This window comes from Schistocerca piceifrons, chromosome 1 (genome assembly GCF_021461385.2).
Source record: "Schistocerca piceifrons isolate TAMUIC-IGC-003096 chromosome 1, iqSchPice1.1, whole genome shotgun sequence".
NCBI classification, from domain to species: domain Eukaryota; kingdom Metazoa; phylum Arthropoda; class Insecta; order Orthoptera; family Acrididae; genus Schistocerca; species Schistocerca piceifrons.
The window spans coordinates 90884277-91172634 of NC_060138.1; the positions used below are offsets into that span (position 1 = coordinate 90884277).

General features: G+C 44.1%; 1 protein-coding gene and 1 non-coding gene across 2 annotated transcripts; both read right to left on the reverse strand.

The window, feature by feature from the left end:
• Nucleotides 1-35750: 35750 nt before the first annotated feature.
• LOC124794947 (troponin C, isoallergen Bla g 6.0301) lies at nucleotides 35751-188428 on the reverse strand. The gene is made up of 6 exons (XM_047258665.1): nucleotides 188284-188428; nucleotides 82734-82761; nucleotides 64689-64832; nucleotides 52846-52965; nucleotides 46798-46929; nucleotides 35751-35958 (listed from the first exon to the last, which is right to left on the reverse strand). Exons 1-6 carry the CDS (start codon nucleotides 188284-188286, stop codon nucleotides 35933-35935), a joined length of 453 nt encoding a protein of 150 aa, XP_047114621.1. The 5' UTR covers nucleotides 188287-188428; the 3' UTR covers nucleotides 35751-35932.
• Nucleotides 188429-195537: 7109 nt separating this feature from the next.
• Nucleotides 195538-195612, reverse strand: Trnas-cga. The gene has a single exon. It is a non-coding gene; the product is annotated as a tRNA-Ser (tRNA).
• Between the last annotated feature and the right edge of the window lie 92746 nt (nucleotides 195613-288358).

Below are 288358 nucleotides of genomic sequence, written 5' to 3' on the forward strand. Positions count from 1 at the left end.
ATCTAGCAAGTGTGGTGTCTGGCGGTGACACCACAGCAAATGTTCTCTTTACGGATGAGGCTTCACTCCAACGTGATCAAATTGTAAATTTTCACAATCAACATGTGTGGGCTGACGAGAATCCGCACGCAATTGTGCAATCACGTCATCAACACAGATTTTCTGTGAACGTTTGGGCAGGCATTGTTGGTGATGTCTTGATTGGGCCCCATGTTCTCCCATCTACGCTCAATGGAGCACGTTATCATGATTTCATACGGGATACTCTACCTGTGCTGCTAGAACATGTGCCTTTACGAGTACGACACAGCATGTGGTTCATGCACGATGGAGCTCCTGCACATTTCAGTCGAATTGTTCGTACGCTTCTCAACAACAGATTCGGTGACCGATGGATTGGTAGAGGCGGACCAATTCCATGGCCTCCACGCTCTCCTGACCCCAACCCTCTTGACTTTCATTTATGGGGGCATTTTAAAGCTCTTGTCTACGCAACCCCGGTACCAAATGTAGAGACTCTTCGTGCTCGTATTGTGGACGGCTGTGATACAGTACGCCATTCTCCAGGGCTGCATCAGCGCATCAGGTATTCCATGCGACGGAGGGTGGATGCATGTATCCTCGCTGACGGAGGACATTTTGAACATTTCCTGTAACAAAGTGTTTGAAGTCACGCTGGTACGTTCTATTGCTGTGTGTTTCCATTCCTTGATTAATGTGATTTGAAGAGAAGTAATAAAATGAGCTCTAACATGGAAAGTAAGCGTTTCCGGACACATATCCACATAACATATTTTCTTTCTTTGTGTGTGAGGAATGTTTCCTGAAAGTTTGGCCGTACCTTTTTGTAACACCCTGTATAGTACACTATGAAGTACTGCATAGTGCTCAACATCTCTAGTGAAAACTTGTCTTTTATTTACTGATGTTGCCGTAGAATGATAAAATGGCAAATTAACGTTTTTGTGAAATGCGACGTAGCTGTCCTTTAGGAGAATGTTGTGATTAATGCAATAATCGTATTAATGGTTTATCTGCATTGCACGTTCAGCAGCCATTGGGTTATTTTTGAAACATATGAGGTTAGCAGCCTTCAGTCGGGTGTTCTGGTATGGGTTACTAATCCATCCAACATTTCGGTTACTCAGATTGTAATAGGAGTGAGTCAGTGTTCAGAACTTACCATAAGAGGTCGCACGTGATCTAGCGAGGAGCATCCAGCTAAAAGACAATAAAATAGCGTTAGAAAGTCGTTCGTGAACGTACATGCCACGCTTCTGGTCGAAACAGGTGGAAACAGTTTATTGTTGTGCTAAAAAGGGAGATATTAGATGTGAAGCATAGGTTAAGAATTCGTTCAGTTATATCAGTCGCCCAGAGGAAAGGGACCGAAATGTGCATAATAGCTGAAAAAGTGTAATATCGTAGCTGCAAGTTCAGTGTGCATAATGTTGGAAGATCAATTGCAGCAAGAGACGGTGGAGGCGCCCGCATTATACTACACTGAGATGGCAAAAGGTAATGGGATACCGATACGCACATATACAGACGGGAATTAACAGACTTCGAGCCCAGAATGGCTGTTGAAACTGGCCGCATTGCACGTTCCATTTCGCAAATCGTTGGAATTCAATATTCCGAGATCCACAGCGTCAAGCATGTGCCGAGAATACAAAATTTTAGGCATCATTTCTCACCACGGATAACGAAGTGACCGAAAAAAGCACTGTTTGCGTGGAGTTGTCAGTGCTGACAGACAAGTAATACTGCGTGAAATAAGCACAGAAATCAATGTGGGGCGTACGACGCACGTATCCATTACGGCAGTGTGGCGAAATTAGGCGTTAATGGGCTATGGCACCAGATGATCGATGCGAGTGCGTTTGATAATAGCATGGCACGTCCTGCAGCGCCTCTCCTGGGCTCGTGACCATGTCGATTGGACCATAAACCACTGGAAAATCGTGGCTTGGCCATATAACTCTAGATTTCAGTTGGTATGAGCTGATTGTGTGGTTAGAGTGTGGCGTAGACTCAATGAATCCATGGACCCAAATTGTCAACAAGGCACCATACAACATGATGGTGCCTGCATAATGGTGTGGGCTGCCATTACATAAAATGGATTGGGTCCTCTGGTCCAGTTGAGCCGATCATTGACTGGAAATGGTTGTGTTCAGCTAAGTGCAGACAATTTGCAGCCATTCATGGATTTTATGTTCTCAAACAACGATATAATTTTGATTGACTACAATGCACTATGTCACCAGTCCACAGTTGTTCGTGATTGGTTTTAAGAACATTCTCGTTAATTCAAGTGAATGATTTGGCCATCGAGATGCGAATCCCATCGGACATTTGTGGAACATAATCGTGCACAAAATCCTGCACCGGCAGCACTTTCGCACTTGTCGACGGCTATAGAAGCAGGATGGCTCAGTATTTCTGCGAGGGGCTGCCAGAGACTTGTTGATCCCATGCCACGCCGAGCTGCTGTACTGCGCTGGGCAAAAGGAGGTCCGACACAATGTTTGGAGGTATTACATGACTTTTGGCACCTCAGTGTGTGTTCACGTGCGATGAGTGCAGGGAATCCTGGCACCATGAGAGTAGCAGCTTCAGTGATTGGGATTTGGGGTGGCCCTGAAGTACGCATTACAAGCCGGCGGCTCAGTACATCCCACGTTCGGCTACATAAGTGAGAGGAGTTTTATACTGCTGTGGAGGGGGCTTGTGATGATAATATGCTACAGTGAGCCAACACTGTGGTGTCACCACCAGACACCACACTTGCTAGGTGGTAGTTTTAATTCGGCCGCGGTCCATTAGTACATGTCGGACCCGTGTGTCGCCACTGTCAGTGATCGCAGACCGAGCGCCACCACAAGGCAGGTCTCGAGATACGGACTAGCACTCGCCCCAGTTGTACGGACGACTTTGCTAGCGACTACACGGACGAAGCATCGCTCATTAGCCGAGCAGCTAGTTAGCATAGCCTTCAGCTAAGTCAATGGCTACGACCTAGCAAGGCGCCATTAGCAGTATATTGCATTTATCTAGAGAGAGCCTCAGTTGTATCATCAAGAACGCTGTATATAAATGATGGATTAAAGTTAAGTATTCCAGCAGCTACGTACTTTTCTTTATAGCATTCATTACGTATCCTGTTTCAGACCTCACGCCACCCTGCGTGAGTTAGCGCGTGCACCTTGGCCGCCTCTTTCTATTAGTGTACGTAGTGTTGGCAAGTCTGCCGACACTACAAACACAGCGGATGATAGTTGCGTCATAATCCGTAAACAACGAGATATGCGACTTGGTACTTGGGAGAACAGAAACTTAGAAGTGGGTAGTGTGATGTGGGCTGCAACAATAGGCCGGCTGGAGTGGACGAGCGGTTCTAGGCGCTACAGTCTGGAACCGCGCGACCGCTAAGGTCGCAGGTTCGAATCCTGCCTCGGGCATGGATGTGTGTGATGTCCTTAGGTTAGTTAGATTTAAGTAGTTCTAAGTTCTAGGGGACTGATGACCTCAGATGTTAAGTCGCATAGTGCTCCGAGCCATTTGAACCATTTTGCAATATACTCCTGGAAATGGAAAAAAGAACACATTGACACCGGTGTGTCAGACCCACCATACTTGCTCCGGACACTACGAGAGGGCTGTACAAGCAATGATCACACGCACGGCACAGTGGACACACCAGGAACCGCGGTGTTGGCCGTCGAATGGCGCTAGCTGCGCAGCATTTGTGCACCGCCGCCGTCAGTGTCAGCCAGTTTGCCGTGGCATACGGAGCTCCATCGCAGTCTTTAACACTGGTAGCATGCCGCGACAGCGTGGACGTGAACCGTATGTGCAGTTGACGGACTTTGAGCGAGGGCGTATAGTGGGCATGCGGGAGGCCGGGTGGACGTACCGCCGAATTGCTCAACACGTGGGGCGTGAGGTCTCCACAGTACATCGATGTTGTCGCCAGTGGTCGGCGGAAGGTGCACGTGCCCGTCGACCGGGGACCGGACCGCAGCGACGCACGGATGCATGCCAAGACCGTAGGATCCTACGCAGTGCCGTAGGGGACCGCACCGCCACTTCCCAGCAAATTAGGGACACTGTTGCTCCTGGGGTATCGGCGAGGACCATTCGCAACCGTCTCCATGAAGCTGGGCTACGGTCCCGCACACCGTTAGGCCGTCTTCCGCTCACGCCCCAACATCGTGCAGCCCGCCTCCAGTGGTGTCGCGACAGGCGTGAATGGAGGGACGAATGGAGACGTGTCGTCTTCAGCGATGAGAGTCGCTTCTGCCTTGGTGCCAATGATGGTCGTATGCGTGTTTGGCGCCGTGCAGGTGAGCGCCACAAACAGGACTGCATACGACCGAGGCACACAGGGTCAACACCCGGCATCATGGTGTGGGGAGCGATCTCCTACACTGGCCGTACCCCACTGGTGATCATCGAGGGGACACTGAATAGTGCATGGTACATCCAAACCGTCATCGAACCCATCGTTCTACCATTCCTAGACCGGCAAGGGAACTTGCTGTTCCAACAGGACAATGCACGTCCGCATGTATCCCGTGCCACCCAACGTGCTCTAGAAGGTGTAAGTCAACTACCCTGGCCAGCAAGATCTCCGGATCTGTCCCCCATTGAGCATGTTTGGGACTGGATGAAGCGTCGTCTCACGCGGTCTGCACGTCCAGCACGAACGCTGGTCCAACTGAGGCGCCAGGTGGAAATGGCATGGCAAGCCGTTCCACAGGACTACATCCAGCATCTCTACGATCGTCTCCATGGGAGAATAGCAGCCTGCATTGCTGCGAAAGGTGGATATACACTGTACTAGTGCCGACATTGTGCATGCTCTGTTGCCTGTGTCTATGTGCCTGTGGTTCTGTCAGTGTGATCATGTGATGTATCTGACCCCAGGAATGTGTCAATAAAGTTTCCCCTTCCTGGGACAATGAATTCACGGTGTTCTTATTTCAATTTCCAGGAGTGTATAAACGTAGTAACCGCCAGAATGTTGAATGAAAACATGAAAACGTGCATGTATTTTGTTGTACAAGTGCCGGATGTCAGTTTCCCTGTTGCACTTGGTTGACCAATACAGTAACGACTAACAGTAACACTGGAGTTGTAGTCCGATGATGGCCCATGTGCGCGTGACTGGAGGTAGATCTGGTGATCGAGCAGGCCAAGTCAACGTGTCGACACTCTGTAGAATATGTTGGGTTACAACAGCGGTGTGTGGGCGAGCGTTATCCTGTTGGGATGCTGTTCATGAATAGCAGCTCAGTAGGTCAAATCACCAGACTGATGTATAGATTTGCAGTCAGTGTAGGGGGATAACCGCGAGGCTGCTCCTACTGTCGTATGAAACCACACCCTAAGCCATAGCTGTAGCTGTAGGTACAGTGCGTCTAGCACACAGACAAGTTGGTTGCAGGCCGTCACCTGGCCTCCTTCTAACCAACACACGTCCCACTGTCATGGAGGCAGAACCAGATTGCATCGGTAAACACAACAGATCTGCACTCTGCCCTCTAGTGAGCGCTCGCTTGACACCATTGAAGTTGTAAATGGCAGTGATTCGGCGTCCATGGAATGTACACTACAGGGCACCTAGCTCGGAGCTATGCTTGAAGTAGCTGATTTGTAACATTTCAGTGGAAATCTGTTAATCACCATCTCTGGATAATTGATTTCACTTAAACTTTACATGACCAGTGAACAAACAATTTAAACAAAAGAGAGGAAGTGAATAGTCCAATATACGCTTTCTTATCCATTTACTTTTAAGAAGATACAGGAAAATTCTACAATCAATAGCAAAATCTGTATAAGCCTAAATTCAGCGATAACACATAACACCTCGGCTAAAAACGTATAATCTCTGGAATACGTTCAGACTACAAAGTGAGAAAATCGCTGTACGTTTTTACAGCTACAAGAAACTCAATACGACGACAAGAATCACTGTACATTTCTATACCTACAAAAACCTCAATACGACAACAAAAGAAATGTTAACAAGATCTTTTCTGCTCCCATTACCTTAATTCTCCGAGACCATCAGAAAAACCTGTGATGATCGTGGAGAGAACAGGATGTAATACGTCCGACCACGGCCCCGTTCGCACACTCGCAGCAAGCAGCCGAGGAGGAGGAGGAGGGAGCCGGACACCTTGGGTTGGTTGGTTGGTTTTAGGGAAGGAGACCAGACAGCGAGGTCATCGGTCTCATCGGATTAGGGAAGGACGGGGAAGGAAGACGGCCGTGCCCTTTGAAACGAACCATCCCGGCATTTGCCTGGAGCGATTTAGGGAAATCACGGAAAACCTAAATCAGGATGGCCGGACGCGGGATTGAACCGTCGTCCTCCCGAATGCGAGTCCAGTGTCTAACCACTGCGCCACCTCGCTCGGTGGACACCTTGGGGCGTGTCTCCGAAGAGAGGACACTGCAGTCATTCTGCAAAGACGCATGGGAAGCCGAGCGGACTCCCTCACCTCACTCAAGGAGGGACACGTTGCAAAGGGCCCGTCTGACAGTGAGAAGCGTGCGGAGAACTGATGGACACTGCAGCCATTAGGACGGAACGCCAAGAATGAAAGCGCGAAAGCATCTGAGTTCTTCTGGCCTGGCGCCAGTCATTTTACCTGCCTTAGAAAGCAGGAATGTGCCGACATTTCCAGCACCTCATGGGCACAACGAGAAGCGAACACAAAGCGCGGGGAATTGGCACAGGGAGGCGTGTGAAAGAAGTCTGCGTTCTTAAGATGATGTTTTTCTCAACAGTGAGTACATTCCTTATAAATAATGGACGCTAGCTTATTTTGAGAGACAGCCCAAACATGAGCCTGTCATGGCCTCACGCAGAGAGAGCCGTTTTAAAGAAGTGTTGTGTAGCTGGTCTCCCAACAGCCTCGGAATGCAGGAAAACATCTTAAGAATGTGAAATCGTGAGAAAGATGCCGATTCACAAGCCACACACCAGTCCAAGCTACATAGGAAATTTCTACCCTGCACGGAGGGGCGTGGCTATGAAACGGCGATCTGTCATTGTGCTGTACTGAAAATTTTGTCCGCCAATCACAACGTCAGGAAGGAAGAATGTTTCGAAGATCAGTTGAGCTGAGAGATGGTGGAGAAGCGAGAGGGGAGTCGTGGAGACACCGCCGAAGCGAGAGGACATGGGCGCTCGCTCTTCCACCCATCACCTACATTCGCCTTCCGACACCGTGAGAGCACAGCTTCGGCCACGCAAGAGGCAACGTGCAGTCAACGCGGAGATCGTACCTGGGACCCGCCGCAAAGCCGCGATTGCTGATGAGGGCAGCCGACTCGCGCAGCACAGCTCCGAGGCGATGCGCCGTACCGACAAAGCGCCTGCCACCGACAGCAGTGTACGACGAACAATAACGAAGAATGGTGAGACGATTCGTTCCCTCCTCCTTTCCCTTAATAACTGAGTCGTGTAATTTGTAATTTTGTTTTGGTTTGTGTAAACAGCACGAAAATAAATACAACCATTTTTTGGTTTAATCATACAAACGATCATTTACGTCCATACATGAACACCTTAATTTCGTATCATTAGTGTTTGATTTTATTTAATTATTAATACCAATTAATTGTTGACTCCTAACGTTTGGCAATCTCGTCTGTCATCTGCTCGTCATTTCACATCCGACAGCAGAGAGAAGAATTCACAGTTCAATAAATCTTTGGAGCCCAACGTGAGGCGACATCATTGGTAATTTTCTTTGTATCTGATGTCAGAAAATAATTTCTCGAGCTCACTGCAAGAACAAAAAAATCTTTGAAAAAAAAAAAATCGGTCAAACATGTTGTGAAATGATGTCTCTAAAGGTAAGAAACGAAACAGATTAGAGAATTATTTCACGGACCTCATTTGGTGTACATGATTTCGAGCATTATGAAAAGTCACGTCAAATGTTTCTCCAATCTATTTTATTTATTACATTTAGAAAAACCATTTCACAAAACATTTGACCGATCTTTTCAAATGTTTTTTAATTTTTCAAATTTTGTACAGAAAGTATCTTACTGACACCTCCTTTTCTTTCCTAGAATATCTTGTTCACCTAATGTCCTGAATTTAGCACTTGATTCAGGTAAACCCATTTTGACAGTTAACATCACAATAATGTAACTTTTTAAACTTTTTACGCGCCAAATAGCTAGACTTTGAAAAAATAAATTTTTTGTCACCTCATTTGTCTTCCTAGTGCCTGCTGTTCTCGAAATGACATTAACATAGTACCTGTTTCGAAGGAGGCCGTTTTAAAAATCAAATGTCACGCCAAATAGCTAGGCCTTCAATAGATGAACGTTTTGACACTGCAGCTACTTTCCTAGCATCTTATGTTTGCAAAGCATCCTAAATTTAGTACTTTTTACGAAGGAAACCGCGCAAAATAACTGGGCCTTGAAGATGAACTTTTCGATACTTCATTTATACGGCTCGCAGCAGCTGTTCATGAATTATTTCGATTTCCATTCAAATCACTAATCACGTTTTTATTGATCATCCTGCTTGTTTTCAAGTATTTAAATATTTTCTGGTAAAATTAGATGCCGCGCGGAGTGGTCGCGTGGTTTGAGGCGCCATGTCACGGATTGCGCATCCCCTCCCTCTGGAGGTTCGAGTCCATCCTCAGGCATGGGTGCGTGTGTGTGTGTGTGTGTGTGTGTGTGTGTTGTTTGTAGCATAAGTTAGTTTAAGTAGTGTGTAAGCCTAGGGACCGATGACCTCAGCAGTTTGGTCCCTTAGGAATTCATTCACACATTTTAAAAATTAGATCTAAATCAACACTAAAATTAATTAAACTTTTTTAAGTTGTATACCATAGCCTTCGGTAAAAATGAAGTATAAATAGGTTATCGAAACGCAACAATAAAGAAGCGTGATCTGCGCTCTCAGAATCGAAATAATTACGATCTTTATCCATTTGTATAAAAAGAATGAGCGTTTTTTGGTTCATTGTCTTCTCGATTCTGATGTACTAGCTGACGGACGCTTATTGTTCACGGTCTGTAATTCATACAATTATCTGTAGCAATATTAGAATTTGTTTGAATATATATGAAACTAATGGTTATAAAATGTATTTTTGTCAGTAGTGAGCACCTTTCCTGAATGTGATTTAGTTACGTAATAATTAAATGTTGCCCTGGCCATTTTTGTGTAGGTTCATTGTTGTAGCGACGCCATTAATGAAAAAAACGATATAAACTCTTTTAATAGTCATTTCATGTTAAAAGTATTAAAAAGAACAATCTCAATAAATGGAGAACGACCTCTTGTAATATTTTCTAATTCATATTAGGCTAGAGGTACAGTTTTGTTATTAGCAGGAATTTCTACAAATGCTTACGCTGCCATTGCATATAGGCAGCTATCATGCAGCATCAAGCCTCACAGAAAAAAAAGCATTCTGTTTAATGGATTACCGCGTAATATTAAAGACAGATTTTTATTCCATCGTGAGGAAGACGGATATCTTACCTTTGGATACATCTATCATCTGTGGCGATAGCGCCCTGAGAAAATTTAGCCGCGGCTTTTAAAAAACATAAAAGAGTATTTTCAAAACCATTTCATGGAATAGGAATAACGCCACATTTATCGTTATATGAATTAACAGCATTTTCAAAAAGTTACGCGATAGTTGGGATACTCATTTCCAATGATAGAACACTACTACAAATTTTGTTTGTGATGACTGCCGGAATTTCAAAAAATGGTTCAAATGGCTCTGAGCAGTATGGGACTTAACATCTGAGGTCATCAGTCCCCTAGAACTTAGAACTACTTAAACCTAACTAACCTAAGGACATCACACACATCCATTCCCGAGGCAGGATTCGAACCTGCGACAGTAGCAGTCGCGCGGTTCCGGACTGAAGCGCCTAGAACCGCTTGGCCACCGCGGCCGGCGCCGGAATTTCGTTCCTCATTTACTTTTATTCAATGTTCACCTCTCTCTGTCGCCTTGATCTTCTTCTTTAGTTGCCATCGGAGCGAAATGCACACATTCTGTCTGTGTCTGTACGGCTATTTGACTGTACAGGAATCTGAGTATCGATGTAAAAGAACTGCATCCTGAGAAGCACGATTAAAAAATAAGATAAAAAATATTTATGAACTTGCAGTACTCTGAAGGAAAAAAGCAGGCCCGCAACTTGCATTAGAATTGAAATAAAAGTTTGTAGTTCCGTCATAAGTTTCAGTAAGAAGCATCTTTTTTGAAACTTCCTGGCAGATTAAAACTGTGTGCCCGACCGAGACTCGAACTCGGGACCTTTGCCTTTCGCGGGCAAGTGCTCTACCATCTGAGCTACCGAAGCACGACTCACGACCGCTACTCACAGCTTTACTTCTGCCAGGACCTCGTCTCCTACCTTCCAAACTTTACAGAAGCTCTCCTGCGAACCTGCAGAACTAGCACTCCTGAAAGAAAGGATATTGCGGAGACATGGCTTAGCCACAGCCTGGGGGATGTTTCCAGAATGAGATTTTCACTCTGCAGCGGAGTGTGCGCTGATATGAAACTTCCTGGCAGATTAAAACTGTGTGCCCGACCGAGACTCGAACTCGGGACCTTTGCCTTTCGCGGGCAAGTGCTCTACCATCTGAGCTACCGAAGCACGACTCACGACCGGTACTCACAGCTTTACTTCTGCCAGTACCTCGTCTCCTACCTTCCAAACTTTACAGAAGCTCTCCTGCGAACCTGCAGAACTAGCACTCCTGAAAGAAAGGATATTGCGGAGACATGGCTTAGCCACAGCCTGGGGGATGTTTCCAGAATGAGATTTTCACTCTGCAGCGGAGTGTGCGCTGATATGAAACTTCCTGGCAGATTAAAACTGTGTGCCCGACCGAGACTCGAACTCGGGACCTTTGCCTTTCGCGGGCAAGTGCTCTACCATCTGAGCTACCGAAGCACGACTCACGACCGGTACTCACAGCTTTACTTCTGCCAGTACCTCGTCTCCTACCTTCCAAACTTTACAGAAGCTCTCCTGCGAACCTGCAGAACTAGCACTCCTGAAAGAAAGGATATTGCGGAGACATGGCTTAGCCACAGCCTGGGGGATGTTTCCAGAATGAGATTTTCACTCTGCAGCGGAGTGTGCGCTGATATGAAACTTCCTGGCAGATTAAAACTGTGTGCCCGACCGAGACTCGAACTCGGGACCTTTGCCTTTCGCGAGCAAGTGCTCTACCATCTGAGCTACCGAAGCACGACTCACGACCGGTACTCACAGCTTTACTTCTGCCAGTACCTCGTCTCCTACCTTCCAAACTTTACAGAAGCTCTCCTGCGAACCTGCAGAACTAGCACTCCTGAAAGAAAGGATATTGCGGAGACATGGCTTAGCCACAGCCTGGGGGATGTTTCCAGAATGAGATTTTCACTCTGCAGCGGAGTGTGCGCTGATATGAAACTTCCTGGCAGATTAAAACTGTGTGCCCGACCGAGACTCGAACTCGGGACCTTTGCCTTTCGCGGGCAAGTGCTCTACCATCTGAGCTACCGAAGCACGACTCACGACCGGTACTCACAGCTTTACTTCTGCCAGTACCTCGTCTCCTACCTTCCAAACTTTACAGAAGCTCTCCTGCGAACCTGCAGAACTAGCACTCCTGAAAGAAAGGATATTGCGGAGACATGGCTTAGCCACAGCCTGGGGGATGTTTCCAGAATGAGATTTTCACTCTGCAGCGGAGTGTGCGCTGATATGAAACTTCCTGGCAGATTAAAACTGTGTGCCCGACCGAGACTCGAACTCGGGACCTTTGCCTTTCGCGGGCAAGTGCTCTACCATCTGAGCTACCGAAGCACGACTCACGACCGGTACTCACAGCTTTACTTCTGCCAGTACCTCGTCTCCTACCTTCCAAACTTTACAGAAGCTCTCCTGCGAACCTGCAGAACTAGCACTCCTGAAAGAAAGGATATTGCGGAGACATGGCTTAGCCACAGCCTGGGGGATGTTTCCAGAATGAGATTTTCACTCTGCAGCGGAGTGTGCGCTGATATGAAACTTCCTGGCAGATTAAAACTGTGTGCCCGACCGAGACTCGAACTCGGGACCTTTGCCTTTCGCGGGCAAGTGCTCTACCATCTGAGCTACCGAAGCACGACTCACGACCGGTACTCACAGCTTTACTTCTGCCAGTACCTCGTCTCCTACCTTCCAAACTTTACAGAAGCTCTCCTGCGAACCTGCAGAACTAGCACTCCTGAAAGAAAGGATATTGCGGAGACATGGCTTAGCCACAGCCTGGGGGATGTTTCCAGAATGAGATTTTCACTCTGCAGCGGAGTGTGCGCTGATATGAAACTTCCTGGCAGATTAAAACTGTGTGCCCGACCGAGACTCGAACTCGGGACCTTTGCCTTTCGCGGGCAAGTGCTCTACCATCTGAGCTACCGAAGCACGACTCACGACCGTTACTCACAGCTTTACTTCTGCCAGTACCTCGTCTCCTACCTTCCAAACTTTACAGAAGCTCTCCTGCGAACCTGCAGAACTAGCACTCCTGAAAGAAAGGATATTGCGGAGACATGGCTTAGCCACAGCCTGGGGGATGTTTCCAGAATGAGATTTTCACTCTGCAGCGGAGTGTGCGCTGATATGAAACTTCCTGGCAGATTAAAACTGTGTGCCCGACCGAGACTCGAACTCGGGACCTTTGCCTTTCGCGGGCAAGTGCTCTACCATCTGAGCTACCGAAGCACGACTCACGACCGGTACTCACAGCTTTTCTTCTGCCAGTACCTCGTCTCCTACCTTCCAAACTTTACAGAAGCTCTCCTGCGAACCTGCAGAACTAGCACTCCTGAAAGAAAGGATATTGCGGAGACATGGCTTAGCCACAGCCTGGGGGATGTTTCCAGAATGAGATTTTCACTCTGCAGCGGAGTGTGCGCTGATATGAAACTTCCTGGCAGATTAAAACTGTGTGCCCGACCGAGACTCGAACTCGGGACCTTTGCCTTTCGCGGGCAAGTACTCTACCATCTGAGCTACCGAAGCACGACTCACGACCGGTACTCACAGCTTTACTTCTGCCAGTACCTCGTCTCCTACCTTCCAAACTTTACAGAAGCTCTCCTGCGAACCTGCAGAACTAGCACTCCTGAAAGAAAGGATATTGCGGAGACATGGCTTAGCCACAGCCTGGGGGATGTTTCCAGAATGAGATTTTCACTCTGCAGCGGAGTGTGCGCTGATATGAAACTTCCTGGCAGATTAAAACTGTGTGCCCGACCGAGACTCGAACTCGGGACCTTTGCCTTTCGCGGGCAAGTGCTCTACCATCTGAGCTACCGAAGCACGACTCACGACCGGTACTCACAGCTTTACTTCTGCCAGTACCTCGTCTCCTACCTTCCAAACTTTACAGAAGCTCTCCTGCGAACCTGCAGAACTAGCACTCCTGAAAGAAAGGATATTGCGGAGACATGGTTTAGCCACAGCCTGGGGGATGTTTCCAGAATGAGATTTTCACTCTGCAGCGGAGTGTGCGCTGATATGAAACTTCCTGGCAGATTAAAACTGTGTGCCCGACCGAGACTCGAACTCGGGACCTTTGCCTTTCGCGGGCAAGTGCTCTACCATCTGAGCTACCGAAGCACGACTCACGACCGGTACTCACAGCTTTACTTCTGCCAGTACCTCGTCTCCTACCTTCCAAACTTTACAGAAGCTCTCCTGCGAACCTGCAGAACTAGCACTCCTGAAAGAAAGGATATTGCGGAGACATGGCTTAGCCACAGCCTGGGGGATGTTTCCAGAATGAGATTTTCACTCTGCAGCGGAGTGTGCGCTGATATGAAACTTCCTGGCAGATTAAAACTGTGTGCCCGACCGAGACTCGAACTCGGGACCTTTGCCTTTCGCGGGCAAGTGCTCTACCATCTGAGCTACCGAAGCACGACTCACGACCGGTACTCACAGCTTTACTTCTGCCAGTACCTCGTCTCCTACCTTCCAAACTTTACAGAAGTTTCATATCAGCGCACACTCCGCTGCAGAGTGAAAATCTCATTCTGGAAACATCCCCCAGGCTGTGGCTAAGCCATGTCTCCGCAATATCCTTTCTTTCAGGAGTGCTAGTTCTGCAGGTTCGCAGGAGAGCTTCTGTAAAGTTTGGAAGGTAGGAGACGAGGTACTGGCAGAAGTAAAGCTGTGAGTACCGGTCGTGAGTCGTGCTTCGGTAGCTCAGATGGTAGAGCACTTGCCCGCGAAAGGCAAAGGTCCCGAGTTCGAGTCTCGGTCGGGCACACAGTTTTAATCTGCCAGGAAGTTTCATATCAGCGCACACTCCGCTGCAGAGTGAAAATCTCATTCTGGAAACATCCCCCAGGCTGTGGCTAAGCCATGTCTCCGCAATATCCTTTCTTTCAGGAGTGCTAGTTCTGCAGGTTCGCAGGAGAGCTTCTGTAAAGTTTGGAAGGTAGGAGACGAGGTACTGGCAGAAGTAAAGCTGTGAGTACCGGTCGTGAGTCGTGCTTCGGTAGCTCAGATGGTAGAGCACTTGCCCGCGAAAGGCAAAGGTCCCGAGTTCGAGTCTCGGTCGGGCACACAGTTTTAATCTGCCAGGAAGTTTCATATCAGCGCACACTCCGCTGCAGAGTGAAAATCTCATTCTGGAAACATCCCCCAGGCTGTGGCTAAGCCATGTCTCCGCAATATCCTTTCTTTCAGGAGTGCTAGTTCTGCAGGTTCGCAGGAGAGCTTCTGTAAAGTTTGGAAGGTAGGAGACGAGGTACTGGCAGAAGTAAAGCTGTGAGTACCGGTCGTGAGTCGTGCTTCGGTAGCTCAGATGGTAGAGCACTTGCCCGCGAAAGGCAAAGGTCCCGAGTTCGAGTCTCGGTCGGGCACACAGTTTTAATCTGCCAGGAAGTTTCATATCAGCGCACACTCCGCTGCAGAGTGAAAATCTCATTCTGGAAACATCCCCCAGGCTGTGGCTAAGCCATGTCTCCGCAATATCCTTTCTTTCAGGAGTGCTAGTTCTGCAGGTTCGCAGGAGAGCTTCTGTAAAGTTTGGAAGGTAGGAGACGAGGTACTGGCAGAAGTAAAGCTGTGAGTACCGGTCGTGAGTCGTGCTTCGGTAGCTCAGATGGTAGAGCACTTGCCCGCGAAAGGCAAAGGTCCCGAGTTCGAGTCTCGGTCGGGCACACAGTTTTAATCTGCCAGGAAGTTTCATATCAGCGCACACTCCGCTGCAGAGTGAAAATCTCATTCTGGAAACATCCCCCAGGCTGTGGCTAAGCCATGTCTCCGCAATATCCTTTCTTTCAGGAGTGCTAGTTCTGCGGGTTCGCAGGAGAGCTTCTGTAAAGTTTGGAAGGTAGGAGACGAGGTACTGGCAGAAGTAAAGCTGTGAGTACCGGTCGTGAGTCGGGCTTCGGTAGCTCAGATGGTAGAGCACTTGCCCGCGAAAGGCAAAGGTCCCGAGTTCGAGTCTCGGTCGGGCACACAGTTTTAATCTGCCAGGAAGTTTCATATCAGCGCACACTCCGCTGCAGAGTGAAAATCTCATTCTGGGAGCATCTTTTTTATTTTTTGATTACTAGTTTCGGACACCTATGTCCATTTTCAAACTATCTGTAAATGTGACAAATGCGGGCGATAGCCCATGTACAAAAACTGCCCCAGCAGTGAAAAAAGCAGTACTCAACAAAATCAAAACACAGCACATAGGACAATCAAGAGGGACTTTATTATTGTGTTCGTCCTATGTAATGTATTTTACTGCTGTTCAGTCGGCCATAGTACTACTCTTATCACTGTAGGAGACGTTTTTGTACATAGACTATCGCCTGTATTTGTCACACTTACGGATGGTTTGAAAATGGACGAAAAAGATGTTTCTCTATGCAACTTAATGACGGAGCTACAACCACTTACTTCAAAAAATATATCCTGTGTGATTGATTTGTGGCTATTTAATACCTGAGTTATGTATTTGACCGAATGTTTAAGATTCAGTGCTTTGTGTATGTTGTGGCTGTCCATGTCTAACTACTGAGGTGGGATGTAGGCATAGTGTCAAGAATTATCAATGTTCACGAAGTCATCTTTCATTGCTGTAATTCTAGATAGCCTAGTATGCAAACTTCAGTGAAGTTAGTACTTGCTATTAGATTTAAATCGTTTTAGTTATCCATTCATTGCTGTAATTCTAGATAGCCTAGTATGCAAACTTCAGTGAAGTTAGTACTTGCTATTAGATTTAAATCGTTTTAGTTATCCATTCTCCGCAAATAACTTATCATTAACTTAACGTGACACCATTTTTAAATTGAACTGCATTACTGGAATTTTTTTTATGTTCATTTACGTGGATACCTTATTGGCGACCATACAAAAGGACTCTATTGTTGTCCACTAACCCATGCGTTGCTTTCTGTTTCATGCATAAAATCCTGATTCCAACTACACTCCTGGAAATGGAAAAAAGAACACATTGACACCGGTGTGTCAGACCCACCATACTTGCTCCGGACACTGCGAGAGGGCTGTACAAGCAATGATCACACGCACGGCACAGCGGACACACCAGGAACCGCGGTGTTGACCGTGGAATGGCGCTAGCTGCGCAGCATTTGTGCACTGCCGCCGTCAGTGTCAGCCAGTTTGCCGCGGCATACGGAGCTCCATCGCAGTCTTTAACACTGGTAGCATGCCGCGACAGCGTGGACGTGAACCGTATGTGCAGTTGACGGACTTTGAGCGAGGGCGTATAGTGGGATGCGGGAGGCCGGGTGGACGTACCGCCGAATTGCTCAACACGTGGGGCGTGAGGTCTCCACAGTACATCGATGTTGTCGCCAGTGGTCGGCGGAAGGTGCACGTGCCCGTCGACCTGGGACCGGACCGCAGCGACGCACGGATGCACGCCAAGACCGTAGGATCCTACGCAGTGCCGTAGGGGACCGCACCGCCACTTCCCAGCAAATTAGGGACATTGTTGCTCCTGGGGTATCGGCGAGGACCATTCGCAACCGTCTCCATGAAGCTGGGCTACGGTCCCGCACACCGTTAGGCCGTCTTCCGCTCACGCCCCAACATCGTGCAGCCCGCCTCCAGTGGTGTCGCGACAGGCGTGAATGGAGGGACGAATGGAGACGTGTCGTCTTCAGCGATGAGAGTCGCTTCTGCCTTGGTGCCAATGATGGTCGTATGCGTGTTTGGCGCCGTGCAGGTGAGCGCCACAATCAGGACTGCATACGACCGAGGCACACAGGGCCAACACCCGGCATCATGGTGTGGGGAGCGATCTCCTACACTGGCCGTACACCACTGGTGATCGTCGAGGGGACACTGAATAGTGCACGGTACATCCAAACCGTCATCGAACCCATCGTTCTACCATTCCTAGACCGGCAAGGGAACTTGCTGTTCCAACAGGACAATGCACGTCCGCATGTATCCCGTGCCACCCAACTTGCTCTAGAAGGTGTAAGTCAACTACCTTGGCCAGCAAGATCTCCGGATCTGTCCCCCATTGAGCATGTTTGGGACTGGATGAAGCGTCGTCTCACGCGGTCTGCACGTCCAGCACGAACGCTGGTCCAACTGAGGCGTCAGGTGGAAATGGCATGGCAAGCCGTTCCACAGGACTACATCCAGCATCTCTACGATCGTCTCCATGGGAGAATAGCAGCCTGCATTGCTGCGAAAGGTGGATATACACTGTACTAGTGCCGACATTGTGCATGCTCTGTTGCCTGTGTCTATGTGCCTGTGGTTCTGTCAGTGTGATCATGTGATGTATCTGACCCCAGGAATGTGTCAATAAAGTTTCCCCTTCCTGGGACAATGAATTCACGGTGTTCTTATTTCAATTTCCAGGAGTGTAAATGGCCATAAACCTAGTGCACCATGCTACATTGCTACTCTAGACTTCGTGAACTTGGCATCAGTGTCACGAGCTCACCTTCAGTTGTGCATATTTGTAGGAACTTTTGCGCATGCGCAACTGGAGTGACGTAATTGCCTTACAAGCCAAATACATACGGATTTGATAAACAATGTGCACATTCACGGCGTCCACAGCTAGCCCTCACAACTTTGCTGCAAGTTTACATCAATGCCACCAGGTGGTAGCCCACTGCACCAGACTTTTACCCCTATCCACTTGGCATAAATCCCGCTAGACGGTATCACACACCTCAGATATGTTAATTCAGTCACTATATAGTAAAATTAGATCGCATGTTAGCATATGTTTCAGTTATACTGACAGAAAAACCTATTTTGTGGATTTCTGAATTTTATCATACAGTTATCCATTTGAGGCGCTGAGAACCATAAAGTACATCATCGTCGAGTCTGAGATTGTGGCATCTGTTCATCCTTTTGACAACTGTTGACTTTATGGTGGATCAGGTTTATCTGTGCTGTAGTCCCACTATTATATAAACATTCACGAAAATGTGTCTCATTGGTTTTTCTGATATTCACTTAAATGTGGGATCGACGACGTTGAGCTTTTGGTCCTTATGTTCCTCGGCACCTCATTTGTATTCTAGTGAAGTGAACATGTTGGCAGAGATTACTACCTGAGTTTAATCACTCCCACAACGGGCAGCTTGGAGTTAGTTGTTTATTGTACTGGAATCGGCTTTTGTGTGTAGTGTCAACACGGACTCTGTTGAATCTGTATGTGCTAACGGAAAAGAAAACTACGACGGTAAGGAAGTAAGGCCTCCGCCGGCCGCTGTGGCCGAGCGGTTCTAGGCGCTTCCGTCTGGAACCGCGCTGCTGCTACGGTCGCATGTTCGAATCTTGCCTGGATGTGTGTGATGTTCTTAGGTTAGTTAGGTTTAAGTGGTTCTAAGTCTAGGGGACTGATGACCTCAGATGTTAAGTCCAATAGTGCGTAGAGGCATTTGAACCATTTGAACTAAGGCCTCCCAAATCAGATTCGTTGCCTCAGAAAGAGATGAAACCAAAAAAGCGAGCCTTCAAGCAACATGTAACGAAGAAATGTATAATAAGCGTAAGTTGTTGTGTTGGTTGTCGTGTCCTGACATAGGTGGGAGAGGGGGAAAGGGTATGTTGGTCAGTCTGCGCTCCCGAGCGGTATAGAGCAGAAGGCAGAAGGACAATTCACATTTGATTCTTTTCTTCTATCTGAGCCAACACTGGTACAGGCATTTACTAGAAATGCAGGTCGTGAGACTTGGTAGGTAACTCGTTGTGGAGACTCTTGGGCAATCAGGGTTTTGAAATAGTTCTCTATTCCAGACAGGACTAACTAATACACTGCAGGACTTGCCCGCGAAAGGCAAAGGTCCCGAGTTCGAGTCTCGGTCGGGCACACAGTTTTAATCTACCAGGAAGTTTCATATCAGCGCACACTCCACTGCAGAGTGAAAATCTCATTCTGGAAACATCCCCCAGGCTGTGGCTGAGCCATGTCTCTGCTGTATCCTTTCTTTCAGGAGTGCTGGTTCTGCAAGGTTCGCAGAAGAGCTTCTGCAAAGTTTGGAAGGTAGGAGACTAGATACTGGCAGAAGTAAAACTGTCAGTACCGGGCGTGAGTCGTGCTTCGGTAGCTCAGACGGTAGAGCACTTGCCCGCGAAAGGCAAAGGTCCCGAGTTCGAGTCTCGGTCGGGCACACAGTTTTAATCTACCAGGAAGTTTCATATCAGCGCACACTCCGCTGCAGAGTGAAAATCTCATTCTGGAAACATCCCCCAGGCTGTGGCTAAGCCATGTCTCCGCTATATCTTTTCTTTCAGGAGTGCTAGTTCTGCAAGGTTCGCAGAAGAGCTTCCGTAAAGTTTGGAAGGTAGGAGACGAGATACTGGCAGAAGTAAAGCTGTCAGTACCGGGCGTGAGTCGTGCTTCGGTAGCTCAGACGGTAGAGCACTTGCCCGCGAAAGGCAAAGGTCCCGAGTTCGAGTCTCGGTCGGGCACACAGTTTTAATCTACCAGGAAGTTTCATATCAGCGCACACTCCGCTGCAGAGTGAAAATCTCATTCTGGCACTGGAGGATAGTGCTAGGGTTAGAAGAAGCATGAATAACACTGTTACAACAGAAGCCAGTGCAGAAGTCCCAGGAGTGAACCTAACCACAGTAGCAAACACCAGCAGCATCTTAAGGCAACAATTTAGTTGCAAAACAATACATACTGAATGAGACACTGTTCACTGAGGCACTCCAAGTGAGAGAGCAGACTTACACGGAGCTGGACCGAGACTGGAGTCGACGGAGGCGGATTCGGCGCGCAGGTCGTCTGACTGAGAACTCCGCCAAAGTGCGGAATCTAAGGGTTTTAAAGAGTCGCGTGGGGCCACTGTTTTTCCCACTTAAAGCCACCCAGCCAATCCCGCAGATTTCTTGCAGGCGCCTGCCAATCAGTTTAGTTAGGTCACCTCTACTGCTCCTAAGAAGGGGATGTTAATGCAGTTGCACTAACAAAGTCCGTATTTGGTATCAACATTCTGCAGCTGAAAGCTAAACGTAACTGCTCTGGTAAATAAGGCTTGCAACATTATTGTTATACGCCATTTAGCCCCGCCCCTCGGGCTCCCCGGAGTAGGGACTGCTAGGTCAACAGTTTTTTGGCGTTTTAGCTCTATTTCTAACCCTTGTGAGCCTACTGACATTGCTGTTCTCAGGTCTGGTATCAAGCTGGCTTTATCGCTAATACGTGCCTGTTGGTTACAAAGTTCTACGGTGGCAACCTACCACAGCGTCTAGATGTCATATGAAGTTGCATGTTAATTCCTTTAAGAGTAACTAATGCCCTGAGACCGTGTCTGGGGGCGTCTGCATTTTCGCAAGGCTCTCCCCTTACGGTTTACTGCATGTAACAATATCTCTCCTAGTTTCGTCTGCCCTCAGCATCGTCTATGCTTCCGCGCCTTGGAGCGCCTGTCCTCCTTTCTCACAGCTTCAAGATAACACTACAGTAGCAAGGAATAATCAATACATTCCACCTCCCCTCGTGGAAGAAATTTGTTGACAATCACTTGTCAACAAATTTGTAAACTTTCTTCTGTTGTGCTTAAAACATCTTATCTCTAGAAATGATATTAATTATGTTCACTTTTTGCTTAACACTTCAGTCTATGAACAGTCCTTTAGTGTCTTGTTACAACATAAAACACTTTTCACTGCTCACATAGATCATCACTATAAAATGGTTCTCTTTTGTCCAATACACTTTACATGAAAACATCGTTGTCATACATTCTTGTACAAAATGTTCACTTTACAAATACATCACGTATTACTTACGTAATTGCTATTCTTGGTTAATTGTTTTTGTTTATTCCATAACATTTTTTTTCATCACAGATACACAACAAAAAATGGTTCAGATGGCCCTGAGCACTATGGGACTTAATTTCTGAGGTCCCCTAGAACTTAGAACTACTTAAACCTAACTAACCTAAGGACATCACGCACATCCATGCCCGAGGCAGGATTCGAACCTGCGACCGCAGCGGTCGCGCGGTTCCGGACTGTAGCGCCTAGAACCGCTTGGCCACTCAGGCTGGCAGATACACAACAATACAGAAGTTGAAACTTCCTGGCAGATTAAAACTGTGTGCCCGACCGAGACTCGAACTCGGGGCCTTTGCCTTTCGCGGGCAAGTGCTCTACCATCTGAGCTACCGAAGCACGACTCACGCCCGGTACTCACAGCCTTACTTCTGCCAGTATCTCGTCTCCTACCTTCCAAACTCATTCTGAATACAGAAGTTGTATGTTACATTTAATATAAGCAATATCAAAAGAGTATACGTCTTTACATTATTCAGTTTACATAGAGTGACATGAATTACCATGTTGGTTTCTTACGTACTAAGGGGGTTTTTATCTTTGATCCCTACGCGGAACTGGCATCGGTAGCGGGATACTTTCTTCATTGCGTGCTGAAGTAGCAGAGTCCTCATTTCGCTCGTCACTACTTCGCCCGCTGTTTCGGAGGGATCGTCTACTCCGGATGCGTGTCATTTCTGACCCTTCGCACGTATTTACTATTGTTGTTCGCAAACATATTCGGCCGCAACAATCATCTCCAGTGCCTTTCCACACGTATTTCAAACAATCTCGGAAACATTTGCAATATCGGTACGAACAACATATAAACAAAATAGTCAGTATTGCAACTCTTAGGTAAGACCAGAACATATAACGATACCAAGAGATTTCCGAGAAACTGTGCTGTTTCCTCTATTTCGGCTATTTTATGACCAGCGACCTTGAGGTCGTTTAAATGCTGTACTACATGCTCTAACGGCAAGTCTAACTTCAGCTCCGATATTTTTCTTTGTTCTTTGTTAATTATACAACAATCAATCTGCATGTTTATAGCGGGCACTATATCCTCACTGGTCACCTTAGTTCTTATGATTTGTTCAGACTGTATGAACACTTGTGTCCGTATCCCTTGCACCTCCCATAAAAGGTCAGTTTTCCTGTACCTTTTACAAGTACATCTGTGAGCTTGTTATCGTTACACAAAACTGTCAATCCTTCCTCTTTACCGAGCGAGGTGGCGCAGTGGTTAGCACACTGGACTCGCATTCGGGAGGACGACGGTTCAATCCCGTCTCCGGCCATCCTGCTTTAGGTTTTCCGTGATTTCCCTAAATCGCTTCAGGCAAATGCCGGGATGGTTCCCTCACCCGAGCTTACGCTCCGTCTCTAATGACCTCGTTGTCGACGGGACGTTAAACACTAATCTCCTCCTCCTCCTCCTTCCTCTTTCGGGGCAACTAACAACCACTGATCTTGACTCAGGAGAGTCCTTATACTATCATTCAGTTTCACAAACTTTTTAATGCAATCGCTAGGAATTTCCCTTAAGGGTTGCAACATTCTAGCTTCACACGTTTCATGTTCGTAAGTGGACATTAAAACAAACTTTTGTTTACAAATTTTTCGAACACGATCTATTTCCTTACGCAATAGTTGTTCGCTACTCAGTTTGACGTAGTGCAGCTTAGTTTTGTCAATTAACAAATGCCGGCCGTTGTGGCTGAGCGGTTCTAGGCGCTTCAGGCTGGAACCGCGTGACCGCTACGGTCGTAGGTTCGAATCCTGCTTTGGGCATGGAGGTGTGTGATGTCCTTAGGTTGGTTAGACTTAAGTAGTTCTAAGTTCTAGGGGACTGATGACCTCCAATGTTAAGTCCCATAGTGCTCAGAGCCATTTGAACCATTTTGAACCAATTAACAAATAATCTTTCTCGAGCTGTATGTACATGAATAAATTCCGATTTCCATCAACTTCTGAAGGTAAAGATAACACTTTGTATCAACTGAACAACTCATTTTCCACTAATGGAACATTTAGTACATAACTTAGTATATTGCCTGGCAAGAAAGCATCAACATCACATATGCGTAGCAACTGGTACCCACTACGTTCTGTGAGTGCATCTGGAAACTTCTTATCTTAAATGTCATCCCGTATTAATTGTAAGTATTTAGCTATTTGAACTGGATTAATTAAATGAGGTTCCAGTATTCCTTTTGGGCGTTTACAATTGCAGCAATTAGCAACTCGTATTCCCGTTATGATTCCATAAATATTGATACCAACTCTATCAGTTGTTCATTAACAGTATTAAGAACAGCCAAGTGTTGTATTTTTTGACCTGTGCTGGTAGCATATTCATTCATGTATCTATGAAGTTTCTCCGTGTTCTTGACAGTAATTTCTTCGTTACATGCGGGACTAGATATTGTGTGATTGAAACTTGTCAAAGTGGCTTTGACTACGGTAACTTGCTCTTTTGCCAGCTTAAGCAACTGCCTCTGTTCGCTTTCAATTAAATCAATCTTTGATTTAAAAGACAAGGCATCCTGTTCGTCTAAGGTTCCAAACAGAATATTACTGATTTCTCCCACAAAATTCAAGACACCTCTTTTTCTACGTGTCTCATGCCTTGTTAATTGCCCAATTAGACCTTCTGCAGTTCGTATCTTTCGGACATGCCATTCTAAAGCCTGTTCCACTGCTGTGCATCCCGATCACCAATTCCCAGACTGGTTAATTTCTGTTTACAATAACTAATAGACAAATGTGCAAATCTCTCTGTTTCATCAGCTTTAGCTTGGAGTTCTCCTAAATGAATATAACTCACGATTTTCCACGTCACACTGTAGATCTGTACCTTGCCATTGCTGTCATAATACAAGCCTGGGGACGAAGGGAATTTTTCCACACTAAAATCTTGATACTGTCCGAGGGTGCACACGGCGGCGATACAGCTCACCATGTACAACACTCCCGTCAGTTTCCTCATCTGTAATTTCAAGGAAACCCGGTTTTAATAGAATTCCTTTAATCTGTTGGCATGTTGTTGTTGTTGTTGTGGTCTTCAGTCCTGAGACTGGTTTGATGCAGCTGTCCATGCTACTCTATCCTGTGCAAGCTGCTTCATGTCCCAGTACGTACTGCAACCTACATCCTTCTGAATCTGCTTCGTGTATTCATCTCTTGGTCTCCCTCTACGAGTTTTACCCTCCACGCTGCCCTCCAATATTAAATTGGTGATCCCTTGATGCCTCAGAACATGTCCTACCAACCGATCCATTCTTCTAGTGAAGTTGTGCCACAGACTCCTCTTCTCCCCAATTCTATTCAATACCTCCTCATTAGTTATATGATCTACCCTTCTATCTTCAGCATTCTTCTGTAGCACCACATTTCGAAAGCTTCTATTCTCTTCTTGTCCAAACTACTGGTCGTCCACGTTTCACTTCCATACATGGCTACACTCCATACAAATACTTTCAGAAACGACTTCCTGACACTTAAATCTATACTCGATGTTAACAAATTTCTCTTCTTCAGAAACGCTTTCCTTGCCATTGCCAATCTACATTTTATATCCTCTCTACTTACAAGGGAACCTCCCCATCGCACCCCCCTCAGATTTAGTTATAAGTTGGCACAGTGGATAGGCCTTGAAAAACTGAACACAGATCAATCGAGAAAAAAGGAAGAAGTTGTGTGTAACTATGAAAAAATAAGCTAAGTATACAAACTGAGTAGTCCATGCACAACACAGGCAACATCAAGGATAGTGTGAACTCAGCAGCGCCGTGGTCCCGTGGTTAGCGTGAGCAGCTGCGGAACGAGAGGTCCTTGGTTCAAGTCTTCCTTCGAGCGAAAAGTTTAATTTTTATTTTCAGACAATTATCAAAGTTCAGGCACTCACACATAATCAACTTCGCTCTCCAAAATTCCAGGAGATGTTCAGATTTGCTTGGACATATGCAGGATTTGACGGTCTACACACGGAAAAATTTCAAAACGTTAAAAACATGTTTTGACAGAGCACAGGGAAATGTGTGCGACTGTGAAACTGTTGGATTCATTTGTTGTAGTTTATGTGACAAACTCTTATGTTTTCATCACTTTTTTGGGAGCAATTATCACATCCACAAGAAAACCTAAATTGGGCAACGTAGAAGAATCTTTTTACCCATTCGCCAAGTGTACAAGTTAGGTGGGTCGACAACATATTCCTGTCATGTGACGCACATGCCGTCACCAGTGTCGTATAGAATATATCAGACGTGCTTTTCCTGTGGAGGGATCGGTTGACCTATGAACTTGCGATCATATGTTTTCGGTTCCCATTGGAGAGGCACGTCCTTTCGTCTACTAATCGCACGGTTTTGCGGTGCGGTAGCAAAACACAGACACTAAACTTATTACAGTGAACAGAGACGTCAATGGACAGATCATAGCTTTGCGAAAATAAAGAAAAACTTTTCGGTCGAGGGGAAGACTTGAACCAATGACCTCTCGTTCCGCAGCTGCTCACGCTAACCACGGGACCACGGCGCTGCTGAGTTCACACTATCCTTGATGTTGCCTGTGTTGTGCATGGACTACTCAGTTTGTATACTTAGCTTATTTTTTCATAGTTACACACAACTTCTTCCTTTTTTCTCGATTGATCTGTGTTCAGTTTTTCAAGGCCTATCCACTGTACCAACTTGGGGGGGGGGGGCGGTGTCTGTTTGCATGTACTGTTAAAAATTTGCTTCTTCTTAAACAGGAAACTACATTCGGGCCTTTTGTCTTTAGTACAGTGAAGGGGCCACGCCACTGGGTGCCAAACTTACGACTCCTACCTCTTCTGACACTTCCATCATACAACAGAACCTGATCACCTGTTTTTAGGTCTTTTGCGTTTTCGTTCTATCATAGTATTTCTTATTTTTATGTTTACACTGTTTGTTATGATCCCTTGCGCACTGGTGCATTTGCCTCATTTTCCCTTTTAATTCAAGAACATAATCATCGTAATTAGACTTAACACCTGTCTAAGCGCGCGACCGCTACGGTCGAGGGTTCGAATCCTACCTCGGGCATGGATGTGTGTGATGTCCTTAGGTTAGGTAGGTTTAAGTAGTTCTACGTTCTAGGGGACTGGTGACCTCAGAAGTCCCATAGTGCTCAGAGGCATTTGAACCATTTTTTAACACCTGTCTGATCTCTTTGCAATGTTCCAGGTATGTTGCATTCTCTACCGAAAAACAACTCATGGGGTACGGTATATAATTGGTTGCACTTTGGGGCGTGGTATTGAACACGAATTCAGCGAATTGAAGCCAGTCGTCCCAGTCTGTTTGATGTCTGTTGATATAGTGTCTTAGGAATTCTGTTATGGTGCGGTGCGACCTTTCCAATGCGCCTTTCGACTGCGGGTGGTAACAAGAAGTTTGTACTCTGTCAATCCTTAACATTTTGCACACTCTCTTTAGCGTGTCACTCAAGAAGTTGCTGCCGTTATCACTGAGTATTACCGAAGGCATTCCAAACTTCAAAAATTATTTTTTTCCACGAGGACGCGAGCCACATTGTCTGCGTCCTGTTTTACTATGGGTTCGGCCACAATGAACTTCGTTAGCGCGTCTTGAAATGTCAGTATTTATGTGTTTTTTTCTCGGTTCCCGTTAATGGGCCGACAATGTCAATATCACACCGCTCAAATACGCCTTGCGGCGTTGGTGTTATAACCAAAGGCATTTTTGTCTTATTCTGTATTATTGCCGCGCGGGATTAGCCGAGCAGTTGCCGGCACGGTAGCTCAGCGTGTTCGGTCAGAGGGTTTAACTGCCCTCTGTAATAAAAAAAACTGAGTTAATCGATTAACTGTGGTGTCACCGCCAGACACCACACTTGCTAGGTGGTAGCCTTTAAATCGGCCGCGGTCCGTTAGTATACGTCGGACCCGCGTGTCACCACGATCAGTGATTGCAGACCGAACACCGCCACACGGCAGGTCTAGAGAGACTTCCTAGCACTCGCCCCAGTTGTACAGCCGACTTTGCTAGCGATGGTTCACCGACAAAATACGCTCTCATTTGCCGAGACGATAGTTAGCATAGCCTTCAGCTACGTCATTTGCTACGACCTAGCAAGGCGCCATTACCAGTTACTATCGATGCTGTAAAACATGTACCGTCAAGAGCGATGTTCACCATTTATGGATTAAAGTTAAGTATTCCACAGCTACGTCCTTTTTTGCTAGTCTCATTTCCTTGACCTGTTCCGGACCTCAGGCCAGCCTGCGTGAGCTAAAACGCGTGCCTTTCGGCCTCCTCTCATAGTGGGTTGGCTGTCTTGCCAATCCACAACATTAACAACGAACTTAAACGGATGTCTTACGACGTCCACCCCGAGCAGATGCAACAAACAAAAGCGAACAAAATTAAAAAAAGCGGGCTAAGGCGCTGCAGTCATGGACTGTGCGGCTGGTCCCGGCGGAGGTTCGAGTCCTCCCTCGGGCATGGATGTGCATCTTTGTCCTTAGGATAATTTAGGTTAAGTAGTGTGTAAGCTTAGGGACTGATGACCTTAGCAGTTAAGTCCCATAAGATTTCACACACATTTGAACATTTTTGCTGTGTCATTTTGTTTTTCTGACAACTGGGGCATTTTCTGATATAGTCCTCAATGTCATTCTTCATATGGGGCCACGTTCAATATTTTCGTACACTATCGTAGGTTGTCACGATCCCTTGATGACCACCGTTGAGTGCGTCATGGAATTCTAGCAAAATTTTCGCCTTTTCTGCATCAGTCATTTCCTGTTGTTCGTCTGCCTCATCTTCCGGTGTTTCCTCACTTTTGTTTATATCTTCCGCCGTAACTGGCTCCGCTGGTGCACGGTCTCCTTGTGAGTCCGGGAGCTGCTCTATGGCTGCCTCTTCGGCCGTGCCGTGACCTATGCTACTGTCGCCGTCCGGGTGGATATCAGACGCCCTGAGCTCTCTCACTCTCTAGAGTGTGTCAGCAACCTGATTGTTTTCCCCCTTTTTATACATAATTTCGTAATCTTATTCTTCTAATTTCAGTCTCATCTTCATTAAATGTGAGGACGGATCGCTAACATTTCTGATCCACTGTAATGGCTTATGATCAGTACAGACGGTGAACTTGCGACCAAACACATACGGCCTGAAATGTTTGACAGCCCAAACCATGGCCAATAATTCCCGTCCAATTGTACTATAATTTAGATCTGCATTGTTTAGGGTTCTGAATGCAAAGGCCACGGGGAGGTCTTTGCCTATTTCTCCTTGTGATAGAACAGACGCTATCACGAATGTATCACGTCAGTTGTAATGATAAACGTTTTTGAAAAATCTTAATATTGTAATATCGGGGGATTAAGTAGCTTCTCTTTTAGCATTCGGAACGCATTTTCTTGCTCTGTGCCCCGTTAAAACTTAACACCCTTTTTAATAATTCATGGAGTGGTTTTACCACTTTGCTGAAGTCACTCAAGAAACGCCGATAATACCCTATTAATCTAATAAAAGATTTCAATTCTTTTGTTGTTTGTGGCTGCGGAAACTCCGCCACTGCTTTCAACTTGTTTGAGTCCGTTTTTAACCCATCTGCAGTCAAAACATGCCCCAAAATATGTGACTTCCTGCCTTAAGAATTCGCATTTAGCAACCTGCAACTTCAAATTATGTTGTCTTAGTCTCTCGAGGGCTTCACCCAATTGGGAATTGTGCTCTTCCAGATATGGACCAAATACTACTATGTCATCTAAATAAATAAACATTTTGTCACCCTGCAACCCCGTTAATACGGCATTCATCAATTTTTGGATGGTGGTAGGTGCAGAACGAAGTCCCATGGGCATCCTTTTATAATGAGCATATGATGTACTAAAAGCTGTAAGTTCTTTATCTTTTTCTTCTGATAACACCTGATAATGTTCTGTTGCCAAATCAAGCATTGAAAAATATTTTACTTTGCCTAAGCCTTCCAGAATGTCATCGATACGCTGAAGTGGGAAGACTGTTTAGCTTCCTGAAGTCCGAAATTACTCGCCATTTCTTTTTACCTGATGCATCCATCTTTTTTGGAATCATAGTTAAAAGAAAGTTGCAACGCTTCTTTCTGTGCTTCCGGGATTCGGTATGGACGGGAACAAATAATTCGCCGCTGTGCCTCAGGAATCAGTTGTATCTTATGTCGAAGCGTCTCTGTATGTATCAACTTGTCCCCTGGCAGATGGAAAATATCATAATATGCAGAACACACCTCTATTATGGATTGTTTTTTTACATCATTCAAATGATCCAATAGTAAATTTTCTTTCAGTTTTGGGGTGGCGTTATGTGGGCCCGACGTACGTCGCTGGTGGTCATGTAAGGCGCCGTAACAGCTGTACGATACGTGAATGCCGTCCTCCCACCGACAGTGCAACCATATCGGCAGCATATTGGCGAGGCATTTGTGGTGTCACCGCCAGACACCACACTTGCTAGGTGGTAGTTTTAAAAAGGCCGCGGTCCATTAGTACATGTCGGACCCGCGTGTCGCTACTGTGTGATCGCAGACCGAGCGCCACCACAAGGCAGGTCTCGAGATACGGAATAGCACTCGCCCCAGTTGTACGGACGATGTAGCTAGCGATGCACACTGACGAAGCCTCGCTCATTTGCAGAGCAGATAGTTAGAATAGCCTTCAGCTAAGTCAATGGCTACGACCTAGCAAGGCGCCATTAGTAACATTGCATGTATCTAAAGAGTCTCACTTGTATCGCCACAATCTCCAGATGTACCAAAAGGATGGATTAAAGTTAAGTATTCCAGAAGCTACGTACTTTTCTTTATAGCATTCATTACGTATCCTGTTTCAGACCTCACGCCATCCAGCTTTAACTTAGCGCGTGCCTTTCGGCTTCCTCTCATTGTGTCTAGGCTGTCTTGTCTAGACACAACAGCATTCGTCTTCACAGACGACAATTCGCTCCCCCATTGTGCACATCTTGTGAACGACTTCCTTCAGGATAACGACATCGCTGGACTAGAGTGGCCAGTACATTCTTCAGACATGAACCCTATCGCACATGCCTGGGGTAGATTCAAAAGGGCTGTTTATGGACGACGTGACTCACTAACCACTCTGAGCGATTTACCCCGAATCGCCGTTGAGGAATGGGACAATCTGGACCAACAGTGCCTTGATGAACTTGTGGATAGTATGAAACGACGAAGACAGACATGCATCATTGCAAGAGGACGTGCTACTGGGTATTAGAGATAACGGTGTGCACAGCAATCTGGACCACCTCTGACGGTCTCGCTGTATGGTGGTACAACATGCAATGTGTGGTTTTCACGAGCAATAAAAAGGGCGGAAATGATGTTTATGTTAATTCCTATTCCAATTTTCTGTACAGGTTCCGGAACTCTCGGAACTGAGGTGATGCAAAACTTTATTTGGTATATGTACATTTTTTTGAATATAGTGTGGGTAATGGTGCACCAATTAAGACAGACGCACCGTATTGTTCAATGTTTTCTGAGCGCCTCTAATTATGAGGGACTGTGTCTTAACCAAATGAACTCTCTTTTCAAAAAGAACACTTGATTTCATACGTCTAATGTTTCTTGTAGGGTTGTTGGTACGTTTTACGTCTGGTTCACACTCGAACCACTGTCCACATCCGGCTCACTCGCTCTGCTTCACCTGTCTAATGTCACTTCTGCTACTCTGGCACTGCTACTCTGGCAATGACGAAAGTTGCTTTATCTTCTGACCAGCGTCATTTTCCGCAAGTTTCGGTTGGTTTCCTGTGGGACTCGGGTAAATACCGGGGTGTAGCTAAACCACCATTTCAGGACATTCCCACCATTTGGGCGGCATGAGAAAAAGCGATTTTGTAGCATCTAGGTTGCCTAAGTTTAGGTATAGTACAAAAAAAAGAATAACAAAAATTTTTGCCAGTGTCTCCTGGGACATTTTGAGAGACGTTTCATATGATACAGACCTTCATAAAAAAAAAAAAATCAAAGTATTTTAAGTGACGAAAGGCAAATTTGTAAATATACCCAGTACGTTGGTAATGATTGCACCCTATTCAAAATATTTTTGTGTTATAAAAAGAGAAAACGTAAATGTTTCCTCTTTATTATACTTACGTTTTTTCATGTGTGTTTAGCTATTGGGGTAGGTAATCAAGGTAATTACACTGCTTGTTACAGTTTTGTTATTTATGATATTAAGTATTGAACATGTATGATTGTTTTTCTGCCTAGATACATAGATGCACTACAAATTAAAACACTTGCTACATTGCTGGCTTCGATGAGGAACGTCTTCCATTTCCCTGTAGGACAAACGAATGTGTTTGAACACTGTAATTCAGAATGAGTATGATAAGTCTGACTTTCAATCATTAACCAGAAGCTGTTAACATTTAATACAGAACTCTCTGTGTTAAGTTTAGATTGAAGTTCTGCATGGATAACAAATGTGATTCATGTATCCCTTAGGGGCATAGTAACATCAACACTAAAATTAATTAAACTTTTTGAACGTCCAAAGACTCATTTTGAAAGATAGAGGATAAGTAGATAATTTTTATGTAATTGCTGCAGGAATTTCGCTCTTCATTTGTTTTTATTCGATGTTCACTTCCCTCTGCCTTCTTAAGCTTCTTCTTGGATTGGCAACGTAGCGAGCTGTACAGATTCCGTCATTGGTCTATGCGACTATTTAATTGTACAGTAAATTGATTCGAGTCGCTATGTAGTTACATCAGGAGCACGGGTGATGTAAATGAATCTGTCGTATAGCACGCCATGTCCTGAGAAGCAAGATTAAAAAAATAATGTAAAATATATTTCTTATGTAATTGATTTGTAGCTATTTAATACATGAATACACTCACCATATTTGCATCTGACTGAATGTTTAAGATTCAGTCCTTTGTACACGTTGTGGCTGCTCGGCTGTAACTACTGAAATTGAGTGTAGACATATAGAAAAGTATAGTGTGAAAAAATAAATCTTTTATTGTCATAATTGGAGGGACCCTAGAATGAAATCTTCGCCGAAATTAGTAGTTGCTATGAGATTTAAATCTTTTTGATTCTTCGCTCTTTTCAAGAAACTTAGCATTAGCATGATGTGACATCGTCACTATATTGAACTATATTACTAGAATAATTTCTATGTTCATTTAAAGGGACGCTATATACACCATACGGTATCAATTTGATACCCCGTTTGTCTACTGCCAACTCTTCGTTGGGCTACGAAAATTCAGACAAAAATTTTACCCAAATCAATTATTAATTTTTTCTTTATTTTCTTGATTCCTTTCAAGCAAGTAAACAATGTTTTGCAATACTAAACTTCTCACTGGTCAGTTTGATACCTCATTTGTCCATGTCCCACTCTTCATTTGTCTATAAAAATTCTGACAAAAACGCATTGTGTAATTTATAAGGAGTCTTGTTTTCGCTCCACTCAAGCATCTGAGCAACCAATATAGCTGATGCAGAATGGTTACTGGAAATATCTCTAAGTACTGCCGACTCTGAACTAGTGTAATGAACATAACTAGGTCCTGCATTCAAACCCGCTGCTTTTTGTTGCTTTACGATACTGCATTGCGGCTGGACCTGACGCAAAACTATAAATCAACACTGCAAGGCAGATATGTAGAATACAAATTGACGTCAACTACAGGTGTGATGTGCCTGTAATTAATAGCAGTGTGTATGCTAATAGTACCCCGTAACAAAACGTTCTGAGACTCATTTTGTTCATGATGTGTATGCGACGTCAGCGTAGTAACTACGGTAGCATCTTGAACTAAGAACTGTATACAACAAATGTGCATTAGACTTGTCAGTTGTGAGCAGATAGTGTTAAGCAGTGAACGTGCAGCCATAGTGCATCAATGTAGTACCACAAATCGCAGTGGAGCAATATCTCTAAATCAAGTGTTCAAGACATTCTTCAGAATGATGAGCCATTGTGTTATTAATATGAACCTACTGCAAACGAGAAAGTGCAGAAACTTCCACGAAGGATTAACGCTCTGATGATATAACTGGCATTCAAGACGGTGTGATGCCCAAGGTGAACAACATCCTAAAGAAGGAGTTTTCTGACAGTTCCACTTGGCTGTATGAACTCCACTGGGGAGACTGTGTAGAACACCTGAGGCATCTTAATGTTTCTCAGTTCTTATTAATCCAGCGTTGAAACACTTTGGACTGAAGATGTATTTTGTAAATTTGACCCTAGAGAAAATATGCATCTAGTAGATTTTATGAGAGACTTCAAAGTTGTTTTGTCTGTGCTCTGGACTAGTAGAGAAAATAATTAATTTCTTAAAGAATATGTGGTAGAAGACGCATACAGATGGTCTCTTGACGTAACAGATTTCTGTTGGCCAGTAGCTGAACTGGAGAGTATGAACAAGATCAATTACTTAGATAATAAGCTGGATGAACAAAATATTTTTTTTTAGAGGATGACTTACCTTTGAGAGTATCTATATCCACGGAGTGGCTTTCAGGTTAAGAGTGGAAAGTAGTTTATGACTGGCAATCTCTAATTTACAGCAAGAACATTCCAGCGTTACTTTCTATGTATTCTTAATTTTTCGAAAAGGTACAGTAGACGATATTTGGGAGGGTTATCAAAAACGCGGTCGATTTCATAGACGAGACATAGAGGTATCGATATTGTTAATAGAAATGGGCGAATGTAGGTGAAAATATGCAACATTGGAATGGTTGGAGAAATAGCCAACTCAGAGGTGTTTAAACGAATTCAAAAGGCCGAAACGAAGGTCTGAGTTTAGAAATAGGAAGTAGTGACGGTCACACAACAAAATGAGGAGATTCTGTCTCACAGTCGCTGACGTACAGCAAAAACATTCCAGTGTTACTCTGTTAGTGAATGGAAACAAAGCACTGCCATCCATACGTGTCAGGGTTGAGAAACTGTGTTGTAATGATGGAGAAACGGAAATCAAGGAACAGTAGTCAACTGTGGGGTCCGGTTTTGTCTCTGGTTTTAGTGATTTGATTAATGTATGTGCAATAAAGTGTTGTTTTTACAGCAATGTTTATATTCCTTGTAGCTGTGAGTAGGATAGGGAGAATCTATGACTGAAAAATTCCAAAGCGTGTGTTTTACATGTTTAATTTCAATCTCATTTTGGAATTTATTTGTACTAGCCAACAATTTTGTTGAATGTTGGATGGGGACTTCTTCGGTGATCTCTATAATATACCACTTCTAAAGCAGGTGGGGTCAGAAAGTGTTACCGAAAAATACCTGGTTAGCGCCATCAGGTTGGCCATCTTCGTGTCGGTTTAACTGCAGCCTCCACATCTTCTGATAGGGCTCTTAGAATTTTGGAAAAAGAGCCAGTCAGTATTCAGGGCTTAGCCCAGCAAACAGTGTGCGTGTACTTCAGGATTCTGTTTTCCGTCTGCCAAGAGTATGGCAAAACTGGTGGTAGAAAATGCCCCTTCCTTTCAAATATAAATTCTGTATTACCGAAAGAAACGAAAATAATTCACTGTAGTGTATAAAAAGGATGCCTTACCTTTCCTTTTTCTTTGTGTTTGCTTGTATAGAGAGGGAACTGATTCGGACAATAATCAAAACTGGCATAATTTCGATGTTTCCATTACGTCCAACAATTATTTATTCATATTGCGATGAGTCTCATTCTTACAGTCTCATTCTCTTTGTTATTTAGAACCCAAACATGTTTCAACATTGATGTAGCATGATTAGCAGGTGTTCCATTTATCCTTACGGTATATTCTTTATTTTCTGTGGCTGTAATTATTAAGCTGGAAAGACATGCGGGCCACAGTGCATGATATCGCCTGCGCAATTCAACAGTAGATAGTTTTCACTTTAGATTTATTACGAGCTGTTCTTTGCAGGTCAGTAGTGCCCATTGCAGTTTTCTCTTTTTAGGCACAGTTTTATTGTCTGCATTCTTCTACATACTTTAAATGTAGAGATTCGTGAGTTTTAATAGTTCACACTCCTTAGAACCTCCATGTCATGGTTGTCCCTTTCTCACTCGTTTTTCAGTCTAAGAACAAATAAAGTAGTAGAGAACATTGCGAGGAACGTATCACACAGAATACTAACGTCTGCACATTACTGTTAAGAGTCCAGTGCCGTAAAGAGTGTTCAATATTTCATTTGCACGTTAGTATAGTCGTGTGGTTTACTCTTGTAAGACTATGTGATCACCATCTTAACTTCTCACGTGAACAGCGCTCTTACTCCAACTATGCTTTAATCTCTAAAGACTTTCAGTGACTTTATAATGATAAGATTTAAAAAGAAACTATCACTACAACACGCACCATTCCCTGTGGCTTTTAAAACTAAATGAAATACATTTAATTTTGACAACGTTTTATTGTGAGTAGTGAAATATTGATACAATTATTTGACAGAATAAAGTCCAGACATAGAGTGATGCGAGTAAAAAACTGTTAAGTGTTTCACTGAGTGCACTGAACATGAAAGTGGAAGAATGTCTTTTAGCAGGACGCATTCGGCAGGACAGCGGTGGCAGATTTAACCGGTCATCATCTCCATGAATTCTGAAACAGAGAAAGCTGCGTTGTAATGATATGGTTAACCGGCAACACAACAGGAGTCCTGTGGGAGAGAAAACCAAGCAGAATTATTTAGTTCTCGCTTAAACATCATACTGACACTTCCGAAATAACTTTTAGGCGTTGCGTAGAGTCGGACAACTACTACTCAAACTGGAGCTGTCATTTGTGTACAGAATTTTATATGATAATAGCTGTTCTTAAATGTCGTTTATGCCACAGTGGGTAGCTGTAATTTTGTGGGAGGTAATGCCCGACCGTGCGGGACTGTCACAAGACGAACTGTATATTGCTGACGAAGAAAACTGAATAAAAGATATTCAGCTTTTGAAGCAAACTGTGAGTGTATTGGATGTTGAAAATCCAATGGGGACATATCATAGCACTGTGAGCGTTACACGCACCTATTAATAATGAAAATGGAATTGCCCCATGAACTACACTGGAAACTGAAACGTAACAGCCCATAAGACCCACTTAAAACGAACATTTTCCAGTCTAATTCAGGAACACGCATGTAAACAAAATATGTAAATTGTCTAAAAAATTGTTGTTACTAAACTAATTATTGCACACAAATTACGTTAAAGTATAGAAGCTCTGTAAATGAAGGGAACATTTTCCTTGAAGGGACCCTCTAGTAATTAATAAAATATGAAAATGTATTATTGTAATTTCGTATTCGGGAAGTTATACCTGAATAAAATAACGAACATAAACTAATATAGAATTGTACTTGTGTTCTGGAGCAAATATAAGTTTATATATGTATTTTCATTTTTATATGTTAATTTTAATTGTTACTTACCTATAAAACCATTTTAAACAATGCCGAGGATTGTTCGGGATTGTTAATAAAGTATAAATAGTTACAGCCATATTTGGCATAGGGAGTCAGTAATTTGTGTGTATTTGGACAATAAGCATGTACCTTGTTGAGCACAATTCATTTCATTATTGTAAGTATGATACATCTTATTTCAGATTTGTCAAGATGCTTTTATTTACTTTGAGACTGTAATAAATATTCAGCTGAAACACTATACTGGATTAAATATTGTTTTAACTTTATAGTAAAAACCCACTGCCGCTGTTTTCCAGGACTTCCGCTGCGACAGATCGTCGGCTACAATGAGTACTTTAACTTTAATCAAAATTAATTCAATAGTAACGTTTTAAAACTCTTCAAATACTGAATCGCTACAAGATGGATACCTCGAGCATTCACATATGACGAGGCAGATAATATTTAACTTTTGCACTTTACTGACATGTGGTAAGAAAGCTCTGTCGGATTGTACATATGAAGTGGGTGGATAAAAATACAGAAACACCAAAAACGGAACACATTACCATGCCTAAAACGCTGCAGGAAAACGCTAGGCATTCAAAGCAACCCCCAGTCATATTAGAACGAATAAGCCCTCTGTGACAAATATTAAGTCAAAATTGACCAGGTTTCGACGCTACTGTGAGCGTCGTCTTCAAAATTAAACTAACTGTTCTAAAACATATTAGGTATATAATACACTAATAAAATTAAAGTTTGTACTGACTGGAAAGAGATGCAGTACTTACAAGTCACATCTTAAAAAATCTAAGGCGTTGTTCACTCAAGTACGAGCAGCCCTTAGCGGCTCGCCATCTTATTTACAACTATTCATGACGTCGCCTTTCCGGCTTAGATTTTTTAAAATGTGACTTGTAAATACTGCATCTCTTTCCAGTCAGTACAAACTTTAATTTTATTAATGTATTATATACCTAATATGTTTTAGAACAGTTAGTTTAATTCTGAAGACGACGCTCATAGTAGCGTCGAAACCTGGTCAATTTTGACTTAATATTTGTGTCCGAGGACTTATTTGTTCTAATATAATTCTGACACGGTCACTGAACCTTAGCAGCTATGTTCAAAGTTCAACCCCCAGTCGTTTCACAATGGGTAAATACAGGCCATGTATGGTTTTCAACGGTATATTATACCGTTCTTCCCGCGAAACAATGACAAATTCAGCTAACGATGATGGAGGTGGATAGCGATCACGCCCTTCTCTGCAAAGTGGACCACGAAGTCTCAATAACTCTGAGGTATGCTGACTGTGGTGCAACGGCAGATGCGACAGTTGATCCTGCTGATCAAAAACCAAGTCCTGGACGATGTGAGCTGTGTGAACAGGGTCCTGCCTTCTTGGAACACAGCTTCACCATTGCGCAACAAACATTGACCCATGGGATGGAAGTGATCAGCCAAAATGGTCACGGAATCCTTGGCACTAATGCGACCTCGCAGTGTAACCATGGGGCTCATGGAATACCATGATGTGGCTACCCAAATCACCGGCAAACTCCGCCATATTTCACTCTTGGGACGTAAACTCGGGGAGAAGTTGGAAACAGTGTGAAACAAGACTCAGGCGACCAAATGCCTTTCTTCCATAGCTCCATAGATCAGGTTTTATGGCGTCGGCACCACGTTTTCGTGTTACGGGCATTTACATCACTTGTGAGTGGTTTTGGAATTCCACCTCGCCCTGCAGTTCCCTGCTCGTGGAGTTTCCCACGTATTGTTTTGGTGCTGACAAAGATCGTGAGCGTGACACTAAGTTCTACAGTGACTTTTGCAGCACTCATGCTGTTATTTTTGGCCACAAGCCTGTTCAACAACTGCCTGTCACGATCATTCAATACACTTTCGACCGTGTTGTGACAGGCTGCTCTCACAACTATACAGGACTCTGTTCTGACCGCGACTGACACCTATAACGTACTGAGGACATTGCATCGGTGCCGTTCGTGGTCCAGTACAACAGCGCAACAAGGAGGCTTGGCTACCATCTGCATTTATGTTAAAGGATGCATTTTTCACGGTGTTTCCAATTTTTTCTCCAACTGCTGTAGATACACAACGCCGCTTGAAATCCCACTTACTAACTCTTTCGACATGTAGCGGATGATGGAGCAGATATTATTTTGAATAAGAGCCCATATCTACAAAACTTAGTGTGTGATGAGTTAAAGATCGGTGGTAATCAACTGCGACTCTCGTAATTATTACATTTGCAGCTAGCGGAATTCTAACCAACACTAACTGTGATTGTAATTGTCAGATGACTTCTGGACTCGTGCCTTAGCACTGAGCATTGTTACAACAATAGATAGCTGATTACAAATGCTATCGCCTCTCTACCTAGCTGTCAAGCGTTCTGGAGCACATTGTGTTCCTTGTTTTATTCATGAAACACCACAACGGTTCGTCTACGGACGTAGGTTAATGTGCAGATCACCTACCTGGCCCACCCTATATATCTTAGGATACTGTGAGAAAAATTGTGTTGTTTTTTGCTGCCAATGTTAATCGTACATTGGAATTACGTATAAAAATAGGGCAGGCAAATGCTGTTAATGGCCATTTTTGTCCCTCATTGATTCCTCCTGAAAGTTCGATCCATTCCCGCTTCACAGCGAAAAAAATAAAATCAATGATATAATTTGAACTCGTATGTTAAAACTCTTAGCAAGTGTTTCTATCCATACAACAGTTTATTCTTTGTTGCTGATATAACACAGATATCAGGAACGTTCACAGACTATAAAGCAATATGCAGCTAAGGCCGATTTATGGCTTAAGCGATACAAGCCCCACTTGGGGCACCAAGCAGACAGGGGCGCCATAACTGTAAAGGTTTCTACACAGGATGTATCAGAAGTAGTAACCGCCGCTTGATGCGCAAGAGAGAGGGCTACCAAAATGCAAGATTTGTATGTTTAAAACAATTAATTGTGAAAACTAATTCGTGTGAAACTGTACAAGGGAAAAGGGGCGAGGAGAGAGGGAGTAATGACAAGTCGCTTATATGGGAATGTGTGTCGTCTAAGGATTCCTGTATACAGGTTTCATGACATTTTCGTATCCTTAAGTGAATGACGTGTTGCTACATGGGCCCAAAGGGGGTAAGTCGACCCAGGGGTTCTCTATGCAAACTAGGAGAAGGACGTTCTTTGTTACAGGGATTATGTCATTTTCTTACATCTCTATTAACTAAACAGAAGCCCTGTAACGATAAATCTCTTTCACACAGTCCGTATTTTGTGTCTCTGATAACTAGAGCTGCGAACGAATTGAAAGGAATCGGTTCACTATCGCAGCACAGTAGAGTGTCATAAGCAGGATTGGTTAGTTGGTTTGTTGAGTTGCGGGAGTGCCCCAACCATGAGGTTATCCGTCCCAATGGTTTAGGAAAGGATGGGGAAGGAAGTCGGCCATGACCGAGGCAATTTAGGAATATCACGGTAAACCTAAATCAGGATGGCCGGACGCGGGTTTGAACCGTCGTGCTCCCGAATGCGAGTCCTGTGTGCTAATCACTGCGCCACCTCGCTAGGTGTCATAAGCAGGATGCCTCGTATGGTTTCAATGTCATGAAAGTAACTACTAGTTTTCGAGCAAGTGTTATGAAAATCAAGGATGTTTTGATAGTCACCCGATGCACTTGAAACTCCTGGTAAATTGTTGACATTACGAAAACTGCAGGTAACGATACGTCAGAGCAACGTCACCTAGAAGAATATACTGGTGTTTCCAATTTTTTAAACGTACAGATGGAGGTTTTTTTTCAGTTACCGATTTATGCGAAAGGAAGGAAATGTAAAGTTAGTTTTCCTTTTATCAGTGAAACATATTAATGAAAAAAGTGTGAAAATATTTCAGTCGTAATAAAAAAGTAATGACTGAGCTTAAAATAACTGAAATGAGAAGTGACAATAATTTATTTCTTTACCAAAAACGTCGTCAAATGTGAAGTTCACCGATATGTAATTCGAGTATTTTGGTTGTAATCGAGGAACGCCTCAGTATAATATATGACGCAAAAATAATACTATGTAGATACTCTAGGTGCTTCCAGTTTTTTGCTGCATTCTTTTCAAAATGCTGCTTTCAGATGCGTGTTTAAAGTACTGTCTTATGTTCGATAAAATTATGAGCTTCTTCGTTGTGATCTATCATTGCCTATAATGTATGGTCTCAATCTTTTCAGGTCAATGAAACGAAGTTATGTTTTGACTCTCCAGTATGAGTGATTATAAAGAGCCTATCTGACGCAGTGTACCACAAGGCATTCTGGCAGCGGACGATAAATGCTGTGCTGAACCTGATATGGCATTTTTATCATATTTCTCTCCTAAGTCGTTAGGAAGACGCAGCGGGAAGGTATGCTTCATGTACAGATTGTGTATTAGATGCCAAATAGTTAGGAGTAGTGCAAGATACGACAAAAAGGTAAGATCAGTTCGTCTTTCCACACATAAGCTTCGCAAAAGACAACTCATTATATTGTGTTATATGGTTTGAGATCTCATAACGACAAAGTTTCTGACACTCGAGTGCTTGGATATTTCTGAGAAATATTCTGAAAGAAACGATTAACAACATTTCTGCAATTTGCTGTTACGTGTGTCGCCGTGATGCTACTGATAATATTTCCTAGCTACTGGACATACTCGTTCATAATACTGTTGGGTCTTGATTTGATCAGTGAATCAATATAAAAGCAGACTAATTTTGATGCCCGTTAACTTGGGATGACAACGATGAAAAGTGATGAATCGGGGATTGATTATTCCATCAAGGCATTGCCGTAGCATTTTAAGTTGCCAAACAAGCGTCTTAAATAAGGATAACTAGTCTTTTAACAGAAATTGTGATGTTATTTCAAGGAGTATATTAACAAGAAGAAGTTGAGCGCTAGCTCTATACGGTGAAAATAAATGTTGTTGTTGTCGTGGTCTTCAGTTTAGAGATTGGTTTGATGCAGCTCGCCATGCTACTCTATCCTGTGTAAGCTTCTTCATTTCCAAGTACCTACTGCAACCTACATCCTTCTGAATCTGCTTAGTGTATTCATCTCTTGGTCTCCCTCTACGATTTTTACCCTCCACGCTGCCCTCCAATGCTAAATTTGTGATCCCTTGATGCCTCAGAACATGTCCTACCCACCGGTCCCTTCTTCTAGTCAAGTTGTGCCACAAATTTCTCTTCTCCCCAATCCTCTTCAAAACCTCCTCATTAGTTATGTGATCTAGCCATCTAATCTTCAGCATTCTTCTGTAGCACCACATTTCGAAAGCTTCTATTCTCTTCTTGTCGTTACTATTTATCGTCCATGTTTCACTTCCATACATGGCTAACCTCCATACAAATACTTTCAGAAAAGACTTCCTGACACTCAAATCTATACTCGATGTTACAAATTTGTCTTCTTCAAAAACGCTTTCCCTATCATAGCCAGTCTACATTTTATATCCTCTCTACCTCGACCACCATCAGTTATTTTGCTCCCCAAATAGCACAACTCATCTACTACTTTAAGTGTCACTTTTCCTAATCTAATTCCCTCAGTATCACCTAATTTAATTTGACTACATTCCATTATCCTAGTTTTGCTTTTGTTGATGTTCGTCTTATATTCTCATTTCAAGGCACTGTCCATTCCGTTCAACTGCTCTTCCAGGTCCTTTGCTGTCTCTTACAGAATTACAATGTCGTCGACAAATCTCAAAGTATTTCTTCTCCATGGATTTTAATTCCTGCTCCAAATTTTTCTTTTGTTTCCTTTACTGCTTGCTCAATATACAGATTGAATAACATCGGGGATAGGCTACAACACTGTCTCACACCCTTCGCAACTACTAATTTTCTTTCCTGTCCCTCGACTTTTGTAACTGACATATGATTTCTGTACAAATTATAGATAGCCTTATGCTCTCTGCATTTGCCCCCTGCCACCTTCAGAATTTGAAAGAGAGTATTCCAGCCAACATTGTCAAAAGCTTTCTCTAAGCTTACAAATTTCAGAAACGTTGGTTTTCCTTTCCTTAATCTATTTTCTAAGATAGGTCGTAGGGTCAGTATTGCCTCACGTGTTCCAATATTTCTACGGAATCCAAATTTATCTTCCCCGAGGTCGGCTTCTACCAGTTTTTCCATTCGTCTGTAAAGAATTCGTGTTAATATTTTGTAGCCGTGACTTATTAAACTGATAGTTCGGTAAGTTTCACACGTGTTGACACCTGCTTTCTTTGGGATTGGAGTTATTATATTCATCTTGAAGTCTGAGGGTACTTCGCCTGTGTCATGAATCTTGCTCAGCACATGGCAGAGTTTTGTCAGGGATGGCCCTCCCAATATTGTCTTACCATTATATAATCTGTCTGAAACCTTCCAGTGTCTCCAGGCCTCTTCCACATGTACAACCTTAAGGAATGTTGTCTACTCCCGGGGCCTTGTTTCGGCTTAGGTCTTTCAGTGCTCTGTCAAACTTTTCACGCAGTATCATATCTCCCATTTCATCTTCATCTACGTCCTCTTCCATTCGCATAATATTGCCCACAAGTACATGGCCCTTTATAGATCCTCTATATACTCCTTCCACCTTTCTGCCTTCCCTTCTTTGCTTAGAACTGGTTTTCCGGCTGAGCTCTTGATATTCATACAAGTGGTTCTCTTTTCTCCAAAGGTCTCTTTAGTTTTCCTGTAGGCAGTATCTATCGTACCTCTAGTGATATATACCTCTACATCATTATATTTGTCCTCTAGGCATTCCGGCTTAGCCATTTTGCGTTTCCTGTCGATCTCATTTTTGAGATGTTTGTATTCCGTTTTACCTGCTTCATTTACTGCATTTTTATATTTTATCCTTTCATAAATTAAAATCAATATCTCTTCTGTTACCCAAGGATTTCTACTAGTCTTTTTACCTACTTGATCCTCTGCTGCCTTCACTATTTCAACTCTCAAAGCTACCCATTCTTCTTCTACTGTATTTCTTTCCCCCGTTCTTGTCAATTGTTCCCTAATGCTCTCTCTAAAACTCTCTACAGCCTCTGGTCCTTTCAATTTATCCAAGTCCCATCTCCTTAAATTCCTGCCTTTTTGCAGCTTCTTCAGTTTCAACCTACAGTTCATAACCAGTAAATTGTGGTCACAGTTCACATCTGCTCCTGGAAATGTCTTACAGTTTAAAAACTGGTCTCGAAATCTCTGTCTTAACATTATATAATCTATCTGAAACCACCCAGTGTCTCCAGGCCTCTTCCACGTGAACAGCCCTTCTTTCATGACTCTTAAACCAAGTATTAGCTATGATTAAGTTACTCTTTGTAAAAAATTCTACCAGGCGGCTACCTCTTTTATTTCTTATCCCCATTCCATTTTATTTATTTATTGTTGCCCAAGACATCATAGAATAGAAACAATCAAATTATTAAACAAAATTAAAACAAACATAGTTAACATAACAGAGCCACCACATGAAAATATATTACGTAATACTATTATATGTCATGTAATAACGAAAATGGTGTACACCAAGGTCTCAGGTGTTCAAATTCCAAAATTAGTTCAGAAAATATCAGCCGGAATAGATTTGTAGCTTGCTGCATCCAAGTTGTCTTAGGACCACGGTACATCCAACTTTCTGCACATTTACAGGTGGGATAGATCTTGTAGTTCGTCACATTCACAGCGTTTATTAGCACTAATGTAGCCCCGTTTCTTCGTATGATCTCTACAGCTGGCTACGCCCGTCCTTAGGTTTTTCAGGACATTCAAAGTAGTATAAGGATGTTAGAAACCTTCATAAAATTCGGATTATTCCGTGGGCCTATTAGGGGAAGTTCCTCCACGGTTCTACACGACATTTATTGGGTGGTAATGAACTTGCTTTGGTTGCTTGCAAAAAGCTCTTTATTGATTTCAGTCTCAGCGACTGAGGCATATGTCCATACTTTGGGTTTGTTTTCGTTTTTCAATCTCTGCAGTTGTTCTTCTCCATTGTTCTGGGGGAGCCCATAAACCCAGAAGCTGATAGAACTGAATTACAGGGATAAGGCGAAGACAACCTGTAATGATACGTCCTGTCTCGTTCAAGGGCACATCTACTTGTTTTGCGTGGGTAGAGTTTCGCCAGACGGGGGCCACATACTCCGCAGCGGAAAAACAAAAAAGACAAAGCAGAAGTACGAAGGACAGAGGGTTGTGCTCCTAATCTACTGTTTATCAGCTTCCGTAATATGTTGTTCCGGATACATACTGTGTTCGTTACAGGTAAGGATGTGATCATGTTTGACTCCTAGATATTTCTGGTTAACGCAATGTGAGAGGCGATATCCATTCCACGTTATATTAACTGCTCTCTTTGCCTGTATGCTACGCAAAAGAAAAGCACAGATTTGTGTTTCTTTTAGTGTTGGGCTTTTGGTGATTATTATTGCAACAAACAGCTAATTATTTCAGGCACTCCCGTTAGTTTCTTTTCTAGCTCTCCGAAAATTTTGTCCTGAATGGAGATATCTGTATCATCAGATTACGTAAAGAAACGGCTGTCCTGTTTCATGGGCTGGTCATGGGTCTATGTGTTAAACAGCAGAAGAGATAGACGTCTTTTCAGTGGACGTGGGCAGTGAAAAGTAGGAGACTTTTCAAAGCCTTACTTTGCGGCAGTAAAATTAATGCGGTTATTATCTTCTTCAAAAATTAATTTAACTTGGTGCTTAATATCACAATACTTCCATTATATGACATAATCAATCACAGAGCCGCAGTTCTATTTCCCTAACTAGGTTGAAATTTCGATGTTTCGTAACCAGATGAAATTTTTGTGTTCACTTTAATGCTAACATGTTCATTCATTACTTATCTGTCTTTATGCTATGTTTCTTTGGTCGCTTGGACTCTCACATTAGGTATCTTGAATCAGAATAAAAGAGCTTTCGCTTTTATATTGTTATTTAATTTATTTATCTGCCATGTTATTATGATGGGAAGCTTCATGTTCAATGACTTATAACGTCTTAGGAGTCAAAGAACGTTTCGACTAGCGGGGGATCAAGTGTTTCTCTAGATAATATAGGAATAGAAAATTAAAGAATATGCAAAAGGAGGTGCAGGTATAGAAGCTATAAAACAAATATCGGTGGATGCGATTGGAGGAAATATTTGTGACCAAGAGCAGAATATAGATCTATACAAACTGCTGATCTAAATCCTTTACATTTTCGAACGTGATTGAAACATTCTATATCTTTCACATTCACTATCTGCACTATTTGAAAACATCTGATTTAAAAGCATTCCATCCATTTAGGTATGATCTTCACAACGGCGCTCCGTTGACTGTTTCCTCTCAGTAACATTCGTACGTGTTCTGTACGAGTAGATGGATTTGGCAAATCATCCACACTTTTCACTGTTCTAGCTTAAACCAAACACCTGTTATTTCCTAACGCTTCATAAGGAAACGTATAGTAGGTTTCTGTGGGATGATCGCGGCTGTGATGTTACGGTATACGCTATAAACTCCTGTCGACCATGTTAGCTGTGTTCCCGCCAATAGTATACGATCCGTCTCAATCTGAGTCAACGTGGTGCTGTGGTAGCTGTCAAACTATACACATCGGAACATTTTCCCATCTAACTTCTGTTCTTGGTCCTACTTTTATCACTCTTCTGTACAGTATTTTCGTCATGCATGTTAACATCATATCACAGGAGAACAAAGAGCTGTTTTCATGAAATAAATATTTTTTGTATCACACGTTTACGTAGACATTTCTTCATCTCTTTTTCCCAATAACACCGTGCTAAGTCTTTATAATTATTTTTCTGGTATGTTGTGTTTGGGAGATGAAAAGAATTGTCTGGCTACGATTGTCAACGTGTGTGGGAATCACTAAATCTTCCACAGTGATTAAGAGAACCCAGTTCCTAAATGTTTGAGACTGTTGCTGCGGGACGTAAGACAATAAGTCGAAAATGGATCTTACCATCGAAGTCGACGGTGCCGGAGCCGTCGGAGTCGATCTCCTCGATCATGATGTCCAGTTCCTCCGACGTCAGCTGCTCGTCCAGCTCGTGCAGGATTTCCCGCAAGCAGGTGGTTGGTATGTAGCCGTTGCCTGCAACAGATCACCAGATAACTTTAGTGGTTGTAGGGTAGTCTGTAGAACTGGACACAGCGTTAAAAGAACAGCTGCAGGTTCAGGAATGGACCTTCTCCATTAGGCAGAAATTGTTTAAATTACATTTGCACTGAAAATCTTCACAATCTCTGGACAAATTTTATTTGCCGTAAGATACGTCTTGTCTGGTGAAAGTCTCCAGAGATTCCTATACTAAATGTTCAAAACACGTTTACCACTTCAAAAGAAATAAACTAGCATATGTCTTTTGGGTCTGAGAAACTCAAATCGATATTGTTGTGGCAGCTCATCCGGAAAAAGGAGTCGAAACTCCAGTAAGCAAATACGAAATACTCGGGTCAGAGATAATGCTCCTTTTTCATAGGTGTTACTAAATATAGCAAACCGTCCATTCAAGTGCTTCAAATTAGATGCTTCTTCTGCACGTGCGCGTAGCTGAAACATTCCGACAGACGGCAGAGCAAAAGCAAACCATCAAAATGGCATCTACGCTAAATATTCATTAGAAATGACCTGTTGTAATTGAATTCTTGATTTCGGAAAGAGAAACCGTAACTACAGTCCTCAAACGTTTGTGTGCAACGTTAGGTAATCAAGCAGTTGTTAGGAGTGCGTAGAGTGATGAGTAAAAGAGGTTAAAGCATCTCAGGAAACACAGGAACTGAGCTCCATGATCGGTCACGATCCGAACGTCCTGTCACAGCCACCGCTCCCGACGCGATGAGTCGTGCGGATGCCAATATTCAACACAGCTCCTTCTGCTCACCAACTAGTGCTGACAGTCTTTTGGGATAGCGATCATGATCATATCTTGTATTCGTTGACAAAAGGGTCAACGTTTAGTACAGAGGCATAGATGAAGACTATGAACAAACTCAAGAACATTTTTCAAGCATAGCTACGCCCCGTGTTCGGTCTGACAACGCTCCAACACGACAATCACTCCGACACACAAGTTTCAGAACGTGGGAACCTATCGCCAAATTAGGTTGGACATCGTTATTTCACCACCCTACAGCCCAGATCTGGCTCCCTCGGACTTCCATCTGTTTCTTCATTTTTGCCTGTTACTAACATTGATACTGACGAGATATTAGTCCCAGGAATTCTAAGACATTAAAGAATGCTTTAATTTCCATTTTGATGTCGGATAAAAAATCACAAACACTTTTTTTCGTGTGATATAATAACAAATTAAAAAGTTTCGGATTATTCTCTTTAGTTTACTGCGAAACTTTACTTCTTGCCAAATTTCGTGATTCTAGGTTAACTGGAACTACCATATAGGTTTCAGTGAGTGAGTTTGCGAGTAACAGAATATGTGACGTACAGGGCGACAATTATTGAACCATGTGAAATAAAATCGTCATAACTTCTGAACGTCTTCCGTTAGGACGTTCAAATTGCACGGTTGGCCTCGAGGCATGATTAGAATTAAGTATGCGCAGTATGGTTTGGTGTAACGATGAAACTCACTTTCATTTGGATGGGTCCGTCAATAAGCAAAATTGTCGCATTTAGGAGACTGAGAACCCGCATTTCGCGATAGAGAAATCTGCTCACCCTCAACGGGTGACTGTGTGATGTGCAATGTCCAGTCACGGAATGATCGGTGCGATATTTCTTGATGGCACGGTGACTATCGAACGGTACGTGAATGTTTTGGAAGATGTTTTCATGTCCATTATTCAAAGTGACACTGATTTCGATAGTAGTTCATGCAAGACGGAGCTCGACCCCATCGAAATAGGAGAGTATTTGAAGTCCTGGAGGAGCACTTTGGGAACCGCGTTCTGTCTCTGGGGTATCCAGGGGCCACTGGCATGGACCGCAATTTTACGCCATATTCTCCGGATCTGAACACATGCGCCTCCTTTTTTTGGAGCTATATTAAAGGCAAAGTGTACAGCAATAGCACCAGAATCATTTCTGAGCTGAAAACAGCCATTCAGTAGGTCTCGACAGCATCGATGTTCCGACACTTCAGCGGGTCATGAAGAATTTCGCTATTCGTCTGCGCCACATCATCGCCAATGATGGCAGGCATATCGAACATGTCATAACATAAACCCAAATATTTGTAATGACGTTTATATGTTGAATAAAATGTGTGCACACCGTATTTTGTAACTAATTTACGTTTTTTTCATACAGTTCGATAATTGTTACTCTGTGTATTACTTCCACAATTTCCGGCACCTCCCTGATTCTGAGATCTCTGTCTTAGTTACGACTGCCGGAAGTAGCGTTAATCTTCAAGAGCTCACAACAAAATTATGAAGCGAGTGAGGAAGCATTCCTCGTCATGTTATCAGTAGGTAGCGAAATAGTCTTTCGATTGGTTTCTCTTCATTGATTTACGATCAATCATTTTAAGGGTTAAGCCTGCTAGGCCGTTTGTTTTGTAGACAACAATGTCAGTTCTCAACAGACTCTGACCGGCAATGGAAGAGAGACCCAGTGACGGAGGCGAAGACAAGTATAGCTACGCCCCGTAGTGAACAGTCAGAAGAGAGAGCGTCGGAAGAGGAAGGGGGCAGGAGTGGAGAGACAGAAAGACGTAGCTCTTGTTCCATTTTGAGAATAGGGGGCACAAGAGCGACGAACTGGGTCGAGTGGTTGGCTTGGCAGTCCAGTTAGCTTTTGGAGTGTGGCGCAAATGTCTGCAGCAGACCTGCAGACGCGGGCAACATCTAGCACGAATCGTTTCGCCAGGGACACATGGCCAACCCAAAACATTTGTTGCTCAGGTCGCGACGAAAATTAGCACTTAGCATTAGCTGTAGCCAGTTGTACGCTCCTGAGCAGTATATGGAGCTTGATAGTGCACTGAACAACATTGCACCAGTATTTGTTTCATTTGCAAACGAATAATTATAGCTATTAGGAATATTATCTTTAGGTTGATTAGTACCTTCAGGTACATGTAGCAAGAACAAGCCGTTAATGCTTATTTTCCCCTGGGCAGCTGGTCAGATATTGAAGCGTGAATGTGTGGACGCAAAGTGGGTAGTCTATACTGACAGGTGTTGCCCATTTTGTAGTACACTTAACACCCGTGCACAAAACATCAGGTCGAAAAATTTATGACGAGTTTGTGGGAAGACTGTTCGACACAAAGAAAAAATAACTAACACACTGAACTTGGCGTATGTTAAGGTACCAGTAACCACAAAATCTGCACTTTAACCTAACACCCTCTTTATCTACGCTCTTGAATAGTGGGCGGGAAGATCAGTTTGGGTTTGGCATATTTGCGGAAAGTTAAAACTTCGTGATGTACCAGGACTCAAGATATCCAAACAGGCCTCTCTGACAGACAAAAAAAGCGACTGTTTGCTACCAGTTCATTTCCATTCCTCTGCGTTCCAGAACACAGTTTTAATAATCACGAATATTAAGCACAGGGTGCACTGCAGAAAGAGTAAAGCGTGTCATTTTGGAATAATTATTTTTTTACATATGCCGGTTTAACATATATTTTCGTTGTTATGTTTCATTCTTATTCAATGTTTGTTGTTGTTGTTGTGGTCTTCAGTCCTGAGACTGGTTTGATGCACCTCTCCATGCTACCCTATCCTGTGCAAGTTCTTCATCTCCCAGTACTTACTGCACCCTACATCCTGTGAATCTGCTTAGTGTATTCATCTCTTGGTCTCCCTCTACGATTTTTGCCCTCCACGCTGCCCTCCAATGCCAAATTTGTAATTCCTTGATACCTCAGAACATGTCCTACTGACCGGTCCCTTCTTTTTGTCAAGTTGTGCCACAAACTATTCAATGTGCAGGGCGTGAAAAACAGTATAGACACCTCGTTCGTTTCTGGAGCCTGTTTTCTAACTTATTTCTAGCACACATACGCTGTGGGAATACGCGATTCAGAAGATGCAAGGAAACACCAATCAAAAAGAAAAGCAGCACAAGAAAATATGAGGGACTTTAAGTCCGATACGGCAAGTGAGAAAGGTTTTATTTAGAATGATGACTAGAGGGATGTCTAGAAACTGAATAGCATCATCGGAGAAGAGGATTATGGTTTCAGACAAGCGGATAGGCACGTGAGATGCTGTAGGCTTACTACTAGTCCCAGGAGAGGGGTACATCGAAAAGAGTAGGGAAATTTTATATTGTGTTTGGTTATGTGGAAGAAGTTTTTCTATTAGCTGAGGGGGGATGGGTTCATGCTTATCCTAAGAAAACAAGCCATCGACTGGAGAGAAATAAAATTGATTAAGGAGCTATATCTTCAGCAAAACCCGGTCAAAACTGGTGGAGAAGAAACGAAGGGAACAGAAATAGGAAGAGGAGTCAGGCTGGTGTGTTGCCGTTAACCTACGCTTCTTAACGCCTCTCTGGAAGAGATCTGTGTAGAGGGAAAGGTTGGCACTACACGAGACGAGCGAGCGGGTGGAGAAGGCAACATGCTGGAATGTTCACGTTTCTCTGGCGTATTGGTGGTGTTGGCGGAATTCAACAAAGTGCTTAATAAATGGTGGAAGACTTAAATACAAAATGCGATAAATTAGGAATGAAAATAAATGAGAAAAAGAGTGCAAAATGATATTGAGAGGGAAAGGAAAGAAAAAGATATCTGGGGAGAACAGAAACCTCTCACACGCCATAAGGAAAGGAAAGAAAATTGGCCAGGTTACATCTTGAGGTGGTAGTATTTTATCCAGAAACGAACTGAATAGTTGGTAAAAGGAGAGACAGTGAGAGTGAGAAGAAGATACCAACTAACGGATACTGCTATGAAGAAAAGCGCAAGACAGAGGTTCCACGTCTGGACTCATGATTCGCTGCATTTTGCTATCTGGAATACTGTATGTAACATCTCTAGAGGTTCGTCAGTGGTCGTGGTGGTGCTGTGGTGTTCTGTTGCCATGTCAGTCCTCGTGGACATCCAGTGAGGTCAATCTGCCCAATGCTCCATAACAATCGTAAGTCTTCTAGAGGTACATAGCGGTGGGATAATTTATAATACAAGGGAAAACTTCAAATGCTAAACACACTAGTCATGCGATCAGTGATCTTACCGACAGAGATACGAAAAAATTAAATAGGTATGTTACCACTAGTAAGCAGACGACCGTCGGGAAGAAGTGATTACTGAGCTTAATGTAAGTGTAGAGAACACATTGTTCAGAGAACACAACATGTCGGGAACTTCAAAAATTCATTATTCGTAGAGCAGACATTATCAAAGTTCTTATAATCTAACTGAATTCAAAGGAGAGACTCCAGACCTATGGAAATCTATAAGATGGTCTGTATTTATACTATTCTCTACCGCAGGACGTTATTGGGTATGGAGAACACCAGATAAAATGAAAAACCTGAAATCTCCTGTTCTCTCTTTCAACTGTAACATCAAGTGGTTGTTTTTGTAATAGTTTGGATGGTTATCACACGATTCCTACGGTCACACTGAAAGAACAGATAACTGGTAAGATGTATGGAATCATTTTAAAGTGAAGATCTTCGATCCATAGTCCGTTCGTTGTCAGCAAGAGGAAACTAGGTCTTCCAAACTGATAATCATCCCATTAAAAGTAATATAAATGTCCAAAACCTGTTTACTTAGCACGAGGATGACACAGCGTATTCTCTTCTCCACACAATGATTGGATTTGAAAGGTGATTGGATTTGAAAAGTGCACAACCATTGTTGTGCATGCTCTATAACCAATTATTAACTCTTAACCCTCCTGCAGAATATCTCTAAGAATTTGGACAAGCTTCTGTTAGTAGAATGCCACAATATAATCTCTAGGTTTCATGTGAGACGATCCCCAGTGGGATCCGCACCAATCTGGATGTTGAAGGTGAGCCTGCACAGTGTTTTGATGATTGCGATGTTACACTGAAGGAGGAGGAACATGCGCAGCTCACCTTGCTTGTCGTAGAGACGGAAGGCTTCGCGGAGCTCCTTCTCCATGACCTCGTCGTCCTCCTCTATGATGAACCTGGCCGCCAGCGTCACGAACTCGTCGAACTCAAGGCGGCCGGACTCTGCGGAGTTACACACACTTTGTAAACAACCTGGTGATTTCGAACACGTCATGTAGCGGTTGTTGGCATATAGCCTTGACCAAACACGGCAAATGAGAAAATTGGCCATATACACCGCAAACAAACAGACCCGTCTTTTGCGTAGGTTACAGTGACAGCAGAATTCATTGTACTGTTTATGAAACAAACTCTCTTTATTGAGATAGACAGAGCAACATAGGTGAGATAATTTGCTTGTTACTACAGTTTAAGAAAATCTCAGAATCAAACAGAGAATTTACAACTTAGTGTTTTTTTTAATCACAAATATACCAATGCTAATGCAAGAATTCTGTCGTTTCTCCTTATTACATTTTACATAACAACATCTGAAATATAACAAAATTGTACACGACGCATCATTTTACAGGGTGCCTCAAACTCATAGTGTCAAAAATGTACACATCGTAGAAGATTAGAAACTGAGAACTTGCGAATAAGAAACTAATGATAAAAATAAACATGTATTTTTTTTTTATTTACACTTGACAGGAATGACATAAGCTCATAGCAGAATGTACTGGCTGCCACTCACGCGTGCTTTACGACACATGATATTTTGCCGCCATATACACATCGTTTTTAAAGGAGGCGATAACAATGTCGATACGTCGGGCAGTTCTTTGCTATGGACCACAAAGCAGTTTGAAACTAGTGCCTAAAACGCTTTGCTCACTCAAGATCTTGAACCGCTTAAACTATTTATCTCTATATCACAGTCTACTCTGCTGAGAATCGTCTACGGTCTATATAATTTTGATTCTAAGGCCTTGGGACACATTATACATCACCTTAAGAGGGTTGGTCTTGGTGCTTCACATCGCATATTCAAGTTGCATTCACATCCATTCGCGGGTGGAGCGTGAGATGGATGGCTTTTTCTCGTGCATACGAGTGTACGTATGATTCAACAACACGCTCCATAAATTGTCGATTTTTAGGTGGCGAGTCATATGCGTCTTGTTTCTTGAGACATTCGGAACATTTTTAGAGCAAATATTGCAACAAATGTCAGGTTAACCCCCTGAGAAATGCGAGGGCTATTTGGGAAGTACGGTCCGGTCGATCGAGAAATGGAAACCACACTGAAAATTTAATGAAGCTTTGCATGGATATGTTGGACAGCGTCTCTAGTGTGCCTCGTAGATCGCGTCAAGTCGATCTTTTCAGATCAGAATGCATAGTGAGCATGCAAACATGCCTAGAAAATAGTGTCGTCTACCAAGTATGAGTGCCTGTGAGAGCTTTCGCCTGCTTTTAAGCAACCCGCATAATGTAACTGTCATACATTCCTCTTCATGACAATTCCTGACTGCACACAGCAAGGACAATGAGGACGGCCCTACAGCGTTTTCAGTGGGAAGTGTTTGGCCGTCTACCATATACCCCGAACTTGGCTCCTTTGATTTTCATCTCTGCTCATAGGAACCCCTGGATACGAAGACAACATTTTGGCACAGACAACAAGCTGCAAATCAACGTAAAGAATTTGCAGAAAGCACACGTGGCTGCTTTGTATGACGAGGGTATTGGAAAGCTGGTGCAGTGCCACGATATATGATTCAGTCGGAGCGGCGACTTTGCAGAGAAGTAGCTGGAAGGTGTAGCTGATTGTCGCAAATATAACATTTTGCATTTTCACTGTGGTTTCTGTTTCGCGACCAATCGGATCTTTCTTTCTCAGTAACCCTCGTGTTATCAGCTCCACAACTTTTGATTTCACATATCCATTTTGTGACTAGTTTTCTGAATCTGAATGATCCAAAACACTTTGTATGCTAAATAGTAAATTAAAAACCCGGAATGAAGGCAGATAAGAAAGCCTCTTGTATCGCTGGTACTCTGCAGCATGCTCACTGTAGATATGTCCAATTAATAATTACGTATTTGACATATCTGCAGTTCAGAATAACTCCAGAACAAACCAGGAAAATTCAGCAACACGAATCCAATTTAAAGCAATTTCTAAGCAATATATTGTAGGCGTAGTCCATCATAATGCTCCAACTTGCAGTTCGAGCACCAAACGGCGTGAAAACGAATTCGACGACGTCCCAGACATCACAGTGACATTTAGACGGCGCAACATAATTAAAGAACCGCTTTATCGAAACTCAGTACTTCCCACCCATTGCGAGGCTTAATTTTGAAATTTGGCTTTAACGTACAACGTTCGTTTGTAATGGTGCAAAAGCGTGGCGCTGTGTGACGTCACCCTAGGGCTCAACGAAACTGCAGGGTATCGACATATGCTAAAAAACGGCCGAAGCCTAGACGTTCATGTGACGTGTGCAATGGGTTAATGATGTCACATTGGTACCAAAACTCTCCAAGTCTTTGAGGACGTGGCACACGATGGAAACATATTTTCAGCCCCTCTTGCCCAAATTTCACCCCTTCTTTTGATGCGTCTGCGATGGTCAGTACCGCGGCACACAGCTTTGAAATTACATGGTTTTTCTTATGATTGGCCGAGGAAAAGATTTCAGACACCTCACCGCTCAGAATCGATACGGAAAGGCCTTAGAGGGCGCCATAAAGGATCTCAGTAAAACCATCCCTTCCCCTGGGGCCTCGGTTCCCGCAAATTTTGCGGTCAAAAAGGGCAGGTCGCAGTGCAGTGACCACTAGGAAGACGTTCTTCACAAACTTTGACACTGCTGATACCCTTCTCTAACGACATTGTGTGGCTGCATCTCAACTACAAGGTGTACAACTTTGCTTCCACCGTTTCTTCCCAAACATTTAAGGCTTTAATGAAACAAATTGGTTACACATGTATCATTCAAAGTATTTTCCATCGCTGGCGACTACTTTCTCCCATCTTTCGGGCAGTGTACGAATCCCTAGTCAAAAAATTGTTTATCTTTTGAAGCGATCCACGAATCGATCCATTTGTGACTTCTTCATGAGATCGGAAGTGCTGGTCAGCCAGGCCATGCACCATTGATCTAAACAGGTGATAGTCAGAGGGAGCCGGCCGGTGTAGCCGAGCGGTTGTAGGCGCTACAGTCTGGAACCGCGCGACCGGCACGATCGCAGGTTCGAATCCTGCCTCAGGTATGGATGTGTGTGGTGTCCTTAGATTAGTTAGGTTTAAGTAGTTCTAAGTTCTAGGAGACTGATGACCTCAGAAGTTATGTCCCATAGAGCCATTTGAACCATAGTCAAAGGGAGCAATGTCTGGAGAATACGGCGGGTGAGGTAGGATTTCCCATTTTAACGTTTCCAAGTACGCTTTGACCTCTTTTGCAAAGTGGTGTCGAGCGTTGTCGTGCTGCAAAATCACTTTATCGTGCCTCTCGCTGTATTGCGGCCGTTTGTTTTTTAATGCTCAGCTCAAACGCATTAATTGCGTTACATAAGGAGCACCAATGATTGTTTCACTTGGTTTTAAGACGTCAAGTACACGACGCCAAGCTGGTCCCACCAAATGCAGAGCATTATCTTGGAGCCGTGAATATTCGGTTTGGCCGTCGATGTGGAAGCATGGCCGGGATATCCCCATGATTTTTTGCGTTTAGGGTTATCATAATGAACACGTTTTTCGTCCCTAGTCACAAAGCGATGCATAAATCCCTTCCGTTTTTGCCTCTAAAGCAACTGTACACAATCGCACAAACATCGTTCAATGTCTCTTTGTTTTAGCTCACACGGGATCCAAGTTCCTTCTTTCTGGCTCATGCCTATAGCCTTGAGACGTTTTGAAATGGCTTGCTGTGTCAGTCCCACTAATCGTGCCAATTCTTCTTGACTTTGATGTGAGTCTTCACTCAGCAATGTTTCCAATTATGTATCTTCCAAAACATTCTCTCTTCCACCACTATGCCGGTCTACGACGTTAAAATCACCGTTCTTGAAGCGTTGAAACCACTCACGACACGTTCTCTGACTAATAGTGTCCTTACCATACGTACTTGGTTCAAATGGCTCTGAGCACTATGGGACTCAACTGCTGAGGTCATTAGTCCCCTAGAACTTAGAACTAGTTAAACCTAACTAACCTAAGGACATCGCAAACATCCATGCCCGAGGCAGGATTCGAACCTGCGACCGTAGCGGTCTTGCGGTGCCAGACTGCAGCGCCTTTAACCGCACGGCCACTTCGGCCGGCCATACGTACTTGAGTGCATTCGATGAGACTCAGCCGCTCTTTTCTTCATACTGAAACAAAATACCAACACCTCCCGCAAATGACGAGAATTAGGCTCATAAACTGACATTTTCAATCAAGAACAACTTTATGATGCAAGCACAAATCGACTAATGTTTGAATGAGATTATGTTGACCGAGGTCTAAGATAACTGCCTGACATCTGCGATCTGTTTCTTTCGACCGCTACTTACCGTTATCGCCACCTATCGGCATACGGCTGATGCAAAGTTGTAGACCTTGTAAACGTGATCTGACCTCTTTGGAGGACAGTGCAAACGCAATTTTTTCTCTCTCTGGTACAGATTGGAATCAACATGCACAAGTCAACGCCATTCGACGGAATTTGAACGTGATCCGAAGCAGAAAAGGGTGCTTATTGTTTTTCAACTCTTCTATTTCGCGTCCTCCTGTGGCGTGATCACTGGCAGGGGAAGGGAGGGGGAAATGTGATGACACTGACACATAGGTGAATAAAACGGCAAAGTGTCCTCCTAAAATCCCCCAGTTCGGAAAAACTCTCTGTGCCATCCACCCGCCTTTGTCGAGCAGCTTGAAAACGCACCTGTATAGACAGAACCCGTGGCGACAGTATCAAGCGCTTGCAGCTAGGCTACACTGCTGCTCTTTCGCCGCTGCGCTTTTGCACTTACACCTGTTAGTGGGCCGTCCTGAATCGGAGAATGTCGAAGGGACTGCCGGTCTGTAACTGCCCAGGACTCTGTCACGGTTCCGTCTGTACAGGTATATTTTTAAAATTCTCAATGAAGGGAGGACGGTGCCACCGAGGGTTTTGCCGACATGGGGGGTTTATTGACGCATGAGTCAATGTAACGTCTCTCTGTGATCACGCCACAGAAGGACACAAAATCGGAGGGCTGAAAAAGTATAAACACTTTCGCTGTTTCGGATCACATTCAAATTTCGTCGAATGCTTTTTAACTGTCCCTAGTAGTTCCACTTAGTACGCGACAGAAAAATCTGCTTGTTCACTGTGCTCCTCCAAATGGGTGCGATCACGTCCGGTGGCGATGCAGGTCCGAAATGTCCTTAGAGGAGGGTTGAAAGTCAAAGGCTGTGAAGAACGTCTTCCTATCGCTCGTAGTACTGCGAATAGTCGTTTTCTACCGCGGAACGTGTGTAAGCAACGTCCCAGGGAAAGGAATGGTTTTATAGACACCATTTATGCCAGCCACCGTTACTCTCTGCAGTGTGTCTGGAACGTTTTCTTCGGCCACTTGACAAGAAAACCGTGTGATTTAAACGCTGGGCGTCGCGGTTTTGACCTCCTTTGCAGAAGCGTCAAAAAAAGGGGTGAAATTTGGGTAAGAGGAGATGTGACGACCTTCCAAGCGAGTGACACGAGAAAGGTCGCAGCCGCGCAGAATTGTGGTGAAATTTGATGCCAATGAACCCACCTTATACGTCACATGATCTTCTTAACCGTGATTTTTTTTCGAGTGTTTGAAGCGTTGTCGAGACCAAAGGGTGACGTCGCAAGGCACCATGCTTTTGCATCATTACAGAAGAAGGTCTTACGCACCTTTGAACCAAGTTTCAAACTTAAACGTCGCAATGGATGGGAAATACGGGGTTTCGAAAAGGTGATCCTTAATTTTGTTGTGCAGTGTATTTAGCAACTGTGACGTAGCTTTACTAAAGAAGATACATATGTATTTCCCAGTTTCACTTCTCGCACCACTAAAAAGATAAGTGATAGCGAATTTAGTGTCAATGACGTTGAGAAACACCTAAACGTGCTGATAGAGAAAAAAGCACAGGTCACACATACCTACAAGAACTGTGACAGAAGTGATCCACAGATCTATCGTCCAGTCTTATTGACATCCATCTGTTGTAGAATCATAGACATATTCTGTGCTCAAACATAATGAAGTATCTCGAACGTAATGAGGTCCTCCGTTACAACCAGCCTGGATTATGTGAAACCCAACTGGTGCTTTCGTTATATGATATAATAAAATCCGTGGATAAAGGAAGTGAGGCACATGGAATATTTCTTGACCTTCGAAAAGCATTTAACACGATGCCACACCAATGTTTATTAAGCAAAGTGCGATTATACGGGATATCAGATAAATTATGTGACTCAGTCGAGGGTTTATTGGTAGGCAGGATGCAACATGTTACCTTGGATACAGATTAATCTACAGAAGTAGAAACAATGTCAGGAGTCGTCCATGGAAGTGTGGTGTGATCGTTATTGTTGTACAATAATGTCTTTGCAGTCAATATTAATAGCAATCTCTGACTTTCCGCAGATGATGCGGTTATCTATAATGAAGTAGTCTGAAGAAAGAGGCAGAAATAATCAATGAGATCTTGATAAGATTTCAAATTGGTTCAAGGTTTGGCAGCTTGCTTTAAATGTGCAGAAATATAAGATTATGCACTACAAAAAACTAAAAAACATAGTATCATATTAGTGCAATATCAATGATATACAGCTAGAATAAGTCCACTTATACAAATACCTGGGAATAACAATTTGTAGTGATCTGAAATGGAATGATTACATAGGGTCAGTCGTCGGTAGGGCAGGTGGCAGAATTCGGTTAACTGACAGGGCACTGAGAAAATGCATTCATTCGACAGAGGGGAATGCTTACAAATCACTTGTGCATGCCGTCTTAGGATACTGCCTAAGTATAAAGGGCGATAAAAAAGCTCCGTTTCAAGGCGTTTCTGCAGCTTACATGCAACGTAGGGCGACTCTTGTGTGGCTATATAGGCACTGACATGTTGGAAAGGGATAAGTACGACATTAGTGACTTTCCGACGTGCGTGCGGTAAATGCAGAAACGTGAACTATGGTAATGGAAATGAGCGTTTGGTGTCATTGGTCGGGAGGCCCCTCCTTACGGGGCGGGTCCGGCCGCCTTGGTGCAGGTCTTATTAAATTCGACGCCACATTGGGCGACCTGAAAGCCGGATGGGAATGAAATGCTGATGAAGACAACACAACACCCAGTCCCTGAGCGGAGAAAATCTCCGACCCAGCCGGGAATCGAACGCGGGCTCCTTAGGACGGCAATCCGTCACGCTGACCATTCAGCTGTCGGGGCGGACACTATGGTAATGTTATTACCAGACGCGTTCGAACATGACCAACGTGCTGTTATTCTTTTCTTGGCTGCCAAAGGACAAACAACGGCAGGCATCCATTGGAGAATGATGAATGTGTGTGGGGCAGCATGCCTGATGGAGACAAGGCGTGCTGCTTGCTTCATGATAACGCACGTCCCCATATCGCAAATATCGTAACGTAGAATTTACGCCAACGCTAGAGGGAGACTTTCGAGAACACGCCCTATAGTCTTGGTCTCTCTGCATGCAATTATCAAGCCTTCGATTCTAAAAAAGCCTTGAAGTGTCGAAGACTCCTGTCGGACGAGGATGTGCATCAGACAGTTACGGACTTCTTCACGCAGCAGGACACAGTGTCTTAGCAAAGGGGTACCTTTAACTTGAGGAGTCGGTACGATGATTGCCACAATGCTGGCGGAGATTTTGTCTGATTCTGGACTGTACGGAAACTTTTAGATTGCTCCTTATATATGGTACCCATACCAAATAGAACTAACAGGGGTTACTGAACGTACGCAAAGAAGGGCGTCACGGATACTTTCAGGTTTCTTTGATTCACAGGAGAGACTCTCAGAAATGTTGAAAAATGTGAATCGACCGACAGTTGACAATAGACGCAAATTATCCCGTAAAAGCCTGCTTACATAAATCCAAGAACTAGAATTAAGTGAAGAACGCAGAGACAATCTTCATCCTCCAGCGAATCGCTCCCGTAGAGACCGCGAAAACAAAATCAGGTTAATTACAACACACACACACACACACACACACACACACACACACACACACACACACAAAGGAATTTAAACAGCAATTGTTCCCGCGTTACATACACGATAGGATCGAGAAGATCCATGTTATCCATTGAAAATACCCAGTACCACGCGCTTCTCAGTGATTTGCATAATATATAGCGGGAGCGCTCTTTCAAGGTGCACCGAAAATTTTCCGGTAGAGAGTTCTCGAGATGCTATACATCTTCTTCGCATCCATAGTCATGTTGGTGCAGACAGCGTGGCGGTTTTGCAGCGTATTGATGAGTATACTAGGAGGGGTGAGCGGTGGTGGTGACGGGTCGGAGACTCCAGTGGGAACACTACCGGCAGTAAAGAATGCTTTCATTCCACCTCGCTACGTCCTTTGTCTTGGCTGAGCGCAGCGAAACACGCGCTCTGGCTGCTTCTTATCACTTTTGCTAAAAGACGATACTTAAGTATGACGGCCGCTGTCTCGCCCCTTGTAGTTAGTTCTTTTGTTATCTTTTCAAAGACAAAGAAGCATCTGCTACCCCATTGGCAATTTTTTCCTCCAGTTCAGTTAATTACTTGCACAATATGAAAATAATGGACCGCTCTATTTCATTTACTGTTGTTGGTTACCAGTCACAGAAGAAACGCCCTTCTCCTCGGTAGTGAACTGCGTGTTCTCCGTTTCTTCTGGGACAGACGCGCCGCTCAGAAAAACGACAGGCTATATTTTACTTGCGTGAGCCATTTGTTAGCTGTCTCCTCTGAGGGCACGTAAAATTTGTCTTGACAGAAGTCTGGAAACAATAACGTTACAGAGCTTCTGCTCAACTTGTTTCAACGAATTTACAAAAGACTTAAAAAACTGTCCACATAAGTGTTATAACTTCTGTCATGTTTGCAGACGGAAGATTTAAATTGGCAGTAATCTCTGATTCGTTATGGTACAGTAACAAAGGATTGGGCCAAACGTTTCCTGCACAAATCCGAGCAGAGTTTCTTGATATTATAGTGACAATTGTGGAATTAGTCATAAGAGAATTTAGTGCATTACACAGGGGCGTTTAATAAAAGTGCCACATATTCCTATAGGAGGTAGTATTAGTAAAACTGTACTCAAGAGCCAAACAAACTGCCGCACCTGCTTATGTTGTATAGGGCCCCCGCGAGCACGCAGAAGTGTCGAAACGTGACGTGGCATGGACTCGACTAATGTCTGAAGTAGTGATGGAGGGAACTGACACCATGAATCCTGCATATCTGTCCATAAATCCTTAAGAGTACAAGGGAGTGGAGATATGAACAGCACGTTGTAAGGCATCCCAGATGTACTCAATAATGTTCATGTCTGATGAGTTTGGTGGCCAGCGGAAGTGTTAAACCCCGGGAGAGCGTTCCTGTAGCCACTCTGTAGCAATTATTGACGTGTGGGGTGTCGCATTGTCCGGCTGGAATTGCCCAGTCCGTCGGAATGCACAATGTCCATGAATGGATGCACGTGGACAGGATGCTTACGTATGTGTCACCTGTCACAGTCGTATCTAGACGTATCAAGGGTACCATATCACTCCAACTGCACACACTCCACACAATTACAGAGCCTTCACCAGCTTCAAAGTCCCCTGGTGACATGCAGGGTCCATGGATTCATGAAGTTGTCTCCATACCCGTACACGTCCATCCGCTCGATACAATTTGAAACGAGACTCGTCCGACCAGGCAACAAGTTTCCAGTCATCAACAGTCCAATGTCAGCGCTGACGGGCACAGGCGAGGCGTAAATCTTTGTGTCGTCCAGTCATCAAGGGCATACGAGTCGGTCTTCGGCTCCGAAAGCTCATATCGATGATGTCTCGCTGAATCGTTCATACACTGCCACTTGCTGCTGGCACAGCATTGAAATCTGCAGCAATTTGCGGATGAGTTGCACTTCTGTCACGTTGAACGATTCTCTTTAGTCGTCGTTGGTCCCGTTCTTTCAGGATCTTTTTCCGGCCGCAGCGACGTCGGAGGTTTGATGTTTTATCGGATTCCCGATGTTCACGGTACACTCGTGAAATAGTCGTACAGGAAAAATCCCTATTTCATCGCTACCTCGGAGATGATGTGTGCCATCTCTCGTGCGCCAATTATAACACCGCGTTCAAACTCACTTAAATCTTGATAACCTACGATTGTAGCAGCAGTAACCGATCTAATAACTGCGCCAGACACTTGTTTTATATATGCCTTGCCGATCGCATCGCTATATTCTGCCTGCTTACATATCTCTTTATTTGAATACGCAAGTCTATACCAATTTCTTTTGCGCTTCAATGTAGAAGAAAAGTTTCTATAATGATCTGTCTGGAAACTAATTCCTATTGAGACATGAACCAATTTGTCCTCTCATTTCCGTCTGTCTGTTACGTAGAAGTAGACACTATAGGGAGTGCTGCATGTGATTACCACACATCCTGAATTATCCTGCAGCCCTTCTTCGTAGTGAACCTTCAGATACATCTGGCTCCATTTGAGTTGCGTCACATGCACTGCTCACCCGCTCCGTCGACGAGTTTCCAGTTCTTTATAATGTTCCATAGCCATAAATCCAACGGATTCAGGATCGGTGAACGGTGAGGTCATGCTACAGGACATCCTCGCCCAATCCATCGCCCATGAAACGTTGCGGCGTGGTACTGCCACACGACCCGTGGGAAATAGGATGGTGCCCCGTCATGCATAAACAACAGTCGATGTCTTTCCGCGAGGGTAACGCTCTCCAGCAGTGCTAGTGATTCACCGAGCAGAAATCTGTTAATCAATCTGGTAAAGTGTATGGCCCTGTGTGTCTCTCACCGAGAATTCCTGCCCATACGTTGATTCTGAAGCGATCTCGATGCGCCACGTCCATGATTGTTCCAGGATTTGTATCTCCCCACACGTCCATATTGTGGTAATAAACACCATAATTTCTTATGAATCGTGCCTTATCTATAAATACAATGGAGGGATGCGAATTATAGATTTTCAGAGTGACGATTTTTTTAAAAATACCCTGTAGAGACAAAGCCAGAACGTCTTTCACTCGATGTGTTAACATTGATAAAGGATTGAACCAAAGGTTGATGTGGAATTTCTGACAGACCTGCATGATATTATGGTTATTAAAGTCGATAGTTGCCGCGAGATGAGAGTGCACTGCGAACCTCATAGACGACGACTGTAGACGCTCAGTACTTCGCTCTTCACATGGCTATTCCAAGTAGTGACGTACTGATTACCAACAACTTACCTTAGAAATGAATAACTTAGGTTCAGTCAACTGAAATGAAATCACTGCGAAACGAATGAGTGGTGCGTCGTTGTGAAGCGTTTTCTAAGATTCTGCCCATGGATAACAGGTTTTTCTCCGATGTCCACAACCGCAACTGTGTAACTCCACAATTAGTATTTCAGGGACACTCTTCGTATTTTCAAATCAATTAAAGCTGATGTACATTACTTGTTTAATCATAAGGCTCTTAACAAAAATTTCTCTATGTCGAACTTGAAGTGTGCAAAGCAGTAACACAATCTAGTGATCAACTTCATGAAAACTACTTACAATAAAATTAAAAAAAATCATGAACATTGTTTATGAAACGTGCCAACAGTCCTTTAGGAGCCGTCGATGAAAGTGAAGATGTGGCACTTACTGTCTGCGTCGACTTCCTCTATCATCTCGGCCAGGATCTTCTTGTTGAAGGGCTGCCCCATAAGGCGCAGGATCTCCTCCACCATGTTGGTCGAGATGCTGCCATTCTTCTCACGGTCGAAGGCGTCAAAGCACTTCTTCAGCACTGCAAGCAAAACAGGAAGTGGTGTAAGTAATGTGGTTTGTCATCCGTTAGGCAGGGGATGATGGCAGCAAAGCAAGGTAGTGTGAACACAAGGAGGCAATCATGGATTCGAGCACGAACAATCACACGCAAGTATTCCCATGACTGCCTCGTCGTGTCCCTACAGGATATGACGTAGGAGACTACATGCAGGAGTGGTATACAACAAAACAGCGCTGTAGATTTCTGTCTAGCCGACAGATGTGACTAGATTTACAATAGCTGCATACACGGCGCATATTGTCTGCTGAAGCAAGGTCAACAGTTTGTGAATCGAGGTTTGAGAGAAACGGTCTTAACCAGCAGGCATGTAGCACGATCACGGAAACGAATGTCTAGAAGAACTGCTCTGCGTTTGGTTCTGTTTGCCGTGCAGATTGCATAGGGCGCCTTTGTTGTTGATCTTGTTGTATCCCTACTGTCTCAAGAGGAGAAAAATGCAGATTTTGTGAAGAATTATACTTTGTGTGTCATTTAGCATCGGTCCCGAGTACACAATTAATTCCATGTGTTTTCCTCCGTAGCTTGTGTTGTAGAATAGTACATTTCAATCAGAACTTGCGAATGACCACAATATTAGCAACAGCATCGAGAATTATGACATGTAAATATAACATGTAATGTGCACCATCATAATTGCATTTAAGCTAAAAATGGCAGATCAATTATAATATCGGAAAAATTGTAATTAACTCACACTGGTCACCAGATCTGGAAGGATGGCGAATACTTATTGTCGAGGGAACGATAGCCCACGTCTAAGAATTTGTAGGTAATCGTAAAAACAGTTGCCGTGAGGAAATTAGTAGCAGGGACCATCAACAGGAATTTTAATTCTTTTAAATAATTTAGTTGCAGTTATCTTTTACATTGCCCTTGCGGTTGAAACGGGTACATTCATGAAGGAGAAAAAGTCCATGGGTTTTGTTTAACACCGCGCCACGAATCTTTGACTTCACGATTTCCTGCCGACAAATATACACTCATGCTCATAAATTAAGGATAATGCTGATATATGATGAAACGGCGCTCTGGTGGGCGGTTTGCGGGTTGAATTCACCTCGAGGTATGACCATGCGGTGCACTGGACCTGCGGTCGTTGCATTGTGGCGCCGGCAGCAGTAAAGAAAAGGTTCAAATGGCTCCAAGCACTATGGGACTTAACATCTGAGGTCATCAGTCCCCTAGACTTAGAACTACTTAAACCTAACTAACCTAAGGACATCACACACATCCATGCCTGAGGCAGGATTCGAACCTGCGACCGTAGCGGTCGCGCGGTTCCAGAGTGTAGCGCCTAGAACCGCTCGGCCACCCCGGCCGGACCGGCAGCAGTCCACATACGCAGAGGTGTGTAGGTGCATGTCAGCGTACGGTGCAGCGAGTAAGTGTGCAGACGTTTTCAGAGGTGCTAATGGTGACTGTGTGTTGAAAATGACCCAAAGAACACATGTTGATGACTTTATGAGGGGTAGAATACTAGGGCGACTGGAGGCTGGTCAAACACAACAGGTCGTAGCACGGGCCCTCTGTGTGCCACAAAGTGTGATATCAAGATTATGGCAACGATTCCAGCAGACAGGAAACGTGTCCAGGCGCTACAGTATGAGACGTCCACAGTGTACAACACCACAAGAAGACCGATATCTCATCATCATTACCCGCAGACGGCCACGGAATACTGCAGGTAGCCTTGCTCGGGACCTTACAGCAGCCACTGGAACGACTGTCTCCAGACACAGTCTACAGACGACTGAACAGACATGGTTTATTCGCCCAGGGACCTGCAAGGTGCATTCCACTGACCACTGGTCACAGGAGAGCCAGTAAAGCCTGATGTCAAGAACACAGTACATGGTCATTGGAACAGTGGTCCCCAGCTATGTTCACGGACGAGTCCAGATATAGTATGAACAGTGATTATTACCGGGTTTTCATCTGGCGTGACCCAGGAACAAGATGCCAACCCCTTAATGTTCTTGAAAGGGACCTGTATGGAGGTCGTAGTTTGATGGTGTGAGGTGGATTTATGATTGGTGCACGTACACCCCCGCATATCTTTAACAGAGGAACTGTAACAGGTCAGGTGTATCGGGATGTCATTTTGCACCAGTATGTCAGCCTTTTCAGGGGTGCAGTGGTCCCATCTTCCTCCTGATGGATGAAAATGCACGGCCCCACCGAGCTACCATCGTGGAGGAGTACCTTGAAACAGAAGATATCAAGTGAATGGAGTGGCCTGCCTTTTCTCCAGACCTAAACCTCATCGAGCACGTCTGGGATGCTTTCGGTCGAGGTATCGCTGCACGTCTTCAAAACCCTAGGGCACTTCAGGAGCTCCGTCATGCACTGGTGCAAGAATGGGAGGCTATGCCCCAGCAGCTGCTCGACCACCTGATGCAGAGTATGCCAACCCGTTGTGTGGCATGTGTACGTGTGCATGGTGATCATATCCCATATTGATGTCGGGATACATGCGCAGGAAACAGTGGCGTTTTGTAGCACATGTGTATCTGGACGGTTTTCCCAACTTGTCACCAATACCGTGGACTTACAGATCTGTGTCGTGTGTGTTCCGTATGCGCGTATGATATTAGCGCCAGTTTTGTGTAGTGCCACGTTGTGTGGCACTACATTCTGCAATTATCCTTAATTTACGAGCATGAGTGTAGTTCCAACAAAAATTTTCATCACCACAAAACTGTTATTCAGCTGCGCTTCAAACTATAGGTTTTCATGAATTTCCCATCCTCCAAGTTGCTAACGGCTAAAAGCAGAAACTGTGTCGACATGTAAGTGTCGATATTCTTTCATTGGGTAGGGGCCGAGATCAAGACTTCGGGACCCAAGATCTACTCCACTGTCAGAAATGCTTATTTTTCCTCTCTGTACATTAGCTTAACACATTCTGCGTAATGGACGCTACAAATGATTCTACTCATGCATCTTTCACTTTAAAAAAACGAGCGAGGCGGCCCAGTGATTAGCATACTGGACTTGCATTCGGGAGGAAAGCGCTACAAACGCGCATTCGGTTATCCAGATTTAGGCTTTCCCTGATTTCCCTAAATCACTCCAGGCAAATTCCGGAATGGTTCCTTTGAAAAGGGCACGGCCGATTTCTTCCCCCCTCCTTAACGCAATCAGAGCTTATGCTCCGTTTCTAATGACCTGAATGTCCACGGGAAGTTAAACCCAATCTTCCTTCCTCCTTACTACTTCCTTCATTTAATTAAAATGTCTAGTATCGACTGAAAGCTTATGTCTGGTCGTGGCACTACTATAGTGTGAACTAGGCTACTGTTACACATCATTACGATTTATCGTAACTTGAGCTCCAGTAAGCTCCTCTGTACTATAAAAGGCGAAGGAGATAAAGTTGGAGAAATTGATAGTATTTGGCGGACCTGAACGCATGTTCCCCATTCTTCTTCTTAAATCAGACTGTTAATGGTAGATGATTTCCTCTCACAGCGAGCTTTAGTTATCCCGACAACTTTTCAAAGGAACTGTGCATTGTATCTTCGATTCTGTGTTTGTACACACAAGTCTCCGAGAACAGAAGTTTGAGGAGCTGTAGACGCTTTATTCTGCCATGGGTTTGCAGTAAAACGTAACGGTAAAACTCGGTGAGCGAAAACCGATGCAGCGAGAGTGCGGGCTCGCCAACCGCCGAAGGTTACTTGTCTTTTTGCAGCCGATGCGGGCGGACGAATGGACAGTCGGCTAGCTCAGGTACACTAGATCAGGCGTGACGACCTGATGTGTTTCCTCGATACATATACGACGGTGAGTCAAATGAAAACCTTAAATTTGTAATAACAAATCGGAATTTTTCGCTGTTATCCTGTAAGTTGGTAAGCATGCCACAAACAGCGTGCAGAATAGACTACAGGTGGCAGCATAGTGCAGACGCACACATACTGTCGCAGTATAAAGATGGCCGCCCCACTTGCGACTTCCACCAGGGAAGAACAGCGTTCTGTTATTCGGTTTTTGGGTAGTGAAGGTGTGAAACCTCTTGAAATTCATCGACGAGTGGAGGTTCAGTACGGTGATGCATGTTTGTCACAGCAGCAAGTCTACGGATGGAGTAGGAAGTTCGCAAATGGCGTGACTTCAGTGGAAGATGCTCCTCGTCCAGGTCAGGCACAACGAGTTGTGACACCACAGAACATTGCAGCAGTTGAAGCCATAGTGATGGAAAACTGCCGAGTGACACTGAATGACATTGCAGCATGTTTACAGATTAGTCATGGGTGTATGGTGTGCTCCAGTTTCACGAAGTGTCTGCAAGATGGGTGCTAAGGCAGCTGACTCCTGAAATGAGAGTACGACGTGTTGATGCTTGTGAAGAACTTCTTCGGCGCTTTGAACGAGAAGGTGATGGCTTCCTTGCAAGAATCGTTACTGGGGACGAAACCTGGGTTTACTTCCACCAACCGGAAACGAAGAGAGCGAGCAAGGAATGGCGCCATTCCTCATCACGAAAATCAAAGAAGTTTCGAACAGAACCATCAACAGGGAAGATTATGCTGACTCTCTTTTGGGACGAAAAAAGCATCATTTTGGAACATTACATGCCTATAGGAACCACTGTCACCAGTGCATCATACACAGATATCCTAAAAAATCATCTGCGGCCTGCAATCAAATCATAGTGACGTGGATTGCTGTCAGCAGGTGTCCTTTCGCAACATGACAATGCAAGGCCCCACACTGCCCGTACAACAGTTGTAACAATCACAGACCTGCATTTTGAGTGTCCTCCTCATCCACCATTCTCACCACACCTTGCTCCAAGTGATTTCCATATGTCTGGACCACTCAAAGACGCAATGGGAGGAAAGAAGTTCCGTTCTGATGAAGAGGTACGCCACGCGGTGCATGAGTGGTTGTGCGGACTACCAAAAGAATTTTTTTCTAAAGGCATTTATGCACTTGGTAAGCGCTGGGGACTTGCATTGAGATTATGTTGAAAAGTGATACAGCTTTGTACCATTTCTGCACAATAAATAATATTTAAGGTTTTCATTTGACTCACCCTCGTACACTGCCGGAAAAAAATTAGTACATCTGGAAAGATGACGTCGATTTTGATACCATGACCCTAAATGTCAACTGGGGGATAGTAGATGTAATGATAATGATTCCAACGTCGTCTGCCAACAGGGTACATCGTAGCGTAGCTATCAGATCTCCGTCTGCGTCTACCCTTTAACAGGGAACGCTCACAGCCAAAAGCCTCAGTGTTGGTGCAAACTCGAGAAGGAAGCAGGCAACTATGCCACACAGATACACTCGCGCTTCCTACTGTCAACTGAGCAAGCTTGAGAGGGATCAGTTTGTGGCCTTCCGAATGGATACTCAAGTTTGACTTGCTGCGACAGTTGCGCAACGATGCTGGTATCAGTGGTCACGTGAACATTCCCACACCCATGAACGAGGTTCTGGAGGTCTACGCAGCAAAGACGACACCCAGGACAGTCCTTTTGTAAGGGCAGCAGTGGCAGATCGTACAGCTACCACAGTACAGATAGAGGGCATGTGAGCCCAGAGGTGTCAACACGAACTTTTACGAACCGATTATTAGCAGTGTCTCTAACCGAGCACGTGCAACCAACTACGCTTGCTTGACTAGGTGAACAGGTCGAGCAGGCGTGGCATAACGTATCCCAGGACAGTATTCGCGATCTGTACGATCGACTGGACGCCAAAGTCAGCTCCTGCATTGCCACCTGGTGGGGGCTACACTGCGTACTAATATGGGTGTTTAAGCATGGAACGATACCTGGTACCTCTGAACCGCTCGTACTGTTGATCTGCAAATGTAATCATTTCATGTGCTCCATATGCAGTGTTGCAGCAATAAATCTTAAGTGAATTGGATACTTCTAAAAGGTGTACTAATTTTTTTTAGGCAGTGTAGACGTCACAAGTGATCCAGTTTTAGAGTCAGAGTGTAACAGACTTTGGAACACATGTGGTCAAATAAGAAGGAAGACATAGATAACATTCTTCCAAAATTTGTGAAACCACTGGCGAAAACAGCAACGAAGCGATTATCCCAGTTGGTGTATAGAATACATGAGATTTCAGACATATCGCCGGCCGCTGTGGCCGAGCGGTTCTAGGCGCTTCAGTCCGGAACCGCGCTGCTGCTACGGTCGGAGGTTCGAATCCTGCCTCAGGCATGGATGTGTATGTTGTCCTTAGGTTAGTTAGGTTTAAGTAGTTCTAAGTCTAGGGGATTGATGACCTCAGATGTTAAGTCTCATAGTGCTTAGAGCCATGTGAACAGATATATCATCAGACTTTCGGAAAAATGTCATCGGCACAATCTTGATCAGTAGATTCCGGTGAACATTAATAAAACCGACAAACTGCAGAGACGTATTCCTGACTGGAAATGAAGGAAAGAAGATCCTATGAACATGTGTCCAGAAACGCATCGTTGCCACGGCAGATGACACAGACGAAAGACAGTTCCTCTGACCACGTGCCGAGTGTTCCTTGAGTGTTGCAGGCTGTGCGATTGACGCAGCGTACTGTAAGCAGCAGAATGGTCCGGTATTCGAGTCGGGAACAAGCCGAGGTGGTGTTTGTGCGTGGATAAGCAGATGGAAACGGTAGAGAGGCAGCATGTCTGTATCAAAACGAGTACCCTCACAGGCGCTAACCACATCACACAACATTTCAAGCCATTTTTGGGCGTCTGTGTGATCATGGATCTTTTCAGACAGACGAATGTCCAGGGAGGCGGCGGTCTGTGCGTACACCAGGTACGCACAGACACGGAATATTGGATCGAACCCTGGTACAGGCTCCAGACAAATGGCCTGCCAACATGGTGTTAGCCAAAGAACGATTATGCATGACAACGACTACGATCTCCATCACCTGCAACGAGTGCTAGGACGCTGAAAAGCGCCCTCTATTTGTAGAGAGTGGGCCGCTCTAATTCATGAAAAATGTCCCTTAGTACAGCATAAAGCATTGATGTGGAATTTAAGGGTATTAAAATATTTTAAAAGAACTTTATAAAAGAAAGAAATTAAATTATTTTATAGGAAACCATACTGGTGCAAAGTTTGTAGCGCTCGAAAGAGCCCTCTGTGGACTGGTATTATACATAAAAGATATTCCCAAATTTAACAAATGAAATGTCGATGAGGACATTATCATTAAAAGCTTTGAAAGAACTTCAGAATATTCAAAAATATTTTCTGCTTTTTCCATCTGGCGATCATAGAACAAGTGGCGCTCAGGAGGAGGAGGAGGAGGAGATTAGTGTTTAACGTCCCATCGACAACGAGGTCATTAGAGACGGAGCACAAGCTCGGGTTAGGGAAGAATGGGGAAGGAAATCGGCCGTGCCCTTTCAAAGGAACCATCCCGGTATTTGCCTGAAGTGATATAGGGAAATCACGGAAAACCTAAATCAGGATGGCCGGACGTGGGATTGAACCGTCGTCCTTCCGAATGCGAGTCCAGTGTGGCGCTCAGGAGTACCCTCGATAGAAAGAAATAATTCATACATAAAAATGTTGCTAAGCATAGCATACAAAAAATCAGGGCTTTGATATCACTAAACTTTAAAAGCGATGTAGAAAGTAATAAAATTTTCGTCTTTTACTCTTATTTGGCGCTCGTAGATTTACTACTGCGCTGTAGACGATGCACCGATCAGATTCTCAAGAAATTTTTTATAAAGAGGCAGTAGGCTAGTGCGTGGTTAGTTATGACAGTGAACTCTAGGTTCCACATTCAACACGTTACTCTGTAACTGTGACAAATGATATGTTGCACAAATTTGCATTATAACTGATTTCTTAAGAATCTTGATCTCTAAACCTAAATTTTAAACCATTTGTAATTTGGACCATTTGTAATTATAAAATGATTTTTTGTAATAGATCTGAAGATGGGCAGCTGCCCGAAACTGATGATATGGAGATAAAGGACAGCGATCTTAAGACTGCATTTGGACACTTTTTTATAACTAACGGTCGCGGTAAATGCGTCAAGACGACTACGTCTAGTTTTCAGTGCAACAAAAATGCAACCACAGTTACAAATTTCACCTTTTTATTTATTCGGAGCCTAGTTTCTCGCCGGGACCCATTTTCAAATCATCGTAACAGATAGTCAAAATTTTATTCCCGAAAATACAAAACCGTATCAAAAACAGATTGTGGGTGGGGCAAATAAAAGTGGCTTGGACGAGTGGATATGATAGGACGTGGACGTGTGCAGTTAACCACACCCCGTGGTGCGCACGCCTACAGGATGGAGCAACTGCCCATATAGCCGCCCGAATCTTGGAGCACATTTACACAGTCTTCACGCGTGACAGATTTGTTAGCGGAGCCCAGTCTGGTCGCGGCCCTAGCTGGCCATCCAGCTCAGCTAATCTGTCAGTGTGCGATTACTTAGTGTGGGAAGTCCTCAAGTCTAGGGTGAATCGCAACAACTCTCATAGTCTTCAAGTACTGTAGCAGAATATTTCGGATGAGATTGTAGCAATTACAGCAGTCTAGCTTCGATCCGCCTTCAGCAACCTGCTGACCAGGGCCCAAAAGTGCCAATAGTTGAATGGTGGTCACTTCCAGTGTCTGCTATAGTTAGCACTGTATTTCCTTTCCTCTGCTGTGTTTCGTTGTACCCTGGAACTCTGCTCTCCGGGCCACTACTATTTGACCCACCCTGTACGTATTATGAAGTGCAAATGGACAGCTATAGCGCGTAAACTGGTCATTTAAACTTGATAACATGTATATATTTTTCCAATGGTTTTTGTATTTCCGGAAATATCATTTTGACTATCTATTACGGTTATTTGTAAATGGGTCCCGGCCCAAAACTAGTCATCGAGTAAACAAAAAAAAGTGAATTTTGCAACTTCAGCTGCCTTTTCGTTGTATTGGTTAACAGAAGTCGTTAACTACCAATCATTCCAGCATGCTGGAAGTTCGTACGTCTAGTTTTGATTTGGGTAACGTGTTTTCCCCTCTCTATAGCCATTTTCAAATCATAAACAACGTTACAATTTGCAAACCGTTCTTACAGTCAAGTGCATTAAATGGTCAGATGCCAGCTCATATCTATTCGGCAGGACGTTGTAGATGGAGTGCGCCGTCAGGCTATTGTAGGCAAAAAGTCTGTGCGCGTGCAGTAGTTGTTGTGCACGCAAAAGTATCGGTTAATGCAACAAACTGGCGCGAAAGGACACACGTTTTAATACATTTGTGAACTGCGACATCTGTGCTCCTGTCTGAGAGACTAGCCACTTGATGTCAGACTCTCGGCTACCGAAAGAAGAGAACGCTTTTTGTGTTATATGACAAAAGCGGGACCTTCTTGCTTTTTATTCTCTTCGTGATAGAAAGAGTTGTGCGCAAAAACGTTTTACACAAAAACATCAGACCAGATGAAAATAGAATTTCAGCGGAATTTCTGTATCTTCTTCTTCTTAGCGATAACCCTGTGTCGTACGGGATCACTGTACGCAAGATTTGGCAAAATCGCGGCCGGATGCCACTCACGTCGGTAGTCAGTTACCCAACAGACTCGTGAAGTTCTCTGGTCTGGTGCTTCTGTGCTCTAGTACTGTGTACCACATATGAGATATTTTACCTGCACAGGATAGAGTAGCATGGAGAGCTGCATCAAACCAGTCTCTGGACTGAAGACCACAACAACAACAACCTGCTCAGAGGAAGAAATTCATTTTCACCTGTTACCCTTATGAAATACATGGACACATATCTCCATTGATATCCCCAACAAAAGATTAATGGAAGTTATTTCGCGATTATCAGCTACAGATGGCTGCTTTTGTTTAATTAGAGGAAATAAATAATTTTACTTTCTTGTATTTTGTCCACAAAAATACTTAATTTTCTTTTCAAGAGCGAAGAAACACTTTTTATTGTACCCAGAGTCCTACATGCATACTTTCAGTTCAGCATGTTCTATTAAAGGAGTTTTGTTACTTTATGAACTCGAAAGAACAACAGTATAATATCAAGAGCAGGGGATTGAAGCCTTCGGCTCAGAAGACTTTATACTAGTATTTTTATTATGAGGAAATGCAAATATACTTACAGTGGCACTACAGCATCACCGATGAAGGAACGTTTTTATGTGCGTCACTTCTCTGAATTGTTGAACTCTGTTCTGCCTGTGAACGTACTTTCACTGGTGCGTATTGCATTTTCTGAGGCGAAAATTGGGACCAGCCCAGTATTCGCCTAAACGAGCCTGGGAAACAGCCCAAAAAAACAGGCTCAAGGTGGCCGATGCACCAACTACGTCGCTGATCCGCCGTGCAGATTCGAAAGGGGTGTGACACACCATCATCTTCTCGCAAGCTGGCACACTGTGTGTTACGCTATACGCACAGGACAGCTGCACTTCTGTATAATCCTGCATGCCAGTCACAACATTGCCATGATAAATTTGTGGCACTTTATTTCCGGTTCTTTGGTAACACAGAATTTGGTAAATCAGTTACCTCTAAATACTTTTCGACAGGCAGAACATCCGTTGTGACTGAAAGTGCAGTGCTAATTAATTACATTTCGTTTTCCATGTTACACGGATATCGACACCTTCTGTTGCAAAAACACAGATCGTTTTGGTGGTTACGAAGCAAAGCTTTATCTGGAGGCAGTTGCAGGATCCAAAACGATCAGCAACAATTATATACCCTTTACAAAGATGTCTTTCAAAGAGACGAAGTTTCCGTATGACTGTATTAATTGTATCACACAGTCCTTTCATTGTAGTGGAACATTTATGTAAAGGCCTCTTTATATCAGAAAAATAGTCTGGGCAGTTATAAGAGTTGAGGGACATGAAAGGGAAGCAGTGGGTGGGAAGGGAGTGAGACAGGGTTGTAGCCTCTCCCCGATGTTATTCAATCTGTATATTGAGCAAGCAGTAAAGGAAACAAAAGAAAAATTTGGAGTAGGTATTACAATCCATGGAGAAGAAATAAAAACTTTGAGGTTCGCCGATGACATTGTAATTCTGTCTGAGACAGCAAAGGACTTGGAAGAGCAGTTGAATGGAATGGACAGTGTCCTGAAAGGAGGATATAAGATGAACATCAACAAAAGCAAAACGAGGATAATGGAATGTAGTCGAATTAAGTCGGGTGATGCTGAGGGAATTAGATTAGGAAATGAGACACTTAAAGTAGTAAAGGAGTTTTGCTATTTGGGGAGCAAAATAACTGATGATGGTCGAAGTAGAGAGGATATAAAATGTAGACTGGCAATGGCAAGGTTAGCGTTTCTCAAGAAGAGAAATTTGTTAACATCGAGTATAGATTTAAGTGTCAGGAAGTCGTTTCTGAAAGTATTTGTATGGAGTGTAGCCATGTATGGAAGTGAAACATGGACGATAAATAGTTTGGACAAGAAAAGAATAGAAGCTTTCGAAATGTGGTGCTATAGAAGGATGCTGAAGATTAGATGGGTAGATCACATAACTAATGAGGAAGTATTGAATAGGATTGGGAAGAAGAGAAGTTTGTGGCACAACTTGACTAGAAGAAGGGATCGGTTGGTAGGACATGTTCTGAGGCATCAAGGGATCACCAATTTAGTATTGGAGGGCAGCGTGGAGGGTAAAAATCGTAGAGGGAGACCAAGAGATGAATACATTAAACAGATTCAGAAGGATGTAGGTTGCAGTAGGTACTGGGAGATGAAGCAGCTTGCACAGGATAGAGTAGCATGGAGAGCTGCATCAAACCAGTCTCAGGACTGAAGACCACAACAACAACAACAACAACAACATATGCTATCCTTGTTTTATTAATCATATGCACAGCTATCCTGTCTGCATGCAGACAAGAGCAGAGATTTACGTACCCTCTACCTTCTCTACCGTCTTATCAACGAATACTGTCCCTCATATCTCTGTTTGACCTTAACGCTCTTGTGTGAACAACACGACAGAAACACACGTTCCCATCAGAGCAAAATCCTATACGTTACACTCCATCGTTCAGCCACCTTCTCGGAGTCCTTCTCAGTAGCAGAAACCCGACTCTGGAACAACCTCAGAGAACTAAATAACATCACCAGCTTCAGAAGACAGGTAACGGCATATCTACTAAAGCACCAATAAAATTACCACTGTCCCTGTACGTACACGTTACCGTTCTACATCCCTCTTTCGAAACTGATCTTCCTCATTTTCCAGTACTCTCGGCCGAGACAGCCTCCTTAAATTTCCTTTTTCTGAAAACTCGCTATATCAAAAAACATCTATTTTGTAGACCTATGAACTCTTCTTTTATAACATTACATAACATTATTGTTACTGACGTCACAATTATTGTCGTTATTATTGTTACTATTATCACTATTAGTGACTGCAGCTGCAGTGGCACAAGTAATGCCAATATTAACTTTGTTAGTTCACAGTCAGTATAATGTACTCACACTGCTACTTCAGACACTCCAAATATAAATATTTTAACACTGTCATATTAAAATTCTTATTTCTTGGGTAACAGTGATGTAATAAACTGTTTGTGTGAAACCCTGGTCGACGTTAAGGGAGAGTCTGATGGCCCTATTCAGATCAGGTTGAATAAATAAACAAATATATAAACATATCTCGCTAAAAGAGTTTGAACCGGAGTTGATCGACACGGTACCGTAAAATACTTCCACAATGCACAGTGACCTATAAATTATTTGTCAATCAGCCTACTGTACGCAAATGCCCGGTGGACGAATAGCGAGCGCTATGTACGAAGCCAATGCCGAGTTATAACAGTGTTGTGCGCAACGCTCACTGATTCTGTATCCATACCAGCAATTCGAAAGGAATGTTTTCAGTACAGCCGTTTGGGAATAAAAGCAAACATGGGGTTCTGAGAACTACACTACGTGATCAAAAGTATCCGGACACGTGCCTGAAAATGACTTACAAGTTCGCGGCGCCCTCTATCGGTAACGCTGGAATAACATGGTGTTGGCCCACCCTTAGCCTTGATGACAGTCCCACTCTCGCAGGCATACATTCAATCAGGTGCTGGACGGTTTCTTGGCAAATGGCAGCCCATTACTCACAGAGTGCAGCACTGATGAGAGGTATTTATATCGGTCAGTGAGGCCTGGCACAAAGTCGGCGTTCCAAAACACTCCAAAGCTGTTCTATAGGATTAAGGGCAGGACTCTATGCAGGCCAGTCCATTACAGGTTTGTTATTGTCGTGTAACTACTCCGCCACAGGCCGTGCATCATGAACAAGTGCTCTGTCGTGGTGAAAGATGCAATCGCCATCCCCGAAATCGCTCTTCGACAGTGGGAAGCATGAAGATGCTTAAAACATCAATATACGCCTGTGCTGTGATAGTGTCACGCAAAACAACAAGGGGTGCAAGCCCCTGCATGAAAAACACGACCACAGCAATTTTACTGTTGGCACTACACAAGCTGGCAGATGACGTTCACCGGGCATTGGCCATACATACACCCTGCCATTGGATCGCCACATTGTGCACCGTGATTCGTCACTCCACATAACGTTTTTGCACTGTTCAGTCGTCCGATGTTTACGGTCCTTACACCAAGCGAGGCGTCGTTTGGCATTTACCAGCGTGATGTGTGGCTTAAGAGCAGTCACTCGACCACAAAATCCAAGTTTTCTCACCTCTCGCCTAACTGTCACAATACTTGCAGTGGATCCTGATGCAGTTTGGAATTCCTGTGTGATGGTCTGGATAGATGTCTGCCTATTACACATTACGACCCTCTTCAACTGTCGGCAGTCTCTGTCAGTCAACAGACGAGGTCGGCCTGCACGCTTTTGTGCTGCACGTGTCTCTTCACGTTTGCGCTTCACTATCCCATCGAAAACAGCGGACCTAGGGATGTTTAGGAGTGTGGAAATCTCGCGTACAGACGTATGACGCAAGTGACAGCCAATCAGATGACCACGTTCGAAGTCCGTGAGTTCCGCGGAGCATCCAATTCTGCTCTCTCACGATGTCTAATGACTACTGAGTTCGCTGATATGGAGTACCTGGCATTAGGTGGCGGCATAATGCACGTACCATGAAAAACGTTTGTTTTTGGGAGTGTCCGGATACTTTTGATCACATAGTGCATGTTTAAGGATGTTATTCACATAAACAAATAGAAATACGTGCACATACCCTAAACCAGGCACGTGCAAACTTCGGTGGACGCGCGTACTTAATTCAGCTTGCGGGCCGCCTCGTCGCGTGATGCTACAGCAGCGCTCATAGCGCATGAAGTCAAAAGTATAGCGTCCCTGACAGTTTGTTATAGGGTAAGACAGCGACTTGAATGGCACCTCTCTCCCGATACGCCTCGCCAACAAATTACGCCTCAAAACACGCGCCATAGAGAGTACATTCACTTTATGTTCAACTCATTTTCAGATGTTTGCATTTTTTTACGCGTCGTGAACATTGTTTCTTTACTTACATGTTACAATAGCTGTCTTGTAAACTTCAGTTGCAAGATTCTGCAGCGCCATGCTCAAATTTCTTCCGCGGGCTGGATTAAAACTAACCGCGGGCCCGATGCAGCCCGCGGGCCGCCGGTTGCCCACCGGTGCCTTAAACACTCTGAGATGTCTTGACTACAAGTTTGTGATTCGAATAATAAAACTGTGGTCAAGACCTCTCAGAATGTTTAAGTGCATCCACTGGTCGCTTTGTCTCACAGTGGTTTTATGTAAACTGTAGGACATGCACGTTCAGGTTACCCTAAATAAAAATGACTTGTAATACGTTTTCGGGGATTTCGTGACAACGTAATCTGAATTGCAGACATGTCATTGGGGAATTATTCGGAAGTCGAGAGACCTGAAAACAATGCTGAAGTTTATTTCAGCTATGTCTCTGGCTTTCTAACATTATTCGTACCTCCAATGTACTTCATTCTTGATATTCATAATTTTATGTAGTCATTTAGGTTAAACGTCTTTATTATTACCACCTTGTATGTACATTACAAGTCCTATTCAGTAATGTATATCGTGTGCCACGTCCTGTAATTAAAGTTTTGGAGCTCTACTAGTGTGCTCACTCCACTCCGTCTTCAGGCCATCTGACCGCCGTGTCATCCTCAGTGGAGGATGCGGATAGGAGGGGCGTGGAGTCAGCACACCGCTCTCCCGGTCGTTATGATGGTATTCTTGACCGAAGCGCTACTATTCGGTCGAGTAGCTCCTTAATTGGCATCACGAGGCTGAGTGCACCCCGAAAAATGGCAACAGCGCATGGCGGCCTGGAAAGTCACCCCTCCAAGTGCAGACCACGCCCGACAGCTCTTAACTTCGGTGATCTCACGGGAACCGGTGTATCCACTGCGGCAAGGCCGTTGCCTCTACTAGTGTGCTGGTCTGTTATTTTGTTCGTACCTAACGTTCACATTTAGAAAACACCCATTACTTAGTATACTCATTGCTTCCTTTCCGACGGCTCTGAAAATTTAGTTATGAAAACGGTTGACTTCGTTTGTTCTCTTTAAAATTCAAATCTGTAGCCTACATCCCATGCAAATCCATATTTTTGTTGAACTTAATGTTTATTGAAACGTTACTTTACTGTTGATTCCATCTCCTGCGTATACACTCAGCTGACAGAAGTAATGGGATAGCGATATGCACATTTACAGATAGTAGCAGAATCGGCTACACAAGGTATAAAAGAGCAGTGCATTGGCGGAGCTGTCATTTGTAGTCATGTGATTCACGTGAAAAAGTGTCCCACGACATTATAGCCGCACGATAGAAATTAATAGACTTTGGCGCGGAGTCGTCGTTGGAGCTCGACATTCCGTGTCGGAAATCATTAGAAAATTCAATACTCCGAGATCCAAAATATCAAGAGAGTAAAAATAAGAATACCATATTTCCGGTATTGCCTCTCACTGCGGTCAATTCAGTGGCCGACGAGCAGCGGCGTTTAGGTAGAGATGTCAGTGCTAAAAGATGGCAACATTGCGTGAAACAGCCGCAGAAATGAATGTGGAACGTACGACGAACGTATCCGCTAGGACAGTGCAGCGAAATTTGGCTGTGGCAGCAGACGACCAACGCGAGGGCCTTTTACGGGGATCGTGACCATACCGATTGAACCCTAGACGGTTGGAAAACCGTGGCCTGGAGAGATGTGTCCCGATATCAGTTGGTAAGAGCTGATGGTAGGGTTCGAGTGTGCCGCAGACCAAGCGAGGGCAAGGACCCGAGTTGTCAACAAGGCAATGAGAAAACTGGTGGTGCCTCCATAATGGTCTGTGTTGTGTTTGCATGGAATAGATTTGGTCATCTGGTCCGACTGAACTGATAACTGACTGGAAATGGTCATGTTAGGCTACTTGGACACCATTTGTAGCCATTCATGGACTACATTTTTATAGATGACAGTGCACCATGTCACTGGAACACAACTGTTCGCGACTGGTTTGTAGAACATTCTGAACAATTCGAGCGAATGACTTGGCCAACCAGATCGTCCGACATGAACCCCATCGAACATTTATGGGACATAATGGAGCGGTCAGTTCATGCACAAAATCCTGCAGCGTCAACATTTTTGCAGTTCTGAGGGCGATAGGAGCAGTATGGCTCCATATTTCTGCAGGATCGTTCCAATGACTTGTTGACTCTATGCCACGCCGAGTTGCTGCACTACAGGCGATTTGGGTGGCCAAATCATTCGGTCGAATTGTCCAGAATGTTCTTCAAACCAGTTGCGAACAATTGTCGGCTGGTGATATGACAGTTGTTTGGGAACATGAAGGATATGAATGGCTGCAGATGATCTCCAGGCAGCTGAACATAAAGATTGCCAGTTAATGATTCATTTGACTCAGAGGAACCAGTCCATTGCTCGTAAATACAGCCAACACCATTGCAAAGCCGCCACCAGCTTGCACAGTGTCTTGTTGACAAATCGGGTCCATGGCAGCATGGGGTCCGCGGCACACTCGAACCCTACCATCAGCTTTTACCAACTGGAATCGGGACTCACCTGACCAGTCCACGGTTTTCCAGTAGTATAGGGTCTAGCAGACATGATCAGGAGCCCAGGAAAGACACTGCAGGCGATTTCGTGTGTTTAGCAAAGGCACTCGAGTCGACGGTCTACTGCCACAGCCCACTAGCTTCATTGACCTAACGAATACGTTCGTCGTACGGCCCGCATTGATTTCGACTGTTATTTCACACAGTATTGCTTGTCTGTTAGCAGTGACAACTCTACGCAAACACAGGTGTTCTCGGTCGATAAGTGGAATCCGTCGACCACTGCGTTGTGCCTGGTGAGGGGTAATGCCTGAAATTTGGTATTCTCGACAAACACTTGACACTGTAGATCTCGGAAAACTGTATTCGCTAACTGTTTCCGAAATGGAATGACTTACGTGGCTAACTGAAACTGCCATTCGGCGTTCAGAGTCTGTTAATCCCCGTCGTGCGGCCATAATCATCTACATGTACATCTACATCTACGTCCATGCTCCGCAAGCCACCTGACGGTGTGTGGCGGAAGAAACCTTTTCACGTGGATCACCGGAGTACAAATGACAGCTCCGCCAATAGCCTGCCCTTTTATACGTTGTGTACGCGATACTATCGCCATCTGTATATGTACATATCGCTATCCCATGATTTTTGTCACCTCAGTGTAGTTTTGATACAGCGATACCAGATGTCACAGTTGTAATATTTGCTGGAGAGACGCGCATGACGTGTTAATCGCCCAAGGACTTCGGTCTGCGTGAGGGGTGAGTCGAGTAGCCAAGGGGGCAGACCATCAGGGAGCGCCGCTGAGCTTCCACCCCGGCGGCGACAGCCACTCACCGGCGATCTGCTCTGGTGGGAGGTCCTCCTGCAACACAAGGAAAGCGGTGTCTCACACTCTGCGACTCAACCGCAACCAGCTCAACATACATTCATGTCACATTAAGGTCTTGTGCAAATTTTCGGGATGTGAATTATTCAACGAACACTTTTATGATCAGAAGTGATCGGACAAGTCTCTGCGGAACTGACCGATAGATGTAACGAGAGGCGGACCTGCCGGTATAAAAGTAGGTGTGGGAGAATTATGTTGTCAGTAGAGAAGCAGTAAGCACAGGATCGGTCCGACAGGCGGGCTCAGTGACTTCGAACGTGGACTAGTCATTGGATGTCTACCTGAGCAACAAAACGTTTCAACCCATCTGAAGCTGCCCAAGTCGACTGTTGGTGAAGTGGTTATGAAGAGGAGAAGCGAATGAACAATCATAGTTAAAGCATGACCAGGTAGACCTGCAAACCTCGCGCATTAATGGACAGGGACTGTCGAACATTGTGGAGTGAGGTTGTAAAATAAAAATTCCCATGAATTCAGCGGAAGGAGTGCGTTGCAAAGTGCTAGCAGAAGTCCAGTTAGCTCAGTGACTGTGGGCAGGAAGTTAAAAAGAATGGGATACACTGGTCGGGCAGCTCCTCGTGAGCCACACATTCATGTACTCATTGCTAAGCGACGCTTCAGGTGGCGTAAAAAGACGCCATTGGATAGTGGATGACTGGAAATGAATGATCTGGAGTGATGAATCGCGCTGTACCTTGTGGCAATCAGCTGGAACAGCGCCTGGAGAATTCTACCTGCCTTCATGTTTAGTATCAACGGTGGATTACGGAGGAGGTTGGGTTACGGTAAGGGGATGTATCTCCTGGGGGATGATCCCTTTATTCCACTTACGAGAACGGTGAATACGGAAGGATATCAACATATTTTACAACACTGTTGCACAACATAAGCAGAGGAACATTTCTAAGACGATGATTATATCGGCATGAGAATGCATCATGCCACACAACAGCATCTGTGGGGCAATGGTTTTGTGGACAATAATGTTCCTGCAATGGATAGGCTTCACCAGAGCGCCGACTGAACCTGACGGGAAACTTTTGGGATGAGTTAGAACGTTGACTTCGCTCCAGATCCCAGCGTCCAACATCACTGTCTTCTTTGGTTTGGGCTTTTGAGGAAGAATAGGCTGCCAATCCTCCATAGACATTCAGAAATCTTATCGAAAGTGTCTCTTGTTCAGTTCAAGTAATAATAAGTGCAAAGGGTCGACACACCCATATTAATGTCCACAAATAGCTGTCCGGAGTCTTTTGATCAGATGAATCTCGATACAGACCAATTAATCACTACATCATACTTGTAATCCTTAAAAAGGGTCATTACTCAAATGACAAAATGACAGCGTGTACTTCAGTGGTAGTTACTATAACAGTTATAATAATAACAAGTATAATAATGCCAATACATCAAAGTAACAAACTGAAAATCAAAACATCTGATCCAATTGTAGAGGCACCCCCACTGATGAAGTGATACTCAGTACAAGATAAAAATAAAAAAAAGACTACAATCACTAATTTCATATAGTTGCAAATTTATAAAACTCAGAATTTCCTTTTTATAGAAAATCTGTAGCAAGAAATATTTAAAATGTATGACTACTTAGAGACTAAAAGGAAGTTCTCGTATACCCAGTACATCAACAAAAACGCAATCCTACCGTATTTGCCAAGTACAAAAGTACCTCACTGCTACACACAGCGAACAAAACTCTTAACTCACAATTCATATTGAACATATTCTTGATAATCCGCAAGCAATTTCCGAAGAGTCCTATTTATGGTTGACATATATACACAAAGGAAAGAAACAGTAACATGATCAGGAAGTACACTCACGATTTGTCGACTTCAAAAAACGGTTTGACAGTGTTAAAAGAAACAATTTTTTACACGCTGTGAATGTACTTCGGATCTTGCAAAAACCTCTAAATCTAACTACAATATGTGCCTTAAATGCCAGTTTCAGAATCAGATTTACAAGTTTCGTTGCATATGGCTAGAATAATGACTCTTTTGTCGAGCAAGAACACACACAATGTACCACCATATTTCTTCATTAGTGAAAAGAAGTGATCTGTTACATTAGACAACTAAACGATTGGCAAAAAATTAAAAAACTTAATATTGGGTTGTTTTGATACGCATTAAACTTCTCGCTTAATGACGCTTAAGTAATTGCATGCGTCGTATTCATAAGCTCAGTAATGGTACCATCACCCATCTCACATCAAGTAGTTTAGGTCTTGTCCGTCGTTGTATTCAGTTTCGAGCATTTGTCTCTGGCAAATGATGTGTTCTTAGAGAATGCTTTTATTATTTGTGGAAGATGTTTCACCTATGAACTTATAGAAGCATACAGTTTAATGTGGTCCATATACACTCCTGGAAATTGAAATAAGAACACCGTGAATTCATTGTCCCAGGAAGGGGAAACTTTATTGACACATTCCTGGGGTCAGATACATCACATGATCACACTGACAGAACCACAGGCACATAGACACAGGCAACAGAGCATGCACAATGTCGGCACTAGTACAGTGTATATCCACCTTTCGCAGCAATGCAGGCTGCTATTCTCCCATGGAGACGATCGTAGAGATGCTGGATGTAGTCCTGTGGAACGGCTTGCCATGCCATTTCCACCTGGCGCCTCAGTTGGACCAGCGTTCGTGCTGTACGTGCAGACCGCGTGAGACGACGCTTCATCCAGTCCCAAACATGCTCAATGGGGGACAGATCCGGAGATCTTGCTGGCCAGGGTAGTTGACTTACACCTTCTAGAGCACGTTGGGTGGCACGGGATACATGCGGACGCGCATTGTCCTGTTGGAACAGCAAGTTCCCTTGCCGGTCTAGGAATGGTAGAACGATGGGTTCGATGACGGTTTGGATGTACCGTGCACTATTCAGTGTCCTCTCGACGATCACCAGTGGTGTACGGCCAGTGTAGGAGAGCGCTCGCCACACCATGATGCCGGGTGTTGGCTCTGTGTGCCTCTGTCGTATGCAGTCCTGATTGTGGCGCTCACCTGCACGGCGCCAAACACGCATACGACCATCATTGGCACCAAGGCAGAAGCGACTCTCATCGCTGAAGACGACACATCTCCATTCGTCCCTCCATTCACGCCTGTCGCGACACCACTGGAGGCGGGCTGCACGATGTTGGGGCGTGAGTGGAAGACGGCCTAACGGTGTGCGGGACCGTAGCCCAGCTTCATGGAGACGGTTGCGAATGGTCCTCGCCGATACCCCAGGAGCAACAGTGTCCCTAATTTGCTGGGAAGTGGCGGTGCGGTCCCCTACGGCACTGCGTAGGATCCTACGGTCTTGGCGTGCATCCGTGCGTCGCTGCGGTCCGGTCCCAGGTCGACGGGCACGTGCACCTTCTGCCGACCACTGGCGACAACATCGATGTACTGTGGAGACCTCACGCCCCATGTGTTGAGCAATTCGGCGGTACGTCCACCCGGCCTCCCGCATGCCCACTATACGCCCTCGCTCAAAGTCCGTCAACTGCACATACGGTTCACGTCCACGCTGTCGCGGCATGCTACCAGTGTTAAAGACTGCGATGGAGCTCCGTATGCCACGGCAAACTGGCTGACACTGACGGCGGCGGTGCACAAATGGTGCGCAGCTTGCGCCATTCGACGGCCAACACCGCGGTTCCTGGTGTGTCCGCTGTGCCGTGCGTGTGATCATTGCTTGTACAGCCCTCTCGCAGTGTCCGGAGCAAGTATGGTGGGTCTGACACACCGGTGTCAATGTGTTCTTTTTTCCATTTCCAGGAGTGTACATCAGCTGATTTAATAGCTTAGTCCGTTGAAGCTTTTTTGACTACAAACCGATATCCGGTTGAAGGGAGCATTGATAACAGTGAATGAAGCACTAAACAGAACCATAAGGGGCTCTTATTCATCCCAATTTATTCTATTATCTTTTTTATTTTGCTACTTTGTACCCGCTATATGTCTTCTGGTGCTTCATCGTGAATGAGAGTCATGACTGAATTGTTTGTCTTATAAACATGTGTGTCTCTAGTATGCTTATCTATCGTATTCACGTCGTACTTTTGAGTTCTGAGCGCACACTGAGCATATAGAGATGCTTAGTAGAATAGCGTCTGATTTTTCATAATTTCATGCAGCCCACATAAAATAACTGTCACGAGTTTCCTTCTTCATGACAACGCCCGGCCGCACAATGCAGGTGGAACAACGACGTTCTTGTAGCGTTTTCGATGGGAAGTGTCTGATCATCCACCGTACAGCCAGGCTCTCTTTGATTTACATTTATTCGGTCATATGAACAGTTGTTTATGAGGACAGCATTTTGGCACAGACAACGAGCTGCAGAACAGCGTAGAGAACTGACAAAAAGCACAGGCGGCTGGCTTCTGTGACGAGGACATTGGAAAGTTGAAACAACACAACGACAAATGTCCGATTCAGAAGGGCGACTATGAAGAGAGTTGCTGGAAGGTATAGCTAATAGGTGCCAATAAACACTTTTGATTTTCGCTGTGATTTCCATCCTGCGATCGATCGGAGGCTGGAAAAAAGTAGCCCTCGTATTTAATTCTGTATCTTTCATTCTGCTGGCAAATCTAGAAGGAAGTTGCGCTGAACGTTTGCAAAAAGGTTCTTGGAGAACTGACATAGTAATGACGTGCTGTTTAAATTATGTATCATGTTAAAGTGAATTACTCAATAAAGAACAATGCTATTATTGTTGATAATAATAATAACCTTCATCCATAAGGCATCTAAATTTCCAGTTACTTTATTTGAGCAACCAGTTCCAGCACCACATTACGCAATCTTCAGACCCCTTGACCGACGTGTAGGAAGAATTACACCTCTGGTCCCTCCAAAATAGTGACAGACTCCAGTGACTGGTATCCGTTGATCTTTGACACAGAGATCCCTTCGATCGTCACTTGCCGAATACTTGGCAAGTGATGATCGAAGGGATTGCTATGACAAGAAGAGATCTTCGTGATGCCACTCACTGAACTTTGACTGGACCAGAGGTGGGATTCTTCCTACACGTCGATCAGGGGCCGTAAGATGAACTAATGTAGCTCTGAAACTGGTTTCTCAAATAAAATAACAACTGGAAATCTGGATGGCTGAAGGTGTTCTGGTTCTACTTTTCATAATGGACAGCCGAGGTCCCACAACCACCTGTATAAAAATGGACGTACAGAGATTAGGAGGAAAGAGCTACTCATAGTTAAATGTGGCCCTCATAGCTACGATTAAGCTATTACATTCTTCGAAAATAGTGCCATATGCTTAGATTTCGCACTGAGATGACAGAAGTCGTAGAATAGCCATATGCACATATACAGATGGTGGTAGTATCGCGTACACAAGGTGTAAAAGGGCAGTGCATTGGCGTAACTGTACTCAGGTAATTCGTGTGGAAAGATTCCCGACTTGATTACAGCCGCACGACGCGATTTAACGGACTTGGTGAACGCGCAATGGTGGCTGAAGGTAGACGCATGGGACATTCAATTGAATGGAAATGGTTATGCTCGGCTGCATAGGGAACGTTTGCAGCCATTCATGGAAGTCATGTTCCCAAATGACGATGGAATTTTTGTGCATGAAAATGCGCCATGTAATCAGGCCACAATTGTTCGCGATTGGTTTGAAAGACATTCCGGACAATTCGAACGAATGATATGGTTACCCAGATCGCCCGACATGAACCCCATTGAACATTTATGGGACATAATCGAGAGGTCAGTTTGTTCACAAAATCCTGCACCGTCAACACGTTCACAATTCATTATGAACGGCTATAGAGGCAACATGGCTTACTATTTCTGCAGGGACTTCCAACGGCTCGTTGAATCCATGCCATGGCGCGTTGAGCGCTACGCCGGGTAAACGAGGGTCCGGCACGACGTTAGAATCTCATGACTGTTCTACATCTACATCTACATTTATACTCCGCAAGCCACCCAACACTGTGTGGTGGAGGGCACTTTACGTGCCACTGTCATTACCTCCCTTTCCTGTTCCAGTCGCGTATGGTTCGCGGGAAGAACGACTGCCGGAAAGCCTCCGTGCGCGCTGGGATCCCTCTAATTTTACATTCGTGATTTCCTCGGGAGGTATAAGTAGGGGGAAGCAATATATTCGATACATCATCCAGAAACGCACCCTCTCGAAATCTGGACAGCAAGCTACACCGCGATGCAGAGCGCCTCTCTTGCAGAATCTGCCACTTGAGTTTGCTAAACATATCCGTAACGCTATCACGCTTACCAAATAACCCTGTGACGAAACGCGCCGTTCTTCTTTGGATCTTCTCTATCTCCTCTGTCAACCCGACCTGGTACGGATCCCACACTGCTGAGCAATACTCAAGTACAGGTCGAACGACTGTTTTGTAAGCCACCTCCTTTGTTGATGGACTACATTTTCTAAGGACTCTCCCAATGAATCTCAACCTGTCACCCGCCTTACCAACAATTAATTTTATATGATCATTTCACTTCAAATCGTTCCGCACGCATACTCCCAGATATTTTACAGAAGCAATTGCTACCAGTGTTTGTTCCGCTATCATATAATCATACAATAAAGGATCATCTTTCTATGTATTCGCAATACATTACATTTTTCTTTGTTAAGGGTCAGTTGCCACTCCCTGCACCAAGTACCTATCCGCTGCACATCTTCCTGCATTGTCTCCTCAGTGAATAATTACTAGCAAGAGGAAGGCTCTACTCCGATAAAGGAACGGGGTGTATTTGTCATTCTAGTCGTGGCAAATTACATAATTTAAGAAAGCATCATATCCAAAATGTCAGATTTTGGTTGTTGACATACCTAGTCCTCGTACGTATGGTACCAGTCCACAATCCAGCTTCACTGTTCTTTATACTTTTTACTGTTAATTAGCAGCCTGAAAGATTCCCTCTCTGTCTTGGAAGCTAGTGGCTAACGGCAGGTTTCTAGAGTTCTATTATTGTTCTCGGGAATCGCGACTTCTTTTATTTTCTCCCTGTTGATGGTGAGCTGTTTCGTCTCGACATGAACTCACTGTTCGCACACGGCATTACGGCTGCAGAACGTTTGTTTTAACTGTTGCAAGATGACCCCTAAAAAAAATACCTAGCCCCTGCTGTCTGGAACTGGATCCTGTAGCGTTTGGAGTAACGATCGGTTCTATTTGCGATCACCGTAGATAAATACACTTCTCCTTCCTGTTTAGTTGAACTAGTTAGAAACGGAAGGGATAAGAATAAATTGTGATTAAACAAAGTAACTTACAGCTGAATAGCTTTTACAGATGTCAGAACTCTGTGTTCTTAACGAGGGCTAACCTGCTTACCGCTAGGGAACATTGTGTACCGTCTCCAGTACAGTAGGGATTGCGTGTATGCTAAGAAACACATACTTTAGATGAACGTTACGGTACTGATTTATGACACCAAGGGTGAAACTTTCCTTGGTAAGGATAAGCCGAGTATTGAGGAAAAACGATATTTATTAATCTCCACAACGTGGATCATGCGCATGTTAGCTGAATAAAAATATTTCGTATCAAAATATAGTCTGTGATTATCTTTATCAGTAATTGTGGCATGTATGTAAATAGCGGATCAAGCACCAAAAAAGAGAAATTTCCATATATTCTCACGTAAGTGCCAGAACAGCTGGAAACAGAGTATACAACTGTCTAGAGATGGCATTCGTGTCTAAGACCAACATCGACTTTCAGATAATGAGTCACGTGCCAACTCTCTGTTAGTGTCTTGGTGTGCACTTGTGTGAGCTGCAGACTATTGACGTAACTCTGTGGCTTGTTTGGAACAACAGCGCATTGGTGAAGTAATCATTACTTGTAAATAATACACAGTATAGCAAAAAGGAAAGGCAAACTGTGCCAACACGGAGGAAGAGAGGTGTAGGTAGTGCTCAAAATGAAAGAAAGAAACTGAGCCGCGTGGGTAAGGAATATACTCGAAAAGACAATAATGGGGTTCCAGCTAAAGAAGCTCTCAAGCACCAGGTAGACCTTTGCTGACACTTTAACATTTATTGTAAGGGTTGGAATCAAAGTAAATTTTTCTAATGCGTTTGATTTTTTATTGGAACGAATTTTGTATCGACAACAAGCATCGTTCTGATTATGAGGTTATAATTAACCATTTGCATGAAATCGTTTACTTACCTAACAGAAAAGGGTTACTTTACGGAAACAGAACATATATTTCTGGTGAAAGGAGACTCTTGTCTTGCGATCTTGATTTTGCTCCCATTGAGAACCGAAAGAGTCTAAGTATGTGTGGAGTTCGAAAGATTTAGTTAGCCTCATCATTGAGTCTACGCCCGCAACGTCATTCACATCGACTGGTACGCAAGAGAGAGATTTTTACGAACTATAAGTCAGCTGCTGAAAAAATATGAATTTCACCACCGTGCATATTCCATGCGAACAGTGGATCGGACTAAGTGCTGAATGGATAGGGGTACTACAAATTTGGTAAAATCTCAATGCAGTTGAAGAATTCAAGGAAAGAGGAACGGTGTGCCTTGTGATGTTCAACAGGTGCCACTGGAAACACTACACTGTGAACCTAGGTTGTCTGAAAAAAAGAGAAGGGATTTAGCTAAAATGTTCCTATTTGCAAAAGAGGAGACTAAGTTGTTTTATGAGAACTTTGTAAAATGAATGAATATGGGTATGATGGCACTTGTGTCGTTATTTATGTTACGTTTCAGTTTCTTCGAATAAGGTATCATTTTGTTCTTAAACCAAATGACGTAGAAGAAACACACACACACACACACACACATATATATATATATATATATATATATATATATATATATATATATATATATTTATATATTGTTGATTACCTCTAAATCATAATTTTGGCGCTTGAGCCAGTGTTTAGTTATATGCCACAACTATAAATTAACAACTAATTTGATGTGATTGTTTTATATTATTGAGTCCCTGGTAGCATGGGCATCTCTATTGTTTTTAATCCGTTCGAGACCGAAAAAATTTCATACATAAGTTACACAGCTGCTGCTAAATCCGTAGTATTATCTCACTGCGATCAGTCACCTAATTCTACAACTGGCTAAACGAGAGGTGTAGCAGAATAACTGGAAATCACTTCTGGAGGTGTATGAGGATTCTGTAATGAATAAAAAGCCCTGTTTTTTAAATTCCAGGAGGGGATGGGTACGAGTGACCCCTGTTGCCCCCCTCACCCCCTCACCCGTCCTCCACGCGTCCTTTGCGGACACCTATAGGAAGACCCTTCTTTTGCATAATGTAAACTTTCAAAAGTAATTAGGCGACGAGTTTATGAAGTTTTTCTTGGATGTTTTTGTACGAATAGTTCACCATTCTAATAACGTGAACAGCGTTAAGTTAATACTGACAATTTCAAGGACGTACCAGTCTTGTCTGCTTTCATATTGTGTTGGTGTTCTGTAGCCTCTCTTAACATTGGGCACCGCACCTCCTCCGCCCCCGGTAGCTGAGTGGTCAGTGCTACAAGATGTCAATCCTGAGGGACCGGGTTCGGTTCCCGGCTGGGTCGGAGATTTTCTCCCCTCAGGGACTGGGTGTTGTGTTGTCCTAATCATGACCATTTCATTCCCATCGACGAGCAAGTCGAGTGGCGTCAAATCGAAAGACTTGCACCCGGCGAACGGTCTAGCCGACGGACACGACATTTATGTACTGCACCTTCTCATTGTTTTTGTCATATATCTTTTAATGTAATGAGCACCACCGGTTTCACAAGCAGTGAAATGGACACAACTGACGTTTTCTTCTTGGATCGCTGTCAGTATTCCTTATTTTGAACAGCAAATTTAAGGACTGATGCCCAAGATAACTCGAAACAGACTGTATAAAATACCATGTAGTGACCAATAGGAAAGTTTTGTCTCGTTGAATGAACTATTAGCAGCAAACTCCTTCACAACTGCATAGTTTTCCCATTATATTATTGAAAGGGCTACAAAGCTCGTAATGTCCAGACGTGACTCAAGTAGTGGAAACGTGTCTTTCTTTGTAGTGAATAAATCAAAACTAAGTTCGGTTTTGAACTCCCCCGCTACTGCTCAGTCGAAGCACGCCGGCCGCGGCTGGGATTCGTGCGAGCAGATCGTCTCATTCTGCCGGTCTCTTGTAAATTAGACTATTCGTGCCGTTCCACAAGGAAAAAAGCGCCCGCAGCTAAATCCGGCGACCGCGGAGGCCAAACAGCTGGGCCGCCCCGTCCTACTCATCTTCTGCCGAATCTTCGGCCGAGATCACGTCTGCCTGCGCGTGCAGTGTGCGAACACGCGCCGCCATCCTGTGCTATTACGAGTGCGGGATTCACGCATGTAACAGTTTGTGACTCAGCCGCAGTTGCGAAATTTACATAACTGACCTGATTTTTTAATGTTACAAATGTCAAATCGTATATTTCTAGACATAGTCAATATTCGTCACAACCTCTCAAAGTAACAGAAATTTCTAAACATCCGCACATCGACGCAGTTTTCCTTCGCTTATCGGTAACGCGATAGTACTTCGTATGACTGTGAAAGATTTGACGCATTATTCGTCGAAATTTGCAAAACAAGAAAAAAAACAACAACATACAATTAAAACTGGTGAAAGATCCAATATTAAACTGCTTCACAGTCTAATGTTCTCACACAGTTAAAGAAAATATTAATTTCAGTTTCAATTATAACCAATTACATCATGTATTAAACATAAGCTACAAAAGTGCTTCTGTAGAGGAAGAAAACGACGTAGAGGCTGTATGTTAACTTTCTCTACGTCCCCGTATTTAATCTTTCTGTAACAGTTCGGTGGTTTTTATTACGAAATTATTGAAGCCCATGACTTCATATCGAAAGTATATCACCTTCCTTCCGTTTCTTTCTCTAAAATTAAAGAGCCTTTCTTAACTAGAATAGAACTTATAAAATCATGTTCTTAATTTGATATTGTATTTATAAATACATAGGAGGATAGAACCTTTACTAAATAATTGTTTTATTGTTAATTGTATTCATTTTTAGTTATTTCCTTTACATTAAAACAAAGCGGCCATACGTTTTATCAGTCCCATCTACAGAGTAACAATATGTGGTGCTGTTAATGTACTGACAAATCTAAGAGTCCGCTTTGGTATGTTCTTAGCAGAGTCTGAAAATCATACTTCGGAAATGATTCAAAACATTAGTATAAAAAGCCTGATATTAATGTTTTATCTTACAAGCAGACCACATAGCAATCGGATTTTCGTATTTTTTTATATTTATGGTTCGTGAGGTTCAGAATTCAAATACCAGTCCCACAAAGCAGTTACATGGAATTCTCAAAAATTGTCGAGAAAATAGACTTTGAAGTTTCTCCGAGCATCTTTAACATTCAAAAGTAAGACCGAGTTCTCGACAGGCAGAGTGGCACTCTGATCAAGTTCTTGTCAACCACGCGGGCAGCCCGGTGCGACCGCCAGCAGTGACAAATTTTTAAACAAAGATTCTTGGTCTATGTGCATTTATGTGAAGAATAAGATGCGTAAAGTGACAAAAATAAATTATAATGTTTTCTTTAATTTAAAAAAACTTTATTAACAAACTTTTTAACACATCGGTAATTAATAATTTACACTCAAGTGACAAAAGTCGTGGAATACCTCCTAATATCGTGTCAGACCTCCTTTTGCCGCCGTATTGCAGCAACACGACGTGGCATGGACTCAACAAGTAGTTAGAATATTGAGCCATGCTGCCCCAATAGCCGTCCATATTTGTGAAACTGTTCGCGTTGCAGGATTCTGTGCACGAACTCATCTCTCCATTATGTCCCACAAATGTCCGATGCGATTCATGTCGAGCGACAAGTGTGGCCAAATCATCCGCTCCAACTGTGCAGAATGTTTTTCAAACCATTTGCGTATACGTGTGGCCCGGTGACTTGGCGCACTGTCATCCATAAAAATTACATCTTTGTGGTGTCACCGCCAGACACCACACTTGCTAGGTGGTAGCCTTTAAATCGGCCGCGGTCCGTTAGTATACGTCGGACCCGCATGTCGCCACTATCAGTGATTGCAGACCGAGCGTCGCCACACGGCAGGTCTAGAGAGACTTCCTAGCACTCAGCCCAGTTGTACAACCGACTTTGCTAGCGATGGTTCACTGACAAAATACGCTCTCCTTTGCCGAGACGATAGTTAGCATAGCCTTCAGCTACGTCATTTGCTACTGTTGTGGACTGGCAAGACAGCCAATCCACAGTGACGGGTAGCCGAAAGGCACGCGTTTAAGCTCACGCAGGCTGGCGTGAGGTCTGGAACAGTTAAAGGAGTTATACTAGCAAGAAAAGTACGTAGCTGCTGGAATACTTAACTTTAATCCATAATTGGTGAACATCGGTCTGACGGTACATGCATCACAAGATAAATAGCAAATGATAATGGCGCATTGCTAGGTCGTAGCAAATGACGTAGCTGAAGGCTATGCTAACTATCGTCTCGGCAAATGAGAGCGTAATTTGTTAGTGAACCATCGCTAGCAAAGTCGGCTGTACAACTGGGGCGAGTGCTAGGACGTCTCTCTAGACCTGCCGTGTGGCGGCGCTCGGTCTGCAATCACTGACAGTGGCGACACGCGGGTCCGACGTATACTACCAGAACGCGGCCGATTTAAAGGCTACCACCTAGCAAGTGTGGTGTCTGGCGGTGACACCACAGCTACGACCTAGCAAGGCTCCATTACCAGTTACTATTGATACTGAGTCATGTACAGTCAAGAGCGACGCTCATCATTAATGGATTAAAGTTAAGTATTCCACCAGCTGCGTCCGTTTTTCTAAAGTCTTAATTCCTTGTCCTGTTCCAGACCTCACGCCAGCCTGCGTGAGCTAAAACGCGTGCCTTTCGGCTTCCTCTAGTACCCGGTGTTGGCTCTCCTGCCAACCCAAAACAATCTTTTTTTTGGGAACATGAAGTCAATGAATGACTGTAAATGGTCTCCAATTAGCCGAACATCCAGAGGATCCAGTCCATTACATGTAAACATAGCCCACACCATTATGGAGCCACTATTAACTTGTACAATTCCTTGTTGACAACTTGGGTCCAAGGCTTCGTGGATTCTTCACTGCACGCGAGCCCTACCGTCGTTTCTCACCAACTGAAATCGTCACTCATCTGACCAGGCCACGGTTCTCCAGTCGTCTAAGGTCCAACAGATACGGTCACGAGACCACAAGATGTGCTGCAGGCCATGTAGTGCTGGTGGCAAAGGCAGCCACATCGCTCGTCTGCTGTCATAGCCCGTTTACGCCAAATTTCGTCGCACTGTCCTAACGGACACTTTCGTTGTACGTCGCGCACTGACTTATCCGGTTATTTCACGCAGTGTTGCTTGTCTGTTAGCACTGACAACTCTACGCAAACACCGCTGCTCTCGGTCGTTAAGTGATGGCCATCGTCGTCTTTGTTCTCGGTGGTGAGATGTAATGCCTGAAAATTAGTGTCTCGGCACTCTCTTGATATCGTGGATCTCGGAACATTGAATTCCCTAACTATTTCCGAAATCACCCTGAAGCGTCTAGCTCGAACTACCATTCCATTTTCAAAGTCTGTTAAATCCCGTCGTGCGGCCATTAACCTCGTCGGAAACGCTTTCATATGAATCACATGAGTACAAACGACAAGGTCGCCAACGTACTGATCTTTTATACCTTGTGTACGCGATATTATCGCCCTCTGTATGGGTGCATCCCTCTATCCCATGACTAGTTACCTCAGTGTATATTTGCAATAAAATCTGTATATTTGTGTGCGATACTTAATTAGAAATAAAAAGACGACTGTTTTCATAAAAGTCATAATTCGGTAGTTTATTTAGCATATTTGTGTTAAATTTATTATTTAAATTGAAGATCTCTTCTGAAAAGCACGTTCCAAGGCATCCCAGATATGCCCTTAATGTTCATGCCTGGGCAGTTTGGTGGGCAGCGGAAGTATTTTAAACTCAGAAGAGTGTTCCTGGGACAACTCCGTAGCAATTCTGGACGTGTGGGGTGTAACATTGCCCAGCTGAAATTTCCCCAAGTGCGTCGGAATGCACAGTGGACATGAGTGGATGCAGGTGATCAGACAGTATGCTTACGTACGTGCCACCTGTCAGAGTCGTATCTAGACGTATCAGGGGTCCCATATCACTCCAACTCCACGCGACCCACACCATTACAGAGCCTCCACCAGTTTGAATAGTCCCCAGCTGACATACAGTGTCCATAGATTCATGAGATTGTCTTCTCATCCGTACGCTTCCATCCGCTCGATACAATTTGAAACGAGACTCGTCCGACCAGGCAACATGTTTCCAGTCATCAACAGTCCAATTTCGGTGTTGACGGGCCCAGGCGAGGCGTAGAGCTTTGTGACGTGCAGTCATCAAGAGTACACGAGTGGGCCTTCGGCTCCAAAAGCACATATCGATGATGTTTCGTTGAATGTTTCGCACGCTGACACCTGTTGATGGCCAAGCATTGACGTCTGCAGCAATTTGCGGAAGGGCTGCACTTCTGTCACGTTGAACGATTCTCTTCAGTCGTCGTTGGTCCCGTTCTTGCAAGATCTTTTTCCGACCGCAGCGATGTCGGAGATTTGATGTTTTGCCGGATTCCTGATATTCACGGTACACTCGTGAAATGCTCGTACGGGAAAATCACCACTTCATCGCCACCTCTGAGATGCTGTGTCCGGTGGTTCGTACGCCAACTATAACAGCATGTTCCAACTCACATAAATCTTAATAAGCTGCATTGTAGCAGCAGTAACCGATCTAACAACTGCGCCAGACACTTGTTGTCTTATATAGTGGTTGCCGACCGCAGCGCCGTATTCCGCCTGTTTACATATCTCTGTATTTGAATACGCATCTACATCTACATCTACATCTATACTCCGCGAGCCACCTTACGGTGTGTGGCGGAGGGTACTTATTGTACCACTATCTGATCCCCCCTTCCCTGTTCCATTCACGAATTGTGCGTGGGAAGAACGACTGCTTGTAAGTCTCCGTATTTGCTCTAATTTCTCGGATCTTTTCGTTGTGATCATTACGCGAGATATATGTGGGCGGTAGTAATATGTTGCCCATCTCTTCCCGGAATGTGCTCTCTCGTAATTTCGATAATAAACCTCTCCGTATTGCGTAACGCCTTTCTTGAAGTGTCCGCCACTGGAGCTTGTTCAGCATCTCCGTAACGCTCTCGCGCTGACTAAATGTCCCCATGACGAATCGCGCTGCTTTTCGCTGGATCATGTCTATCTCTTCTACACTCCTGGAAATGGAAAAAAGAACACATTGACACCGGTGTGTCAGACCCACCATACTTGCTCCGGACACTGCAAGAGGGCTGTACAAGCAATGATCACACGCACGGCACAGCGGACACACCAGGAACCGCGGTGTTGGCCGTCGAATGGCGCTAGCTGCGCAGCATTTGTGCACCGCCGCCGTCAGTGTCAGCCAGTTTGCCGTGGCATACGGAGCTCCATCGCAGTCTTTAACACTGGTAGCATGCCGCGACAGCGTGGACGTGAACCGTATGTGCAGCTGACGGACTTTGAGCGAGGGCGTATAGTGGGCATGCGGGAGGCCGGGTGGACGTACCGCCGAATTGCTCAACACGTGGGGCGTGAGGTCTCCACAGTACATCGATGTTGTCGCCAGTGGTCGGCGGAAGGTGCACGTGCCCGTCGACCTGGGACCGGACCGCAGCGACGCACGGATGCACGCCAAGACCGTAGGATCCTATGCAGTGCCGTAGGGGACCGCACCGCCACTTCCCAGCAAATTAGGGACACTGTTGCTCCTGGGGTATCGGCGAGGACCATTCGCAACCATCTCCATGAAGCTGGGCTACGGTCCCGCACACCGTTAGGCCGTCTTCCGCTCACGCCCCAACATCGTGCAGCCCGCCTCCAGTGGTGTCGCGACAGGCGTGAATGGAGGGACGAATGGAGACGTGTCGTCTTCAGCGATGAGAGTCGCTTCTGCCTTGGTGCCAATGATGGTCGTATGCGTGTTTGGCGCCGTGCAGGTGAGCGCCACAATCAGGACTGCATACGACCGAGGCACACAGGGCCAACACCCGGCATCATGGTGTGGGGAGCGATCTCCTACACTGGCCGTACACCACTGGTGATCGTCGAGGGGACACTGAATAGTGCACGGTACATCCAAACAGTCATCGAACCCATCGTTCTACCATTCCTAGACCGGCAAGGGAACTTGCTGTTCCAACAGGACAATGCACGTCCGCATGTATCCCGTGCCATCCAACGTGCTCTAGAAGGTGTAAGTCAACTACCCTGGCCAGCAAGATCTCCGGATCTGTCCCCCATTGAGCATGTTTGGGACTGGATGAAGCGTCGTCTCACGCGGTCTGCACGTCCAACTGAGGCGCCAGGTGGAAATGGCATGGCAAGCCGTTCCACAGGACTACATCCAGCATCTCTACGATCGTCTCCATGGGAGAATAGCAGCCTGCATTGCTGCGAAAGGTGGTTATACACTGCACTAGTGCCGACATTGTGCATGCTCTGTTGCCTGTGTCTATGTGCCTGTGGTTCTGTCAGTGTGATCATGTGATGTATCTGACCCCAGGAATGTGTCAATAAAGTTTCCCCTTCCTGGGACAATGAATTCACGGTGTTCTTATTTCAATTTCCAGGAGTGTATTAATCCAACCTGGTAAGGGTCCCATACTGATGAGCAATACTCAAGAATCGGACGAACAAGCGTTTTGTAAGCTACTTCTTTCGTCGATGAGTCACATTTTCTTAGAATTCTTCCTATGAATCTCAACCTGGCGCCTGCTTTTCCCACTATTTGTTTTATGTGATCATTCCACTTCAGATCGCTCCGGATAGTAACTCCTAAGTATTTTACGGTCGTTACCGCTTCCAATGACCTACCACCTATGGCATAATCGTACTGGAATGGATTTCTGCCCCTATGTATGCGCATTATATTACATTTATCTACGTTTAGGGAAAGCTGCCAGCTGTCGCACCATGCATTAATCCTCTGCAGGTCCTCCTGGAGTACGTACGAGTCTTCTGATGTTACTACTTTCTTGTAGACAACCGTGTCATCTGCAAATAGCCTCACGGAGCTACCGATGTTGTCAACTAAGTCATTTATGTATATTGTAAACAATAAAGGTCCTATACCAGTTTCCTTCAGCGTATATAGCAAAGGATGAACACAGTAGAAGATTCACTGACAATAATGATATACCCCGTTGTTGTTGTTGTTGTTGTGGTCTTCAGTCCTGAGACTAGTTTGACGCAGCTCTACATGCTGCCCTATCCTGTGCAAGCTTCTTCATCTCCCAGTACTTATTGCAACCTACATCCTTCTGAATCTTCTTAGTGTATTCATCTCTTGGTCTCCCTCTCCGATTTTTACCAGCCACTCTGCCCTCCAATGCTAAATTTGTGATCCCTTGATGCCTCATAACATGTCCCACTAAATGGTCCCTTCTTTTTGTCAAGTTGTGCCACAAACTCCTCTTCTCCCCAATTCTATCCAATACTTCATCATTAGTTATGTGATCTACCAATCTAATCTTCAGCATTCTTCTGTAGCACCACATTTCGAAAGCATCTATTCTCTTCTTATCCAAACTATTTATCGTCCATGTTTCACTTCCATACATGGCTACACTCCATACAAATGCTTTCAGAAACGACTTCCTGACACTTAAATCTATACTCGATGTTAACAAATTTCTCTTCTTCAGAAACGATTTCCTTGCCTTTGGCATTCTACATTTTATATCTTGTCTACTTCGACCATCATCAGTTATTTTGCTCCCCAAATAGCAAAACTCCTTTACTACTTTATGTGTCTCATTTCCTAATCTAATTCCCTCAGCATCACCCGACTTAATTCGACTACATTCCATTATCCTCATTTTGCTTTTGTTGATGTTCATCTTACATCCTCCTTTCAAGACACTGTCCATTCCGTTCAACTGCTCTTCCAAGTCCTTTGCTGTCTCTGACAGAATTACAATGTCATTGACGAACCTCAAAGTTTTTATTTCTTCTCCATGGATTGTAATACCTACTCCGAATTTTTCTTTTGTTTCCTTTGCTGCTTGCTCAATATACAGATTGAATAACATCGGGGAGAGGCTACAACCATGTCTCACTCCCTTCCCAGCCACTGCTTCCCTTTCTTGCCCCTCGCCTCTTATAACTGCCATCTGGTTTCTGTACAAATATGTAAATAGCCTTTCGCTCCCTGTATTTTACCCCTGCCACCTTTAGAATTTGAAAGAGAGTATTCCAGTCAACATTGTCAAAAGCTTTCTCTAAATCTACCCCTCCGAAACGAAAACCAGCAAGTACTTTAATTTCTTGGAAATTAAGGCAGATAAGAATTTAATTAGCGGATTCGCTCTATTTCCTCGAAAACAAGCAAATTAGAACACCTTTGAGAATTGTAGACTAGTTTGAGTCTCTAAAGGTACTACAGTAAGACGTCAGAAAAGTAAAGGGAGGGATGTCAAATGTGGCAGAATATGCTGATATGTTCGAACCTCTCACGATTCGTCCTCAGTTACCAACCAGCATATGAGAATTTCTGTTATAGAGTCAGCTGTCAATCAAGTGCCTTCTTTTGTGATCTCATTACATGCTTATTTAATTTCCAAAGCTCGCCAGTATTAGTTCAGTTTTTGTATCTGTAGTGTACTTCACGATGTCTTTTGTCTAGCATTCCTCTGGCGCTTATACGTTCTACCAAATGTGTTGCAATAATATTTGCATCGTTCTTTCCTACAAAGACCGTATCAAAGACAAGATAGACCAACAAATGATCAAAAGAAAGCCAGCACAAATCAGAGGTTTAAAGCAGAGCACTAGGCAAAGAATGCAGATAGGAGACAGTTGTACTCTGGCCAGTCCTAATTCCGCCATCCCGCCGCCACTCGCGTGACAGCTCAGGTGAAGGCAGGAAGCAGCGCGTGCGTGGCAGGGCGGGCGGCAGGGGCGACGGGATATTCATAGCCGCTTCCGCTGCGCGAGCGACCCGCCACCGAAAACAGGTGTCGCGCGACTTTGTCACTTGTTAAAGTATCTTTCCGCGGTCCAGGAGTGTGACGCAACCCGTGTTTTGAAGAGCACGTTTTTGCTCCGGTCATCGACCCTGAGATTGGCCTCGATGCTGTTCGTCATTTCTGTCGCTTGCGAGCTATTCTCTTCATTCCAGAGTAACTACTGCATTTAATACCATCAGAGATAAGCCTTATTTACATATACACTGATGTGTCGTGCTGTGCCGTTGGACGCTGTGGTTGCTGGTCCTACGCTCTCATGGGTTTGTTTGACGTGGGTGTGATCCCCAATGACCACCACACATATGTGCTTTCATAATTATTTGGTGGCACCTGAAGATGAAGCTTTAAGCTGCGAAATCGGTTTTGGAATGAATTAAAAAAAATTACTAGCAACTGATGCGGATTTTATTCTCCAAATATGTTCCTCAGTTGCGGCTGTCCACCCGATCATATACTTTGTTGTGAACAGTGTCCACCTCAAGAAAAGAGATGACTGCTGAATCATTCTACAGGGTGAAAAGTATTTAAACCGACAAACTCTGGGAGGTTGTAGGGGGCATCAAAACAAATATTTTCCCTAATGTCATTTTTTCTTATGAGGAGTGTTTAAACCGGTAGAGGAAGATTCTGGTGGCAAATTAGTTAAACCGACAAACACTATTCCATTTTTTTTATGACCGAGAGACAACACATTAACACAACCTAATTTCAGTTACAGTAGATTTTCAAAAATGCCTCCATTGACATGTAAACAAAGGTTACACCGTTGGATCATGTTCTGTCTGACACGGGCAAAACCCCCAGGACTATCCTGCTGCTACTATCCGGGCGTCCAGATCCTCTTCTGATGCAACAGGAGTTGCGTAAACAAGATTGTGCATCTTTCCCCACACAAAAAAGTACAGAGGGGACATATCTGGGGATGGTACAGGACCACTTCTGCCAGTCCACGTTTCTGGGAACCGTCGGTCCAGGAATCGACGCACACGACGACTAAAATGTGCCGGCGCCCCGTCATGTTGGAACCACATGCGTTGTCTTGTAGGGAGCGGGATGTCTTCGAGCAATTCTGGCAATACTCTGACGAGAAAATTGTAATAGTGCCCGCCATTTAATGGCCTAAGTAGCAGCTACGGCCCAATTAAACAGTCCTCAACAACACCGACCAACACATTGACGAAGAACCGCACTTGATGAGCGCTAGTAACTGTGGCATATGGGTTATCCTCACTCCAAACATGCGAATTGTGCATGTTGAAGACTCTATCACGCCGGAACGTTGCTTCATGGGTAAACAACACAGAAGATGGAAATGTAGGATGCATTTCACACTGTTCCAGGTACCACCGCGAAAACTGTGCTCTGGTTGGATAATCAACTGGTTCCAGGTTGTGGACACGCTGTAAGTGAAATGGACGTAACAACTGTTCTTGAAGGACTGTTCTTACATTCGTCTGATTTGTCCCCATGTTACGTGCAATTGCACGAGTGCTGATTGAAGGATCCCGCTCCACATGCTGCACGACAGCTTCCTCAAATTGCAGCGTTCTTACCGTGCGACGGCGTCCCTGTCCAGGTAATCTGCTAAATGACCCAGTCTCACGCAGACGTTGGTACACAGCAGCAAAGGTCGTATGATGCGGGATAAGGCGATTAGGATATTGTTGTTCATAAACCCGCTGTGCAGCTCGTCCGTTGTGTTGCGCTACGTAGTACGCACCAACCATGCCAGTGTACTCACTCCAGGTGTGTCGCTCCATTAGTAAACAGAACAATGCACTACTACACTGGTGGACAGCAGTTGCCTACAACTGAAGAGCGTAATACGCCCTTTAACAACTGAAGATCGTAATACGGCCTCTAACAACTGAAGAGCGTAATGCGGCCTCCACCGGTTTAAATAATCCTCATAGGAAAAAAATTACATTAGGGAAAAATATTTGTTTTGATGCCCCATACAACGTCCCAGAATTTGTCGGTTTAAATACTTTTCACCCAGTAGAGACGACAAGGGCAGCAAGTGGGGAAATCCACCGACATAAGCGACTTCAGTGAAGGGCAAATTGTGATGACCCACCGCTTGGGAACGAGGATCTCAGTAACGGCTGTTCTCCTGCTGTTGTCCTGGGGATCTATCAAAAGTGGTTGAAGATCTGTGAAACAATGAATAGGCGACAGCGTGTTGGATCCCCGTGTCTCGTCACAAAATGCGGCTGAAGGCTGGCCGCTCCGTAAAGTGGCACAGACGGCGACGTGTGGCAGATCTGACGACTCTGTATAATGATGGTACAGGCACAAGCATTCCGGAACACACCGTACATTATGTACACACCGTTGAAGATGTGGGCTCCGTAGCAGATGACGCCGACATGTTCCCATTTTGAACCAACAACGTCGTGAATTACAGTTGTATTTAGCAGAGATCCATCGAGATTCACTCGCCGTTCAGTGCAAACATGTCACCTGGTCACATGATCCACGTTTCTTGTTACATCAGGATGATCCTGCCGTCCGGGTACGGCTGTATCCAGGAGAACGGCTGCTCGGAACATCATTCGCTGGGCCAGGGAAGCAGGGCAGTGTAAGCAGTATCATACTATGGAGAGCATTCGTATTGGCTTCTCCTTGGGGTCTTTGGTAGTAATCGAAGGCATCATGACACCAGTGGCCTACGTGAACGTTATTGCGGACTACTTGCATTCCTTCATGACTGATGTATTTCTCGATGGCGATGTTATCTTCCAGCAGGATAAATGTCTTCACTTGAACGTCAGAATTGCACTCTAACGGTTTGCGGGGGCCGATAGTGAAGTCATGTTGATGTCTTGACCGTCAAATTCGCCTGATCTTAATCTGACGGAACACATCTAAGACGCTATATGGCCACAGCTCAGCGCCCTCAAAAGCAGGTCCCAAATTGATAGGAATTTCGTGATCTGTGCTTAGACATCTAGTGTTACGTATCTCATGAAACCTACCAAGGATGTTTCGAATTCATATCACGCACAGTCGCTACTGTACTGCTTCCTGAAGTTGGAGCAAAGCTCTGTTAAGTAGGTAGTCGTGATTTTTTGATTCACGACCGTTTCTGTAGCTTGATGTGTTTTGCTAGTTAGGGATCACACTGAATACTAGCTATGTAGTGGCGGATTTAGTCAGGCCCCACGCTGAGTGCCACTTATATGTCTATTGAATACAACATTTATTGTTTACTAGCCTTTCCCGAGCAGCTTCGCCAGCATAAGGGTTTGACACATAATTTCTGTATATTGAACACATCACCTCCTCAAACTCTCTCTGTCCACCTATTCCTCCCTGTGTCTGTTCACATCCTCCCACCTCTATGTGCCTATCTCCTTGTCCCCACTCTCTTTCATCACCTCCTCCCTCTCTCTTTGTCTATTTCCTCCATCCCCTCTCTAAGACCATATCTTCCTCTCTCTGACAATATCCTCCTCCCCCTGCTACTTCCCATATCTGCCACACCTCTTCCTTTACCACCTTCCCACTACTCCTCTATACCTTCCACCTGGCTCATGCATCCACCCCTCATCCCCTCTTTGTTTACTTCCTCCTCCACCTTACTCTGTCCATCATATCCTCTTCCCATCTCAAACTGTCCACAGCCATGCTAATTGACACAGATAGCCGCTGCAATATAGTTCAATAAAGCAAGACCATACTACTCCAGTACAACATGCCTGTTGTACAGGGCAGGCTGCATACCGGGTCGCAGAAAACCGTTTCTTGCCCCTGACATGTAGGCTCCCTTGCAAACCAAGTTGATCTGGCAGGTAGATATTGTTCCTGTACAACATACCTGCTGTGCAGAGCACCCTATATACCAGGGACTGGGATAAACACGTTTTGCCCGTATCTCTGCTCCCATATGAGCTAGGGCGTTTAAACCCCATAGTCCTGATACTTGTGACACCTGCTGTTTCTGGGGTAACTTTGGTTGAAATAGATTGAGGGGTTTGGAAGGAGATCCCAGACATACACACATACACTATCCTTTATAATTCTAACAGATATTAGTATGGTACTTTAGTGCAGCATCTTAAAAAGCATTTCATACGCAGATGAAAGATTGTTATTGTCGGTTAAACTTTAGCAGATTTCTGGAACCGATTAAAAATGGCTCTGAGCACTATGGGACTTAACATCTGTGGTCATCAGTCCCCTAGAACTTAGAACTACTTAAACCTAACGAACCTAAGGACATCACACACATCCATGCCCGAGGCAGGATTCGAACCTGCGACCGTAGCAGTCGTGCGGCTCGGGACTGAGCGCCGAGAACCACTAGACCACCACGGCCGGCACTGATTTAAATGAATGAGTATACATTAAATACATACCTACAATACTGAAATGTGTACAAGAAGCATATCTGCTGCTATAAGTCATAAAATGTGCCATGCATATGCTGAAAATGAAATACTAAAAAAATATGCAAAATATGGGATAGTAATTGGCAATGAGATGTGCTGACTGATTACATAAAGTGGTGGGATCAGAGGTGTCTGGAGGAAGGGGGTCAAAAAGGAGGCACTTTCCCTCCTCCATCTCTCCCCAGAATTTGAAGTACAACGTTTTTATTCATTACAGAATTCTAACACACTTCTAGAAGTCATTTCCTGTGATTGTGCTAAGGCTCTCATTTAGCCAATTGTAGCATTATGTGGCTGATTGCTGTGAGACAATACTCTGGCGGTTCGAGACAGACGATCTCATTTATGTCAGAAACGGCATTTTAAAGTCTTTCCTCCTCCTAGATATCGGTTGGGGTGACAGGTGGCATCTAGCATATGCAAAGGACGCAGTGCGGATAATCACCAGTTAGTCTGACTCACTGGAGGGAATCACTGGAAATGATGAAAAAGCTGGACTGGCAGACCCTCAAAGAAAAGCGTCCTATGCCTCATGAAGCCTAATTAGAAAATTCAGAGAATCTGCAGATATTCTCGAGTCCCCTGCGCAACGCTCTCACTGCCGTACCATGAAGATAAAATTACGTTAATAATACTTCGCTCAGTTTCATGCAAACGAATGTTTTTCCGGTTTGCATTAAGAAACCCGAACGTGTAATACAGCGAAAAGTAACTTATGACATGCAATTCATAAAAAGGGCAGAGTTTATATATAAATTCAGAGGCATGCAACAGGTCATATAAGTGTTCTTAAAGGAGTGTCACTGTTCACATAATATAATCTGAGACCAGGAGGAATCTAAATAACAGAGTGAATGTTGACTGTTTCAAAATAACAGCTAGAAATGCAGCTAGTAACGTTTATTCATAGAAAAAGAAATTCTTGCTGTCCCTCGCTAATGAGAGACTAGTATTTATAGTAGAGGACACGCAGTTCTCGTCACTGTGAGTATGTTATATGGTCATCGGCGAATGTCATAAAATAGGCCAAATGTTATTCAAGACCTGTATTATCCTTTGTCAAGACATTTGCAGATTGTAAAGACGAGAGATGTGAGTCATTTTATAAATAAATGTACATCATGATAGTGAACAAATTCGAAATAATTTCTCACAGACTCCGAAAAAGATGATATTTGTTAAAATATAATATTCACATACACTCAGTCACTTTGCGCAATGAGCAACACAGTATTCTATTCGTTTTCTCACAGTGGTTTTTCTGAAATCCAAGCCATGGTGACGTTATCTCATTATTCCGTTTACTCTCCTCCGCTTAGTCATCACTTCGAACCCGAACACTGTAATCACTTTCATATGTTTTTTCTAACGTGTTGGAATATAATCTGGTAGTGTCTCTTTCCCTCGTTCTGCGTAATGGATCAAGCGCGTACGTACCTTCTTAGTGTGGATGATTTAGATACGTTCGTGGTACAGTGTAACATGATATTTATTTCTCTGCGGGTGTTATGGATGCTTTCATTTCCAAACTGTCGAAATACACTGACATGGCAGTGAATCTACAAGTTAATGAGATTTACTGGTAAACCTCTGAACGTAACTAATATGGCGTTGGTGGAGTGCGAATCTTTGCCTCCTGCTACTTTGAAATTATCAGTACAAAATTTCTGAGTCAAGGAAGCAGCAATAGTTTTTTCGTGTCTTTAGTGCGGGCGAGTAGATGGAAGGTCGCCGTAGAGCTTACACTGCATAGTGGGGAACTTTTCGATGAGAAATGTGAAGCTACATTGTTCTTTTTGGGTTGTGTGTGAAATCGTTGTCCATGATGTGACACGGGGTTGTTTTAATCTTCATTATTAAGCACTACCTGAAGTATGACTAGGGTGCGAAAGACAGAGCAAAATTTGCCACTGAAGTAGTTTAAACTGATAGGAAATATTATTGCCAGGAACGTCAGTAATTAGTCCGCGCTGAACTATTGGACGTACTGATAGACGAGAACTTTGACTTGTTGTTACGATGAAAACTGACTACAAGTAGATGCTAGAGAAACGAAATACACGCCTATTTCGCAACCTGCTTGAAAGCAACACCACTACACTTTCACCTTACACAAGCCAGGGAACGATCTTCACGTCATGAGCACATTTTAAGTCTGTTTGAAAAAAATGCAGCACATCGAACCATATATTTACGAAGGGCTTCCAGAAGATATGAAGTCAGGAATTTCAATTCTCTACAGGAATACCTTGAACTTAATTAGTTCACTGTAACTCATTAAAATGAAGTTTAAAAGTACGACAATTGATCATATCAAGAGAATTCGTTTTTGTTTACCTAATCCTGCCACCCTGATTTGCATATTTTAGTGTATTATTTCAGGTGAATGCGGCTATAGTTTCTGCTAAGTGGAGACAGTGTGTTTTCTTGAAATTCATTAGTGTAAAAGAGAGTAAATTATTTTTCTGTGAGTTCAGTATTGTTGGTTGGTTGGTTGTTTGGGGGAGGAGACCAGACAGCGAGGTCATCGGTCTCATCGGATTAGGGAGGGACGGGGAAGGAGGTCCACCGTGCCCTTTTGAAAGGAACCATCCCGGCATTTGCCTGGAGCGATTTAGGGAAATCACGGAAAACCTAAATCAGGATGGCCGGACGCGGGATTGAACCGTCGTCCTCCCGAATGCAAGTCCAGTGTCTAACCACTGCGCCACATCCCTCGGTGGTTCAGTATTGTTACTGTTAGCTTATTTACTATTTTCGTTCTGGGACTTCGTATTTTACTGACAGAGAGGTCCAAACGAATTAAAATAACATTCGAGTAATAATGCAATATGAAAGAATAATATTTTGGGGTTCTTATACTTTTACAAGAGGTGCGGCTATTTGCGTAAGACTTTTGTTACATTTTGTACCTGTGTATCTAGTGTAGCACCTGACTGTATATTAACACTTAAAAAATGGTTCAAATGGCACTGAGCACTATGGGACTCAACATCTATGGTCATCAGTCCCCTAGAACTTAGAACTACTTAAACCTAACTAACCTAAGGACATCACACACATCCATGCCCGAGGCAGGATTCGAACCTGCGACCGTAGCGGTCACGCGGTTCCAGACTGACGCGCCTGGAACCGCACGGCCACACCTGCCGGCTATTAAGACTTAAAATGGGAGGGTAGAAACTGTGTGTTAGCAATCACTCGACACGGATGTGCATTTCTTAATATGTTACATGAAACGCAAAATAAGGCCAGATAGTGTAAGCATTGCTTAGTTTAAAACTCGCTCACAGGGGAATTCCCTGTTTCGGAGTGAAAACAGACATTGGAAATTTCACTGGCTAATTATTGCTCATCGTGATTACCCAAATATGTCTGATTTCCTTTCTTCCATTTGTATTCTGAATCTGTGGCGTACTTTGAAAGCAGCTTGTGGCTACAAATTTATTTTCTTATATATATAGTCCCAAGCGACTGGAAAAAAGCGCAGGTGATTCCAGAGTATAAGATGGGTAAAAGAACAGACCCGGAAAATTACTGACCAATATCCCTAACTTCGGTTTTTGGTGTAGAATCCTTGAACATATTTTTTCATTTCGAATATACAAATTTTCCTGAGACTGAGAAGCTTATGTCCACGAATCAGCACGGTTTTAGAAAGCACCGCTCTTGCGAAACTCAGCTTGGTCTTTTCTCACGTGATATACTGCGAAATATGGAAGAAGGGCAACAGGCATATTCCATATTTCTAGATTTCCGGAACGCTTTTGGCACGGTGCCCCATTGCAGATTGTTAACGAAGGTAGGAGCATATGGAGTAAGTTCACAGATATGTCAGTGGCTTGAGGACTTCTTAAGTAATAGAACACAGTATGTTGTCATCGACGGCGAGTGTTCATCAGAGGCAAGGGTTTCGTCAGGTGTGCCCCAGGGAAGTGTGATAGGACCGCTGTTGTTCTCTGTATACATAAATGATTCGGCGGACAAGGTGGGCCGCAATCTGCTGTTGTTTGCTGATGATGCTGTGGTGCACGGTAAGGTATGGAAGTTGAGTGACTGTAGGAAGATACGACTTACACAAAATTTCTAGTTGGTATAATGAATGATAGTTAGCTCTAAATGTGGAAAAATGTAAATAAATGCGGATGAGTAGGAAGAACAAATGGTTCAAATGGCTCTGAGCACTATGGGACTTAATATCTGAGGTCATCAGTCCCCTAGAACTTATAACAACTAAAACCTAGCTAACCTAAGGACACCACACACATCCATGCCCGAGGCAGGATTCGAACCTGCGACCGTAGCTGTCGCGCGGTTCCGGACTGATGCGCCTAGAACCGCTCGGCCACATCGGCCAGCTAGGAAGAACAAACGCGTAATGTTCTGATACAGTATTACTAGTGTCCTACATAACACAGTGAAGTAGTTTAAATATCTGGGAGTAATGTTGCAAAATGATATGAAATGGAACGAGAATATGAGAACACTGGTATGGAAGGGAAAGGTCGATTTCGGTTTATTGGAGAATTTTAGGAAAGAGTAGTTCACCTTTAAAGGGGACGCATATGGAACATTGATGCGACCTGTTCTTGAGTGCTGCTCGAGTTTGAGATCCGTACCAGGTCGGACTGAAGAAATTCAGAGGCGGGCTGCTAGATTTGTTACCGGTAGGTTCGAACAATACGTAAGTGTTACGGAGATGCTTCGGGAACTCGCATGGGAATCGCTGGAGGGAAGGCGACGTTCTTTTCGAGAAACGCTGTTGAGAAAATTTAGAGAACCGGCATTTTAAGCAGACTGCCGAATGAATCTACTATCGCTAACATGCACTGCGCGGTAGGACCACGAAGATAAGATTCGAGAAACCAGGGCTCATACGGAGACGTATAGATAATCGTTTTTCCCTCGCTCTATTTGCGAGTGAATGGTGATAAAAGTCAGACGATATCGTCTGAGGAAGATTCGTAGAGATCCACCACAACTGATGGTGTGCGGAACATTATTACATTGTATGTTGGCGTAGAATGTCTTAGGATCACTGGATGAGCGGTTAATGGGACGAACAATAAGAAGTAAAATAGTGGGTAGAATGAGGTTGTTCTAACATTAGACGTAGCGAGGAATGCTGTTTTGTCGAAAATTGGCATGGCGAGACTGTGAATGAAAATACATGTTGAGCTTTACAATAATGTAAAAACAGCAACCAGCTACTCTCAGTGAAGCCATTTATTAGAAACAAATAGTGCCGCCACACATTTCGAACCGACAGATTCATATTCAGACGGCTGTTCACATTTAAAATTACAGTATCCTGTACAAGTGACGTTTGCTGATTTTAGCGAAGGTTTCTTAGGGTGGTAGTGTTCTACTGAAAAAAAATCTAAGAAAGAAAGCCTATATTATTCTAAATATACATTGCACCCTGATGGAAGAGATAGGCCCTTGGATCCTCTTGAGCATACACAGCCCGCAGCTCGTGGTCGTGCGGTAGCGTTCCCGCTTCCCACGCCCGGGTTCCCGGGTTCGATTCCCGGCGGGGTCAGGGATTTTCTCTGCCTCGTGATGGCTGGGTGTTGTGTGATGACCGTAGGTTAGTTAGGTTTAGGTAGTTCTAAGTTCTAGGGGACTGATGACCATAGATGTTACGTCTCATAGTGCTCAGAGCCATTTTTGAGCATGCACAAAAATACAGACATAAAAGAATTTCACCACATCATGTTCTTAATGAAGAGACTGAATTAGCCAATTCAGCATTTCTACAGCATTTCTTCCACCTACTATCTACCATGAAAAGAAACTAACAGCCATTCACATTGGCAATAGTAAAATTCAGGAATGTCCATGTCCTAAAATATAGCTCCGTCCGAAGAGGCCTCGGAAGTCTTAACGGTGCCGACCGACCGCCGTGTCCTCCTCAGACGATAGGGGTCAGTGGATGCGGATTTGGAGGAGCATGTGGTCAGTACACTGCTATTCCGGCCGTTGTCAGTTTTCGTGATTGGAGTCGCTAGTTCTCCATCAAGTAGTTCCTCAGTTTACCTCACAAGGGCTGAGTGCACACCAGTCACCAACAGTGCTTGGCAGTCCCGGACGGTCATCCATCGAAGTGTTAACCAGGCCCATCAGTGATTAACTTCAGTGACCTAAGGGTAACCGGTGTTACTACGGCGTCAAGTCCATTGGCTCCTAAAACATAGCAGCCTGCTCATTCATGTGAAACATTTTTGCTAAGGTAATAAAGTAGGTAAATTAAACAAGACTTTCAAAACGCTGTCACACTTTTTGCTATATGTGTGAAGTTGTATCTCAGCTTTTCATATATATTGTCGAATACTGTGTTGAGAGTGGAGGCCGGCCGAAATGGCAGTGCGGTTAAAGGCGCTGCAGTCTGGAACTGCAAGACCGCTACGGTCGCAGGTTCGAATCCTGCCTCGAGCATGGATGTTTGTGTTGTCCTTAGGTTAGTTAGGTTTAACTAGTTGTAAGTTCTAGGGGACTAATGACCTCAGCAGTTGAGTCCCATAGTGCTCAGAGCCATTTGAACCATTTGAGAGTGGAGAAGCAGTAACAGCAGAATGTGTCAGTCACGAGAGTTCAGTGACTTCGAATGTGGAGTACCCATCGGATGTCACCTGAGTAACAAACCCATCGGGGACATTTCAGTCGTTCTGCAGCTGCCAAGTCGACTGTTCGTGAAGTGACTGTGAAACATAAACGCGAGGAAACAACCATAGGTAAACCAAGACCAGGCAGACCTCACGTACAGACGGACGAGGACTGTCAAGCATTGCGGAGGGTGGTTGCGAAAAATCACGTATAATAAATAAATGGATGACTCGTGATTTCCGAAATACTACTACCAACAGTCCAGTTAGCACAATGTCTGTGCGCATGGAGCTAAAAAGAACGGAATACTATCGTCGTCCAACTCCTGACATCCCTATAGTCAGTGCTAAGCAATACTTGGGGTGGTGTTAATATTTGAAAGTGAAAGAATGAAATGATTGTATGGTACTGACGTCAGGGAGACCCAGCCTGGGAAAGTTCGGCCGCCGAGTTGCAAATCCTTTCAGGTTTCTGGGACTTGCGCATCAGTGATAATGAGATCAACACAGCAACCGGTCCCCGAGCGGAGAAAATCTCTGACCCGGCCCCCGGAATCGAACCTGGTCCCAATGCATGGCAGACAAATACAGTGACCACTCAGCTAAGGGGGCATACGCTTGAAAATGGTCGTCTGGAAGGGAGTTGTTTGGAGTGATGAGTAGCACTGTGCCTTGCGGCAATTCGATGGAAGGGTTTGGGTTCGGTGAATCCCTGAAGAACTTGCCATCATGTGTAGCGACAACAGGGACGTACAAACGAGGTGGTTTTACAATTTGGGGATGTTTTGCGTAATTAAGGTGTGGTCTCGTAACTGTTTATAAGAAAACGCTACTTACGGAGGGATACAAATACATTTTACAGCATTGTGTACTGTGTCGGGTAGAGGAAGAGGTCGGAGATACTGACTGCTTGTATCACCATGGCAGTGTTACCTGTCATCTAGCAGCGTCTGAGAGCCAAAGCTTTGTGGACGGTAAAGTACCTTAAACAAGCTAGCCTACCCAAAGTCCCGACCAAAACCCAATGGGACGCCTTTGGGTTGGGATAGAACGTTTGATAACTGATTGGTTGATTCGGGGGTGAGAACCAAACAGCGAGGTAATCGATCCTATTCGATCAGTGAAGAATGGGGAAGGAAATTGGCAGTGCCCTATCAAAGGAACCATCCCGGCATTGGCCTGAAGCCATTTAGGGAAATCACAGAAAACCTAAATCAGGATGGTCGAACGTGGGTTTGAACCGTCTCGTCCTGAACGCAAGTCCAGGTACTAACCACTGCGCCATGTCCCTTTGCGTGGTAGAATACTTGTCTCGAGACTCCAGGTTGAACATCACTATCATCTCTGGTTTTGCCTCTTGGGGAAGAATGGACTCTCATTCACACATTTAGACACCTCATTGTAAGTGTCTTTGGGAGAGCTCAAACCAGTAGGCAGGTGAACGGTGGACACACCCCATCGTCTCTGGTTTTGGCTCTCAGGGAAGTATTGACTGTCATTCACATGTTCAGACACGTCATTGTAAGTGACCTCAGGAGAGCTGAAGCCAGTACACAGGTTAAGGGTGGACACACCCCATCGTCTCTGGTTTTGGCTCTTGGGGAGGTATTGATTGCCATTCACTTATTCAGACACCTCATTGTAAGTGTCCTCAGGAGAGTTCGCGCTAGTGCAAAGGCGAAGGACGGGCATATCTATTATTATCAGGTGTCCGGAAACTTCTGGGCAGATAGTGTATGTGTATACACTATGTGATCAAAAGTGTCTGGACATCCAAAGACATAGGTTTTTCATATTAGGTGCATTGTGCTGCCACCTGATGCCAGGTACTCCATATCAGCGACCTCAGTAGTCATTAGACATCGTGAGAGGGCAGAATGGGGCGCTACACAGAACTCCCAGACTTTGAACGTGGTCAGGTGATTGGGTGTCACTTGTGCCATACGTCTGTACGCAAGATTCCACACTCTTAAACATCCCTTGGATCACTGTTTCCGATGTAATAGTGAAGTGGAAATGTGAAGGGATACGTACAGCACAAAAGCGTACAGGCTGACCTCGTCCGTTGACTGACAGAGACTGCGGACAGTTGAAGAGGGTGGTAATGTGTAATAGGCAAACATCTATCCAGAAAATCAAACAGGGATTTCAAACTGCATCAGGATCCACTGCAAGTACAATGACAGGTGAGAAAACTTGGATTTCATGGTCGAGCGGCTGCTTATAAGCCACACATCACGCCGGTAAATGCCAAACGACGCCTCTCTTGGTGTAAGGAGCGTAAACATTGGATGAGCCGGCCGGTGTGGCCGTGCGGTTCTAGGCGCTTCAGTCTGGAACCGCGTGACCGCAACGGTCACTGGCTCGAATCCTGCCTCGGGCATGGATGTGTGTGCTGTCCTTAGGTTAGTTAGGTTAAAGTAGTTCTAAGTTCTAGGGGACTGATGACCACAGATGTTAAGTCCCATAGCGCTCAGAGCCATTTGAAACATTGGATGATTGGACTGTGGAAAAGCGTTGAGTGGAGTGACGAATCACGGTACACAATGTGGTGATCTCATGGCAGGGTGTGGGTATGGCGAATGCCCGGCGAACGTCATCTGCCAGCGTCTATAGTGCCAACAGTAAAATCGGAGGCAAAAGCGTTACGGTGCGGTCGTGTTTTTCATGGAGGGGGCTTGCATCCCTTGTTGTTTTGCGTGGAACTATCACAGCACAGCAATTCGGGGATGGTGGTTGCATCTTTCAACACAATCGAGCACCTGTTCAGAAAACACGGCCTGTGGTGGTGTTGTTACACGACAATAACATCCCTGTAATGGACTGACCTGCACAGAGTCCTGACCTGAATCCTATAGAACACCTTTGAGATGTTTTGGAAGGCCGACTTCGTGCCAGGCCTCACCGAACGACATTGATACCTCTCCTCAGTGCAGCACTCCGTGAAGAATGGGCTGCCATTCCCCAAGAAACCTGATTGAACGTATGCCTGCGAGAGCGGAAGCTGTGATCAAGGCTAAGGGTGGACCAACGCCAAATTGAAGTCCAGCATTACCGATGGAGGGCTCCACTAACTTGTATGACATTTTCTACCTGGTGTCCGGTTACTTTTGATCACATTGTGTTGATTTAAATGTAGGTCGTATTTTATTGAGCTCGACCCTACTCTTGTTCTAATGAATATAGTGAGATACGTTCTCTCAGCAAGTTAAGATTGTCACTGTAGCGGCGGCGATCGCGCGAGCGGGAGCGGCGGGGTAGGGCGGCGAGTGTTTACAGGCGTGCTGCCGCGCAGCGCCGCGCCGTCTGCGGAGGGCGGCGGGGGCGTGGCTGGGAGCCCGCGCTGCACGGCGCACAGCGCAGAGCGCGCAGCGGCCAGGTTAAATTTGGGCTCCGCGGCGGCTTCGGCGGCGGCGGCTGGCGGCGAGGCCTGCAGCTCGAGTTTCGGGGCGGCGCCGCTGCCTCTCCCACGCCTCGCGGCTGACACACGTCGAGGCAGCTCTGCGGGCCTCCGAAGACGTCGCGTGTCGCGCGGGAAACAACAACAAAAAGCTGGCGCTCATCGTCGATCACCTCGAGAGCCGTCTGTTACAAACGTCTTTCGTGTTGCGCATAGAAAACAAAAAGTACAAGAAGGGCGACGCCCGTGTTACGATAGGGAAACAGAGAACGACAGCAGCGCTCCTAGTGCCCTGGCAGCCAACTTTAAATACGAGACAATATGGCGCGAAAATCTGTATTTTTAATTCGAACAGGGTGGTGATTCTTCTGGAAATCTGTAGTTCTCACGAAATTACATTTTACCCAGAAAAATGAGGGAAATGTCAGTGAATTTCATGTTTTTATAAAATCTCAGGATATTCTGCGTTTTTAACCTAGCAATAAAACATGAATTTTACTCAGTTTTAAAATCATGAATATTATAATGCACAGAATATATGTGTTATAATCATATGAATCTTATACCATATAAATGAACGACGTTTATAAAACTGCTGTTAAATATAGCTCAGCGGAGAGGAAAGAAAAGTCATTATTGTATTACCCCCCTCCCCCCCCCCCCCTACTTACCATCAATTTATCAGGAGCATCTTCCTGTTCGAAATTTGGGATTCAGAAGACATTACATTTATAGGTCTACTTTGTGAGTTGGCCTCATAGTCTAGCAGTAAAATGAATGCCTGGAAAGATTTCTGTGATTTTGTAAGGTAATATATTCGAGAAATCCAACAAAAAATAACTAAGGTTAACTTCTCATAGCTGGGGTTCCCACTCAATTAAAATTGTGTAAATGACATCGTGCCCCTCTCTTGACGGTCAAATTATTATATTGCTCTTTCCATCTGCGGCCATTATCAAGTAGGAATAACTGCGCTTTTGCACATATCAAAATTTAATAATCTGGCACGACATTTCACGGAAGCTGTTTTCCCTTATTTATGTTCCTGGTTGCAACTTCTTCTTACTACTGCAATATGTTGTTTGTATTCTGCTTTGTTTTTACACGCATCTCTAATAGTGTATGGAGTAAATGATTACGTATTTGTTTTTCTTTCATGTAAAACGGGAACTGGCTTCAACATTTGTTCGTGCTTCCAAATCCTGTGTGAACCACTCGATTTAAATGCGTTGTAAGTATGTTGTCCGTATTCTATTTTATTTTAGTTCACATCCATTTTTCGTACTACGTTCTCGCATTTAATGGACAACTCAATATTAGCAGCTTTTAACAGATTTGGTATTTAATTTATTACATCTTGCCACGGAATGGGTATGTATTTCTGCTTTAAATGCTGTTGCTTCTTGCTAATGAGTATTGTTTGCAGTCTTAAAGTCTAAGGCATTCTTCTTTGCAAATGCTAAATGTGCTACATTAGTTATGTAAATGTTTTGAAACCTTATTAACAGATACTCCAAACAATAAATTTTAGCAGAAATCAATGTACTACAGCTATCCTTCCTCTCCCATGAAAATTTAAAAGCAAATAATAAACACTCTAATGCTTTCGTCATTGGCTCTGCTAGTGAATTGGCCGGGCGGGGTGGCCGAGCGGTTCTAGGCGCTTCAGTCTGGAACCGCGCGACCGCTACGCTCGCAGGTTCGAATCCTGCCTCGGGCATGGATGTGTGTGATGTCCTTTGGTTAGTTCGGTTTAAGTAGCTCTAAGTTCTGGGGGACTGATGACCTCAGATGTTAAGTCCCATAGTGCTCAGAGCCATTTGAACCATTTTTTTTGCTAGTGAATTATATGCAACTACAGTTTACCAAATGCAGTATCATTAAATACCTAACAGTGTCATGTACAAATATGCACTTCGATGGAGAATATTTTTGCTGCACGATAATACCTAGCACAATAGCTACTTACTCAGTCGCAAATTGTACAAAACACTGGCAAAAGACAACACCAATCAAAGCAGAAATACATAGTCACTCCGCAGCAAGATGTAATAAAGTTGAGTACCAGTCCTGTCAAAGGCTGCTAACATGGAGTTCTCCATTAAATACGAGAATGTACGGAAAATGAATGCGAACTAAAATAAAGTGGAATACCAATAACACACTTACAACGCATTTAAATCGAGCAATTAACACAGAGGTTCGTAGGCAGACACGAATGCACGCAAAACACTATGCTACGAAACTAGTTTCTGTGTTATATGAAACAAAAACAAATACGTAACCATTTATTCCATACAATACAGGGTTATTACAAATGATTGAAGCGATTTCACAGCTCTACAATAACTTTATTATTTGAGATATTTTCACAATGCTTTGCACACAGATACAAAAACTCAAAAAGTTTTTTTAGTCTTTCACAAATGTTCGATATGTGCCCCTTTAGTGATTCGGTAGACATCAAGCCGATAATCAAGTTCCTCCCACACTCGGCGCAGCATGTCCCCATCAATGAGTTCGAAAGCATCGTTGATGCGAGCTCGCAGTTCTGGCACGTTTCTTGGTGGAGGAGGTTTAAACAGAATCTTTCACATAACCCCACAGAAAGAAATCGCATGGGGTTAAGTCGGGAGAGCGTGGAGGCCATGACATGAATTGCTGATCATGATCTCCACCGCGACCGATCCATCGGTTTTCCAATCTCCTGTTTAAGAAATGCCGAACATCATGATGGAAGTGCGGTGGAGCACCATCCTGTTGAAAGATGAAGTCGGCGCTGTCGGTCTCCAGTTGTGGCATGAACCAATTTTCCAGCATGTCCAGATACACGTGTCCTGTAACGTTTTTTTTTTCGCAGAAGAAAAAGGGGCCGTAAACTTAAAACCGTGAGATTGCACAAAACACGTTAACTTTTGGTGAATTGCGAGTTTGCTGCACGAATGCGTGAGGATTCTCTACCGCCCAGATTCGCACATTGTGTCTGTTCACTTCACCATTAAGAAAAAATGTTGCTACATCACTGAAAACAAGTTTCGCACTGAACGCATCCTCTTCCATGAGCTGTTGCAACCGCGCCGAAAATTCAAAGCGTTTGACTTTGTCATCGGGTGTCAGGGCTTGTAGCAATTGTAAACGGTAAGGCTTCTGCTTTAGCCTTTTCCGTAAGATTTTCCAAATCGTCGGCTGTGGTACGTTTAGCTCCCTGCTTGCTTTATTCGTCGACTTCCGCGGGCTACGCGTGAAACTTGCCCGCACGCGTTCAACCGTTTCTTCGCTCACTGCAGGCCGACCCGTTGATTTCCCCTTACAGAGGCATCCAGAAGCTTTAAACTGTGTATACCATCGCCGAATGGAGTTGGTAGTTGGTGGATCTTTGTTGAACTTCGTCCTGAAGTGTCGTTGCACTGTTATGACTGACTGATGTGAGTGCACTTCAAGCACGACATACGCTTTCTCGGCTCCTGTCGCCACTTTGTCTCACTGCACTCTCGAGCGCTCTGGCGGCAGAAACCTGAAGTGCGGCTTCAGCTGAACAAAACTTTATGAGTTTTTCTACGTATCTGTAGTGTGTCGTGACCATATGTCAATGAATGGAGCTACAGTGAATTTATGAAATCGCTTCAATCATTTGTAATAGCCCTGTATTATTGATGCAAGCAAAAATCAAACAGTTTACAAGCAACATATTCGCAATGTAAATCAAAGAGTTCAGCATATACACAAGAAATAGTAATTACTAATTAGAAACACAATGCTATGAAGCCAGCTTCTGGTTTGAACGAAATAAAAACAAATGTGGAAGACTTAAAAATCAGCCAAGAAGAAAGCTAGATGATGGACTGATAAACTTGCAGCGCTCCAAGTGGCCTGGCAGCGAACCAAGGTTGTGTTACCGGAAGCCCTACGTGAGTTTCACCTCCGTGATGTTATGTACGAATGTGCGTGTTGCGAACCACTAGAATGACTCACACATCTTACAGTGCATGCTTTCGTCTCTGAGTGATCTTTGGCTGACTAGAGAGAAGTACATTGGGGCCAGAGCCTTCTGAGCCAATCAGACTGCTCGACGCACACTTCCAAGTTCCACTGGGCAGTGTGTTCTGACAGACGTTATGTTCTTCTTTTTTAATTTCGTCTGGTCTGCCCCGTACGTTGCTTATGTCGTACACTGTCTGCCAACAATTTGTACAGTCCAGAATTTTATTCTGTGGATTACTTGCCATGAGCATGATTAAGCTGCAGCGCCTAGCGTTATTGGTGGAACATTGCTTAATTCAGATGCAATGACGTGATTCCGTATTACGCGATTTCTCACATGCTGCTGGTACTCAATTGTTTATGTATGTGAAGGAGGTCAGGAATTTGTTCGGACCGCGTCTTTGAAGATGCGAGCATCAATATCTGTTTTTCAGTGAGTTATCCGAAGCCGTAGGACGCGTTGATGTCAGTTTTTCCGCTCTCTAAATACTATTAAGGGGATTATAAAGCAGTTTCTTTCTTTATTTTTTGAGCCATCCCTCTACTGTCTGGTTTGGTGTTGCCCGCCACAATTTCCTCTCCTGTGCCTAGTTTTCATCTCAGAGCAGCACTTGCAACCTACGTCCTCAATTATTTGTTGGAAGTATTCAAATCTCTGTTTTCCCCTACAGTTCCTTCCCTCTACAGTCCCCTCTAGTACCACGATGCTTTAACATATGTCCCATTATCCTGTCCCTCCTACTTGTCAGTGTTTTCCTTATTTTCGTTCCTTGGCCGATTGTGCGGAGACGTCCTCTTTCCTTATCAGTCCATCTTATTTTATTCATTCTTCTGTAGCACCACATCTCAATCGCTTTGATTTTCTTCAGTTCCGGTAAAGCATGTGGGATTATTGTTCTGTTTTTCCTGAATCTGGTCCATCAGAGGACATTCGTGTATGCTGTTAATGAATTCCGTGTCTGATTTCTGAATAATAACTGAAATTAATTTAAAATATCTTAGTAATTATTTCCCTCTCAAAGTTATTTTTCAGTCCTAGACTACATATTATCTGCTCATGCGCATACGTGCTCTTTGTTCATGCTAGTCCCAAGTGCGTGTGCAGCTTATTGAAAAAGAATTTCCTTTAGTAGAATTAATAACGCATTAACCTCTTCGCAGGAGGTACGGTATATTCCTGTTTTACGTACAATTTTCAACCAAAGAAGACAAGGGCGCGTTGTAGAGAACTTCAAAATGGCTCTGAGCACTATGGGACTTAACATCTGAGGTCATTAGTGCCCTAGACTTAGAACTACTTAAACCTAACTAACCTAAGGACATCACACACATCCATGGCCGAGGCAGGATTCGAACCTGCGACCGGAGCAGCAGCGCGGTTCCGGAGTGAAGCCCTTAGAACCGTTGGGCCACAGCGACCGGCAGAGAACTTCAAGACATGTACTGCAGCAGTAAAGGCTTCAAGACTACACTGCACTGATCCATTTTCTTGCCGTTCGGTTTTAGGGCATTCCATGTGCAGTTATATCTGCATAGCACTCACCCCTTCTACAAGGAGATTGCACTCATTGGTTGTGTTACGACGGTTGAAAACCTTGGTTGCGATTGTTCCCCTTTAATTCATGTAAGACGCCAGTTTTATATAATGGGCGATCAAAAAGTTTCAGTTCGAAGTCCGTACAGTCCAGAATCGATATGCCACTCAGGCAAAATCGTGGCGAGCATTGAGGCAATCATGGAGTCGACGCACCAGGATGAAGATACCCGTTTGGTGAAACACCGTGTCCTGCTGTGTGAAGAAGTTCGTCACTGGTTGCTGCACATCCTCGTCCGACGCAATGGTCGACGCTTCAGGGCCCTTTTTTTAGGGACCGCAGGCGTAACAATCTCATGGGGAGAGATAAGGGCTGTAGAGTGGATGCTCGAGTGTTTTCCACTTGAGTTGGTCCGTAATGGATGAAGCTGGCCTTCTACATTGTGTCGAACCGCGACCAGCACGGAACTTGGTGCACCATCCCACAATGGTCGTTTCCGACAGACATGCCGCCCCGTACACATTCTTCATTCGCCAATAGATGCTTACCGGTGTTTGTCCTTTGGCAGCCAAGAAAAGAATAACAGCACGTTCGTTCTGTTTGGACGCATTTGGTAATAACGTCGCCAGGGTTCACGTTTCCGAATGTACCACACGCAACGTCGGAAAGATGCGAATGCCATACTAAACCCTTACCTACACGTCGGTGCGCATATAGGAGAGGCACTAAGTTGCATATACGCCGTAGCAACGCCATCAAAAAGGACACTTTTTTCCGTCCCTTATCATAAATGTGTTTTTCCCTCAGTGCTTTTTTGTTTTCATCAAAAAAGAAATTGGTTTGCAAAATAAAAACTGACAACACACCCCTTTGCCCCGCCTGCCGAAAAGGTTGGCCACTCCTGAGTTAGATGTTAATGCGGTTTCAAATTGGTGCAAAGACTATCAGTTTGCTATAAAGGTTCAGAAATGTAAAATTTTGCACCACATAAAACGCAGAAACGTGATACCCTATACTGCAATATCAATGACTCGCAATTAGAATTGATCAACTTATACAAGTTGCCGCGTGGGATTAGCCGAGCGCTCTAAGGCGCTGCCGTCATGGACTGTGCTGCCGGTCCCGGCGGAGGTTCGAGTCCTCCCTCGGGCATGGGTGTGTGTGTTTGTCCTTAGGATAATTTGGGTTAAGTAGCTTAGGGACTGATGACCTTAGCAGTTAAGTCCCATAAGGTTTCACACACATTTGAACGTTTGAACATACAAGTACTTGAGCACGACAGTTTGTAAGAATATGAAGTGCAATGGTCACGAAGACTTTTGTAAGCAATATGCTTCGTAGACATTATATTTTCCCAGTATCCAGCTAATGAACCGAGATCGGCCACCTGCCTTACCTGCGACTGAGACTACATCTAAATCTACATCTTCAACTACATCTACGTGTAGATTTAGACGTAGATGTAGCCTCATTCGCAGGAAAGGCAGATGGCAGATCACGGTTTATTAGCAGAATACTGGGAAAATATAATGTCTGCAAAGGATATTGCTTACAAAAGTCTCGTAAGGCCAATGCAAGAGCATTGCTCATGTCTGTGTGGCATCCATATGACATAGAAATAACACACCTATTACTTATACGAAGAAGTTATAGAAGGTTACGCAAAGGCAAGAGGCGTTCAATGAATTAGAAAGTAAAGTTCTATGTACTGACTTGGCAGAAAATCCTAAGAAATTTTGGTCATGCCAAAGCGGTAGGTGGATCAAAACAAAATGTCCAGACACTCTGTGACCAAAATGGTACTGAAACAGAGGATGACAGGCTAAAGGCCGAAATACTAAATGTCTTTTTCCAAATCTGTTTCACAGAGGAAGACTGCACTGTAGTTCCTTCTCTAGATTGTCGCACAGATGACAAAATGGTAGATATCGAAATAGACGACAAAGGGATAGAGAAACAATTAAAATCGCTCAAAAGAGGAAAGGCCGCTGGACCTGATGGGATACAAGTTCGACTTTACACAGAGTACGTGAAGGAACTTGCCCCCCTTCTTGCAGCGGTGTACCGTAGGTCTCTAGAAGAGCGTAGCCTTCCAAAAGATTGTAAAATGGCACAGGTCATCCCCATTTTCAAGAAGGGACGTGGAAACAGATGTGCAGAACTATAGACCTATAATTCTAACGTCTATCAGTTGTAGAATTTTGGAACACGTATTATGTTTGAGTATAATGACTTTTCTGGAGACTAGAAATCTGCTCTGTAGGAATCAGCATGGGTTTCGAAAAAAACGATCGTGTGAAACCCAGCTCGCTCTATTCGTCCACGAGACTCAGAGGGCCATAGACATGGGTTCCCAGGTAGATGCCGTGTTTCTTGACTTCGGCAAGGCGTTCGATACAGTTCCCCACAGTCGTTTAATGAACAAAGTAAGAGCATATGGACTATCAGACCAATTGTGTGATTGGAGTGAAGAGTTCCTAGATAACAGAACGCAGCATGTCAATCTCAATGGAGAGAAGTCTTCCGAAGTAAGAGTGATTTCAGGTGTGCCGCAGGGGAGTGTCGTAGGACTGTTGCTATTCAGAATATAGATAAATGACTTTGTGGATGACATCGGAAGTTCACTGAGGCTTTTTGCGGATGATGCTTTGGTATATCGAGAGGTTGTAACAATGGAAAATTGTACTGAAATGCAGGAAGATCTGCAGCGAATTGACGCATGGTGCAGGGAATGGCAATTGAATCTCAATGTAGACAAGTCTAATGTGCTGCGAATACACAGAAAGAAAGATCCCTTATCATTTAGCTACAATATAGCAAGTCAGCAAGTGGAAGCAGTTAATTCCATAAATTATCTGGGAGTACGCATTAGGAGTGATTTAAAATGGAATGATCATATAAAGTTGATCGTCGGTAAAGCAGATGCCAGACTGAGATTCACTGGAAAAATCCTAAGGAAATGCAATTCGAAAACAAAGGAAGTAGGTTACAGTACGCTTGTTCGCCCACTGCTTGAATACTGCTCACCAGTGTGGGATCCGTACCAGATAGGGTTGATAGAAGAGATAGAGAAGATCCAACGGAGAGCAGCGCGCTTCGTTACAGGATCATTTAGTAATCGCGAAAGCGTTACGGAGATGACAGGTAAACTCCAGTGGAAGACTCTGCAGGAGAGACGCTCAGTAGCTCGGTACGGGCTTTTGTTGAAGTTCCGAGAACATACCTTCACCGAGGAGTCAAGCAGTATATTGCTCCCTCCTACGTATATCTCGCGAAGACACCATGAGGATAAAATCAGAGAGATTAGAGCCCACACAGAGGCATACCGACAATCTTTCTTTCCACGAACAATACGAGACTGGAATAGAAGGGAGAACCGATAGAGGTACTCAAGGTACCCTGCGCCACACACCGTCAGGTGGTTTGCGGAGTATGGATGTAGATGTAGATGTAGATGTAGACGGGCAGCGTGGATGACGGCGGGTTTGCCTCAACCGCGTTGGAGCGACACGAAAACGCTAAAATCCCTGGGTGGCGAATGCCAAATATTTCACGAATACCTAGTTGCAAAGTTCTAACCATCAATATTAACTAATGGATTTAGGAATATGCTAAAGCTATCACTTGTGTCTCGCGTGTGGATCACGAAGACAAGTTTAGACTAACTGCAGCGCCCGCAGAGGCATCTAAACATTCTCTACGCACAGGGGGTATAATCTGCTATGTCGTTCACAGTGGTTTGCAGGGTATGACTCAGGATGTACGTGTATTGTATTATTTCTACGTCTACGTCTATATTCCACAAGTCGTCTTTGGTGAGTAACGAAAGATGCTACAGATACCACTGCCTCACTGCCTTTTTCTCCCCTTTCTTGTTCCATTCGCGAATGGTGTGTGATCAAATTATTCCGATTCTTCCCACATGTTGATTTTGTTAGAGATTGTGGTGGCAGGTAGCGTGCTGTCCGTCCTTCCGCCTCCTTATGGGGGTCAATTTATTCTGAGTTGCCCCTCATATTCATTTTCCTAGAGGTGTCTGGGGGCAGGTAACATGTTGTGCGTCCCTTTCTCAAACATAGGCTGTCGGTATTCTAACAACAAATTTCTCCATAGTGCACAAGGCCTCACTTGGAGGGACGGCCACTGAGAATCTCCGTAGCGCTTTCGTACTTACTAAATGAACTCATGACGGTAAGTGCAGGTCATCTTTGGATCTTCTCCATCCGTTCTACCGGGTGATTCAAAAAGAAAGAATAGATTTCATTTGTTTATTACAGACAAACAATAAATGAAAGAAACACATTGCGCAATGTCACAGGGTAGAGGAAGTTTTCAGGTTTTGACACAACTCCGCTGCTGTTTGTTTGTAGCGACATGGCAACTACGCCGCAAGAGAAATCATTTTGTGAGCTGGAATTTATGCGACCCGTGGATTCTGCCGTCGATTCAGTAAGAAACCTCCACTGCGCAAGCAGATTTACAACTGGCATACAAAGCTCTTGGAAGCTGATTGCATATACAAAGGGAAGATCACTGGTCACCCACACACGTCTGATGAAAATGTCGAGCGTATCCGAGATACGTTCAGAGGCAGCCCTCGGAAGTTCACAAGACGGGTAGACCAGGAACTTCAACTCCCTCAAACAATGGTGTGGAGTGGTCTGAAACAACGCCTGCGTATGAAGCCTTACAAGTTGTAGTTACTGCAGCAATTGCGTTCTGGGGAGAATTACAGAAAGTGCGAAGTTTGCATTTCAATGTTCCAGTATACGTATAACAGAGGACACTTTTTCCGAATGACCCATCTTTTCGAAAGAATTGACGTTTCATCTACCAGGTGAAGTAAATCGCCATAATGTAAGAATTTGGGGTCACAAAATTCTAGCGTCGTCGTCGAACAAGAAAGAGACTTACCGCAACTGAATGTGTTTGTACCTTTTCTATTCACCTTTCCTTCTTGCGTCGTAAAGTGTGTCAGGAATGTCGTACCTGGTCATGCTGAAAATTGGTTGTGTCCTCACCTTCGCGAAGATTCCACTGATTTCATAAGCCGACCGGGGTGGCCGAGCGATGTTAGGCGCTACAGTCTGGAACCGCGCGACTGCTACGTTCGGTGGTTCGAATCCTGCCTCGGGCCTGGACGTGTGTGATATCCTTAGATTAGTTGGGTTTAAGTAGTTCTACGTTCTAGGGGACAGATGACCTCAGAGGTTAAGTCCCATAGTGCTCAGAGCCATTTGAACCATTTGAACTGATTTCATATGACAGTGGCCCGCCACTGTCATGTTAACAACGCCATTCCACAAAGTTGGATTGGAAGAGATGGACAACAATATCTTGTTTATTGTTTTTGGCTTCCAAGGCCACCAGACCTGACAAATTACGATTTTTATGGGTGGGGGGGGGGGGGGGAGGGGGTAAATAAAAAGCAGAGTCTTTGTCCTACCAGTGGTAGCTATTCTTCAAGAGCTGAAAAATTGAATTGTTGAAAGCTGTCGATTCAATAAACAGTGACCTGTTATTCATGTGTTTCTATGTTTGTCAATTTATGTGTAATAAACAACTGTATTCTGTTCTTTCTTTTGGAATTATCCTGTATTAATCCTCTCTGGTATACATCCAGGGACTGACCAGTTCTTCAGAATAGGTCGAACGAATGATCTGAAAGCTACTTCTTTCATTGATGAATTAAATTATCTAATGAGTAGCCTATCTGCTTTTCCTAACTCCGATTTTACTTGGTCATTCCACTTTATGTCGCTCTCATCGGTTACTTGAAGATATATTGCTATTGTTTCCAGTGATTTATCGGCAGTAATTTAATCTGGGTCTTTATATCCGTTTATGCACAGTACGCTACATTTATTTATGTTCAAGGTTGACTGGCAATCTCTGTACTAAGCGCCGATTTCTGCACTTTTTGCAGCGTTTGGCTACAGTCTTTTCCATATGAAGAACAGTATCATCCGTGAACAGTCTCACAGCCCTTCCGACGTCATCATAGGCCATTTAAGTATTTTCTAAACATCATCGGCTCTATTAGACTCTCCTGATATACTTCCGATATTATTTTTACTTTCGTCGTGTTCCTCCCATTAAAAGTGACATGTTGAGCTACATCTAGGAACTCCTGAAACCAGTCAGAAATCTGGTCCTATAGTGAGATCGTATTCTGTTCACAAATGACGGTGCAGAGCTGTTCCTTCCGGAACACGGCATCAACCTGGGCATCACTGTCCACGGTCTGCTGAATCTCATGAACGAACACAGCCAGTTGTGGAATCCGCACTGATATGTACATACACAATCACATCGATTAAATACCTAGGCGTCACGTTGCAAACCGATGGGGAATGGATTTCGCACTTAAGGACGATAGCAGGGAAGGCGAATCGTCGAGTTCGGTTTATTGGGAGAATTTTACGGAAGTGTAGCTTATTTGGAAGAGAGATTTGTTGTGACTTGGCAAGACAGCCAAGTCACAATGAGAGGAAGCCGAAAGGCACGCGTTAAGCTCACGCAGATTGGCGTGAGGTCTGGAACAGTTAAAGGAATTAATAGTAGCAAATAAAGTACGTAGTTGATGTAATACTTAACTTTAATCCACAATTGTAGAACATCTCTCTTGACGGTACATGTTATAAAAACAATATAAAATAATATCAAATGCTATGGTGCCTTGCTAGGTCGTAGCAAATGACGTAGCTGAAGGCTCTGCTAACTATCGTCTCGGCAAATGAGAGCGTAGTTGTCAGTGATCCATCTCTGGCTAAGTCGGCTGTACAACTGGGGCGAGTACCAGGACGTCTCTCTAGACCTGCCGTGTGGTGGCGCTCGGTCTACTATCACTGACAGTGGCGACATGCGGGTCCGACGTATGCTAATGGACCGCGGCCGATTTAGAGGCTACCACCTAGCAAGTGTGGTGTCTGGCGGTGACACCACAAGATTCACATTTTCACATTCTTAAATACCGCTCTAGTGTTTAGAATCCCCGCCATTTCGGATTAAAGAAAGGTATCGAGGCAGTTCAGAGGCTGGCTACTAGATTTTTTTTTTTTTTTTTTTTGAGCGCTAGTCAGTAGTCAACAAGCGAATATTAGAGAGAGACTTCATGAACTCAAATGGGAATCCCTCCTGGTGGAAAGACGTTCTTTTCGCGTAACACTGTTGAGAAAATTTAGAGAACAGGCATTTGCAGCTGTCTACAGAATGAATCTGTTGCCGCCAACGTACATTTCACATAAGTGCTACGAAGACAAGAGAAGAGAAATTATGGTTCGTACAGAGGCATACAAACAGTAGCTTTTCGCTTGTTTCATTTGCTAATGGAATGGGAAATGATTTGTAGTGGTACCTCTAGCGTGCATCAAACTATGGCTTTCGAGGTACGCATGTAGATACAGATGCCTGATCGGCTAATCAGTGAGTCCTCTAAATCACTTCCAGACTATAGCTCAATTAAAAAACTGTAGGTTTGTTGGCATGATTTTCGCTGACAATGTAGGACTGGGAGAGCTTCTTGTAAGTGTATCAACCTTTCATATCTATACTCAGTTTTTTTATATTAGATGTTGCCACGTTGAGTATCGAGACAGAGAAAAGGACACATTAGGATGGGAATGTAGATATTTAGGCTATACATTGAACCCGTTTATCGCTCCTCCACTACATCCGTCGAAAATATGTAGAAAAAGAACTTGAAGTCAGTCCTGAAGGTTTACCTTTCGTATACACACATCAAAAAAAGTTTTGCATCACCTCGTTCCGGAACCTGTGCAGAAAATTGGAATAGAGATCAACATAATCATCATTTCCGCCCTCTTTATTGCTCATGAAAACCACACATTGCATGTTGTACCACATACAACGAGACCGTCAGAGGTGGTGGTCCAGATTGCTGTACGCACTGGTACCTCTAATACCCAGTAGCACATCCTCTTGCATTGATGAATGCCTGTATTCATCGTGGCATACTATCCACAAGTTCATCAAGGCACTGTTGGTCCAGTTGGTCCCACTCCTCAACGGTGATTCGGCGTAGATCCCTCAGAGTGGTTGGTGGGTCACGTCGTCCATAAACAGCACTTCTCAATCTATCCCAGGCGTGTTCGATATGTTTCATGTCTGGAGAGCATGCTGGCCACTCTAGTCGAGGGATGTTGTTATCCTGAAGGAAGTTATTCACAAGATGTGCACGATGGGGGTACGAATTGTCGTCCATGAAGACGAATGCCTCACCAATATGCTGCCGATATGGTTGCACTATCGGTCGGAGGATGACATTCACGTATCGTACAGCCATTACGACGCATTCCATGACCAACAGCAGCGTACGTTGGCCCCACATAATGCCACCTGGAAACGTCTGGGAACTTCCACCTTGCTGCTCTCGGTGGACAGTGTGTCTAAGTCGTTAAGCCTGACCGGGTCGCCTCCAAACACGTCTCCGACAGTTGTCTGGTTGATGGGATATGCGACACTCACTGGTGAAGAGAACGTGATGCCAATCCTGAGCGGTCTATTCGGCATGTTGTTGGGCCCATCTGTACTGCACTGCATGCTGTCGTGGTTGCAAAGATGGACCTTGCCATTGACGTCGGGAGTGAAACTGCGCAACATGCGGCCTATTGCGCACAGTTTGAGTCGTAACACGATGTCCTCTGGTTGCACGAAAAGCATTATTCAACATGGTGGCGTTGCTGTCAGGGTTCCTCTGAGCCATAATCCGTAGGTATCGGTCATCCACTGCAGTAGTAGCCCTTGGGTGGCCTAAGCGAGGCATGTCATCGACAGTTCCTGTCTCTCTGTTTCTCCTCCATGTCCGAACAATATCGCTTTGGTTCACTCCGAGACGCCTGGAAACTTCCTCTATTGAGAGCCCTTCCTGACAATGAACCGTGGCACTGACCGTCTAGGCATGGTTGAACTACACACGAGCCGTGTACCTCGTTCCTGATGGAATGACTGGAACTGATCGGCTGTCGGACCCCCTCCGTCTAATAGGCGCTGCTCATGCATGGTTGTTTATATCTTTGGGCGGGTTTACTGACATCTCTGAACAGTCAAAAGGACTGCCAGTGATACAATATCCACAGTCAACGTCTATCTTCAGGAGTTATGCGAACCAGGGTGATGCAAAACTTTTTTTGATGTGTGTATTTTCCTTTTGCCTTATTTTATATTTGTGCATAACTGTGCCCCTTATTCCACAGTTCAGAAAAGAAAAGTCAGTAATATTAACATGTAATTTGCAACTACCAACGTCCTTCGAGAAGGAAAATGGAAGTTATTTAACTTAAAAGCATGGGATGCGACGGGAAATGCGGTTGTACGCCCTTTTAAAACCAGCTGTACCACGGTACAGATGAACTTTTTATTCCACTGCGTCGTAGCATAACGCACACTGAAAAGGGTTGTACTTTATATCGCATTTCTCTGCAGTTAACGTGAATAATCCGCGCAAAAACACTGACGCAACTTTATTGTAAGCAGACATTTCGCCGTCGTGGTCTGTCGTTAAAGTCAGTTTTCTGTCATAAATATGTTAATAACAATTATCCTGTTCAGTCACAATAAATTGTTCCTCTATTAATGCCGAACGGATTTAAAAGTTGCAACTGTAATTCCGGAGACTGATCAATGATTCCGGGAACTGTATGAGCTTCAGTTTTTATCTGCGGTCAGCCACAGACCCTGTGTCAGCTTCGTCGGTAGGGCACTACTACATTCGTATTTAATCTTCACGAAATTTGTAGTTTTTTTTTAAAGTTGATGCTGTTGTTTGTAGTTTAAAATGAGATTTTTTTTAAAAAAAGTGGCGAGGCGTATAGCATGTTTGATGGCTGCGAATCCAGCGTAATTTCGCCCCATTGTGTGGTGTGTACGTGACTCTTGTATTCAAATGATCAATATAACAAATATCAGAGAAGAACGTTATGATGACAAAATTTAACAAAAAAATTCGACCTTTTACCTTGTACGATCTTCAAAGGGTTTTTGGAAAGAGCGAAGGACGCGCTAAATGTGAATTAAGACGTCTACGAGAGGAATTACGCTGAGAAACGACAGTAAAAGTAAAAGCGGCTCTTCTAGTAGGAGTTAAAATATTCTAAAATATCTATATCTCTGATGTACAGATCCAGAAACAAATGTATAGCCATAGGAGTTTCCAAAAGGCGCCGCAACACGTATGGGTGGCCACGAGAAATGAAGAAATATTTAGTGCTACGCAGGAAACAGATTTATGAGAATGAAACATTAGGAACGTATGTATCATTTGACGCAGCCTGTATATGAGTTGCGTGTGACCATAAAAAGGTGTGTGACTTCGGGAAAATTATCACAGACAAAGATTTTAGATTTTCAGTTTACAAATAACGTAGTCGAAAATCGTCTTACTGAAAAATGCCTGGATGATATCATCTTCAATCGTCTTTCATAAACATGTCTCAGACGCCATATTTCGAGTGTTTTTCTTTTTTGCCTTCCGTGTGGCACCTTATGGCACGATTGGGCGTTTAGATGTTGTGAGTGACTGGAACGCCTTTGAGTGTGACCACTTCAGAGAGCCGATCCGTCGAGACGCGCGGTCGTAGCAGCCCTAGCTGCTTCCAGGACCAGAAGAGCAGCACAACCGGAAGCGACTATTGAACACCGGTGGCTATAAATACGGAGCTCTCTCTCAGCCAGTGTCAGCCTGTTCCGATCTCTGCGGCGTACGTCCGTGCGCAGGTCTCTGTACCGCAGGCTCCACGTGGGTGGTCTTCGTACGAGAGTACGTGTATAGGGCGCTGCTGTGGTCGAGTAAGGCAGTGACACTGGAAAGTGGAACGAATGTTCAAATAGCCACCTGTTCATCCAGGTTTAGCTTCATGAGCAGCTGAGAAGAGTTATTGGATGGTTCCTTAAATCAGGCCACGGTCGATTTTCTTACCCGTCCTCACGCTTCGTCTCTAATGACCTTGATGTCGACGGGACGTTGAATTCTAGCTTTGCATTCTTTCCATCAAAACTATTTCGATAATATAGTTCACAATTTTTGTGAACGGAACAGTGTGATATGAATGCCGAGCTCTGACAAGTATCTTTGATAAATGACAAACTTAGTTGAGTACAGTATACGGCGAGCATATACTCCATTGAGAGTGTTCTCAGTACGTTGTCCGGCTTCGGTTGATTAATCGCTTTGAATAACTTTCTGGAAAACGAATAGAATTTAATTTTTCGGTCAAACTGCGAGCTGTAAATTTAAGCAGTTTTCGTATGCGCTGCTGATTTCAATCGAAAATAGCCGACGAACAACAACACAGTTTCTGCCTTTACAGATTGTTCCAGAAAGGGTTTTTAAACCTGGCGAATCGAAGATACCAGCGATAAAAAGAGAAAACAAACTGACGAGCCTATGTTTGTCTTGTTAAAGACACTTATTAAGGTATTCTCTTTGTGTTATAATAAATGAAAGGAAATTCTGATGGTATTCTCTTATTGTTGTGATAGAAACAATATACAGGCTGGTCAGCTGCCCCTGCCGCTGGGCTTTATGCAACCCGCAACATCATACATAAAATGAGAAGTATTGTAACATCATCGATAGCTATTTTGAAACGTTCTTCTGCACTGCATCGTAATTCCATATTCAGGATATTCAGCTGCCCCTATCACTAGGTTTTATGCAGCCTGCAACGCCTTCAGATACAACGCACAATATTTTCATATTCTTTCGCTTGTTCCATACAAATTATTAGACCTACATAAAAAAGAATCAACAGAACCTTGTTGTAGGAAATTTAATGTAGTTAAATTTTGTACTGGGATGCCTTTTCACCGTAGTTTTCGATTTATTCAAGAAAAACGGGTGATCCCTGAACACGTTCTATTTCTTGAAGAACTCGAAAATCGTGGTCTCTAGCAAAAACCTATACCAGTACTAAATTTAACAACAATGCATTTCCAACAATAATGTTCCGTTCATTTTTTGCTGTAGGACTAATAGTTTGCATGTAGCAAGCAACAGAATGTGAAACTATTGTGAATGGTATTTGAAGGCGTTGTGGGCTGCATAAAACCCAGCGGTAGCAGCAGATGAATTACCTTGTATATGGAATTATGATACATGCAGAAGAACATTTCAAAATAGGTAGCGTTGATGTTACCATATTTCTCATTTTATTTCTGGTCTATCATGGCACATCAACTGGGCCATCTTTTATTCGGTAACAGCGTACGCTGTGCGACAGCTTCACTCATAACGAAGTGTGGTGGTTAAAGTCAGTCCTTCTTTTCTTCATCGGTTCTTATTTTCTGTTATTTCCCATATCACTCGAACTCTCGCGGCTGTCGAATGTCGCTTAAATATTTTCACAAAAACTGTAGTTAATACGTCCGGTTGTTTTTACCAGTTTCACTATTTAGTGGAAGTTGTGAGCATTTCGTTACATAGAGTACTGGCCATTAAAATTGCTACACCAAGAAGAAATGCAGATGGTAAACGGGTATTCATTGGACAAATATATTATACTAGAACTGACATGTGACTACATTTTCACGCAATTTGGGTGCATAGATCCTGAGAAATCAGTACCCAGAACAACCAACTCTGGCCGTAATAACGGCCTTCATACGCCTGGGCATTGAGTCAAACAGAGCTTGGATGGTGTGTACAGGTACAGCTGCCCATGCAGCTTCAACACGATACCACAGTTCATCAACAGTAGTGACTGGCGTATTGTGACGAGCCAGTTGCTCGGCCACCATTGACCAGACGTTTTCAGTTGGTGAAGGATCTGGGGAATGTGCTGCCCAGGGCAGCAATCGAACATTTTCTGTGTCCAGAAAGGCCCGTACAGGACATGCAACATGCGGTCGTGCATTATCCTGCTAAAATGTAGGGTTTCGCAGGGATAGAATGAAGGGTAGAGCCACGGGTCGTAACACATCTGAAATGTAAGGTCCACTGTTCAAAGTGCCGTCAATGCGAACAAGAGGTTACCAAGACGTGTAACCAATGGGACCCCATATCATCAAGCCAGGTGATACGCCAGTATGGCGATAACGAATACACGCTTCCAATGTGCGTTCACCGCGATGTCGCCAAACACGGATACGACCATCATGATGCTGTAAACAGAACCTGGATTCATCCGAAAATATGACGTTTTGCCATTCGTGCACCCACATTCGTATTCGAGTACACCATCGCAGGCGCTCCTGTCTGTGATGCAGCGTCAAGGGTAACCGCAGACATGGTCTCCGAGCTGACAGTCCATGCTGCTGCAAACGTCGTCGAACTGTTCGTGCAGATGGTTGTTGTCTTGCAAATGTCCCCATCTGTTGACTCAGGGATCGAGACGTGGCTGCACGATCCGTTACAGCCATGCGGATAAGATGCCTGTTATCTCGACTGCTAGTGATACGAGGCCGTTGGGATCCAGCACGGCGTTCCGTATTACCCTCCTGAACCCACCGATTCCATATCCTGCTAACAGTCATTGGATCTCGACCAACGCGAGCAGCAATGTCGCCATAGGCTAAAATCCGACCTTTGTCAAAGTCGGAAACGTGATTGTACGCATTTCTCCTCCTTACACGAGGCATCACAACAACGTTTCACCAGGCAACGCCGGTCAACTGCTGTTTGTGTATGGGAAATCGGTTGGAAACTTTCCTCATGTCAGCACGTTGTAGGCGTCTCAGACCGCGCGGTTGCGGATTATTTGACTATTTTGCCTAATCAGATCCATCCCGTAGTAGAGTGTTTGTTCCCCAATGGTGATGCTAAGACGACATCATGTAGGTCTGGTTCTGAGAGCACGGGACGAGTTGTTGCGTCTCCCCTGGTCACCACAATCGCCAGATTTCTATATCATTGAGCCTTTGCGTCTATTTTGAAAGAATGGTGCGTTATCGCTATCCACCTCCATCATCATTACCTGAACTTACCACTTTTTACCAGGAAGAATGGTACAAATTACCTTTGAAAACTATACAGAACTTGTAATTATCTATTCCGAGATCACTGGAATCCGCTTGAATGCCAACGGTTTTCTCACACTGCAGTAAGCATGGTAATGTTTTGTGTTTTCGGTGTGTCCATATTAAATGAAACAACAAGTTTACTGGTACCAGTGACTGTTTATTTATTTCCACGGCGCGTTTCAGTCAGTGACTGGTAACAGTAAACTTGTTTCATTTAATGTCAATAACAGACACGGTAAACTCTAACCTAAAATGTTCGCATTTAAAGTGTTTCCATATTTTTGACTACCCCTGAACCACCCCCTGACGTACACACTAGAGAGAAAGTGTGTCTGAGACTGAGAGGCGGAGAGACAGAGAATATTGTTCTTCACAAATGATTCTGACAAAAGACCCCAAATTGTAGTAGACTAATCCACATAATAAAATAAGTACGAATATATTATTACCTTTGCTCCAGATTTACCAACAGACTTTCGCAGATCGATCAGAGATGTTTGCTGACTGTTTTTATATGTGAAACGCTTGGTGACCAGTTCGATTTGTTACCGAATTTTCTTTGAGACTGAATTTCACAGAGCTTACCTACACCCTACTATAGACTCATGTGAAGCAGAATGTGTGCAATGTTTGTAATTGCTCACATTGCCTCACGTGAATGACTATTGACAACACTGCTCAATCCTCCCTCTTACTCCTGGGATTGAATTCTAACAATGGGTGGAATCTGTCACGTGTAGCAGAACAAATAATGGAAACTTACAATGTGACACCCCAGTTACCATATAGACAATGTGACACCCCAATTACCACATACACAATGTGGTCAAAAGTATCCGGACACCCACAAAAACATATGTTTTTCATATTAGGCGCATTGTGCTACCGCCTGCTGACAGGCACTCCATACCAGCGACCACAGTAGTGATTGGGCATCATGAGAGAGCAAAAAGGGGCGCTCCGCGGAACTCACGGACTTCGAACGTGGTCGGGTGATTGGGTGTCATACGTATGTACGCGAGATTTCCACACTCCTAAACATCCTTGAACACTGGAAAAACGTTGTGTGGACTGACGAATCGCAGTACACAATGTGGGGATCCGATAACAGGGTGTGGGTATGGCGAATGCCCCGTGAACGTCATCTGCCAGCGTGCGTAGTACCAACAAAAAAATTCGGAGGCTGTGGTGTTATGGTGTGGTGGTGATTTTCATGGAGGGGGCTTGCACCCGTTGTTGTTTAGCGTGGCACTATCACAGCATAGGCCTACATTGATGTTTTAAGCACCTTCTTGTTTCTCACTGTTGAAGAGCAATTCAGAGTTGGCGATTGCATCTTTCAACACGATCGAGCACCTGTTCATAATGCACGGCCTGTGGCGGAGTGGTTACACGACAATATCATCTCTGTAATGGACTGGCCTGCACAGAGTCCTGACCTGAATCCTATAGAAAACCTTTGGGAAGTTTTGGAATGATGACTTGCTGCCAGGCCTCACCGCCCAACTTCGTTATCTCTCCTCAGTGCAGCACCCCGTGAAGAATGGGCTACCATTCCCCAAGAAACCTACCAGCACCTGACGGAACGTGTGCCTACGAGAGTAGAAGCTGTCATCAAGGCTAAGGGTGGGCCAACACCATATTGAATTCCAGCATTATCGATGCTGGGCGCCACGAACTTGTAAGTCATTTGTCTACCAGGTGTCCGGATACTTTTGATCGCATAGTGTAATACAATACCTAACGTTACTGAACTGTTTATTTACAACAGCTACTCAGAAACTCAGTCGCTATGGTCACAATAAACTCCGGAGCAATGCATCTTAGAACGTCTTGTATGTAGGCATAGGTTATTCGTGATTTGATTCGACTACAACATTCTGTTGAATGTGTCGTGGTATAAGATAAACTGCTAATTTGCTGGGTACTGTGGAAGGCTGTCTGATGAAGGATGTCTGCAGCCATAGCCAAATTATTGTTAATTTATCATGACATGAGGTGGTCACATACCCACACCAATGTTATTGAAACTACCTTGCATGCTGAATATTCTCAGAAATTTTGTTGCTGTGTTGCTACCAGCAGCCTGTTCTACGTGAGGATAGCTGGAGTCCCATAAACAAAAACACATAGGATGGATCAGCAGACGATTAAAATCCGTAACACGACAGAAGAAAAAGGTGCTAACATATAATTTGCCTCTCAAGTTGTAGCATCTGAACTGGCTAGTGAAATGTAAGGGAATACTCTGAGCGACGTTTGGAGAACGGAAGGGGAGAGCTGCAACAAGGAATTCTTTACTGTGAACCGTTATATGAGACACTTCAAATGTTGCTGAGAGGTCGCTCAGGAATGCGTCTGAGTGTAAGCATTGACTATCAGTCCAAGTTGTTGGCAGCAAATGCCTGGTTCAGGTTAGTCTGGGCATCGCCTTCACACAAGAAGCACGCAGCCATCCAGGAATGTCGTCACCTTACAACCATCGTGAATGCTCCTCGCCAGCACGTCATTCAAGCACTAACGCTTCCAAGCAAGAATAAGATAAATTACATAGAAATGAAAACACTTTTGACATACTCTAATTACGTTCCTGTAATTGATGCACCTTGTCCTTTTATTTGAATCATTTCGAAATGCTATACTTAAGCGTTATTTTTCTACTAGGTAAATGCAACTGATTTAACCTCCTCGGTCATTCTGTTGCATGTATGGTACATCCAAATTTTATACTATTCATGACACAGAGAATTAGTTTTTAGCAATTTTGGACTAGAAGCGTTTAGCATATGCTGTACCATGGAAATATACGCTATCGAATAAGTTATTGTCTATTTTATTACAAAAATACAGCGGTATATATTTTTCGATGTTGCACTGGGTGTAAATTCGCCAACGAGCTATACTTTCACTTTCCAGTAGCACTGTTTTCAAGATTTTAGGTGTTAAATATTGTTTTCTGAGTACTGCACATATTTCAGTTATTTTCAACCATAAGTGGCTTTCACTTTGAACGTGCCCTATAACTGTGGTGAATCATACTGTATAAATTATTTAAATGTAGGATGCACTGAGCGCCAAAACAATCTTTTCATTCATAAAATGTAAGCTCATAACCAACTAGCTTCTCAACCTGGGCAGTACAGTGAGTCCATTACCATATTTACTGAGTCCCAGAGAGAGCTTAACATGCTGCTCACAACAAATCTATACCATTGAGCAGGAGATTCCAAGTTCTGCCGTGCCTCCTTTGACCAGATAATCTACTTGTCCAACGAATAACTACACCATGATCAACAGTGTCATCCCGTTATACCTTCTTCAATCTCTTGTGAATGTTCGTCACTGCCTCGTTCTCACAACAAAGGAAGTTTATAACGGCACGTTGCTTGTGACGAACATCAGCTGCAGCAGTTAGTTATATTTACATCTGCATCTACACCTATACTCCTCAAGCCACCTTACAGTCTCTGGCAGAGGGTACTTTCTGCACCACTTTCACGCCCCTCTTTTCCTGTTACAGCTGCTAATGCTGGTAGGCTTCTGTATGGATTCAGATCTCTAATTTTGCCTTCGCGGAATTTTTAGCGAGATATATGTAGAGAGAAGCCATATATTGATTGACTTTTCTAGGAATATACACTCTCAGAAATTTAACAGTAAATCTGATGCAAAACGCATCTCTTGCAGCAACTGTCAGTGGAGGTGGATGAGCATGTAATGATGTTATGGCACTTACACCATATGGCAAGTCAGGTTTTATTACGTTTCTTTATACAGCGTAGAAAGGCTAATACTGCTGTGAGCCATATAGCAGCTACGTTCTGTAGCACTCCATCCCCCAAAACGACAGATTGTCAAGAAGCGCGAGAACGAAGGTATCAGTAGTAACTATGTCGTGCTGGAGAGTATAGACAATCCTATAATAAACAACGGTTGGTGGCAAATGTATAACTCTGTTTATTAATATTAATTGTTTAAATGTTTATAAACGCTTTCAACTAAACTGTTGCCATTCTCCACACTGACAGCTTCATAACCATGATTTCAATATTTCCAATATTAGGCTCAAATGTTAATTAGAATTTGTAAGTAATGTTGTAAACATTGTCGGATTGAACCGACCAACTAGAAACGTGCCCTGTGCAGGCAGGCGCAAAACACTGAAGTTAGCTCACTGCAGAGTCTTCGACTAGCATTCACTCAGTCACTGCCACACTGACAACATATAGTTGACTGAGGTTTAAATTTTATATTAATCAAATTAAGTGAAACTACTCGTATTAGACAGCTTCGGGAAACGTTTATGACCCAGTCTTGGGCTGGTTTTTGGAGACGCAACACGTATATGATGTATTTCCACGCAAAAGTGATTTAGTGATTTAAAGTGCCTCGGAAAAAGTTTATATGCGATCTTGTATGATTATTGATGTAGTGTCCAGATAATTTTGTGAACTTGAAATGGTGCTCAATAAATGAAGATTAGACTCCACGAACTTAGATTCAAGTATTGCCGTCTGAATGCCTCTAAACACTTTTCTTTCCCTTAAAATACGGTGGCATGCTCTTATTTCGAGACGTTCATTGTGGTTGCTGTCCGCCCCGATAGCTGAGTGGTCAGCGTGACGGATTGCCGTCCAGCGGGCCCGGGTTCGATTGCCGGCTGGGTTGGGGATTTTCTCCGCTCAGCGACTAGGTGTTGTGTTGTCTTCATCATCATTTAATTCCCATCCGGCGCGCAGGTCGCCCAGTGTGGCGTCGAATGTAATACGACCTGCACCAAGGCGGCCGGACCTGCCCTGTAAGGGGTCTCCCGGCCAATGACGCCAAACGCTCATTTCCATTTCCATTGTAGTTGCTTTGAGCCTTTCTCATTTACCATTCCGTCATTCACAGCTGACTGTACGGATGTTAGAAGCTATGAACAGCGGAGAATGAAACACATGGGAACCTCGAGAGAGCTTTACAAGAACTGACGTAATCCTACTGTTGAGCTACGAAACAGTAACACTCCACATGGAACAATTCTCAAAGAACCGCTTGGACTGCCAGTATGTTTGTTGCAGTAAGGTTTCACGGCGGAATATTCCACATACAATCCTAATTAGTTAATCAGTTAGGGAGGGGTAGGAACCGCGGCAATGCTTTCATGTCTACTGGATGAATCTGTAACGAAACTTGACAGAGTGGTACAACAGAGCGTCTTGCGGAAAAAAGATTGCATTAAATTCGAATACAAACGGGAATATTGTTTCAGTGAACAGTAAAGATGCACACTGTGCAGTTACGTTATCGTGACCACCTGTCAAAAGCCTGAATAACCACCTTTTGCAGCGCGAGGCGCGCAGGAAGAGATTCAGTAAGGTTCTGGAACGTACCGACGGGGATGTGAAGCCGTGGCCAGCTGCGCAAGAGTATTCGGTTGAGGATCCGTGGCCCAAACAACACGATCGAGGTGGCACTACGGATTCTCGACTGGGTTTAAATCCGAGGAGTTTGGTGGCGAAGAGAGTGCGATAAACTCACCCTGGTGCTCTTCGAACCACGCACGTACACCACACACTGTGTGACATGCTGCATTGCCCTGCTGGGAGATGCCATCGTGCTGTGGGGAAAAAAAACTGCATGTAAGGGTGGACATGGTGCCCTGGATAGATGCACACGTGTGATGATCCACTGTGCCTTCCAGAACGACGAGATCATCGAGGGAATTCCACGAAAACTTTCCCCAGACCATAACGCTCCCTGCTGGTTGCAGGGTTTTTGCGTCCAGGCGTTTCACGCCGTGCACGCCAACAGGCGTCTCTCCGACTGTCCGACGGAGCATAAAACGTGATTCTTCTTGAAAGGCCACCTGTCGCTGTTGCGGCAGTGGCGTGCAAATTCCAGCCTTCGTCGCCGATGGACAGCAGTCGGCACGGATGCGTGAACCAGGCGCCTCCTGTGGAGGCCCACGTACAGCAACGTTCGCTGAACGGTCGTTGAGGAAACAGTGTTGGTAGCCCCTTGGTTCATCTGGGCAGACATCTGCTCAGCAGTTGCTCTTCTATTCGCCCGTAAACATCTGCGCAACAGTTGCTGAGCCCTGTCATTTGTGCGACACTGCAGTGCCTGTGTTATTCTGAATTACGATGCCAAGCTTCTTTGGACATGCATGCGTGTTAAAAGCAACCTTACATCGTAATTCAGGATAACACAGGCCCTGCAATAACGTATTTAGCCGCCGACAGGGGGCAAGCGAGTTTCAAGTAAAACGTGTCACGTGTGCTGGAATATACATAATGCATATACGAGTATAGGTTTTAGACACATGGTTGACAACATATGGAAGCTTGGGTCTGACCGGGAATCGTGCACGGATAGCCAAATATAGCCGGCACGGTAACTCGGCGTGTTCTGTCAGACGGCTAGCTGCCCTCTGTAATAAGAAAACTGAGTGAACGGATCTACAGTGAACTTGAACGGATGTCATGGATCCACTCCGAACAAATGCAACTAACGATAACGAACAAAACGAGATTTTTTTAAAAAAATAGTAAGGCGACCACTCGAGATAAGCGGGAAATGCGGTTTCGACTCCTTGTGTGGCATTGAATTTTTATTATCGACATTCCATTCTACAGATGATTGTAGTCCATATCTGCATTACAGTTAACGCCGCCGGCCGCTGTGGCCGATCGGTTCTAGGCGATTCAGTTTGGAACCACGCGACCGCTACGGTCGCAGGTTCGAATCCTGCCTCGGGCATGGATGTTTGTGATGTCCTTAGGTTAGTTAGGTTTAAGTAGTTCTAAGTTCTAGGGGACTGATGACCTCAGAAGTTAAGTCCCATAGTGTTCAGAGCCATTTGAACAGTTAACGCCTGTCATTTCTGGCCTATGGTGAACCACAGCTGCCTTGGCGCCGGTTTTTGGATAGCGCCATTTTGGCATGCAGCACATGAGTAGTTTACAAACTTAGCCGTTTCGGAAATGCTTCCACCCTTGGCCCGAAAGACAATGACCGTACCGTTCTGGAGGTCAGATAAATCACCGGGTTTCCGCAATTCAAAAACGATTGCACTGTTTTCCACGACCCCCTGGCACGCTTTAGATCGCCTCCACTGCTAGTGCTGCCACATGCCGTCTGTGAGTGATTATTGGCTCAAATGGCTCTGAGCACTATGGGACTTAACATCGGAGGTCATCAGTCCTCTAGAACTTAGAACTACCTAAACCTAACTAACCTAAGGACATCACACACGTCCATGCCCGAGGCAGGATTCGAACCTGCGACCGTAGCGGTCGAGTGGGTCCAGACTGAAGCGCCTAGAACCGCTCGGCCACCACGGCCGGCTGAGTGATTATTGCACGTTGATGAGGACCATAGGTGGTGATCACATTAATGTGGCTTGACCGTGCAGGACAAGAGTACGATTTTTGAAATGAAAACATGTTGCAAATTTGTTTTGTGGCGACCTTCGTAAACTGATAGATGAAGTGGGCAGATTCCAGGTACCGACACAACATACAGTGGCCTGCGGAGTACAGACGCAAACAGGACACGTGGAGGAGCGCATCAGCCGTCCCGTCGGTGCCAGACTGCGTCCTCCGTGGTGCGTAACCGGACGCAGCCGCGGCTTCCGACCTGCTGGGTGTGCCGACCCGGGCGCTGCCTTTCAGAGGAAGCAGGGCGGCAGCGGCTCGCGTTTCTGTTTCGCAAGAGCGCCGCGGCCGCCGCTGGCGCTCCGGGTATTTCTGGAGGAACAAACACGTCTTGCGCCGGCGAGCCGGGCCGGGGATGTAACTCGGCGGCTGGCGCGTAAAGCCACTGCTTTATCTGCGGCGCCGCGCAAAGATAGCGCCGCGATACGCCGCGTGGGCGGCCGGCAGCTGCAGGCAACCGGCCAGGCGGCGAGCGGCAGCAGCAGCGGGCGGCGGCTCTGGAGGCCCGCGGGGGCCTCGCACGCCGAGGGGCGGCCGCTGTGCTGCGACTCCCAGTGTCCGCACAGTTGGTCGACTACACGTAGTCCTACACTGAAGAGCCAAACAAACTGGTACACCTGCCTAATGACGAATACGGCCCTCCGCAGAGACCTCGGAGATTTCGATGATAATCACCATGTTCCTCACCAGGAGATGCTGTCTATCAGGAAAGCAGTCTGCTTCCCTCTCTCCTTTCCCCCACCGGGCCGTGATTGAGGGGAAAAGGGAAACGAACACAACCCTCAGCATCAGCTGTCACTTAAGAGTTACGATTTTTTGTTGCATATCTTTGAAGACGTTCCGCTTCAAGTGCTCATCTCCAGGGATCACTCCATCTGTTTGTTACTACACGTGCGAATCTCTACAGCTTCTTTTATTACGGCATCGCAGTAAGGATACTTCTTCTCAAAGCTGTCCTGTGCTCTTTCGTAAGGATGATTTCTCAGAATTTCTGTACGATACGAAATATGCTGTCCTTATTCAGAGCAGCGTTCGGATACTGTGCGGAGTATCTACCTTACGTAATTTTTCCCACATTCACATGGCACACAGTAGACTCAAGATACTCGCAAATCTAGACTGACTTTCATTGGACGCAACAAATGTTTAATCTTCCTCGGAAGTGCCGGAGTGCCGCAAAACAACGTGGCATGGACTCGACTAACGTTTGAAGTAGTGCTGGAGGGAATTGCCGCCGTGAATCTTGCAGGGATAAGAGTACGATGTGGTGGAGATCTCTTCTGAACAGCGCGTTGCAGGGCATCCTTGATATGCTCAATAATGTTCATGTCTGAGGAGTTTGGAATGTTTAAACTTAAGACGAGTGTTCCTGGAGCCACTATGTAGTAATTCTGGACGTGTGGGGTGTCGCATTGTACTGCTCGAATTGCGCAACTCTGTCGGAATGCGCAATGGACATGAATTGATGCAGGTGATCAGACAGGATGCTTACGTACGTGTCACCTGTCAGAGTCGTTACTAGACGTATTAGGGTCCCATATCACACCAACTGGACACGCCCCACACCATTACAGAGCGTCCACCAGCTTGAACAGTCTCCTACTGACATGCAGAGTCCATGGATTCGTGAGGTTGTCTCCATACCCTTACACGTCCATCCGCTACATACAATATGAAAGGAGACTCGTCCGACCAGCCAACATGTTTCCAGTCATCAACAGTCCAATGTCGGTGTTCACGGGCCCACGCGAGGCGTAAAGCTTTAAGCTGTGCAGTCATTAAGGGTACACGAGTAGACCTTCAGCTCCGAAAGCCCATATCGATGATGTTTCGTTGAATTGTTCGCACGCCGACACTTGTTGATGATCCAACACTGAAATCTGCAGCAGTTTGCGGAAGGGTTGCACTTCTGTCTTCTCTTTGGTCATTGTTGGTCCCGTTCTTACAGCATCTATTCCGGCCGTGGGAATGTCGGAGATATGGTATTTTATCGGATTCCTGATATTCTCGGTTACTCGTGAAATGGTCGTACGGGAAAATCTCCACTTCATCGCTACCTCGGAGATGCTATGTCCCATCGCTCGTGCGCCGTCTGTAACTTCAAGTTTAAACCCACGTAAACCTTGAAAACCTGATATTGTAGCAGCGGTAACCGATCTAACGACTGCACCAGACCCTTTCTTGCCTTATATAGGCGTCGCCGGCCGCAGCGCTGTATTCTGCCTGTCTTTGGCGCTTCAGTGGAAATCTTAGCGGTCAAAATGGTACCGCCAGTAGGAAGACGATTGATTGTCCCGTTGACAATGAAGTCACAGAGGATTGTGGAAGGACGGGGAAGGAAATCAGCCGTGATCTCTTCAAAGGAATCTTATCGACCTTAAGTGATTTCGGGAGACCACAGAAAGACTAAACCTGGGTGGATGTTTACAACATACATAAATGAAAACGTCGGAAGTTCCATGAGGCTCTTTCCAGGTGATGCTGTTGTCTATGGAAATGTTGAAATGCATCTGGAGTGGAAGGCTAGTTCAAATGACTCTGAGCACTATGCGACTTAACTTCTGAGGTCATCAGTCGCCTAGAACTTAGAACTACTTAAACCTATCTAACCTAAGGACATCACACACATCCATGCCCAAGGCAGGATTGGAACCTGCGACCTTAGCGGTCGCTCACTTCCAGACTGTAGCGCCTAGAACCGCACGGCCACTCCGGCCGGCGGAGGGGAAGGGTTAGGTAAATTTCCGTTAGCGTAGTAGTCGATAGTCGATACCAGTTTTTTAACAGCTCCCCATTCTTAACTATATCTGAATTATGCGATACACGAGATCTCATGTCTCTTGAGAGAAGTCATTTTCCTGCGTAATCTGTCTTCAACTTTAACATAAACACATTATTTCATGATTTTGGTACTGACTAATTTCGCCCCCTTGTGCTTTTTTCAAGCGTTATTTGCCTGACAGTGAAAAACTATTACCACATATTGCCTTAAGTTATACGCATTTGTGAGGAGAAAGCTCCATCTAATGGTGTCCTTAATAAAGGTTTTTATCATCATATTGTTAAGGAGATGAACTGTCACAGACGTGAGTCCAGTATGCAAGACGGAAAAAAAATTGAACCCTAATGTGTGCAAGATATTATGTGACTGTAATATTTCACTATTACAGAGGTAGCAGAGTTAGCTTTAAAATGGCCAGGGGGACGAAATAAGCCAATAGCAAAATCATCAAGGAAAGGGATTACCTCAAAAACAAAAGCGACCTTTGTACGACAATGGTTTCCCTCAAGAAATTCGCAGCGGCTGTACTGTGACTAATAAATCCATTTCTTTTGAGATATAGTCAAGCAAAATATGTATGTTCGACGTATAGACTATAGTAATAAAGATTCATCATCAAATCCCCTGTTTTAAAATAAAGTAAATAATTAAAATCAAAAGCGTCTATTAAACACATAATGCGTTATCACTACATTCCACAAATTTTCGACATTTTGTTACAGGTGTTTCGTATTACTCAATATGTAGTCGCTAGTGTCTTGATAATTGGTGTTATCAAAAATATTTCATTTATAAAAGAATATGATGATATTACGACCCTACAAAATAGGTTTTACTTAACGTTTCTGTGCAAGTGAATATTATTTGCATTAGCTTTGACATACCTATTCGGAAACATTATTTTCCTCACTTTTTAAAGAACAATTTTCGTTTTCCGAACATTGTGTGAAGAGTTACTGATGATAAAAAGTTTCATACCCCTTTGTAAATTTGAATAAGATTTGAATAATTCTTAACTTTACATCGTGGTGGACGCTGGGAACGTAGCTGTATAATGACTTGCAATTATAAATAAATTAGGTTCTAGCTACAACGATCATTTTTATTTTATTTCATGCATAATCGATTTTTGGAACTGCCGACCTTCAGATGCACCTTGAAATAAACTTCTCATCGATGTTAGATAGCCGGCCGGAGTGGCCGAGCGGTTCTGGGCGCTACAGTCTGGAACCGAGCGACCCCTACGGTCGCAGGTTCGAATCCTGCCTCGAGCATGGATGTGTGTGATGTCCTTAGGTTAGTTAGGTTTAATTAGTTCTAAGTTCTAGGCGACTGATGACCTCAGAAGTTAAGTCGCATAGTTCTCAGAGCCATTTGATGTTAGATAATATTTTTTTCTGGAATCACCACTGGCTGTTATCATCTATCAGGAAACGTGCAAGCGTCCATAACATCACGCAATATTACATATTAGTGGTCGGAAACAGATAGATGGTTGGGTCATTCTGCATTCAGAAAGGCAACTCATATTGATCTTTATCTAAATGACCGAAGTTTCCAACATCCAGCCGAAAAGCATTCTATACTATACTGAGCTTATTATACAGAGTGCAGACAGTTTCGGACCAGGGCCATTTCAAACATGAATTGAACGCTTTAAGAATGCATCTAGGAAAAACGAATACAGACCATATCAACCTAGAGCTGCATTCGCTGGCAAACGTAGGTGCAAATCCCTGCAGCGAAAGGAAGAAGAAAAACCAGCAGTATTCCTTCCGTTCTGTGGAGCAGAATTGGGCGCACGCTACGTAAGTATGATATTAGACCAGTTTTCTACCTCCATCTGCGTCCAATGAAAGTCAGTCTAGATTTGCGAGAGTCTTGAATCTGCTATTTGTCATGTGAATGTGGGGAAAATTACGTAAGGCAGACACTCTGCACAGTATCCGAACGCTGCTTTGAATAAGGACAGCACATTTCGTATCGTATAGAAATTCTGAGAAATCAGCCTTACGTAAGGGCACAGGATAGCTTTGAGAAGAAGTACCCCTTCTGCGATGCCGTAATAAAAGAAGCAGCAGAGATTCGCATGTGCAGTAACAAACAGATGGAGTGATCCCTGGATATGAGCACCTGAGGCGGAGCGTCTTCAAAGAAATGCAACAAAAAATCGTAGCTCTTAAGTGACAACTGATGTTGAGGCTGGTGTTCGTTTCCCTTTCCCCCTCAATAACGGCCCGGTTGGGGAAAGGAGAGAGGGAAGCAGACTGCTTTCCTGACAGACAGTCATCTCCTGATGAGGAACATGGTGATAATCTTCGAAATCTCCAGTTTTAATTCCGATTTGATGCCGAGAAAAACTTCGATTTCAAACGATTCTGAGCCGGATTGAACGCCACATTGATGCCGAGGTGTCTAAGAAATGCTTACAAAAAATAACAGAGACAGCAATGAAGTTATGACCATTAAACGATTGTATTGTTGTAGGTTACGAAAGGAAAATTGAATTTTCGTGCAGGATGTTCCGCTCTGTACAGCGCTTATTAGTGTCGTATGCGTAGAACAGAAGGTAGGTGAAGACTCATTCTCACGACAACATCGAGGTCATGAACGTTCAAAGTGAAGTGGGAGCGGGAGGGAGGGTGGGGGAGGTGAGGCACATGGAGGGGGGGGGGGGCAGCTGTTCCCTCAAAAAAAAAAAAAAAAAAAAATCCCAGATATGATCTTGATCGAAGTCAAGGACGAGATGACGTGACATTCGTTAGTTAATCACCTCAGAATTCTTCTGATGTGCTGTAAGGAAAACTTGGAAAACCTAAAGTAATAAGGGTATTTAAAAATTAATTAGCGATATAAGGGAAATTTGAAATATTTCACGAACTCTTGCTCATATATATATAATTAACGTGTCAGGAAGTTCATTGCTTCAAGCGGTAGCTATTTTGCGTACAAAAAGTTGCATTGCTATGATGTTTGATTTTTAAAATGACTTCCTTCAAATCGAATACTAAACTTAGGTCACTTAGAGAATAGGAAACGCTGGGAAGACAAATGAAGTGCCAAGAAATTTATCTTTCAAAGGTCTAACTATTTTACGGTTTTAAGCGTTACAATGGTGTGCCAAAATGGTTTGCTTCAAATTAAAATAAATTCAGGACATTTTGTGAACAGTTGACTCTTGAAAAAAATATCTGTTAAATGTTTTGTGAAATGATGTGCCCAACGATAAGAAATAAAGTAGATTGGAGAAACAATTGACACGCCTTTGAGTAATTCTCGAAATCATCCCAAATGTTTGTCTACTCTATTTTATATCTTACTTTTAGACAAATCATTTCACAAAACATTTCTTTCTTTTATTGCTAATCGGCCGTCTGTAGACCACGTTCCAGTTTCAATTCTTCGTTCTTTGTTCCTCTCTTTTCTTCCAGTATGCTTTCATCTGTTTACTATGTTCCTTCCTTCCGCCTTCAGACCATTTTGAACCAGTATTTTTAGCTATCCTGCATTGGAATCCTCCCATTTTCAATACTTTTTCCCGAAAGGTTTCTCTGTTGTTTATATCTTCCGTTTTTATATTATTTCTTTCTAAATCAGTTTTTACTTCGTTGACTCAGCTTGTTGTGGACTTGTTCTCCCACAAATATTTGAAAATCTTATTAGTTAATCTACTGTCTTGCATTCGAAATAAATATCGATAAAACATGAGTCTTCTTTTTCTTATTACGTTTGAAATATTTTCTATATTTTGGAAAATTTCAGCGTTACATCGTAATATCCAACCTTCTGCTGTGTTTTGTGGTCCTAATATTTTTCTTATAATTAGTCTTTCTAGTGCTTCTAATTGATCTAAATTGTAGTTTAATGCCAGGCATTCGCTAGCATATAGGCATTCTAGCTTCACTTCTGTGCTGTATTGTCTTATTTTTTAGTTTTTGGACAAGCACTTTTTATTGTAGAGATCTTTGGTAATACTATACGCTCTAGCCATTTAATGCAACCTTTCCTTTATTGCAGATTTTTCCGAAGCATTTTCTTAGATTATCTCCCACAGATATTTGAATTTGTTTGCCTTCGCTACTTGGCCAATATCTGTTTTCAGGAATTTTGGAACATCCTTAACGTTTGTTACAAATTTCGTTTTTTTCTGCAGAAATTCTTAAGCCAGTTCTGTTGGCTGTATCTTCCAGGAGATTTATTTGTTTTGTAGCAGATATCACATTTTAGGAACGTGTAACAAAACCATCTGCAAATGGAAGACAGTTGTTTTCGATCTCTTTGCTGACTCTTCTTAACCTTATAGGCGAGACGTTGAGTTCAATAAGTTTTTCTTTCCAAATTCTCACAGTTTCCTCTAACACACTATTATAAAGAATTGGAGATAGGCCATCACCTTTTCGTACAGATGTTTTTATTTTGAAATGATGTGAAATTTCTCCCATAAATTTTACTTTACAGACTGTGTCTGTAAGTGTTTCTCGGTTTAGATTTGCCAGTTTAGACTTTACGCCAAATTCTCCAATTATTTTACTTATAATTTCTCTGTCAACAGAACCAAAAGTGTTTTTGAAATCCGCAAACATAACTACAATGTCCTCTGAATTAAGTGAGCTGTGGCGAATTACTGACCTGACATTAATTATTTGTCTGTGCATGATCTTCCCTTGCTAAAACCGCTTTGATATTCACCTAAATGACTATCTACTGCCGTTTCTGTTCTTCTTAATAAAATCTTGTAAATCATTTTATCGTTACTGGCAGTAAAGAGATTCCTTTGTAGTTGTTTACGCCCTCTTTATTACCTTTTTGTGGAGTGCATGTATCAAGGCAACTTTCCAGTCCTCTGAGACTTGTTCTGTTTTCTAGATTTCTTCAAAGAGGAAATTTAGCTCATTTTCTATATTTGGCAAGGACCACTTCAAAAGTTAAGCTGTATTAGAATCTTCTCCACTAGCTTTGTTGTCTTTGAGAGTTTTAATTACTTCTTCAATTTCTTCTGTAATTGGTGGTAAATCCTGAGAATTCCAATGACTTGGTTTAGGACAATTCAGAAGCTAATAAAAATATCTTGCTAGTATTTAACAATTTTGCCGTTTTCATTTTTTAAACAGACATTTGGGGTTTGGTACCCGTTTAATTTGTTCTTAAAAGCCATTTAATTGTTATTTAACAAAAATTAGTGAAAGCTGTAACTACACGTAGTGCTATATGACTACAACGCTGCAGCGTAGCCGTTTTTTATGTTTCCTTTTCTTTCTTCTCTTTTTATTTTCCATGAAGGATTATGCAACCTGCTTCTGCTTTTAGTGTCAGACAATCTCCATTGATCGACATCTCAGCAAATTTTGTCCCTTTTTGTATAGACACTACGTTACCTAGGATCAAATACACGAATACCTGATGAAATTGCTTCAGAGGAGACTTTTTTTTGTTCGCATTTTTGTTGCTTAATTCCAGGACAAACCGCAATGAAAAGCGACACGAAAGTTATTTTTCTGAAGAGCTAAATTGCTTTGGTGGTAAGTGTGACGGCGCTGCCTTCAAGAAGACGACAGGAGGCTTCAGCTTCAGTGGTTGTGTCAGATTCCGAAACGAATTCAGTCCCTCCAGAAGTGAACGAGCGACATATGAAACCCTAGCCACCTCTGCGAGCGGCCAAGAGGAGGACGATGCTCCTTGGCGTTGGCCGAGACGGACGCTAATGTTTACGACGACTCTCTATTCGCCAGCGCCCTAGTTCATTAGGAATCCTACATTTTGCGTGCGCTCACACCTTGCCAGAAACAACAATCGTACGTTACTGCATTCCAACGAAACTGGATGAGGCTGCGGCGTCATATCTCATGCTGAGCGGAACGTGCCAAATGGCTTCCACAGTAGCACTGTTGGCTGCGGCAGAACCTTGGTATTTCTGAGTAGTACCTGCAAAATTATTGGCAGCGTCGTCTCTGCGACTGTCTTATCTGAGATATCGTTTCTGTGCAGGGACCATCGATTTAATAATGAACGAAATTTTGACCGACTGTCGCCTACCTGTAACTAATAGATTGTCGGTAGGGTTGAACATGTTCTGGAAGCCATGGGCAGCCCAGTAAGAACCGGTGTAGCGGTGTAGGGTTGCCCGCTGTAATCGTTGAGATCCTATTACTGCTGGACTTCTATAGGCCAGGAGCGATTCCAATTTTGTGCACTGCTGACAGTGTTTACGCCACGTTCCCTAAACTCTCGACACGGGGGGAAAACGGGCCTTCACTCAGTAGTAGCTCCCACCCGACCCCCTCTAACTCTCCCCACTCACCACTTCCCATCTACGCACGCAGTCACACACCAAACATAAACGCGCACCGGCGCAGATCTACGCCCCCGGCTCCCTTTCTCCCTCCGTCACAAGCATACACACAAAAATGCACATACGCAGAAAAGAAGCGAAGCGAAATGTAGTGTTTGGAGGGCTATGCGATAGGCGTTCAATGAATTCGAAAGTAAAGTTCTATGTACTGACGTGGCAGAAAATCCTAAGAAATTTTGGTCTTATGTCAAAGCGGTAGGTGGATCAAAACAAAATGTCCAGACACTCTGTGACCAAAATGGTACTGAAACAGAGGATGACAGACTAAAGGCCGAAATACTAAATGTCTTTTTCCAAAGCTGTTTCACAGAGGAAGATTGCACTGTAGTTCCCTTTCTAGATCGTCGCACAGATGACAAAATGGTAGATATCGAAATAGACGACAGAGGGATAAAGAAACAATTAAAATCGCTCAAAAGAGGAAAGGCCGCTGGACCTGATGGGATACCAGTTCGATTTTACTCAGAGTACGCGAAGGAACTTGCCCCCCTTCTTGCTGCGGTGTACTGTAGCTCTCTAGAAGAGCGTATCGTTCCAAAGGATTGGAAAATGGCACAGGTCATCCCCGTTTTCAAGAAGGGACGTCGAACAGATGTGCAGAACTATAGACCTATATCGCTAACGTTGATCATTTGTAGATTTTTTGAACACGTATTATGTTCGATTATAAAGACTTTTCTGGAGACTAGAAATCTACTCTGTAGGAATCAGCATGGGTTTCGAAAAGACGATCGTGTGAAACTCAGCTCGCGCTATTCGTCCACGAGACACGGGCGCCCAGGTAGATGCCGTGTTTCTTGACTTCCGCAAGGCGTTCGATACAGTTCCCCACAGTCGTTTTAACGAACAAAGTAAGAGCATATGGACTATCAGATCAATTGTTTGATTGGATTGAAGAGTTCCTATATAACAGAACGCAGCATGTCATTCTCAATGGAGACAAGTCTTTCGAAGTAAGAGTGATTTCAGGTGTGCCGCAGGGGAGTGTCGTAGGACCGTTGCTATTCACAATTTACATAAATGACCTTGTGAATAACATCCGAAGTTCACTGAGGCTTTTTGCGGATGATGATGCGGTATATCGAGAGGCTGTAACAATGGAAAATTGTACTGAAATGCAGGAGGATGTGCAACGAATTGAAGCGTGGGGCAAGGAATGGCAACTGAATCCCAATGTAGACAATTGTAATGTGCTGCGAATACATAGAAAGAAAGATCCTTTATCATTTAGCTACAATATAGCAAGTCAGCAAGTGGAAGCAGTTAATTCCATAAATTATCTGGGAGTAAGCATTAGGAGTGATTTAAAATGGAATGATCATATAAATTTAACTATCGGTGAAGCAGATGCCAGACTGAGATTCATTGGAAGAATCCTCAGGAAATGCAATCCGAAAACAAAGGAAGTAGGTTACAGTACACTTGTTCGCCCACTGCTTGAATATTGCTCACCAGTGTGGGATCCGCACCAGATAGGGGTGATAGAGGAGATAGAGAAGATCCAACGGAGAGCAGCGCGCTTCGTTACAGGATTATTTATGAATCGCGAAAACGTTACGGAGGTGATAGATAAACTCCAGTGGAAGACTCTGCAGGAGAACGCTCAGTAGCTTGGTACGGGCTTTTGTCGAAGTTTCGAGAACATACCTTCACCGAGGAGTCAAGCAGTATATTGCTCCCTCCTACGTATATCTCGCGATGAGACCATGAGGATAAAGTCGGAGAGGTTAGAGCCCACACAGAGGCTTACCGACAATCTTTCTTTCCGCGAACAATACGAGACTGGAATAGAAGGGAGAACCGATAGAGGTACTCAAAGTACCCTGCGCCACACACCGTCAGGTGGCTTGCGGAGTATGGATGTAGATGCGTTGACGAGAAGATAGTAATGAAACATCTGAAAATGATTCTTTCAGGTCGTACGAAGAAAACATCTGAGTACTTACGTCGATTCTCTCTCACTGTGGAAGTGTCCATTACGAGTCAAGGTAGTGAAGAAAGCTTTCGCTTTACTACGACATAAGTCTGTCCAGAAAAACTGCTGGTATTGCAGTTAGAAATATTGACTACTGCGAAGCTGATGGTGATAAAAGAGTTGTGAGTACCGTTTTATTTATACGATACTGTATTGACAATATTTACGGAATAAAGAGTTGACTCTCTGCAATTCTATTCCATATTACTCGTCTAAGAGTACGTTCTCATGCGGCACACTTTCCACAGTATTCTTGGAACATTGCTCATTTCTTTCCACAAATGATATAGTTGAATCTGTCATTTTATTTCAGTTCTCTTCCCTCTTTTTATTCCAAATGTCGTGATTTAGTCGAATCTCAGAGCCGTCAATTTCCTAAGCAACTCTACCTACCATGTTTTCTATTCGTTTGCCCCATTGCTCACACTGACTATAATATAAGAAAGAGGAAACTCCTTCCAGTAATTTTTTCCCCTAGCATGGTATCTGGCCTGGGCGACACTGGCGTGTAATCATCGTCTACTGGAAATAATCAGATGATGAATGGGGCAAATAATCAAACATTTATATTAGTAATCAGTAATGGTGGAATCTTGCGTACGGCGGCCAGTCTGAGGGTGCATTGCACGTCGCTTTCAACACTCAGTTTAGCGAATGTAAGGCTGCGTTCCGTTTCCTAGAGCACATTGTTTACGCTTAAAGAGAAGAAGAACGAACAAAAGCGTTAGGTGATGCGTCCTGCAGAAGAGATGGGACACAACCTACTTACAAGGGAACCTCCCCATCGCACCCCCCTCAGATTTAATTATAAGTTGGCACAGTGGATAGGCCTCGAAAAACTGAACACAGATCAATTGAGAAAACAGGAAGAAGTTTTGTGGAACTGTGAAAAAATAAGCAAAACATACAAACTGAGTAGTTCATCGGAAGATATGCAATATCAAGGACATTACGAACGCAGAAGCGCTGTGGTCTTGTGGTAACGTGAGCCGCTGCGGAACGAAAAGTCCTTGATTCAAATCTTCCATCAAGTGAAAATTTTAATTTTTTATTTTCAGTTTATGTGACAAACTCTTATGTTTTCATCACTTTTTTGGGAGCGATTATCACATCCACAAGAAAACCTAAATCGGGCAAGGTAGAAGAATCTTTTTACCCATTCGCCAAGTGTACAAGTTAGGTGGGTCGACAACATATTCCTGTCATGTGACGCACATGCCATCACCAGTGTCGTATAGAATATATCAGACATGTTTTCCTGTGGAGGAATCGGTTGACCTATGACCTTGTGATCAAATGTTTTCGGTTCCCGTTGGAGAGGCACGCCCTTTCGTCTACTAATCGCACGGTTTTGCGATGCGGTCGCAAAACAAAGACACTAAACTTATTACAGTGAACAGAGACGTCAGTGAACGAACGGACAGATAATAACTATGCAAAAATAAAGAAAGTAAAATTTTCACTCGAGGGAAGACTTGAACCAAGGACCTCACGTTCTGCAGCTCCCCACGCTACCACTGGACCACGCCGCTCCCGAGCTCACTTTGTCATGATGTTGCCTATGTGGTCCATGGACTACTCAGTTTGTATATTTTGCTTATTTTTTCACAGTTCCACACAACTTCTACCTGTTTTCTCAATTGATCTGTGTTCAGTTTATCATGGCCTATCCACTGTGCCAACTTATAACTAAATCTAAGGGGGGTGCGATGGGGAGGTTCCCTTGTTAGAAGAGCTGGGGAGGGGGGGGGGGGGGGGGGGGGGCTGCCTACCAGCAGGTGAGGGCACGACGTTGGGATGAAGGGTTTACTTCAAACTTTGTACACCTTTAGTGGCTCACTAAAACAACATAATGTGCAAGTAGTAAGGTGCACTACTCTGGCAATTCCGAGAAAATCGCAAGAGAAGTTTTACTCGTCTTTTATGCAACTGATGTATCAGTGCGAATTCACTCGTTTCGTAAGAAGTTTTGGTCAAGCGGCGGTTCGAAACCACTTACATTTTAATGTATATTTTTCATCACTGGTCACATTATTTAATTTATATGATGTTATGTTAACCGGGGATCCAGAAACGACGGAGAGGCTCCGTCCCCGCCGCAGTCGCAGTGGTCCACAACCCCACGACGACTACCGCAGTCCATTTCACCCCTCCGCCGCCCCACACCGAGCCCAGGGTTATTGTGCGTTTCGGCCCCCGGTGGACCCCCCAGGGAACGTCTCACAGCCGACGAGTGTAACCCCTATGTTTGCGTGGTAGAGTAGTGGTGGTGTAAGCGTACGGGGAGAACTTGTTTGTGCAGCAATCGCCGACATAAGGCGGAATAAGGGGAACCAGCCCGCATTTGCCGAGGCAGATGGAAAACCGCCTAAAAACCATCCACAGACTGGCCGGCTCAGCGGACATCGACACAAATCCGCCGGGCGGATTCGTGCCGGGGACCGGCGCTCCTTCCCGCCCGGAAAGCAGTGGCATTTATATGATACTTGAAAGGTAATATAATGAAAAGATACCCACGTGCATTTTCATAAAGTTGTAGTGAATTTCATATGTTATTTGACTATTTTGTATTTGTAATTAAATTTACAAGGACGAAGGACAGGTTTGGAAAACGCAAGTCAAACCTCGATAAATAATGATGCGAATGACGTTATTCACAATCAGTAATATAGTAAGGCACAATGTGCCAGACCGCAAAATTAATGTACAGTTACTCGTCGGATGTGCTCTCGATATCACGCGTTGCAGGATGGTATTTGTCGTACAGACACGGATAACATAAGTTGAAACTCCATGGAAAGACATGTGGTTTTTTTCATTATATTATCTCTCAAATGTTATATAATTTAAATAATATTAACAGTGACGAAAAAATAGATTTATAACTAGTTATGGCCTTTATAATTACTGTGCTCGTTTTAATCAATATTTCTTTATGCAATACGTTTGGTAATTGTGACTATAAGACCTGTTATTAATACATTATGTCAATGGCAAGATCCATCTGCGCCTTCACAACACCCGATCACTGCCATTGCACAGCCGATGTTGCCACTACATCATGGCACAACGGTATACAACTTGTTGAGGTTTCGGTTACCAAAACACTAGACCGGCGAAACCCAGCTTGGAAGTGACTTGAGAGTGCTGTGATTACAGGGCCGTTCCTTACTGCTCCGTGTTTACAACTACGCTGATTCACGCTGAGAGGAGACTCGGCCCGGCTCTCAAGTTGTCAGCTGTGATCTCCCATTAGCGGGCATTTCCACGCTTCTAGCAGTGAGCAGTGGACGCTCGGAGGAGTAGCGGAAGCACCACTGCCCGCCGGCCACTGCCGTTGTGTATACCGGCTGTGACGCTCGCCGCGCTATGAATAGCGGACCGCGAGTAATGGCCGCACTAAACAGCCGACGCAAAACAAACGCCGGCGCTGCTGCGCGCGCGGCCCGCCTTCCAGGCGCACAGCTGGTTCCCAGTCGCGCGTCAGCTGCGCCGCGGACCAGCGCTCTGCTCGAGTCCTACTCGAAAGGCTCGAGCAGTCGACGTCACAGCTAGAGGAATCAGCATATGATCGCAATGCGATCAAACGACTTCTGTTGGTACTATCTCCAAGACGTATTCCAGTGTTATTAATGTAGAGTGTATTTTAATGATAAGAATAGCTAAATCTGCAATATACACTCCTGGAAATTGAAATAAGAACACCGTGAATTCATTGTCCCAGGAAGGGGAAACTTTATTGACACATTCCTGGGGTTAGATACATCACATGATCACACTGACAGAACCACAGGCACATACACACAGGCAACAGAGCATGCAGAATGTCGGCACTAGTACAGTGTATATCCACCTTTCGCAGCAATGCAGGCTGCTATTCTCCCATGGAGACGATCGTAGAGATGCTGGATGTAGTCCTGTGGAACGGCTTGCCATGCCATTTCCACCTGGCGCCTCAGTTGGACCAGCGTTCGTGCTGGACGTGCAGACCGCGTGAGACGACGCTTCATCCAGTCCCAAACATGCTCAATGGGGGACAGATCCGGAGATCTTGCTGGCCAGGGTAGTTGACTTACACCTCCTAGAGCACGTTGGGTGGCACGGGATACATGCGGACGTGCATTGTCCTGTTGGAACAGCAAGTTCCCTTGCCGGTCTAGGAATGGTAGAACGATGGGTTCGATGACGGTTTGGATGTACCGTGCACTATTCAGTGTCCCCTCGACGATCACCAGTGGTGTACGGCCAGTGTAGGAGATCGCTCCCCACACCATGATGCCGGGTGTTGGCCCTGTGTGCCTCGGTCGTATGCAGTCCTGATTGTGGCGCTCACCTGCACGGCGCCAAACACGCATACGACCATCATTGGCACCAAGGCAGAAGCGACTCTCATCGCTGAAGACGACACGTCTCCATTCGTCCCTCCATTCACGCCTGTCGCGACACCACTGGAGGCGGGCTGCACGATGTTGGGGCGTGAGCGGAAGACGGCCTAACGGTGTGCGGGACCGTAGCCCAGCTTCATGGAGACGGTTGCGAATGGTCCTCGCCGATACCCCAGGAGCAACAGTGTCCCTAATTTTCTGGGAAGTGGCGGTGCGGTCCCCTACGGCACTGCGTAGGATCCTACGGCCTTGGCGTGCATCCGTGCGTCGCTGCGGTCCGGTCCCAGGTCGACGGGCACGTGCACCTTCCGCCGACCACTGGCGACAACATCGATGTACTGTGGAGACCTCACGCCCCACGTGTTGAGCAATTCGGCGGTACGTCCACCCGGCCTCCCGCATGCCCACTATACGCCCTCGCTCAAAGTCCGTCAACTGCACATACGGTTCACGTCCACGCTGTCGCGGCATGCTACCAGTGTTAAAGACTGCGATGGAGCTCCGTATGCTACGGCAAACTGGCTGACACTGACGGCGGCGGTGCACAAATGCTGCGCAGCTAGCGCCATTCGACGGCCAACACCGCGGTTCCTGGTGTGTCCGCTGTGCCGTGCGTGTGATCATTGCTTGTACAGCCCTCTCGCAGTGTCCGGAGCAAGTATGGTGGGTCTGACACACCGGTGTCAATGTGTTCTTTTTTCCATTTCCAGGAGTGTATTAGGGAAACCAAAGTACATGTACACCAGCGAATGTTTAGTATTAAGTCATAAGCTTGATAAATTAGAAACTTTAGGTAGAAGAATTGTACTGAAAATATTAGGTCCTCAAAAAAACTCAGCATTTTGGAAATAAAAAATTAACGATGAACACAGTAACATATCAGAAACTGTGGGGAAGAGGAGATGACTATTTTTTGGATTGTTTCGGGTTCAAAATGGTTCAAATGGCTCTGAGCACTATGGGACTCAACTTCTGAGGTCATCAGTCCCCTAGAACTTAGAACTACTTAAACCGAACTAACCTAAGGACATCACACTCATCCATGCCCGAGGCAGGATTCGAACCTGCGACCGTAGCGGTCGCGCGGTTCCAGACTGTAGCGCCTAGAACCACTCGGTCACTGTGGCCGGCTGATTATTTAGGGAGAAAGTTTTAAAACTGGATGGATTAAAAGGAAGGAGGGGAAAAAAGTAAACTGGCACAAAGTGGTCTGAATACAGGAAAAAGAAATATGTTGAAACAATGAAGAATACTGGAAGAAAAGGCACAACAAAGGATTAACAATTGAAACCGGAACGTGATCGTTAGAAGGCTTTAATGCAAGAATAAGATGCGGTATTACCGTGCAACACAGACTGTAATATCTTCTAGGGTACAGGTCACATGTAAAAACAACTAGTACAACGCATAAATAAGAATCGCATTCACTTCTCCCGTTTCCGCTATCCCACGATATGGTAATGTCTGTTGGTACTACCTCCACACCAAATATCCCCGCTGTAATTTATTTTCACAGTTTAATATAATTTATTTCGCAGTTATTACCGGATTAATTTTGTTCCTTATTTCATCTGAATGCCACCACCTTAATTTTCAAGCTGATTAAAAGCTGTTAACTCTTTAGCCATTGTTCTAATACCCGTAACTCTGCTCCCACCCCCAATTCCTTAAACAGTCAGACTCCCACGCATAAAACAGTGTCAAACTTCTGATTACAAATGAACTAACGTGTTAAATATTTGACGTTAAGCATATAAAACCTTTATGGTTGGTTTAATTAGTTTCGGACTATTCAGTCATGGGCATAATATAAACAACTTATATTATCGTTATCATACCAGTCATCGGAATCGTACTGTCTGCAGACCTCTCGATCATCTTTCGATGGAAAATGGTTCAAATGGCTCTGACCACTATGGGACTTAATATCTGAAGTCATCAATCCCCTAGAACTTAGAGCTGCTTAAACCTAACTAACCTAAGGACGGCACACACATCCATGCCCAAGGCAGGATTCGAACCTGCGACCATAGCGGTAGCGCGGTTCCGGACTGAAGCGCCTAGAACCGCTCGGCCACAGCTGCCGGCTCTTTGGTTGGACTTGTAATCAGTAACCAGCTGTGCAGTCGGCATCATCTAGAGTGTCTCCTGTCGTAACTTATTAAGTTAACTGCTGTTATACCACGAAAGAGAGCAGTGTCTAGTATATTGTATAGTGAAATCGTTGAGTCCGCAGACAGGCACAACAAAAGAGACAGTGGTCCTGTGTTAGAGTTACATTTGCGTGAATGTGTCGGTGTGTGTGTTGTGTAAGTCAGAAGAAGGCTTTTTGGCCGAAAGCTTGCGTGTTTAGCAGTCTTTTTGTTGTGCCTGTCAGCGACTCAGAATCTCCACTGCATGGCGAGTAGCAGCCTATCCTTTTAATAATAATGTCATTATTCCATCTTGGATTTTCCTTTGTTTGATTAAGTATTTAGTAATATGCAGTGACACAGTGTGTCACATTACTTTCGGTATCGTACTTTTACTTTAAAAAAAAAGTCTCTGAGCACTATGGGACTTAACTTCTGAGGTCATCAGTACCCTAGAACTTACAACTACTTAAACCTAACTAACCTAAGGACATCACTCACATCCATGCCCGAGGCAGGATTCGAACCTGCGACCGTAGCGGTAGCGCAGTTCTACACTGTAGCGCCTAGAACCGCTCGGCCACTCCGGCCGGCACTTTTATTTTCATTGACGAATCATGGATTTTATATTATTTGACGTAATTGATTCTTTGTAAGCTGCTGCAAATAGTTCATGTGACTATATGACACCTTATTATGTGAGTTTTTTTTTAACTTGTGGACCTGTTATCGGTATGTTGACAATTCAATTTGTAATGCTTTTCGTGTTTTCTGTTCATTAGTATACAGGACACCTGATGAGGGTCCCTACAGCGAATGTGGTTGTACAAAAGAAATTTTTATCAGCAACTCTTGGTGATGAATTATGAGGTCTTCCAAAAATTTACGAGATGTGGGCATCACCTTCTTAAAATATTCTAGTGTGTTTCCTTACTTAGGCAGCAGCTGAAGAATGTTTTGCTGATATTTATTCGTGAACATGTCGACTATCATAGCAGCGCTGCTGGTGAAACGCTAAGCAACGGTTTAGAGAGGAGGGGAGTTAAGGCTGTGAAAGAGGGGAGAGGGGGTTGAACCTCTGTGAGGACAGACACGTGGCAAAATGGTTACACGGCGCTGCTCGTAACTCACTGGCGCTTAGAGGAGCCTTTTGCAGTCAGCCTGTCTGCGCGTCAGAGGCGTTGGCTTGTTGTGCAAACGCTGTCAGCAGTCGTCTTGCGTCAGAGATGATGAGAAGTGATGCTAACCGATACCACACCACACGTGGACCGGTACGGAGCAACTCGTACAACACCAGCCGCATGGATTTGCTAAGGATGTGTCACGCATGTAATCGATGGAAGACACATACTTCGTGGTGTAACAACAATGGCGTGTTCTGTATCAAATGCCTAATAATACTTGCTCCGACTTAATGCTACTGGCGTCATTATTATGAAATAACTTTTTTTCCGCTGATGAACACTGCTTTTTCTTCTGCATTTATTGTAAAGAAACCTCTTTCTACGACTTGGAGACATAAGGTCTGTAAATAAGTCCGGGTTCATGTTTGGCAGTTAATTCACAAATGTCCGTCTTCATTCACATATACCATACGATTCACAATGAACTGTTTCGGCTTACTGAAATCGTCAGATCATTTATAATAAGTTCAACTGACTGAAGGCCAAATATACAGAAAAATCTAAGAATATGTATAAAAGATAACTGTAATTTAGATAAAGTAGAAACACTAGAAAGGTGAATCATTAGGAAAATAATAAGCCCGCTGATAACTGCGGATGATTGGAAATAAAATAGTAATGATGAAATCTGTCTAAACATTGAAAACATATCAGAAGTAATGAGAAAAAAGGACTGGTATGTTTGGGTATTCATATCGAATGCGAGACTGTAGATTGACCAACAAGATCTTGAGATTTGTGTGTTAAGAAGTTAACAAGTTGGATCCATAAGGTAACAAAGGACTTAGAAAAAAATAATATAAAATCTGAAGAAACAACTTGCAGAGAAGTGTTAAGGGAAAAAAGTGGAATTATGAAAGCAATCCTGGTATGAAGTGATCAGAAGACAGGAAGAAAGAACATAGTGAATAGATGAAAGAGTACTGAAAGAAAAGAAGACAACAACGAATAAGGAATTGAGATCGGCATGTACTCCTTATTTAACCTATCGGAGAGAGAGAAAAAGAAAAAAAAAAGAAACAAAAAAGATGGATTGATTTACAGCATTATGATACAAGTATCATGGTCAAACAATCTGTACACGCAGGTACATAAGTCCTATTGAAAGATTGAGGCTGTAATATTCGTTATAAGCTTCATGTTATATCAAAGAGGTGCAAAACTTGTCAAGTTGTTTTAAATGTATAGAAATTAAAATTTATGCACGCCACTAAAAGATAAAAAGGTAGTGCCCTATGACTACAATATCAATGATTCACAGCTATAAACAGCCACCTCTTACAAATAACTGTGTAAAGCAATTTATAAGGATATGAAATGGAATGATCACATGGGCTGTAACAGTAAGGCAGGCGGCAGAGCTCTGGGAAATGTAGTCAATCTACAAACAAACTACTTACAAATGACTTGCGAGTCCAGTCTTAAAATATACTTCAGTTCTGTGGAAACTATACCAAATAGGACTAATAAGGCATATCGAAGGTATGCAAAGAAGGGCAGCATAACTTGTCACAGATTTGTTTGATACACAGGAGAACATCACGGAAATATTAAGAAACCAGAACTGACAGTCTCGAAAATCGATGCTAATTATCCAGCGAAAGCCTGTTTACAAAATTTGAAGAATCTGTACTAAGAGAAGAATAACATGTTCGTCACCCTGCTACGTATTGCTCCTGTAGAAATATCAGCACGCAGAGAGGCATTCAGCAGTCTGTCTTCCTGCATTCCAAACACTCTTGGAAAGGGAAGAAACAATAAAAAGCACTCTCATCTGTGCACTTCACAACGGTTTAAATAGTGTGGACGTAGATGTAGATATACCACATGGTTATACTAAAGTGTCAGCCGGAGTGGCCGAGCGGTTCTAGGCGCTACAGTCTGGAACCGCGCGACCGCTACGGTCGCAGGTTCAAATCCTGACTCGGGCATGGATGTGTGTGATGTCCTTAGGTTAGTTAGGTTTAAGTAGTTCTAAATTCTAGGGGACTGATGACCTCAGAAGTTAAGTCCCATAGTGCTCAGAGCCATTTGCACCATTTTTATACTAAAGTGCTGCTACTCACAGAGGTGCAGTGTAGACTGTAATTTTCGTATGACAACGAAACTGAATAGATGCGCAAATGTGTTAATGCGGAACCAATCTATGCTGGAAAAAAAGTTAATTCCAACTTTGGCCACCAGGTGAAAATCTGGCGCTGTGAATGCAAGAAAGACATACAGAATTTTTTCCATATAGAATGGATTAGGACTGGGACAGGGGCAGAAAAAGTCAAAGAAGTGAGGAAGGCATAATGTTGATTGTATTATTAACCACCAAAGACACAATTTGTTTAATACAAGCACCGAAAACGTAGACGAGATGCTGTACAGTGCCAGACTGACACCTGGTGGCCAAAATTGGAACTAATTTTTCTCCATCGTAAATCGGTTTCGCATTAACGCATTAGAATATCTACGCAGTTTCGCTGCCATACGATAATTACAGCCCTGACTAGACTTCCGTGAGTAGCTGTACTTTAATTGCAAACAGGAGGAGGAGGAGGATATTAGTGTTTAACGTCCCGTCGACAACGGGGTCATTAGAGACGGAGCGCAAGCTCGGGTTAGGGAAGGATTGGGAAGGAAATCGGCCGTGCCCTTTCAAAGGAACCATCCCGGCATTTGCCTGAAGCGATTTAGGGAAATCACGGAAAACCTAAATCAGGATGGCCGGAGACGGGATTGAACCGTCGTCCTCCCGAATGCGAGTCCAGTGTGCTAACCACTGCGCCACCTCGCTCGGTAATTGCAAACACCCGGTAGTGCCCTATGTAAAAGATGTAGTTCAGGCTGGAGGTGGATCTCTGTTGTTTTAAGGGGCATTTTTCGTACCATAACTTGGGTTCACTCGTTCAGGTTGCGGTGAAAATTCATTATTCTTAGTGACCATGTGGTGCCTTGTTTTCTTGCATCTTCACGAACGTGTGCTGTGGCCACTTTTATCTCCCAAGATGACAAAAACAGTGCTCACAAGAAGCATCCATACGTTCCTGTTTCTCGAACAGTGAAGCACCCAAACGCAGCTGGTCTGGTCCACTAATTTATCCATTTCTAACCCACAGAAAAAAACTGGGGTTATCTGGAACCACAGGTGGAAGGTAGCTATCAACATCCTCTTAGTTTGGTATCTTCACAGGACCTATCATCAGTCAGTGACTTTAGCTTCATATGACAAGTCTAAAGAAACCTATGGACTTGTTTCTTCACTTAACTGGGACCATTGTCAACGCCAGAGTCGGTGTCACACGGTATTACCGGTGAGGAGGCGGTTAATTTCTCGAGCGGTGTGCTTATAATGCTATACTCTGTTCTGTTGCTCGAGTGTCACGATATTTTAGTCGGGCCTGCCACATTGTCTAAGGACGTCCCTGCTAATGGCGGCCGACAAGAGGAACGAGGCCGGAATGAAATACCGCGAGAGCAGTGCCAGCAACGCCGGCGGTGGCGGAGCGCGAAATGAAGAACCATAGTGTACTATTGTGGTCGCGGGCGCTGATTAACTGCTTGGGCAACGGGGCAGCAGAACTGTCATCGCCTTCTGCCAAAGACGCACTGCGCAGCGGGACGGCAGCGTCAGGGGCGTTAGTGCGGGAGATGGGAGTGCCCTGGTTGCCTGTAGTCGGAAAAAAAAAAATCGTGTGTCTGCTGAGGACTCAAACGCGCCTTTTACGAGAAATGGCCTCCTATAGTGAGCTGTCCGAGCAGGTGTTTCCAGCTGTATTCAAAGCTTCGAACTGCCAGTACTTTCCTCCTGCATTCCTTACTCTATAGAAGGTCTCCAGCACGCCTCACAGGGGAGAAAGGTACCTACAGCCGGCCGCGGTGGCCGTGCGGTACTAGGCGCTCCAGTCCGGAGGCGCGCTGCTGCTACGGTCGCAGGTTCGAATCCTGCCTCGGGCATGGGTGTGTGTGATGTCCTTAGGTTAGTTAGGTTTAAGTAGTTCTAAGTTCTAGGGGACTGATGACCACAGCAGTTGAGTCCCATAGTGCTCAGAGCCAAGGTACCAACTGCACTAAGCGGCTAAGACGATGCACGGTCTCAGTTGCACGTTATCTATCTAAAGGCTTGCAGAGGCAGCAAGAATTTGATTTTCAGTATCTCATACTAACTTAGCACCCACTGCTTCGCTCGCGTAGATTGTATGGTCTGCATAAAATTTTGATATTGTTCACAAATTACAACACCTTTTAAACCTTTCACGCTAATTAAGGCCATATGGCATAATGTTTTCCGAATGTACTTCTGACCAAAAAAGCGATTCTGGTTGCTAGAGTCCATGCTAACCATGCCTTTTGCGTTCTTGTGGTGATATTTCCATAGAAATTTTGATCCCCTAACACACATTTCTTTACATCTAACGGAGAACTGAAATACCAATTTCCTCAAATTTAGGTTTCAAAATTTTTTATTGTAAGGAAATATTTTCTTAAAATTTTCATCCTATGTTTCACCCCCTTACAGGCTGAATTTCCAAGAAAAGTGAAATATGTATTTTTTAAATTTTTAACAGAGAAGCCAAATACATACTTTCATAAATTCAGCTGTGAAAATGCTTTTATAATGAAATCATTTCACAAAACTTTTCATCCCCTATTTCACTCTCTTAGGGGGTTGAATTTCTGAAAACACTGAAACAAGTATTTTTTTATTTCTAATCGAGAAGTGAAATACCAATTTTCATAGATGTAGCTTAAAAATACTTAATCAGTTCTTTATTAATGATTTATTTTACAAAAAACATTCACCCATTATTTTATCCCATTAGTGGTTGAATTAACAAAAATGCTGAAGTATGTGTATGTACAGAGAAACCAAATACAAATTTTCGTCCTTCTAATGTAAAACTGCCTTAATAGCGACATATTTTCAAAAAGCCTTTCATTCCCTATTTCACCCCATTAGGAGTGGAATTTCGAACAATCCTTTCTTAAATGATGCGTGCAGTGTAGGAGTCACACACCCTCTCCAAGTTTCAAGCTTCTATCCTTAGCGGGCTAGGCTGAATCAGTGAATCAGCGAATCAGTCTGGCCTTATTTTACCCCCTTAGGTGGCGAATTTCCAAAAACATGTATTTTTCATTTCCAACCAAGAAGCCAAACACTAATTTTCATAGGTTTACCTTTAAAAATGTTTTCAAAATGAAATATTTTCATAAAACGTTTCGACCCTATTCCAACCTCTGAAGGGTTGAATTTCCAAAATCAGTGAAATGTTTATGTTTTTATTTCTGGCAGCGAAGTAAAATGCAAATTTTCATAGATTTAGCTTCAGGATTAGTCGCAAAATAAAATAGTTTAAAGAAAAGTTTCATCCACTGTTTCATCCCGATAGGGGTTGAATTTCCAAAAACAGTGAAACACGTATTTTTTATTTCTAACCGAGAACCCAAATTCAAATTTTCATAGATTTAGCTTTAAAAATGCTTTCATAACGAAATATTTCACAAAACATTACATCCTGTATTTCATCCACTTTGGGGTTGAATTGCCAAGAACACTGAAACACTTGTCTTTTGAACCTTTATGGCTGATTAAAACCGTGTGCCGGACCGAGACTCGAGCTCGGGACCTTTGCCTTTTGCGGGCAAGTGCTCTATCATCCCCAGTTCGAGTCTCGGTGCGGCACATAGTTTCAATCTGCCAGGAAGTTTCCTATCAGTGCGCACTCCGCTGCAGAGTGAAAATCTTATTATGTAAATCAGAATGGCCGGACGCGGGATTGAACCGTCGTCCTCCAGAATGCAAGTCCAGTGGCTAGCCCTGCACCACCTCGCTCAGTGCACAAAATTGTGCTTTATGCTTTGAGTTCGTTCATACGGGTATCTGAGAAATCAGCAAGACAGTTTTGCATGAATGTTCCTATATACAGTGTTGGCCTACAGATACAGATACAACTGGCTTACCATAAGATCAACAGATCTCGCGAGCATGCAAACATGCTAAAATCTCAGAATCGATGACAGCATGCGTCAGAGCCTTATAGTTCTCAGCACCTTAATTATTGACAAAGTTCAAAAATTTAAAATGCTGCCATAATAAGGTATAACACAGTTAGTCGTGTATTAATGTTAGAAACTATATATGCCTTGAGGCAGTGTAAATCGTGGCGCGCAAATTACCCACACTTTATTCAACTAATATTTGAGATGAGGGCACTTAGACTTCCAACAAGGTTTATACATGGTTTCAAACCTTTTCGAAACTCATTCACATTGATACCACACACGAAAGACTGAAGTCAAATAGTTTATCGCTTTCTACTTTTTAACTGTTCATGCCATAGAACTTCAGTACCAAGCATGACGTTTTAAATCAATAATTATCTGCTAATAACTTTGTCCGGAGCACATTTGCAGATGCCCGCATCTCGTGGTCGTGCGGTAGCGTTCTCGCTTCCCACGCCCAGGTTCCCGGGTTCGATTCCGGGTGAGGTCAGGGATTTTCTCTGCCTCGTGGTGGCTGGGTGTTGAGTGCTGTCCTTAGGTTAGTTGGGTTTAAGTAGTTCTAAGTTCTAGGGGACTGATGACCATAGATGTTAAGTCCCATAGTGCTCTGAACCATTTGAACCACATTTGCAGATAGTACTTTTTGTGTCCCGCCTGGAAGGCGGCGCGTGGGTCTGCTCCTGAAAACTGAAGGGTAGGACGAATGTAGGAAGCCAGGAGGAGCAGGTGACGTAGAACTCTCGGTACAACTTTTTACGTAAAAGTACATTTAATAGAGAATATTAACCAATGACATATACGTAACTTTACAACTGAAGAGCCCGTAGGTGCAAACCCGTATTCCCGTCGTAAGTAGTAAATAGTCTCAATAGCAAGCTGAGGTTGAAGCAATGTTTCCAGGACGTCTGCTCGATGAAATTGGGGGAATCTGGAGAGGAGCCCGTAGAGCTCAGCGCCTGCTAGAGGGCGTTGCCGTCGGTGTCTCGTAGTAGTGCCAACTTAGCAGAGCGTACCTGCGTTGTGGCATCGTAGCTATCGATACCACAGTACCCTCTTGTACCACTGAGTATAACTGCAAAATTACGTCATTGCACGAGACGTTGTTCAGGACATACGACGTCATGAACGTCGAGATGTGTGAAAACTAGTTTTTGCTTAGAACGGAGGGCAAATTACCAGGCTATACACATTCAGTGTTGCATAATAGCAGTTCTTAGGGATTTTGAACAAACTTTAAACACAATTTCAAACTTTCTCGTTCTACAGACCCGTGGATCAATAATACGAAACTAATAAAGCCATTGCAGTTAGGGTTTCCATCTTGAACTATAACGTCAAGTATTTAACGCATTAACTCATTTGGAAAGTAATTTTAGGCTTGAAGCCGTTTGATATACGGGTGTTCGGACAATAGGGGGGGGGGGGGGTGGGGGGGGGGGGAAACGAGATGCTACTAACTGGTATTAAAGAACGCATAAGTGTCAGCTTTTGGGTTCTCTTTGAAATAATTTCCTCATCGCTGAATTTTTCCCTTCTTTAATGTTTTACGGTTCCGTATTGTTTGCAATAAAAATACACTCATACCCATAAGTTATGCGCTCCTTGCTGTAAATTACACAGATTTACTGATTTAAATAAATAGCTAGAGAGTACAACTGCGAACAGCTTAAATATAAACTGTCACGTAGAAAATGTTGTGATGAAGGCGAACCAGATACCGTGTTTTATTGGCAAAACACTAAGAAAATGCAACAAATCTAATAAACTGACTGCTTATACCACGCTTGTCCGTCCTCTTGTGGAATACTGCTGCATACCATGGGATTTCTACCCGATAGGATTGACGAAGAGCATCGAAAAATTTCAAAGAAGCTCATTTTGTGGTATCGTGAAATACAGGGGAGGGTCTCATAGTTACGGTAAGCAAGGCGAGGGAAGCGTTTGGGTAGAGGGGTACGCAGTCTTTAAAAACACTTGGTTTTCGTTGCGACGTGATCTTTGAGTTAAATTTCAACCACCAACATTCTCCTTAGAATGTGAACATACAGGGTGTTTCAAAATGAATATAAGGGTTTAAGGCTTTGTGGCATTTATTACATTCAACCTACTATTATAAATAATACATCGAGCGAAAGAGCAACTACTTTGCGCAAAGGGAAGAGTATAGAACGATCAAGAGTGACTGAAGAACGTGTTGAGCGATTTGGGGTCTTTCCCGAAAAGCTCAAAGAAATCAGTTCGGAATGGTAGTCGTGAATTAGCAGTTCCAATAACCTCTGTGTGGAGGGTTTTAAGCAGACGCTTACAAGTACGTCCTTACCGTTTGCAGTTGTTACAGTCTCTAAAGCTTATTGACTGCATCTTACGTACCAACTTTGCAAACCAAATGTAGCTACATGACGATGAAGATTGTTTTGGATCGTGTCATCTTCCGCGATGAACCGTCACTTCACCAAAGTGGAAATGTACGCATCTGGGGGTCAGCAAATCCCCACATGATAGTACAGCTGCAAGAAGGCTTACCTAAATTGAAAGTTTTTTGTGCCATATCCCGGTGGAGAGTTTACGGAGCTTTCTTTTTCGGTGAAGCAACTGTGACCAGTGTTTCTTATCTTGATGCGCTAGAACTATGGCTCCTTCCTCAAATGAAAAAAGCTGAACCACTGAATTTTATTTCTCAGCAAGACGATGCTCCACCTCACTGGCGTAACTCAGTAACCGACTGGTTGATATGCATAACCTTCACGTTCACACATGCCATGCGACTTTCACGCTTGGCGGTTCATAGGGGATCATGTGTGTTTACCTCCGCTACCAGTTTGTTTACCCGACTTTGGAAACAGTATTTTTGAACAATTACTCCAGAGACACTGATCAAGGTTTGGAAAGAACTCACCTATCGACTCGATATGAGACGAATGGCGCTCACATTGAACACTTATAGGAAAAAATGTTTGACGTGCCCTTTCTTTTGGTGTATTGTAAGTTGAATGTAATAACTGCTACAAAGCCTTCAAAACTGTGTATTCATTTTGAAACACCATGCGTTTTGTTGACTTCCACCTACATAGGAACAATTGACGACAGTCATAAAAGAAGAGAAATCAAAACCGCACGGAAGAGCTAGGTGTTTATTTTTCGAGAGTGGAAATGTCGAAGAATAGTCTGAAATGGTTTTTTGAACACGCTGCATACTTACTGCTCGGCGCTACAGACCTTATGGAACCTTGGCATCTTCTGTCACCTATCTCCATTCTTCTCTTTTCATTGCTTTCCTTTTACAGTTCTTTATTGCACTGCTTTGAGGTCCTCTTCAATATCTACCATTTCTTACGTCTTCCTCTTCTCCTTCTCCCTTCGGGATATCCTATAAACACTACCTTAACATTCCGAGTTCTTGGCATACTGTGGATTGACCGGCCCATCTCATTCCCCTTTGCTTGATTTTCATTACAATATTCATCTGCCCAAAAAGTGTCTGTAGTCCTGCGCTTGTCCTTATTCTCGAGCTTCCGTCCTCTGTGACTGCCCAAAATATCTTTCTCAAAATCTTCCTTTACCATCTCAATAACCAGCTTTCTTCCTTTGCAGTCATCACCTAGTCTTATGATCAATGCATTACTATCGATCTTAATATAATCAGATGTATTTTGAATTTTGTATTCCCGCTAACATTTCTGGATTTCAATATATTCTGCAAGGGATAATAACATCGCTTTCGTTGCTATCGTTGCTATCGTTCCTTGAATTTCTACTCATGTCCTATTGTCATCTGTTATAATAGAATCTAGCTATTTAAGCGCTTCGACTCTTTCCCATTTAAGTTCATTGAAGCCTTTTCGCTATCCCTGCCAGGCTCCCCTATCATCATATACTTTGTTTTGTTCACTTCCGGTCCGCTGTGCTCCTTCTAATGGAGCATAATGGAGACTTCAGTTTTTTCCACTTTGGTTGGCCAGCAGGTTGGTGTCTTGTCCACGCACGAATCGCAAAGAGTGTCTCTGTTCATTTGGTGAGTTTATGGGACAGATTCCATTACCGATGGCTGCAATTTATTTTATTTATGTATTGTCCAATTATAGACCTTTTACCTGATGTTTAAAACAGGTCGTACATCTTACAATTTTCGTTTTTTATCTTTTTACAGTTTTCTTTTCTTTCGTTTTATCTACAACATTTACAAAGAATGATACTTTCCAAAACAACAATAATTTAAGGTTGAAATATAAATAAAGTGGCTGCAATGTGTGTAGATAAAATCTCGCAATGGTAACGGTAAAGCTATACCGACGAATCTAATCCCATTATGTGGAGTGTTGGTTTGGCATGAGGTGCACAGATTATCTCTGTATCTCATATTTTTTTCGTGGATTTACAATGTTCTTATGAACAACAGTTTACAATCAATTTTTTGCACGTATGAGTCGAGAAAGACATGGTTTTCCGACAGTGGTCGTAATTAACTTCACGCCACTACTATTTTTGTCGAGCGGTCGAGTGAAACGGAGTTCACTTCGCTATTCAGTTTATGATGTACATATGCAGATTGAAATGACGAACAAAATATTTGTAACATGTCTGGATTCGAACCTGGGTCTCTTGCTCAGTAGGCGGGTACGCTAACCACTACGCCACTACGCCCATTCAGTCGTTCTGATTTCCGTTTTTGTCTACGAAGGTGTGAACTTTTTTGTGAAAAAACTTAAATGCTTTTTTAATAAAACAAACCTTATTAAGATTCTACGTCTTTGTTCTTCATGTCTACATATTTATTTCTCAAAATGCTCACACTGGCGACGAACGCGTTTCACCCAACGAGAGGCCAGTTTGTCGTTAACGTCACCTCTATTTCAAAGTCATTTTTGGGAGCAGATGAAAGTCGGGTGGGTCCAAGTTGAGTCTGTATGGACGACGATCGATGACAGAGAACTGAAGGCGTCTGATAGTTGCGTACATCGCAGCGCCCGTGTGTGGTCAGGCTCTGTTATGATGAAGGAAAGGATGCTCCATGTGTGGACGAATTCGAAACTCAACTACAGCAAGATGTTTCTCTCGCAACGACTTAGTTACGCTACAACACTGGCGTATTACTCGCTATAGTTCGGAGCCCTTTAGCGCCAGAAAGCTGTAAATATGCAGAAATGAAGAATAAAGACGTAGAATCTTAATACCGTTTGATTCATTTAAAAAGCTTTAAGGGTCTTTACATAAGAAATTCGGAAGATTTACTTTTCAGTACGCTCTCATATACGTGTGTAAGGCGAATGTCAGGTTGGTTGCTACTCGAGAATTAGAGCCGACTTTTTTTCTTTCCTTCTCTACACTGTTCCTGACGGCATTAAATTAAACTAGAAGTTCTTCTTTCTTGTCTTACACTATTTTTGTAAAACTCATATCCTCCCAACTGCTTATACATAATAGCATGTACAAGTAAAAATCCATAGGAAATATGAAAATATAAAAACTATAGTAAATTCCCATAAATGTAGTTTACTTAAATAAAAATGAGGACTCAAGTTAAAATATATTCTGATCAATGTCTTTAAATAGCATATTTTAGAAAAAAAAGTATGTGACTTACAGAAAGGATTGTTCCTTAACTGAAAATGCGATAGTAGTCCATCACAAACATCACAACGACATTGGACTGTGTTAATGAGGACGTTAAACAGCCCATCTGGTATCTGCGTCTATTGTGTTCGAGCGGTGTTTCGAAACATTGTGTGATTCATGCTGTTGGAACAATGCCAGAGGGGCGCCGCCTGGATACAGTCCACGAAAGGATTGAGATGTGTGCGTCTAGCTTTACATTTCAATCTTTCTGTTGTACGCTCTCTCAAAGTCTTTACCAACACGAGGTGCTCCGTTAGAACGGACATAATCGTTGTTGAGAATGATTTCCCCTCTCCGTTCTTTCGCGATTCTATACGTTATGCCGTGGATCCGAGCGTCTGATACCTCACGCGGCACCAGGAGAATTAGTTATGTGTGCCACTGATCATTTTAACGATTTTTTTGCCGAAATTATGTGTAACGAGTTAGTTTACAGGATATGTACACATGATTAGTTTCAGTGGATGTGGACACCCTGGCCATTCACAAGTCACTAAATGGCACACTGTTAACATTAACGAACTGCTTATATTTCAGTACAGCTTACGCAACTACGCGTAGATTCTTTTAAAATTTTGTCATCTTTTTCACAACCTCCCAGTTTTTAAACAGAAATTCACCTATGGGGCGGAAGGGTTGTGCGACGAACTACTTTAATGTTAGACTTAAAGGTATGACACATTTTATATTATTTGACAAATGATCAAAACTTTTTGTTTATGCATACTAAACTTCTTTCTGGGGTCTTTCCAGAATGAGATTTTCACTCTGCAGCGGAGTGTGCGCTGATATGAAGCTTTCTGGCAGATTAAAACTGTGTGCCGGACCGAGACTCGAACTCGGGACCTTTGCCTTTCACGGGCAAGTGCTCTACCAACTTCTTTTTTTTTTTTTTTTTTAAATCTCATTTTGTTCGTCATAGTTCGTTGCAATTGTTCGTGGCGGACGTCCCCTGACGCCCATTGAAGTTCGTTATTGATCCATTCCCTGCACGAAAAGGCTCGTCCAGAACTGCACAGAGTGTCTGCCTTTTCTTCAAGATTTCTCGTCTGTCTTCTCCTCTTTTATTTTGCATTCTTTGCAAGACCTCAGTGGATTTGTCGGCTGCAGTTGCACGTATCTGTCAATTCTCTCCAAGATGTCTGGAGTGAATGGTTCAGCCTTGAAAACCCTTCTCCGCAAGATCTTTATTTTGAGTTGCCACCATTAATTACAATAACTTCGTCATAAACTCCAATGTTGTTTTCGGGCAGCACAGTCCTAGCATGAGGACATTACACACCATGCCTACTCTGTTACAATCATCGAATAATTGCAGATTGTTGGAGCCACATTTCTTGCAGACACTTGCAGACTTCACTGCACTGGACAACTCAACGCCAATCAACAAGTATCCACTGGTATTTTGTCATTCATCACTATTATCAATAATATTGAGCTTCTGCGTTGAGTTCACATTTTCAAAACATGTGGTATCATCGGACATAGCTCTATTTCTATTACCGGAACTATTAATGTGCTTACAATGAAATAAAGCACGCACATCTTATTGCACATCTTGCTAAACTTTCTGTTGTCGTGGCATGATTAAAAAACGGATCAAAATATGACAAAGTTTTCCAAATAATGCAAACAAATACAAGTAATAATACTTTGTAAACAAATATTACGATTGCCTATTGTTGCCGCGGAGACTATCGAAGTGTCAAAGTGGACGTACAAAATAGTAGTACATTATACGACGGTTGGAACTTGGATAGTGGCAACTATTTATTCACAACCGATACAAAAGAGTTCCAATTTTGCACCTGTTACTGTCCTTCAAAGTAGTCGTCAGCGCTGTGTAAAACCCGTTGCCAGCGAAGTGGAAGGCGTAGTATACCGTTAACAGAGCCTGTTCTGCTGATGGTGCGAATGGGGCGGTCTACTGCCTGTCGAGTCTCTGGAACAGTTCTGAAGCGAATGCCGCGAAGTGGTTCCTTCATCTTCGGAATCAAATCCAAGTCACAAGGACTTAAGTCCAGGTAGTATGGTGGATGGTACAGTACTTCCCAGTCCCATCGACCGAACAGAGCAGCCACGGCTTGCGCTGCATGCACCCGCACATTGTCGTGCAAAATGATGGGTGGGTTGCGCAAAAAGTGTCGCCGTTCCTTTCGCAAAGCTGGCCGCAGGTGATGCTCCAAAAACAACTAGCTTTGCGAAAGAAGCGGCGACACTTTCTGCGCAACCCACTCATCATTTTGCAGCGCAAGCCGAGGCTGCTCTGTTCGGTCGATGGGACTGGGAAGTACTGTACCATCCACCATACTACCTGGACTTAAGTCTTTGTGACTTTGATTTGATTCCGAAGATGAAGGAACCACTTCGCGGCATTCGCTTCAGAACTATTCCAGAGGTTTGACAGGCAGTAGACCGCTCCATTCGCAATTTTCTACCTATCATACTTATTTCGCTTCGGCATTTGTAAAACTTGGGTCCCAGAAACACATGAGAATTCTACTCATATATTCTTCTATCAGCAACATTACATTCTCTTAGTACTGCTTCAACTCTCACCCAACTAATTTCAACAACAAAAGCAGCGAGCGAGTTGGTATAGTGGTTAGAACACTGGTCTCGCATTCCGGAGGACAACAGTTCAAACCCGCGTCCGGTCATCCTGATTTCCCTAAATCGCTTCAGGCAAATGCCGGGATGGTTCCTTTGAAAGGGCAAGGTCGACTTCCTTCCCCATCCTTTCCTAATTCGATGGGACCGATAGCTTCGCTGTTTGGTCCGCTCCCCACAAATAAGTAAGACAACAATCAACCAACCAACCAGAGTATACAAGACAGCAGACGAAAGATTTATGTACTGCTAGAGAGGATGTGAAATTCCTGTGATTGTTCGCTATAAGACCTACAACAAGTGGAACACGAACGAACACATGCGAGTGCGAACGGAACACAACGGAATACCGCTTGCTCAAGCACGCCTAGCGTTGACATCAGAGAGAAATCTCGTTCTGCGTTCACTTGTCTTCGTTACGGTTAAAGGCGGCTTAAGAGATCCGTCATGAGTTTTCTTTCGAAACTATAGATGTGACGTATTTCCTTGTTATTGTGAGGCAGGTAATTCTAAAGTTAGGTTCCTGTTACAGAAAATTATTTACAGGTGGCGTGTGTGTGATGGCACGGAACGAAAAGCATGATGCTCTGATGATAATGCTTACATGTGTTGAGCTGTTCAGGTAAGTGTGTTAAAGGCGGAGCAGAGATTGAAGGGACAACATACGGTGATCAGGCGGTGAAGCAATAGCCAGGATAGCTGTGTAGACATGAGCACCTGATTCACTCAGAGTAAAACCTCTTTGCGATCGCCTCCTTGAAATGTTAACACAGCGCGCGGGAGGGAGAGCAGTTTTGCTTCGTATCAGTTCGTATGTATCGATAGCACAAGAAAAAGTCAATTTATATTAAAGAAACTCTGCTTGTAAGCTATTAACTCGTCCAACACTAACAGAAATCTATTCGCGTCACATTTCTGTTCCGTTTATAGTGATTCAGAGGCTAATGGTGAAACGCTAGGACCTTTCCGCTTCTTTAAAGTTTGTTAGAAACAGATTCTCTCACACATTAATTAATAGTAAAGCTAATAACACGTCAACAACAATCCTGAGCATAGCCAAATGTGGGAAAGGTAAGTAATACTATACTTTTGGAGCTATTATGATGCTATAAACCTGTACAAGGTATTCCTTAGGCTTCAAGTAGACACTGTAATCGGTAGGAATGTTTGAAACCGTATTATTTTCATAAAATCGCTAAAATGCAGTTACGATCATTGCCTCTGATACATATTTTAAATCTGATGTTATCTGAAAGTAAAGAACAAAATCTGATTAAAATATGAGTCTTATTATGTAATTGCAAAGCATTATCCTGTCTGCCAGGCTCATTTTTGAAAGACTGTCATTATTGAGATGATGTACGTTTTTATTAAAAACAGGAAAAATGCTGCGAAGAAATTATATTCGGTATTTTACGAATAATCCACTAAAATGTAATATGTATTGTTATATTTACATATGCACCTATTTTCATTGTGATGCATACAGTGTCATTCACTGTTCTGATAGTTGTCAAAATTCATTGTATTTCGTTAATTTTATATTTTTAACTATCATATCGGTGTAAAAAAAGGTATACAACATTCGTGCTCAAAGTTTCGATGTGGCCTCTGTACCGACCTGATTTGTAATTAAGTAATCGATTCTTAAGGGCATACACTGTGCCAACTTCGTACAGTTGTACAGTGACGTGACTTTTACTGGAATGACTTCAGCACAGAAATAAACGACTTTGAAACTTAAAACCACATGTGATACGAATTAATGCGAGCGTTATTACCCACTCTGTCAGTCTTTGTTATACCAGGACTTTAAGTTATTCCTTTTCCACACCAACAGCAACAACTGAAGTATTTGATCCCAGCCAAAAGAGGAAACATTTCAATGGGACAATTGCGACTGATTTGATTCGCAGCTTTGCATATGCACGTGTCCTTTTCAAGGGCATTCGTCTGACATAAACAGAACTTAAACTTCCTTATACGGACTGAATTTGTCGATTTTTTTAAATGCAGAAACTGTTGGCAGAAAATCATTTTTGATACGTCACGCTGGTAGTGTAATTCGCACATGCATCTGTAGTTATATATCATTAAGTCTGTGGCAAGTTAAGGCGTGCCAGTGATCGATAACGACCCATGATCACGAAATAATTTAGTTTTAAAAAATGTAATATTCTTACTAGAGACGTTTTATTTGCCCAGGTCGAATAAATACGCATGTAGACAACTTGTTTCGGCTATTTAAATTGCGATCTTCAGATTATCGACATACATAAACCACTGTGCCGCTCAATGTAATGCCCTGTCATCTAGTCATGTACATATTTGGGAGCAATTCATTCAGGAAGATGCACCAATGTAACTTCATACATCTTATAGCAAAACCGTACCCGAGGTAAACATTTACAAAAGTTTCTGATAAAATACAGCTGGTTCACAGGATATTGCATGCTGTGTCTGTATTGACAGCTGACGACACACGATACTGAAGATAGCATTTTAAATTGCCGAAACTAGTTTTCTGTAGATACATTTATTGCTGTCTGGGCGAATAAAACTTCTCTAATAAACACAGCGTATTTTTCAAATGTCATAGATCGCCCTCCTGCTGACAATTCTCTCCCCCATTTTGCGATAATACAAAACGTGCTGCCCTTCTTTGAACTTTCCCGATGTACTACACTCAGCTGGCGGCTACACGGGTAGCGGAGGCTGTATGGCGTGGACTAGGGGCTTTTTTAGGTTAGAAGGCCTCGGGAAAGTATGGGGTGGGCTGCAATTTCAAAGGGTGCATGGCAAATACAGGACGTGCTTGGGTCAAGGAACAGTCGGAATTGTAGTTGTAAATTATTGTGGTTGTGTTGGGAAAGTCCCTGAGCTTCAAGCGCTAATAGAAAGCACAGAAGCTGAAATCGTTATAGGTACAGAAAGCTGGCTAAAGCCTGAAATAAGTTCTGCAGAAATTTTTACGAAGTCTCAGACGGTGTTCAGGAAAGATAGTTTAGACAGAATTGGTGGTGGAGTGTTTGTGTCTGTCAGTAGTGGTTTATCTTGTAGTGAAGTCGAAGTAGATACTCCGTGCGAATTGGTATGGGTGGAGGTTATACTTAACAGCCGAACTAAGTTAATAATTGGCTCCTTCTACCGACCCCCAGACTCCGATGATATAGTTGCTGAACAGTTCAGAGAAAATTTGAGTCTCGTAACAAATAAATACCCCACTCATACGGTTATAGTTGGTGGGGACTTCAACCTTCCCTCGATATGTTGGCAAAAATACTTGTTCAAAACCGGTGGTACGCAGAAAACATCTTCCGAGATTGTCCTAAATGCTTTCTCCGAAAATTATTTCGAGCAGTTAGTCCACGAACCCACGCGAATTGTAAATGGTTGCAAAAACACACTTGACCTCTTAGCCACAAACAATCCAGAGCTAATAGAAAGCATCATGACTGATACAGGGATTAGTGATCACAAGGTCATTGTAGCTAGGCTCAGTACCGTTTCTTCCAAATCCACCAGAAACAAACGCAAAATAATTTATTTAAAAAAGCGGATAAAGTGTCACTAGAAGCCTTCCTAAGAGACAATATCCATTCCTTCCGAACTGACTATGCAAATGTAGACGAGATGTGGCTCAAATTCAAAGATATAGTAGCAACAGCAATTGAGAGATTCATACCTCATGAATTGGTAAGAGATGGAATTGATCCCCCATGGTACACAAAACAGGTCCGAACGCTGTTGTAGAGGCAACGGAAAAAGCATGCAAAGTTTAGAAGAACGCGAAATTCCGAAGATTGGTTAAAATTTACAAACGCGCGAAATTTGGCAAGGACTTCAATGCGAGATGCCTTTAATAGGTTCCACAACGAAACATTGTCTCGAAATTTGGTAGAAAATCCGAAGAAATTCTGGTCGTATGTAAAGTACACAAGCGGCAAGACGCAGTCAATACCTTCGCTGCGCAGTGCCGATGGTATTGTTACCGACGACTGTGCCGCTAAAGCGGAGTTATTGAACGCAGTTTTCCGAAATTCCTTCACTAGGGAAGTTGTTGTTGTTGTTGTTGTGGTCTTCAGTCCTGAGACTGGTTTGATGCAGCTCTCCATGCTACTCTATCCTGTGCAAGCTTCTTCATCTCCCAGTACCTACTGCAACCTACATCCTTCTGAATCTGCTTACTGTATTCATCTCTTGATCTCCCTCTACGATTTTTACCCTCCACGGTGCCCTCCAATGCTAAATTTGTGATCCCTCGATGCCTCAAAACATGTCCTACCAACCGATCCCTTCTTCTAGTCAAGTTGTGCCACAAACTTCTCTTCTCCCCCACCCTATTCAAAACCTCCTCATTAGTTACGTGATCTACCCACCTTATCTTCAGCATTCTTCTGTAGCACCACATTTCGAAAGCTTCTATTCTCTTCTTGTCCGGAAGACGAATGGAATATTCCAGAATTTGAAACACGAACAGCTGCTAGCATGAGTTTCTTAGAAGTAGATACCTTAGGGGTTGCGAAGCAACTCAAATCGATTGATACGGGCAAGTCTTCAGGTCCAGATTGTATACCGATTAGGTTCCTTTCAGATTACGCTGATACAATAGCTCCCTAATTAGTAATCATATACAACCGCTCGCTCACCGATAGATCTGTACCTACAGATTGGAAAATTGCGCAGGTCGCACCAATGTTTAAGAAGGGTAGTAGGAGTAATCCATCGAACTACAGACCTATATCATTGACGTCGGTTTGCAGTAGGGTTTTGGAACATATACTGTATTCAAACATTATGAATCACCTCGAAGGGAACGATCTGTTGATACGTAATCAGCATGGTTACAGAAAACATCGTTCTTGTGCAACGCAGCTAGCTCTTTATTCGCACGAAGTAATGGCCGCTATCGACAGGGGATCTAATGTTGATTCCGTATTTCTAGATTTCCGGAAAGCTTTTGACACTGTTCCACACAAGCGACTTCTAATCAAGCTGCGGGTCTATAGGGTGTCGTCCCAGTTGTGCGACTGGATTCGTGATTTCCTGTCAGGAAGGTCGCAGTTCGTAGTAATAGACGGAAAATCATCGAGTAAAACTGAAGTGATATCAGGTGTTCCCCAGGGAAGCCTCCTGGGACCTCTGCTGTTCCTTATCTATATAAATGACCTGGGTGACAATCTGAGCAGTTCTCTTAGGTTGTTAGCAGATGATGCTGTAATTTACCGTGTAGTAAGGTCATCCGAAGACCAGTATCAGTTGCAAAGCGATTTAGAAAAGATTGCTGTATGGTGTGGCAGGTGGCAGTTGACGCTAAATAACGAAAAGTGTGAGGTGATCCACATGAGTTCCAAAATAAATCCGTTGGAATTCAATTACTCGGTAAACAGTACAATTCTCAAGGCTGTCAATTCGACTAAGTACCTGGATGTTAAAATTACGAACAACTTCAATTGGAAAGACCACATAGATAATATTGTGGGGAAGACGAGCCAAAGGTTGCGTTTCATTGGCAAGACACTTAGACGATGCAACAAGTCTACTAAAGAGACAGCTTACACTACACTCGTTCGTCCTCTGTTAGAATATTGCTGCGCGGTGTGGGATCCTTACCAGGTGGGATTGACGGAGGACATCGAAAGGGTGCAAAAAAGGGCAGCTCGTTTTGTACTGTCACGTAATAGGGGAGAGAGTGTGGCAGATATGATACGCGAGTTGGGATGGAAGTCATTAAAGCAAAGACGTTTTTCGACGCGGCGAGATCTATTTACGAAATTTCAGTTACCAACTTTCTCTTCCGAATGCGAAAATATTTTGATGAGCCAAACCTACATAGGTAGGAATGATCATCAAAATAAAATAAGAGAAATCAGAGCTCGAACAGAAAGGTTTAGGTGTTCGTTTTTCCCGCGCGCTGTTCGGGAGTGGAATGATAGAGAGATAATATGATTGTGGTTCGATGAACCCTCTGCCAAGCACTTAAATGTGAATACCTATCTGGTATGGATCCCACATCGCACAGCAGTATTCTAAAAAAGGACGGATAAGCGTTGTGTAGGCAGCCTCTTTAGTAGATCTGTTACGTTTTCTAAGTGTCCTGCCAACAAAACGCAGTCTTTGGTTAGCCTTCGCTAAAACACTTTCTATGTGTTCCTTCCAATTTAAGTGGCTCGTAATTATAATTCCTAGGTATTTAGTTGAATTCACGGCCTTTAGGTTAGACTGATTTATCGTGTAACCGAAGTTTAAAGGATTCCTTTTAGCACTCATCTGGATGACCTCATCTTTTCTAAATCGTTTTGCAATTTGTTTTGATCTTCAGATGACTTTATTGGTCGATAAACGACAGCATCATCTGCAGACAACCTCACATTGTCTCCTAAATCTTTTATATAAGTGAGGAAGAGTAGAGGGCCTATAACACTACCTTGGTGAACGCCAGAAATCACTTCTGTTTTAAAACTTTGAACATAGCTGCTAAGGTTCAGTGACGATGTCAGAATTATATTAGAACCCTCTGTCACAGATATTAAGTCAAAATTGACCAGGTTTCGACGCTACTATGAGCGTCGTCTTCATAATTAAAATAACTGTTCTAAAACATATTAGGTATATAATATATTAATTAAATTAAAGTTTGTACTGACTGGGAAGAGTTGCAGTACTTACAAGTCATCTCTTAAAAAATCTAAGCCGGAAAGGCGACATCTTGAATAGTTGTAAATAAGATGGCGAGCCGCTAAGGGCTGCTTGTACTTGAGTGAACAAGGGTTGCAACTACAGTCTTGGAGATTTTGCGTCCGTCTGAATTTGGCATTTTTTTCGTTGTTTCTGCAACAGTGTTTGTTAATTTATTTGGTATAAATCTGTCAACTGCTGCCGATACTATTTCTTTGAATTCAAGCGACGTCTGGTCTACACTTACATTGTTAATTTGGAAGGAATGGAGATTGTCTCTCAGGAAGGCGTAAAGTGAATTTTTATCTGCATTTTTGGATAGGTACGTTTTTCGTTTATTTTTGGAGGATTTAGGGGTCACAATATTCAATATCGCTACAACACTCCTGTGTTCTCTAGTCCCTGTATATGTTTTGAAGCTCGTCATTAGCTGAGGATTATTTATTGCTAAGAGGTCAAGTGTGTTTTCACAACAGTTTACTATTCGCGTGGGCTCATGAACCAATACATACAAATTACTGACTCAGTAGAATAAAGACAGGGCAAGGCATCAGACGTTATCTGTAATAAGAAATAGCGAGGAATGGAATCAGCTGAGGAAGATTAAATTAGAATCTCTGGGCAGAAAATTTAGCTCATTTCCTTTCCAGCTCCCTTTAATTATTCCACGCAGTGTCGACCACTTGTCACCAGTGCTTGCGACCCGTAGTATTCATTTCCAAACGTACCAGAAATATGATGATCGGGCAACACTGTGCCGTTTTGTTGTAAATCAGATAGTATTATATTAGTTCAACGGCCTTCTGCAGTATAAAACAGTCCGGACAAGCTTTCACACGTGATAAATCATATATTTTTTGGCCGATAGTTCGCTCTTCTGCGTGGGAAGTGTGATCGCGAAACGAGAACGAAGCAATTACAGTCGAAATAAAACTGGTTAGCGGGTGAAAGAGGGCGAAGTCGCATTGGCGCTGCGCGTCCTATCTCTGAGGCACGGCCGTTCAAAAATAAACTGCTGTAAACTTCACCGACTACTGATTATCTCACAGCAGAGAAAAAAGTTAATGGAGAACAGTTTAAGCGCAGTGTAGAGTTTCGCCCCGAAAATAACAGCGGCTTCGCACGCGCAGACGGGCGATTGCGCAGGAGCCGAGCTGGCCAGGGGCAGGGTTTCGATCTAAGGCGAGCCGCGACTGTCGATGCTCCCTTGTTACGGCACGACGTTTGTTTATATCGTTTAATAAAAAGAAACACATAACGGAGTAACAAAAGTCGTCGTGGGAATTCTGTGTTGCCTATCCTTGGTTCTATGAATCCAGAACGGCATTCCGAGCTTGTGCCACGACCCTAATGTCCTCGTCGTCGACGGGACACTAAAACCCCTAACCGCCCTTCCTTAGTCTACAGGTCAGAGATGAGCAGTGAGACAGCATCTTCAGGAGTTTTCATTATACACAGTGCAAATGAAAGACACTTAGCCCATTGCGTGACTACTCTTATACGTCCGTCCACGTTTTGTCACTGACATAATAACGGAGTGAAGAGCAGAAAAACTACGCTCTCCGTCAATCAGGAGGCTTGCGGGCTGTGAAAAGACTTATTATCCACTTCCTCTAGACAGCATGGTCAAAGAGAGAAAACATTAATCTCTCATTTATCGAACTGTAGTGTAGTCATTAATGTTTCATATTATCTGGTGCTGCCCTCCATCTCTTTCTCACTTGTATCAATATCTTCATCTCTGTAGCAGCTAAGGTAGTCTGTGCCTAATTTTCCAGGCCCTATCTGTACCTACTTCTTTTCTCCTCTACGTTCAGTGCCAGATTAACTTAGTGTTTAACAAACGCCCGACAGACCTGTTTCTCTTCTGGTAAAATTTTTTCGTAGACTTCCTTCCTAGCTTATTATTTGTAACACTGTCATCGTTCTTCATTTGTCTATATAACGTTAGACACCCTTTTGTTCACCTTCACTTGAAGTGCTTACAATTTCTTCGACTCCAAAATTCCTACTCTCCAAATTTTACTCGTGTACAGCGCAGAGGTAAAAAAATGATTTAGCATTTTGTGTAGTCAGAACTCGTTTTCGCACAAAATATTGTACAAATTGAAACAAATGAAGTGGCAAACTCATTAAAACACTGGATTCGTATTCATTATACCGAGCGAGGTGGCGCAGTGGTTAGCACACTGGACTCGCATTCGGGAGGACGACGGTTCAATCCCGTCTCCGGCCATCCTGATTTAGGTTTTCCGTGATTTCCCTAAATCGTTTCAGGCAAATGCCGGGATGGTTCCTTTGAAAGGGCACGGCCGATTTCCTTCCCAATCCTTCCCTAACCCGAGCTTGCGCTCCGTCTCTAATGACCTCGTTGTCGACGGGACGTTAAACACTAACAACCACCACCATCGTATTCATTATAAGTTATGTTCAAATACCAGCACAGTCGTCCTGATTTAGGATCAATGTTATTTATCCCAATCGCTTGAGATTAATATCCGGATCGTAAATGAAACAAGACCACAATCCATATAGTCCACTGCTCTAACGACGACGAAGCCCTAGCACAACATAAGACCATCCAGACAACGGTGATTCTGGTGCAGCTGTACAGTAGTACTGATTGAATGAACAACGGGGAGGACACACTATATCTCTCGAAATCTTCCAATTTCTGGAGATTTGTTTCAAGGCGACTGAGAAATAATATATGCACAGACCACACATTCTCCATTGGCTCACGACTGCATGGAGCAATTGAAATTGAATTCCGCATCGACCAGAACTTCACCGACAATCCTTTCAAGAGTTTTTCAGGTATACTCTCTGTATATTTTGATACAAGGCACTCACGGTCTCTGGAAGCACGTTACAGAGTAGTAATGTAATTATGATTTATTCGGTTTGTTATTGGCATACTTCACACAGCCAGGATCTTCCATTCTAACCTGAAGCATCTAGTTTCCCGTTGGCGCCTACGTACAGACGCAAAACTGCTGCAATGTGGTTGCCGTCGTTGCGGAAACAGCTCAGCATAGCGCCTTCGTGTCGCTTTTCCATTGCATTCAGTGAACCTGTACACGAGGTGCATATTAACCACCTCTTCATCAGTAAATCTATCGACAGGAATGCTATGTATCACTGTTAACGCACAAATAATACTGCCGGTAAACAAAACCGTCGTCACCATTGAGTAGTGCTGAATGAAATATTGAGGTCATAGGGATAAGGAGGACACTACTGTTGTCAACAGCCGGTACTACCCGACCAAGATATTACCGCACTTTGCCTCCCCTGGCTGCTACCGGAAACACGCGGGGATGTTATTGTAAACAAGTACAGTGGTGTCTACGGAAAACTCATCGCAATGTGAATACTTTCATGAGAGTTTCGCACTTGTTGTGCTGTGGTTCAGCACTTCCTCGTCAAAATCACGATGGAAACTCAGGATACGTCGACCGAAGCATAGTCACATGCAGGTGAGGACTAACACCTTGAGCGAATGGAAACAGGACACGCAGCGCATATGGTCAACAAGTGCACTGTTGTTCACCATTTTCAGTGCAATAGAGATACGAAGCTAACTAGGATAAGAAACCAAACGAAATGCACTAAATCTGTAATGAGCCACTGGAGGTACCAAAATATCCAGAAGGCGTCCCTAAACAATCTCTGCAGGTGGAGTTCCGTCAGAGTCTCTGTCTCGACTACAAACGGCTGTAGCTGTTTAATGAATAGCAATACGTCGGTAAGAATTACAGAGCATGTAAAAGAGAGTTCAAAAGTTATTTTAGATAATTGTAAGTTTTAGATATCACCTCTCTTGGGCGCATGGACAACACCTAAGCGATAATTCACTTCCAACATACATTCCGAAGTATGCGTGGATTCATCGACGCGAGCGAGTTAGAAATGAGCGATCTTAATCCTTGAATTGTTTTCAGAAAAGGAAGCAGATTCACAAGAGATTTGCTATAGTCCCACTAAAAGAAATCCATCGGTTTTTTAATGCTCTCGGGTGTCCGACCGGGTGAAATCGTTTACGAAGCACGATATTTTGACAGCGCACCTTGCCATCATCTTCAGGTGGTACCTGTACAATGATTGTCTTTGCTACATTGGGCGATGTGCCAAAGAAGCTCATTTTACAGCTGTTACCTGAAGATGACGACGTATTGTAAACGACTGCGTACTGTTGGTCACGCGAGGGCAAGGACGACAGAAACAATTGATTTGTCGCTAAAGCTTAAGATCACAAATCCGGTGCTGCCAAGAGCAGAACACAGCATAGTGATACGCCTGACCCCACGGTTAAGGAGTAAACACACTCTGTAAATCATATCGATGTATCGCAACGCATTGAAAAGTTATAGCCGTTTGTAATCGCTTTATTCATTTTTGACGGCGCTGTATAACGGATTGAATACAACAGCAAGTGGTCATCGACAGGGCAGCTGGAGACTGTGAGTCCTTTATTCTAGTATACCCAGACGGTATCCTCAAACCACTCAAAAGTTTGTCGGTGAAATTCTCTATCGGTTACAGACGGCTATAACTATTAAACGAATAGCAGTACATCGGTAGCAGTTACAGAGAATGCAAAAGAAATTGCAATTTTTTTACGTAATTTGTACTTTTTCTATGTCACTATTCTTGGTCACACGAACATCTAAGCTATATATTATCTCATGCCGTACATTTGAAGCATATGTACAGTTACCTAGACGAACGCATTAGAAACGCGACATGTGTATTCTCCGTCTTAGAACTGTTTCGGTAGAGGAAGCACGTTTACAAGTTCTTTGCTATAGTCTCTTTAAGAGAAATCCATGGGTTTGTAAAACTCTCAGGCGTTCAGTCGGGTGCACTCATTTACGAAATGCGATATTTCGGCAGCGTACCTTGCTGTCTTCTTCAGGTGATACCTGTAGAGTGGCTGTCGTTGCTTCATCGGACGATGTATAAAAGATGCTCATTTTAAAGTTATCACCTGAAGATAATGACAAATTACGCTGTCGAAGTATCGTGTTTCGTAGACGACTCCACCCCGCTGGACACCCAGAGAGCAATACGAACAGTTAAATCGTCGGGAAAGTTTAAGATCTCAAATCCGCAGATCAAGGCGGCCAAGAGGAGAACGCAACGTCGTGATACTACCAATCTGATGGTCTGAAAGTGTGTATTCTCTGTGAACCGTATCAATGTACCTCTACGGATTAAATAGTTACAGCCGTTTGTAGTCGCTGTATTAATCATGAAAGGTCCAGCGTAACGGACCGAATACAACAGCAAGTGGATTTGGACAGCGCTCCGCGCTGAGACTCACCATGGCGTCCGCGGTGAGGGTTGAGTGTGGCGGCGGCGCTGGCGAGTGGGGCCCTGTGGCGGCGGTGGGAGCTGAGGCGCTGTCTGGAGACGCACTGCCGCCGCCGCCCCCGCCGCCCCCGGTATACGCGGCCGGCGCGTGCAGCCGCTTGCGCCCGCGGACTAACTTTAGCCGCCGTCACGCCACCGACAGCTCCTCGGAGACCTTCCCTTACACTCGCTGCTCCCCACAGTTTCTCCAATTCTAGAGCCATCAAAGCGGGCCCCCCGCATCCGAAGGTCTACGACCGCTGCCGTCCGCAACTGGGTTGGCAGCGCCTGTGCTTTTCGGACGTTTTCGGGCTGTAAAGCTGTAGCAAGTTTCCTGAATTTAACGGCGTGTTATTCCACAACTTTACATCTCGTTTCCTGTAATCATCTGAGTGCTTTGGTTGGCTGTTAAAGCAGTTTTGTAGGAAAATCCTTCTGATGTTGCAGTGACCCCCTTTTATCCTGCCTCTAGAATGTACAAGGTGAACTCGATCTCTACCAACAAAATTTTGGAAGTTGTTCAGCGATATTCTCTGAGTATTTCGGTTAAGAGACACGATGTCTCCGGGCACTCGTTATACACTAAATTATATTTCATCTCGTAAAAGTCGCTATTGACCCTGAATAAATAAAAGTGTGAAGCTATTCACATGAGTACTAAAAGAAATCCGCTAAATTTCGATTACGCGCTAAGTCACACAAATCTGAAGGCTGTAAATTCAACTAAATACTTAGGGATCACAATTACAAATAACCTAAATTGGAACGGTCACATAGATAATATAGTGGGTAGAGCAAACCAAAGACTGCGATTCATCGGCAGAACACTTAGAAGGTGCCACAGGTCTACTAAAGAGACTGCTTACACCACGCTTGTCCGGCCTATTCTGGAGTATTTCTGTGCGGTGTGGGATCCGCATCAGGTGGGACTGACGAATGACATCGAAAAAGTACAAAGAAGGACAACTCGTTTTTATTATCGCGAAATATGGGAGATAGTGTCACAGGCATGATACGTGAATTGGAGTGGCAGTCATTAAAACAAAGGCGTTTTTCGTTCCGACGGGATCTTCTCATGAAATTTCAATCACCGGTTTTCTCCTACGAATGCGAAATCATTCTGTTTGCACCCGCCTACTTAGGGAGAAATGATGATCACGATAAAATAAGAGAGATCAGGGCTGGCACAGAAAAATTTAAGTGCTCGCTTTTCCCGCGCACCGTTCGAGAGTGGAACGGTAGAAAAATGTTCAAATGTGTGTCAAATCTTATGGGACTTAAGTGCTAAGGTCGTCAGTCCCTAAGGTTCAACACTACTTAACCTAAATTATCCTAAGGACAAACACACACACCCATGCCCGAGGGAGGACTCGAACCTCCGCCGGGACCAGCCGCACAGTCCATGACTGCAGCGCCTGAGACCGCTCGGCTAATCCCGCGTGGCTGGAACGGTAGAGAGCTTGAAGGTGGTTCATTGAACCCTCTGCCAGGCACTTTATTGTGAATAGCAGAGTAATCACGTAGATGTAGACAGAGAGGATTTTTTTATACTAGCATGCGGCTTGATGTGGTGAACATGCGACAAACGATATAAGCAAAATGACAACTACAACATATCATTGGACAGATTTTGAAACATGAATAACGCAGACGGTTTTGATTACGAGAATTTCATACACAGGGAAAAATAATTGGAGTTACTACTACACTCGTGTAGAAAAGGACGAAAGTAATAATATTTGCATTACCTGTAACTACCAAGTAACATAGTTAGATGAAAATTACGCCACACGTAGAAAGAACTGCTACAGTATAGTACAGAACGTAAGTGAAAGAAATATACAACGACACGAAAGGAAATAACACTTTTGCTCAAAGAAAATAATTACACCGAAATTAGAATTATATATCAATACCTTCAGCTGCTGACGGGCGTTGATATATATCAATGGGGACAGGTGAAAATGTGTGCCCCGACCGGGACTCGAATCCGGGACCTCCTGCTTACATGGCAGACGCTACATCCATCTGAAGCATCAAGGGCACAGAGGATAGCGCGACTGCAGGATCTGTCTTGCGCACGCCTCCCGCGGGACCCAGATTCTCACCTTATATGTCCACACACTACATTCGTAGTGTCCCTACCCATCATACTCATTACTCGTGGAAGACATTCTTACCAAGTCCCGTAAGAGTTCAGGTAATACGTGTGCATCCGCACAGAAGAGGAAGGTCATGGCCGGTATTGCCAGAACTATTTACTTATATGGATATGGTGTCTGTTCTTTCGGACATGTCCAAAAGAACACTTATCCATAGAAATTACACCGAAGTCACCGCAAATGATGACGATCGGCTGGACATTAAAAACGTCGGGACGTGGTCCTTAATAGGGTCTGTGACCACCATGGACGGCAGTGCACGCTCTGCAATGTGCTCCCATGCTGGCGTTCCTCCTCCAGTGCCGTTGACAACTAGTGGATGGTCGCTGGTGCGTGTAGACGTGCTGCAATACGTGTCACCACTTGCTCGATAGGATTCAAGTGGCGGGGTGGGGCGACGGGCAGGTCAGTCCATTCACCGAATACCTTCTCCTTCCAAGAGCTCCTCAGCCTGCACTGTTGGTGGGGTCGCGCACTTTCATTGAAGCCAGAGTCCAATGCACCCCTGGAAAGACGTACGTGGGCAAGGAGTGCAATGTTACAATAACACTGACCGGTCAGCTCAAAGATTTGGAGCTCAATACAAGTGTGCGATACTACGCCTCCTCCCCCCGCTCCCCTACCCTAACACCTGGACTGCCAGAACGACCTTATCCGGCAATGTTCCTGCGCGTTAGGTGTTCTCATCTCTCGCCATATGAGGGTACGTTCAGCATTGGCGAAGATTGTACTTTTGGTGGTCTAGGTGTTACTGTGTGGGGAGAATATTGTTGCTTCGGCGTACTGACCTCCAGATCTGTGAATACGGTACACTCACCGATTAACTTTCTCGCAACACTCAAGTATTTCACCTTGTGCGTCTTTTCAAGGCTCCATTCGACCCTGACTTTATTTTTATGGATGATTATTCACGATCGTATCGTACCGCTCTGGTGGAGGAATTCTTGGAACGAGGGGATGTTTGGTCAATGGACTGGTCTGTCCGTTGCAGAGGGTTACACCTCATCGAGAGCATGTGGGATGCAGTGAGGTGATGCGGCGCAGCACGTCAACCCAGCAGTTCTCAACCCCCTACTACAAGAACTTGTGGTCACACAGTACGAATTCAGCAGTAGTATTAGTAGTAGCTTTATTCATCCATAGATCTCTTTTTACAAGGACATGTCGAAGTATTCACAAGTGTAGATCAATTTTAAATAAGCTAATTCGTATACACATATATTTACAGACTTCTAGTTAGAGACAATCATTATATTTACTCCTGGTATACAGTACTTTTTTTACAAATAACTTTTTAAATTATGTAATGCCACACTGTTCACTCATATCTCACTATCAGTCACTGCACACACTATTCACACATTGTTTGATAACACTTCACTCACTACACACACAAACACATACACTCACACACACACACACACACACACACACACACACACACACACACACACACACACGCTGGTGATCTCTGGACCATTTTCTGTACCGCAACTTCCCATTTGGTATCCTGAAAAACTGAGTCAGCATCCCTCCATAATGAGTGAGACGTCGAGCTCAGAAAGAGGAAGAGGTGTTAGTATTGTGCTATGCATAGCTTGGGGGTAAGTATTTCTAGAAAGGAAAAAAACATAAAGTGAAGGTGTTATGTGGAGTGTTGTATATTTTATAATCATTATTATTTATTTGTATAACATTATTTATAGAACCCCTACTATGTTTTAGCTAAGTAATCCTTCAATGTATAAAATGCATTGCATAACAGGTACTTTTTAGCTGCCTTTTTTAAATAAGTGTATGTTTGCAATTTCTTTAATCTCTTTTGGTAATTTACTGTACAGTTTTATTCCTTCTAGAAAATGCTGGTTTGAGCTTTATCTTTATTTTTTCTCGGTAAATGTAAGTTGAGTCTATCTCTTCTTGCATGGTCATCGACAGAGCTGTTTGTGCAGTAATTACCAATGTTATTTTTTATGTGTACAACTGACTGGTAAATGTATTCACATGGAGCACTTAAAATCCCAATGTTTTGAACAGAACTTTATAATGACCTCAACTATTATTTTTGGTTATTATTCTTATGGCTCTTTTCTGGAGTTTGAAAATTGTGTACATATTTTGTGCATTTGTTCCCCCAAAAAGAATGCCATAGTTAAGAATTGAGTGTACATATGAATAATATGTAACTAAAAGACACTGCTTGTTACACACTGATGACAGTATTCTAAGGGCATAACATGCCACTTCAACTGAGAATCAATATTCATTCCGAGAAATTTTGCATTTGTTACACAGTCTATAGAGGTGCCATCTACATTTAATTTAACGTTGTCATTTTTCCTCTTCAAACTGAAATTCATGGCATTAGTTTTCTGTATGTTCAATGTCACTTTATTGCTTACTGACCAGTCATAAACTTCCTTGAGAGTTTCATTTGCTTTCTCGGCAAGGAGTTCTCTTGTTTTCTCAGTGACTATAATATTACTGTCATCAGCGAAGAGAATTTTTTCACCATGAGTAACACTACTCTGAAACTAATTGATTTACATCAAGAACAGTATTGGACCTAACATTCTACCTTGTGGAACCCCTATATTACTGTACTTTGATTCTGATAAGTGTTTTACTAAAAGTTTAGATCTATTTGAAGTATGCGTTATCTCTACTCTTTGTACCCTATCTGTTAGGTTTGATCAAAACCAGTCATTAGCTACCCCTCTTATTCCTAATGGTTCTAATTTATTTAATAGAATCTTGTGGTCGACTGTATCAAACGCCTTAGAAAGATCCAAAAATATCCCTGTGGCACACTCATCTTTATCAAGAGCATCAAGTACAACTTTTGTGAATTCTACTATGGCTGACTCCGTATTTTTGCCACTTCGGAAACCAAACTGTGATTCGCTTAAAAGATTGTATTTATTCAGGTAATTCATTAATCTGTCTTTCATCATTAAAAAAGTATCGTAATTACACAGACAAAAAATTATTCACCACACCGATATGTCCTACAGGTATGTTGCTATTGTGATTGTTCCTGTACGTCTCGGAAGGTCACCGCTGTTGTTGTTTGTAAGTATACACACAGTTACCATGACTGCTGCCTGTGGGTAGAACGACGCTCTCGAATGGACTGGGATTGCAGCATTTTTATTGAAAGTGATGCAGCAGTAGCAGCGCATTAAAGACGTCTATGGAATAGTAGAGTGAACATAAAAAATGCCAGAAAGGACAATCGCTACCAATGATCTGGTTCACATCATCGCGTTAACCAAGGAAGTTTCTCGACGCCTGCTCTGCAGCCAAAGTTACGTGTTTATGGGCAAGGAATCGGTTGCAATAGACAGCCAGTATTGATGACTTACATTACACAGGCTGTCCACAGTCGATAGGTGCACGAGATGAACGATATCTACGACGTATGAGTCAAAGGAACCGTGGGCTGAGTGCTCCAGAACTGGATACGGCGTTCGAATAGGCCACAGGACATAGCGTGTCGCTTCAGACTGTCAGGAGACCATTGCATTATGGGAATATCCGTGGCCGACGACTGTGGCAGGCACTTGAAAGTACACCGCATCACCACGGATTCCGTGACAGATGGTCTGAAAGTCATTCAAAATGGGCGCCCCAAGACTGGCGTCGGGAGTTGTTTTATGAACGAAACTCGCATCTGTTCCTACCCTGATAATCGCTGACAACCTGTTTGGAGACAACCCACTGATATCGAACGTCTCCAACAATGTGTCTCACATGTGCAACAAGGTAGTGGTGGAGTGATGTTTTGATGTGGCATTACTTAGCTGTTGTGGTTGTTGAGGGCAATCGCACCACTGTATGGTACAAGGACGAGATTCTGCAACCGATAGTGGGGCCGTATCGCCATCATTTTGCAGACAATTTCGTCTTGTTTCATGATAATTCGTGCGCTGGTCGTGCTGTTTTCGTGAGCACATTCTTTCAGCATGCTAGGCTCGCCAAAAAGTAGTGGTCTGCTTGTTCCCCAGACAGTAACCAAACCGAAAATATGTGGGATCGATTGAAATGAGCCGTTTTCGGACTCTGACAACGACCGCGTACTCTGCGCCACTTACACTGAATCTCCGCTAAGAAGTGGGACAATCTGGATGAGGGCTGGTTTGATGACGTCACCGATGGCGTGACACGACGGATTGAAGCGTGCATCCGAGCAAGGGAACGTTCCACCACCTATTAACATTGCTCAGTTGTCCGCCATTGGCAAACAGACGTTTTTAATTGTTATGCAAATGATCGTTTATTTTTTTATTTGGTGATCTGGGCACATAGGAGATTAATATATACAGACACAATTTCGAACGAATGTGGTTATGTAAAACCTTTATTGATGTGTGTAAATCGAATCCATTCTTCGTTTTCTTTGCCTTTATCTCGCACCAGCGCAGGGTCGGCAAGATTATTAACGGATTTGACATGGTTAGTTTTAAGGGATGACTGGATGCCCTTTCTGTCGCCACCCTGTTACCCCCGGAACAGAATGTGTGTATCCCAACTTGTCTGTGTGTAGCCTTATTCATGTGAAAATGAGCGAAGATTGAGGGGTATGGGTGCCAGCCCGGTATTCACTTACTACGATGTGGGAAACCGCCTAAAAAGCCATCCAGGCTGGGCAGCACACCTCATCGTTAATACGCTGGGCTGATTCGGTCTGAGCCTTGCGTACCTCCCCGTCCCGGAAGTGACGCTTCAACACACACGTCTGTTCGGGAGGGTGTGTGTAAATCAAAGCTAGTTTCGTGAAATACACTTCAGGTATATAGCTCAAGTCGAGTCTGCGATACGCGGTTACGAATATTAGTATGTATTGGTAGTGAATCTAAAAGGTTATCATGAAAGCAAGTTATCGGAAAGAACACAAATCCAGTACTGTAAAAACTCTCTACAGCTACAGTGGGGAGCCGTTAAGCAGTACGTATAAAAAAACTGTTTATAGAAAAAAAGAGAGAAAAGAGAAACAGAATGTTATAATTCCCTCCGAAACAGAGGAGACAGTGCCTTGAAACTTCCTGGTAGATTAAAACTGTTTGCCGGACCGAGACTCGAACTCGGGACCTTTGCCTTTCGCGGGCAAGTGCTCTACCAACTGAGCTACCCAAGCACGACTCACGCCCCCTCCTCACAGCTCTACTTCCGCCTGTACCTCGTCTCCTACCTTCCAAACTTTACAGAAGCTCTCCTGCCAATCTTGCAGGTCTAGCACTCCCACCGAGCGAGGTGGCGCAGTGGTTAGACACTGGACTCGCATTCGGGAGGACGACGGTTCAATCCCGCGTCTGGCCATCCTGATTTAGGTTTTCCGTGATTTCCCTAAATCACTCCAGGCAAATGCCGGGATGGTTCCTCTGAAAGGGCACGGCCGACTTCCTTCCCTAATCCGATGAGACCGATGACCACGCTGTCTGGTCTCCATCCCCAAACAACCAACCAACCAACCAACTAGCACTCCTGAAAGAAAGGATATTGCGGAGACATGGCTTAGCCACAGCCTGGGGGATGTTTCCAGAATGAGATATTCACTCTGCAGCGGAGTGTGCGCTGATATGAAACTTCCTGTGAGGACAGGGCGTTAGTCGTGCTTGGGTAGCTCAATTGGTAGAGCACTTGCCCACGAAAGGCAAAGGTCCCGAGTTCGAGTCTCGGTCCGGCACACAGTTTTAATCTGCCAGGAAGTTTCATGTCAGCACCACAATCCGCTGCAGAGTGAAAATCTCATTCTGGAGACAGTGCCTTATTTGTCATACACAGCAGAGAAAAAAATATAATTTCCCTCGAAACCAAAGCAAATATGACAACAAATAGCGCTATAAAGAATTGCATTTCATAACGCGCACAATGAAGTGATGTCAAGCTGTCTTACGCCGGCCGCGGTGGTGTAGCGGTTCTAGGCGCTCAGTCCGGAACCGCGGGACTGCTACGGTCGCAGGTTCGAATCCTGCCTCGGGCATGGATGTGTGTGATGTCCTTAGGTTTAAGTAGTTCTAAGTTCTAGGGGACTGATGACCACAGATGTTAAGTCCCATAGTGCTCAGAGCCATTCAAGCTGTCTTACCATTAAGTTACTGGTCGAAGCGGACAGTTAGTGTCGCAAATTCGTCTTGACTCCTACATTTACCTTTGTGTCTGTATTGCACTAAAAATATTTGCACCATAGTGCAAATATCAGGTGTGCGTCTTCTTTTTTTCGGAGGGGGGAGGGGGGAGACAGCTTGTTCGATTCATTCACGATACTTACTGGTCTTCGACCTCAATCTTTTATTCGGTTCTTCTAGGTTCTGTTTTTTCGGCAGCGTTAGTTGTGGGCTAACGGTGATACACAGCAGTGTCAATGGCTCTGAGCACTATGGGACTTAACATCTTTGGTCATCAGTCCCCTAGAACTTAGAACTACTTAAACCTAACTAACCTAAGGACATCACACAACACCCAGTCATCACGAGGCAGAGAAAATCCCTGACCCCGCCGGGAATCGAACCCGGGAACCCAGGCGTGAGCAGTGTCAATTGTTTGCTGATCAGGTGCTGGCCGATATGCACCTCATGTATGTATTCACTGAATGCAATGGAAAAGGAGCACAACGACCATATGCTGGACTGTTACCGCGTCGCTGGCAATCACATCACGGTACTGTTATATGTCTCTCGTCAAGAAATTGTTGCCTTGCTCTGTGTTCTGTGCAGTACGTTTTGGTGATACCATCTTACATGCTTTTTCAGTGTTGTAAAGATATTTTCACAGAAGCAATGGTAACTGCAATGACTCACCGAATAAATCACGATTATACTTTTACCCTGTAACGAATCACCGAAGAGCACGAGTTCCTTATACCAAGATACTCAGAAAATAATTCTGAGGAGCTTCTGAAATTTTGTAAATAGAGTTGGCGTTCAGCCTGTATATTCTTGGCAGGAAGAGGCCAACATGTGGATCGGCCTTGTATGTCCTCTGTGATGATAGTGGAAGATTTTATTTATTTATTGGTTGTTTATTTAGACTGACCTGATTAGTGCCTTATAGCTTTCTTACACCTGATCAGGAACAACACATACCAAAGATATTACAAAAAATTGCCTATAATAATAACAATAACAATAGTAGCTGTCAATAATAATACCGACAATAATAATAACACTGAACTGCACTTAGCTTAGCACATTTGATGCCATGTTTAGTATTATCATAAGCGGAATGGAAAAAGGAAGAGGAGAAGACTGAGATGACAGTGGAAGTGGCTGTCAGGAAATAGCAGAAAATGTGCGGAGAACTCTGCTCACAAGAGGTAGAGATTATTTGTGGGGTACGGGTACTGAAGAGAATGATCTGTAGATATATGGGAGAGATGGCTATTGTGATAGAAGGTATACCATCAGATATATTTTTAGGTTTGGAAGAAATTCAGTTTTTCGGTATTTTCAGAAAGAGTGCTCCAAAGTCGAGTTTCTGATACAGAAAATGATTTAGAGAACGTATCAATGTTACGTGATGGTACAGAGAGAATTTTACTTTGTTGAGAACGAGTATTTCTGTTGTGCTGTTCAGATAGTAACGTAAGAATTGAAGACAAATACGAGGGAGTACAACGACTGACACAGGCTATAGAGGAAAGACAGAGTATGAGTACTCTCTATGTTTAACGACTAAAAATGTGGACAACTAGACAGAGGATTGTTGCGATTTTTTTCTTATGTGGATTCCATTTCTCTTCGAATGTCTTCAGAGTAACCACAGATAGTCAAGCGCAAATTCTATAAAGTTGTGGGCCATAAATAACCTGTAACGTCGCGGCATGTGTCACTGATGTTCACATCCATTGCTTTGTTATGGCGGAATCTACGAGTACTCAGGCATGACAAATTTTGCAAATACTAAAATCTCTCGGGAAACATTAAGGATACTCCGTGCTGTGAAAGCATTGCTGAGTGACACACCGTGCCAGGATTCGGAGAAAATCCGATCCTACCCTCAGGCTGCTGACAAAGGAAAACAGAAACTGTTTTCCAATAATCGTACTGAACCTGGCGCCTATGTAAGCGACTGATCTGTAAGGCACCCCTTATTTGTAGATAAGAGCATATTTTACTTTATTTCTAGTTTTGCGATTTCACGTACGTGAAGTGAGTGCATCAACACTGCTGTTAAGTGCAGAGCAAGGAGCGAGCGGTAGATTCCCTCGCTGGCTAGCAGGGGCGGTTGGCCGTCTAGCGCTTTCAGAGCCAGTGGCATGAGGTGCAGAAATCTCTCGTGACGTCAGCAAAGAGATATGTAGGGAAAGTGCACTTATTCTGGGGCGAATCAAGTAATTGTAATTAATAAATATGTGCTAACAAAAGTTTCCTTTTGTCACCCAGGCATTAGGAGGAGCCTACAGGTCACAAATACTACCTTTCAGTAATTTAACCATGCAAGAAACGTTCATATTAATAAATGAATAAACAGCTTTGGCATAACTGAAGATTTACGATCTTACACGAACTATACTAATTGTGTGCTTAAGTTACAGACCGTGCACCATAGTCGGCAGTCATCGATGGGATGCCTTACGATATAGTCATGTGGTAGACCATGCCCTAGTACCATTATTAGTTAGCTTATAATCAGTCTGAACAAATTAATTTTATGGTGTATCTTGATAAACGCACTATAGTGGCATCCTATGTAGAAATTGTGAGCACAGAAATCTTCTTCCCACTTCATTGCGTAAAACATGTATAGTAGGTATTACACATTCAGTATCCAACGGTGCTGCTATGGGTCTGCAAGCAGACATTAAACTACAAGAGCATCTCCACATAATAGGTAGGAAGAATTCCTATGCGACTGCTCACTAAGTCAGTTCAAGGATGGACTGGCTTATTTATCGCAAAACTCGGGTGAGAGAGCGTGGCCAATTATACTGTGCACCCCTTGTACCACCGTCTACGGACTCACCTGCTAAACTGAGACATTTCTGGAGGTTTAATACGAGTGGGGGATTCTTGCAACGCTCACCAAATTAAACTAAGTAGATGACTTTACGAACTGTAGTTCTGATCAAATAACTGATGCTGTTACAATACATTTCTACTGGTACGGGCAATATACACTGTAAGGTGACAGAATAAATGAAGGTCAATTTCGCACCTTAAATAATAGTTTTAAACATCGTAACGGGAAGGTGAACTTGACACGTAACTTACTTTGGCAGTAATGAGGAGATTTGCCTATACATATGTAATGAAAAGGGATGACACTCAATCGACAGTATTAACACACCACTCCTATATAACGCATGTCAATAAGCAGAAGGTGAAACAAGCAGCAAGAGGAAATGTTTTGTGTAGAAGCCAGCATGGGTAGACGCAGAGGCCGCTCCATGGGAGGCGCCACAAAAAGCTCTTAGGGGCGTCCAGCGGCGGGAGTCAGCAACCACACAGGTGACGTATACTGCAGAGCAAGTAATGGGCCACCAGAAGTAGGGCAGAAAGAAGCTTTAGAAAACAGCATTTCGGAATTCCAAATGGACACGAACAAAACCAGTGACGCAGTTGATCACGTGAACAGTGAATGGTACACATGTGGGTGGGCACGAAACTTCCGATTGGCGGAAACGAACTAGGAAACAGTAAAGTGCCGAGATTTCGACGCAGTTCGATTTTAGGGCCCTTGCGATTGGCAGAGAGAGTTTCGACAAAATAAGAGTAATGCTCCTATTGATAAAAAAAAGCAGTGACGTGGAGAACGAAAGAACCCAGGTGGGGAGAGAGTTCGGCTACGAGGTAGACGAGAGTGAAATTTTTGAGGTCTCTATTCTGAACTGCCGTCAAGTGCAGAATGGGGCACATAAAGCTCTGTACAATGCAGAGGAGAAATCTGAGTGACCATTGTGTTCACTGTGGCTGACATTCAGCTAGTTATAAGCTGAAGCGTCGTTGAGCTTCCACTGTGGAGAAACGGACCAGCCAGTCAATTAATTGTCCTTGCGAGGACTGAGAGGGCATTTTAATATGCACGCTGCTCCAGCCATGTGCGTGGATATCGCCATATTCCAAGACTAGGAATGAGTGCGTATTTTCTCACATAACGAGAAACATAGGGAGAGCTTCTGTTGGAAAAATTAGCAAATACTTAATTAGTTTTTATAGGAATTTCAGAGGACGAGAGTAGCCATGCAGACTACAGCTCATCGCAGCTAAGGTAAATACTGTGCACAGGGGCGTAAACTTGTGGGTTCACCAGGTTGCGTCCACTTTAAACTTGAGCGACCCTGGGTAATCTTTTGCTCAACTGCTCACAAAACTAACCATCCTCTGTAGACTTGATTGTCATCCTAAATAGTACCAAACTTTGAACCGGAATTGGATGATTTATCATAGTACTAGCCAACATCGTGACGTAGTCATAAGACTAATTTTGTAAAGAAACTTCTAGTTAAAATTTACCATTCTTGTGTTTAGAATTATTTCACTTTCTGGGGATGAGATACATTCGTTTGACAATTGCCTTAACATTGTCACAACGTAAAGTGTGTAAATGCGTGTATTTCAGTGATAAGTTTGCATCATTAAATCAAAAGTTATTTACAGCTGACACAGTTGTCGTTCTGACCTCCAAACCTTACAGGATGACGACCCTGCCAGGATGGCAGTTAGTCTGCCTGGGTGGAAATTAGTCGAATTATAAAGGGAAATTAAAAATTTTGAATTAAAGAAAATTGTTTTGGTGACGAGGTTACTCAATGTATGTGTCTGTATAGTGGTCAGAATACAGTAAATATGTGATCTAAAGTGTAGAGAAGTTGTATTAATATACAATGTTTATGTTTGTGTAAAAGTAACTTGTGCATGACGTTGCTGGCGTGCGCGAAGTTATTCACGGCGTTGTTGAGTTGGTTTGAAATTCTACAAACAGAGAGCGGCGTTGCTAATGATGTGTACATAATCTAAGAAACTCTCTATGATACTTTGGAAACGTGTAGGATCATATAACTTATTGTTGACGAGAGCTCAGGCTTGCGCATTTCGAGAAAGGCAGAGGTTAGTTGGACGATCGGAGATGGCAAAAGAGAGAAGGCTATCGATGATCGGAGATGGCAAAGGAACGAAGGCTATCGCAGATAGGGCAAACTGAAAATCTTCACTGGACAGAGATTGAGGTACAACAAAATGTATCAAGTGCGAGTCATGGAACAGAACGTAGTGATAGTGCAGAGGGAATGGTTTTAGTTTCATGATTGGTGCCACAGTCTGAGAATGCACAAAAACAAACAAATGACGGATCTAGTGGGTCAGAAGTAGAATCAGAGGACGAGCAACTTCAGTAACTAAATCATACGGGACAGTTTCCAACAGAAAGAATGTGTGTAAGTGCGTCCGCAGTATGTACGGAAGTCGGTGAGACGCCACAGGAAAGACGCGAACGGCAAAATTTACACCAAACAGTGGCAGGTGACCATGGTGAAGAGTCAGACAGTGTGTTTGCAATGTTGAAGCAACTCACTATTGTCGTAAAGCAAACGAGTGAAACGACAAAAGGAAGGTTAGCAGAGTTGAAAACAGAGACAAATGCTGGCTTAAACAGTCTCAAATTGGAAACCTATGCTGGATTCGAAAAAGTCCGCGAAGATCAGCAAAAACTACGAACGGAAGTTAATGAACAGTTTACTAAAATCAGGAGAGAGGCGAGAGACCGTGCGAGCTTATACCATCTTTAATGGCTGACCAGAAAAAGATGCGTTCTGACGTTGAGCAGGTGCAGGATGCAGTGTCTAATGTTAACCAAAGACCTAATAATTTACCATGTAAGACGTCTGACAAGGCGCAACAAATCGTGGAAGAGTTCAATGTCAGAAAACGTGTCACGCGAGCCGTATTAAAAAGATTCGATACACGCATAGAGAACATCGTCTCGAAAAATCAGAAACAATATGAACAGCTTCGTACAGAACTGAAACAGTGTATCGAGAGCCGTACAATAAGCAGTATTGAGGCAACGGAATTGGTAGTATCATCCGACATAGTGACGGAAAGAAATCAAGAAGTAAGTAAGTCAGTTGTACAATCTTCCGTAGCAGTAGCTGAAACACAAAAAAGTTAGGAGATTCCAGTCGTATATCCACAAGAGGTTGCGTCAATAATTACCGAAACGAAACAGAAGCAAATGGGAAGAGAACAGTTAACACAGGTGAGCGAAGAAGGTAATGTGCGGTCACAACAGACAATGGTGCGGGAAACGGTAAACGCGCGCATTCCAACAGAGCAGCAGCCGACCCACCAAACGTACGCGAGTAACGCGAGAACAGAACAAGTTGCGATGACACATATACCAATTTCTCAATTTCCAAGTTACAGTACAACAAGTTATAGAGCACAAGTCAATATGAATCAAATAGGAAGACGAAACAGTGATCCAGTAACGGGAAATTTAAACGAATCTTTCAGTCCAATACACGAGGAACGATATGGTTTAGATAACTGCACACCACTGCGTAGATATGATGCTAGATGGGACGTAAATCTGTCATCTCAGAACCCAAACATGGTATAACGAACACGAGAAAACATGACAAGTTGAAGGGAACGGATAATGTTTAGAAAACACAAACGCTGTATGGTGGAATAGAAAAATTTGACAATGATCACTTTTTGACAGTCAGAAATTCCAACATCACAAAGAAAGCGGGAACGGCTTACACCCACGCACGTTTATAAATCAATTCCACATCGCTTTACGAGAGAATTGGCCACTTAGACATAAGCTTGACTTCATTTGTGGGCATATGGACGGCGCAATAGGGGAAACCATGCAAGGAGTAGCTGAAAACTGTCAATCATATGAGCAATTTAAATCCGCATTCTTGGAGCGATACTGTTCCACAGAAACCCAAACTAGAATAAAGTATGAGTTGTTACAAATAATGAAGTTAACTATATAATTAAACATGTAAATAGACTTAGTTTTAATCAGCAAGATTCAGAAGTAGGTTTAGGGGGAGATCGGATACAAACACCAGCATGCTGGGATTCAATTGACTGGGAAACGACCGATGATGAGGAACAGGAGTTATTAACGGTGAATATAGACAGTAGTACAAAAACTGATGATGGCCAAATTGTAAAAGATGTAGCTCATTTATACGAAATGGAGAGAGAAATGGTATGCCAAGAGGATTGGGCATCATTGCTAACACCAATAGTGATACCCAAGTTAGAAGTGAAGTCCCATCAGTACCCAAAGTAAAACATCGACATCTAATTAAATTAGCTCTGAGCAATTTGCAGAATGCAGCGTTAAAGGGAAAGAACCGAGCGGACAGAAAGGCAAACACATGAGTATTTTCACTGGGACGAAAGGTACTAGTAAAAACCCACCATCTCCTTAGAAGGAAAAAACACCAAAGCCACAAGTTATTTTCTATATACAAAGGCCCCATGGAAGTGAGTAAAGTAATCCATGATAATGCAGTCGAACTGATTAATCCAAAAACAGGCAAATCATTGGGTTTGCACCATGTGAACCATTTGAAATTGTATAGAGGGTAAACAAAAGAAAAAAAAGAGTAACTTCACATGAGAATTTAGTTGTATTAAATGTCCAGAAGCCAAAGAAAAAAAAATGCACACAGATAAAACTTTTAACATGTACGTATCTCAGAAAAAAAGCAAATCTCGTAGGAAGGTAATAGGATATAATGAAGAAAAGACAGGAAAGTACCAACTAAAGTAACTCTTCTGGGAACGAAATGTGTTTTGGGGAAAGAGTAGAAAGCAAGGTGGAAGATATAGATCAGCATGTGGATAGTTTGACAAAAAAATAGTAGTAGATTCTCCCTTAAAGACATAGTGTAAAGGAGAAGGAAGTTGAGTTTTGTGGACAAAAGGAGGTGAAGAAGTAGTAAGGAAATAAAGAATTATGTAAGAAGGAAGTAGACACTTCTAATTTGTTCCATCGAGGATGGTGAACAAATAATTGAGGAGATATTTTGGGGGAATATGTGAAGCATATATGATTTGTGGAAGGTGCAACAAACGGATATTGAACTAAAGATATGAGGGAAATAAATATAAGAAGGCTTTAGGAACTAATAATTAGGAAAGAGAACTGAATTATTAAGCTAAGCAAGAAACATGTTATTTCATGGAAGGAGGTAAAAAGTAGGAAGTAAGATTAATCCAGAAAAGACTTCAATAAGGAAGGAACATAAAAGTTTACTATCGAGAAAAAGGAGAAAGGGATAAGTACAACAAAGGAAAAAAAAACTTTAACCTTTAAAACAATACAAGAGGACAATAGAGAAAATTTTTGAAAAGGAAAAAGAAAAGAGCAGAGATTTATTTTATTCTGAAGTTCTATTACAGCTAATGCCAGAAAGAAGAGTTTGCAGAGAAAAAGACTTGGGAGTCGGAGTCAAGGTGCGAAGTTTTCAAAATAACATAATATAATTGTAGTTAGAAAACTAAAATGAGGTAAAGGAAGGAATTCACTAACTTACTAATCATTGTCACCATCAGTTTCACTCTTACTATCCGTCGTGATGAAGATGAGGAAACCACGACCTGTAGATTAAGAAAAGCAAATAGAATGGGGAGAAAAGATGAATAAATAAAACAGTGATAAGGAAACCATTTTATAGAGTAAATGACAACTTGTGTAAAGTTAAGTAAGAAAACTTTTATGTTTGTAAAGTTGTAACATAATTTAAGGGAATAAGGCTTAGAATGAAATAGATAATGATACGAGGGGCGTTCAGAAAGTAAGCTCCGATCGGTCGCGAAATGGAAACGACTATGAAAATCCGATAAAGCTTTGCACAGATGTGTTGGGTAGTGTCTCTAGTATAACCCCAGTTAGCATCACGTCGCTCTTCTCATTTCTGAGCTCGCAGTGAGTGCGTAAAGATGTCTAGAAAATAGTGTCTGCCGCCAAGTACGAGGGCCTGGTGAGAAATTTCGCCTGAAGCTATGCAGCTAACATTACATAACTGTCGTGCTGTTTCTTCTTCAAGACAATTCTCAGCCGCATTCTGCAGGGGCAATGAAGATGCTCCTGCATCGTTTTCAAATGGAAATGTGAGATTACCCACAATACAGTCCGCAATTGTCTCCCCCTGAGTTTCATCTCTGGTCACATGAACCGCTGTCTTTGAAGACAACATTTTGACACAGACAACGAGGTGTAGGCCAGCGTGGAGAATTGGCGGAAAGCACTGGCGGCTGCCTTCTATGATGAGGCTATTGAAAAGTTGGTACAACGCTATGACAAAAGTCTAAGTCAGAACGGCGACTACGTAGAGAAGTAGCTGAAAGGTGTAGCTAATTGTTACAAGTAAAACATTTCTGATGTTCACTGTGGTTTCAATTTGGCAATCAATCGGAGCTTACTTTCTGAACAGGCCTCGTATATGTAAAATAGAGAATAGGACAGGACGTAAGAGGAGTAAGATACGCAAATCAGGGACAAATATTGCATTAGATATGAAGTCAGCAGACAAGATGCAGCATCGTTGCAGCCACACCGACGGCAGGTCTGAGAAGAGCGGTTAGGGGAGAGCAGAAGGGGCGCTGAGTGTGAATGCCTGGTATGTCACCTTCGAGATGACGAAGGAAGAGGCCTTGGTGGAAGCAACGGTCCAAGAGATAACACCTCTAGGGGAAAGGTTTGGAGAGCTACAACGCATCCTGGATACAATCAACATGTACCCTGACATGAGTTTTATTCATACGAAAGCAATATACAAGGGTTATAACAATGGTTTTGCGAAAGTGTTAGATACTAGGCACTTCTCTCGCAAACTGTTTAAAGCAGCATAAGGAGAAATGCTGGATGTCCACTGAACCAGAAAGGAGGTGCGGACATATTACAGCAAGGACGAGCGGGTGTTTAAATTCACCACAGGAAGGAGAAGAGATGCGTTTCTGTAACTCAGTGTGCAGAATAGCGGAAACATTTATCAGACCATATGGAACACAACAACGACGAAACAAATATTACATGCTTATAGCATGAAGCAAGAAAACGATGGAAGGCTGTCCAATCTATCTAGATGAACAACTGAATACAATAAAAGAATACACAACAATTTCAAAGAAGATGCCATAAGAACGAATTAAACGATAACGAGGTTAAACAGGTCTTCAATCCCAATTCCTGGTCCAGAGAAGAACGAAGACACAAGTGAGAAGACGGCAAGCTGCACCAAGAAAAGAAAATGAAATACAGAAGATTTGGAAGAAAGAAGAGCCTGGACCAGAAGAGATCAAGATACCTTTCAAAATACCTTCTCATACAAGACCATTATTGCATTTAACTGTTCTGGCAGAACAAACATCCGAAATTTCTTATGGGAAATTGCAACACCTTCAGATATCATACTGAGAGATGGGAGAAGACTACTCATAGGAAAACCTGGAGACAAATAGACCATTGATGAACTGACAAAGATTCGTCAAATAATGAAGAAAAGTTTTATGATGCCAGAAACGGATCTCCAGTACAATGTCGCCATAGACACATGCAAAATGGAACAAAGGCAACCACGAATCCACGACACACTCAGATCTTCAGCGACCTTTCTCTCTGCCGACCGACATTCCATGCTCATCAGAGATGCGGGGAGGCCCACAGCTGATCGTCATTCCGTGTTCGACGATGTGACAGACTAGTACCCAAACAAACTGAAAAAAACTAAGTTTTTGCTATTGTGTTAAAACATTTTGAACTTCAGGACTTTTATGTGTCAAAAACAGATCCTTATTGGCGATGCATTTAAGAATTTTATGATGACAACGATAATATTTCCTCGTATTTCATGTTTTGCAACATGTTTAAATTAAGAAAACCTAAAGTTAACATTTCTTGGAAGGTTCATATATATATATATATATATATATATATATATATATATATATATATATATATATATATATGGTGGTCCATTGATCGTGACTGGGCCAAATATCTCACGAAATAAGCGTCAAACAAAAAACTACAAAGAACGGAACTTGTCTAGCGTGAAGGAGGAAACTAGATGGCGCTATGGTTGGCCCGCTAGATGGCGCTCCCATAGCTGAAACGGATATCAACTGTGTTTTTAAAATAAGAACCTCCATTTTTATTACATATTCGTGTAGTACGTAAAGAAATATGAATGTTTTAGTTGGACCACTTTTTTCGCTTTGTGATAGATGGCGCTGTAATAGTCACAAACATATGGTTCACAATTTTAGACGAGCAGTTGGTAACAGGTAGGTTTTTAAATTAAAATACAGAACGTAGGTATGTTTGAACATTTTATTTCGGTTGATCCAATGTAATGCATGTACCTCTGTGAACTTGTCATTTCTGAGAACTCAAGCTGTTACAGTGTGATTACCTGTAAATAACACATTAATGCAATAAATGCTCAAAATGATGTCCGTCAACCTCAATGCATTTGGCAATACATGTAAGAACATTCCTCTCAACAGCGAGTAGTTCGCCTTCCGTAACGTTCACACATGCATTGACAATGCGCTGACGCATGTTGTCAGGCGTTGTCGGTGGATCACGATAGCAAATATCCTTCAGCTTTCCCCACAGAAAGAAATCCGGGGACGTCAGATCCGGTGAACGTGCGGGGCATGGTATGTTGCTTCGACGAGAAATCCACCTGTCATGAAATATGCTATTCAATACTGCTTCAACCGCACGCGAGCTATGTGCCGGACATCCATCATGTTGGAAGTACATCGCCATTCTGTCATGCAGTGAAACATCTTGTAGTAACATCGGTACAACATTACGTAGGAAATCAGCATACATTGCACCATTTAGATTGCCGTCGATAAAATGGGGGCCAGTTATCCTTTCTCCCATAATGCCGCACCACACATTAACCCGATAAGGTAGCTGATGTTCCACTTGTCGCAGCGTATCGTGGATTTTCCGTTGCCCAAGACTGCATATTATACCGGTTTACATTACCACTGTTGGTGAATGACGCTTCGTCACAAAATAGAACGCATGCAAGAAATCTGTCGGCGTCCCATAATTTATCTTGTGCCCAGTGGCAAACTGAACACGAAGTTCAAGGTCGTCGCCATGCAATTCCTAGTGCATAGAAATATGATACAGGTACAATCGATGTTGATATAGCATTCTCAACACCGACGTTTTTGAGATTCCCGATTCTCGCGCAATTTGTTTGCTACTGATGTGCGGATTAGCCACGACAGCAGCTAAAACACCTACTTGGGCATCATTTGTTGCAGGTCGTGGTAGACGTTCCTTAAATAACGTAACTCTCCGGCGAACGGTCCAGACACTTGGATGATGTCATCCAGGATACCGAGCAGCATACATAGTACACGCCTGTTGTGCATTTTGATCACAATAGCCATACATCAACAGGATATCGACCTTTTCCATAATTGGTAAATGGTCCATTTTAACATGGGTAATGTATCACGTAGCAAATGCCGTCTACACTGGCGGAATGTTACGTGATACCACGTACTTATACGTTTCTGACTATTACAACGCCATCTGTCACAAAGTGAAAAAAGTGATCCAACTAAAACATTCATATTTGTTTACGTACTACACGAATATGTAACTCGGGCGAGAGTGCGTGGCCATTTGTACTGTACACCCCTTGTACCACCGTCTACGGACTCACCTGCTAAACTGAGATATTTGTGGAGGTTTATTACGAGTGGGGGATTCCTGCATCCCTCACCACAATTAAACGAAATAAATGACTTTCCAAACTGAAGTTATGACCAAATAACTGTTGCTGTTACAACACATTTCTGCTGGTACGGGCAATATACACTGTAAGGTGACAGAATAAATGAAGGTCAATTTCGCACCTTAAATAAGAGTTTTAAACATCGTAACGGGAAGGTGAACTTGACACCTAACTTACTTTGGCAGTAATGAGGAGATTTGCCTATACGTATGTATGGAAAAAGGGATGACACTCAATCGACAGTATTAACACACCACTCTTATATAACGCATGTCAATAAGCAGAAGGTGAAACAAACAGCGAGAGGAAACGTTTTGTGTAGAAGCCAGCATGGGCAGACGCAGAGGCCGCTCCATGGGAGGCACCACAAAAAGCTCTTAGGGGCGTCCAGCGGCGGGAGTCAGCAACCAGACAGGTGACGTATACTGCAGAGCAAGTAACGGACCACCAGAAATGGGACAGAAAGAAGCTTTAGAAAACAGCATTTCGGAATTCCAAATGGACACGAACAGAACCAGTGACGCAGTTGATCACGTGAACAGTGAATGGTACACATGTGGGTGGGCACGAAACGTCCGATTGGCGGAAACGAACTAGGAAACAGTAAAGTGCCGAGATTTCGAAGTAGTTCGATTTTAGGGCCCTTGCGATTGGCAGAGAGAGTTTCCACAAAATAAGAGGAATGCTCCTATTGATAAAAAAAAAGCAGTGACGTGGAGAACGAAAGAACCCAGGTGGGGAGAGAGTTCGTCTACGAGGAAGACGATAGTGAAGTTTTTGAGGTCTCTTTTCTGAACTGGCGTCAAGTGCAGAATGGGGCGCATAACGCTCTGTACAATGCAGAGGAGAAATCAAGACAATTCTCAGCCGCATTCTGCAGGGGAAATTAAGATGCTCCTGCATCGTTTTCAAATGGAAATGTGAGATTACCCACAATACAGTCCGCAATTGTCTCCCCCTGAGTTTCATCTCTGGTCACATGAACCGCTGTCTTTGAAGACCACATTTTGACACAGACAACGAGGTGTAGGCCAGCGTCTAGAATTGGCGGAAAGCACTGGCGGCTGCCTTCTATGATGAGGCTATTGAAAAGTTGGTACAACGCTATGACAAAAGTCTAAGTCAGAACGGCGACTACGTAGAGAAGTAGCTGAAAGGTGTAGCTAATTGTTACAAGTAAAACATTTCTGATGTTCACTGTGGTTTCAATTTGGCAATCAATCGGAGCTTACTTTCTGAACAGGCCTCGTATATGTAAAATAGAGAATAGGACAGGACGTAAGAGGAGTAAGATACGCAAATCAGGGACAAATATTGTATTAGATATGAAGTCAGCAGACAAGATGCAGCATCGTTGTAGCCACACCGACGGCAGGTCTGAGAAGAGCGGTTAGGGGAGAGCAGAAGGGGCGCTTAGTGTGAGTGCCTGGTATGTCACCTTCGAGATGACGAAGGAAGAGGCCTTGGTGGAAGCAACGGTCCAAGAGGATAACACCTCTAGGGGAAAGGTTTGGCGAGCTACAACGCATCCTGGATACAATCAACATGTACCCTGACATGAGTTTTATTCATACGAAAGCAATATACAAGGGTTATAACAATGGTTTTGCGAAAGTGTTAGATACTAGGCACTTCTATCGCAAACTGTTTAAAGCAGCATATGGAGAAATGCTGGATGTCCACTGAACCAGAAAGGAGGTGCGGACATATTACAGCAAGGACGAGCGGGTGTTTAAATTCACCACAGGAAGGAGAAGAGATGCGTTTCTGTAACTCAGTGTGCAGAATAGCGGAAACAGTTATCAGACCATATGGAACTCAACAACGACGAAACAAATATTACATGCTCATGGCATGAAGCAAGAAAACGATGGAAGGCTGTCCAATCTATCTAGATGAACAACTGAATACAATAAAAGAATACACAACAATTTCGAAGAAGATGCCATAAGAACGAATTAAACGATAACGAGGTTAAACAGGTCTTCAATCCCAATTCCTGGTCCAGAGAAGAACGAAGACACAAGTGAGAAGACGGCAAGCTGCACCAAGAAAAGAAAATGAAATACAGAAGATTTGGAAGAAAGAAGAGCCTGGACCAGAAGAGATCAAGATACCTTTCAAAATACCTTCTCATACAAGACCATTATTGCATTTAACTGTTCTGGCAGAACAAACATCCGAAATTTCTTATGGGAAATTGCAACACCTTCAGATATCATACTGAGAGATGGGAGAAGACTACTCATAGGAAAACCTGGAGACAAATAGACCATTGATGAACTGAGAAAGATTCGTCAAATAATGAAGAAAAGTTTTATGATGCCAGAAACGGATCTCCAGTACAATGTCGCCATAGACACATGCAAAATGGAACAAAGGCAACCACGAATCCACGACACACTCAGATCTTCAGCGACCTTTCTCTCTGCCGACCGGCATTCCATGCTCATCAGAGATGCGGGGAGGCCCACAGCTGATCGTCATTCCGTGTTCGACGATGTGACAGACTAGTACCCAAACAAAATGAAAAAAACTAATTTTTTGCTATTGTGTTAAAACATTTTGAACTTCAGGACTTTTATGTGTCAAAAACAGATCCTTATTGGCAATGCAGAGGAGAAATCTGAGTGACCATTGTGTTCACTGTGGCTGACATTCAGCTAGTTATTAGCTGAAGCGTCGTTGAGCTTCCACTGTGGAGAAACGGACCAGCCAGTCAATTAATTGTGTTTGCGAGGACTGAGAGGGCATTTTAATATGCACGCTGCTCCATCCATGTGCGTGGATATCGCCATATTCCAAGACTAGGAATGAGTGCGTATTTTCTCACATAACAAGAAACATAGGGAGAGTTCCTGCTGAAAGATCAGCAAAGGGTTAATTAGTTTTTATAGGAATTTCAGAGGACGAGAGTAGCCATGCAGACTACAGCTCATCGCAGCTAAGGTAAATACTGTGCACAGGGGCGTAAACTTGTTGGTTCACCAGCTTGCGTCCACTTTAAACTTGAGCGACCCTGGGTAATCTTTTGCTCAACTTGTCACAAATCTAACCATCCTCCATAGCCTTGATTGCCATCCTAAATAGTACCGAACTTTGAGCTGGAATCGGATGGTTTATTGTAGCACTGGCCAACATCATGAAGTAGTCGTAAGAATAATTTTGTAAAGAAACTTCTAGTTAAAATTTATCATTCTTCTGTTTAGGATTATTTCACTTTCTGAGGACGAGATGCGTTCGTTTGACAACTGTCTTAACGTTGTCACATTGTAAACTGTGTATATTCGTGTATTTCTGTGATAAGTTTGCATCATTAAATCAAAAGTTATTTACAGCTGACACAGTTGTTGGTCAGACCTCCAAACCTTACAACGCTATAGCACGTTTATAAGTTTTACTGGCTCATTACTGGGTGCCAATTATGTAGCTCTTTAACAATTGTTGAGTACCATGTGACTTAGGGAAATCCGACAATTACTATATTTAAAGACTTGGGAAGAACTTATGATGATGGAAAAGTTTGGTAATACCGAACCACACTAATTAAAAGAAACAAATATATTATTAATTTGTATCTTCAATGAAACAAGTATATTAAACAATGACCAAGACTTGATGCGATTAGAACATCAACCGTATGTGAATTACAAAGCTGATAATTACATACAGCAACATCAAGAACAGTAGCTAGCGATATTTTACTCATTGTGCATGTCTGGTATAGTAGTAAGAATACATGATTAAATTTGAAGGCCATATCCGCGTGTACAGAGAGTGTGAAATTTAGTCCGCATCTGAGACAGTAATAAAGGCATCGAGACGAACCGAGCTTAGATGCCAGATACGGGTACGTCATTCCATGCTGCTGCTGCAATCGTACTGGCTGGCGTGGTGTGGCATGCTGGTATCTTAGCAACACATGACCACATATTTTAAGCGTGTGAGAGCTTGAGAAGAATATGCTGGCCATGGCAATAGTCGAACACTGTTTGCAGCGAGGTGCCGTGTACCCGGGAGCAATCCAACGCATCAAAAATTCAAAATGGTTCAAATGGCTCTGAGCACTATGGGACTTAATTGCTGAGGTCATCAGTCCCCTAGAACTTAGAACTACTTAAACGTAACTAACCTAAGGACATGACACACATCTATGGCCGAGGCAGGATTCGAACCTGCGACCGTAACGGTCGCGCAGTTCCAGACTGCAGCGCTTAGAACCGCTCGGCCACTACGGCCGGCGCCAACGCATCACGGCAGTTGTTGGGCTCAATGACGATGACGAATGCAGTCTGCCAATGTTCGTTTTCGCTGAAGCCGGCACAGACGAATATCCCCACCTTGAAGTTGTGCGAAGACTCATCTGAAAAGACGACGTATTCACATTCCACTGTCCAGTGCTATCTTTGGGCACATCACTGTTGATGCGACTCGATTCTGTCTGCTGCCGTGTCTTGATGCTCCAGACGCAGTCACACTGACCTTGTGGACAAACCCATTTCCTAGCTCAGATATGTGACGACGCTGTGCGATCTTGAATGGACGAGCAAAGAATGTGTCTGTCTTCTCAGACGATAGCCGCGAGGATCTGTTCAGATGCTGCTTGGTATTGAGTATCGCGTACCTCAACCCATCCATCGCATATTCGTATAATTATCGTGGCTCCCCAATCAAAGCGAGCGGAAATATTGCAGAACGATAAGTCGCCGACACCATAGGCCACGTTCCAATCTCCGTCGCATTCCGCTATGTGCTGGTAGACTTTTCTTAAACAATTGATAATAGGATCTATGTGTTTTTTGTGTACTGCAAAAATGTACGGGAGGCGTTAAATAAGTAATGCAACAGATTTTTTTCTGAGAGATGGTTAGTTTTATTCAGGATCCCAATACACCACATTACTCCCAACTCTTTTGGTGACAGAATTCTGATTTTCAAAGCGGAGGGACAATCTCCGTTCACAGTGACGGCCTTCCTCTACCTTGCTGGAGGGTCTGTATGCCGGCATAGTACCACTCTACTGGTCAATGAGATCTGGGCTGCATGGCGGACGAAGAAGAATAGTCCAATGAAGTTCTGTGAGTTTCTCTCGGGTACACAGACTTGTTCAAATGGCTCCGAGCACTATGCGACTTAACATCTGAGATCATCAGTCTCCTAGACTTAGAACTACTTAAACCTAACTAACGTAAGGACATCACACACATCCATACCCGAGGCAGGATTCGAGCCTGCGACCGTAGCAGCAGCGCGATTCCGGACTTTAGTGCCTAGAACCGCTGGTTGTCTAAATTTTGTCAATAATGTTCCTCGAAAGAAAAGATTCCCATATGAGATAACTAAGCATCTTCGTGACAACGGCCTTGCCGCAGTGGATAGGCAGGTTCCCGTGAGATCACTGAAGTTAAGCGCTGTTGGGCGTGGCCGGCGCTTGGATGGGTGACCATCCCGCCACCATGCGCTGTTGCCATTTTTCGGGGTGCACTCAGCCTCGTGATGCCAATTGGGGAGCTACTCGACCGAATAGTAGCGGCATCGGTCAAAAATACCATCTTACGAGCGGCACAGGTGTGTGCTGACCCTACGCCCCTCCTATCCGCATCTTTCTCTGAGGTTGACACGGCGGTCGGATGGCTCCGGTAGGCCAGTCGTGGTCTGAAGACAGAGTGCATTTTTTAAAGCATCTTCGTAACACTTGCATGTGTTCGAATCTACTGGTAAAAAATCTAGCAGCCCGCGTCCGAATTGCTTCGATGTCTCCCTTTAATCCTACCTGGTAACGGATCCTTCAACACTCGATCAGCACTTAAGAATAAGTCGCTCTAGCGTCCTGTATGCGGCCTCCCTTACCGGTGAACCACACTTTTGCGAAATTCTCGCAATAAATCGAAGTCGGCTATTCGCCTTCCCCACCACAATCCTCACATGGTTCAAATGACTCTAAGCATTATGGGACTTAACAAATGGTTCAAATGGCTCTGAGCACTATGGGACTTAACTTCTGAGGTCATCAGTCCCCTAGAACTTAGAACTACTTAAACCTAACTAACCTAGGGACATCACACACATCCATGCCCGAGGCAGGATTCGAACCTGCGACCGTTGTGGTCGCGCGGTTCCAGACTGTAGCGCCTAGAACCGCTCGGCCACACCGGACGGCGGGACTTATCATCTGAGGTCATCAGTCAGTCATTTTTAATGACTAGTTCTCCAATCTGTCTACTTACTAACTAACCTAAGGACATCACACACATCCATGCCCGAGGCAGGATACGAACCTGCGACCGTAGCAGCAGCACGATTACGGACTGAAGCGCCTAGAACCGCTCGGCCACAACGGCCAGCTACACAGTCTTGTGTGAGGCCTTGCGTCGTCATGGAGAAAGAGATGTTCGTTTGCATTTTTGTGGCTAATCCCATACTCCTGTCTAGTACCAACTTGGGCGCAAACCTCATTCACGATTTTATATCGCAAATGCAACGATGAAGTCGTTTCTTCAATTTCCTGAGAGTAGCACAATACACTTCAGACTTAATAGTAGCAGCATGAGGGTGGACATCGAACAGAATTACCGCTTCAGAGTCGCAGAAGACGTCTCCATGGGTTTGAACGTTTTCTTCAGAGGAGACGTGATGTGGCGCCACTCCATGGATTGCTGTGAAGTTTCCTGTTCGAAGTGATGAACCCACATCGATGTTCGATAAAAAAAAATATTATGAGCAGCCTCGTAATGCGGAGACAATTCCACACAGATGGTCCTTCGTAGCTCTTTATAGTCTTCTGTTAGGCGGCGGGGAACTCAGCGACCACACGTTCTTAGGGACCCCAACTGGCGGATGAGTTTGTCAGCACTACCAACATAGACGTTCACTTGTGCAGCGAGGTGTTTGATTATGATCCGTGGATCACCTCCAATGAGAGTGTCCGCACCTTCCGACATTGCAGGAGTCACAGCTGTGTGGAGCCGGCCGGCACGCGGGAGATTGGACAGGTTTGCGTGACCTTGCTACGGTGATGACAGACGTCTCTTCCAACGACTAACAGTACTTTTATTCATTGCTCGGTATCCGTAGACATTCTGCAGGCACCCATGAATATCCGCGATGCTCTGGTTTTCCGCCAAAAGAAACTGAATGACAGCTCTCTGCCTGGAACGCTCCTCTGTTACAGACGCCATTTTGAAAGCTGTATATAGCGCCGCCATCTGTCGGAACTTCATGAAACGACTGGGGCTGAGGCGAGAATATTCGATGATGTCCTACAACAAATTCCACATTTTTTCAACCAAAACTGGTCAAGAAGAAGTGTTTCATTACTTACTGAACGCTCTTCAGGGTAATAGTTACCCTCTTGATTTTTGTTACTTTCAGTTGGAGGATGCAATACTCCTAAACCCCACTTCTGACCGTTTTCTAATGAATGAAATGTTCGCAGTTAATCACATAATTATGTGAATTATCAAGACTTCTTGACTGTCGAAAATCATTCATGGTCGAACGATCTTTCTTGAAACAGGAAAATCCCTTTCTGACGTGATGTGTTCGACAGCACTCATCCCACACACTACAAAAAAGTTCCAAGCTGCTTTCACGTCTCTATGACGTGTAAATGTTCGACCGCTTGCTTAACTTTCAAAGATTGAAATGTGCAAAATTTAATTCGTAAATTGCAAGCCAAACACCAGAACTTCAAATAAGAAAATAACGATTGATAATTACACTCATGGTAACTTACGCATTTTGTGTAACTGCATTATGTTCGCTCGGTTTATCGAAGTCATTTCCCACGGAAAACCAAACTAGAATTATAAACAATTTTATGCTTGAGAGCAGAAACGTGCCCAAGTCAAGATGCGCTGCGCCGCGCTCACCTGTTCGGATGGCGGCCGGAGAGCGGATGTCCTGTTTGTGGTGACAGTTACAGGCCGACGAAACTCTCGAGCATAAACTGTTGGGATCTTGATGTAGCCACGAGCTCTTTCGAGGGAGGTGTTGCTGTTACTGGTAGGTCAGGAAGTGAGACAAATTATCTTTGAGATTCCATCAGACTGACAACACAGTCTGACATAATAATCGCTATATTGCGTTTCGGTTTTGTTACCCACAGTGATCGCAGCCCCACAGTTCATTGAATTGAATGTAGTATTCAATGAACTGTGGGTGAAGCCCGATCAACAGGGACTTACATACATTGAGTGAAAATAATAGTGGATTGCGAATAGCTACCTTCTAGCCGAAATCTAGATCTGTACATTAAAATTTAAAATAAGACGACTGGTTGCTGCAATTTATAATTTACAAAAATTTGGCTTCTTCTGAGCACTTCCCTTCAGTTGTTTTGTATTTCCTTTTCTGTTTGGCTTCTTCTATGCGCTTCCGTTTCTGCTTGTTTCGCTTTTCCTTCTCTGTACCTTCTGGGAAATGGGTTTTCAACTATCGTGTCATTGGTCAGAGATGCGAGGTTGCTGAGCCAGTGATGTAATAGTTAATTTACCGATTGCACTAATATTCCTCGATTCAGTTGACGCACTAACATGAAGATCCTAGATACCGCAATAAATGACTGAGAGACAGAAAAACAATGACGAAATAAATCTCGGGTGAACAGCCTGGTATGAGTGTGCTTAGGACACAATATTTCGGCAATTGACCACGTTGCCATCACCAAGTGCTCTGATGTACTGACTGGCGTTCAGGAGGGTCTGCCGGCACTGCTCTCGTTATTCTTCCCTCCTCCCCCGAAGTCGGTACACTCTGGGAAATATCCTCTTTCTTCTTACACTGGGTGATCGGGGGTTCCAACTCCTTGCTAAGGATGTAACGCTGTCACGGTTTAGTTGTGGCTCCCTTACTCTGATCTCTATGGCTTCTTTCATGACACAGTCCCAGTATTTGGAAGTCTGTTTGAGGACTTTGGTTTGGTCATAATCCATGCTGTGGAGTTCCGACAGGCAATGGTCAGCGATTGCCGACTTACTGGGCTGTTGCAGTCTAGTGTGCCGTTGATGTTCTCGGCATCGGTCCTCAATGGTACGAATGGTTTGGCCTATGTATACACCACGGCACTGGCACGGTGTCTGAGAAGACCTAGGACGCAGCGCCCAGACGGCGGGAGAACGGATGCTACCGCGCTCGGAGTGCGGACCGCACCGACTCGTAGGAAGCGCCTGAGGGAGGAGCAGGAGGGGGATTGTCCTATATATACACTCCTGGAAATGGAAAAAAGAACACATTGACACCGGTGTGTCAGACCCACCATACTTGCTCCGGACACTGCGAGAGGGCTGTACAAGCAATGATCACACGCACGGCACAGCGGACACACCAGGAACCGCGGTGTTGGCCGTCGAATGGCGCTAGCTGCGCAGCATTTGTGCACCGCCGCCGTCAGTATCAGCCAGTTTGCCGTGGCATACGGAGCTCCATCGCAGTCTTTAACACTGGTAGCATGCCGCGACAGCGTGGACGTGAACCGTATGTGCAGTTGACGGACTTTGAGCGAGGGCGTATAGTGGGCATGCGGCAGGCCGGGTGGACGTACCGCCGAATTGCTCAACACGTGGGGCGTGAGGTCTCCACAGTACATCGATGTTGTCGCCAGTGGTCGGCGGAAGGTGCAAGTGCCCGTCGACCTGGGACCGGACCGCAGCGACGCACGGATGCACGCCAAGACTGTAGGATCCTACGCAGTGCCGTAGCGGACCGCACCGCCACGTCCCAGCAAATTAGGGACACTGTTGCTCCTGGGGTATCGGCGAGGACCATTCGCAACCGTCTCCATGAAGCTGGGCTACGGTCCCGCACACCGTTAGGCCGTCTTCCGCTCACGCCCCAACATCGTGCAGCCCGCCTCCAGTGGTGTCGCGACAGGCGTGAATGGAGGGACGAATGGAGACGTGTCGTCTTCAGCGATGAGAGTTGCTTCTGCCTTGATGCCAATGAGGGTCGTATGCGTGTTTGGCACCGTGCAGGTGAGCGCCACAATCAGGACTGCATACGACCGAGGCACACAGGGCCAACCCCCGGCATCATGGTGTGGGGAGCGATCTCCTACACTGGCCGTACACCACTGGTGATCGTCGAGGGGACACTGAATAGTGCACGGTACATCCAAACCGTCATCGAACCCATCGTTCTACCATCCCTAGACCGGCAAGGGAGCTTGCTGTTCCAACAGGACAATGCACGTCCGCATGTATCCCGTGCCACCCAACGTGCTCTAGAAGGTGTAAGTCAACTACCCTGGCCAGCAAGATCTCCGGATCTGTACCCCATTGAGCATGTTTAGGACTGGATGAAGCGTCGTCTCACGCGGTCTGCACGTCCAGCACGAACGCTGGTCCAACTGAGGCGCCAGGTGGAAATGGCATGGCAAGCCGTTCCACAGGACTACATCCAGCATCTCTACGATCGTCTCCATGGGAGAACAGCAGCCTGCATTTCTGCGAAAGGTGGATATACACTGTACTAGTGCCGACATTGTGCATGCTCTGTTGCCTGTGTGTATGTGCCTGTGGTTCTGTCAGTGTGATCATGTGATGTATCTGACCCCAGGAATGTGTCAATAAAGTTTCCCCTTCCTGGGGCAATGAATTCACGGTGTTCTTATTTCAATTTCCAGGAGTGTACATGGCGCCGGCCCACCGCCGGTCAGTACATCAGCGCACCTGATGATGGCAACGTGGTCGATTGCAGAAATATTGTGTGCTATGCACACTCATACCAGACTGTTCACCCGAGATTTATTTCGTCATAAATTACGCCTGGAGAAACCGAAGAATCACAGAAAAATAATGGCAATCGCTCAACACAGGAAGGCCGACCGGGCCTGGTGGCGTATTTATACGAGTATACACAGTCCTGTCACATTAATATGACCACCTGACCAACCACCTTCTTCAGCGCGGTTGTGCGGGAAAACTGTCAGTGAGGCTCTAGAAAGTACTGACTGGAATGTGGACCCATGTCGACTCAAGTGCCGTGGTCAGTTGCGTTTCTCGGTTGACGATCCATGGCGCGAACAGCCCCATCGGGGTGGTCCCACAGATGCTTAATTGGGCTTAAATCCGGGGAGTTGGGTGCCCTGGGGAATAACACGGTAAACTCGTCCTGGTGCTCTTCGAACCATGCACGTACACAGCGAGCTGCGTGACTCGTTGCATTTTCCTGCTGGTAGATGCCATAATGCAGAGGAAAAGCAAACTGTATATAGGGGTGGACATGGTCCCCGAGGACAGATGCATACTTGTGTTCATACACTGTGCATTCCAGAAAGACGAACTCACCCAGGGAATGCCACGAAAAGGTTTCCCAGACCAAAACTCTCCCTGCTCCAAATTGGACTCTCCTAACGATAGGTTCGGGACCATAGACCCCAACGGCAATCTGTCCGATCGAGCACAAAACGTAATTCATCGGAAAACGCCACCAGTCACCACTCAGTGGACGTCGAGTTGCGGTGTTAGCGAAAATTCCAGCCTTCTTCGCCGATGAACAGCAGTCAGCATAGGTGCACGAACCAGGCGCCTGCTGTAGACGCCAACACGCAGCAACAGTCGTTGAGGAGACACTGTTGGCAGCACCTTGGTTCATCTGGGCAGTCATTTGCTCAACAAGTGAATGCCTACTCGTCCGTACAAATGATGACCCCGTCATCTATGGCCATCACAGTTGCTTCGGCACCAGTTTTGGATATCGCCATTTTGCCATGCACGGAATAAGCTAGTCACGGAGGCACACGAACAGTTTAGAAACTTAGCCGTTTCCGAAATGCTTAATCTCCTGGCCCTAAAACCAATGATCATGCCCTTTTGGACGTCGCTTAAATCGTTCTGCTTCCGCATTACGACAACGACTGTGGTGTTTTCCGCGTCCCCCCGACCCTCTTTATACATCCTCCACTGCTAGTGCTGCCACGTGCCGTCTGCGAGTGGTTACTGCGCGTTGATGTCGAACATAGGCAATGGTCACATTAATATAACTGGACCGTGTACGTAAAGTATGCAGAACAACATGCTCATCTTCTGGCAACAGTGTATTGCAGGTCGCTGATGTGTGACGCGTTTCTAGTGATTGGAAATTGCGGAGGTCATTCCAATCTTTGTGAAAGGTCATCTAACAGACATTCACAACAACGGCTCGCTACAGTACTACTCGTGACGTCACTCTGTTGTGGAGTTCTAAACATTTTATGCTCGTTTCTGGAGAGACTGAAAATCTCCATTGTAGGAATCAACATGGATTCAGCAAATAACGATCATGTGAATCCCAACTCGCTGTGTTCGTCCACCAAACCTTGAAAGCCGTTGATAATGCTGGGCTGCTAGATTTCCGGGAGGCTTTCGATGCACTTCCGTACCCCCGCCTACTGGTAGAAAAACGAGCGTACGGAATGTTATACCAGCCTTATGATTGAAGATCTAACGAAGAGAACACGTGTAATTTCTGGCGGCGAAAAATGTTCAGACGAAGGAGATCTTGGGGTGACCCCAAAAGAGTAGTGGAGCATTACAGGATCGAAGTCTGTTGCAGAGATTGTCAGTTGACACTTGACATAAAAGAACTCTAACGTACTGGGCATAAACAGACAAAAAGACGCGATACTGGATTACTATACGTTGCCGAACAACCGCTGAAAGCAGTCAAATGGTTCAAATGGCTCTGAGCACTATAGGACTCAACTTCTGAGGTCATTAGTCCCCTAGAACTTAGAACTAGTTAAACCTAACTAACCTAAGGACATCACACACATCCATGCCCGAGGCAGGACTCGAACCTGCGACCGTAGCGGTCTCGCAGATCCAGATTGCAGTGCCTAGAATCGCACGGCCACTTCGGCCAGCGAAAGCAGTCATGTTCATGAAATGTGTAGGAATACGCGTAATGAGTGATTTAAAGTGCAATGACCGTATAAAAATAATCATAGAAAAGACGGATACCAGACTGACATTAATAGGAAGAATCCCCAGAGAGTAATCTTTCGAGGTATACTTGACTTATAAGTTTATTTAGCAAATGCGAAAGAGCGACTGACGTGTTCATTTAACTCAAGCGGCAGACGCCAAAGAGAGGCCTTCTTCATGATGGTGTGATCCGCTATTAACATTCTGAGACTGTACGTTCCTGGAAGAGCCAACCAATATATTGTTTCCTCCTACAAATAACTCACGGAAAGACAATGAAGGTAAAATCTGAGAGGTTGGAGCTAACACAAGTACTTGTCAACAATCGTTCTCCCTGTGTACCATTCCCGACTAAAACAAGAAGTTTGCAAAAACGGACACGATGTCTGATGGGATTCCGCAATCACTGGTTATACGATGTTACTTATAATCCGCCTTGACTGCAAAAATGTTTATAATAAAATAAAATTGGCCAACCAATTTTATGAGACGCAGCATGTGAATGTTGCTGTGTATGGACGGGTTACTTCTGTAACCGAAATTGCAGATCTGAAGATGGTTCTAGAGAAACAGAAACCGGTCATGTGAATGAACATTTTTGCAATCAAGACGGATTATAAGTAACATTGTAAAACAAGAAGGGAGGAAGTGACAGGGGTACACAGCTTATCCTTCACGCACACAACGTAACATACCTTGCGGAATAAAGTTGCAGATGTATATAGAATCTGTTACTAACTGTCCAAGCTTCTCAGTTCTTCTCAGTTATCGGCGATGCTTTCCCACTCCGATAGTTCGTTACATTCCACATGAGTATGTTAAAAACCTCTCTGGGTGAGTTCCATTAGTTTCAAGGCGTCACATATCTTCAGGGAATATGAGGTGGGTCCAGCATACTCTCAAGAAGCACCGCGCTACGGCGGGGAGGGGGTTATTTGTAGTATACGCTGATGAACCAAAGCATCATGACAAACCTACTTGATAGCTTGTTTGTTTGTCTTTGCAACGAAATACGTCACTGATTCTGCATATCAAGGATCCGGCAGTTTCTTAGTAGCTTTGTGGAAGTATGTGACGTTAGATGTCTATGCAAAGGTCATGCAATTCGCGTAAATAACGGGACGCTGATTTGCGTGCGCGGTGATGCCGCCCGATAGTGACCCGTATGGGTTCCATAGGATTCACGTCAGGCGAATGTGGTCGCCGATATCAACGTGAGTTTACGGTAATGTTCCTCAAACCACTTCTGGCTCTAAGACGAGGACAATTATACAGGGTGTTACAAAAAGGTACGGCCAAACTTTCAGGAAACATTCCTCACACACAAATAAAGAAAAGATATTATGTGGACATGTGTCCGGAAACGCTTAATTTCCATGTTAGAGCTCATTTTAGTTTCGTCGGTGTGTACTGTACTTCCTCGATTCACCGCCAGTTGGCCCAACTGAAGGAAGGTAATGTTGACTTCGGCGCTTGTGTTGACATGCGACTCATTGCTCTACAGTACTAGCATCAAGCAGGAATTGTTGGTGATGTCTGGATTGTGCCCCATGTTCTTCAACCTACGCTCAATGGAGCACATTATCATGATTTCATACGGGATACTCTACCTGTGCTGCTAGAACATGTGCCTTTACAAGTACGACACAACATGTGGTTCATGCACGATGGAGCTCCTGCACATTTCAGCCGAAGTGTTCGTACGCTTCTCAACAACAGATTCGGTGACCGATGGATTGGTAGAGGCGGACCAATTCCATGGCCTCCACGCTCTCCTGACCTCAACCCTTTTGACTTTCATTAATGAGGGCATTTGAAAGCTCTTGTCTACGTAACCCCGGTACCAAATGTAGAGACTCTTCGTACCCGTATTGTGGACGGCTGTGATACAATACGCCATTCTCCAGGACTGCATCAGCGCATCAGGGATTCCATGCGACGGAGGATGGATGCATGTATCCTCGCTAACGGAGGACATTTTGAACATTTCCTGTAACAAAATGTTTGAAGTCACGCTGGTACGTTCTGTTGCTGTGTGTTTCCACTCCTTGATTAATGTGATTTGAAGAGAAGTAATAAAATGAGCTCTAACATGGAAAGTAAGCGTTTCCGGACACATGTCCACATAACATATTTTCAAAAAAATGTGTGTGAAATCTTATGGGACTTAACTGCTAAGGTCATCAGTCCCTAAGCTTACACACTACTTAAGCTAAATTATTCTAAGGACAAACACACACACCCATGCCCGAGGGAGGACTCGAACCTCCGCCGGGACCAGCCGCACAGTCCATGACTGCAGCGCCTTAGACCGCTCCGCTAATCCCTCGCGGCAACATATTTTCTTTCTGTGTGTGTGAGGAATGTTTCCCGAAAGTTTGGCCGTACCTTTTTGTAACACCCTGTATTGCCGAAAGATGACACGCTGTCGGAGAAGACATCAAGCATGAAGGGATGCAGGTGTTTCGCAGCTGTCAACGTGTCTTCGATTACTACCACAGGTCCCGTGCAAGCGCAGGAGAGTGTCTCCCACAGTATAACACTGCTTCAACCAGTCTGCGTCCTTAGCGCGCTCCACAGCGTCTGTGGGGACGACCACCGAACTAGTGCAGCAAAAATGTGGTTCACCCGAAGAGCCGACACGTTTCCACTGATCGACGTTCGATTTCCGATGGGGCCGTCCCCACTGCCGCCGTGACTGCACGTGATCACGTAGGAGTGGTCGGCTCCAGAGCTCCACGTTCAACAGTGTACGATGAGCGGAGTGCTCCGAAACACTTGCGCCTGCACCAGCATTGTGCTCTTTCGGCAGAGATGCCAAAGGTCACCATCTACCCTACTTTACAGAGCAGACAACTCTCCGAACCCCACATTCTGAGAAGAGTCGTCGACGTTCAGCCATTTAGCGATTAGTGGTAGTTTCGCTGATGGTCTACTTCTTTCTGCAGATGATCACGGCGACAGCACGTGAACATTCGAGCAGCTTCGCCGTTTTCGAGATACTCGTTCACAGGTTCTGCACAGTAATAATCTGCCTTTGTCAAAGTCACTTATCTGAATGGATTTCCCCATCTGCAGCCCACACGCTGGTATCTGCCGCGCTTACATACTTTTGTTACCGCGTCACGTGTCCACCCCGCCACCAGGTGGCTTCCGACGTCACGGTGGGAAGTGGTCATAACGTTTTCGCTTATCAGTGTGCAGCAGAAGAAACAGCTGTCTGTCTGGGATTTAGCTGCATGTTAGCCTATTGGTTGGCAAACCACTGCGTCTGATGTTATATCCGCTCACTATAAAATCAGTTGTAGGAAGACATAGAATACACCCCATGTGACAGACCTCGGCTCCAGAAAATCATAGAGAGGAATATTTATTCCACTGGCTGAACAGGAAAGTGCTTCAAACAGGATCTTTCGATACACTTCACCTGTTCTGGACACCTGCCACTCTAGGCATAAATGCATTCATCATATATTCCATCCACGATGATTGCCCATTCAGTTCCCTCACTCTCTCCCTCCCCTCTTCTCTAGTGTCGACAACAGCTTAGTAGTTTACTAGGCAATAAAATGAAGCAGCTGATCACAATTTATCTGTCAAATTAAGTAAGCCTCACTTGAATTGCGTAAAATGACATGTTTAAAGGTATTTGAATTGGCATCATGTTCCAAAAATTACGTAAGCATCACTTAAACCGCGTAAAAATCGTCTTTCTTGAAAACAATAACGTAATTATTAGAGGTATTTCAAAAAAAAAAATAAAATATGTTACTTCCGCTGGAATTGGCGCCATATTAAAACACGTTAAAAAACTGCACAAGACTCTTCACCTGAATTGTGTAAATTGGCGCATTCTCTCACTCACTCACTCTCTCTCTCTCTCTCTCTCTCTCTCTCTCTCTCTCTCTCACAAACACACACACACACACACACACACACACACACACCTCCGTATTTCATATCACAAGCAATGTTCAAAAAAGTATTGCTCTGAATGTTTGAGCCATGTTCAAGCTTTGTCATTAGTAACACACACACATACACACACACACGCACATAAACTGAGAAACATATTATGGACTTCAGTGCAGCTACTGACTGGATGACTGAAAGAGAGAGACCTTGAGCTATTGCGGAAGAGCCGACACCCTCAACTCAGTGGAGTGGTGTCTGACAACATGCCCATCCAGCTGCTAGGAGTTGATGCATGTAATTGATATCCAATGTCCTTACATTTTTCACCGTTACACCAAGTACAGTTTCGAATTACATATTCACTATCTGAGTAACTACGACGGTCATTTCTTGATTGAGAACGTATGCGAACAATCAGTGACAGATGGCGACGCACAAGTTAAGGTAAATTGAGGTCACATTTCTGTACTGCCATTGAATGTGGAAAAATATAGATTATTTATGAAGGGTGTTGCAGCAGTGCATCAAGATAGGAAATGCAATATAAATTTCCAGTTTATCTATTCTTGTAGTTTTTTGACACGCTGTCTCAAAAAGTGTTCACCATACTTGAAATCAGGTGAACTTAAGTGACGAGAACTGATGACTGCAAGTTCAATCCAGTTAAACAAAAATGAGTATTTCTTTATGAATATTAGAATTTACATCAGCTGCAAATAAGATTTACATATACGGGTGGCAGAGACACCAAGCTTCAATTACGATTGACATTTTTCACACACATACACACACACACACACACACACACACACACACACGCACACGCATACATACATTCTACTTTTTTATTTTTTTTTAGATATTTGCATTATCCGCAATAAAATTAATCACCAGCATCATCACTTTTCAAGCAGTAGTGACCGTAAACCAATGTATTCATCTTATCTCGAAGTATAAAATGTATGTCATACTGTTTTGATACACCTAGCTTATGTTGCTTAACAGTAGAATCTACGTGGCGCTTTGATTGAATTCACAGAGCGCAGATGTTTTAATTTCCAAAACCAACACTAATTACCTGTAATCATAGATGATTAACTCCTTAGCAGAAGAATGTTCAAACCCTTTGCGCTGTGCATTATGCGGCTTGACTCAGTCTCGGATGCATACATTTTTGCTTATATACCGACAAATTTGGTAATCTATTGAGCCTTCAATTTGTCTTTCATTAATTCAACTTGCTTTTTATTTACTGTATCTGTTATTTACAGGAAAGCCTGAAGTATCGAACAGTGTATGGACATCATTTCTGATACATTCACAAATATTAGGAATTTTAATGTAGTAAATTAAGTCATCGGTGTCTTCGTAGCATTCTATTACGTGATTTGCTGCAAACTCCTTTAATATATATCCCCAATGAAAGTCTACAAAAAGTGGCTTTGAAATATTCAAAATGAACATTCCTACTGCAAGAGGTTTATAAAAGAGTACATTAAACCTGTTCAATTCAATGCCAACTAAATTTTCGTTGTTAATGCAGCTGCTTTACACCTACTGTCCCGGGATTTCCCTGGTATTACGTCCCGAATCTTTCGCACATTTGGCATGGTTTTTCCAAACATATTACTTATCAGTTTGAAAATTTTTTCCTCTAAATCATTTCTTACACTCATACGTTTCTGTGCATTTGTCTCAATGTATGGCGTCGTCTAGATGTTATCTAAACGATAACATTTTGTGAACCTATTTCTTAAAATAAATTTATGTTGAAAACATTGTTTCAGATTTCTGTAGTGAACAACATAATTTTTTATCATACATGGTCTAATTAATTTATTTTGTTTCTTACAACCTGATGGTGGAGACATTTTTTCTGAACATAATGGAAAATACGAATAAAAATCGTAGGTACGCTCACGATATTTGAGAAACACTTCTAAAATGCACACTATGTCAGAATTGTCTGGCACGTTTATCACTTAAAAAATTTCATTCCATTTTGGAGAAACTTTTACAAAACTGGACACCAAAAGATACTATAAAGTTGCCCATATGTGAAGGCTATTCACATCGAGATGTACGAGGGTTGGAACTTTAATAGTGGCAACTATTTATTTACAGCTTGTACAAAATAGATACGTGTTTCAAAGTTTTACTGACTTTCAGAGTAGTCACCTGTATTGTGTATAACCCGTTGCCAGCGATGTGGAAGTCGTAGGGTACTCTTAGCAGTGCCAGTTGTGTCGACAGTTCGAGCCGCGCGGTCTATTGCCCGGTGAATTTGTAGCAGTTCTGAAGCGAATGCCGTGAAGTGTTTCCTTTAATTTAGAAATCGAACTCACGAGGGCTTAAGTCAGGGGAGTGCAGCCCCATCAGTCAAAGAAATCAGTAACACCTTGCACTGTACGTGCTTGAGCATTGTCCTGCAGAATGACGGTCAGGTCCTGCGGAAAGTGTCATCACTTCTGTCTCTATGCTGTTCAATTTTTGAAACACAAATTACGACCGGCATTCGCTTCAGAACTGTTACAAATTTGTCGGGCAATAGACTGCGCCGCTCGAACTATCAACACAACTGGCACTGCTAAGAGTATCCAAGACTTCCACATCGCTGGCAACGGGTTAGACACAATGCTGGTGACTACTCTAAGGTCAGTAAAACTGAAACAGGTATCTATTTTGCACGAGCTGTAAGTAAATAGTTGCCACTATTAAAGTTCCAACCGTCGTATAACGTAAGAGTCGACATACTTGTCATCATAGGAAACCATGAAACTTCTTTGCATAAGAATGACTGCAAGAACGTTGCACAGTTCTGTCTCAAATGCCTTTTTAATAAACTGGAGTCGTTCAGTATTGGTAATTACCTACAATATTGCTCTAGTAATTTTCAACAGAGCGTCCCATGCCAAGCCAGGTGAAGTAATGGAATGGGCAGGATCTAGTTCATATGTTGTGAGAAACAGACCATGAAAGTTTTCGAACATGTCAGCAAGGAGCAGAATTTCAGTTTTCAAAGTGAATCGAAATAATCCCAATGTTTTACACTCGAATGCATGCCACACATTTCAAGTTATTTGGCACTTGCCTTCTTTTATCGTTTCAACTGCTAAACTTTTCAACTGAGGGTAAATGATCTTCTAGTAAAAACGATTCATTGTTCAGATATTCATACTGAAATACTTCCTGACTGACTAGATTACAGTCATGATCGTCAGAAAAATATCTCCTAGTTCATCTGAATTCAAGTACGATGCGTACTTTTCGAGGGAACTCATCAAAAAATTTGGCGAATCGATAAACGAGAAATGTATGTTGCATCTGCTCTCTTGGTGCAATACTGAAATACTGTTGTAAATGTTTTATTTTCTTCATATTAGGCAGAAGCAGAGAGAAGCAACCTGTCTTTACTTTAACTTCTTCCTCACAATCCCCTTCATTTGTCTGCATATGTTCGTGAGCAAGAAATGGCTAACGTAAGCACTCAGATTTTGAAATACTACTGCCACTGTATAATGAGGTCTGTAGTTCACACTGCAGATGGCATGTGCAGCGCCTCGATATGCACCGGTGAAGTGGCAGCAGTTTCTGTATTTCTTATGACATTCCTTGCACATTTACTGGCAAATGTGACAGCCCATCTTGAGGACTGATTCACATCTTTTTATTTCAAAAGTCATTCACAATCTAAGTGATTAAATATAGCTGTCCAGTGAACAGTTTGATGCAGTTGCAGCCTCTTTACAGTTTAAACTTAGAGTATTCTCCACATAACCAGTGTGTGTATAGTAGGCCATGCTGAATAGTGTACTAAGATGTATGTGATCAGAAGACTAACCAGAGTCACTACTATGGCTACAAGTAACAACTGGTTCTAATGTGCTTTCTGTATCAGCTTGAATTATAAATGGCAGCTTCTGTTTTTTGCTAAACTTCGTAAATTTTATAAAGGCGTTCTTGTCACTGGCCGCAGTGCTGTTGACTGGCTTAAACTCTTTGCTATCAATTCAATGTGCATCTTATTTTTCTTTGGAATGAAAATATCACAGGTAACACTTATTTGCTTCAATCGTGCACTGATAATCAGTAATTTTACCAGGTCCTAGACCCAAAGGTTTTTTATGCAGTACAAATGAAATGTTTCTGTATTATCAACCTGCAATATTCGATGTACATATTTGTCGTGACAGTGCTTTGTAACATATAACAGTACAATCCTAAATTCATCCTCACCTCTCTTGTCTCCTGTGGTCATCCATTCGTAATCAGAATATTGGACGCTATAAATATTTACAGAGACGCTTTGACTTCTGTTTGGCAGAGTGTAATTTGTTTACATGTGGCCAATATTCAGACTCAAATTCTGTGTGCTTATTTGCAGCGTATAGTCCTGTCAGAATTGACCACTTTAAACAGGCATTGTCCTTCAATCCTTCGAGTGAACGTTTATTCCTGTGTGTTTACTTGATATCACATTCTGTAAAAAATGGTTCAAATGTCTCTAAGCACTATTGGACTTAACATCTGAGGTCATCAGTCCCCTAGTCTTAGAACTATTTAAACCTAACTAACCTAAGGACATCACACACATCCATGCCCGAGGCAGGATTCGAACCTGCGACCGTAGCAGCCATGTGGTTCCGGACTGAAGCACCTAGAACCCACTATCTGCAGTTTCGTGTATAGTCCTCATAAAATTTTTATATTTACATTAAGATGCAGTTGAACTATTTTTTTCAATGACAAATGTAAACATCTGCCCTGAAAGGTCTCAAGTTCCTTCAGCACTCTATCAAAAACATTATCTGAGGAATCATCAGTAATTTTGGATGGCATTAAACTAGCATTCTGTGTACTGAGGCACATTTGTTTTACTTCAGCTGACTTGAACAAGAGAAACTCGCAGACTAGTGAAAAATTAATTATAAGTGGCTCGTTAGTTAGACAACCTCTGTTCTCAAGGAGCGGAGAAGGGTGAGGTGGGGAGAAAGAGGTAGAGGACATGACGATGGCATTGTAAGGGGGCGTGGCGTGTCACGTAATGGTGATAATGTTGTAAGATGGCAAGAACTATTCCTCTTACATGAAGTCATTTAAGATCACCTAACTCACGTTGAGGGAACAGTAGGGCTGAACAAAAATGACTGACAAGGCACAATGCATCTTCTAAAGGGTATAGTATGGACGTATTGGAATAATTAATGTCAGGTGATGGTTTTAAAGTAATTCACATGACATGAAAACTTTGTGGAAACGCGTCGATTTACTGGAGGCTAGTTTATCCCAGGGAAGTATTCTAGTTGACCGTGGCCTGCTGGGGAATGGCGAAGAGAAGCGACAATAGGCAGCTTAGGGTGGCTCAAGCTCTGAGGAAGCAGTAACAGGGCGCGGCCTCCAGCTGCCTTAAGATGAGCGACAGTGAGTGGGTAGTTGACCCATGCTGGTGTACCGGGTAGCAGACGGAGAACTTGTACGCCTGTTGACAAATGTCCGTCGTCCCGTTTTCAGTGAAACATGCGAGAAAGCCGCTGAAAGCTATGGTGGAGTGGTCAACAGAGGCCAAAATAATCGTGTTCATGACTATAGCAACTTCACGCTGAATTCACGGTCCGCAGAGTCTGAAGTAAATCAGGTGAAGAGCGGCAGAATGAAAAACTCTGGCCTCCGATGGGAACATAGGACCGAGGAATTTGAAGTACTCTCCTGGGAGTCAGAATTCCGGAAAAATTGGTGTTTTGTGTAGACGCTAACCTTGATGGGTGGCCTGGGAGAAGCTAAATAGCAGAAGTTGAGAGGAAGGGAAATTTTGTGGGAATTTGTTCACTTCCCAGAGCAGGCATTGGTTGGCGCTGGGAAGCGACGCATAATTAACGCGACTTGCGCTGCAATTGGCGTAAGTGATTTTGATGGAGGGGAAACTGAGGCGAAGAACGAATTGGGAGAAGTCCCTGTAGAGGTCTTCCGTTCCCAGCTTGCCTAGAGTGCAGACGTGGCGTTCTTTACTCAGCTTGCCTGAGAGAGAGTGAGCACTCTGCAGTTTAGGACTTAGCAAATGGTAGGATTGAGCTTGGAGATAGAAAGTTTTGGTTCAGCTATGTACTGAGGAAGATAGCTAAGAGTGAATAGATGAGCGCAGCCTTGCAACACCATGAGGCCAGCCGACGTCCTCACAACAACGCCGCCCCGCCACGCTGAATTCGGTGATATTGCACCCGCTCCGGCTTGAATTATGCCACAGTAATTTGTTGGATCACGTCGGCAAAGTTTCCACGAGGATTTCATGGACCGTGTATTGGGGAATTCTTCTTGGACTTTGCATTACGCCTAGCACAGTCGATAGGAATTAATTTTGATTTATCGCGCTTTACTCCACGTAAACGCAATGTATTACCACTACCTGAGAGGAGAGTCATGTAATGTGATGATGGAACGTCGGGAGTTAAAATAAATTTGTGCTAATCGACTGCATCTGTTTTCAATCAAGTAGTTGAAATCCCAAGTCATTTTCTTAATTAATTTTATGTTCAACATTTGCATCTGGTGTTCAGTAGCTGAATATAACATCAATGTGCACCCCTTTTTAATTAAAAGTGATCAATTCTGAATCAATTAATGTCAACACTGCCACCGCAGTTCAATCAGGAGACACAGGGCCTTATTACTTTCTTTGCGTTATCCGACATTGCGGCAGTTTTGCACTCTTTGTTGATCTGTTAGTCAATTAGCTGGGGTGAACACAGGCCAAAATCATATAAGTGACGGGTGGGGTGTTACAATGTCATTGATAAGGAGAGGATGACTTATAATATTGTGAGAATGAGAGATCGTTCATAAGGGTGCGTAGCTTGTGACGTCATGAATAGGACACTGAGCTGCACATGCGACGTCACAAATGCAAACAATGTGAATCAGAGTCGCCATGGCCTGCTACTGGCACACCATATTGGCCTATCTCTATCTGCTGCTACGTGAAGAAAAGCCGCCAATGATAGTCATCATGTTGACAATCCGTGCTTTTGCACACGTAATAACACTGCTAATGTCAATTGCCTGAATAAAGGTGTGAAAAGTGTGACGAGGAAGCTCGATTCATGAGGGTGCGTAGCTTGTGACGTCATGAATCTCTGCAGACAACTGCGAAGAATATGCTTAACATTGCACCACATATTTAGATTTCTTCCTGTTGTGACGGACGAAAATACTCTCGTCTGTAGACTGGTGTGTTCATTAATTTGCTCCGAGAGGAGAGCGAGTGGATACTGTAACACATAAAATATTAGTTCACATAGGTAAGAGGAATTACTTAACTTTGCTCAGTCCATATCCACAGGAATGCCTTCAGTATATACAACTGTCTTTGTATTACACGATATAGACAAAATACTAGTCTCTGTCAGAATACATTTAAAAATAACTTTCACATAGAATTCTGCCTAATACAAAGATTGCACTGCTGTCCTACTATAAGACGATGCTATCAGCTTAGTCGATGATCGCGGACTAGGCTGAGCGTTCCTGTGTTCGGCCATAACTAGAAGAGTGGTTGCGGCGGCGTAGCAAAACGTGTCTGGGCGTGGCTAGGCCGCTATTGCTGATTCGTCGATGTGGCTTGCAGCGAGCATCTTCTCTTTTGGTTGTGTTGCGGGGTACCAACCTTGCTTTGGCACCTCGCTCATCAGAGGGCACCCAATTCCCGTTCCTATCACTTATGGTCCTGGGAAGAAAGACTGCTTAGAAGCCTCTAGACATTGTGCAACTAGTCTAATCTTGTCTTCGAGGATCCAACAACAGCTAAACAATAGTGGCTGAGGAATACTTCTTGACTGATTTCTTAATACTATTCGGTGGAACTTTGTACGCAGATCTTGACGTTTGTCTGTGAGCATCTGCTAGTGCAGGCTTTTCAGCATTTGCATGACATTCTCCGATGAGTTGAAGATACTGTGACCATTACTGCCACTTTTCGTTGCGTATGCTCAATACGTCCAGTGGCCATGATCGGTATGGATCTCTCACGACTGAGTAATATTCTGAGATCGAACGCACGTGTGACCTGTAAGCAGTCTCCTTTGCAAAGTGACTGCATTTTCCCGGTATCGTGCAAATAAATCGAAGTCTGCCATCTGCCTTATCTAAGCCTGTGGGATCATTCCATTTCATATCCCTATAAATTCTGTAGCGAATGGAGTTTTATCACTTGGTCGTATCGGAATGTTACGGTGATCGTGGCTGTTTTCTCGACAGTGGCGACTGTGATTAGAAGAACGATGGATGACCTAGCACCTTTTCCCTAACAGACAGTGAGAGTGTCACTCATTTGCTGATGTTCTGTGCTGGATTACGAACGTATCCCTCCTCTTCATCTACACGCAGGGCCTTCTGTCAAGTTGCTGTTGTAAGTGATAAAAAAACACAGGGGAAAGCTTCGCCCAACCACTCTGCTCCCTATATTAGGAAAAGGTTTCGAAATAGTAATAAAAAATAGACCCACCATTTTCGCAGAAAAAACAACGTAAAACCAAATTGCCACTCTGGTTCAGAAACCACCATTCCACCATAGATCCAATTGTGCAATTATGCAGTGGCGTCACCAATGGATTAAATCTTCTGGACAGTGCATCCGCAAAACTTCTAGGCATTGAAAGGGCGCTCGACAAAGTGTTGCTTAGGGGGGGGGGGGGGGAGGGGGGGACTATACTACAAGCTCCACAAAATAGGTATATCAGAAAACTCACCGCTCTTTTGTCGAACAACCTCGACAATCGCTCATCCAAAGTATATAACCGTAAACGAAACCGAATCTAAACCCAGTACCACAGAGAGCCCACCAAATGGAACGAGGCTTTAACAGTTTACGCCGACGATACGGCATATGGCACCACGCACCTACAACGGAGGATACGGACAATCACAAGCCTACCTAACTCGTCTAGAAGAATGGCTCAGCAAGTGGCAATGCATCTAAAACACAACCAATCATTTTCAAATATAAACCAAAAACCAGAAGAAGTCAAACAAAAGCTTTGAGAACAAACCATCACCGCACAAGACAATGCAAAATATCTAGGGATCAAACTCGACAAATATACATAATGGACCCAACATGTAAAAGACATCACAGTAAAAGCAAAAACAAAGCTAAACCTACTTCGCCTGCGAAGAGGCCGAACAAATGGCGCAAACACAAAAACGATGGTGTACACCAACAAAACCTTCTTTCACCCCGTCCTAGAGTACGCCGAATCAATACGGATGTCAAGAAAACAATAGCGGAAAAAATAAAGGCAACAGAGAGGAGAATGTTAAGGATTACAGCAAAGGTGAATCCCAGTACCAAAAACAACGTAGTCCACCAAAACACAAAGGTAAAACCACCAAAGAAAAGACGGCTGGAATTAACAGCCAAAATTGGAACTAACTGAAATCAGAACAAAACTGCGAGAACCGAACTTCTAGAAAGACAATATACTGTCCTAAGGTATTGAAAAAAATGTATATCCGCCCACAATCATTAAAACATGCATAGAGGCGACTGATAAGCCAACCAAAACAAATTTTACCGCCTTAGACATTCTAGAGGACAAGATAAAACACCTATTAGACGATGAACCTGAAGAGGAAGATGAGTTCTCAAAACACCGACGAACACAAATCAAGAGAATACGAATTAAACAATAGATGAAGAAGAAAAATAGCCAAGATATAAAACTTCCTGGCAGTTTAAAACTGTGCGCTGGACCGAGACTCGAACTCGGGACCTTTGCCTTTCACGGGCAAGGTTCGCAGGAGAGCTTCTGTAAAGTCTGGAAGATAGGAGACGAGGTACTGGCGGAAGTAAAGCTGTGAGGACGGGGTGTGAGTCGTGCTTGGGTAGCTCAGATGGTGGAGCACTTGCCCGCGAAAGGCAAAGGTTCCGAGTTCGAGTCTCGGTCCAGTACACAGTTTTAATCTCCCAGGGAGTTTCATATCAGCGCACACTCCGCTGCAGAGTGAAAATCTCATTCTGGAACCAAGATATAATCAAGATAAGATTAAACACATGCTTGCTGAGATATTAGGGACTTTTCCCTCAATACTTGCGCGATGGCAGAATTATTACCACCCTCTCACGCGAAAGAAAGCTATTTGAAAAGAGTAGATACTCAAAAGCAACACAAAAATCCTAACACCAACCCAAAATAAAATGTGCCTCAACAGCACAAAGTAAGTTAACGTAAGGCATCACAGAGCAGTAGGCTCTCTATGTGCCCGCCTTCCCCCATCTGAGAGAGGAATGAAAGATGAAAACAAAATTACAGAAATACCATTACCAGAAGAGTCATATAGGCATAACCACGAAAGAGCGTAAACATGTGACAAATGTGTGGATTCATAAGGGACCAAACTGCTGAGGTCATCCGTCCCTAGACTTACACACTACTTAAACTAACTTATGCTAAGAACAACACGCACAATCATGCCCGAGGGAAGACTCGAACCTCCGGCGGGAGGAGCTGCGCTATCCGTAACATTGTGCCTTAAACCGCGCGGCCACTCCGCGCGGTACATGTGACAGTTGACGCTATCATGAACATGGCGTGAAACAAAACTGAAGCCGTTGCCTACAACCAGCACAGATAGCGAGAATATGCCTCACTGAAGGAACTGTATTGCTCTCTGTTTCAGTATACGTCCGAGAAGAAACAGCTCAATTTTATACAAGACCATAAGCATTAAATGGATCTCGCCTATGGGTCTACACTGCGAAAAAATTGTATCGAGTTTTATAATACCAGTAATAGATTAAAAATCCGTTAGATTAAAAATCCTGCGATCGCTGCGGGACTACGGCGTAAGCGAAAGAAAGAAAGAAAGAAAGAAAGAATATTTATAACTGTTACATAGCTATAAAGGTATTGCTGATCCATACATATTGTAAAAGTGTGTGTGTGTTTATCATTTTTATACAACATATTTCATTAATGCGTATCTAAAGGTATAAAGAGACATTGTGAATTAAACCTGAAAAATCTGCAGTAGCATAAAATAGTGCCACCAGAGGCATGAGGCGCTCTCTCTGAGATTACGTTTGAGAGAGGTAATAATTTAAAAACATTTTATATTAAATAACCTAATCTTTGGATAAATGTCCATTTACACACTTCCATATTTATATCTGTTACGAACACGCCAGGTTAGCCGAGAGCGCTAACACGCTGCTTCCTGGACTTGGATAGGGGCATCGGCCCAGGATCGAATCCGCCCAGCGGATTAACGACGAGAGCCGGTGTGCCGGCCAGCCTGAATGTGGTTTTTAGGCGGTTTTCCACATCCCGCTAGGTGAATACTGGGCTGGTCCCCACGTTCCGCCGCAGTTGCACGCATCGTAGACATTAAAAAAAAAAAAAAAAAAAAAAAAGTCCGCACTAATTCACGATTTACACTAGATGCAGACATCTGGTGTTCACTGATTCCATCCGTGAGGGTATAGGGTGGCGGCGGGAACGATATCTGGCCAACCCTCGAACTAACCTTGCCAAATACGTTGTAACCACGCCGACCCTGCGATCGCTGCGGGACTACGGCGTAAGCGAAATAAATAAAGAAAGAAAGAATATTTATAACTGTTACATAGCTATAAAGGTATTGCAGATCTATACATGTTGTAAAAGTGGATGTGTGTGTGTGAGTGTGTGTGTGTTTATCATCTACCCTAAACCACTCGAGAGATTTCTATCAGTTTTCGAACACATCCCTTGTCAGGCAACAATCGCGGCGCGGGTGATAACCACCTACCTATCACAGTTCAGGAGATATGACGTCATAAATAATGAGATGTCCGAAAAATTGCCACGTTTTCCATGACGTTCAAATGTATTACTTCTGTCGTATTACCTATTCACTACGAATTTCTCACGCACCGTTAAATGCACTTACAGAAGTATATCACGATACCACGCATGCGTTAGGAGAAATGACGTGGTAAAGACTGCGATGCGTGAAAATCTGCCACATGGTGCATTATGTTTAAATTTACTACTTCATTTCGATTCACAACACAGTTTGCAGGCAGTATCCACATATGCCGCTGAATGCACCTACAACATTATATAATTGTACGACACGTAGATCTAGAGATTTGATGTCATAAACACTACAATGGATGAAAAGTCCCGCATCAAGAATGACGTTTAAATTTATAACTTCTTACATACTAACGTTATTCGCAACGTATTTCACCGAAAATATCCACATATGCAACAGCGGTAAATATCTAAAATTCTTATGGCGTCATCACACAGATTTCAGCCTACTTAAAGTTCAAAAAGACAGTTCGAAGAACAGGACTTTACATCAATATTCGACGCCTTCGGCAAGGTCCTCCTGTGTGGAGATATTAATGCCAAACACTACGCATCGAATTCCCGACGTAACAACCCTCGAGGCGAGAGGCTGCACGACTTACAGAGGAACGCTGAGAGGCAATCACTCTTGGACATGACGATCTAACGCACATCCCACCAAAACGTAATGATCTCCAGCTGACCACCGTTGACGGCTTATCCTTGTTCATAACCCTGTCATCGGCTGGTTAGTGAGCTACTAGATCACCTCCGACAGCCAGCAACCAACATTACCAACTGGCATCAGTTGAGTTCCTGGCTGAATAAAAACTTTCGACCGATAGAGGCCGTATCAACCCCAGCATCCATCGATGACGTCCTTTCAGCCCTGACAGGCAAGAACAGGAGAGCGTTTCCCCAGGCGTCGATCAGGACGACACAACTCTAAATCAGGAAGCCAACTGTTGTCTTAATCCGCATCTATAATGACTGTATGCTGGAAGGATATTTCCTGACTGCATGGAAGATCGCCCTGGTGGTGTCAATACAGAGCCAGGGAAGGACTTAACATGCTCAGAAAAACACCCTCCAATAAGATTACTCTCGACCCTCTCCAACATCTTGGAAAGGCTCCTATTGAAGAGAATTCGGTAACCCATTCCTGGCAACAATATTACACTACTGCACGTTAAAACTGCTACACCAAGAAGAAATGCAGATGATAAACGGGTATTCATTGGACAAATATACTATACTAGAACTGACATGTGATTACATTTTCACGCAGTTTGAGTGCATAGATCCTGAGAAATCAGTACCCAGAAAAACCAGCCCTCGCCGTAATAACGGCCTTGATACGCCTGGGCATTGAGTCAAACAGGGCTTGGATGGCGTGTACAGGTACAGCTGCCCATGCAGCTTCAACACGATACCACAGTTCATCAAGAATAGTGACTGGTGAACTGTGACGAGCCAGTTGCTCGGCCACCATTGACCAGACATTTTCAATTGGTGAGAGATCTGGAGAATGTGCTGGCCAGGGTACCAGTCGAACATTTTCTGTATCCAGAAAGCCCCGTACAGGACCTGCAACATGCGGTCGTGCATTATCCTGCTGACATGTAGGGTTTCGCAGGGATCAAATGGTTCAAATGGCTCTGAGCACTATGCGACTTAACTTCTGAGGTCATCAATCGCCTAGAACTTAGAACTAATTAAACCTAACTAACCTAAGGACATCACACACATCCATGCCCGAGGCAGGATTCGAACCTGCGACCGTAGCGGTCACTCGGCTCCAGACTGTAGCGCCTAGAACCGCACGGCCACTCCGGCCGGCTCGCAGGGATCGAATGAAGGGTAGAGCCACGGGTCGTAACACATCTGAAATGTAATGTCCACTGGTCAAAGTGCCGTCAATGCGAACAAGAGGTGACCGAGACGTGTAACCAATGGCACCCCATTGGCGATGACGAATACACGCTTCCAATGTGCGTTCACCGCGATGTCGCCAAACACGGATGCGACCATCATGATGCTGTAAACAGAACGTGGATTCATCCAAAAAAATGACGTTTTGTCATTCGTGCACCTAGGTTCGTCGTTGAGTACACCATCGCAGGCGCTCCTGTCTGTGATGCAACGTCAAGGGTAACCGCAGCCATGGTCTCCGAGCTGATAGTCCATACTGCTGCAAACGTCGTCAAACTGTTCGTGCAGATGGTTGTTGTCTTGCAAACGTCCCCATCTGTTGACTCAGGGATCGAGACGTGACTGCACGATCCGTTACAGCCATGCGCACAAGATGCCTTTCATACGAGCCGTTGGGGCCCAGCACGGCGTTCCGCATTACCCTCCTGAACCCACCGATTCCATATTCTGCTAACAGTCATTGGATCTCGACCAACGCGAGCAGCAATGTCGCGATACGATAAACCGTAATCGCGATAGGCTACAATCTGACCTTTATCAAAGTCGGAAACGTGATGGCACGCATTTCTCCTCCTTACACGAGGCATCACAACAACGTTTCACTAGTCAACGCTGGTCAACTGCTGTTTGTGTATCAGATATCGGATGGAAACTTTCCTCATGTCAGCACGTTGTAGGTGTCGCCACCGGAGCCAACCTTGTGTGAATGCTCTGAAAAGCTAATCAGTATATGTCGAGGCTAGTTTGACTTTTAACCTTCATTGTCCGCAGAAATGCAACCCATCCTATTATCCGAATTTATTACATACAACCTTACGTGTCCAATAATACAGCAGTAGTTTTTTGGACGTCGAAAGGGTGTATGATCGAGTTTGACTGGACAAACTGGGGAACTTGCAATTGCTCGCGGACTGCAGCCTCAACATCATCGTCAGCTTTTTGCAAAATAGACATATATACTAGTGATGATCGAGGGACAGCACTCCAGCCTCAGATTCCTCACAGGCGGCATCTCTCAAGGTTCCGTGTTGTCTCCACTACTCTTTGGCGTCTATGTCAGTGACAGTGCGCTTTTGCCTCGGGTGGTGCTTGCCGATTTCGTAGACGACTCCGACTTGCTGACCAGTAGCTGGAGGATCAATGCACTCATCGCTCGCTTACAATGTCAACTAACGAGGGTAGATGACTGGGCCAAGGAAAAAACAATTGCTACCAATGCAGACGAGAGCAGTAATTTTCACCTTACGCTGTTCGGATTTGAGAGTCGGGCTGATTCTTCATTATCAGGATATCTCATGGAGAAATCACGTCAAGTACCTTGTGGTCACATTCTACAATAAGCTACTTTTCAAAGTGTATGAGCAGCGTAAGAGGGTCAAGATTTCACAACTCATCTGCCAAATATATCACCTAGTGGCCAGCTCGTAGATGAACGTCAATACGAAACTTCCCCTTGACAGGGAAGCAGTCCTCCCAGCTATTTTATATGGATGTTCCACATGGGGGAGAACCAGTCCCTCTAATTTGAAAACCATCCATACTTTGCAAAATCATTGTCTTAGACTCATTCTTGGGACGCCCAGGTGGGCAAGAATCCGTGGCCTACGTGAAGAGCTTAACCAACCAACTATCCAGGAAACCATCATCCAAAACAAACGGAAGCCCACGGACAATATAGAAGCCATGCGGCCCAATTCACATCACCTAGAGTTTGCTGTGTCAGTAGGCCCTGAGTGTTCGCCCCGCTCACATGGCACAGGGCACAGGCCACAGGGCTCTTCACATCTGAAGTTAATTCTACTTTTTCCGATAGACACTCCATTCGAAATAATATGTAGCGTCCTTCCTACCAAGAGATCTTCAACACATTTCGCTTGATATCACATAAGATCGCATTTTTTAAATAAATGTTGACATGTTACTGAGTCAAATGCTTCTCATATGTCAAGAGAAAGTGTGTTGCCGTGACCAACGACTTTCAGGGTGTTATGCGAGGAAATGCAAGTTTGTCTTAACGTGTTTGATGTTTTCGGAATCTATTCTGGTTGGCATGGAGGAAACCATGCAGTGCAGGGTTGTCATATATTTATATCTAAAACAATTCCTAACTTGATCATCTCCTAAGGTATTTTAAGACTTTCAGTAACGTTCAGTTTTAAAATAGTATATTTATCATTGTTGCTATGTATGGCGAAGGAGCAGCAGCTTAACATGCATTCATCCCAGAATAATTACACTGTACAATATTTTAAAAAGTACAGATTATTTTTCTGTTACTGGAGCTCTTAGTTTCATGAATAGGTCTGCTGAAAAATGTATTTGCCATCTCATCTGTCTTTGTAAAAGGGAACATTTCAAAAGTTACATAATTTTTATGATGAAATGAGCTTTGCTTGGAATATATAGTAATAGTAATAAAACATTTGACAGTCGATTCCTCTTGAAGGAGGGGGACTGAAGTGAACAGCAAAGACAGAAGGTCTAGTTTTTTATCGGATCAGATAAAACATAATGTTTTTAATAAATCATCAAACGATTTTAGTGATAAAACATTAGTACAGAGGAACAAAGGACAGCAAGGGGACATATCCCAGCATCTAGGTTAGTGGTCGGAATTGTCAACTGAAACAGTCTGTGGTAACCGGGAATTCAGGTAGTGGGGCGATAAAGAGAACAGAAGGCGTGGGTGTTGCTATGGTAGCTGTTCCTGTAAACAACTAGCTATCACTCACTGCGTAAGTCTGATCTAGGTATTTTTTTATAGACATTTATGAGTGACTGAGTTATTGTAAACACAACACTCGATACTTTAAACAGTCCAACTGCCATGTAGAAAACAGCTTCAGACGTCTGATAAATTTACAAATGAGTTAATGTGTTAAATATTTGACGCTGTGCATGTTAGCCCTTTATGGTTGAAGACACATTTCTCACACAGCTCAGTGTTTACGACATCATATCGCCTGTATTACGTGACGTAAAATGATATAATTTTTGCAGCTACATTCAGTGATGTACGTGGATAGTGTCTGCAAAATGTGGTGTGATTAGAGTTAACACTAAAGAAATAATAAATTAAACTTTCAGGCCCGTTGATGCATGATTCATTATAGGATGTTTGTAAATTAGTTATACAAAAGTAACCTTTAATTGTGAAAAAGATAGGTAACTTATAGAAATGCTTGATACAGCACTGAATGCAGTATACCTTCAAGTTTTATTTACAGATGTTCACTGTGGTCATCTTTTGTAACTCGACAAATGTCCACCTGAAGAAAATTTCCTGCCAAATCCTATTGAGAGGTTTGTGGTGTCACCGCCAGACACCACACTTGCTAGGTGGTAGTTTAAATCGGCCGCGGTCCATGTAGTACATGTCGGACCCGCGTGTCGCCACTGTGATCGCAGACCTAGCGCCACCACCAAGGCAGGTCGCGTGATACGAGAGTGGACTCGACCCCAGTTGTACGAGAACCAAGCTACCGCCCAGTTGTACGCGAACCTAGCTATCGCCCAGTTGTACGAAGCCTTTCTCTCTCATTAGCCGAGAGACATAATAGCCATCAGAAGTTAATGGCTACGAACTAACAAGGAGCCATTTGTATCAGTGCCTATAGCTTCGAGTATTCAAGAGAGATGTATTCCAAGGAATAAATAAAAGTTAAGTAAAAAGCATCTACATACTTTTCTTCGTATTCATTTATAAGTTCTCATGTTCCAGACTTCACGCCCGTCTGCCTTAATCTAGCGTGCCTTTCTTTTGGCTACTACCGTGTGGCGTAACAGTCTTGTTACGTCACTACAGATTGGCGACGAGTAAAAACTTCTTTCTGATTGCTTACATTTAATTGTGTCATGGCTTCGCCACATTCTCCAGATGTACTGTCCGAATTTTATCGCTTGCAGAATCAGCAGACGCAGGCGTTACTGGATGCCCTGGGACAGCTCGTCCAGGGTCAACGTGCGCTGCACACCGATGCGGCCGCAGCCGCTTCACCGCTACCGCAGCCACAACCTGCCGTTGCACCGCCTTTTAGGCACTACGACCCGAACCACGAGTCCTGGCAAGAGTGGTCTCGTCAGTTCGCCTTTCACATGGCTGCCTACAGAATTCAAGGTAATGAGCGGCAGCCGTTTTTGCTTTCTTGTGTCGGTGTGTCCACATACCGTGTGATAGTGAAATTGTTTCCCCGGCGCGACGTAGCAACTCTGTCCTACGAGGAAATTTTGTCTGCATTAGATGCCTATTTCAAAGAAACAGTTAATGTGGTTGCAAAACGGTATACGTTTTTTCGTACACAACGTACGGCCGGTCAAACTAATAGGGAGTGGGTAGCAACATTGCAAGGACTTACTAGGGACTGTGCCTTTGAATGTGACTGTGGTCTTTCTTATTCAGATACAATGGTGCGTGATGCAATTGCACAGAACGTTTCTGATGTTCGCATACGGGAGCAAATTTTGAAACTAGTTAATCCCTCCCTTCAACAAGTGATAGACATATTGGATAGACAGGACACACTGGACTGTGCTCAGGAATCTTTTGAAACTTCGCCAGCCGTGTGTAACATTAACCGGCCCGCTGGACGCGCTCCGCGGCCCGGTAACCGGGCCTCGCGCACGGACACACAGCGACCGCCGCGTGCTACGCCAGGTGTGCCGCGCCAGCCCACAAATGTAGTGAAATCATGCCCGCGGTGTGCTACTAGACATTCGCGTGAACATTGCCCGTCACGCCAAGCTATTTGCTTTTTCTGCAATAAGAAAGGACATGTTCAAAGTGTTTGCCAGAAAAAGCTCAGATCAGACAATCACAATCGTTCCAGGCCCTTTGCTTCGCGCCGGAATCGAACCAAGGACACTCAGGCTCGTGGACCTTCGCCTATGGACATTCATGTCGTTAATTCCACTTCGTCCAGTGACACTTTCTCTAACAGTGACTGTGTTCGTCCCACAAAAACTGTGCGTCGACGTCGCCGGAAATCACGTCAATTAGCAAGTGATTCTGTACCAGTGTCTGTTCCAATTGCACAAAACAGTCGCTCTTGTCGTCAGCAGGACAATAAACTTTTTGTGGACTTAGACTTTGAAGGCCAAGTGATACCATTCCAGCTCGATACCGGAGCTGCAGTTTCATTGCTCAATCCTGACACATACAAACAACTGGGCGCACCTCCGTTGCGTGCCGCACATGTTAAGCTAACTACATATTCCGGACAGAAAATTCCTGTGTTAGGACAGTGCAGCCTTCTTGCAACATACAAGGGACAAACAAAACTTGTGTCATTTTACGTTCTTCGTTCTTCTTCTGCAGTGAACTTATTTGGTCTAGATTTATTTAAGTTGTTTAACATGTCTATTGTAAATCAGGTCCTATCAGTGAATCAGACTGTGCCTACAGACAGTGTTTCTCGCTTATGTGAAGAATTTGCAGATATTTTTGCACCGGGCTTAGGTTGCGCTAAAAACTATGAAGCACATTTAGAACTGAAGGTAAACGCGCAACCGAAATTTTTCAGAGCGCGCAATGTTCCCCACGCATTGCGTGATGAGGTCGCAAGAACATTGAACAATGTAGAATCACAAGGTGTGAGTGAATGTGCGCAATGCCTCTTTCATTTCAGCTCCGCTTCATCGCTTACGCCGTACAGGTGTTCCGTTTCTCTGGACGACGGAATGCGAACGCGCCTTTCGCCAGTTGACATCGGCGTTGCTTTCTAATACTTGCCTTACGCCTTTCGATCCCCAGAAACCCCTTTTGTTGATGGTAGATGCATCGGACTTCGGGATCGGTGCTCTGCTTGCGCACAAAGTTGGCTCACATGATCGACCTATTGCCTTTGCGTCCAAATTGCTCTCGTCTGCGCAAAGAAATTATTCACAGATAGAGAAAGAAGCTTTGGCTCTCGTGTTTGGTGTTACTAAGTTCCATGATTTCTTGTATGGTCGTCACTTTACCATCATCACAGACCACAAACCTTTGACATCGCTTTTTCATCCGACCAAGCCTGTACCTCCACGTACAGCGCAGAAATTCATTCGCTGGTCTATTTTCCTCTCGCAGTACCGCTACGATATCTTGTATCGGTCCACTGCTAAGCACGGAAACGCCGATGCGTTGTCCCGTTTGCCTGTTGCTGAGGATAAAGCATTCGATTCTTCCGAACTTGCTTGCATGTTCATTGATTCGGACACCGATGAAGTGGTCGAATCGTTTCCGATTGATTTTCGTCGTGTCGCTACAGCCACAGCTGCTGACACCGTCCTTGCTACTGTTTTACGTTTTGTTGCTACGCAATGGCCTTTGTCAAAGTCTCGGATCGAGGATCCGTTGGTTCGCCGATTTTTTGCTCACAAGGAGAGACTTTTTGTTCGACGTGGTGTTTTGTTGTTGCGTTCTGATAATGATCAGTCCAGAGTTGTGGTCCCACGTTCGTTACAGTCCTCTGTTTTACGGCTTCTTCATCAAGGACATTGGGGTATAGTGCGAACGAAACAACTTGCTCGTCAGCACTGTACTTGGTTCGGAATCGATGCTGCGATTACGAATATGTGTTCTTCGTGCCCGGCGTGTGCCGAACAACAGTCCGCACCGCCGCGGAAAGTCTTTGCGTGGCCAAAAGCCACTTCCCCTTGGCAACGCTTGCACATTGATTTTGCTGGTCCATTCTGGAATGCTCGATGGTTGGTTCTGGTCGACGCCTTCAGTAATTTTCCTTTTGTTGTTCGGATGTCTTCCACGACGTCCTCCGCCACCATCCAAGCGTTGTCTGCTATCTTTTGCATTGAAGGTCTTCCGCAGACTATTGTTTCCGACAATGGCCCACAATTCATGTCCGCAGAATTCCAGTCTTTCTGCCAGGCCAATGGTATTCAACATCTGACATCCGCGCCGTTTTCGCCTCAGTCCAACGGTGCCGCTGAACGATTGGTCCGGACTTTCAAGTCACAGATGTTGAAATTGAAAGAGTCGCATTCTCGGGAGGACGCATTGTTGCTCTTTTTGTCTTCGTATCGCTCTCAGCCCCGAGATGGTCGCTCGCCGGCTGAGTTGCTCCACGGTCGTCCTCATCGCACTTTGATGTCTTTGCTGCATCCGCCGCATCAGGTTCCTGCGCAGCGGCAGCCTCCTGCTTTTGCTCCAGGCGACGTTGTATTTTATCGCAACTATCGCGGTTCACGGCGTTGGCTCGCAGGGCGCATTCTTCGCTGCCTCGGCCGCGCGATGTATTTGGTTTTGGGGGCCTCTGGTGAGGTGCGTCGGCATCTCAATCAGCTGCGCCTCTGTCGTCGCTCGGGTTCTGCCGCTCCCCGTCTGCTTTCAGCGACGGTGCCGTCCGGTCAGCGCCCTGGGGACCCATCTACTGGCTCGCCTCATCCCCAGGTGTTACCGACGATGCCTTCCATTTTGCCCCATGGCGACGCGCCGCCGCCGCCGCAGCAGCAGCAGCAGCAGCCGCCGCCGCCGCCGCCGCCGCCGCCGCCGCTTGTTCTCCCGCCGCCGGCGCCCGCATTCGACGCTTCGTTGCAGCCGCCAAGCGCCTCCCAGGGTCACGCGCCGCCGATCGCTTCCCGTGACCAGCTGTCCGCCGCCATGGAACTCCCGCCCGCTCCGGACCACGTGACGTCATCGCGCGTCGGCTACCCCGACGCAATGGAGGTCGACACTTCGGCCCCTCATGTTTCTTTACGGGCGCATACACCGCATGTTGACGTGCACCCTGGACTAGTTTTGCAGGCGTTTCCTAGCTCCCCTCGGACCGGATGGCCGGGTGCGGGTGGCACAGCCTCGCCTGTTGTTAGGCTCCCCACCTCATCGCATACGTCAACATGTGGTCCTCCCCACGGCGGGCGGAAGCCTTATCTCACGACCGTTCGCCGATTTGCGGGGGAGGAATGTGGTGTCACCGCCAGACACCACACTTGCTAGGTGGTAGTTTAAATCGGCCGCGGTCCATGTAGTACATGTCGGACCCGCGTGTCGCCACTGTGATCGCAGACCTAGCGCCACCACCAAGGCAGGTCGCGTGATACGAGAGTGGACTCGACCCCAGTTGTACGAGAACCAAGCTACCGCCCAGTTGTACGCGAACCTAGCTATCGCCCAGTTGTACGAAGCCTTTCTCTCTCATTAGCCGAGAGACATAATAGCCATCAGAAGTTAATGGCTACGAACTAACAAGGAGCCATTTGTATCAGTGCCTATAGCTTCGAGTATTCAAGAGAGATGTATTCCAAGGAATAAATAAAAGTTAAGTAAAAAGCATCTACATACTTTTCTTCGTATTCATTTATAAGTTCTCATGTTCCAGACTTCACGCCCGTCTGCCTTAATCTAGCGTGCCTTTCTTTTGGCTACTACCGTGTGGCGTAACAGTCTTGTTACGTCACTACAAGGTTTCTACCGTTATCTTTCCCGGTCGCAACTCTCCCACCTGTTGCATCTAGTCAGTCAGGCCTACTAAATGTGTGGCCTGTCAGGCGAGTGCTTTTAATATTCGTGCATCGGAAATGTTGATATGACTTAATCGTAACCACTGCTACTGTACATTGATAGCAAGTCCTATCACCCAACTGTTTTGCTATAATTTTTTATTTTTTATTTATCTCAACGCAACGAAATTAAACGCGTCTGACTAATAAATTTTAAATATGGCACTGTCTGTAAAAATTTCCGATGGGCTCATTCCACCTTGGCAAGACCACATTTCCATTCTATTGCATTCATTTTAATTAGAGCTTGGCTATTCTAGTAATAGGGATCTCATGAGAAAAAATGTCTGAACAAAATGGCTGCCCGCTACTGAATGATCATGACCACCATTTTGTTTCATACCTCCTCTATTTTTTCTGAGAGTCTACCACAGCAATTATACAAAATTTCCTCCAATACATGTAAACATAAAAGAATAGAATCGGATCACTATCTTACAGAAGTTAAGTGCCTTTGGACTGCCACAGACGAATAGAAGCACAGAAAACATAAAGGTAGACCGAGACAAATTAAGACACAATCGATCCAAATATGAGGAAGGAATTGAATCATTCAGTGAATGGGACGACATGAAGCGAAATATGGCGAAACAGGCTGAACTATGGGGAAAGGAAGAAAAGAAACGGAAGCACTGGTGGTGGAACGAGGAATGTGAGGAAGCGGTAGAGACTCGCAGGAAAGCCTGGAGAAACTGAAGCAGCAAGAAGGACCCGTAAAAATGGGAATTTTTCTTAGGAGGAAGAAAGGAAGCGGCCCGAACAATAACATTGACCAGAAAACAGAAGATGAAGCAGGAAATGGACAAGATTGAGACCAACTTCAGGAAAAACAACAGCAGACACTTTTTCGGGAAATTCAAAAAGAGTCTGATTGAATACAGGGGTAGAGAACTGTTTATAAGAGATAAGAAAGGGGAGCTGGCTGTTAGTGCTAAGCCACTACAAGGCAACAGTGAGGAATGCAGTATGATATGCTGCTGAGACGATAACACTAGGAAGAAATGGGGCAGAACAACTAGAGAAAGAAGAGAGAAAAATACTGAGAAAAATACTAGGACTCAAAAGAGGTGGAGGGAGGTGGATGCGAAGACCTAGGGAAGAATTGTACCGGAACATGAGAACAATATCTGGGGAAATCAGACTCAAACGGGCAAGGTTTGCTGGACATGTAGTTAGGATGAGTATGGACAGAATGACGAAGAGAGTGTGGGGAAACAACAGAGAGGACAAGGGGAAAGACAGGAACCAAGTGGGTTGTTGAACTTCGGAAGGACTGGTTGGAATTCGGGATCAAGGTCGAAGGAAAGGAAAATTGGAAGAACAAATGTACACCGACCAATATGCCGGAGATCAATGACAGAGAAGAATACAGGAAAAGATTAGAGAGTCACCAGTGGAGCCGACAGGAGAAACAGAAACTGAAGATCTCGGAAGAAGAGCGGGAGAGAAGAAGAGAAAGAATAAAGGTGTTCTGGGAGAGGAACAGGAAAATGTAGTCCACGAAGGGGCTACCCGTGGTCCTACAGAGGCCTTAACGTAAGAAGAAAAAGATGAAGAAACATAAAAGAAAAGAAGGAATTCCCTTCCCAGTGAGCATGATATTACATACACATTTAAATATCCTATGGTCTCCTAATGTTTTTCCTTATTACTACAGTGCACGTTCTGGATTGGTACGGAAATCCACTACTTCTATCTCTCTCTCTCTCTCTCTCTCTCATTCTCATAAGTTCATTCATTAATAACCTAGAGAATTTACTAGCGGTCAGGCTATTCAAAGAAAATTCTTTCTTTTTGGTACAGTACTTGTAACTTACTTGTAACTTAGTCACCACATTCAAATTACACAGATTAAACATGTAAAATAAAACAGAACAACAGACTTTAGCCAGTACATATCAAATCTTCCTCACAACAAAATTTCAACCCAGATTAACAAGTCCCAGAGCTTCGAATTAAATTTCACATGTAATCTTTCCTACGGACCTATCACATACTCTGGAGGATTTATGCTCATCTTCGACTGCAATGTACCCTCATTGTTTCGCTGGGCAGATGGCTAACTCACCCTTTTCTCTCTCAGAGTATCAAAACTGCTAAATTGCTTCACTCGAATATAATTAATAATGGTAGTTTTGGTATCGTGATTATTTAATTATCTCACACACGGATCCTCAACTGAAAGTTTGCACAAGTACTTCTGTTTTCCATTGTCTCTTGGTTAGATTGAGACAAAGTCAGTACTCACCATGTGGAAGTGCTTGTTCCTAATTCAAATTCTGCACACGCAACTCTTAAATATTCTCTGCTTAAATTTACACACTCAAGTATCTCAGCTTAAAATTATCACACGCAAGTATCTAAGCATAAAATCACCACACGTGGGTTCATTGTGACCGTTGCTCACTACCGAAGAATCCTAAGTTCCCCATGAGTTTTACCTGCCTACCTTTACATGAATCTCCCACCAAAAAGTTTTGTTCTCGTCGATAGGCTGAAAATGGAAATAATTATTTCTAGTTACACTTAATCATTCCACATGCATATCGTTCCCATATTCCTTAGTTTTACGGAGCAGACTGAAAATAGGCGTTTCGACTTCAGGAACCAGCGACAGAGTGTCGGAACACGGCCATTCACTAGGCCATCCCACGTTTTCTCAGAAGTGGGGGAGGATCCTGGTACCGTATTGGTCAACCACACTCCAGGCCCTCTAGTGCTCTTGCTTTCTTTGGTTCTGCCAAAGGTGACCACAGGACTGCCTCAAAGCTAATTACAGAGTCTGATCCACTATCTGTGGTCAGTAGACAACAAACCATTCACTCATTTCTCAAACATCACAAAACTGGATATAGGGATCTATTTTTGAAGAAAGTGCACATATGAATAATTAAATATACAAATCGTCCTTCTTTTGTAGATCAGTATCCGGTTTCAGTGTATTGAATAAAATTGCTTTACCATAAAACCGCTGTTCTGACAAGAACAACGAAGTATGTTGTTATACAGCGGGTATTACTGTGCCCAATGAGGCAAATATTTTCTATGTCGGGTAGTACTAAGCCGTTTCACTATCAAGCAAATCCTGAGGTATGGTTGGAACTGCTTTTGTTATCAGTTATCGCAGATTGTCGTTGTTTCCCAGAAGCGGAGGAGAAAACACTCTATCTTTAATGTAACCCAGTACAAAGATCTTTACTGGGGTTAAACCAGGCGATCGTGGTGGCTAAAATGTTGTTCCACCGCATCAAACGGAGATACGTGACAACTTCACGAAGATAATGTGGTGGCGTGCCATCTTGCTGGAAAATAAATATTGTGCCAATATCGTGATGTAATTGAGGCATTAGATGATGTTCAAACACATCCAGGTACGGTTGGCCGCTTACAGCTGACTCGGCAAAAAAGAATGGACCATAAATCTTGTTACAGCTTACAGCCTACCCGTTCTGCTATGTGATGCACATCAAGTTTCGGGCCACGCGGGCTAGCCGTGCGGTCTGAGGCGCCTTGTCGCGGTTCGCGCAGCTCCCCCCGTCGGAGGTTCGAGTCCTCTCTCGGGCATGGGCGTGTGTGTTGTCCTTAGCGTAAGTTAGTGTAAGTTAGGTTAAATAGTGCGTAAGTCTATGGACCGCTGACCTCAGTAGTTTGTCCCAATAGTCCTTACCACAAATTTCCAAATTTTCCAGTTTCGGTGAAACGATTGTACCAATTAATAAAACGATGTGATATTTCAGCGCCTCTTTGTTAAGAAGAACTATGCAATGTTCCTGTGGACATGCATGCATGTCAGAAGGAACGGACAATATAGCGACTACAGGAGTTATGAATCACATGAAATGTATTCGCAGTTACGAATATGGACAACCATGACCAGCATAATGGAATGACGACAACGAAATTTTGTGCCAGACCGGGACTAAAACCCAGATTTCCCACTTGTCGCTGGTGGTCGTCTAACCATTTTTTGTTGTATTTATAAAATTAATTTTGTTCCATTAGAAAAAGATCCTACAACTGCCGTAGTCGAGTTATCTTTTCGTCTGTTGGTAGGGGTTCCCCTCTATTCCGCCCGTAGTGCGTCAATATGCTCCAGGATTCTTCTTCAGTTTCAGTATCTCATACCCAGAACGCCCCAGTGAGCAGGAGAGTGCTCAAATAATGAGCCTAAATCTTCAACTTTTATAAAAAAAAACTTTTATATAAAAATATATATATATATATATATATATATATATATATATGTCACACCATAAAACACACACACACACACACACACACACACACACATACATACACAAACGCACACACAAATGCACACACGAACAGACCACAGATACTTCAATAGTTACACTCATAAGTTTGGCAATAACATTCGATCTTTGGCAAAAACATTTGACAGTCGGTAACAGAAACCAAAACATTGCTTTAAAACAAGCGTTCAGTGCATAGTGTTGTGGAATGGGGAAAAAAACCGCAAATTGGCGTTCATAAGAAGAAGAACAACACCAAAAATGCAACAGGAGCGTAATATGTAGGAAATTGTCCACGCAACCTGTAAGTACAGTTCAAAACATTACTATTTAATAGGAAATACCAACCACCAGAACTGTTTATAACCTATAGGCACAATGACAAAAATGTAAATAAAATAGCTAACATATGTACATATTCCAGGCCACTGATGATGCCTTGCAGAAAATAAAGGCGAAACGCGTATGGCACTAAAATTGTGTTTTATTCAGTTGCTGTCAGACAGTCCACAAGTAAAAATTATTAATATACCGTAATAATGAACCTAAATAATTAGTGAAGTGGGTCCTGTACTTCGGCTGGCGGCAGAAGCCTGCATGTGTTGACATTAGTATGGACCAAAAGTCGAGTGTGCCTTTGTGAGCATCACGAAATACGTGGTAAAGGGCCACGCCTTTTAGGGTCACGCCTTTTAGCCAGTTAACGGCGTTCGTACTGGTAGATGGAAAGTATACGCCGTCGGGGCGCAATATATCATCAGGGGAGATAGACTCCGGAAATCGCCGCAAGAGTAAGGGCAGTATGGGCTGCGTCAGTGGCCAACACTCGCTGGTCGCGCTACAAGTCAGGCGGTGTGCATCCGATTCAACGACTGACTACTGAGCATGTCGGACACAAGGGGTCGTCAGTCAGATGAATGGAATGTAGCCTCTGACGAGTAGCGAACATCCCGTTCACAACCACGTACCACAATGAACGCACCGTCGTAGGTAGAAAAGGCGTGTGAACTGCTCGCCACACCGTGTTCCAACCAACTTTGGGATGCCTGTGTGCGACCGTATTGACAGGTTGCTGCAGTTGATAAAGGTGGTAATAGTCTTTTGTGCTGGGCATCCGTATCGTCGGAAGGTCTGATCTTAAGTAGCCGAGGTCAATAAAGAACTCCCTGATGTGGGAGTGTGCCGGTGAAATGCGTCCTACGGAAATCGAAAGGTGCAGAGAGTGTGGTGCCACTTCAGCTACCGAGGTTCCCGTCAGGTTGCTGTCGGCAGAGGTCCACGTGCGACGGGTAGTGTTGAGATAAAGCGATCGCGCACCGTTAGAGACATGAATTAAACCGATACCGCACGCCCGCTGCGGCAGTGTCAGGGTGGCGTATCGGACTTTAAAAACACGACCGACGCTCACGAAATGTCCATATTCTGCTTGAAATCTGTCGGTCATCGTAACGGTCAAGGGAAGGACATGCGCAAAATAATTGAGTTTGGAGACAAGATAACTACTGACATAACGTGTTCGTAGGAGCATGTCCATGCGACGCAATTTGTTGTCCGGTATCAGAGCACGCGTCTAGTGTAGTAGCCGGCGGTACGTAGCCGCCGTGCGGCGAACATTGCTATAGAACTGTTCTCCCAAATGTTTGAGTGCTGGCACTTTGTCAAAGGGTACCGATGTTACGTGGGAAGGCCGCCCTCCGACATCCATGTGTTTTGTCTTCTCCACGTCGATGACGCTCCCAGCGACCGCCCCGTACTGGCGTAGCCACTGTAGCCCCATGTGCATTTCATCGTCTGATCTGGCCAGGAGCATCACATCATCCGCGATTGCACCACAATGAAAGCTCACGTCCCGCATGCAAATGCCTCCTAATCACCTCCGTAGACCATGCAAAGCAACAATGTGACCAGACTGGTAACCGTTCACCATCATGCGGGAATGCACTCCGTGGATCAGTCGAAGGGCCACCTGTGCAGACTCTGGAGTGAGGCCTATGCAAACCAAAACTGCGCACAGGAAGCCGAGGTCGACGCGGTCGAATGCGTTGTCAGAATCGACGGCGACAAGGGTGCCTCGTATTTTGCAGGTCGCCGTCAAAGCAATTGTCCCTAACGCTGTATGAATGTTACTGACACCACCTAAACATGTCTGATCGGTGTGGGTGGCGTTCCCGATAGCGGTGTGGAGACGCGCGTGGAGGATGAGGGCGAAGATCTTGTAGACGTTGTTGAGGAGTGTGAGTGGACGAAAGTCCTGCCACCCACAACCACCATTCGGTTTCGGTACTGAGACCAACATGCCGTCTGTGAATTCCGTGGGGGACAGTGAAATCAGGGCGGACCAGTTCTTGAAACATTTGGAGCCACTTGTCGCCCATAAGGTCATAAAAAAGTGCGGTAGAATTCCAGGGGTAAACCGTCCGGTCCGGGCGATTTGTTTGGTGCTCCACGAGCCAAGGCCGATGTCAGCTCGTTGGATGTAATGGGCAACAGGAGACTATGATCGGGTGCCATGTCCCTAGGGGCGGGAAAATCGTGCAGCAGCTCCTCGTAATTACGTATGTTTCGCGAATCTTACGTGTACAAGGTCCCATAGTGTCGGGCGAACGTATGCGCTATGTCCGTTTGCGTCACTACACGGCCGCCCTCCTCCGTGTTCATCGCCGTAATGAGCTGACGTTAGCGGCGGCGCCTCTCGCGCAAATTGTGATGGACTAATGCCGTTTCGCTGGGGATGCAGTCTTGCACTTGCGCTCGGATACAGACACCTTCTAGCTGCTGTGCCCTGAGGCGAAGTAGACGAACTTTAATGCGTTGGACGGACATCTGACGTTCGGGAAGCGGCGGATGTGTCGCCAGCTCACGTAACGCTGTATAGTAAAATTCCGCTGTCATCCTTTGCCAGTCCGATCTGTCACGCCAGTAGGCCGTCAGGGTCTTTCGGAGTACAGGTCTGAAACATCCCAGCCACCACAGAAACATGGAAGCGTACATGGGCAGGCACCTCAAACAACGACGCCACATGTGAGTAACTGCTTGCCGACACGCTTCTTCGCGAAGGAGGGTGACGTTTAGCGTCCGTGGGCCTCTGCTGCGTCTGGTGTGTTGTCGGGGTAAGGTTATAGTGCAGATATACGCAAGATGATCAGTGAAGGCCGTCGGTCAGAGTTCTGCATCACGGGTCGGTGTAGGAGGCCACGCGAGACGTATATCCGGTCCAGAGGACTGGCAGAGGGGATGGTAAAATGCGTATATCCTTGCTGGTTCCCATGACGTAAGAGCCATGTATCGTGGAGCGCGAGGTCACGTACCAGTGCTTATAGAGCCGCAATGCGGTATCTGGTCCTCGGGCCACAGAACACTGTTAAAATCGCCACCCACTATATAATGGTCCATATTTCCTTGCAAAAGGGAGGCGACCTCCACCGAATAGAAGACGTGCCTGTCACCGCGGTGTGAAGTACTGGAGGGAGCGTAGACGTTTAACGAGGCGGACTACGCCAAGTGTGAGAGCGATGCCTCGCGCGTTCGGCAAGTACTCGTGTGTCACGTCCGTCGCTTCTATGCCATCTCGGATAAGGATGGCCGTTCCTCCTGCGCCATCACTAGATGGTAGGCTGTAGGTTGAGTAGCCATATAGGTTTAAACGCAGTTCGGGACGGACCTCCTGGGGAAGAGCTATGTCGAAGTCTGCTGCTCTGATCATGTCGTGTAACATGCGGGTCTTGACAGTGGAGTAGATACCTGTTCCCACACGGGATGACTGGGATATATCAAGTGGTGCAGGCAATGTACGGGCGCAATCCCACCTTGAACTCGTACACCACACAGCCATCCGGCCGCATGACGCGCACTACTGTGTCGTATGATCCCCTGAATGGAGGGCCCTGCGGGCTCAATGTCAGCCATGAGCTCTGGAGGAGTTACCGGAGTGTGCTGTGCATCATTTGCCTCCATGCCGTCCTCCCAATCACCAAGAGAGGATTGGGAGGTCAATGATGGCTGCCACTTTCACAGGAGCCCACATTTTGGGAGTCGACCCGATGCGCGTCGTTTTCATGGTCATCAGGTGTAGGAGGGTGTTCCATATCGTCAGTCGCCTTCTGGTGAGTGAGGCCGCTGGAATTAGTTGCAACTGCAGATGCGGCAACGGAGTCCATGTCTTCCATCAGTCTCACATCCCTGTCCCGTTCTTCAGCTGACAATCGTCTCTCCTTGTGTCGCTTAGGTGATTTTTGCTTGGAGGGCCGAGAGTTGACATCCACTGGAGGGCAGGGCTCGACACGGTCTCGTTCATCGGGAATCCCTGTGTCCGATCGCGACAGTGGCAGCGGATGGGTGCCCCCGACACCGTGCAGGAACCGCTGCACCGTTTGGCTGCGGTGGTGTCGTCGTCGTCGTCGTCGTCGTCGTCGTCAGTGCCGACTCTCCACCGACGGAGCTCGCAGCGGCTTGAGAGGGGATCAGATTTTTATAATCCGTCACATCATGTTGTGCCGCCTCCACACACGTTAGCGGGAGAAAGGTCATCGTGGATCGTTGGAGAAGTTCATTGCGGGGCACCTGAACGAGGCGGCGCAGCAGACACTCAGTTCTAACATGGCACTCCTGGCCGCAGCCCGAGCAGGTCCTCGGTTGGCCACCATATATAACAATTGCACAGCAGCCGCCGAAGAAAACATATGATGGACAGTGCTTCTTAAGTTCTATGCGCACTTGGCACACCCCGTTAAGGACAGTGACGCTTTATGTCCTTTCCCCCGTCCCGGCACACGCCTAACATAAACCAGGTCGCCCCCTCTGATGTTAGCAGGACGACGCCCCTTGTTGCATCGTGCCGCCTCCCTCTTGTGGGCGTGATCTATATTGGCCCTTGCTCTCTGCCAATTCTCGCGGATAATTTCTGCTGATATCTCCTCTGGCAACAGGTCCGAGGTCGACCACAAGTCAGCAAGCGGAGAATTTACAGAATAGGCCAACAATAAAGCGGCCGGGGTGGTTTGATGCGACTCATGGCGGGCTGTATTGAAGGCCAAATTGAGCCACGGGAGGGATCTATCCCATTTGGTCCGGCTCTTCTAGTAATAAATTATCAAGGCTGATTTAAGGTTTCGGTTAAAACGCTCAGCGAACGAAGGCTGCGGATAATAGGGTGTCGTCGTGACATGACTCACGGATTGATGAAAACAAAATCTTCGAAACTCTTTTCAAACACAGCCAGGCGCATTATCGCTAACCAAAACCTTGGGCGGACCAAACAAGGAGAAAATCCTCTCGAGACAAGTAATAGTATTGTTGGCCGTGACTCCGGTGCTCGGGAACATCCAGACAAATCGAGTGAAAGCATCAACCGCCACCAAAATATATTTGTACCCAGCCTGCGTACGGGACAGTTGGCCCACATAATCAATAAAGAGGCGCTCCATAGGGCGCTCAGCACGTGAAGACTGAAGCAACTCCCGACGCGCGTTAGAACTGGCTTTAGCCATACTGCATTCCCGGCGGGCTCTCACCATTTTCCTAACATCCCGATATAGGATTGGCTAGTCAAGGATTCTCTAATCTTACTAATAGTTTTAAAGACCCCCAGATGTCCTCCAAGAACCGAACAGTGATAATACCTAAAGACGACCGGGATCAAGGATTTGGGCAAGCTAATCTTAAATCTCTGATCATAGCGAGTACAATAACACAAAATTCCTCTCCTAAGCTCGTAACCCGAGATAGTACCTCCTGCTTCCAGCCGCTCCCTGATCCTGGCCAACTCCGTGTCCTGATGCTGCTCCTCTTCCAGGTTTTTAAACAACTCTGGCACTTCCCCTAATGCAGCAGCTACCAGAGCTTCTTCTCGCGTGCCCGATTGGAAACGTAGTTGATCCTCGCTAGCCTCTTCATCGGATTCCTCAGACATGCGGCTCAGGGTGTCGTCTAGCATATTTTCGGTCCCCTTGACAGGCCGAACTACGAACTTAAAGGGCGACAAACGCACAGCCAAACGTGCAATCCGACTCGTTTTCCGCGGTTGCGCCAAAACCCAAGTGGCGAAGATTACCGCTAACGCCTCCAACGCATAGGTGGAATACTTCATCTCAGTGGCAGTAAGGGCACGTAAGGCATAACCGATCGGTCGGCACTCTCCGTCCTGTTCCCTAATCAACACGGCCGCAATACCGGAGCCCAAAGCATCCGTTTGAAGAATGAAGGGCAAATCAAACTTTGGAATGGCCAGAATCGGGGCATAACTCAATGCAGTTTTAAGAGCATCGAAGGCGCCTTGCTGGCTTTCAGTCCAATTAAAGGGCACCCCTTTCTTTCTCAGAAAGTTCAACGAAGCTGCCAGTTCTGCAAAACGGGGAATGAATTTCCTAAAAATATTTACCATACCCACGAACATAGCCACCCCCTTTTTTCTCTTATGTGGTCGAAAATCACGGATGGCATGGGTCCTCGAGTGATCAATCTTGATGCCACTGCAGGACACCACATATCCCAGAAAGGAGATTTCCTGACGGGCAAACTCGACCTTACAAGGTTTAACAGTTAACCCTGCCTGTTCCAAACGAGCTAGCACTTTATCAATATGTCCTAAATGCTCTTCGAAGGTCTTACTATAGATGACCAAGTCATCCAAGTAATTAAAAACAAACTGAAACTTTATGTCCCCCCAAAACAGAGTCGAGAAGCCTAGAGCGAACCGCGGCTCCGGTCGCTAAACCAAAGGGCACGCGGTTAAATTCGTGTAGATTCCAATCTGTCGTCAATGCAGTAAGGGGCTTAGACTCCTCGGCCAGCGGAATCTGGTGGTAGGCTTGATTGAGATCCAATACATTGAAGTAGCGCGCTCCTGAAAACCATGTAAAGCAGTTGTGCAAATCGGGAAGTGGGACCGATTCCAAGACCACCTTTTTATTTAAGGCCCGATAGTCAACCACCGGCCTGTAGCCACCTCCATTGCTTTCCGGAACCAAGAATATTGGGGAAGCGTAAGGTGAAGTAGACGGCCGAGTAACCCCCTTTTCAAGCATGTCGTCAACTATCTGCCTCAACACCTTCATCTTAAGAGGCGACAACCTATATATGTTGCTTGCCTCACCGGTTGATTATCGGTGACACGGATACAGTACTGAATTTTATTGGTGACCCCCAGCTCGTCCGTTAACACACGAGGAAACTTCTCCAAGACTTGTAACAACTGCGAGGCTTGCTGCTCGGTAAGATGACTCAGGGCGTCGGCACCCACAAATAACACAGGCTAAGAGTCAGGCTGGGAGCACATCCTACGATAACTTGTTCACACTATGCTCACCACAAACTGTAGACATTCCGGCCGAACATCGGCTTGCGGTGGCTGCCAGAAGGACCAAGGAACCAACAGGCCCACGCCGTGCTTCTCACACAGGCACCTCAATTTGTACAAACATCTAGGCCAACACGAACTCCGGACTCCCCTCTCACTGCGAGGCATGGCACAGTTTATATGAAATGCCTTCCAGATAACCAGTAACCGCCGCAGGAGTTTCACGATTAGCAAACAGTGGCCTTCGGTCTCGTATACGATTCGTTGAACGTTAGTTTGATTGTGACTTGTCAATATTGTAAGTAGGCTGTTTAGGTTTTTTTATTGGTAACGCCACCTCTGTATGAAAATCACTGGCTGTGCTGTGTGCAGTCTGTGGCTGCTTTGCATTGTTGTAATACTCGCCATTGTAGTGTTAGGCAGCTGGCTGTGAACAGCGCGTAGCGTTGCGCAGTTGGAGGTGAGCCGCCAGCAGTGCTGGATGTGGGGAGAGAGATGGCGGAGATTTGTAATTTGTCATGAACTGCTATATTTATATATGATGATATCAAGGTAAATACATTGTTCGTTCTCTATTAATATCTTTCATTTGCTAACTATCCCTATCAGTAGTTAGTGCCTTCCATAGTTTGAATCTTTTATTTAGCTGGCAGTAGTGGCGCTCGCTGTATTGCAGTAGCTTGAGCAGCGAAGATTTTTGTGAGGTAAGTGATTTGTGAAAGGTATAGTTTAATGTTAGTCAGGGCCATTTTTTTGTAGGGAATTTTGAAAGTCAGATTGCGTTGCGCTAACAAAATATTGTGTGTCAGTTTAAGCACAGTCGTGTATAAATTGTTCAAAGGGGACGTTTCATATGTCGACCCTTAGCCGAGGATACCTCACTGGAATCTTCTGATTTTTTTTCTTGTAGTTTGTGTAATTAGTGTAGATTTTGTTTATTGATAGCGCGTAATCATAGAGAGAATTTCCTTTGTAGTTGTAGTTTTTCATTGTTGTACAGTAAAACAGTTGTGGCATGCATGTAGATTTGCACCAAGTATTTCGCAGCTGCGCTGGCAATTAAGTAGACATTATTTCCATTGCTATGTTATTTTATTTTGCTCTTCAAATTGTGCTTTTCTGTGTTATCGTGTGAAATATTGTGACAATTATGGCGTGTGAAAAACGTAATACTAGGCTCCAAAGTAAACTGAGAAATGACAGTGAAGACGAAAGCAGTGTGTTAGCGCCGCAGAGTAATGAATTAACTAATGTTCAAAGTAGTAATTTGGTAATTGCGCATAGGGAAATGGAGCGGGCGGCAAACAATGGCGTGAACAGTGAAACAATTAGTGAAGAGGGAAGCATTATCGATCGATCGGTCGGCAATAGCTCGCCTCAGGAAGCCGAAATGACACGACACGATCTCGCAAATACTGTAGATTCAGGTTGTGGATCCTCACCGTTTTCTCAAATAAGTCAAGACACATTTTCTGCTTGTCAAAATGTGAATGTTTCCGGTGTAAATTCACTACCGAAAAGCACTGAGGAACATGTTTCAGACACCAATGCATTGTTATTACAATTAATACAACAAATGGGACAAACACAGCAAAAGCTTCAAAAGTTAGACACAATGGAACAAAATCAGAGACAAACACAGCAAAAGCTTCAAAAGTTAGACACAATGGAACAAAATCTTAAAAAGTTAGACTCATTGGAGCAAACTCTTGAACGAACACGTGAGGATTTAACTGCTGAGTTACATCACATTGAATCGAAATGTCAAAAAGTCTGTAATGACGTAAAAACTCAAATTTGTGAGCATTTTCAACCTATTTTTTCGCGGCATGAAAATGCACTACAGAATCACGAAGCAGCCATAAAAGAACTGCAAACTATTATTCATGAAAATCATGAGATGTTGCAAGCAAAATTTGACTCAGTTGCATCTACCGATACGGTTATGCAACTTGCAAAAACTCAGGAAAACTTAAAGGTCACAGTAGACACGATTTCAACACAAATGGACACTCTGAAACTTGGTTCAGAAAAACATACAGAGGAAATGATTTCACTATCGGATAAAGTAGCCGAACTTTCAGATCAGTTCACTAACTTATCTACAAAGGTAGATGATGATCTGAATGACACAACACCTGTAGCCTTCATGGACACTGAAGAGTATGAACAAATTAGAAAATTCAAACAAAATCAAAATCAAATCAATACACAGTACAAAAGAGAAATCCGGGAAGTGCAAGATCAGTTGGCACAAGTAGTACAAGAATTACGTATTTCAGAGGACACTCACGCCCCAATACGGGAAGAGGGACATACAAATACGGAACAGACACAAAATAACAACACAGGGCACTTCGGAAATTGTGAAAGAAGTTGGCAAGGTACGCCAAATTTTGAGATGGAACCACCGAAACGACGTAACAATGACCGACATGCGACTTGCCGACATGATGATTTTGACTATAAGTTGTTCATTACTACACGTAAATTCAAAACATTTAAGAATTCTGGCAACGACATTCATCCACAAGCATGGCTCCATCAATTCTCTCATTGTTTTCCTCCCAACTGGTCGTTAGAACACAGATTAGAATTCATGTGTGGCTATTTAGAGAATGAACCAGCTGTAAGAATGCGATCGGTCATTCACGATTGCCACAGTGAAGGAGAATTTTACCATGCCTTCCTCTCAGCATATTGGTCTCAAGCCACACAAGACCGAGTAAAACATGGCATCATAATGATGAAACATTTCGAACAATCTGAATTCTCCAGTCTTGTGAAATATTTTGAAGACATGTTGCACAAGAATCAGTACCTGTCAAACCCATACAGCCCCTCAGAACTCATCCGCATTTGCTTAATCAAATTACCTGAACATTTACGACATATTATTTTAGCAGGACGTTGCAAAGAAGACATTGAGGCTTTTCAGGGACTGTTACAAGAACTGGAAATTGACACTGACAATCGGGGAACGCGGGAACAGGAGCACAACAATTACAGGTCACATCTGTCACAATTCCGCGATGACAGAAATAATACACGACAAGGCTATTCTTATAACGTAAATCGTGACCAAAACAGACACCACCCGTATGACAACCGTTGGCAGAGTAGTAATAATTACAGGGAAAGATCACCTCTCCGCGGTAATAACTATTACAGAGACAATCAGAGAAACAGACAATATGGGAACCAAAATAATTATTATTACGGGAGACAGAATAACTTTAGACGCAACGGTCCAGCGCGCAGTTACGATTCAGGGAGAAATTCTCCACCACTTAACCGACAAGAAAGAAACTACAGGAACTACCAACATGACGACAGACGATGTGATCGTAACGACAGACCTGAATTGAATCAGAACTGGCGGGATTTAAACAGGGCAGGGCCCTCTCGTCACGGTGAATTTGTAGAAGTTAGGTCTCCAAATCCCAATAACGACGCGCATCAACAAAGAGACAATAGGCAATGACTCATACCGCAGGCAGCCACAAAACGCACGTATGAAACTAACGACGCAGCTGCCGTAGCTAGTAATTACGTAAAAATGGAAGACATTAGGGACATCTTACTCCAAGAACACGGCGTAAATCATAACAACATTGCATATCCTGTGATTCACATTACAGTAAATGACGTAAAATTTACGGCAGTACTTGACTCTGGCAGTCCCATTTCAGTAATCAGTGAAACAGCCTTTAGCAAATGCAACAAATCGAACGATTGCCCCACACTTCCGTTACGTAAGATTAAATTACAAGGTGCAATCTTTGGAAAAAGTGTAGATGTACGCCAACAAACCAACTTAGAATTCTTTTGTCAAAGCCACAGCTTCTCTATGAACTTTCTTATTATTCCATTATTGTCGACGGAAATTATACTGGGAGTAGACTTTTTGAATGAATACAAAGCAATCTTAAACTTTCACGATGCTGAAATAACTTTAGAAAAAGAAGGTAAGTCAGTAGCTTTGAAATTTGAAGATTGGCTCTCAAACCATGACGAAGAAATTAATCGGCTTTACCTCCTGTTAGACAACAGTTCGGAATTTTCGACGGAACTTGACGCTAACAATCATTCTGCAAGTACTGACAGGGATGATATCGACGGCGCATTTGACACTAATAAGTTAATTCAGAATAAAATTCAAACAATTGAGAATTGTAATGACACTGATAGGCAGGACCTTTTTGAGATTTTACAAGCACATTCCACAGTTTTTACTCACAAAACAGGAACAATCAAGGGATTTCAATACCAATTTCTTGTTCGTGAGCATACTAAATTTTGTGTTAGACCATACGTAATTCCAGCACATTATAGGGACCGTGTTAGAACAGAAATACAATCTATGCTTGACGAGGGCATTATTGAGCCTGCAGTAAGCTCATACAACAATCCGTTACATGTTGTTGAGAAGAAAAATGGATCGATCAGGCTTGTCTTAGATTCGAGACAAATCAATACTATCATTATTCCTGAAACAGACAGGCCGCAGACGATGGAAGAACTTCTTCAAAATTTTAATGGTGTAAAAGTGTTGTCTTCCATTGATCTCAGATCCAGCTTTTATCAGATCGAACTTCATCCAGAATGTAGAAAATACACAGCTTTCCTTTGTTTCGGCGTTTGTTATCAGTTTCGGAAACTTCCCTTTGGTTTGAACATTTCTTCAGCAGCATTCATTCGCGGGCTAAATTCCATATTACCTGAGTTCTTAAAACGTCACATCACCTTATATGTGGACGATATTCTAATAGCAGAAGCTTCATGGGAACTACATAATCGCATCCTCAACAGTTTGTTACGTATTTTTGCAGAATCTGGAATTACAGTTAACTTGGAAAAGTCTGAATTCGGTAGGACAAAGGTGAAGTTTTTGGGACATATTATTTCTTCTGAAGGCATTCAGCCGGATCCTGAAAAGTTAGAAGCAATCAGAGCCATTCCAGTTCCATCCACAAAAAGACAAGTCCGCAGTTTTCTAGGTCTCGTAAATTTTTACCGTCGTTTTCTGAATATGCAAATTCTTGTTACACCAAAACTTTGTTCTCTCACTGGAAAAAATACTATTTGGAACTGGGACGAACAAGCACAGTTGGAATTCAATTCTTTGAAAGAATCGCTACTTAACGCGCCAATACTAGCTCATCCAGATCTGTCACAAGATTTCTGCCTTAGCACGGATTCTTCTAAAGTCGGTCTTGGTGCCCATTTATTTCAAGAAGCCATAGAAAATGACACTACCATTCAGAAAACCATTGCTTTTGCTAGCCGAGTGCTAACCAAATCTGAAAAAAATTATTCCGTTACTGAATTAGAAGCTTTAGCTATCGTTTGGGCATTTAACAAATTCCGTTTCTTTCTTCCTGGTAAGCACGTAAAAGTATACAGTGATCATCGTGCATTACAATTTCTTATGTCTTCAAAATTAAATCATGACAGGTTAAAACGTTGGGCATTGTTTCTGCAAGAATTCCGCTTCACAATAGTCTACATTCCCGGCAAGGAGAACATTGTTGCGGACGCACTGTCACGCGCACCGGCTGGGCTTGAGAAAAGTACCACAGAAGGCACCCTCGAGAAAAATTTCAGTATTCTTTACATTCAGAAAGTCGCCTTTGAAAACTTCATCACCACATCTTTAAAGGACATTGCTCATGAACAAGATAAAGATCCGATTTGGAAAGACATCAAGAGCAAATGGCATGAAAAGACACACACACAGATTCGGCATTATTATCTGGTTAGAAACAACATACTGTTCAAACGCTGCACTGTTGATGACAAGCTATGGGTACTTTGCATTCCTGACGATTTTGTTAATAAGCTCATTTGGTACATTCATTTCAGCTACGCACATTTTGGTCCACGAAAATGTTATCATATTCTTCGAACGACTTGTTATTTTAACAATATGGAAAAAAGAATTCGAAGAGTCTTGTCTATTTGTAAACTTTGTCAAAAGGCGAAACCATCTACTGTCTCACATCGTGCTCCGTTGTTTCCTATTATTCCTTCTAAATTAAAAGAATTTGCTGCTGTTGATCTCTTGGGACCGCTTGTCAGAACATCCAATGGATTTTCGTACGTTCTAGTCGCTGTTGAACTTACTTCAAAATTTGTTTCTTTCACTCCGTTACGTAAAGCCACTGGACGATCTGTCTCCAACGCCTTTGTTAAAAATTTCTTACGTGAAGTTGGCCACGTTGCTAAAGTCATTTCAGATAACGGACCGCAATTCAGATCTGCTGTTTGGTCACGCATGCTTCGCAACCATAAAATCAAACCCGTTTTTATTTCATTGTACTCACCACATTGCAACCCGTCTGAACGGATTATGAAAGAAATCAATAAGCTTTGCAGACTTTATTGTCACAGAAAGCATCAGCATTGGGACAGATATTTACACTTATTTCAAAACGTGCTGAATGAAATGCCTCACGACTCCACTACTTTACCACCTACTCTTGTACTGAAGAATGAAGAACCACCGAACAGAATCAGAGAGCTTGTATCTTTCCCGAATACACGTAAACTTCGACACAAAGACATAATTGATTTGGCTCTTAAAAATATAAAATCTGCAGCAGACAAAAGGAGAAAACTACACGGTAAAGCAAATGCAAAGAAGTTGTATATTGGTCAGAAAGTTCTCATTAAAGCTCATTCATTGTCACATAAGAAGAAACACTTGAGTCATAAATTCTTTCTAGTTTACAATGGACCTTACAGAATCCAACGTATACCACATGATAATTGCGTTGAAGTTGAAACTCTGCGTACTAGGAAGAGTAAAGGTTTACACCACATTTCACATGTAAAACCATTTATTGAAAGATAATCTGCTTTTTAACTTAGTCTTTGCCATAAAATTTTTCGCTTCACATTACTAATATGCATTGTCAGACTTAGAATCTGTTAACATACAACAATGTCTGAAGTTAAATATCCAATCAAGAACCAAGAGAACTTACTTAAACAGAAATGACGAATGCATTGTTATAGTGAACAGACGTCACAGTGTTATTGTGTGTGTACATTCTTGCTTGTTAGTTGCACGATTATGGAACGACTATAAGGCTTACATACTTAGAACATTTACCAGTACTGCTAATGAGATTTTAATGCAACATTTTGGTTTACTTGAAAATATATTCTGGATTTAAAGTACTTTCAGTGAGATACCACATGACACAGTGGTTAGTTTATGTGACAGCTACACGATTTTATCACGACGCTACTAATGAGTGACAATATACAATGTTGCTTTTGCGGTGTTTCTGTTTTATATCTGCACAGTTTTTCTGAATTCTTCTGGAAAGCAAAACATGTTTTAGTAGTAAGCTACAATGTGAGAGCCTTTTTCGTAGCACAACAATACTTTACAGTTTAGTACTTTCTTGATCACAGTAATGTACGTAATAACTACGATATCTATACACAAAGCATTTCACTTTCGTTTATGATGGGGTAAGTACATTGACTTCTGCAGAACTTAGCTTTCGGAGGACGATAAGTACGACACTTCCACAGAATTATCTTACAGCAAGACGCACATTTAGCGCTACAGGACACGCATTTGAGTGATTAATTTTGTACTTAAAACATTTATTCTTAAAGATATTTGAAGCACAATGATACGAAGTTTTTCCGTGATACATTTCATTCCTTTGCTGTAATCTGTAACACCTGAGGGTATAATTACATTTATCCTCAGGGGGGTACACGCCTACTTTGTGCACCATGTGTTTGGCAAGCACAAGGAACCCTAGCTAATATGGTATTTGCTTATACAACTTTACACATCGGTACCATATTTCTCTAACACACAAATTACACAGCTATCTGATCATTTAACTGAGAGAGACAAACATTTATTTTACTACACTCCTGGAAATGGAAAAAAGAACACATTGACACCGGTGTGTCAGACCCACCATACTTGCTCCGGACACTGCGAGAGGGCTGTACAAGCAATGATCACACGCATGGCACAGCGGACACACCAGGAACTGCGGTGTTGGCCGTCGAATGGCGCTAGCTGCGCAGCATTTGTGCACCGCAGCCGTCAGTGTCAGCCAGTTTGCCGTGGCATACGGAGCTCCATCGCAGTCTTTAACACTGGTAGCATGCCGCGACAGCGTGGACGTGAACCGTATATGCAGTTGACAGACTTTGAGCGAGGGCGTATAGTGGGCATGCCGGAGGCCGGGTGGACGTACCGCTGAATTGCTCAACACGTGGGGCGTGAGGTCTCCACAGTACATCGATGTTGTCGCCAGTGGTCGGCGGAAGGTGCACGTGCCCGTCGACCTGGGACCGGACCGCAGCGACGCACGGATGCACGCCAAGACCGTAGGATCCTACGCAGTGCCGTAGGGGACCGCACCGCCACTTCCCAGCAAATTAGGGACACTGTTGCTCCTGGGGTATCGGCGAGGACCATTCGCAACCGTCTCCATGAAGCTGGGCTACGGTCCCGCACACCGTTAGGCCGTCTTCCGCTCACGCCCCAACATCGTGCAGCCCGCCTCCAGTGGTGTCGCGACAGGCGTGAATGGAGGGACGAATGGAGACGTGTCGTCTTCAGCGATGAGAGTCGCTTCTGCCTTGGTGCCAATGATGGTCGTATGCGTGTTTGGCGCCGTGCAGGTGAGCGCCACAATCAGGACTGCATACGACCGAGGCACACAGGGCCAACACCCGGCATCATGGTGTGGGGAGCGATCTCCTACACTGGCCGTACACCACTGGTGATCGTCGAGGGGACACTGAATAGTGCACGGTACATCCAAACCGTCATCGAACCCATCGTTCTACCATTCCTAGACCGGCAAGGGAACTTGCTGTTCCAACAGGACAATGCACGTCCGCATGTATCCCGTGCCATCCAACGTGCTCTAGAAAGTGTAAGTCAACTACCCTGGCCAGCAAGATCTCCGGATCTGTCCCCCATTGAGCATGTTTGGGACTGGATGAAGCGTCGTCTCACGCGGTCTGCACGTCCAGCACGAACGCTGGTCCAACTGAGGCGCCAGGTGGAAATGGCATGGCAAGCCATTCCACAGGACTACATCCAGCATCTCTACGATCGTCTCCATGGGAGGATAGCAGCCTGCATTGCTGCGAAAGGTGGATATACACTGTACTAGTGCCGACATTGTGCATGCTCTGTTGCCTGTGTCTATGTGCCTGTGGTTCTGTCAGTGTGATCATGTGATGTATCTGACCCCAGGAATCTGTCAGTAAAGTTTCCCCTTCCTGGGATAATGAATTCACGGTGTTCTTATTTCAATTTCCAGGAGTGTATATCAGTGACAGATGTTTACGTAATTACACAGTTGGATAACTTCACACTTATGAAACTGTATTTTGTCTGTACTTTGTAAACCGTTCATATTTTTTCGGAATCATTGTGATACTATGAGAGCTTTGAATGATATATTTGGTATGGATTCATGATTTTTAAAGTACGTTTGAGGTAGATGACACTATTGAAATGAGCAGAGAATTTTTTTTAGGTTTTGAAATTATTACAGAAAGCTACGACGTTTTTGAGATTTGACTGAAGTGTTATGATGTTATTATTACGACGACGATGTGTACCATGCTGTTGAGATATGTTTATGATCAATAAGATGATGCTACCGTATATGAGGAATAAGAAGTATGTTGGAAACCAAGAATCGTACTTTAAGAGTTATGAAATGTGCGTAAATGCGTGACTGTATCACAATGCTGACGAATATTTTATTTGGACACTTATATTTATAGGATTTTCTTTCTACAGATTTGCAACGCTAATTCTTGACCTGTGAAATATTTTTATATGAGACTGCCACTGTAGCGGAAACTGTTGTCGTAAATATTTCCGTAAGAAAATTAAGTGACCACCTGCACGTAATGCGTCATGGGCACCCAGCTGTGTCAGACGCCTGGAGAAAAAGCCATTAGCGCGTGCCTTTCAGAGCACAAGAAAAAAAAAAGGGAGGCCATTATCCAGGCCATTGTCATTCCTTTAGAGAAAGCATCGCAAATCCGACACGCTGATTACTTGGAAACATATCGTACTTTCTGATATTTACTGAAATGCCTAATGAAATGACAAGAAATAGTTTGTCTACACACCTGACTATGACTACTGTCTTTCTAGATGAGAGATTTTTTTACTACTTATGAAATGCCACATGACTATTGAACGATGTTCTTATGCTTTGCTTTGTACATAGTTGCTTATTTCATTTGATATCTAGTTTCTAGCTGCACTGCAGCATTGGTTAAAATAAAATTTTATAGATGTACTAATATAAATATTTTCTGTCTACAGATCGAGTAAATAATAATTTTTTTAAAAAAATGAGGGAGCACAAAATGACATTTACCTTCACAGGAATTGCATTCATAATTTTCTTTTCAAGTAATTGGTAACTTTTTGGTAGAATAACTTCTTGTGGTGCACCACTTTAATTACTTAGACATTAAGATGTGATTATACATTTCCCTTATCTGCATTGTTATCTTTAGTGTACTATTTTTTCTGCTTGAGCTATGTCATGTTTTGATATAAGTTATTACAATTGCTGCTGCTAGCTTTGCCAATCTGTACTTTTTGTCATTGCTGCTTGTGTTAATTGTTTTGTGCTGCTGCATTGCCTCGTCCCTTAGTTTAGCATCTGAGCTCAGTAGATTTAAGTTAGCTTAAGATGGGGTAGGCTATATGAGAGAACGAGATGTGATGAATTGGAAGAAATGCATTGAGAAGCTATAAGAAAATGGTTTGGCCAAAAAAAGTATTTTGAAAGAGGATATGAGCAAAAAAGTAGGGTTTAGGGACAACAGGTTTACGTAGGATTTTCTTGGAAATAAATAATGAGGTAAGAAATATGTGAACATATAAATACAGAAAGCATGCTTTGATAGGATTTTTTTGGTGGAAACAAATTTTGAAATAAGACGAAAGATCTATGGAATGAAGTTTTAGGTTGGAATGCAGTACCAAATGTTACACTGAAAACGAACCCTGTCCTTTCCTATTGGTGTTATCCCACTATGTGTTTGTGTACCCTTGTGTATTTGTTTTCTTCCTGTCTCTGTGTAGTTTCATAGAATTTTTTCTTCTTTTAATATTAAGCTACATTCACTATGATGAGGAATACTGTTATCCTCGAATATAATTGGCATTAATAATATGTTATTTACTTTGTAAAGATGTTAGACATTATTAATTCTGTTGTGTTCAATGATCATGTGTGAAGTTGATGTTTCAAAAGTTATTGTGATCCTTTATGTATGTACTCATGTCATAATTCCACTGATGTATATGTTTATTTCTATTCTTTTGTAAAGCCTGTTTTACTACAAATGTTATCTGTATTGTTATGTTCTTTAATGATGTATTTTGTACCTTTGTAATTGTATTCTTATGTTATAAAATTGTATAGACACCAGTTCTTCAAATTAAGTTACATTTCACTGCACACGTTTCTGTTGGTCATAGTATATGGACAATATGTGAGAATTTGGGACTGTTAGTGTTTGCACGTGTGTTACTAACTCAGCAAGGGACTGGATAACAGCATTGCTGGTTCTAAGGACAATTTCAAAAACTTTGTGAGTGCACAAGTGGTGGTTTATGGACTTGCTATATTATCCGCAAGACTCTTCGATGGTGATTGTGCACCTGCACAGTCACAACACATGGCTGCTGGCCATCTCTACAAGGACTACAGTGGGTCTACATCTTTGATGATCCATCAATACCATTATTTCTACAAGGACTGCAGTGGGTCTGCACCTCTGGTGGCCCACCAATACCGTAATCTCTACCAGGACTACAGTGGGTCTGCTCTGTGATGACCTACCTACCAATACTCTTCAAAATTTCGACTGACTCTGCTGTGGGTTTGCTCTGTTGTGGCCCATTACCTGTCTGCATGTCAAGAGTCAGCACTGTCTTTCCGTTGGAAGGACAACACTACTTCTTCAAGACTGCATGGAAATCCACTACTTCTATGTGCATTTTCTTTTACTGCTCAGACTTTGAGAAAAACTCTGCATTTTTACTGTGATGAACAATGTGGACTGTCTTTATGGACTGTGGGAAATTTTTAGCTTTTGACCAACATTGTATCAATAAGTGTGTGCATTTGATTTCTTTGTTATTGTAATTATGAAAAATTTTTTTCAAATCTGTATTGGCCACTGCCCAATCCAATTTGTAAAAATTTTTGTGGGGAGCATGGGGGCTATGTAAGTAGGCTGTTTAGGTTTTTTTATTGGTAACGCCACCTCTGTATGAAAATCACTGGCTGTGCTGTGTGCAGTCTGTGGCTGCTTTGCATTGTTGTAATACTCGCCATTGTAGTGTTAGGCAGCTGGCAGTGAACAGCGCGTAGCGTTGCGCAGTTGGAGGTGAGCCGCCAGCAGTGGTGGATGTGGGGAGAGAGATGGCGGAGATTTGTAATTTGTCATGAACTGCTATATTTATATATGATGATATCAAGGTAAATACATTGTTTGTTCTCTATTAATATCTTTCATTTGCTAACTATCCCTATCAGTAGTTAGTGCCTTCCATAGTTTGAATCTTTTATTTAGCTGGCAGTAGTGGCGCTCGCTGTATTGCAGTAGCTTGAGCAGCGAAGATTTTTGTGAGGTAAGTGATTTGTGAAAGGTATAGTTTAATGTTAGTCAGGGCCATTCTTTTGTAGGGAATTTTGAAAGTCAGATTGCGTTGCGCTAACAAAATATTGTGTGTCAGTTTAAGCACAGTCGTGTATAAATTGTTCAAAGGGGACGTTTCAATATGATAACGCCATGTCGGGTCGCTACCGGTATTAATAGTCAATACAACGATGCACGATCGCGCGCTAGCGGGTAAACAACAACGCCTGCGGAGCGCTGCTGAGCCCGTCCGCACGGTGTCATGGCTGAAACCCGATTGGCCATTCGGCTGTCCGAGCACGACTCACCGCCAGACCCAAACTTCCATATGTCGTCAACTATGTGTCTACAAGCTGTGCTCGTACATGCATCTGGCAGAAATTTTCATTGCCGTCATTACATTGTACGACTGTTGGTTCTCCATATTCAGAAATGCGTATACATTTCATGCAGTGACTTGCGATATTTAGTCATGAATTGTCTCTAACCTGTTGATTTATGAAGCCATGAATAGCACTGCACATGCTCTGCACAGTTATACGATTCCATGATGACTTTTGGAATAACTCACTCGCGCATGACAACTAGCGGGAACGTCATGAAATAACAATGTTAGGCGGGAAGAAACCTGGAAGATATGCTGCCTTCAGTGCAGTATAAAACATTTCTATAAGTTATTTATTCCTTTGCGCAGCTAAAGGTTACTTTTATACAACTAATTTGGATTTTTTGTGAAGCTTTTAGCGACAAAAAGTTTGCAAAAGGTTTTAAATTACGTGTAAACTTTGTTAGAAGTCACGATGTGCTCTGATTCTCAAAGACTGGTTACTCTGGTTCTAGATATATGCACAGTTTCTAACTTTAATTCTTGTCTTAGTGCATTGAAACTTTAGACCCTTCCTCATAGCTGTGTGTGTTAAAGCGCCGCTTCCCGCTAAGTGAATATTGTGCTGATAGGCAAGTCCCGACTCAGTTATAAAATTCGTAAATATACAAAAGTCTTTTGCTCACTTTCACGTGAATAACACCTGCACAGACTACCGCAGTCCAACGTTCTCCCACAAGTTCATTCGAAGTATAACTGACAATAAATTTTATGCAGAGTTCTGAATAATTTGATGTTTGCACTGCTGGCCTTGTAGAAAAACGATGGTGTCGTCACTGTCGATGACCACGGACTTGGCTGAGCAGTACTGTGCTTGGTCGTAAGAGAGCGGAAGCGGAGGTGTATCGAAACTCATCTGGGGGTTGTTATTCTTCAGTTTCTCCCGGCGTATTTGTTGCTCGAACAGTCCACGGATATACTGCCGGTTCATAGTGTCCAACGGGCACAATATTTCGGTGATCAGACATGTCGCCATCGTCAGGTGCGCTGACGACCTGAGCTCCTGAGGGCGGGCGGCCGATTTAAATCCCCTCCCCCCGCGGGCCGCTCTCTTCGCCGTCCGCGCCGGCGCCCGCGCGCCGGAGGTCGCGAAGACGTGGGCGTCGGAATCTGCCGTAGCGTCGATGTGCTTGTTACGTCCGCCCTGGTAGCCAGTTCGTACTTCTTGCTGAGAGTCTTCTTAATTACATTCAATGCCGGGTCCCAAGCCTTGCTGAGATTGTAGCCGTAATCTCGGTTGATAAGATCTTCCCTGGTGTGAATTTCGATAGCCTCCCTTATAATGCTGTCCCAACATTTAGAGGTCTGAGCCAGGATCTTGGTATGCTCATAATCCATTTCGTGTTTCTCGGACAAACAGTGCTCTGCTACCGCCGACTTATTTGGATGTTTCAGTCGAGTGATGTTCTCGGCAACGATCTTCGATGGTGCGTACTGTCTGTCCGATATAAGTCTTCCCACACTCATAGGGAATTTGTTACATGCCGGCCTTCCTCAAACCGAGGTCATCTTTCACGCTTCCCAGTAATGCCCGTGTTTTATTGGGCGGGCAAAAGACGGTTTTAACTCGGTGTTTCTTTAATATACGGCCGATTTTTCCCGATAGTGCGCCATTGTACGGAATAAAGGCAGTGGCTACCTCTTCTTCCGTGACTTCATCCGTCTCCACAGGTTGTGCTGTGGTGGTGGGACGGAGAGCGCGTCTAATCTGCTATTCCGAGTACCCGTTTTTTCGGAACACGGTTTTTAGGTGTTCCAATTCCTGGGGTAGATTCTTTGCGTCTGAGATGCTGCGCGCCCTGTGTACTAGTGTTTTTAGTACTCCATTCTTCTGAGAAGGGTGGTGGCAGCTGGCTGCATGCAGGTACAGGTCAGTGCACGTTTTCTTCCTGTACACACCGTGGCTGTACACACCGTGGCTCAGGGTACCATAAGCTCTTCTCTTGACCATGACGTCTAGGAATGGTAATCTTCCTTCTGCTTCGGTCTCCATAGTGAATTTGATGTTTGGAACTATGGAGTTTAGGTGTGTAAGGAAATCCAGGAGCTTGTCCCTACCGTGGGGCCAGATGACGAAAGTGTCATCGACATAACGGAAGAAACAAGTAGGTTTCCAATTGGATGACGCCAAGGCTTCCTTCTCGAAGTACTCCATGTACAAATTCGCGACCACTGGCGAGAGTGGGCTGCCCATCGCGACTCCATCCGTTTGCTCATAGTATTCCCCATCAAACAGAAAATACGTTGAGGTCAAGACATGCCTAAAGAGTTCGGTGGTCTTTTCACCAAATTTCTGCCCAATAAGCTCGACTGACTCTCATAGAGGCGCCCTGGTGAATAGTGAAACCACATCGAAGCTCACTAGGATATCAGTGTCTTTCAGTCTAAAGTTGTCGAGACGTTTCACGAAATCCACGGAATTATGGATATGGTGAGGTCATTTACCTACATAGGGGCTAAGTAATTCAGCCAGATATTTTACCAGCAAGCAAGTGGGTGCCCTAATGTTGCTGAAAATGGGGCGCATAGGTACCCCCTCTTTGTGGACCTTAGGGAGTCCATAAAGTCTTGGTGGTTCAGGTTCTTGAGGTGAAAATTTCTTGGCCTCCCTCTCTGGTAGATCCGCGTCCTTGAGTAGAGCCCTGGTCTTGTTCTCCACCTTCTTCGTGGGGTCAGCCTTGATCTTCCTATAAGAGTCGCCATCGAGCAGGCGCTGCATCTTCTCAATGTAGTCCCTACGGGAAAGAACAACAGTGGCTTTGCCTTTGTCAGCAGGTAAGATAACAATCTCAGAGCACTCTCTTAGGTCCCGAATGGCCGCCCTCTCTCTACTGGTAATGTTAGTCTTCGTAGGTTTAGGTCTGATCAGAGCCCGGCAGGTTTTCCGACGCACTTCTTCTGCTGCTTCAGGAGGTAATCGTCAGCGCACCTGACGATGGCGACATTTTTTGGGCAACTGCAGCCACATGTCCTGGTGTGCGGGCACGTTTCGGAATGTGTGTGACGCCATTTTCGGAATAAGTGTTGCATGGCACTCCTTGCTGGCACTTTGACACCATCAAACTTCTCAGCAAGCAACTGACTACACAATCTCCACGACTTTGTACCCATGAAATCTTCCACAATCAAGACCCGCTGCTCGACTGTGAGTACAGCTCCCCCTTTGCACTGCTCCACCCACACTGACGCAGCCCGTATCACGTTCTGAACCGTTTTGGATCACTGGCGGGCGTACACGTGGTGTGGTTACACGCATACCCTTACTTCCATTCGTATCCACTCGTCCGGGCCTCTTCTATTTGCCTCACACTGTAGATTTCGCAGCGCTCGTGTTATGTCTGGTATTGTCATGTTGAAAGCGAGAGTACTCTGTGGACGAATTCTCAAAATTCGAAACTCAATTTCAGCACGCAGATCTCATGCACCGGCATAGTTATGTTGTACATCACCAGTTACACGCTACAGTTCGAAGCCATCTAGCGGCAGACGTCTCAAAATAAACAGACGCGAAGAATAAAGATGTAGAATGTTAATAACGTTTGTTGTATGTAAAAAAAGCATTAAGCATTTTCACATAAAATATTCGGATGCATTACTTTTCAGCACACCCCCCTATATCATTCTAGATCACTGCACCATCTACAAAAAGTCCGAAATTGCTTTAAATATTGTCAGGGCATTAACACACACACAGACAGACACACACACACACACACACACACACACACACACATATATATATATATATATATATATATATCCAGACACCCCGAAAAACATACGTTTTTTATATTAGGTGCATTGTGCTGCCATTTACTATCAGGTACTCCTTATCAGCGAACTCAGTCGTCATTAGGCATCTTGAGAGAGCAGAATGAGGCGCTACGTGCCGGCCGGGGTGGCCGAGCGGTTCTAGGCGCTACAGTCTGAAACCGCGCGACCGCTGCGGTCGCAGGATCGAATCCTGCCTCGGGCATGGATGTGTGTGACGTCCTTAGGTTAGTTAGGTTTAAGTAGTTCTAAGTTCTAGGGGACTGATGACCTCAGCAGTTAAGTCCCATAGTGCTCAGAGCCATCTGATTTTTGAGGCGCTCCGCGGAACTCACGGACTTCGAACGTGGTCACGTGATTGGCTGTCACTTGTGTGATATGTCTGTAAGCGAGATTTCCACAGTCCTAAACATCCCTAGGTCCACTGTTGACGATGTGATAGTGAAGTGGAAACGTGAAGGGACACGCACAGCACAAAAGCGTATAGGCCGACCTCATCTGTTGACTGACAGAAACAGCCGACAGTTGATGAGGGTTGTAATTTCTTGTAAGCAGACATGTAGCCAGACCATCACATAGGAATTCCAAACTGCATCAGGATCCACGGCAAGAGGTGAGAAAACTTCGATTTCATGGCCGAGCGGCTGCTCATAAGCCACACTTCAAGCCGGTAAATGCCAAACGATGCCTGGCTTGGTGTAAGGAGCGTAAACATTGGACGACTGAAACTGGAAAAACGTTGTGTTAAAAAAAAAAAAAGTGTGTGAAATCTTATGGGACTTAACTGCTAAGGTCATCAGTCCCTAAGCTTACACACTACTTAACCTAAATTATCCTAAGGACAAACACACATACCCATGCCCGAGGGAGGACTCGAACCTCCGCCGGGGACCAGCCCCAAAAAACGTTGTGTGGAGTGACGAATTGCGGTACACAATATGGCGATCCGAAGGCGAGTGCCCGGCGAACGTCATCTGCCAGTGTGTGTAGTGCCAACAGAAAATTCGGAGGCGGTGGTGAAGAGCAATTTAGGGATGGCGACTGCATCTTTCAAGACGATCGAGTACCTATTCATGATGCAGGGCCTGTGGAGGAGTAGTTACACGACAATAACAGCCCCGCAATGGACTGGCCTGCACAGACTCCTGAGCTGAATCCTATAGAACACCTTTGGGATGTTTTGGAACGCCGACTTCGTGCTAGGCCTCACCGACCGACGTCGATTCTTCAGTTGATCACTCCTTGAAGAATGGGCTGCCATTCCCCAAGAAACCTTCCGGCACCTGATTGCACGTATGCCTGTGAGAGTGGAAGCTGTCATCAAGGAGAAGGGTGGACCAACACCATATTGAATTCCAGCATTACCGATGGAGGGCGCCACGAACTTGTAAGTCATTTTCAGCAATGTGTCCGAATACTTATGATCACATAGTGTATATATTCAAGGGTGCTAACACATTTCCAAAGGGCACATCTATAGTTGCTTCTTCATCTGTCGATGAAGCTCCGTCCAACACAAACATGCTGTGTTTTCCCTGCCAAAAACATCCTGATTCCAGTGACAGATTTCGCTTGATATCTGATTGCCTTGACTCACTGCTTTCAAGGTGTCATGTGAATGAAAGTGCGAGTTGGGTTTCACAGGACCTGTGTTTTCGTAATCGATTGCGACTAGTTTGGTGGAGGTCATTGTGTTCGAGATACCTCATTATGCATTAGTCCGTGACATTTTCTACTTTAAAGGTGTTCGGTGCTCTTCTGTCACAGCGTGACGTCAGGTATGGATTAATGCCAGAAAACTATGTGGCTGTTGTTCTTCTTGTTTCATGTGTCTGTCTTATGGCAGTTATCGCCCAGACTCTCTCCATATTCCTTTTTCCTGTTCCTCTTCCTTCATCTGCTAGGAACTTTATTCTCTTTTAATGTCATCTAACATTCGATGTCTTCTTCCTCCTCCCTCTCTTTCTTGCAGTCTTTCTTTTAATGATTTTATTGCAGGCTTCTCAGGCTTTTTTATTTGGGCTGCAAAGAACTCTTTATCTTGATGTTTGAACCAATTTCCCACAGACTTTTTCGAGTCCTTGTTGTCCTGAAACCTCTTGCCACGTAATGCCTCCTTCAGTGCACCAAACAAATGGAAATCACTAGGTGCTAATTCACGACTGTAAAGGGGATGAGGCGATACTACTCAGTCCATTTTGTCGATGGTTTCACGGATTAGTTGAACAATATGAGGACGTGAACAATATGAGAATCACACCTCTCCTCTCATATCCACGACGTCTCTCTCTCATGGTTGGCTTCACCTTGTTTAAAAGAAAATCTGAGTAGTAATGGCTGTTCATTGTACGCTGCTCTTCGAAATAATCACAAAAAACTGGACCTTCAGCATCCCAAAACACAGTCAGCATGACTCTTGCTGCTGATGGTTGGCTTTTGAATTTTTTCTTGACAGGTGAGTTGGTGTGCTTCCACTCGATGCTTTGTCTTTTTGATTATGGCTCATAATAATTAACCCAAGTTTCATCACAAGTTAAAATTTTGTTGAGGAAGTGCTCGCCCTGCCTTTCATAACGTTCCTTTAGCCCTGTGCACACTCACAATCTTGTTTCCTTGTGTAGCCACGTCAACTCCTTTGGTACCCATCTTGCACACGTTTTGCGGTACTTCAGCTTGTTACAGATAATAAAATTAGTCGTCGGGAAAGCAGATGATCCATTGGAAGAATCCTAAGGAAATGCAGTCCGAAAACAAAGGAAGTAGGTTACAGTACACTTGTTCGCCCACTGCTTGAATACTGCTGACCGGTGTGGGATCCGTACCAGATGGAGATGATAGAAGAGATAGAGAAGATCCAAGAGCAGCGCGCTTCGTTACAGGATCATTTAGTAATCGCGAAAGCGTTACGGAGATGATAGATAAACTCCAGTGGAATACTCTGCAAGAGAGACGCTCAGTAGCTCGGTACGGGCTTTTGTTGAAGTTTCTAGAACATACCTTCACCTAGGAGTCAAGCAGTATATTGCTCCCTCCTACGTATATCTCGCGAAGAGACCACGAGGATAAAATCAGAGAGATTAGAGCCAACACAGAGACATACCGACAATCTTTCTTTCCACGAACAATACGAGACTGAAATAGAAGGGAGAACCGATAGAGGTACTCAAGGTACCCTCCGCCACATACCGTCAGGTGGCTTGCAGAGTATGGATGTAGATGTAAATGTTGATAATGTTATGAACTGTACCAGCACTAACTTGAACATTATCAACTATCATTCCCACAGTCAAACGGTGGTCGGCATGAATAATGTCATCAATTCGGCTTTCAGGTGAGGGAGTTGAAAATGCAACTGGTCGGCCAGAACGGTGTTTGTCAGTCACCGTTTTTGAACTGCTTGTAAAATCTTGCACGATTCGTACAACTTTCACCATAAACTTTAGACATTCTGAAGTATATATTCGCTGGTTTTTCTCCTTCAGAAAGTAAAAAACGAATAACAGAACGTTGTTCAACTAATGTGGACGTTTCAAGCGGACTCGCCATCTTGAAATATATTTTTGAGGTTATAAACAAAACAATGTTGATACATCAGATGATCAGGGCTCATCTTAGTGATGCCAACTTAAAGCCATAAAAGTACCAAACTTACCTTACTAACAGTTTTTTCCCCAGTCTAATTTGTCTCTTTAATTATTGAATGACCTTCGTATAAATTATCAAAGCATCAAAAGAAAGTAGTATGTGCGTGACTCATACACCATACAGCTGGTGCACTGTATGTAAGAGCCCATCACAAGTACGAACTGTAGTGTGGTAGCCGTGACAATACAGGAGTAGTCGGAGTCGTAAGGCGCAGGGCCCGAGCAGGCACACGGGGGCAAAGGCTTGCTGGTTATTGGGAGCTCCAATGTTAAGCGGGTGCTGGAGCCCCTTAGGGAAATAGCGTACAGGGCTGGAAAGAAATCCAACGTGCACTGGGTTTGTCTGCCGGGGGGCCTCATCCAAGATGTGGAGGCGGCCTTGCCTGCGGCTATTGAGCGTACGGGGTGCAGTCGTCTACAAGTAGTTGCTTACGTCGGTACCAATGATGCCTGTCGCTTGGGTTCTGAGGCGATCCACAGTTCGTACAGCCGGCTGGCGGATTTGGTGAAGACCGCTGGCCTCGCACGCTGGGTGCAAGCAGAACTCTCTATTTCCAGCATCGTTCCCAGAGTGGATCGGGGTCCTTCGGTTTGGAGCCGAGTGGAGGGTCTCAACCAGAGGTTTCGTCGACTCTGTGACGGTCTTGGCTGCAGATTTCTAGATTTGCGCTGTTGGGTGGGGAATTGTAGGACGCCCCTAGATAGGTCAGGGGTGCACTACACAAAGGAAGCGGCTACTCGGGTAGCAAAGTACTTGTGGCGTGCACATGGAGGTTTTTTAGGCTACGTGCAGGCAGGGAAATCAGGACGCGCTCCGTGTAAAGACACTTCAGCTATCAAGATATTAGCAGTAAATTTTCAGAATGTTCGGAATGAAGTTCCTAAATTTACTGCCCTCCAGGAAGCGTGTGGCGCGCAAATTATTCTCGGGACTGAGACCTGGCTGAACCCTGAGGTAGGAAGTTCTGAAATATTTAGTGAGGGTTGGAACGTGTATCGGAAAGACAGATTAGACACCGTAGGAGGTGGTGTCTTCATTGCAGTTGACAAAAATATTGTGTCTACTGAGGTCGAAGTAGAGTGTGATTGTGAAGTTATCTGGACGCGTTTAACGGGGCTAGGGGAAATAAAGTTAATTGTGGGGTGTTATTACCGGCCACCAGGTTCCACCGTGACAGTTCTAGAATCATTCAAAGGGAGTCTACACTCTGTATTGCAGAAGTACCCGGATCATGCTATACTAGTCCGGCCCCGGTAGCTGAGTGGTCAGCGTGACAGAATGTCAACGCTAAGGTCCCGGGTTAGATTCCCGGCTGGGTCGGAGATTTTCTCCGCTGAGGGACTGGGTGTTGTGTTGTCCTAATCATCATCATTTCATCCCCACCGACGCGCAGGTCGCCGAAGTGGCGTCAACTCGAAAGACCTGCACCAGGCGAACGGTCTACCCGACGGGAGGCCCTAGCCACACGACAGAACAACAACACAACAACAAAGTCGGAGGCGACTTCAACCTACCTAGTATAGACTGGGGTGTCTATGGATTCATTACAGGTGGTACAGACAAGCCGTCATGTGAATTACTTCTGAACACATTATCCGAAAACTGTCTTGAGTAGCTAAATCGACAGCCAACGCGTAATGGAAATATTTTAGATCTGGTAGCCACGAACAGACCAGACCTCATCGACGGTGTCAGTGTTGAGATAGGGATTAGTAATCATGATGTTGTCATTACGACTATGGTTACGAAAGTTTAAAAGTCGGTCAAGGAGGCTAGGAGAGTATTCTTACTAGAAAGAGCAGATAAGCAGTTGTTAGAATCCCACTTAGTAAAGGAATCGACTTCATTTACTTCCGGTACGATGAATGTGGAAGTATTATGGGCAAATTTTAAACACATTGTAAATCACGCATTGGACAAGCATGTGCCGAAAAAGTGCGTTACGGACGGAAAAAACCCACCGTGGTTTAACAGCGCAATTCGGAGAATTCTCAGGAAGCAAAGGCAGTTGCACTCACGGTACAAGAAAGATCGGGAGAATGAGGACAGGCCAAAATTAGTAGAGATTCGTGCTACTGTAAAAAGAGCGATGCGCGAAGCATTCAACCACTACCACGGTCATACCTTAGCAAAAGATCTTGCTGAAAACCCAAGGAAATTCTGGTCTTACGGAAAATCGGTAAGCGGGTCGAAGGCTTCCATCCAGTCACTCACTGATCAGTCTGGCCTTGCAACGGAAGACAGCAAAGCGTAAGCTGAAATTTTAAATTTAGCATTTGAGAAATCTTTCACGCAGGAGGATCGAACAAACATACCGCCGTTTGAGTGTCGTACAGATTCCCGTATGGAGGACATAGTGATAGACATCCCTGGGGTTGTGAAGCAGCTGAATGGGTTGAAAATAAACATACCGCCAGGCCCTGATGGGATTCCAATTCAGTTGTACAGTGAGTACTCTACTTAGGTTGTATTTATCGCGAATCTCTTGCCCAACGTAAAGTTCCGAGCGACTGGAAAAAGCGCAGGTGACGCCTGCATATAAGAAGGGTAGAAGGACGGATCCTCAAAATTACAGACCAATATCCTTAACATCGGTTTGTTGCAGGATTCTCGAACATATTCTCAGTTCGAATATAATGAATTTCCTTGCGACAGACAAGTTGCTGCCCATGCATCAGCACGGCTTTAGAAAGCATCGCTCCTGCGAAACGCAACTCGCCCTTTTTTTCACATGATACCTTGCGAACCATGGATGAAGGGTATCAGACGGATGCCATATTCCTTGGCATCCGGAAAGCGTTTGACTCGATGCCCCACTGCAGACTCCTAACTAAGGTACGAGCATATGGGATTGGTTCCCAAGGATGTGAGTGGCTCGAAGACTTCTTAAGTAATAGAACCCAGTACGTTGTCCTCGATGGTGAGTGTTCATCGGAGGTGAGGGTATCATCTGGAGTGCCCCAGGGAAGTGTGGTAGATCCGCTGTTGTTTTCTATCTACATAAATGATCTGTTGGTTAGGGTGGATAGCAATGTGCGGCTGTTTGCTGATGATGCTGTGGTGTATGGGAAGGTGTCGTCGTTGAGTGACTGTAGGAGGATACAAGATGACTTGGACAGGATTTGTGATTGGTGTAAAGAATGGCAGCTAACTGTAAACATAGGTAAATGTAAATTAATGCAGATGAAGAGGAAAAAGAATCCTGTAATGTTTGAATACTCCTTTAGTAGTGTAGCGCTTGACACAGTCACGTCGATTAAATATTTGGGCGTAACATTGCAGAGCGATATGAAATGGGACAAGCATGTAATGGCAGTTGTGGGGAAGGCGGATAGTCGTCTTCGGTTCATTGGTAGAATTTTGGGAAGATGTGGTTCATCTGTAAAGGAGACCGCTTATAAAACACTAATACGACGTATTCTTGAGTACTGCTCCAGCGTTTGGGACCCCTATCAGGTTGGATTGAGGGAGGACATAGAAGCAATTTAGGGGCGGACTGCTAGATTTGTTACAGGTAGGTTCAATCATCACGCGAGTGTTACGGAAATGCTTCAAGAACTCGGGTGGGAATCTCTAGAGCAAAGGAGGCGTTCTTTTCGTGAATCGCTACTGAGGAAATTTAGAGAACCAGTATTTGAGGCTGACTGCAGTACAACTTTACTGCTGCCAACACATATTTTGCGGAAAGACCACAAAGATAAGATAAGAGAGATTAGGGCTCGTACAGAGGCATATAGGCAGACATTTTTCCCTCGTTCTGTTTGGGAGTGGAACAGGGAGAGAAGATGCTAGTTGTGGTACGAGGTGCCACGCACCGTTGGTGGATTGAGGAGTATGTATGTAGATGCAGATGTAGGATTTCACCAGCGAAGCCTCAATGTCACAGTGCTGAGATGAATGCCGTGCAGAGGGAAGCTACCTGCCAGGAAGACGGTATTCCATTTGGAAGGACAACTGACTTACATGAGAATAGCGCAGCAGAAATTTTGGGTGTCTTTGTCAATGTGTTAGATAACAGAAGAACGAGAGCACTCTGGACTTTGCTTTACTGGCGAGCTGAGGTATCTGTTTCTGTAAGCAGTTCGAACGAACCATGGCATAGTATTCGTGTTAGACACAGCTGAGTAATTAAACTGTATTATCTACAGCTACGCACGTAATGAAACAGTACTCATCTCTGTTGGCTGGAGACAATATCGCTACAGTAATCGGAACAGTTTGCACTAAGCAGTTTTGTCTCGAAGTTAGACCAGCGAACCAACAAGATTAAGGTCCATTGTCAGACACGTCTCCCAATGATGTGTATACGGGTAACAAATTGTTGAACTGTTTAAACAGTACCTGTTTGAAAAGCAGACTACTTCCTAGTCGTCTCAGTACCACTCACGTATCCAATTGTAGCGTTTTGTGATTCATAGGTAATTCATAAACCTGCAAATAAAATGCGACGGACTATTAATACGACGATAAATGTAAAATACCTGCGCGAGAGATAAATACTCTGTAGAATTTAAGCATCTCCGTGCGAACTCGATAACAAAGATATACAGACTGTATTAAGCTACGGCAAAGAGAGAATTATTCCATGTTGGACAATGGAAGAGAGATGTTCTATGTCGGATTGAGAGGAGATTGTTGGAAGCCGCCATCAACTCAGTAATCTACACTCCTGGAAATGGAAAAAAGAACACGTTGACACCGGTGTGTCAGACCCACCATACTTGCTCCGGACACTGCGAGAGGGCTGTACAAGCAATGATCACACGCACGGCACAGCGGACACACCAGGAACCGCGGTGTTGGCCGTCGAATGGCGCTAGCTGCGCAGCATTTGTGCACCGCCGCCGTCAGTGTCAGCCAGTTTGCCGTGGCATACGGAGCTCCATCGCAGTCTTTAACCTGGTAGCATGCCGCGACAGCGTGGACGTGAACCGTATGTGCAGTTGACGGACTTTGAGCGAGGGCGTATAGTGGGCATGCGGGAGGCCGGGTGGACGTACCGCCGAATTGCTCAACACGTGGGGCGTGAGGTCTCCACAGTACATTGATGATGTCGCCAGTGGTCGGCGGAAGGTGCACGTGCCCGTCGACCTGGGACCGGACCGCAGCGACGCACGGATGCACGCCAAGACCGTAGGATCCTACGCAGTGCCGTAGGGGACCGCACCACCACTTCCCAGCAAATTAGGGACACTGTTGCTCCTGGGGTATCGGCGAGGACCATTCGCAACCGTCTCCATGAAGCTGGACTACGGTCCCGCACACCGTTAGGCCGTCTTCCGCTCACGCCCCAACATCGTGCAGCCCGCCTCCAGTGGTGTCGCAACAGGCGTGAATGGAGGGACGAATGGAGACGTGTCGTCTTCAGCGATGAGAGTCGCTTCTGCCTTGGTGCCAATGATGGTCGTATGCGTGTTTGGCGCCGTGCAGGTGAGCACCACAATCAGGACTGCATACGACCGAGGCACACAGGGCCAACACCCGGCATCATGGTGTGGGGAGCGATCTCCTACACTGGCCGTACACCACTGGTGATCGTCGAGGGGACACTGAATAGTGCACGGTACATCCAAACCGTCATCGAACCCATCGTTCTACCATTCCTAGACCGGCAAGGGAACTTGCTGTTCCAACAGGACAATGCACGTCCGCATGTATCCCGTGCCACCCAACATGCTCTAGAAGGTGTAAGTCAACTACCCTGGCCAGCAAGATCTCCGGATCTGTCCCCCATTGAGCATGTTTGGGACTGGATGAAGTGTCGTCTCACGCGGTCTGCACGTCCAGCACGAACGCTGGTCCAACTGAGGCGCCAGGTGGAAATGGCATGGCAAGCCGTTCCACAGGACTACATCCAGCATCTCTACGATCGTCTCCATGGGAGAATAGCAGCCTGCATTGCTGCGAAAGGTGGATATACACTGTACTAGTGCCGACATTGTGCATGCTCTGTTGCCTGTGTCTATGTGCCTGTGGTTCTGTCAGTGTGATCATGTGATGTATCTGACCCCAGGAATATGTCAATAAAGTTTCCCCTTCCTGGGACAATGAATTCACGGTGTTCTTATTTCAATTTCCAGGAGTGTATGTTTTATGATACTGAAGAAAATAAATACATATAAAAGCACAAAAGGAGTATCAAGTGTGTGTCAAACATTTGAAAAGAGATATTCTGTGATTACAAAGATGCAAATCGTTCGGAAGTCTTGTGTGGTTTGATGGTGCGAACCTGCAGTTTTACACGGTTTTGGGATTCGTCGAGAATATTTCTCCGAAGACCTATATAATTTCACGAACTAAAGTTGGACGCCACATTTCATACACATGACACAGCATAGCATTTGGCTGTACCGATCGATTTCCGTAGAGCGTTAATTATCTTTAGCGAGACTCAACGAAATCTGCTGCTGCGAAACGCATCTCGTATTACCGTATTCTTTAACTTACGGAGAACAGTAAGCAATATAGACTTCATAACCACCGCAAACATAATTAAAAGGACTCAAATAAAAGGAGCAAACAGTATAAACGAATCGCTAAACCAAACCACAAATAAAAATCCATTAATAACAATGTGCAATCACATTAATAAAACGCTCATGAAATAATAGAGCGAATAAAAATGTGAACTTTAAACTACGCAAGTGAAGAAGGCTTGTATTCCTTCTTACGACGTTACAGAGGAGCCAACCACAATTCACTGTCGCTCAACTCCTGTCCGTAACTGATGACGACTTCGCAGATTTTCATCACTTTGACCTTCCTAAACTTATCCTCCTTTCCCACTTCAACGATCCTCTCCATCAACATAAATTGTAGCTCTTCATGATTCGTCCGCCACTGCTTGATCGTTTGCATATTTCACTGTCTTTAACTTTCTGCTCCTAGTACCATGCTATCCACTTTTTCTGATGCTTTGTTAGTTTCCAAGCCTGAATACTGAAAAGGGTTGCTGACAAGAAACGCCTTTGTCGAACACCTGTTCAATACCTGTCTCACCAGATTCTTCATCGGCAAATCTTGCCGACCCTTTCCGTCTAGTGGAGATTTCGTTTATGTGGTGTCATCGCCAGACACCACACTTGCTAGGTGGTAGCTTTTAAATCGGCCGCGGTCCGCTAGTATACGACGGACCCGCGTGTCGCCACTGTCAGTAATTGCAGACCGAGCTCCGCCACACGGCAGGTCTAGAGAGACTTACTAGCATTCGCCCCAGTTGTACAGCCGACTTTGCTAGGAAAGGTTCACTGAGAATTACGCTCTCAATTGCCGAGAAGATAGTTAGCATAGCCTTCAGCTAAGTCAATTGCTACGACCTAGCAAGGCGCCATTTATCCTTTGCTATGTATCTAATGAAGCATGTACAGTAACAATACCAATGTTCACCAATTGTGGATTAAAGTTAAGTATTCCAGCAGCTACGTACTTTTCTTTATAGCATTCATTACGTATCCTGTTTCAGACCTCACGCCAGCCTGCGTGAGTTTAAGCGCGTGCCTTTCGGTTACCCGTCACTGTGGATTGGCTGTCTTGCCAGTCCACAACAGTTTATACGTTTTCTGTGTTTCAACTCCAGACCAACATCTTTTAAGGTGGTCAAGACGATACTTTAACCCACTCTGTCGAAAGCATTTTCACAATCATCACAAGCGCTTATCCTTGTTAACGTCCAAGTTAATTTGGCCTATCATCCTCAAGCAGCCAACAGCAACTTGTCTTCCTTTATTTTTTAAACTCCCCTTGTTTTCTTCAATTTTCTTTTCTAAAATGCTTTTGTTTAGAGTGTTTCACAGTTTTTGACCATTGAAATTCGAATAACGCTCGCTAAAAACAAGATACAGGGACGGTGGCGCTGTGAGTTAGTAGTGCTGAGTGTCAAGTTTCATCGCATATACAGGTCGGCAGTCATGTCGTACTGGTCGAAGGAACATCGCGTGTTAACGGTGGAGTGCTATTTTCGCTACGACGGATCTGCCGTGCGCGTACAACGTACCTTTCTTATGCGTTTCAAGATACAGCCGCGATAGCCGATTCCATCTCGTGGAACAGCCT

What these genes read in the sequence shown, in the direction of transcription:
- LOC124794947 (XM_047258665.1), bottom strand. An exon ending in AGAGGAAGTCGACGCAGACA is followed by an intron (nt 52,966 to 64,688) that starts GTAAGTGCCACA and finishes GTAACTCCGCAG; the next exon opens with AGTCCGGCCGCCTTGAGTTC. An exon ending in CCGTCTCTACGACAAGCAAG is followed by an intron (nt 46,930 to 52,845) that starts GTGAGCTGCGCA and finishes GATCTGTTGCAG; the next exon opens with GCAACGGCTACATACCAACC.